The sequence below is a fragment of the Anastrepha obliqua genome, chromosome 2, assembly GCF_027943255.1.
Source record: "Anastrepha obliqua isolate idAnaObli1 chromosome 2, idAnaObli1_1.0, whole genome shotgun sequence".
NCBI classification, from domain to species: Eukaryota; Metazoa; Arthropoda; class Insecta; order Diptera; family Tephritidae; genus Anastrepha; species Anastrepha obliqua.
The window spans coordinates 4886939-5121382 of record NC_072893.1 but is presented as its reverse complement, the minus strand read 5'-3'; the positions used below and the strand labels follow the sequence as shown (position 1 = coordinate 5121382).

At 37.9% G+C, this 234444-nt stretch overlaps 1 protein-coding gene across 1 annotated transcript; it reads right to left on the bottom strand.

The window, feature by feature from the left end:
• Nucleotides 1–23104: 23104 nt before the first annotated feature.
• Nucleotides 23105–213776, bottom strand: LOC129236949 (neuronal acetylcholine receptor subunit alpha-7). Its single transcript, XM_054871271.1, has 15 exons — nt 213212–213776; nt 209585–209692; nt 205990–206129; nt 149274–149318; nt 133325–133434; nt 115561–115741; nt 67049–67124; nt 66380–66574; nt 58730–58816; nt 35888–35997; nt 34159–34313; nt 32945–33061; nt 28252–28414; nt 25055–25198; nt 23105–23382 (listed from the first exon to the last, which is right to left on the bottom strand). The coding sequence occupies exons 1-15, from the start codon at nt 213774–213776 to the stop codon at nt 23374–23376; spliced, it is 2205 nt and encodes a 734-aa protein (XP_054727246.1). The 3' UTR covers nt 23105–23373.
• Nucleotides 213777–234444: the final 20668 nt, after the last annotated feature.

Genomic DNA, 234444 nt, shown 5'->3' with positions numbered 1-234444 from the left:
GTCGGACCCGAAGAGATGCGCGAGCTACTTCAGCCGGCAATTTATATTGCATCCTCCGGTCGACAGATCCAAGCGTTGTGCCACCAGACGGCTGCACAAACTGCCCTACAACAGTGCACTGCTTGCTTTCATCAGCGACGAGGTTCAGGGGGCCATCAAACAAATGAAACCATCAAAAGGCATTGGCCCCGACGGACTAAACATGCTGATGCTGAAAAAGCTGGGTCCATTGGGAGTAGATTACCTCACAAAGGTCTTCAACCTGTCTATGGCCACTCTCATCATTCCTGATAAGTGGAAACTAGGGAGAGTGGTCCCACTGCTGAAGCCTGGGAAACCCGCCAACCAAGGGGAGTCTTATCGTCCGATAACTCTCCTTTCCCCAGTAGTGAAGACTCTTGAAGCCCTTCTACTCCCACTCCTCACTGAACACCTGACTCCAGCCCCACACCAGCATGGTTTTCGTAGAGTGCACAGTACCACCACGGCACTCACCGTCATAAACACCCAGGTAAACCGCGGACTAAACCAAAACCGCCCCTGCGAGAGGACTGTCCTAGTAGCGTTGGACCTACAAAAGGCTTTCGACACAGTCAGCCACGCCACGCTACTAGATGACATTTTACAGTCGACACTCCCGCCAGGGCTGAAGAGGTGGACCGCGAACTACCTGAGTGGTCGTCACTCGTCGGTAATATTTCGAGACCAAACCTCAAAACAGAGAAAAATAAAGCAAGGAGTACCGCAGGGTGGTGTCCTTTCACCCTTGCTTTTTAATTTCTATATTTCGAAACTCCCCCAGCCAACAGAGGGAGTCTCACTGGTCTCATATGCCGACGACTGCACGATAATGGCGTCGGGCAATGACATTGATGGCCTATGCTCAAAAGTAAACGACTACCTCGCTTGCCTTTCTCGCTTCTTCACTGCGAGAAACTTAAAACTTTCTCCCACTAAATCCACGGCGACCCTTTTCACCACCTGGACAAAGGAGGTCAAGCTGCCACTTCAGGTGCACGTCGATGATACCCCAATACCGACGGTAAACAACCCCAGAATTTTGGGAGTCACCTTTGACAGCTTGCTCTCCTTCTCAGCGCACACAACCGCTATTGCAACGAGAGTACAGAATCGCAACAAGGTCCTCAAGTCGCTTGCCGGCAGCACTTGGGGCAAAGACAAAGAAATGTTGCTGTCGACTTTCAAAGCAATAGGCCGACCGGTTCTGAACTATGCCGCGCCTGTCTGGTCGCCTGGAACCAGTGATACGCAGTGGACGAAGCTTCAGACCTGCCAGAATACTGCCATCAGGACCGCGACAGGATGTCTCCTGATGTCCCCTATCCATCACTTACATGACGAGGCGCACATGCTCCCGGTTAAGGAGCACAACAAAATGCTCGGCAAGCAGTTTCTGCTTGGGTGTCACCGTAGGCCTCACCCATGCAGACACCTGCTCGAGCCTGAGCCACCTCCCAGGCACATCAGGAGACATTTCCTCAACTACGCGGACGAGATCCAGGACAAAACGGACAGACCACTCCAGAATCAGACAGTATACAGACAGGCAATTAGCGACATTCATCGGGAGACCCTTACCACCTTCCTAAGCTCCCGAACCCCGAATGCCGTTATCGGAGTCCAACCACCACCTATCGCAGACGAAGAGCTCCAGCTTCCCCGAGAGTCCCGCGTAATCTTGGCACAATTACGTTCTGGATATTGTAGCAGGTTAAACTCCTACCTATCCGGAATCGACCCCGACATACTAAACATATGTCCAGCATGTGAAAGTACCCCGCACGACACTAACCACCTCTTCACATGCCCCATCAAACCCACTCATCTAACACCTCTCTCCCTCTGGACCAAACCCGTCGAAACTGCCAGTTTCCTGGGCCTACCGTTAGATGAGCTAGACGAAGACGACCGGTAATTACACTACACTGACAGGGCGAAGATACTGCTACAACAACAGCATTTTGACAATGGCTAAAATCCATGAATTTAAGTTCGAATTGTTGGAGTATCCACTGTATTCACCAGATTTGGCGCCTAACGACTTCCATCTGTTTCCAGAACTAAAAAAATGTTTGTGTGGAAATCGTTTTTTATCAAATTATGAGGTTTACGGATGGTTCAACCCCAAAATTTACTAAATGTTCTATGTCTACGAAAGCAACCAATGCAAACACTTTGTTTGATAAACTTTTTTCCGTCAACTCGGCGAGCGAATGTAAGACTGTTTCTGTGGATTGTCCCTTAGTATAGATATGTTGCGCCTATTTATTGGTACAACGCCGCACATATATTCATTCACTATTCTTTCTGAAATCTTCAGGAGAAAAGACGTAAGACTAATGGGTCTAAAGTATATGGGTATCTCTCAAGCCTAGCTGAATGTGGCCCATGTTAGATAACTTCTGATGATATTTTTAATAAACGGTGCGACAATATCCCGTTGTTGCTGCAGCTCAGCACGATAGATGCCGTCTAGTCCTGGCGATTTATAAGGACTAATAGTGTTAATAGTCCATTCAATCTTTGCGTTTCTCACTAATAGACTACCTAGGTCGGATTGCCTTTCACTATTAGCGGAGTCGTTTCGTTCCACCGGCTTCTGTCCTGGGAAGTGTGTGTCTAGGAGAAGACCTAACTATTCCTCACTTGACCTAGGTTGTATGGCGTCTTTGAAAGATTTTTTCTTAATTCCCTTGCAATAATTTTGCCAAAATTCTCCCTTCGCAGTTCTGACTGCTCTTTTATAACTTTTCAATTCAGCCTTAGGCTTGCCAATTTTCTAACCTTCTCCAGGTTAAATATCGTTCTATGGGATTTTCGTAGCGAGGTTGGGTGCTTGGTCCACCAAGGTTGTTTAGACTTGTCCCTCTGAGTCGGACAACCGGATAACTAGCTTTTAAGGAGCTATTCATTGCTTTAGTTACCTAATCATCATTCCTTCGTCTCCGGTGCGGAGCCTAGGGCCAACTTATCCAATATCATAATTTATCCAGCTCCCCCACATGCAGCTGGGTCGTTGGGGGGCTATCTTTGGCAATAAAGCTCTTTATTTATTATTTTTCCGGTTTTCCGTATATTTCTAAACTTACTAACTTGAGAACGATTTTTCGTTTGAAACTCGCCATGTTGTTGTTATAACAGTAATAAAAGCCCCGTCAGCGTAGGGTATATCAACGGTCGTCTTCGTCTGGCTCATCTAAAGGTAGGCCAAGGAAACATGCTATTTCGACAGGTTGGCTCCAGAGGGAGAGGGTTGTTAGATGAGTAGGTTTTAAAGGGCATGTGAAAAGGTGGTTAGTGTCGTGCGTTGTGCGTTCACATGTCGGACATATGTTTGGTATGTCGGGGTCAATACTGGATAAGTAGGAGTTTGACCTGCTACAATATCTAGAACATAATTGTGCCAGTGTTACGCGGGTCTCATGGGGAAGTTGGAGCTCTTCATCTGCTGAAGGTGATGGTTGGACTCCGATTACGGCATTCGGTAGACGGGAGCTTATGACAGTAACAGTCTCCCGGTGAATGTCGTTTAATGTCTGTCTAAACACTGTCTGGTCCAGTAGATGTCTGTTAGTTTTGTCCTGGATCTCGTCGGCGTAGTTTGGTAGGTGTCTCTTGACGTGCCTGGGAGGCGGCTCTGGCTCAAGCAGGTGTCTGCAAGGGTGAAACCTGCGGTAGCACCCTAACACAAAACAAGTCGGAAGCCAGGGTGATATTCAAATCTTTCCCTCCGTTAATTGTAACAAAATTTGGCTCTGAAACTAACTTCAAAACACTAATTTTGTTAGGTAATGACTCACCTCTAGCGTTAGTGTCGCTAACTAGTGTTGCATCGCAGGGGACAACCAGATGTTTGTTATTCCGAGCCGCCTCTCTCACAAGCGTACGAACCTCTCAGGGAGACTATACTGAATAATAAAGTGTATTTCAGCCATAAAATTGGGGTTTTCTTATCGAACCGCAAAAATTGTTGAACAACCAAGTATTATTACCATTACCAAATAAAACGAAGAAATGTTTTGTTTTCCATTTTTATTGTGTTTTTTTTTCATCGCAATTCAAATTTAATAATTTATTACTTATCCTAAATTCAATAGTACTGCCATTGCAATACCGTAGTTCTTGCCTTCTCTGGGTTTATACAATAGCTTAGCTTGTTTGGTCCGATATTTTAATTTGTTTTTAAATTTCTCCATCAAATTTAAATTTCTAATTTTTACAACCATAATTTGTTTATGTATTTGTTGTTTTTAGTTGATTGTGAAAGTTTTTTGCATTTTTCAATTGAAGACTCTTTAATGTTTTTAGCTTTGAAACTTTTCTTTAGTTTCATCTTTGGGTTTTTGTTTTTAATGCCAAATGTTTTTATAGTTTCTGCCATTTATCTTTATGGCCGTTTCTGTACGAGTTTTGGTGTTGGTTTGTGTTCTTAATATTATCGCTTAGTTCTAGTTCATAAAAACAGTTTTTGAAGGTTTACATTTTAATGCGGCTGAGCTCTGGTGTGGATTAATAACATTTTTAAAATTTTTTTATTTAATTTTTTTTTTTTACATAAATGCTAACAAAAATATAATTAAGGTTTTTAAATTAACCTTGGTCTGATACACAATTTAATACACATTTATGGTTGTTGATGTTTCCCGGAGATTGGCTAGTTGGGACGCAGATTTTTCAAAATATATTACGAATTATGAGATCGTAAGCTCCACAAAGCAACTCTTTTCGCACTTTGATAATTTCGCAATACATTTGTCTGCAGAAATATTCGTAACTGCCTTAAATACGTCATCGATTTACATGCGCTTTTCATCGAGTTTAAACAGGATTTTCGTTGAAACAAAGACATCCAAAGCACTGACAGCTTTCTGGAAGTGCAAAGGTGTCTTTGGGACAACGTGGGGTCTTTCTCCTAGCAAGGTCCTATGGATCTACACGGCTATGATGAAACCTATTATGAACCTATGCATCAGTGGCCTGGATGAGTAGACTCTCTCTCGTGGGAGTCAGGAGGACCTTATCGAGACTACAACGTCTTGTGGACATCTGTTGCATCGGAGCTTTTCCGATTTCTCCAGGCCCGGCATTAGATGCTCTGATTGGTTTACCCCCACTTGATGCTTTCATCCAAGGAGAGGCCTTGAAGGCCATCTGCAGGCTGAAACACCATGGGAACTGGTACGGCCCCTGTCTGGCATTGGAAAACAAAGAAGGCATGGACGTCCATCTAACGATTCTCTCCATGCCCCTTGACTCCATGCCATCAAGAGTCGTACTTGAAAAGAGATACAGTGTAGTGCCAGAGGCTCAGTTGTGGCCAAACTCAGAAAATGAGCCCGGCAAATACTGTTTTCGCATTTTTACGGATGGCTCCAGGACCGAGCATGGCTCCGGATCTGGGGTTCACGTGGAATCCAGCGGGACAAAACTGCACTTTGCTTTTGGAATGCATGCATCTGTGTTTCAAGTGGAGGTGTATGCAGTTCAAGTCGCGATGAACTTTGTTGTGGAAAACCGATGGAGAGGCAGATCTATATGTGTATGCAGCGACAGCCAAGCTGCGCTTATGGCCTCAGACAGCCCCCCAAGCACATCAGGGGTAGTCAAGTCCTGTAAATCCAGACTGAACTATGTCGGTAAACATAATATCCTGATGCTAACATGGATCCCGGGACACGTGGGTATCGCGGGTAACGAGACCTCTGACCCCTTAGCTAAGATGGGCTCTGAAGCCAACTTCTTTGGCCCAGAGCCCGTTTCGCCACTCCCTTCTGCGCCCATCCCATCCACGATTAGCAAATGGGTAACTACCACCCACAAGCGAGTTTGGCAGCCTAAGAGAGGCTGCAGATGGACTAAACTGATGTTACCTGTCCATGTCCGATCGACTGTCGCAAACCCTTCTGTCATTAAGCAGAGGGGAGTGCAGACGGCTGGTTGGACTGATGACGGGCCACTTTCTGTGGGCGAACCACATGGAAAGGTTGGGCATCTCAGACACTGTACTCTGCCCAGCTTGTGAAGAATCAGGTTTGAGGTTCAAGTGTAGTACAGGGTGGCTGATGAAAGCCGCTACCAAAAAAAAATTGAATAACTTTTTTTCTTTTTAAGTTATCTGTTCCATTTTTGTTTTAATTTGCAGATTGATCTTTAAAATTTATTAAAATGGATAACTGGGACACGCAAACAAGAATTTGGATAGTCCGCCGCTATCACGCACTGGAGTCCGTAGTTTTGGTACAGAGAGAGTACAGGCGGATGTTTGGCGGCGATCTCCCGAGCAGATGGACCATAATGAGACTGGTGAATAATTTTGCTGAGCAAGGAACAGTCGCAAGAAGGCCTTATCATGGAAACCCACCAGTTCGGACGGAGGAAACGATCGCTGCTGTAGCTGCAGCTATACAAAGCAATCCAAGGGTTTCAACAAGAAGCTTATCTGCTCAACTTGGTGTCAGCCGACAGTCTTTGCAAACCATAATGCACAAAGATTTAGACTTATTTCCCTACAAAATTCAAATGGTTAACAAACTGAATGCAGCAGACTTGCCGATTCGCTTGGAATTTTGCCAGAAGATCCTGCAAATGGTGGAAGAAGACCAAAACATGTTAAACTGCCTTTTCATGTCTGATGAGGGCCATTTCGATTTAAACGGCAATGTGAACAAACAAAATTGTCGAATATGGAGTACTTCTAACCCACAGATACTCCACGAGACGGAATTGCATCCTCTTCGCATGACAGTGTGGTGTGCGGTTTCTTCACGCTGTATTGTCGGGCCTTATTTTTTTGAAGAAAATGGTCACACCGTTACGGTTACTGGAGACCGTTATTTGAATATGCTGAAAGAATTTTTCTATCCAGAACTACGCCGAAAGAGAATTCCTTTCAACTCTGTGTGGTTTCAACAAGATGGGGCAACGTCTCACATAGCCCAGACTGTTATGACAGAGTTGCGACGAAAATTTCCCAATAAACTGATTTCAAGAAACTCCGAATTTCGTTGGCCCCTCAGGTCGCCTGACCTTACTGCACCTGAACCTGCACCTACTACTGACTTTTTTTGTGGGGTTTATGTAAACAAGAAGTTTTTAAAACAAAGCCAACAAATTTGGATGAACTAAAACAATCCATTCGGGCAACAATTGCGGCTATTCCTGTCGCAACTCTCAAAGCAGCAATGAACAACTTTTTACTAAGATGCCGCACTTGTCTCAACGAGCATGGGGGGCATTTAAATTCAATTATTTTTCAAACTAGTTAAGCTACATTTAATAAAATTTAATGACCTTCAACTTGAAAAAAAATAAATGAATTCCATACACTAAAAAAAAGTTATTTGAGTTTCTTAATGTAGCAAAATTCATCAGCCACCCTGTACAATGGACTTAATTAATGTCTGAGTGCTGCACTTGCTAGTTGTCCCGACAAAAAAAAAGAAACAAAAATAAGTTTCGTAATTCAATTTTGTGTTGACACCCGAATGTAGATGGCGAAACAGAGAACAATTCAGCTGGCTTGCTGGCTGGCTACCTCTTTTAACACTTTTGCCTCACCGCTCGAAATGCGCGATGCACTCAAAATAGCTTGCGTTCCTAATACCTTGCGTCGACAAGATGTTTACTGTTCGTTCTAATGAAAAAGAATGTTACAGGATAACCAAAACTGTTTATTTTCCTAAAACTTTAACAAAAAATAATTTATTGTGGATTATTCCGTTCTTGGTGATAAGAGAGAGTGTTTGTTCGCGCGGACTCTTCCGCTCTTTGAGAGAAGAGAGAGTTTTTGTTCATGGATTATTCCGTCAAATAATGCAAAGGAGTTAATAGATTCACCTTGGCTTATTTAGGTGATGTTCTGGGAATTTTTAATCTTTTTTTTCCAGAAACAACTCAAAAACTATTTCCTCTACTTTCTTTCGAGTTCTTCCCGTGCGCGTTGTGTTATTTTTTGTGTTAGAAAAAGCGCGCTCACACACCTATTTCATGCATATGAGTATGTGTTGTATGTATGTATTTATGTACTCGTATATAAGATTCTTTGTAGTTGCATATGCACTCGTAATTATGTAGAATATTTACTTGAATTTATTATTTTTCTCCTATCTTACAATCGTAAGTAACTGAACAGTTGGTGTGTATGTATTGTGGATTTCGTTTTGCATCGTTTTTTAGTTTTTTTTTCATTATTACTGGCTTTAATGGATTCAATTGTTTTTGTTCTTTTTTTTGCTTTTTGCTTTTCGTTTTTCATTTGCTATTATTTGTTAAAATTTGCGCTTACATATTTAATTTAGATATCTGCTTTACACAATTTTGCTGTTGTAGTTTAGTTGTTTGAATTTTATAACCTACATACATACAAGCATATGCGGTTGGTGTTTGTTGAGCTTTGTGATTTTTATTACTTCATTGTGCATTTTTGTGTTCACGCCTTTCTTGTCATTGTTGCCGTTATTGTATTTGTGTATTATGCATTTATTATTGTTTGCTTACAAGTTTTTCATATTATTTGCTTCAAAAAGATGCGTAGATGTTGAAATAGTAAACCATATTAACAATTTTTCCGCATTTCATTAAAAAAAGTATTACCTTACTTACAATTCTACTCACAAGTTTATGACCTTTAGGTCTATTTGATAAAAAGCACGCATGATCAAAATTCTAAGAAAATTTTAGGTGCGCAAATCAAGTGTAAAAATTTCGAAAATATTGCGCAGTTGAAAGAATGTCGAGCCAACACTTATAAACGTCATACATATACACATGCATATTGCAGTTGTATGCAGTTTTTGTTAGCGTTAATTATTTTTGATTATTATGTAGAAAGTTTGCTCTTAATAGTATGTATGTATAGGTATAATACATATGTATGTAGTATGCACGAGCACACAAATAGTATGAATGTACCGGCCAATATTTTTTCGTAGTTGCCAAATGTATTTGAAGAAGAAACCGAATTTAGTTGAGGTTCTTGTTATGTGTTTATATTTATTTCACTTTTCATCTTTATGTAGTTTTCTCATAAAATAATATGAAATTCGTAGTTAGCCTGGCAAATATTTTCTTCACTGTAACTCTACAAAAAAAAAATGTACAAATATTTATAAAAAGGGGAAGTAGTTAGTATCAAAACCACAAAACAAGTTGGAAACCTCTATTTGAATGTCAACCAAACGATTGTCGTTAATGCACAAAAATACATTTGCCGCGTATAAGTAGGTGCTTTAATTATATACATATATATGTATGTATGTATGTATGTACTCGTGTGTTCAGTAGTAATTAAAACCGATTCTCAACTGATGAAAATGCAAAGATATTTCTGTGTGGCCGCTGACTTAGTTTTATTTGCAGATTTTTGATAGATATGTTTTTGTAAAATGTCAATTTTACTGGATGTTTTTCTTAGCACACTTTGCGTCTAGAGTTTCTACGTTCGGCATCTTTCAACTTTCACGTGAAAGTGCTTAGTTAGGTTAGGTTTGCATTAACTTATGTCGAAATTTGCAAGTGAGCGTAGTCGAGTTCGAAATGAATGATAAAATCAAACAATTTTTTTTTTGTTAAATTCGCTTGAACCTTTTTCATATGTAAATAAAAAAAAAAATAAATAGTCGGCCCGCACATTTCTGTTAGGTGTTTGGCCGAACACTTTCTCCTATTTGTGGCGTGCGTCTTCATCTTGTTCACAAATGGAGGGACCTACAGTGTTAAGTCGACTCTGCACGGCAAATAGTTTTTTATGAAATTTATGTAAATATAGCAATAAAATGTCTTAAAGAGATACACTTTTAAAAATATATCATCTCTCACTGCATACATACATACGAGGGTCATTTGAAAAGTCCGTGCAAAAATAAAAAAACTACTAATTGTTTGGGGGATAACATTTCCAGCTTTGAGATCCAACGGGGAATCTCTCTTGCCAACAAGTGCTACTTTGTACTAAGTAGGCAATTGAGAGGTAAGGTTCTCTCTCGACGAAAAAACTAACACTCTACAAGGCTCTCATCATACCCGCCCTAACGTGTGGGGCAGAAGCGTGGACGATGACAATATCCGATGAGAGAGATTTGAGAGAAGCATTCTGCGAAGGTTTTTGGAACTTTGCAAGTGAGCAACGGCGAGCATCATAAGCGATAGAACGATAAGCTGTATGAGCTTTACGACGACATAGACATAGCGCAGCGAAAAATATTAAGCGGCTTCGCTAGCTGGGTCATGTCGTCCTAATGGATACAAACGCCCCGGATTTGAAAGTATTTGTTGCGGTACTAGCTGGTGGTAGCAGAGGGAGAGGAAGGAAAGATTAGGTGGAGAAGGACTTGGCTTCATTGGTATTTCCAACTGGCACCGGTTAGCACGAGAAATGATTGACGCGCTTTGTTAAACTCGCCCAAAACCGCTTAAACGATTATCGCACCAAACCAAGAAGAAGTAAAACTCTTTTTTTATTTTGGAACCCTATTTCCATTAATTTTGCGTCCACAGCTGCTGAGGCGTGAGTTGGTCCGTTGTCGTGATAGAAAGGAAAACCACTCGACTTCCTGAATTCAAACGAATGCCAAACACAAAGGAATGGACCGATCTGGCTGAAACTTGTGTGTATTCTTCCAAGAGATGCTACTAACTAAACATAGTCTCGCTGCGCGCCAGTAGTACCATCTCTCTGACTTTAAATGGACTTTACAAACGACCATTTCCGGTTGAAATTAAATAAATCTTATTTACGCCCGTTTTCTCGACTAACCTCTATCATTACATTTACATTAGGGTGGAACGATATATATATGCACTTATAAAGGGTGTTTTTTTTAGAGGTTAGGTTTTCAAGATGAAATAAAACGTATATAATTTAATGTTATGGCCAAGAATTTAGCTTTATTATAAAGATAAGGGTTTGCCATTATGTTTTAAAAATGATTTCGGGCAAGTGGCCGCCGCGGCTGGCTCGAATAAATTCCAGCCGAGAGGCCCAATTTTCGACCACTTTTTGCAGCAATTGGGGCCGTATGTCAGCAATAACGCGCCGAATATTCTCTTCCAAGACGTCAATCGTCTCGGGCTTATCTGCGTAGACAAGCGACTTCACATAGCCCCACAAGAAATAGTCCAGCGGTGTTATATCGCACGATCTTGGAGGCCACGCCACAGGTCCACGGCGCGAGATAATGCGCTCACCAAAAGTTTCCTTCAATAAATCGATTGTAGCGTTGGCTGTATGGCATGTAGCGCCGTCTTGTTGGAACCAAAGGTCGTCCACATCAACATCGTCCAATTCAGGCACGAAAAAGTCATTAATCATGGCTCTATAGCGCTCTCTATTGACTGTAACATTATGGCCGGTTTCATTTTTAAAGAAATATGGACCAATGATTCCCTCTGCCCATAGAGCACACCAAACAGTGACTTTTTGAGGATGTAACGGCGTCTCAGCAATGGCTTGTGGATTATGTTCACTCCAAATGCGACAATTTTGCTTATTGACATACCCATTCAACCAAAAGTGAGCTTCATCGCTGAACAAAATTTTCTTCGATGCGTCGCGCGAACCGAACCATTATTTTCGTAATAAATTTGCACGATTTGCAAACGTTGTTCAGGTGTAAGTCTATTCATTATGAAATGGCAAACCAAACTGAGCATAAATCAAGTGACAGCTGTCAAAAAGACCATCTACGAAAAAAGTAGTGCCAACTTGAAAACCTAACCTCTAAAAAAAAACACCCTTTATATAGGTATATAATGGCGCTTATGCCCTGCTTGGGATGTTTGGCCTCTCCTCTCCTCTTATTTGTTTTGGTCGTCTTGCTGTTCTTCGCAAATTGAGGGTCTTATAGCTTTACGCCGCCTCCGAACGTCAAATGGTTCTTTATGAGCAGCTTTTTCATGGCAGAGATACACTCGGAGATTGGCCATTGCGCGCCGAGGGGCGACCGCAATTAGAAACAACTTTTTCTATCATTTTATTGTGTCATTTACGGAGATTCAAACCAACGCACTTCCGAATGATAGTCACGCACCCAACCTATTCGGTTACGGCGGCCGCTATTTGCCGCCTTAAATAATTTAAGAAAGTCAAAAGTGTTAAAGTGCGCTTTAAAGTTGGCTATAGCTTATGGGCTAGGTTAGTGAAGCTTAATAATAATAATGGTTGACGGGTGGAATTTGTCGAAAGGTTCTGCTACCGCGGCTGCATTATCACAGCAGTTGTCAAAGCAAGTGCGGTTTTCGGGCGATTGCGTGCAGTATGGCCCAATTCGAAAATTTCCAGGCGTACTAAACTGCGAATATTCAGCTCATGTGTGAAGTCAGTATAGTTGTACGGAAGTGAAACATGGCTGATCTCCAACAGAATGCAGAATATATACAGTAGAATATTCTGACCGAACATCATCAGAAACGACGCGCTGTGGAGATCAACGAATGAGGAGCCCATTCTATGGCAAATCAAATGCAGAAAGTGGCATTGGATGGGCCACATGCTTAGAAAACCACCAGATAGCATCACGAGAATGAACTGGAGCCCGCAAGGGAGCAGAGGCCACGGTCGGCCAAAGATCACTTGGCGAAGGTCAATGTTGCGCGAGCCAGCAGATGCCGATGTCACATGCGACGGCGCAAAACAAAAACAGCCCAGAACCATGAATGATGGAAGAGTCTTGCCGAGACCCTATGCTGTCGAGAGAAGTGAACAAGGATATACAAAACATTTCACAATGTATTGGGACACGTTTTGAGATTTACTCAATTGAAAAACACTGCATATCAATGCGCTTTTCAGCATGCCAGAAGTCGGTAACTAAATGGGTATTTGTTTATTAACTGAAGACTTTTCGTACTGCATGCAAATATGTTTCAGTTTCAGCTGCTTGCGGTGGTGCGCCAAGCACGTAAAAATATTAATAGATACACACATACATATGCGCCAAATTACACTGAAACTTCTGACAAAGAAAATTTGTATTTTTTGCGATTTTTTGTTTTATATCCAAATGCACATATGTATGCATGCATGTCTGTATGTGTATGTAAGCAAGTGCGAGCTGTGCCATTTTAGTAATTAAAAAATTCAGTTTCTTATTTGTCAATTGATGCCGAATTTCGTTAATTTCTAGTTGGTACTATTTATTACTTATACATGTACGTACATATGTATACATACAATTCAGTATGCATTTTTATTTGTGTTTTTTTCTTCTTTTTTCGTGCACTAAGCACATTGATTGCATGTCATGCTCTTATTTTTGCTCTATGTTACACTTTATTTTAAGGAAGACCATTGTTTTCTCGCTTTCGAAATTTCCACATTTCTTTGCACTAAGTATAAACGAGTACAATCTTGCTTATTGTTATTGTTATTATTATTAATATTTTTCTTTCAATTAAGTGCGTACGTATGTATGCACACATGACGCTTTTTCGTCTATATACAATTTGCATTTGTGTCTATGGATGCACTTATACATACAGAAGTATTCGTAGGGGAGTAAGTGATGGGTTCGTGACGTGTGTTAGTATTTACAAAATGGCTTTGGACTTTCAGATAGTGTTTTAACAGGGGTGGAAAGTTGGCGGATGACCTTAGTGGGGATTAAGCGGTTGACATTTGGACAAAGGCTCTATGCAGGGCGATCCAAATACTGGTACTTGTTTGAATTGGCAGCTACTATCGCGCTGACAGTTTTTCTTGTTCAAAATCTTGGCTGTGTGTCAAGTTAGTCAAGTGAGTGCTGTGATGCCCAGACTGCGAGTTTATTGAAATGCAATTTTAGACGAGACACATTTTCAACTCGACGCTGCGGTGTCAAAAAAATGGCGTTCACAGTTTTTTTTTCGAAATACCCCATCGTTCTAAGGTGGGATCTAATGACTTTATAGCAACTGAAATTGAAGGCATGAAGTTGAATGATCTTTTGCTTTAGCAGAATAGTTAATATGGAAACAATCCGTTATATCTTTGAGCCGAATATCGTTCGTGCTATTCGTGAGAAAGAGCCGAACATCGGAAAATTGCTGTCTCCAATTAAGTAAATTGTCTGTTGCTTCGCATAAAATCGTCATATCTGCACATTAGGGTGTATCACTCGCCATACTAAAAAAAATAAAACAAAAATAAAAAATAGGCACTGGAATTTTTAAATATGTGTATTATATATTTCCAGTGCCTACCAAAATATTTCGGAAAAATATTAAGATTTAGATTAGATTATATTACTACTCATTACTTTCCTCGTCCAGACCCAGTTCCCTTATTCAACTTAGGATAGAGCTGGGTTGGATTAAGTGTATGTGTTTTTCTTCTGGCTGCAATTTGTCGAGATGTCTCAACTTTCTCCGAGCGATACCGTTGCATTCAAGGAGGTGGTGTATTGGAGTCTTCTGGCATTGGTTGCAGAAACGACAAGAATCAGTAGACCGAACATTGGGTCATACTAATAACGAGGCCGCAGATTCCCTTTCTAATGCATCCGCTACTTCGTTCCCAGTTATACCGCTGCGTCCTAAGACCCAAATAAGCCGGATGCGACTGTGCGTTTCTAGCAGATTTAGTTTCTCGATACACCCAAAGGCCAGTAAGGACTTAATCTCACAGAATAAAAGAGCCGTGAGTGCCCCTTGATTGTCGTTCAGAACTGCAATTCACATATTCCGGAAATTCCTGCCTAAGTTTATGTCCGCACATAGATAGATAGCATAAAGCTCCGCTTGAAAGACGCTTGGACAACTACGCATCGGTACAAAACGCTTAATTTTGGGGTATAAGAATTTCATGGCTTTGGTGATATGATTTCTGGGTAGATGTGTAAGAGGAAGCTGCAAACTCAGCAATTCCATATTCTTAGAGGACAACAGTTTTCCTTTGCCGAAACCTGCCGTAGTAATATTCAACAAGGTGCGCTTGGCTGATTGCTGAATAACTATTTGAAGTGGCTCAAGCATCACCTCCAACGCAGCTGTAGGGTAGGTCCGCATTGTCCCCGTAATGCACAAACATGCTAAGTGCTGAAAATTAGTTAGTGCTGTCCGCACTGTCGAGAGAGCGGTTCTCGATGCCCAAGCAATTGCTCCATATTTTATTATTGGCCTTAATATTGTGATTGATGTACATCCATCTCAGAATTCTTGGCCTACAGCTTCTTGGATTTTCCTGCTAAACGTTTGCAGATCATGGTAACCTTTGTTGCTTTGCTTAAATCTTTTAAGTCGTAACTTTTCTATTATATGAGGTTAATTTTTTGAAAACTGTTTTTAAAAATTAATTTCATCCATAAAACACTCGCTTTTTCGAGGCATTCCCAAGCTCATTTTTCGCCGAAATATTTTGATCGAACATAAAATAAGATAAATTTCATATTCCCATGGAAACACTGGTGAGCCACCCTAATGTACCATACATACATATTTGTGCTCCCAAAGGAATTGTGTTTTGTGCATTTTATTGTGCTTTCAAAAAGATACTTGTATTTGGACCGCCCTGTATACATATGTGCTTTATATTGTCTGTATTCTCAGCATACTACCTAATGTTTTTTCTTTTCTCTATCATAGTAATAAAAATAATTAGAACTTGCCTAATCTATTAGGTAGGTGTATATGTATGTATGCATGCATGTGTGTGTGTTACGCTTTTTTCGTTTATGCACTTAATCATACTGGAACTAATTCAACTATGTAAATCGATTTATTTACTGCGACTTGTACAATAATATTTATTACTTACGTATGTTTTATTCATTTATGTGTGTATGCATGTATATACAATTTATAATTATTTTTATATGCATATATGTGTACGTGACTATTACTATTGTATATGTGAATTTGACTATTTGTTGTTCAATACAAAAGCATGTCAATGTGACACAAATCATTTTTCAAACTGCTCTATATATGGTTTATACGTATTAGTACATTTTTATATGCCTGTAACTACGCATGAGTAAATGTATTTTTGCGGCGCCTATAACTATGCTAATGTTCAGTGGCTAAAAAGTTTATTGTTTATGGTTTGTTCAATACATATGCAAGGTTGCCGTTGTTTATAGGCATTGCTTTCGAGTTGGAGGCCGCATACATCTGGCATACGGCGCTCATACAAATCTGGGAAAAGCTAAGTCACAGTGCTGAAATCAATGGTGTGAATCGGTTTTTAAAGTTAGCTCACATTTTCTAGCAATTCTAAATTGCAAATACAGCAACGTAAAGGGATCAGAAGTGGGTAAACAGGATGTTAAAAAAATCCTCTTCCATATTTAAGGAGGTATTACTATGGTTTGGTGCACAGAAGCAAAAAAGTAGCTACAAATATGGGCATGCAAACTAACAGTTTTGGAGCTTTGGCAGTTATCCTCTTTTGCTGCTTACACGCGTTTATTACTTCTTTTTAAACTGAATATTCTTATCAGATATTGTTTTGTGAAATTTTTTGTGTTGAATTCGAGGTAAGTGAAATCCATTGCCGAGCTTGCACAGAGATGTTTTCACGATCCATTGAGAGTAAAACACGTTGCAACCAACAATAAGAACTTCAAGTGTCCTTCAAGTCTTTTACTCACCACCCGAAACATAATTTCATTTGCAACAATTTTACGAGTTTACGCTTGCTATGATTGTTTATCTTAAAGTAGAATTGGACGAATTCCACTCCTTATATGATCGTTCTAATGGACTCGCTAGTATTGTAGGCGAGGGAACAATGAACTGTGTGAGCTTCACGATGACATAGATGTAGCGCTGTGAATAAAGATGCAGCGGCTTCGTTGGCTGGGTCATGTCGTCCGAATGAATACAAACGCTCCGGCTCTGAAAGTATTCGATGCGATACCAGCTGATGGTAGCGGAGTAAGAAGAAGGCCTCTTTTGCGTTGGAAAGATTAGGGGGAGAAGAACTAGGCTTCACTTGTTGTGTTCAACTGGTGCCGGTTAGCACGAGAAAGAAACGACTGGAAAGAAACTGAACTGAGATCCTATAGTGTAAATAAAAAGTTCCAGTGGTATCATAATGGACCTGCGGCAGGTCTAAGTGCGGCATATTCGCCACTAAACCTACTCTACCAGCGCACAAAATTTCAAATTTTAAGTTACCGCAAATTTGTTTAATCTAACAACGAGTTTGTAATCACAGGACACTGGAAAAATGGGATCGATAGCGCCCAGCGAGAATTTAGAATTTTGTTCTTGTTGTGAAGCACACAAAAAGTTAGTCAAAAAATTTTCAAGGCAAAAGGCATTAAGAAATATCCCTGACATTTCAGTGAGCTGTGTGATAAACTTAAGACAGAAAAGTTATTGCACGGGTGTACACGTATGGAACTAGACTTTGCCAGATATAGCGGATATTTTTTCAAGAGATTGAGAAGTTAAAATGAAAAAAAAAATATAGAAATATTTTTGGGTTGAAAAATGGAATACAATTTTTTGCTATAATCTGATATATAATTTCATGGCATTTATTTTTTGAAAATGACATCCGGCATATGTCCGCCGCGGCTACGCCATTCACCGTAATGGCAGCTCCTTCCTTACAGCTGTCTATTGCTTTGCTATGGTAAATGACACTCCAGAGTATTATTTATAAGCGCGGAAACATTTTGCTGAGAGTAAACGCGAAAAAAGAGAATCAGTAATGGATTTCAAAGGTGTGAGCTTGAGCACACCCTCAGTGGTAGACCATGGACGTTTCAACAGAACTCGGCATCGTCTCACAAAGCTCGAGTGCACCACGGATGGCTAAAAACAACGTTCTGAACTTCATAACGTCCACACAATGTTTCTCAAATTCACACGCGAATCCGATGGATTATTCTCTTCGGGCCATTTTGGAGAACTAAAAGATTCACTAGTCTCGAGGCGCTGAAAAAAGCCATTGTCCGCGAGTGGTCCAAAATACCTGCAAGTCACATTCGGGCAGCTTACGATTAATTTTTGGACCGTCTCAAGGCCAGAGTCAAGGCAAAAGGTGGTCATATCGAGCAAAAGTAAATCGATTAATTACTTATGGTTTTCACACATTTTTTACTTTGAATTGAATAAACGTAATTTTCCGAACTAAATTTGAGGCCCTTTTAATTGGTTACACTTCTAGTGCCGGACCCTGTATTTCTTTCGAAATGAGGAAGAACGAACTGCTCTATGAATTGCGCAAGCAGATTTGCATTTGTCAAAGTAAACTTCCACAATTTGGATCCACTGTCATTCGCAGCTGCCGAATAATAGCTACCAATATCGATAGTTCTTAGGAAGCTAAAGAACACCCGTGATATACTTCACTACACTTCTTTTTCATATCTTAGGCTATTTATGAGTAGACATTTTCACTGCTCTGCATGGGCGTGCCCCATCGATGAAAACAAGTGATACGAGCAAGACAGTGCGAGAATTTATTAAGGTATAGCAATTATGAGAGAGGAAAGCTAGAACTCCATACCAAGCGTTTCAGGCGCTGTGACTTTCAGTGCTTTATATTTCTCGGTTGAATAAAGCGCTGAAAGCTATTACGCCTGCAACGTTTGATATGGAACCTGAAGAGCTGCAGAATATTGGCCATAAACGTCTCAATTTCCTTTCACAATGGTTTCAAGTTTTTCTAATTTGTCTTTTTTCTAATTTAGATCAAATATTTAAAAAAAATGGTATAAAACTACATTTACCACAAATATTATTTTAAGGGGTTAGGGCCCGAAAATGATGAATAAAGCTTACGAAAAAATACACGTTTTATTAATTAATATCTCCTTGACACCACAAGATCTACTCAGACTTCTTCAGAGTTTGGGTAGATTAAAAGGGAAACCGAGTGCATTATATATATATATATATATATAATTGGCGGGTACACCCTTTTTGGGGGTTTGGCCGAGCACCTCCTCCTATTTGTGGTGTGCGCGTCTTGATGTTGTTCCATAAATGGAGGGACCTACAGTTGTAAGCCGACTCCGAACGGCAGATATTTTTATGAGGAGCTTTTTCATGGCAGAAATACTCTCGGAGGTTTGCCATTGCCTGCCGAGGGGCGACCGCTATTAGAAAAATGTTTAGTAGTGGATATCAAAACAGTAGTGGATATCAAAACACTTTCTTGACAACTGTATGTAAATCTATGAAAGAAACACTTTGAAAAACATAAAAGTAAGTTCCAAGTGTGGCCCTTTTTGAAGTGTGTTAAATACAGGTTTTTTAGAGATCTCCTACCAAAAACACTTCTGTCGGCAAAACGCAGTTTGAAAGCACAAAAGTCGCCATAACTGGCACAGGGAAAAATGTTCAGATTGTACGGAACTTGTATTGCTATTAGTAGTGATCAAAACTCTATAAAAAAATTAATTGGTTGACAGTCAGAAATTTTATAAAGTCCAGCTCACTCCATCTTAATTTGAATTCCGGTTCCATACCTTATACACCTGCCATTTATGTTGTGCCATATGTGGGTAGCTATGGAATTAAAAATGATCAACCTGTCCGTGTGTTTGTAAAGAAATTTCTGCTTGTTTTCGTTTGTTCTGCTTTGTGGCCTGCTGAAATGTTTCGCAGTTGTTGTGTTTAATTCTGTAAGTATGCACCTGTGTATGTATGCTCCATATATTCTTGCATAGTTTTTATACTTATTTATAATCTTTTGTGTTGTTGATTTTCTTTACTTTGCCACGCTATCTTTTAAATTCTTATTCAATAGTTTTACAATCTAAAGTCTACGCACGAATTTTGTTAACTTTTTGCTGTTTAAATTGCATCAAAACGTTTGTAATTTACAATTGGCTACGCATGTAATTCAACGACTTATTCCTAATCAATGCATCAATCATAATTAACTATTTTTATAATAATTTTTATTTAATTTAAATTATTTCAAATTCAATTACTTATCGATTTCTCGCTTGGTTTTTTTGTTTTGTTTTTGTTTTTGTTATATATTATTATTGTATATAGAGCATTACTTTTATTAACAATTAAGTAATACTTATTTCATACCTTTTGGCTACTTTATAAAATAGTTAACTTTATACTTTCTCGATATTAATGACATTTTTTTATCGAATACTAATTTTGTGTCCACGATGGCAACTTGAGTTCGGCTTGAGAATGAATTGCGAGAATTTTGGGAAAGTTAATATAATATTTTAGATATAGTTATCGTTTCATTGCAGAAGTACAATTTTTTCTTGAAATATAGTTTTATTTTTGTTTTGGTCTTTGAAATTCGTAGACTTTCGAAATAGTTTTGAAGCATTCTATACTATGTTTGCAGTTAGATTCGCTGTTTATTTAACTTTAGTTATTTAGCTATGATATTTTGTAAGCGCTCATACAGCTTTTACATTTCAAAGCCTCACATCATACCATTTATGTTTCTCCTTTTGCTTTGATTTATCTGTTATCACATTCTCTAATTTTTATTGGATACAAGTAAAACTCTTACTTACGTCTCTTACTGCACTCACTCGACAAGTAAGTAGTTATTTTAACTTTTTCGCTTAAGAACATTTCAAAATCGATTTGATGAATTCACTTTCAAGGAAAATTTTCAAATAAAAGCTGTAAATTCCACTTAGCGAAATAAGAAAAGAACGCACGGTAAAAAAAAATTCGCGGAGAAATTCTCATATGCCCAAGCTACTAGTAAGCATAGCTGAATATCACTAAACAAATGAAAAATACGAAATCTACGACAAATATTAATAATAATCGGTATTGATAGTCTGTTCTCCAAGTAGCAATTTTATTGAATTTCCGACACTCTTGGAGCTCTGATACATATAAAGACTGTTTTTTAAAGCTTGAGTTTTCAAGTTGGCAACGCTGGTTGCAAAATCTTATATATCATCATCAGCATTGTTGGTTGGACAAACCTGGTTGGGTCTACGCTTGCTGTAGGATATGCCTCCAATTGCATGCGTCCTCCATGCCTGAAATCCCAAAAATACTTGTGTCTTCATCTACACCGTCAACCCATCTGACCGCATCTCTGAGTGACCAGGTTTCCCTCTCATATAGCAAAGTAGGAATTATAATTGAGCGGTACAGTGAAATTTTCGGTCTCCTGTCCAGAAGGCGGCTCTTTAGGTGATTGCAGTGAAGAGCGCGAAATAACAGCGTTTAAAGTCAGTTTAAACCAGCTAAAAGCCGTCCTCATTTGGCCACCCCCGGGTGGAAGTACTCGAATACACTGGAGGGGTCAAGCCAAAAGGCGAACTCGTTCCGTTTACAAGGAGGTATAAACTGAGCGTTGGATTGAACACAGTGCTCGGATACCTAGAGAGGGTCAAGTATCTGCTTGTAATGATTCATATCGATAAAAATGTGAGTAAAGACTTTCCTGTTGCCAGAAAGTGGGCTTGTACTCAAAGTCCGCCTGATGGTACACATGTCTTCTTAGAGTATTGGTCAAAAGGGCCGAGTTGAAAACGATATCGGATCGGAATTACATATACAGTAGGTTCTGTTTTTATGCGGTAGATACGTTCCGCAAGAAACAGCATAAAAAAAGCTACTAGTTCTATAGTAAAACTATGGATACGTTTCAAAAGTGCAAAAACCGCATAAATCTGAAATAATGTAATAAAATCGCATAAAAAAGGGCACTAGTCCCATATTATAACTATAGATACGTTCCATAGACCGCATGAATCTGAAATAATTAAATAAAATCGCATAAACAAAATATTGTATTTTTGAAAATTATATCTTTATTTAAGAAACGTCAGAATCGAAAAATAAAATTAAGTCAGAAATAGAATCAGACAATACCCGCATGTTGCGCATTTCTTTACGATTTGGCGTAAAATCACTTCCGTCACTTGAGGAAATGTACACGTCTGATCTGGATGGTGATGCAAGCGGTTCCATACTTGTAGGGTTAGCATTTTTGATATAATCTGTGATGAGTTTTTGCTTAGCTTGTTTAGAATCTTGTTTATATGTACAATTCCCGATAGGTCGACATGCATTTTGTAATTTAAAAAAAACCGCACTATTTCAAAACCACATAAAAAAAGCCGCATAAAAACAGAACCTACTGTACATTAAAAAGAAATAAAAAATCTTCCTAAGATTTTTTTGAAAGAAGAAATATAAATTTCGATGATCAAAACTGATGAGCTCAGCAATCAGGTGCAAAGGTAGGTAGACACCCGCTTTCCTACGATGAGGACATTAAACATTTATCCCTCATTTATACTCTCTTAAAGACGAGACGGAACTAGACGCGGAACTCTGGCACAGTATGGAAACACAGTTTATATAGGAAGCCTCGACCTACGAACTTTGCAACACGAAAACAACCAACTTTCTTCTATCACTCCCAAGAAAGGAATGTGAAATACTGGTTGAAGTACTGAGCTAAAATGGGATTGGTCCGGAACGACGCATGCAACTCCTTTGCTACTGCCCTGCTCTAAGTTGAACTCCTTAAAACTGCCTGGGATCGGCATAGAGAATCAGACCAGAGATATTGGACAACTTGGAACTCAACATTGCTGCCGATATGCAGCAAGTCTACGATTCCAATTTATTAAGAATAATATTCATTAAATAAACTTGAAAAGGCCATTCTATGTCTTATCTATATTATCATACTTATTATATTGGTTTTAATGCCTTTTTTTATTTTAAAAACCTTTATCTACAAGTAGAGAATTCGCCATTAAAAGGAATAGTAATTTTCAACAAATCGATTTCGCGCCAGTTCTAAGCATTTCATTCGCGTAATTTGCAGCTTTGGTTTTATTCATAACTTTTCGACAAATTTATTAACTTTTGCATTTAAATTCTTACGTTCAGTTATACTCCTCGAAAATTTGACTTATCACAGCGAAATATATTTCACTTTAATTTATTGCATTTTTCTTTTATATCCACCTTGAATTCATACAACAAAGTATACAGCGAAATGAAAGAAAAAATTTATATGCTGAATATTCAACTTTTTCTAGGTAAATAAAAACATAAAATTTTTATTAAATACTAATATTATATATGTATGTAGTTAGCGGGTTTGCGTGAATTTATCTATTTTGCGTTTTATTGGTTTCTTGTTGTTGTGTAAAAACTAAAATTTTTTTTTGCAATTTTTGGCATAAAATTACGCTTGTTCGTTCATTGACTGAGGCACATTTTGTTTTGTCTTGTATCTTTACATACATACATACATGCGTTGCGATTACTGTTAATATTTAAAATATTTTAGCCGAACTAAAGTTAAGTTTTTGTAACATTTACCATTCGAAATTAAAATAAACAATAATGCATAGCTTTTCTTAAAGTAGTCGAAACTTTCTGGTTTGACGGCTGAAACGAACGATGCTGCTGTAAATTCCAGACCCGCGAAAGCGCTTGCAAAACGAACACCAATTACGGGAACTGTTGAGGAAAAGAGTAGAAAATAGAGATTATTTATTACCAGTTATATATTTAAAACTATTTTAATTTTTAAGTAAATAAATATTTCTTAGGTGTGCACCAAAGTTAGCAGGACCTTCGAAATGATGAAAAATGAAAATTATAATTTATTTTGGTAGTTCATGAATGGAAGCGAAATTATTGGAGTAGTGGTAGAATGAGTACTAAAAAAAAAAAAATATGAAGTTTTATTTGAAATTTGCTGAAAGTTGTAACGATCATCAAATTGTACGTTTTGATGAACCAAGTTTCTGGTGATGAGTATTTACTCCCCACACAGTTCGTGAGTGGCTTAAGTGTTAGTAAACGTTCATGAAAATATAAATGTTGGCCCACTGAAATCACCTAGTCCTGATCACCTATGGTCCCATCAAAGATTAGCCAAAATCTGCGTTCGCCGATTTAGAATTGGATAGTTACAAAACATCAATTTATCTCATTTAAAGGCTGATCAGATTGGATACACTTTTTGCAATAGGGTTTTTCTGACAGATCACGCGTGACTACTGCCAAACTAAATACAGAATTTTTTCAGTATTCATTGATATTTCATCATGGAAAGACTTACGGCACAACAACGATTACAAATCCTAGAATTGTAATATATCATGAAAATCAACGCTCTGTGAAAAGTGTTCATCGCGCCCTCGGGCCAACTTAGCGATGTTCAGCAATGAGGTCCATTTTCGGCTTAATGGCTACGTCAAAAATTGCCATATTTGCACTGAAGAGCATCGGCTCATATTTTTTCAAAGACGAGGCTAGTGCCAATGTAAGAGTGAATGGCGAACTCTTTCGCGCCATGATAAACGACTTTTTGATGCCGGAAATATGCCGGAATATTTGTTTTCAACAAGACTATGCGTTTTGCCATACAGCCCGTGAAACAATGGATTTACTGCGTCGTTCTTTCGGTAAGCAATTTATCTCTCGCCTCGGACCAGCGGATTGGCCAACAAGATCGTGTGATATCACACCTTTGGACTTTTATTTGTGGGGGTATGTAAAAACTTTATGCTTTCTGGATAAATCAGCTTCGATTGAAGCATTGGAAACCGACATTAAAGCTATTCACGAGATACCGACCGAAGTCCTCCAGCGAGTCATTGGAAATTGGTGTTTACGGATGGCCGAATTACGGTGCAGTTGCGGCCTGCATTTAAACTGGATTATCTTTAAAAATAAATGTCATGAATGGTGCTACTCAAAAATAATAAAGATTGGCCAATTAATTTCAATTTTCGTTGTTTTATTTAAATTTAAAATCCAATCAATTTAAAATCAAAAAAAAAAAATGCTAAAAACTTCTAAATTGATCTCTCTATATATCGAATATTTAGTCATAATATTGCTGAAAAGGAAGTTGGCGTTCGTTACACGATAATGTGGCCTCTTAACGATCGGAAATTGTGACCGATTTTTTGACTAAAAATCGCACCTTTACTGACCACTGCTCCATTTACTCTCCAGATTTTACTCATCACTTTTAACTTAAGCATAAGTCGAAGCTACAACTGTCGGGGGGAAACACTTTGTATAAAATGAAACTAGATTTTCTTCGTTTCTAATTTCAAAGGTCCTGTTTGCTTTGGAAGTCCCACTGTATAAATGAAAATCGCTTGTGTGTACTTACAATGAAATGTGGTGCGGAGAAAAGTACCGCCAAAGTGGCAATTATTGTGAAAAGCGTGAAAATTATAAGGCACAAGCGATCGACTACCATCGCTGCAAATTTCCAATCACGTGTGATATCGCCCGTTTCATCCTCCTTCTTTAACTGAAAGTATAAAAAATTTGCGACAAACGTTATTAAATATTTATCCAATTGAAAGTAAAAAGAAATGATATCTCATTTTTTTTTAATTATGAATAGACGTAGAAACTTTCTTTGAAGGTCATTACTCAAAAGCTGCTGCCCCAATTTTAATATTTTTTTTGTATCGTTGGAGGCCGTGTGTGTTAGGCGTGTGATGGTGTGAGTATAACACTCATTTTAGCTGTGTGTTGCCACCTGCTTGATTCAAAAAAAGCAATATATTAAAAAATATACATCAGCAGGGGTACTCGTATGAAGGCAAATATTTTTAAGAAAAATTGCTTCAAAAAACATTTTTTTTAAATTTTATTGCAAAAATAGTACTTGTTCAAACATTCTAATGATATATTAGTATATGTAAATAGATATCAAATGAAAAGCGCGTTGAATTAAAAAAAAAAAATTTTAGCGTTGCCGCATGATTTTTATGGCAAAATAGCAACTTTAGGCACATTTCATTTTAAAATATGGACACCGTAGTATAAAGTTGCTTAAATGTGATTGCTTAAAAAAAAATTTTGGCTGTTGTTGCCACCTATTTTTTGAAAATTGCGAAAATGACTACAAAACACATTAATTGTAAAAAATATATTTATTTACATACCTTTAATATAAAGGCAATGCTATGCTTAATCCAATATTATTTTTGAAAGGTGTTGCCATCTACTTTTGTAAGTACTTTTAAAGAAAACTTTGAGCTGATAATATAATTTATTTCAGTTTAGGATATGGGTTTAAAAAATATGTTGGAAAGAATGCACAAAGCTTTTGTTAAAATTATTTGTGTGTGGCGTTGCCACTTAACTCTCAAGGTGCAAATGGTAAATAACAATACACATGAATGAAGTATTATAAAATTACAATCGGAAAAATAATGATTGAGAACATTTTAATAAAAAAGTTTTTTTTGAATGGGGTTGCCACTTATTTTTAATTCCAAAAGTTTTAGAATCGCCTTGTGCTATAAAGTACGTAAAGGTATGTACATAAATTTATTTATTTATTCCTTGGAACAATCCATTAAATAATTAATTACAATGCGTAGTTTAAAACTCGTGTACAAATTTAAAAATTTTCCGCTTTTAGTCAGAGCATAGGACGGAGAATAGCCCCTACGAACGTTTTCTGTCATAACTCCTTATTTGACTCCAGGATCGAAATTCTCGCTTTTAGCATCGTTCGCACCCACGTCATCTTTGGTCGACCAGGCGCTCTTTTCTCTTGTGGATTCAACTAGAACGCCATTCTCGCAATCTCGGTGTAGTGTTTTCGAAGCGTATGCCCAATCCAGCTATTTTGAGCGCGTAGAAGTCTTCATTTGAAATGGTTCTTGACCAAAAAACACGAAATTATACGTAGGCATATGTTAATAAAAACGAGCAGCTTATTGCTGATCGTGTCAGTGACTTTCCATGTCTCTGAGCAGTACAGAAGGACTGATTTAATGCTTGTTTTGAAGATCCTTAGTTGAGTGTTTCGGGATATATAGTAACATTGGGCTACAAGATATTTTTCAGCTTGAAGAAGGCTAGAAGGCTGCGTGAGCTTTGCTAATGCGTGAGTCTACGTCAGCATATGCATTTCCATCAATTACTATGGTGTCGGCAACCGAAGGGATGTTCAGAGGTTCTCCCTCCGTTGTCTCAATGCGCATGAGTTTTGTCTTGGACATGCTTAGTATCAGCTCCTCCAGTCTTACGTTTTCAACGAGCCTTTCAATCTTTTTGTTTGTTTCGTGGAGCTCTTTGATGATAGACGCTATTTTGTCTGGTACGCCATTGATTTTCAGCGCAAAGTCAACAAAAAGAAGGAATAAAGAGAAATGCCATTCTGCTAACTGCTCGACAGCTTTCCGCCAATTTGTGCACCTTGCACAAGAAATGAAGGGTTCATCGGCATTCGCGAACAAACTTTTTTGTTTTCGTGTGCTTTTCTTTTTCCTGTGTGATCCTGTGTACCTGATCGATTGTAAGTCTTTACTTTGAAAACCAAACTGATATGTTGGAATTATTTTTTCTCCTTCTCTTTATTTGGTTGAGTCGCTTAAAGCTAACAACATTGATATAGAATCTCTTACTTCTCTTACTCTGCCGATTTCCGCCAGTTCCAATCGATGACGCATGAGTTTGATGAGCTGTTTCTTCTTAGAAAGATATGGAAAATTGTGCAAATTTGTGGATAAGCTCAAAAGGCAAGTAGATTTTTCTGAAATATTTGCCAAGCAATACTTGAAAATTTTGAAAAAAATTCCGGTTTTGTATTTCCAGTTATTGAAGGGTATTTAAATTTGATTCTTGGCGTTAAACTAATCCAATAATCTCATTCGCTTTAAGAGCTTCTGGAAATGTTCTTAAAAATCCTATTTTGCATACACATCCCTTGTAGACGTGTATGTGCAGTGCCTTCTTCCACATCGATTGTTTGACACGAAAACTGGATTATCTTCAATGTGATGCAATGAAAATTTGAAATATTCATGATTTGACACAGTGATATCGTCAACAAAGCGCGACATCTTCGAATTGAGGCGAGGGAGCACACACATATGCACATGTATGTGTATGTAGGTACATATACACATAGAAACAAACTTTCGTAAGCTTTTAACGTGGGTGTGTTGCCTTGGCGCCCGCATGACATCGCCAAATCGCTATCTCAGCGTCGTCAAACCTAATTCCTATGAATGACATCATTAAAATCGAAAACAATAGACTGCCAATGGAAATCGTTATCTCGCGTAGGGAGTGTGTTTGTTTTTGTCACCATAGTTGCCTTCTACTTGACGCTTTGAGTGTATGCTGAATTTTTGACATACCCATCATGCGGGCGTATGCACACAAGTCCTAACATATGCAGTGTTATCCGCACACACATACTCATATGTACCCGTATATACTTACTTATTCCTACACATATATGTATGTATGTATATGTATCTATATGTGTGTAATACAAAAAGAAGTGCCGAAGTACCTTTAAGAATGGAAAATTGTTGTCAATTTGTAATGGCTCACCTGATCTGTGATCCATCGCAGCTCTTTGAGGATGAGCGCCAATTCATATTCCGCCGATGAGCTGAGGCAGGTGTGCGACATGGCCTCGTGCATTCGCGCATCACCGACCGGGCCAACAGGACCGACAGGACCCACCGGGCCGACGCTGCCGTCATCGCCTTGCCTGCAATGGGGAATGTGAAATAAGTGAATGTGTGTGTGTGTGTGTGTGTGATGTGCGATGTGCGATGTGCGATGTGTATGTAACAGGTGCAGATGCTGTATAATTTCACTCTGCTATGCAAGTGAATTGTAGGTGTGATTGTGCGACACATCAATTGCTCCTAGACATGTCCCATCAACGCGGGTGTGTCAATTCGCTTTCATTTTTTCAACGAAGTGAATTGATGTTTGTTAAAGTGAAATATTTTATTTTCGTATTTACGAGCATGTCGCTAAAACAATAACTACGCAATAGTTGGATTTTAGCTAAAAAAGTGAACCTTGAAATTAATTTAATAGAATACTTCGCATGTTGAGTTAGAATTCGTTTTTATGGCAAAATATTTTTACTTGAATTCTTATTTGAAATACTAAGATGTCCTCAAGCTGAATGTCGTACTTTAAAAAAGTTTAGAGAGTTTCTACCAGGAAGAAGAGTGCCATTTTGAACGAATTTTTGAAATTTGGAATGTCTAATATTCGATAAATTACTGCCTCACGATGTTAGCGCTTCTATTGCGATGCTTATTTCAAAGATTCAACTACTATAAAGAGAAGAGTAGAAAGAACTGAAATGAATCACTTTTAAGAAAAAGCTTCAAATATTTTATGTGCTACCAAAATGCCTACATTCAAAAACTGGTTTACTCAGATATTTGTGTGATCGTTGGCTGAAACACTGCCACTTGAATTTTCAAGGCAACTGGAAACTTTCGCTTGGGTTCCATTTTTTTAGAGATTGTTGTTACTTTTTACAGAATTTGTGTATTAAGCGAATTTTTTGCTTGCTTTTCTTTTTTAGATATGGAAGTATATAATTCTGAAGTGAAAATTGTAACTTCTTTAGCTAGTTTTGAGATGTGTTTCTTTTTCGAAGGAAAAACATTTCATATCTTTATATTTTTCTGAAGGAAATTTTATATTTTATTATATCAGGTCAGTCCATAAATTCGTGCGTTTTTTAAAGGTGGTTTTTAAATTAAAAAAGATGTTTAAAGTATTTATTAATCAAAAATATATTTTCCTTCATTATTTAAACGTCTTCCCTACGTTTAGGCAAATTTTCAATTCCCTGCTCAAAAAATTGTTTGTCCTTGGAAACAAAATACGCTTCGATATCCCTTTTTATAACTTCTTTTGAGGAGTAGTTCTTGTTACTCATATGGGATTGAAGTCCACGAACAAGGTGATAATTACAAGGCGCAATATCCGGAGAGTATGGTGTATGCGGCATTAGCTCCCATCCGAGCTCGTTTAGATTGTCTAATGTTTGCCTTGCGGTGTGAGGTCTTGCGTTGTCGTGGTGAAACAAAACTTTGCGTCTATTCACTAAAGACGGTTGACTTTTGTTAAGTGCCTCATTCAGGTTTGATAGCTGATGGGAATAATAATCAGCAGTTATCATCTGGTTTGGTTCCAGAAGTTCATAATAAACAATACCGGTCATATCCCACCAAATAGACAGGAGAATCTTCTTGGGGTGAAGGCCATCTCTAGGGGTCGGTTCTGGTTTATCTAACCATTGGCGTTTGCGAACAGGATTATTGTAAAGAACCCATTTTTCATCACCAGTAACGATACAGTTCAAAAAAGTTTTATTTTCAAGCCATTGCAGTAGCTGAGAACACACATTCACTCTCTGCTGAGGGTTGGCGACGGAAAGTCTATGCGGAACCCATTTTCCCAGCTTTGAAACCTTTCCCAACTGAACCAGGTGCTTGTGAACTCTTCCATGCGATGAATTTAACCTCTGAGCTATCATATCGACTGTCAAATTTGGCCCAGGTTCCACGAGTTCGAGCAAGGCGTCGAAGTTAAAGACTTCAGGACGACCAGCGCGCGGGGCATCCTCCACGTTGCAGTTACCTCTTCGGAATATTGAAAACCACTTTTGCGCAGTCCTTACACTCACGGTATCCTTTTCGGGAACAATGTTTATTTCTGCAACAGCAGTTGTTGCATTTTTACCACTTTTATAAAAAAAATACAAAATATGCCTCTTATTCGCGTTCGATTTTATTTTTTAACAACCCGTGCTTCTATCCGCGATTAAAATCACTTGTTGAATGCGCAATACATATATCAAAGAAAATATAAATAGTTCCGTTATATTCCGCGAATAATTTTTTGTATGCAAAAATCGTACAAAAGTAAAATTATGGGGAAAATACGCACGAACTTATGGACTGACCTGATATTAATCCTTTGCTTGCGAAGATTTTTCCATTTTATGTTATCAGCAATTTGACGAAACTTCAATAGAAAAATATTTAAACATATACGAGTAAATCATCTCTAGAAGACAGTGCGGAGCTCTTTCGGCCAAAACTCCAACACATGTACAATTATTTTATTAGTCTCTAATATATGCGCATTATCAGAGTGGCATATACAACATTTTTTAATGGGGAAATCAAATATTTCATTTGATATTCTTTTCACCTTGTAGGTGTGAATTCTATCTCTCTTTTACCAATAGCAATTAAATAAGTGAAAAATATATCTACTGTACTTTAAACGGTACGGCAACTGATTTGTATGCTTATAATGTGGCTGCTCTGAAAAAAGTACTAGTATGAAATTTGGCTGTGCTTGTTGTAGGTCGCCATAGCCGAATGAGTAGATTCTTGGCTAACATTCGTGAGATCAAGTCTCCGTGGATGAAACACCGAATTGATATGTAAAAGTTTTCTAATGAAAGTGAAGAAATATAAATAAAATAAAATGAATTTTATATATTTCTAAATAAAACATTTAATGAGAACGGAAATGAGGAGTTTGTGTCATCAGTGATGATTACTTTTTGATAACAAAAACGAAAAGTATGATTGTTAGTGCTGAGAAGTTTGTGATGACGACAATGAGGAGTTTAGTTGTCAGCAGTTATTACATTTTAAGAATAAAATTCATTAGTTGCCTTGCCTTTAGAGCATAGTGGATATATTTCTCAGTTATAAGAAATTGCTATTGGTAAAAGAGAGATAGAGTATCACACCGACAAGGGGAAACTATCAGAACTTTCCCATGTCTAGAACGAAAATGTGTAGTTTAATGATAATATGAGAGCTTATATAGTCAGTTTGTAGTCTTCTAGGGATTGTTTTCGGAATTGATAAAAAAAATAATAATAAAAAGTTATATATATTATTTTGTAATGCTCCAGGGTGTGACAGCTCTCTTATAAAGGTATCACAAAAATAATGTTTTTGCCGTCTGCCTCCCGGAATTTTTCCATTAGAATATACTACACAATCCTTTTCAGAAAAAGAAATCCACTATTTATGCGCAAAATTCTTAATGCCTTTCTCATACAACTCTTAGTCCTTAAAACTCTAGTGATCGATTTTCGCAATCGATTTTCCAGTACCAATTCCTTATCACGCAGAAAGTTTTGCAATGAGAGAAAAAAGTGGTAATCGCTTGGTGCCAGGTCCGGACTATATGGTGTATGCATTAAAATTTCCCAACCAAGCTCGCGGAGTTTTTGGCGAGTATGCCCTTGCGTTGTCCTAAAGGAAAATAATACATCTTTTGTTGGCCAATTCTGGCCGCTTATGGTCAATCGCTACCTTCAAACGGTCCAGCTGTTGACAGTAGAGATCTGAATTTAGTGTTTCGCCATACCGAAGTAACTCATAATAAACGATTCCTTTCAAATCCTACTAAATGTACAGTAGAACTTTCCTGTCCATTAGTCGTGGTTTGGCCATCGTTTGATCGCTTCATTATGCTTTGGCCAGTATAGTTTCGGACAATATTGTCGTATGTGACCCATTTCTCATCCTCAGTTACCATTCATAGGTAGGTGGTCGATTTCATTCCGTTTGGGCAATACTTGCAAGGTTTTGGAAATTCGATCCATCATATTTTTTGGTGTTAATTGGTGTGGCATCCAAACATCAAACTTCGGTTTGAATTCCTTTTTTACACAAATGGTTTAAAACTGCTTTATGGTCGATAATTAGCTCCTGGGCGATGCTACAACTCTTAACATGCTGGTCAACTTCGATTATTTCTGTGATTTTATCGACATTTTCTTTAACATCAAAAATGCCTGAACGGAATCGACGAAACCAAAATTGCACATATTAGCTGTTACAGTGTCGGCACTTTAAACATCCACACTATAAGCGGCCTGGCTTGCATTTTCGCCTTTAACAAAGAAAAATTGTAAAATGCACCGAACTTTCTCGTTGTTGACTTCCATTGTTAACACCCTGTAACTCACAACTGAATGGGACAAACAACAGAAAACGAATGTTTTAGTGTGAACTGTCACCTTGATAATGAGTATAAACTTTAAACTGTTTGATCGCTACTATACGAGAAATCGGTCACAGCCATCTACGGAGAAAATAATTGATTTCTTTTTCCCCAAACTAAAATTTGTGTTCATAAGGACCGGGTGAGCTATTTATATGCCTATGGCTGTATGTTGTATGTATTTTTTTACTATGTATATATGAGATGTATGGCATGCATCCTCACTTACCTGTACATGGCACGATAATAGGTTGGCTGGTGTGGCAATGTGGCACTGGCACAGCGATGATTGCAGCGAAAGTCATCATCAATATCCAGCACATTGGCGAGTAATGACTTTGATGATCTGCTTGCGAGGAAATGTTTTAATATATTTTTATTAATTACAGTGGTACGCATAATAAAATACAAGTGTGCGTGTATAAAACAGCTTAAGGCAAGAGAGAAAAAAGTTTAGTGTAACGATGAAATTGAATGCCTTAAAAATGTATACACTTTCGGTTCTTTGATAGTAATTACTTTGTTAGATATTAATTCCTCTTTCACCTGACAAGAGTATGGGATTTAATATCTGTTATTGTACAGTACTTTATTAATATTTAGATAAAATCAAAAATGATCTAGTTAACAAGACTTCGTAAAAATAGACTGCCTAAAATAGGAAGTGCTATAATACTGTGAGTTTTTGTTTTTGGATTTTCTCTATACAAAATCTTTTCCGTGATCAAATTCACATGAAGTAGTAGGCCATTTTTGATTGGAAAACCACTGTGGGTTGTCTAAGCCAGCGAACACCCAAATGTGAATAGATATTTTATGCCTCGAAACATACCAGAGAAAATGGCCATTGTTGAATATCGTTTTATTATATCTAATGAAGAAGCCATTTGATAGAGCAATTTGTAAAACAAAAATACTTGAGGTGAAGATTTAGACATTTGTATGGTCACAAGGAATTAAATGCTGGTATGATTAGAGTAGACGTGACGGTCGATGGTTGTACTCCGGTTAGCCACAAACATGCTGTTGGCAGTTACAAATGGGTCATGGCGAAAAAGTTGCGAAGAAACGAGCAAAAATGAAAATCTTACAGCTCAACCTTAATCATTTCAAAGCTGCGGAAGACTGCGACATTTTCTTAATGATACAATTGCGCTCAAAAGTGGGTTATGAAAATGTACGAGTACTTGCCAAGGTTTTTACGAATAGCAAAGATTACTCTACTATTAATTTACAAATTCCAAATGAATCTGCTCTCGCAATGGGCAAAAGTTATCGAAAAAATGTTGCATAGTTTACCTAAATCGAATTATCTTAATTATGTCCGCTTCATCTTCATGATGAATAATTTGAAAATAATACTCAGAACCTATTACTTGCGCTAATATATTTGTAAAACAAAAATAGCTTGTCTAGTACTGATTATTTTCGTATAAAACTTACCTTTCTTTCAGTTCGACATTCTGCAGTTGATGCTTCTTATCGCCGGCATTAGACGAGCTCGATGACGATGGCGGCGGTGGGCATTCGTAGCCGACTTGTCCCGGCCTTTGCATCCGCAATATGCAAGGTAACCAATAAAGGAATATTACTCTTATCTGGGGGTGTGCAAATGGGCGGTAGACAGCGAGTGTGAGAGAACGCGACAGCGAAAGAAAGAGGGAGAGAGTGGTGTGTGGGTATTGACGGTTTAGTACAGTTTCAGTTTTAGTTTCATTTTTTTAGTTTTAATTGCGTTTCGTTTCGATTTGATTTGGTTGTTGTTGTTATTGTAACGCATAAGTGTTTTAGTTATTTCAATTAGCGGCAGCAAATATTATGAGTGTTTTTGTTGTTGTTATTACAATATTTTTTAGTGTCGCCACCGGTGCATGTAGTTGTTGTTATACATATTTTTATTTTTGTTTTTGGTTTTTGGTCAGCAGAAGCGTCGGTGTTTGGAGTTGTGTTGTTGTTTTTGTGCGAATATTTTCAATATAGAAATAGACGATCAAGTGCACATTCGAGCAGACAAACATTTGGTTAATATAGAGAGAGATAGACAAGGGCAATTGCACAGATGGACCGAGTACCGAGTAGCGAGATCGAGCACGATAACGAAAGAGCGAGATAGCGATAGTGAGCAGCCGACACCAAGCGAAGCAGCCGTTCGAACAGCAACAGATACAGCGGCATTGCCCCGGAAGCAGCGGTGTTGCCGAGAAAGCGCCGAAAATTCATTGAAATAATTAATAACAGTTACGTGGTTTCAAAATTATATTTACACATATGTATGTAGAGATTTAAGTATTAACAGTAAAAATTAAGAAACAAATAAAAATGAGCAAAAGCTGTTGTGAATGCATTGAGAACTTCTTTGCAAGTAAATTTGTCAAAGCGTAGAAATTGAATGGAAAGCTTTATTTATGATTGCAAGCAAAATTTCGATTTGCGATTCCGCATTATTAATTACATCCGGTGGCATGTAGGTACATATGTAATATGTGTGCGTGTGGGTGTGTGTATCACAGGCAAGCGTGTGTAATTGTATTAAGTTTTTAATTGTTTTTTGGCGCATGCAATTTTCGAAAGTAAATTTAAAAAATTATTGATATTCTGCTTTATTTAATTAAATTTATATTAAAATATACACGTTGGTTAACTAAATGCAAATTCGCACTATTTCCAATGCATAACGAATTTTCCTAGCTCACATACAAATACATATGTGCCGTCAAGCGACGGCACTGCGTATACGTAACTCCAGCTGCGCACTGCCACTAAGAAAGGTAGGCATTAAGCATTCAGGCAAGTATTCAAAATGTTTAAGTAAATATTTTACATATTGTTTGAGCTCTCGAAATGGCAATTGCTTGTTTTGGTGTTTGAGTTGTAAAGCGAGTGAAAAAGTTCAAATTCTCATTCAAACGCTCAAATGTGGATACACAAACTGAGTTAATTTTGAGCAGTCGAGTTAAAGCACATTTAATATATGTAGATCTGTATGTCTGCATGTGTGTACATGTGTGAATTCATGTATGCGTATGTATATGTGAGTGCATAGTATACAATTTACTACGTAGTATCGTGTGGTATTTAGCACTATTGTAGTAAATATATAAATGTTAATAAAAAAAGTAAGAAATTTAAATAAAAATTGTTTTCTGTTTGAATTGATTGCATATAATATTACCCATTCACTCATTTCATGCGTATCTGGATTTCTATGATGATAATTGAGGATAAGTATGGTTGACACAACTGATGAGGCCACCATAAACATAATGCAATTGAAATAAGTTCCTAGAAGGACACAAAAATTACACAAATATTGTACGTTCGTTTGTATGCTTGTATGGGCACATACTCAAAAGTAGAGAACACCACCACAGATTTGCATATGCACGTGTATACATTTGTGCGTATATGTTTATATGCAAATGTGTAAATAGTTTGGTATGCAGGTAACTCAAATTAATTTCGTTATTATACAAAAATGCAGTTTTGACTAACTTCAATTCACCCGATCATTCGATTCTATATTTGCTTAGATATTTGCTCCACTATATTTGGCCGGCCAAGTGAAATGCAGTACTTTGGTATTTTGTTAAAAAAAATGTGTATATACAAAGTTTTTTAATTGTGCAATAAAATCGTGTTTTTTTTTTGGTTTATATATTTTATTTTTCAATTTTACGTTTTTATGTGTACGCCAACTAGGATTTAATGATTGTGCGAAGGGAACAATTTTTTTGTTTTCTTGTTTTTAAATCCAATCTGTTTTTTAAACATTAAGCAAATATTTTTACCTAAAGCTATTTAACTAATTTAAGAGAAAAAACATTAATGGTATAGGCTGCGCCTAAGGCATAAACCACATCGATGTTGCGAAAATGGCATTCGGGTGGAACCCGCAAGGAAAAGAGCGATTGCTCGACCCAAGAGTTTTGATACCTGGAGTCAAATAAGGAGTTATGTTTGTGTCAGAAGATGTTGGAAGAGGATGTTTCATTCCCCCCACAACCGCTTTCGAAGACAGTGGGAGGAGTGAATACTATCGATGACGTAAATCTTCATATGCCCACAGGAGCGGAACCTGGACGCAGGAGCCTGTTGTGTCAATAGACATAAACGCGGCTCCACCTTGAAGAAATACTAACGCGGTTCCAGGGTAGAAATCAGCCGAGGAGGAGGAATGCTATAGTGTTAGTGGGAGCATGCCCCAAATACCATTGCGGTGAACCGCACTTTGATAATGTTTCATTTGATTTTACACCTCCTGACTAAAAAAAAGTCTCCGCCTTATAGTTAAAGCATGGGGTGGGTAATCTTGAAATTTGTGCAAAAAATAAAAAAAAAGTTTTTTTTCTTCGTTTGTTTATTTATTTAAAAAAAATCAATAAAACATGATTTCAAACTGACTACTAAAACTAAACTAAAATATACAGTCCCCTCTGCAACATTTTCCGATTAAGTGGCCCATTAAGATTATCAGCATGCAATTTCCGCTAGGATGTTACTATAGTACGCACTTGCTAGAGCTTGAGTCCCCTCCCAGGTGAGTCAGGAGGCATCTCTTCGACTACACACATGAGGACTTTTCTTCCTGTCACACCAGTGGTAAGTGAAACATACTCCCACTAACACCACAACATTTCCCCCTTTCGGCTGATTTTACCCTGGGACTGCTTAAAGCATTTCATCATGAGGGAACCGCATTTGTGCTTTTTAGACATAATAGGTTCCTACGCCCAGGTTCCTCTCCTAGTTGCGAGAGTTATACGCTATCAATAGCCTCCATTACTACTTTGTCACCAAAGGGGCATTGGAAAATTGCAATATTGTTGCTCGATATCGACTTGTCGTCTGTTTGGGTTCATTTTGAGGCTCTTAGGCGTTCGTGCTTGTCGTCTGTTCGTAAATACAGACCAAACAGAACTGCTACTACGGGATCGAACCGAGTACAGACAGGCATTAAACGACATTTTTTGGGAATTTCTTACCACTTTCCTCAACTTTCGATCGCCGAATGCCGTTGACCAGACGAGAAGTTTCAGCTGCTTCGTGAGATCCGCATAATTTTGGTTCAATTAAGTTCTGGATATTGTAGCAGGTTAAACTTTTACTTATCCAGAATCGACGCCGACATATTCGATATATGTCTGGCATGTGAAGTTACTCCCCGCGATACTAATCACTTCTTCACATACCAACTCAAATTCACTCTCCAAACATTACGGACCCAACTTGTCAAAATAGTTTGTTCTCTGGGCTTTTTTATAGCCTAGACAGACGGCGGTATTAATGGCGCAGTTAAGTTTGATTAAAATTGTAGTCTGACAGACAGTTGTTACGCGGATTGGTGAACAGCTGATTTGCTTATTGGATAGTTTTGTCAGGTTGATGGGTGTTAAAAGATAGAAGGGTGTTAGGAAATAATTACTAACTTATGTTAGTGCAAACTAGCGTTGAATCCAGTATTTCTTGCTCTTCTCTTTAAAAATTTCATTATTTTTTATATGCATTTCAAGCTCATACGGCTTTGCAGGATGACCCTATCAGTTTGATGATGTAGAAAATTATTCGCACTGCCAAAATCGACATTTTGGCACTATTTTCTATAAAAGTGTCATGCTGCTCGCTTACGCTGGTGATATCGACATTGTTGGCATTAGTCAGCGGGCGGTCAGTGCAACTTTCTCCAATCTTGAAAAAGAATCACGTCGAGTGGGTCTTGCGGTAAACGAGGGAAAGACAAAGTACCTTGTGTTAACAACCAAAAAGTCTACGTTGGTCCAATTTGCGTGAGTAATGCATATCGAGTGAGAGGAACCACGAGCTGTATGTCGACATTGACGTAGTGAAGCGCATTAAAATTCAGCGGCTGTGCTTCTAGGTCATGTTGAGCGGACAGTAATGCTCCAGCAAAGAAGGTGCTCTTTTCAAAATGCACTGGTCGAACTCGGAAATAAGGACGCCCTCGTCTACAATGGAAAGACCAAGTCGACGATAACCTGACCGGCCTCCGACGCAAAAAGGTCTCGAGGTAATTCTAAGGCTCACAGAATGCATTCCTCGCGCGTAGTGTCCTGTGAGAAAACCCCCGAGGTTCGAGCGCTGAGATTTTGTCAATCTCAGAAGCTCGTTTGAACGACCCCGATCCACACGTGGCCAGAAGGGTTTCGCGACCTTCTGTACTTGCCCAACGTTCGCTGAGTTGGCGCCAAACCCATATTTTCTGGAGCAGATCGCATGTAGTCAGGAGGATCCCAATTCTCTCCCTTCGCGGGGAAATTACCTCACAGGTCCCTTGTCTAGCTAGCTCATTCGCCTTACAGTTTTCCGCAACGTCGCTGTGACCAGGAACCTAGATGAGGCGTATATCAAAGAATCTGACCAGCTTCGAATGCGCCGTCATTGATCCGAAGGCCTTTATTGCCGCTTGGCTGTCGGAGTAAATATTTATTTTCTTGGCTGTTACATACATACTAACTGTAATTTTCGACAATGCTGGCATCGAAAATTCTCCTAATCCACTTAAATTATGAGAATTAAGACTAGGTGCCAGCCTGCATTATCCACACCTAATTCTTAAGATAATTCCGAATTAAATCATTAATCCCGAATAACACCATCGTCTGTCTAGGGTATTAGATGCGTTAGCCGATGACGATCGATGACTACACCGCACTGGCAGCGCAGAGTTCAATAGTACAGGAAATTCTTTCTTTGAGACAGAGAAATTTAGCAAGTCAGAAGTGGAGATCTGATTCAAATCACGAAGTGCACCTTCAGTAGGAGCATTACGAGCATAATTTCTAGAGAACTTATTTTCTTGGAGGTGCAAGAAAATTGATATTTTTAAATACCCTTAAGTGAGGCAATTTAAAAATTGGTTACTCATTTTATATTCTCCTCTCTTCACACAATCAATAAACCACTAAAGCGTTTAGTATTTTTTTCTCTAAATTTATTATTATTTTCTTCATTTATGTAGTTTAGCTGAGCTTTTTATGCAGTTTCATTAGAAAATATTCATAATTTAATACGAAACAAAAGTTCAAATTGTGATGAAAGTATATAAGAGAAAAACACTTCGTGAACAAACTTTAGAAAAAAAACTGATTTATATTATACACACAAACTGTATTGTTGTACGAGTATTCATAGCATACGAGTAAATGTAAAAGAACTTTTAAGTAGTAAAGCAATTAAAAAGTATACAATACATCATATCACATAAATCATTTAATAATATTCTATCTTACAGCACAATAAAGTTATTTGTCGACTCCAAAAAAATATTTGCTATTCCTTAGTATCAGTTCCGTTTGCGTTGCTAGCAAATACCCTACACAACAGTTATCAATGTCCTAATCTAAGCGAGACAAGTATGTGAGTGTGTGGCTAGCGATCCCAACACCATGAACAACAACTTGAGGCTCAATTCAAGCGGTATGCGTGAAATTGTTGAACTATTCGAGTTTGATTCAACCGACTGCCGGCGGCTCAGTGTTGTTTATTTTGGCAGTGGTAAGACGATCGATCTTAGCTGACATTTGCTTGTGATTGGCGAACAATCTGACGCTATCGTTGACTTGAACCTGGCGTTGTTGTGTACATATTTCAACCCTTTTTATCACCGTTCGTCCGTGATATGTTGAATTAATCTGTGCACAACCAATTATCCGCAATCATCATGCCGTACAATGTATACGATTTTGTTTTTTCTTTTATGTAGCTGTGAATTTGAATGCAGTTTTCCTTTTTTGTTTTTGTATTTTTTCTTTTTGATTACATAAAGAATACATATTCAACTAGTTTGTCAGTGGGTGGGGCAATGTGGATTGAGTTGTGGTAAGTGGGAAGAACACTAAAGTACTTGTAAAATTAGGTCGTGGAGTTTTCAAGAGAATATTTGTTTGGTTAGTTGTTTGTCTAAATATTGTTGCTCCAAGCAGGAATAAAAGGATTTGTGAAAATGACTTGAAGATTTTGTTGTTTCAGTGATTTTGTTTGTAAAGATTTTTTCTTTTTTTTGTAAATTAGTTGAAATGGAAAGTCTTAGCATATGGTGTGGCATGTGGGTGGTAAGAATTACGAGGAGGCACTTTGTGCGCGTAAATAGTTTTGGGTTAAGAATGCGGTAGTAATTGTGTGGTTTTGGCTTCTTAACTAAGGTGTTTTTAAACTGTTTTTTAATATCTAATTTAACTATGAATTGGCGTTGATTTAAAGTTTGGTTTATTTCGCTTAATTGCTGATTGACTAAGCTATGGATAATCGCTACATATGTTTGTATGTACTACGGTTTGTCATTTGTGGGTGATTATGCAATGGCTTGCTTACTAACTAACGTTTAACATATAATTTACGACTGTTTAGTTGCTAATTTATTTTTGCTGAAAAATAAAAATGGAAACAAAAGAACTACTGAGCAATTGAAGAGTGTTCCAAAAAGGTTACAGTTAACTGAGAAAATAAATCTATATTGGCATACCAGAGTAATTTAAAAAGTAAGGGTTTTTCAATTGGCGCGGGTCGATTTTGGCGCCCTGTGGCAGCCATTTTGTTTTGGTGACATCTGTCAAATCTTTTGTTTATTATTCAGTTGTTTATACCAAATCATCAAGGCAATTTACACGATTGAACAGTACGTTCAAATGATAAAACTTTATTATCAAAATGAGTGTTCATTAACGCAAACGTTGCGCGCATTGCGCCCATTTTTCGGTAGACGTGGTGGCCCTTCAAAGTCGACTCTTCAACGTTTGGTGGCCAAATTTGAGACGACCGGGTCAGTAAACAATCAGCCAACACCCGTACGTTCAAGGAACGCAAGATCAGCCGAGAACATTGCCGCGGTCCGTGAAAGTGTACAGCAGAACCCGAGGCAGTCTATTTCTCGCCGTGCACAAGAACTTGGCCTTTCGCAGACTTCAACTTGGCGAATTTTGCGTCGGGACTTGAGCCTACACCCGTACAAGATCCAACTGACCCAGGAGCTCAAAGTTGATGACCATAGACAACGCCGTTTGTTCGCTGACTGGGCTTCGAATCGTTTGGAAGAGTACCCCAGTTTTGGGCGAAAAATCATCTTTAGTGACGAGGCGCATTTTTGGATGAATGGCTGTGTTAACAAACAAAATTGCCGTATATGGGACGACACCAATCCACACGAGGTTCACCAGGTGATAATGCATCCTCAAAAAGTTACCGTTTGGTGTGGATTTTGGGCCGGCGGCGTCATTGGTCCGTACTTTTTTGAAAACGACGTTGGTGAGGCGGTCACCGTCAACAGCGAGTGCTACAAAACGATGATAACCAATTTCTTATGGCCCATATTGAACCATATGGACCTAGACGACATGTGGTTCCAGCAGGACGGCGCTACGTGCCACACAACAAACGCCACGATTGACATTTTCAACATCTACCCGCCCTTATTGAAAAACCCTTTATATATATATAATTGGCGCGTACACTCTTTTTGGGTGTTTGGCCGAGCTCCTCCTTCTATTTGGCAGAAATACACTCGAAGGTTTGCCATTGCCTGCCGAGGGGCGACCGCTATTCGAAAAATGTTTTTGTTAATTTTGGTTTCACCGAGATTCGAACCAACGATCTCTCTGTGAATTCCGAATGGTAATCACGCACCAACCCATTCGGCTACGGCTGATATAGCAGGCCTTGATATTAAAGCCTTGATGAACTTCTTATACAGCATAAAACGGTTAATACAACCGCAATGCACTCATCGGACAACCTCTCCTCCTTCCTTTTTTTAAATCTAGAGAGCACATGAAAGGTGTTCGTTCTCTAAGCAGAGTGAGCTGGAGCAAGGAAGCGTCTTGCAAAAGATAGTGGCTCGGTATCATTGACTGTTGATCAGCTTCTTAGACGTACTTGAAAATCAAAGCTTCATCATACGGAACTCACCGCGCTAGTTTCTTTCTGTCTCCAAGGTAGTCCTTGAGTGTATCGAGAAACTGAATATGTTAGGAACGCGCAATGCCATCCGGCTAATTTAGGTCCCAGGATGCAGGGGTACAACTGGGAACAAATTAGCGGAGGCTGCGGCCTAGTCAGTAATAGGACCCGAGCCCTATGGACCCACCAAACTATGGAGCTACGCCAGGCGAAATCCTTACTGGGTGGGTACAACCAAAAGAGGTTTAGAAAACTCATAACCCTCCATAAGGGGAAACTGATAGTGCGCATGAGAATTCTTATCTCATGCCATTGTAGATTGCTCAGTCATCTGCACAGGCACATATGCTCAGTCTAACCCAGCTCTATCGTAAATTTAATAAGAGAACTGGGTCTGGGTGAAAAACTGTGATGAGTAGCGGGCACAAAAGGCCATGAGGGCTAAGTGCAGACCATAAATCAAATATGATCTAATGTAATCTTTATGGGTCCTATATGATTTCCATATCATCATAAACTTTTGACTCGTTCTTTGTAGAAAAATTCATTGTTTGGAATTCCCGAAACCATTTCGCAACGATTATAAGCGATGTTGCATTCTTCCATATGCTATAAGGCGCCCATAAAATATTTCCAGCGGCTTGAATTTGCGCGAAGCCAACAACAACCTCAAACCATCCGCTTCGTTGGCAGTTGGAGATTTTATCTCTGTAGCTCTTCAGTAAACATATTTCATATTTTTCATATTATTCAAACAGTTATTTTGCGCAATTTGGAACACTAATCATACTCACTTTGAAGTTTAGATTAACAGAAAAATAAAAAATTATTTTAGGGAAATTATCCAAAGAGAAATGCGTGTTTAAGCCCTTTGGCTTTTTAGTTTCAATGCAAAGTGTCCAAATGACCGTTACAACTTATAGACGTGTGCAGTTCATCATAAATTCCATATAAAAAGAACAATACAAAAACAAAATGAAATGGATAAATCGGATTTTTGATTAAGGGTGTTTCTAAGTCTTGCATAATTGCAGAACAGCAATAAATGCGAAAATTCTATACGAAAATGGGGAAGAGTACCATACCACCGCTTCTGCAGTATAGTAGCAAAATGAAAATATGTGTTTTCCTCTAACTTCTAGTGGACCATAAGGCGTCTGATGATGCGGTTGTAAACAAGATTCAAATAAGTCCACCTACGCATCCAAGCAATACCGGCTTTTTTGGCTTGCGAGTGGTATTTTATTTCCATCTACACTGCATATCTGCCGAGCGCTCCCCTATCCGCCACTTAGGGAAGCGACCGATGGGAGATGGGATACTCCACACCTTAGGCTAGGTTAGGTTATAATGGTTGCCTAGAAAATAGGCCCACTTGGACGGAAAATTCAGGTTCGCCCTGTGTGATACCATTGAAAGGGAAAGGAGGTGAAGGAAACCGAAATAGGATGAAAGGAGAGAGAGGAGAGGGGGGGGGGGGGGAGGAGAAGGGGATGGGCATTTGTGGTTATGAACCCTGACTGATTTACGGTTATGTGAGCCACTTTATGTTGGTGATGAAATTCATCAGATTTTTGATATCAAGCGTAGGAAAGAAGTGAGAACCAAGATGCTTAGTCCCGCAAGAGCGAAGCAGCTAAGGAGAACGTTCAGAGATGATTCCACCCCATCCTCTGTACAGATAAAGCAAAAAGGACCGAAAGTAATTTAAAGTCTCACGGCGTGTTTACCTCGCGGATAGTCACCCTGTGAAGACACTCAGGATGTTTCAGAGCTGAGATTTTGTCATCTTTATAAGATCTCTCGAACGCCTCCGATCCATACCCGATTGATTTGATGATCTTACTACCTTGTGTACTTGCCCAGAGCTCACTGAGTTCATGCGAGGCTCGTCGCTTCAGGAATAGAGCGCAGGAGTCAAAGGGTTTCAATTCTCTCCTTTCGCGGGAAAACTACCTCACGGGTCTCCCTTATCGGGTCAGCTCGACCGCTTCGCAGTTTCCCGCAATGTTGCTGTGCTCAGAAACCCAGATGAGCCTTATGTCAAAGAATTCGGATGTAATCGAAAGTGAAACCAGGCATTCCTTGAAAAGTTTCGAAGTTTCGGAATTTCCGTAAGTGAGGTCGAGCCTGAAGCCCGAACCTCTCAGCTGGGTTACGGTACGTGCAGCAACAGTTTTGCCCGCGATGTCTATAGGTAACACATTTAACATTACATTAAGCGCTAGAGTAGGAGTAGTTCAAAGCATCACACTGATTCCAATGAGTGCAGGTCTTTAAACTCTCTCCAGCTTCTTCACCGATCTCAGCCTATTTAGTGAGTTCCACCAGACACCAAAATTTCATATAACATAATTGGCTTTATAATGGCATTATAGAGCGAAGAGCGAAAATACAACTCTAGGCGAGAGGTCTCATCTTTTGCCAATAGCGCTCTTGCATCCATAGAGTGCTATTGTTGCCTTCCCTATTATCTCCGCAATGTTAGGATTCCTCATTAGCTTACTGGCAAAAATTAGGTCCAGGTACTTTACCTCACCAGAAAGCACTAACGGAGCGCTCTATTGAGGGGAGTTAAACTCTGGATGTTTTATATTTCCTCGTGAATAGGTCGAGTTCTGTCTTAAGATAATTCACCGACAAGTGGCAATCCACTGCCTATCTAATAAATATGTTCAGATATCTCTGCAGTAAAGCGTCCAGGGTATCAACAAACTTTCCTCTAACAATCAGTGCCACGTTGTCCGCGTAGGCAATCACTCTGCAAGCTCTCCACACCTGCTCCTCTAGCAAGTCTTTGATAACGATAACCCAGAGAAATGGTGAAAGAACAGCGCCTTGCGGAGTGTCCTTACTCACCTGTCGGCGGAGAGACGCCGCCATATTCTGCTACGACCATTCTGTTGCTAAACATTTTGTAGATAAATCTAGTAAGATCGGCTCCGAAAACCAGTTTACTCCACATCTTAAAAGAACATCAATAAACTGCTGGCACAGGGTCGCATTGGCCTTTCTACACTTTGCAAGGCATAGGGAACCCCTCGGGCGTATCATAATTTATGGGAACGATTTAATCACACGGAATTCATGAAGAACCGATTTTGTTAGGCAATTAATGTTACTAATTACAAATAAAAATTTACTAAACAAATTTTGCAGAAGATTTCAAAATTATTTATTTGAATTTAGTATTTTTTTCATAACTCCTTTTTTTAACTTTTGATGTAATTTTTGTATCACAAAGTTAGAAAATTTTTCAGTAAAGGTAAATTTTCATTTAAGCCAAGAAGGCAAACAATTTTTTGGAAATTTTTTTCATATGTCGCATTTCTCTTTATCCAATTTCCTCAGTGTATAAATATAAAAGATTTTGCTTTCTTTTTATTGCTAGCTATTTACAGTTGATTGGGAAAATGTTTAGTAAATTTATTTATTGCTGCTATTTTAAACTATTAAATTCAAACGAAATTTGAATATGAAATTATGATATTTCGATTAACGAATGCAATGAATGACATAGAATTATATAAATTTGACGCATCCAGTGATTTAAATGAATTGTGTATGTTACAGCGCAGTAATGCACGTGACAAGGTGATGTCAACCGAATGAAATAAAAACCGAAGGAAAAACAACGCAGATATATAAGTAAGTTTATGTATGTATGTACAAAACCAGTAGGGCACAAAGCCCATACAAAAAACAAAAATTGTATATTTGAACTAATATAAATTTTTACAAAGCAGTATTTTGAAATGAAGATCTGATTTTTAGAAGGGTGCATTTTCCAAAATGTACAACAAAAGCACTGATCCGAAGCTCTTTTGCACATTGTAAGCTGCTCAAGGGAGGCGAATGAGTAAAAGAAATCAAGAAAAGTCTAACTAAATAATATGGGCATAAATATTATATTTAGTAGACCAAATAAATTGAAACCAATGCCTATATATGTACATATAAAGGTGTACATATACAAGCTTAGGCAGGATATGCACGCGGGCAGATCAATGCACTGATTTGTATTCTAGAGGCTATTTTTAAAGGCTTTGGTTCGATGCATAGAGCGCATAAGTACTTTCACATATACAAATGCATATTCAACACCTATGCCTTTATGGAAAAAGCCTTTAGTACAGACTTTATAGGATACACACACACACAAAGAAAGCTTTCACATTAATGAGTTGGCGAGCAACTATTTCGAATTATCGAAGCTCTATAGGCATGCCTTTCCAAGGTAATATGAATCCACCTGTTTATCCGCACGACATTTTATAGCACCCCTTTGTCTAACATATTAATTTAATTTTTACTGGATAGCATAATTATTTGCGACAACCACATTGAACCTATTTGAAGTTAGTTCAGAGTTTCTGCAGTGCGCGGTAAGCAAAGTGTGACCCACTTCCTGTAGACTTAATAGTATGGCGTTATGGCAGACCCGGCGGTTCGGTCACGCTTCCATACTACATACCATGAGTAGTTTTAACCAAGAAATCCGCTACTTTTTCCCTTAAACCCATATTCAGCAGGCTCTTCAAGACTAACATCCCTTCAGTAAAAGAGTGGCAAATTCAAAGACCATGGAGAAGAGGGCAAATAAATGTTTGCACGGATGGATCCAAGCTAGAAAATAAAACTATAAATTATCTGTTCGACTTCCAAACTACTGAAGTATCTATCAGGCAGAAGTTTTAGCCATATATTAGGTAATTGTACCTTAACACACACGCCGTAACAAAAACAACGATATATATCTTCTCGGACGGCCAGGTAGCCATCAAATCAATGGACAAAGTTATATTAAGATCAAAGGTTGCTCAAGAATGCCTGGAAGATTTAAATGATATTAGCACTATCTTTAAGGTGAGTGGATTCCAGGTGTCTATGGGTTCCGGGACATAGACATATTGAAGGAAATCGCAAGGCCGATGGGCACTAATCTTACACTGCTTGAAAACAGAGGAATAATGTTGTGATTTCTATGACATCTTGCAAATTAAGCATAAAAAAAAATATTCTCTATGAGACTAAGAGGTCAAATACTTATGTAATCCCTATCAGACCAATTTGGCCACAAATAGATAAGGAAAGGTCAGGAGGATTTCTCAAGCTTGAAGAGAGAACTTTTCAAAGATCGTGGCTTGTGCGATCGGTCATTGGCTGTTAGGTAGGCGCTATTATAAGCTAGGTGTGTTGCAGAAGTTATGGATATGAAATAGGAAGAAACAGTAGAACACCTTCTCTGTAATTGCCCAGTGTTAACTAGGAGTAGAGCTAGGTTGTTAGGAAAACACTCTTTTGACTCTCTTACGGAACTATCTGGTGTTGGGATAAAACCTATCCTACGCTTCATAAGAGCGTCTAAATGGTTCCAATGATGAATAAGGTTCCAGTGTTAAACAGTGATACCACAATGGACTTACATGGGACACTTGTGATTAAGGAACTAGAATGGCTGGGATTTCTGTGCAGCAAATGTAATCCTTTGGAACAGGGTTCGTTTGAAACATCCTCCAGTAGTGACAGTTGCAGCTAATTAAACTAAGAAACTCATTTGAACAGATTCCATTCGCAATTGCCCTAAAGGAGTTTGTAGTACAACAAGTCAAAGTATAACAAGTTGAAGTATTTTCTCAGGTCTCGCTAAAGTGGCATAGAGCTCATTTGCCACCAAGCGCTGCATATAAGTATCCAAAGAGCCTCCAAACTCTATTTGTTCTGTGAAGCTACCTCGAGGGTATGATGCCGCTACTAGTCCTAACTTTATATTTCATTGGGCATTTTTCCATTATATCGTTATGATCTACAGAGAGCTGAGCTAGAGCTAGTGATGACAGAATTATCCGAATAGCGAGGGACTATATACCATATGAAAAGCGTGGACCTGGAAGACCACCAAAGAGATGGTGCGAAAACTGGATTTCGACATCAGCGGAAGGACGATAACACTTCCTCATTTTGAATTTTAATAATTCTTTGTAACATTTGTATAATTTATAACTATGTAATTGTGTGAGAAAAACAGTTTAGAACCTATAATAAAAGAATAAGAAGAAGCAGAAGAAGATCTACAGTCTGCTTGTATGTCAGTGGGCGAAAAAGACCGGTTCTCTCGTCAGCCAAGAAGAAAAAGTCTTGATGTTGATACAAAAATGAAGGTACCTAAAGTTTTAAGCCGACTCCGAACCGCAAATAGTTTTTATGAGGAGCTTTTTCATGGCAGATATTTACTCGGAGGTTTGCCATTGCCTGCCGAGGGGCGAAAGCTTTAAGAAAGAAATGTTTGCATTATTTGGTGTTTCATGCTCACAATGGGTTTCGAGCCCGGGAATTACTGATTGGTAGTTATACCTCAACCCATTCGGCTACGGCGGCCTCTCGAAATATATTGACTTCTGTAAAAAATGTAGCGAACTGATAGAATACAATACATCCTTAATTTGAGGTTAGTGGAGAACTCATGAAAAAATACGACCTTAAATCAGTTGTGAATAGGTACACTGGACCTTAGTTCCAAAAGTTACACCCAGTGCTATCACGATTTGAAGATATTAGGTTGTAGAAGAATGACTTCGTAGGTTGCAGCCTACTTAGATGCATACTGGTTACTCCCGCTAGGGATAAACTGTAGCTACTAATAAGTTTTTTAGTATCTATAGTTCTTCTGCATCCAAAATGAGCACTGAAATAGCCAATACTGGGGTCTTAAATTTATGTGTAAGTTCATCATAATCGAGTTACTGGTAAAGAATTTCAGGGCTTCGAACATCTTTCGATGCTTCATTTGACCAGTAGCGGCCAGTGGGCATATCATTCGAAGTCTTATACTAGACAGTTATCTATTAGTAACAGTTATAGCTAATATTGCGTCTGAACAAACTAAGGCTTGTTCTTTATCAATTGCTGAACTGATCAGTACTAAAGGCAGAATCGCCTATATCTTCCGCCATCTTCAAATAATAATCGATGCCCCCATCACGGAAGATTTCCTTGCAACAATGATGGCGCGGCTCAGACGGGCCAAAGGTGATGGGATAGGAATTATACTTTCTTTGCCATTCCATTGGAAATAGTAGAAATTTGTTTATTATAAGTAAAATTTCACCAAAGAAATAACTATCAGAGCTTAAATGAAATAAGGCTCGCAAAGCAATCGATATGCTTCAGGCAGGCGATACTTCGATTGCAGGGTTGGTAGTCCCAATAAGACTATAAAGATAAATTCTCTTATATTTGGTTCGATTTTTCTTTGGTTTTTTTGGTTCTAAAATGTTAGTTGCAGCTTACTCTACAGCCACTGGAAGTCCATTATCGCCCCATATGAGTACTTTAATCACTTTCCACTTACTCAGTTCCTTGCAATTGTGATTGAAGTGTTCGACCATTACTTCTTAATGATCTCTGTGAAAACTTTTTTGTATGCATGTCTCCATTATGTCGCTTCATAACGGCTTTTCAGAACAAAAGAAAAATATTAAAAAAAAAAAAACAAAATGAAATACGCTAAAGCACTTTACTGTTGCAATAAGCAAGTCAAGAGAAGCAAAATAAATACGAAAACCAGCGTAAGGAGCGTCACAGGAAGATGAAGAAGAATAGTGAAAAAAGTAAGCTGACAAAAAGCACGCAAGAAATGCAGATTTAAAGAAATTGTAAGTAAGAAAATAAGCCGGCAAAATGCTGGCAGCTCAGCTTTCCGGTTTGTGGGCACTCTTTCTATTCATTTGCAATTCACTACTATTTTTTCCACACCTTTTGCTTTGATACAATGTTTTCAAAATCTTTGTGAGCTTGTTTTGCTTCTTTTTTTATTCAAATTGTATGTAAATTGTTTGTTGTAAGCGCATTTGTGTTGCTGTGCAGACCAACAAGAACGTTTTTTCTTTCACATTATGTGGTGGTTAGATCGACAAACAAAAGTGGTAAGTCGCGCATTGTTCGGGCTGCCCGAGAGGTGGGCCGCTGAGCACATTGGACAATGCATTGGCGGCCACCCGGCCTGCAGAGGGTATGCCGTTGGGCCAAAGGGCCAAGTGGCAAGCGGTAAGCGGGAAGTTGCACGTAGAAAAACAAGTATTTGCGTTTTTGGCAACACATACACATTTATGTTATTTGCTATTTTTTGTTTGAATTTCTTTTTTTTTTGAGTACATATTTATTTTTCGTTTGTATTTTTAGTAGCAGATTTTGCTTTTAAATGTTGTTACTCATTTTATTTTGGCTTGTTATGTGTTTTATTTGTATTTGGGTTAAGGATTTAAGTACATATTTTGTTTTTTTATTTGCTCTGTTTGCCATACCAGTCCTCTTTTGTTTTAGATAAATATTTTAGTTGTAGAGAATTTCGGGTAGGTGGGTGTGTGTTTGTTTGTGTGTGCGTGCGTGCAAGTATTTTGTGGAAAATATGTTAGTTCTTATTTAAATTTATTGTATTTATTTTCGGTTTTTGTTGTTGCTGCAGTTTTAGTGTTGTTTATAGCATTCCATAAATAAAACTACTTATTGGTGTTGGCGTGCCGGTACTGCGGGGCGTATGCGCAACATTTGCATAGGGTCACACGCTTAGCACCACGTAGTGTGTGTATGTGTTCGTGTGTGTACACTTGCGTTGGGGGAAAGAGTGAGTTGGTGAGCATAGTTTTCGTGTACTACAGTTGGAGACGCGGGCGGGCGTATACATGTGTGTGTGTGTGTGAGTATGGTGGGTGTTAGTGCCACTGTGTTGGTTGGTGCTCTGGGTTATGTTGCAATAATGTTTATTTACATATTTTTTACAGTAAGTATTTACATTTGTATTTTGCTTTTGTAATTTAATAGCCATTTTTTTTTGTCTTTTGCTTTTGTAGCACAGCGTAGTAGTAAAAAAGAAGACACTTGTTTTTGTTTTTGCCAAAAAATAAACAATTGCGCAAAATATGTTGTTGAGTTGTTTTTGTGTTGCATTCATTGCATTACATTTGCGCAAATTGCTAAATGTTTGAAAACAAAAACACAGAAAAATGAAAAGTAAACAATAACAACAAATAAAGCACCGCAACATGCACCTAAAAATAGAAATGATCCAAGTCATATGCATGTGTGTGTGTGAATGTGAATGTGTATGGGCGTGGAAGTATGTTCGAAATATTTAATGTGGCAGCAAAAGAAGCGCCAACACATGAAAATGCAAAAGCAAAAGCAACACTTCAAAACATATTTGGAGCAAATATGTCGGCGACATTGGTTTTATGCGCTTTCAGATTTATTTGAGATTTTACGATTTATACGTTAATGCAAATATATGTACAAATGCACGAATGTGGGGGTATGACCATGAGGCGATGATATTTTTTATGCTTATTGATTTAGTTAAATGCTTTTGAAGTATTAAATGTTTTAAATATAAAATCGGAAGAATTGGAGTTTGTTAACAGAGAGAGTGAGTAAGAGAGAGAGAGAGAGAGAGAGTACCTATATACTATTTAATGACTGTTTTTTTGAATAGTGTAGAGAAATAAAAAATGCGTATGTACAGTAGCGTATGGAAGTTTTAAATGTTAAATGGAATCTAGTTATGCGAGCAAACGAAAAATGAAACTAAAAAATAACTACGGTTAATTTTTGGTTTTTACATGATTTATGACATATATACAATCTTCTGTTTTTGCCTAGAAACCAATGTATAAGTACATATACATATTAAAGGGACATTACTCTCTACACAAAAGAAAATGGTACCGTTTTGCTGTCGGAATAAAAAATTGATAACATTTTAAGACTTCCGCCAAATATTTCGGAAAAACTGATTTTATTTTTAGGCTTCCGCCAAAATATTTCGGAAAAATATTAAGATTTAAGTGAGTTTTATCGCTTTGAAACTATCTCCAAAAACAAATTTTTATATAAATAGAGTAGGTTCTTAAAATAATTGTTTACAAAAACCACCTCAGAAGATAAAAGAGCTAAGTAAAAGAGTTTTAGCTTAAAATGTCTGCATAAGAATAAAATTTTCGAATATAAAAATGTTAATTTTGAATATAAAAGTTTCCTTAACGTTATCAAAATAATGAAGTTTGAGAAGAAAAAATTTTGGACGTGAATGGGCTAAGCTTAAAATGTCTGCATAACAATAAAATTTTGGAATTTAAAAATATAAAAGTTTCCTTAAGTTAATCAAATTAATGAACAAATTTTGGGTGAGAAGGGGTTAAACTTAAAAGGTTTGCATAAGAATAAAATTTTTGAATTTAAGAATTGAATTTTTAATTTGAAGTTTCATTAAAGTCATCAAAATAATGATATTTGAGAAGAAGAAATTTTTTGGAGGTCAATGGGTTAAGCTTAAAAGGTCTGCGTAAGAATAAAAATTTCAATTTAAAAAATTGTAATTTTTAATTCAAATTTCATTAAAGTCATCGAAATAATGATATTTGAGAAGAAGAAAATTGTGGGACGTGAATGGGTTAAGCTTAAAAGATTTGCGCAAAAACACAAATTTTAAATTTAAAGTTTTAATTTGAAGTTTCATTAAAGTCATCAAAATAATGATATTTGAGAAGAAGAAATTTGTTGGAGGTGAATGGGTTAAACTTAAAAGGTTTGCATACGATTACAATTTTTGAACTTAAAAATTTAAATTTTTAATTTAAAAGTTTCATTAACGTAATCCAAATAATGATATTTGAAAAAAAAAATTTTGGGCGAGAATGGGTTAAACTTAAAAGGTTTGCGTAACAATAAACTTCTTAAATTTAAAAATTCTAATATTTAATTGAAGTTTCATTAAAGTCATCCAAATAATGATATTAAACTTAAAAGGTCTGCGTAAGAATACAATTTTTAAATTTAAAGTTTTAATTTGAAGTTTCTTTAAAGTCATCAAAATAATGTTATCTGAGAATAAGAAATTTGTTGGACGCGAGTGGGTTAAACTTAAAAGGTCTGCGTAACAATAAAATTTTTAAATTAAAAAATTCTAATATTTAATTGAAGTTTCATTAAAGTCATCAAAATAATGATATTTGAGAAGAAGAAATTTGTTGGACGCTAATGGGTTAAACTTAAAAGGTCTGCGTAAGAATAAAATTTTTAAATTTAAAAATTCCAATACTTAATTGAAGCTTCATTAAAGTCATCAAAATAATGATATTTGAGGAGAAACCATTTTCTGGACGTGATTGGGTTAAGCTTAAAAGGTCTGTGTAGGAATATGTGAATGGTTTTACTTTTCAAATCAAGATTTGACTGAGTTGTTCAGGTTTTTCTTAAACCTTCAAAAAAAGTAAAAAATAACGCCAAAAATCGTATTATTTTGATTCCGTTCAATTGCTGAACATTTTTATGTAGATCCTTTAACTATTTGAAGTTGAACTCTTTTATTATTTGAGGATATTTGTTGCAACCATTTTTTTTTAACTAATTTGATGTATAAAAAATGTGAAATTTATGCTTTCAAATCGGTACAGCTTCACAAGATTATAATATTAGTTTGGGAAAAAAGAAGTCCATTAGTTTTGCTTGCATTTTCCCTCTTACCAATGAAAAACGGTAAAATGTACCGAATTTTCTCTTTGTTGGCTTCCACCCCGTAACAGACAAGAGAATGGAACAAACAAAACACGGGAAACAATTTTTTTTAGTGTGAAATGTCACCCTGACAACGAGCATAAACTTTAAATTGTTTGATCGATACTTAACGGGATATGGATCACTACAAATATTGATCCGTCTACGGAGGAAATTATGGATTTTTTTTTCTCTAATATTTTAATATTTTTCCGAAGTATTTTAGCAAAAGCCTTAGAATAAAATAAAGTTTATAATGACAACTTTTCTTCGTGAGCGACCTGAATACATATGGAGATATTTTATATATGGCTAGTTTGCTGGGTTGTTTTTTCACGACAAGTATGCTGTTCATAAAAACAAAAAAATTAAAAAAAAAAAATAGTGAGTCCAGTTATTACCACTATTTCAGAAGACAATATTTTTTAATTTTTTTTTATTTTTTAGGGAACTCGGAACACTAAAGTAGGAGTTCTCTGTATTTAGTTTTTTGCTTTCAGAAATTCTTCTAGCAAAAAAGTGACTTATAATAAGTAAATTAAATGATTTGTAAAATTGTACTGCTGCACTACTAAGCTATTATAGAAAACCGTTAGTAGTATAACTAAGCTATCAAGAGTGGTAAACGGGGAAGGGGATATGCGCTTCTTTACTACTTCAACCAAATTATTTTCTGTCTATTTAAATAAAATAAATAAAATATAAAAATACCTAATTATAAAGGCCAAAAATGCTTTGCGTTCATTTTTATTTACTCCGCCTGCTATTCACTTATTTCTTGTGCAAACTCTTCAATTATTTTTTATTACTATGATAAGTTTCAAAGAACGCATAAGGGCAATGTCATAAAATTAAAAATTAAAGAACACCGTTTAACCATCTAACCATTGTTCTGGATAAATAAAACCTCTACTCGTTTACTATTGCACGCTAAATATCTTTCATAACCTTCCCTTTAAATAGCTTTTTTTATATACACATTTCTTTCCTCTCCCGTTCTACTTAGCTGTTTCCTTACAAATACGTGCGCACATAACTTACCCAACTCGTCGTCAATAAGTTTTTCCCCGCCCATAAATATCCCCCCCGCCTGAAGCACAAAACTTTTGCATTACGAATCGTGGGTCAACAAATTTTTGTGCCGACATGTGCACGCATAAAAATTACAAAGCAAAATTCGCTCAAGTTCAGCACGCAGCCAACTTCGGGTACGACAAACTCAATCTCGTCTTATAAATGTTTTTGTAAGTTTCAAAATCTGGCATAACAACGAACAGGTAATTTGGTACGTGTGTTTTGCTACCAACTTCGAAGAGTCAAGACTAAATTTGAAATTAATAGGAAAAGTCTCAAAGGAGCTATTAAAGTGTGGACTTGCACGCACACATACGCATATGAATGTATGTATGATTGCTCCAAAAGTACGGGTGTTTATATGCTTAGGTGCTTATGTACTTAAAAGCTTGAGGTATTTCATACCTAGAAAACAGAATCAGTGGTAGTTACAGTTATTTTCCAGTTACTACTGGTAGAAAGCTAAAAATGATATCGCAGTTTTAGATAACCTAACCATTTAATACCTGGTCTTGTAGTCGGACTTTTTTGCATTTCGAATTGCAATACACTACTGTGATGAAAATAAATGAAATATTGAGAGTAAAAGGAAAGCATTTTAGACAGAAATATGAAATAATTTCGAAGCCATAAGCAGTAGTTGGGAGCACGCGGCGTTTGTAATTTTGGGATGATGTAAATTTGTCAGTTATTTAAGCAGCGTGGGTAATTAAAAACTCGAACGCACATTTCAGTTCTCATTCGGCTTGTATACCAAAATGGCTTTGTCTGGTACTAAAATCATTTAATCTGTATGGGGTTTTATACTCAAAAGGTTATTTTATTTGCCTTAAATGTAGACGCACAATAATTTTACTTTAAAGGAGCCTAGTGAAAAAGGTTTGGTTTCATTTGGCGACTGATAGACGAGGAAGAATTGAAAGGGAAAAGAAGAAGAAAAATAAAGACAGACCATTTACTGCATCACATGAAAACCTTCTTTTTATCACCATAATACGGATAGTCGACGAACTCTTTGTCATGATCAGTAGCCTCGGAACATGAAATATGGAAGGTTTAGAAAATATATTTTTATTAGAAGTCGTCTTTTGGCAGACCTGAAAGCCCTGATGATGAAGTAGCCATTACCTTTGCAATAGTCAACACTTTACAGGAAAAGTTAGTACTATTATTATTATTATTTCCACTATAATAAACTAAAGTTTAGGCACATAATTTTGCCAATAGATTGCAGAGGCGGATTTTTCGCTAAATGATCTTTTTTCAAATTTAATAGCTCCCGGTAATCACTAATGGTGCGCGTGCGGAAGAAGTTAATGGCACCTTAAAATGCTTAATATTCAAAACGAACACGAAATAGGTGAGTCAAATTGTAAGCCACCGAATTTTGAATATTTAGTTTTTCTATAAATGAGAGACACACTTTGAAATTCTGGCTGGAACATTGATTCAAGAAGTTTCTGAAGGTACATCTCCATAATCTCTTTACTAAAGATGAGTGAAAGAGATCTACTTCGTTACAATGAAATAATCAGGAACGATTTCTAAACAGCTTTCGCACTAAATAATTACATGCGGCTTTTTGTTCACGGATAAACTTAAATTATTAGACTAAAATAGAATAGAAAGTAATTTTATGAGTAGCCAAAAAGGCATTCGGGTCGGTCGAAAAACGATAGCTAATAAAAAAGATATTTTCTAAATTCTTCTGTATTTCATATTTCGAGGTTACTAGCCATGACAAAGGTTTTCAAGTAAGGTACTACAAGTGCTCTGTAGAGTCACTCTGGGAAGAATCACTTTGACATGTCCACAATCTGGTTTTCGCAGTCAAAAATCACATATCGATCATATCGCTACTCTCCGTATTATCACCGCAAAAATAAGCGAATTGCAAGAATCTCTGTATCCCGTTTTCCTTGAGTATGGGAAAGCATTTGGTCGATTAAAACACAGTAATATATGGTAACCCTTACTACAGAAAGGTGCTCCACACAAGATTGCCGACTTAATCAAGGCGCAATACGAGGTTTTTGAAAGTTGAATTTTGTATGACGGAATCTTATCGGAGCCCATACGAACTGAAGCTGGTGTGAGCCAGGGCTGCAGTTCTCACTACTTCATTTGATGTTGTAGAAAGAAGGTGAATGCTGTGGCGCCCTATTTAAATGCAATAACTTGAAGATGAACGACCTTATGATGCACTCTAACAAAATATATGGTGATAAATGCGAGTGACGCGCCCTTCTATTATTGGCGGGGACAGCATTGAAAAAGTGAGCGGCTTTCAATATCTTGGAAGCCCATTCACGGCAGGTGGGAGATGCAAAAGTAATGTTTTCACATGTTGCAGAAAGCAAGAAACGCATTCAATAATTTCCGACCAGTGTGAATGTCCAAAAAGTGCATACTAAACTTCGAACCTGTAATTGAAATGCTAAGTCTGTCCTTCTCTATGCTTGTGAAACACGGTGCTGCAAGTGTTTGCAAACCACAGCTTGAGGTACATCCTGCCCATTTGTTGGCCAAATAATTGGATATCAAACGCCGACGATGCCAACAAAAACAACTTGCGTAAGAAATCAGAGATCACAAGTGGAGGTGGCTGACCACACACTACGCAAGGGAGGCACGGAGATCAGCAGGCAAGTACTAAAATGGAGTCCCCAACGTCAGTGAAACCGAGGCAGACCTAGTACGTAGGGAAAATCTTCCTATGCCTAAGCTGCTACAAGCAGGTGCCCTCACAGTTGTGGCTGCTTCACGTCTAAAAGAATGCATCTGCTTTTGAAATATGTGCACTTTCCTGCTAAAAATTTCATTTGTATTTTCATTTTACAAGAGCTGAAGATTTAAGACTGGGGTCTGCTTTCGTACGAGTATATTGCCCCCAAAACGTGAGGTATATTCATTTACTTACTAGGGATACCGGAAATCGCAGAATTAGTCGATATGCAAATCGGCATATTTTATCATTTTTTCGGTGTTTTTTAGTATTTGGATTATAAGCACAGTTAGAAAAAGAGATTAATTGAATTCGATAAAAAATGCTTCCATATTTTCGTGTAGATAAAAAGAAAGGAGCAAAACTGCTCAAATGTTTTATAATATTTATACTAAAAAAGAAAAAAATAATATTTAGAAATTTAGTGTTTGCTTATTATCGCTGCCACAGGCAGATAGTAGCGACTTCTAAATGTTTATTAGAGAAAATTTTTTGATTTTGTATTTTTAGTGACAGTTCAGCTAAAAAAGCTTCATATGCAAGAGATAAGTGTCAGACCCCTATTTTATTGAGCAGCTTTCTCTAAATAGTTTCTAACTCTGTCGGACCCTGTGTGGCGCACTCTGAACTTGAGCATCCTATCGGTTTACCGTAAGGCACGTATGTATGTATTAGGAATGCTTGACTATTTTCTATGTAAAACTTCAAACGAAAAAAGTATATATGTAAGTAAGTACGTTTGAACACCCTCCAACTTACCTAGGAGCGGCACTGCATCTGAGGTCGCTGGCATCGTTTCGGCCACCATGTTGAGGAAGACTGTTAGCGATAGTAGAATTGTAACTCCTGCAACACAGTATATTTTGTAGAAAAGAAAACCAGATCAGCTAGAAAATGTCTTAAATAATATTGATCGATATATGAACATTATTGAAATGTGGCAGAATTTTATAAGAGCATTGCATTTTTTAACAAACTTCTTTAAAACTTTGGATTATACATTTACGCTAGTAGTTAAATTCATGTGGTACGGATGTTAGCATCGTTTTTTAGATATAGTGTACGAGTGTTGTTTTTGTTGTTGTTGTTGCAATTTAGCTGTGCTTGCCCTGGAGTTTTTCTCACGATCGCGTTCTGTGCCCCAATAACGATTTAAAGGGTGGCCAGCCAGCCAGCCAGCCAGCCAGCCAGCCAGCTAGCCACCATTTTGTGTTCCCGTTTGTCCCATTTGTCCCATTTGGCTGGTGTGCTGCTCGACTCCGCAAGCTTTTGGTGTTGTAGTGGTTGGAGTGGTGTTGTCGCTATTTATTCAGCTTCCCGTCAATGTTGTACAAATAAAAAACTACTACCATATTCTCTGCGCTGAACCTCAATGCACCCTGTCATGCGGTTATCTCGTCACTGTCGTCATCAGTCATCAATAGTACGTCAATAGTATGTCGATGCTTCGCACATATAAATGTACAGTTACATATAAATGTACAGTTGCATATAAATGTAAAGCTTTTACAGTTATTGTAATGTTTCATTGTTGTTATTATGTTTATGTTAGCATTTCGTCTCAAAATCAAATCAATCATAACTTGGGATATTTGTTGGTGGTTTATCATAAACTTTCTCTTTTTTTTTTTTGAATTCTATTAAATTTTTTCAATTCTATTTACTAAAACTTGCAGCTGGATTCTGAAATTTGCATGCGTCGGTTAGGCGGGAAGTGAGGAGACTTAGTGAATGGTAAAGTGGCAAAGTATATTCTGGCATGTTTTTGGTCGCTTTTGCCGAACCATTTGCATAAATTTGCTGCTTTTTTTATAAAAAAAATATAAGGAAAATGATACTGCTTTTTAGCATATTTTCATTTTTTATGGAGATTGCAAAGTGTGAAAAGCGAAGGGCGAGGTGCGTGGCGTATTAGCAAATTCGCACTTTCATATGCGCAACATGTTGTAAAAAGTGTGGCGGGGTTACTTTCCGCGTGTGGCACCTGCTGTTGTACAATATTCCTTTTCGCTTTAGGTCGATTGTGTTTAACTGTTTTTAGATGAGTAGGTGTGGATCGCAACTGTGCAATAAATTTTTCATGTTCTATAAGATGCTCTGCGAACTTAAAAAGAAAAGAAATTTCGTTGACGACTTTTAGTTCTTCTTCAGCCGTTACTTTTTCCCACTTAGTGCGCTTTATTATTTTTATTGCAGTGTTACGCGCACTTGTGTATTTATATACATATTTATTTGCGTGTATTTTTTTCTTCGTTATGAGTTGCGAGGAGTACGAAATGTAGTTTGTTTACACTTAAATGTAGTAGAAGTCTGCTGATGACACAAAAGTTCCACTCGTTCGTGCTCTACAAGTTTTTCAATTTGGTTTTTTCTATATTTGATTTATTCTTCCTTTTTTCTTTCGTCGTACACGTAGCAATGCAAATTCGAAGGCAGTAAGAGAAGGGTTCTCGTTTCTCGTATGAAATAAAGCTTGAAAATCTAACTAAAAGAAAAATAATAATAAAAGTTAAAATAAAAGATGAAAATATATGCAAAATGATATTTTAAACAAAAAAAAAAAAACGTATTAATAGTATTAAGATTTGGATGTTTAGTAAGGTGAAGAAGGAGGAGCTCAAATCTTTTGGGTGTGCAGGTAACATTTCTCTGATGTGGGTTCCAGGACAGAGACCTCCTAGCCGGTCATCTGCATCTCCCCCACTATTGTTGAAAGGGAATTGCACAACTTTTTTTTCAGGAAAACGCAGCAAAGATGGAGCTCCATTTCTTCCTCCTTATTTTGAAAACCCTTTAGATAGTACAATAGATGGAGGACTCAGAAAGTTCTGGAGACTTCACGCCATTAAATTTCCAAACTCCGGATGATCGGCACACACGCAGAAAAGCTAGGATGATCATTTAATCCCCATTGCAGTAGCTGGGGGGACCTTTCAGAGAAGTAGACTGTTAAACACTTTCTCTGTAAATGTTCGAGCTTGGCAGCTAAACAATTAAGGTCACTGAGTGCCCCTTTTTTCGACAGCTTGGGTCAGTGCTCCGGCCTAAATCCCATCAACCTTCTGCTTTACATATACAGCTCTGGCTAATCTAGATATCACTCGCCAGAGTGGTACTTGAACCCTTTCACTTACCCATCCTGGTCAAGAACAGAACATATGCGTTTACCTATCGGAATTCATCCTCTATTTAAAAAGAGGAAGAAAAACGAAAAACAAAAAAACATTCTGAAATGCACACCCTCGCTTGGTCTAAGCTCAACATTCTCCTCTCACATTCCTTCAAGGAAAGAGTGAGCGAGGTTCAGCAGGGCCCTGGTTGATAATTATGGGTGTTTGCTTTCTTTTTCGGCTGATTTTTCTTTCCTTTTATGACTTCGCGCATAGCCTTTCAGTGGTAAAGCAAAATGAGGTTATGGTAGAAAACCAACTTGTAATATTCTGGACATTTCTTTTCAGCTGTACCCCGCACATTTGACAAAATAATAGTGATCATGCAGCCTTACAATCAAAAAAATTAAGAAATTTTCATTGGACTAGCAGCAGCAAACAATTATCGAATTAACAAGAGTACATTCAATTGTAGCCATGAATTCACTGGTCACTCTGGTAGTAAAAGTAAGCGCCTGGTAATGTGTGAGGTGTGGGAAGTGTGTGCAAGCAAAGCGGAGATGTCTTTGGCTCCCCTTTGCCTTGTGTGCTGCTGTTGCTGTTGATATTTCCGTTGCAGTGAAGTTCCACTCATTAAACTCACTTTCATTTGATGCTCTTCGTTCTGTTGTTGCCAGCATAATGCAGCAGTCGCCACATCCCCCGAGGCTCCGCAAACGAAACTGCGCACGTTTACATCCTTACTCTTTTCTTGCTTCCATTTGAAAGCAGCTCTGGCTGCATACTCCTATGAAAAGTATTTAAATATTTGCAGTAGTTTTGTGTTCTTCGCTTTTTGTTTGCTGTTCTTAGCCGCTGGTGTTTTGTGGGTCAAGGTTACTGCTTTCACTTTACGCGCGGGCAGGCGTATGTGTGCGTGCGCGTGGCTCTATGTTTCTATGTGGGCTAGGCTTATGCTGGTAGATTTCTTTTGAAAGCGCACCCATTGTTGCTACTCTTTTTGCATTACTTTGTCAGTTTGACGGTTGCTGGGGCTGTCAGCGATTGTTGCACACTATTTGTTGTTGTTTCTTTTGCTGCTGTTGACATTGATTGCAAGTGATGGCATTTTATGGCGTTCCCATTTGCTGACGTCTACAAGAGCTCGCGCCACATTCACTCCAGTTCGTCTTACTTCTCGCACTATTTTTTAGTCATTCTACTTATTTTTCTATTTATTTTTTGTTCACTTTTCGCATTGCAAATTCCGCACTATTCATTCCGCCTCTCGTTTTCACTTTCACATAACGCTTGAGGCTCTTAAATTGAATTTCATGTTGCATTTATCATAATTTAGTGACAACTTTGCTTGTGACGCCGGCAGTACATTTTGCTCCCCAACGCTCGCTACACGGGCGCGATAGTTGTGTTTGTGCGTTGCTGCGCATTTCTCTACGTTCGGGATTTTCATGTCACGTAAGCGACGGCAGCAGTTTTCAATTTTTTCTTTCGAGAAAGTAGGAATTTTCATGTTTTTCCAACTAGACGGCCGTGGTTGTTCAATAGTTTGTTTGTTGCTTGCGAGCAAATGCGAAATTGATTATGTTCCAAAATTTTCACTTAGAGGATTTATTTTCGAAGTCTGTGCGTGCGTTGGACTGCCAACAGCTCAAGGTTTGGGCAAATTTCGTGACATCATTAATATGAAATAAAAAATGAAAATAGCCAAAGCTTTGCCAAACGGACCAAGACTAATGTCCTATTAATGGCGTCAATGACAGCGGCTGCTGTTCGTAATTTTATAAGAGAAATGAATCCGTTATTCCGTTGCGAATATCAACGTGCAACGCAATATGCTTTACCATTACCAACCAGTTATGGAAATAAATTTAAGAAAAATACCAAAAATACTACGTCCTTTGTTTTTAATGGAAATATTTTATGCAAAGGGAAAGAAGTTTGCGCCACCGATGCCACGTCATTTTATCTGCAAAAAGCACACGTTTTTCATTGGAGTTTGATATTCCAATACTGAGTCCTAAACTTTGTGAGAAATGTAGCCTGACCTTACCACTAATAAATATAATGCAAATATGACAGCGGGCGCCGTAGCCGAATGGGTTGGTGCGTAACTACCAACATTCGGAAGTGCACAGGTTCAAATCTCCGGTCATGAAACACCAACTGGTAGAAAAAGTTATTTCTTATAGCGGTCGACCCTCGACAGGCAAAGGCAAATCTCTGAGTGTATTTCTGTTATGAAAAAGATGCTCATAAAAATCATTTGCCGTTCGGAGGTGGCATACAAATGCAAGTCCCTCCATCTGTGGAGGGAGACGCCCAGAGCAAATAGGAGGAGGAGGAGTCGGTCAAACCCCCATAAAAAGTGCAGCCTTGCGCTGTTAGCAAATAGCAGACAATATTCTGCATGGACTGCTCTGCTAGGCATTTGTTTTCAGTAAGCGTCAAATGCAAGCAAATATCTGCTTTTTGAGTCAATCGATCAAGCAGCGATTAAGGCACTGGCCTCAGCGCGCATCAACTCAAGATGTGTTACAGAATGCAGTAGTTCATTCTTCCGCTTTGGGGTCCACACTTTGTTGTGTCCTCGGCCATTCTGGAGTGAAGCGAGTGCTAGAGGACATACGCATAACTCTAAACGAACTATGCACTACAACTGACTTGAGCGTAATCGCGGAAACCAATAGAAGATGGTCTCTGACTCTATACTAATTGCGGGGTCTCCAAAGCGCTCTAGCCACAATTGGCTAAGCTAACCTCACCTAAACTGAATCAAAATCTTCAGGATTCGACCAGAACTCTTGCGTGAAAGCTCAAGGAAGAGTATGGTGTTGTTGTTTCTCATGGAACTGTACGCCAGTTCATGTTGGCTCAGAAATACTCTTCAAGATCTACACGTAAGAAATCATTGCCAATATCTGAATCAATTGACGTCATACTCTGTGATGAGACGAAAATGATGTTATAAATGTTAACAAAGTGCCGACAAGAGTTTGGCGTAAAGCATTAACAACCTTAGAAAGTCACAACATCATACCAACTGGCAAATTAGGAAAATTATCTGTTATAATATTGGGTTGCATCTCTAGCAGACGAGTAGGAGACTTGGCATTCAAAGAAAGCACTATGGACTCGCGGCCGCCGTAGCCCATTGGATTGATGCGTGACTACCATTCGGGAGCACGTAGGTTTGAATCTCCGTGCATGAAACAGCAAAATGATAGACAAAGTTGTTTCTAGTAGCGGTCGTCCCTCGGCGTGTATTTCTATGTAAACATTGAGTGCATTTCTGTCATGGAAAAGTTCCTCATAAGTCGGCTTAAAACTGTAGGTCCTTCCATTTGTGGAACAACATCAAGACGCACATCACAAATAGGAGGTGGAGCTCGGCCAAACACCTAAAAAGGGTGTACGCACCAATTATTTATGTTTTTTATTTTTATTTTACTATGGACTCGGAGCAATATTTGCAAAACTAAGTAATTCATTATGTCACAAGGTCCAATGCGTTATTTAAAGCCTTGTATATAGCATCAGTTGGCATTATTTGTGAAAGAAGTTATTTGACATCTATGAAATGCAGAGACATTTTGTTTTTGTTGTGTTTTATGTTTATCTTCTATTTGTGAGAAAAGAAGGTTCATAAAATTAGAAGAATAAAATATTTGAATACTAAAGTTGAAACACTGGTCTTACTTTCAAAGTGTAAATTCATTCTTGCCAAACTGTACATTTTAATAGATAACTCCTCGTCAGTCCATATAAGAGAATTAATTTAAGGGGAGAGACCTAGCTGCTCAATCCGTGCCAGCAGCTTATGCGGCTTTCTTCTTAATTTGCAGTGTGCTATAAAGTATTTCTGATAAATTTTCCAAGAAATTAAGGATCTCGTTGAATATGCCAAAAAACGGTATATCTGAAGTACCTTGAAATAAGGCTCAACGAGCTTATCAAAAATAGCTTCGAATGTCGCGCAAAAATAGTTCAACAGATGATTCACATCTGCCGTAGAATTAGAAGAGTTAACGAAGTTTAGACTGGATTAGAATTAGAAGAAGTGGAAATTTATCCATGGGTATGAATACAGATTTTTGCTGTAGGACCTTTAATCCAAGCTCCAATGCCTTGCGAGGTATTTGCTCCATCAGAGTACCCGTTTATAGCCTAGACAGATGGTGGCGTTAACCGCGATTAAAGACTTAATTCGGAATTCTCTCAGGAATTAAGAGCAAATAATCCGGACTGACAACTAGACTTAATTCTCATAATTTAAGCGGATTAGGGGAACTGTCGATGGCAACATTTTTCAAAGAGAAGAGCAAGAAAGACTGAGTGCAAGGCTAAAGGCGAAATTATATTAATTGTCTTGATATTTCGCCGGCCATCTGTCTAGTCTATAAAAGAGTGTGTGCGGGAGTGCTTTCTTAGAATATATGTAGATTGCTGCCATATCTGAAATGCTGGGCTAAAAGGAGCTGTGAAGGAAGAAAGAGAGAAATAGCTTTGGTAGAGCAAAATCGTGGGTACGGGCTGTGGACTAAATGTAGAAGGATAAATGATTGACGGTCGTCGTAGGATTCGGTTGAAGTTGTTCAAGCCAAATAAAGAGAATAACCTCATTATTTTCACACATTTTTATGAGATTTCTTGCGAAACTACAATATATTACATAATAATTTACAATATTTTACATCTAAAACAATATATTACATGCAGGTACTCAAGTTCCACATTCTGGCTATATTATTGTGACTTTCGACTTATGGCCTCTGATGGGAAACAGGGAAACTATCGATTTGTTTTGAGTTTCATCAACAGTTATTCCTCCATACTGATTTATGAAATTTCGAAAATAATCTCAATTAATTGAATGAAAATTCCTGTCTTTCCAAAAACGTGTACACTTTTCTTTATGAATTGCAGATAAAGGGTGTTGGCATCAGTAGCGCGCAGTCTATTTAAACTGGTGTAAAAAAGTGTGTCTGGTTTCCAAAATTTAGCTGTAAAAATTGAACGAGGGCCACTATTTCTGTTCGGAACGCGCATGCATTTTTCTAGGAACGCCTACAAAATGTTTGTTTACAAGCATTTGGTTCACTCTTGAGGGTGGGATTCGCTGCATTGGCAAATGGAAGAAACAAACTCAACTGAAACGACGAATAATTTACTTCACTCCAATTTATAATTTAACATTTTTTTTCAAATCAAGTAATATTTTTTATTTGGAAGGTTAGATAATTCGCTCTTAATTTCAATTGTCTGTTTAGTAGTAATACTGGCGCGAACGTAGGAGACTTACCTAGCGAGAGCTTCTCACCAGAATCGGGGGGCAGTGTGAACCCTAGCAGTGCCATTGAAGCTATCAGCACGCACGGCACAATAAGGTTAAAAAAATAGTACAAAGTTTTCCGTCGTATTAAAATGGCGAACGTTATGTCAATATAAGGTTCTGGGCAGCAATTATAGTAGATTTCATTTCGTTTACCGGGTACACCTGCAAAGAGAGTGTACGAGTGTACGTGCGACGGTGACCATACGACGAGAAAGAGAGAATTGTTTTTATGTTTTTTTTATGTTTATTTTTCGGCAAAGAGAGGGAAAGAGAGAAAGAGAAAGCAGCGCATTAGATAGGCTCGACAAATCATTACTAAAAAATATTATTTAAATGTTTAAGTACATATATAGGCAAGTAAGTATGTATAGGTATAATAGTTGTTGGTGAAATTTTTGTTGGCATATTTAGAAAAAGACGCTTAGTGATGTTTTGTTGGATGTATGATGAGAATTTGTTACTAATTCACTATTTATTATGAAGAAATATGTGAAAGCAAAAAAAGAAACTAAGAGATTTGCTTTTTATAAGTTGTGATTTAATTAGTTTGTTAGTTAGTTATTTTAAAATCTTTGATATTTATTTCAAATAAGAATTTTTAAGAAATGTGTTCTTCACTTGCAACAACTCTCTCACCTAGCAGGTCCCATTCGCCGTTCGTTATGAAACTTGAAATGTCACCGCCGGCTTCGTCTTGCAGCTGCAAATCCAACTGGAAATAAAAATATGCGAGTATTTATTATAGGTACTAATATGAGGCCAAATTTGATAGGCTGGATTTTTAAATGGAGTGTAAAATAAAGGCATTAAATAATTTTTTGTTCTTCACTTTTTTTTGAAAAAGTTATAGTAGAGTAAGAAATTGCAAAGTATTGAGACTTAAAAATAGACGAAGAATATTTTCTGATTAAGAAAATTCAATTTAAGTCAGACGGCAAATCGACGAGGGTTACTACTTATATTTCAGACACTAATGGAGCCCAGTGTTAACAGGTGCATCTAACGTTTCTGTTGAAAATTTTGACATATTTTATCATAAACGTACTCAGAACATTTTGATGTGGGAGCCATGTTAGTACTTTAACACTGTCTCCATTATACAGGGTCCGCCATATAACTTTACGGAATTAAAAATGCTATAAAAGAGAAACTACTCAATATTTTTCCAAACTGTTTTTTTATTTTGAAGTACAATCCTTCCGGTTAATGATGGAACACAACTTCATTCATATGGCTGCCTCGGCTAGCCATGCACCATCCCATATGATCGGCCCAATTTTTCAACACATTTTCGATTGTATGCGGCTGTATTTCAGCTATGACATCGCGTATGTTGGTCTTCAGTGCTGACGATGAACTGATGTTCCTGGTGATTCACGAACACTCTCGGCCCCAGCAGCAATATTTTCGGGTGTACGCACGGTTTTTGGTCGGTCACGCGTTGTTTTGCCAATAAGCAACCCAGTTTCTCTTAATTTTTTCGCAAAGTAACGCACATACGCTTCATTCGGTGCTTTTCTTTTTCCCATTGCCGTACGTAATTTTCGTACACATTCTGCAACATTACCATGATTTTCAAAGTAATGTCGCAATATTTCCCAGCGTTTTTTGGGCGTATACACAACCATTTTCGTTCAGCGGAAGAATAAAACTAATTTTCTGTCAAATCAGATGACAGCTAAGTGTTACCATTCTTCAAATAATACCTAGTTCAAATCCGTAACAATAGATGGCGGGCCCTATATTAGGAAATTAAATGACGCGTTCAACAAAGAAGAGAATTGATTTTTAGTAATAATAAAAAATCTAGTAGCATAGATAGATGATGGCGCTAATAGCTAATTAACGACTTAATTCGGAGTTATCTCAGGAATTCAGTGTAACTAATTAGTGTCAACTATTAGACCTAGTTCCCAAAATTTAAGCGGATTAAGGGAATTTTCGATGACAAAACTGCGGAAAAATGACGGTTAATATCAATTGTGAATGGGAAATAATCAAACGAGATGAAAAATAATAAAGAGAAGAGACAAGAAGAGAAAGAAGATAATAGTAATTTCATCGGGTGAGGGTCTGAGAAGTTTAAACTGCTACGTCTAAAAAGCCCAAGATCGAGCATGATTTTGAGATAATATAATTGATATGATTTGAGAATGAAAAATTAGAGTTGAAAATTACCCCGAAGTCTTTACTCTCATCCACATATTGTAGGACATTATTTGAGATATAATACGACGATTGTAGAATCAAACGAGATTTCGAGTAAATGACTTGAAGAAATTTTCTTAAATTTAAAGATATACATGAATATGTACACCAAAAAGTGAGTAAGTAAGTAGAGGTTAGCTTGGAGCCTCTGGGTTTCTTATTGGGGCAACACATTTTAAGTGGTTTGCATATAAAGGGTCCCTGGCAAATGAAAAGCATCTGCTAATATTATTTACAAATACGAGTAAAAGCAGCGACCCGAAATACTACCTTGAGGTACCTTAGGAGTGGCAATAAATAAATAAATAATTGGCGCGTATACTTCTATTAGGTATTTGGTTGAGCTACTTCTCCTATTTGTGGTGTGCGCCTTGATGTTGTTCCACCTTGCTGGAGGCTCCTACAGTGCTAATCCGACTCCGAGCGTCAAATGGTTTTTATGAGTAGCTTTTTCATAGCAGGAACACACTCGGGGGTTTGCTGGTGTCTGCCGAGGGGCGACTGCTATTCGAAAAAACGTGTTTTATTATTTGGTGCTCATGCGTGGAGATTCGAACCTTCGCACTCCCGAATTGTAGTCGCGAAACAACCCATTCCGCTACGGCGGCCGTTTCTCACTTAAATACGATTTTAGCCATAGAAGAAGAACCTAGTGAAAGTCAAGAGAGCTCAGCTGACACAAAATAATGAAATAAATAAAAGTGTCAAAGGCCTTGAACAGTATTCAATGAAAGCGGCTAAGTTAGAAGAAATAATACTTTTCGTAGCAAATTATTTATAGTTTTTCTTTAGTAATAGCAATACAGGGTGATCAATTTAGAGGTATCAGATTTTAAATTGAAATAAAACAACGAAAACTCAAACTGATTAGGTAATCTTTGAGTAATCTATTTTTGAGTAGAACTATTCATGACATTTATTTTTTAAATTCAACATAATCCCTTTCAAATGTTTTACGCAACTGCACCGTAAACACCAATTTTGAATGACTCGCTGGAGGACTTCGGTCGGTATCTCGTTAATAACTTTAGGAATGTTGGCTTCCAATACTTCATTTGAAGAGATTGTGGAGATCACGGGCTTCAGTTTCTGGTATCAAAAGTCGTTTGTAATGGTCCGATAGCGTTCGTCATTCATGGTTACATTGGTGCCAGTCTCGTCTTTGAAAAAATATGATCCGATGATTTCTCCAGCTCATAACCCGGACCAAACGGTTGTTTTCAATCGATATAATGGCTTCGGGTTACTCTTCAGCCTAAATACGGCATCTTTGCTTAAAATCGCCCGAGTAGCGCCATAAGATAGGCCAAGCTATAGAGATCGACGCCGAAACGATTCTTGCAGGTCTTCGGCAAAACTCTCATTGCCAGCCAATATTGTCTTCACTTCGGGCTGTATGTGGTCTAATGTGGTCGAGTATCATCCAATAATGGTAGAACGGTTATGTACACCATAAGTTGGCCTGAGCGCGCAATGAACACTATTCGCAGAGCGTTGGTTTTCATAATACAATTCAGCGATTTGTAAACTTTGTGGTGGCGTAAGTCTTTCCATGATGAGACGTCAACGAATACTGTATTTAGTTTGGAAAAAGTACCTCCAATCTGATCACCTTTCATAAGAGGTACTCACTCAGGCATTACCTGACGGCTCGCATGTTGCCTTAAAAGTTCTCAATTGGAATGAATACATTGTTTTTATTTCCTTTATTCTTTTTATTCTGCTCACTTTACTAAAAAAATTTAGCAATTTTGCATTTGGCACAGCAAAACTCAATTTATCTTTACACCACAGCACATTTTTCCACCTCATTTCCCCAGGGAGTAAACAGTTACCTTATTGTATATTCAGTGCTGAAATATGGCCAATGGTTGTGGTATTGGATATTAAATAAATAAATAAATACACGCAAACATGCAGTTTTACAATACTAATGCGGTGGCTTGTATAGAAGTCGCCAGTTCATAGCATTGCGTGGGGATCAAAAGAGATAGAAATTGGCAAGTCTGCGCTGGTTCGAATTACTTTTGTATTTTTTGAACAAACAAAACTTATTTAAAAAGTTGCTCTCGCATTTCTTAGTTTTAGTGTGTTCGCATGCACACACAAATACTCACAAACTTTCGTACACATGCAAATATGTATGTAAATTTGCGAAGCAACATCGCCTTCCCTCACAGATTCAAGGATTTGCATTTTTCATTTTCCACTCGCTGCATTCGTTACAATTAAGCGAGTATTCGAGTGATTTAATTAGCTTGGCAGTATTTTAGCATTTTGCATTTACGTAAGTACATTTGACTTTTCGCTATTTGGTTGCTGCGAAATTTGTGCCAGCAAAACAAAAGAACTGCTCTATTTTATTTATGTAATTAGAATATATGGAGGCAGCGGCATGCAAGTCGGCGAAGGGTATGCAAATAGAAATTCTAAAGAATTCTACTGTTGCTTTTGTACATTTATTTCACCAGCACGGCCAATGTCATTTGTAGTTTGCTTTTCCGCAGCAAGCATTTTTCAGGAGTATAAGTATTTTCTGAAGGTTTTACATTAAGTTAAAATGCATTAAAGAGTGTTTTCGCAGCTCAAAGTGAATATGCATAGTTAGGTTTTTTCATTGCAACAAAAGCGGCTTTGTTGTACTTTAGTTAGCTTTTTCCTGCGTGTAACTCTCGATTTCATAGCGAAAACGCTGACTTCGCAGTTGGTACGTGCCTATCTTCGTAAATCTTAATGTTGACAAAAGTCTGCATCCACCCAACTTATAGGTATGACAATTGAACAACACAGAGCTGATCTGATGTGATCTTCGACTTAATTAGATGTGAAGGCAAATAGGAGCATCCCACTCTTTTAATGGAAGCTGACTTGCATTACCGATTACAAATGATTCGAAAATACCCAAAGGCATGGGCGTTGGGATACATGACACCGAAAGTGGAGGTGCGTGTTATATGTATATGTGCAGAGATCAATGCAGGTAGAAACCTCCGGAAGAACTAATTAGCTATTCTGGGCGACAGACTGCCAGGCAGCACTCAAGGCCTTGGCTTGTAAAGTCCTCATTACTCCAGCAGCATTCATACGCATTTATTCTTCAGTTCACAGGGAAATAGTTAAGAACGAAGTAGTGAAAGCGTTCACTGGAAAAGCTGCAAACTCCTAACTAATAGAGTCGGAGCCCTTCTTTACCATGAGATGGCATACCATCATGAAGGAGGTGCTATAAGATGGCCTCCTATGCGTTGAAAAATCAGGTGGAGAAGGACTTGGAGTGCCCAAACTCGGTCAAAATCGCGTAGACGGTTATCACGCCAATCAAGAAGAAGAAGCTGTCCTAAGAACGCTCACTGCCATTCTCACAGGAAGGTTATGCAGCCATCTGCCCTCGCTGGGTATATGGAGCACTGACTAAAAGAAGTAAACACTAGTTTCATAGAAGAAAGGCCCGTACGCATAGCCCTACCCAGCTTCATACTAGGTTTATTGAGAGAACGTTGTTTGAGTGAGGTACAGGGATGAGTATAGGGAAGCAGAGATGCATTTAGAAATAGAGTTCCAGTAGAGATCGACTAGAGACGAACTGACGATAATTATAGACACCTGAGTTTATCGCTCAACACTAAATCGTTCAGTGACAAGACGGCATTGGTTAGGACATTACCGCATTTTCAATGTTTTTTTAGAGCCCACCTACAGTGGAAGCGATTGAGGACTATCTTCGACGTATTACCTTCATACAGGAACCTGCGTCCACCTGTCGTGGGTAATAGACACAATCACGGCTCCACCTCAATGTAATGTAAATATGCACTCCCGGGTTGAAGTCAGCCGAAGAGGAGGGGCTTGTATCAGTTAAACTGTTAGTCAGTTAAAATTTTTACATTTTTATCCTCGTCTCTAAACAAAAAAAAGAAAATAATAATAATAAAAAAACAAAAAATCTTAAGATCGAAGCGCAAACCTCATTTTCTTTTATTCATTAATCCAATGAGGCACTTGGTTTGTTGGCCAATATTTTTGATAATACTGGTAGCATAGGTAGGTGAAATGGTTGAAGTACCACTCTGGTACTCGCCAAGTAGCACTAAAGCGCCACTTTGATACCACTATGACACCTCCAACAGAAAGATATCTTCAGCCAGCCACAGCTGTTGATATAATGGAGAAGATTGATTGGATTTAAGTTGGCGCACTGCCCCAGGCTGTCGAAGAAAGGGGCACCCGGACATTTACAGAGAAAGTGCTCAACAGCCTCCTTCTCGACAAGGAGATTAAATGGGGATTTAATGGTTTTAATAGATGTTTGCTTGCTATTCCATACTTAATGGAATATTTATTCTTTCCAGTGAAGTCAGAATATTTGATATCTCATATCTCGGCCAGCCTATATATTTGGTTTTACTTTAGCGCTTCCGAAAAACTGACTCTCAAAATATGCATTTACTTTTGATGCCGGCTAAACATTTAGAATTATTAGACGAGTCGGTGCATACGTGTGAAATGAGCGGGCAGAATTCGGCTGTCGAATTCCCCATGACATGGTAGCCAAAGTTACTCACAAAATTTTGCTTCGGATATCCAAAACTTTGTAATCTATCGTCTTCGACTAGATGACATTCGCGTTGTTCTCCCAGGGGAATGAGTGCCTCTTTGCTGCAGTTAATAAACGTTAAGGCAGTTTCGAAAATTCTTGCCACATAAATATATGTGCCACGTATTTAACATTTACTCTTGAAAGCCGACGACTGATGACTGACGACTTTTGCCTGTTGGCTGACAGTTGGCCGTCGTCGTCGTGCTGTTTGCAAGTTGCTTTGTTGCTAGTTTAGTTTGTTTGCTGGCAAGGCCGCTGATGGCTGCAGGACAAACGGACAAGGTGCGGTCTGATGTAACGTTAAAGTGAGGTGGACATGTCGCTGCGCAGAGCAGAAGGTTAGTGCCAGAGTGAAAGTATGCACAGGCGCAACAACAAATGTGCGAATATTGTGCAGATTTACTGAGCTTTAATTTTGTTTTATGCGAGTATTTGCTGAGGTTGTTCTTACTGTTGTTTTTGCTGTTACCATTGTTTTCATTACTGCGACTGTGCGCTGCTTGTAGAATCTGTAATTTTGGTTTTCAGCCTGATTTTTGCAAGGCTGTGTGTTTTGGGAAAAACTATAGTTCGGCATTGAATTGCAAAACTCATTGTGTCTATTTGCTTTCGCTTCAAGTTGTAAATAAAAACTCGTAGATTTTTCTTTTAATGAAATGCAAATAAAAAATGTAAGGGTGCATATTTTTTGCTTAACAGGAGTCTTCACAAAATAGTCCAGCAAAGCGCTAAGTTAAACAAAAACCGTAGTAGAAATGTGAAACTAGTTAGTTGGAAAAAATTACAAAAAAAAAAAAAACTGTAAGAAATTAAGGTTTTTTTTACCTACCTCTAATGCTTAATAAGACAATCTCCTGTAGAACATGCTGGCACTTTGAGGCAGATTTTTCCTTCCTTCCCTGTACTTCGTACAGATCTTTCCATCCACAAACTGGGTTTTAAAGGTTGTACTAGGGCTATCTTTCCAGGCAGGCTGGATTGAATGGAGGGTAGAGTCTGCACGGACATAAATACCTCTGTTTTCATCGACGGATCCAATATGGAATCTAGAGTTTGAACATGGGCTTTCTCTAGATCAGCCAACATTTCAATCTCCTTCAAACTCTTCGCGATCCTGGAGGCATGCAAAATGCGTACGGATCGCTGTTAAGAGGCAGACATAAATATCTTTTCCGATAGACAAGCTGCGATTAAGGCCCTGTCGTCGCCATGTTGCAGACGCCCAACTCAGACATCGGTTCCTTTTGACCCTTGTTAAAGAGAAACTGCACAATTTATTTCTTAAAAAAGCTCATGACAGATGGCGCTTAATCTAACCAAAAACGACGCTTAAATGCTGGGGATCCCACGCACTGAGAACTGATAACTGCCTAAGGCTGTCCCCGAAGGCAGCCTACATCCCTTTTTGCTCTTCCACTATATCATTTTTCTTCCTCTAAGTTGTGAAATTTTTTGCAGGTAGTGGTTCTAGCGCTACTTGTAGTGTATCCCTGGTCCTCTTGCCTTCTAATGCATTTAATGCTTATTTGAAATATTTTGAAATTTCTTGGGTGTCCTGGCTGTGGATGTGATGTAAATCGCATCGATTAAAAGGTTGCAATTAAGCCCATTTTCTTCTAAAGTTTGGCAGCGCACTTGAGCTGCTTTACAAATGGAGATGGTTCTTATAGAAAATTATTTTTAATACCAGATACTGCTGACGTAGGCAAAACTATATAACACCGATCACCCTTTCGATTTCCTTACACATCCTACTCTTCTGAAATCAGAGGGGTTTTGGATGTGACAGAGCCTTTCTTAAATTCATGCCGAATGAGAAATTGCGGTGTATTTAGTATTCTCACATCTCCGTAGGCGGCTGCCGTATCCGTTTAGGTTGGATATAAGACCTTTCGGAAGTACCCGCGTTAGAATTTCCGGCAATGAAACACCAAATGATAGAAAACGATTTTTCTAACAGCGGTCGCCCTCGGTAGGCAATGGCAACCATCCGGAAAGTGGCACACGAAGACAGCGAACATTCAACCTAATGCATAGGCCCTGATTCATGATGATGATGATGATGATGCTGATGATGAATATTTTGTCTGCGGTGGACATTCTAATGAAACTGTCCATATACAATTTAAAAAAAATGTTTATTTTTAAGTAGCGAAAATATATTCCGGTTACGAACGAAATCATACTATAAATATGATCTCTTGTAATATATCGACCCCAGTGCCATCTCTCGGATCCTATTTATCCAATAATATTTATGTTTAAGTATACAATATATTATTTGCTCAAATTATGAGCCCATTAAGGCATAACTCTTGTGCAAGGTTCGCAAAAACGTGGTTTATAAAATACTTCGCTACGTCATAAAACACCGAAGAGAAGTGTCAACATACACCAAATTTTTTTCGACTTTTATTAACTTTTACAATTTTCTGTAAACTCGTTTGCCTTAAATAACTCGCTCACTATTTGCTGCATGCTCAAACATCCTTAAAAGTTATTGTAAATTGCGTGGCAGCTTTTGCAAGCGAGTGGGCGTTTGAACTGTTTTTGGGCGTTGCCATTAGGAATCGCAAATAATTCATTGTCAGCAGCACTTAAATTCCACTGTACCACATCGCCAGCATACAGCAACCAAAATGGGGTACTGGGTGCGCGAAAGAGAGAGAGAGAGAGAGAAAGAGAGAGAGAGAAAAAGGGAGAGAGATAGAGGAAGAATGATTGCTCTTCCTCGCAGTTTGTGCTGGCGTGTGTTCCTGTTTTAAATAGTTTCAAGCGATTAATGGCATTTGTTGTGACTTTGGTGTTTATTGCGTCACCATCACAGTGAGTTATTGGTGTTGAGCTATTGGTGTTTAATATAATATTAATCTTAACTTCGTAAAAATATTCGCAACTAACTATCATCTTGATTAAAATTATTTCTCAAAAGTGATAGTATCGCTTTCAAATAACTCTCCACTGCAACGCACTTATGCCAGCATTTGATCCGATTCTCAAAATATTTCTGGAACTCCATTTCCGTTATAGCCATCTTCGATTTTCCATTACTTCCTTTCGGCTGTTCAAGCGCGGTTTCTGTAGAGGGTTTTTGACTCAATAAAATAAAAAAAAAAATAGTTGGGAGCCATATCAAGTGAATTCGTTGGCTGTTGGATGGTATTCGTTTCATTCTGTGGCGAAAACTCTCAGATAATGGTGGCAAAATCCAAGTCATGGTGCAAATCCCCGAAGTAGTTTCCCACAAATCTTCTCTTTTTTTGCGAATTACTTAACGTAAACGTCAAATAATAGTCCTTATTGACAGTTTAACCTTCCGGAAAAAAATTGCGGTGCACAATACTTTCATAATCCATAAAAATCGTGAGCTTCACTTTCTTTTTCTACTGAAAATGACGCGTTTTTTGGTCTTGGTTCTTCCGGAACTCTCCACTCATTCGCTTCCTGCAACACGATACAAACACAAACTATTAATTAAAGTGTCCTGAACGGATCCATAAGCAATGTTTAAGTCCTCAGCCAGCTTTCTGATAGTTAATTTCTTGTTACTGATTAGTTTTCATTTCACTTTATTGATGCTTGCATCAGTTTTCAATGTCAATGGCCTGCCACCACTTCTTTTTACTTTAACCTCGATGGACTCACGATCTCTTCTGAAGCATTCATGCCATTCATAAGCGGCTGTTTTCATTAGAGAATGATTACCGAAACAGTTTCCCAACAAGTCTAAGGTTTTTGCACCATTGAATTCATTTTCAACGCAAACAGTAATGCTAACTCGGTCGTCTCTCGTGCGAAATCTGCAGGTCACGAGGTCCTGAGTCGCCTCTTCACTGACGTTTCGGCATCACTTTTCGTTTTCTATGGTGTTTTTTTAGGTTTTTTATGGGTTGCCTGGCCTTTTTTCACAACCTCTATCTGCAACCCTTGCTTCACTGCGTACTTATCTTGTCTTTTCATTACATGACCGTACCAGCGTAGATGGTTTTCCTGGAGTTTAGTACTCACTGGATCAATTTAATTGCTACTAGGAATAAAGGTGTTTTGATCTTATCCAGCAGTGTAACGCCGCTGGCTCGCCTCAGCATCCGCATTTTTACCGCGTGCAGTTTCAGCTCTAGTTTACGTGGTACAGCCCAGCCCTCAGATGCATATGTCATTGCCGGCCTGATCGTACTTTTATAAAGGGTGCGCCATCTTTTATGTCGGTATGTAAACGCTGATTAACTTTGTCATTTACCAACCGATCGACTTCAACATACATGTTTTCGATACGTCAATTCAGTACAATTTCAACCATGGATCGCTTTACACCGAAACAACCGAAATAGACGCTGTAAAACCCGAAATGCTTAACAAGGTGATGACAAACGCAGAAAGATGATCGCAGTTTGTGATTGCTAATAAAATTTGATTGATATTGTATTCAAAAAATAGTTGTAATAAATTGTAAATAAGCAAACCAAATAAAAATACCTCACTTATACATAAAAATTAGTTGTTTTTTTTTTCAAAGTTATTCAATGTTTTCATACCGACATAAAAGATGGCGCATCCTGCAGATTTTTTCTTTTATTTTTTGTGGAGTTTTCTTGTCGGACAGGATACTGGAGGCTGCTCTCTAGCTTTGCCATTTACATTGAATTCGGTGAGCAACATGCGAGCCCAGGTATTTAAAGCTAACAGCTAACATTTATTGCATGAGCTGTACTCTCACAACTCGCTATGACAAAATGAAACTCGATTGTTTCGGTCTTTGTGCGGCTTACTCACAGCCCATTCAATTTAAGGACGGTAACCTACCGAATCAGATTTTCTTGGAGGATGGCTTTGTCGTGTGCAAGAAGGGCTACATCGTCAGCATACTGCAGTGTTCAAGGGAGGTTGCTTTGGATTTAACGCGTAAGGAAGTCCATCACCAGATTAAATAGAAGTGGGCTTAAAGCTGTGGCTTGATGTACGTCTACATTAACGTTGAAGCTTTGGGTCAGCCCTCAGGTAAAATACGTGAGTAGTTACTTGATGGTAGGTGTCAATGACGTGTTTAATGATGGTTTCCGGGATCAGGTGCTTTTTTAATGCCGTGCAAACGAGATCTCTGAGCACACGGTCTAATCCGTTGATGATTCCTCGATATTGGACATTAATAAGCTCTCGCCCCTTCACTACCAAGTCCGATCAGCGCCTATTGCAGAAGAGGAGCTTCAATTGACTTCCGTTCTACATTCTGAGTGTCTGCTGCACATTACTCTAAGCTGCAATACTGATTGATGCCCTAAAGCTGCGTTGTTGATTTCCTGACCGTCAGCGCATTTGCAATCTTTCGATACCTTTAAGAAAAATTAAGGAGGGACCACCGAAGTGTTGTGTCGTTTCTTTCCGACTCCTCAGAATTCCTGGCTTCATACGTTGATGATTGCTTGATATGAATGATAAACACCTGAAAAGAGAAGGATGAAGTAGGGAGTGACGGAAGATTGTGTTATTTCCGAATCACTTTGCCTTGGCATACAATAAATGCGTAATTCCGTTAAAAAAAAATTCAAACTGCGGTACTTGCTTAAGTTGATATGTAGTCAACTCTTTTTTGGACCACTGGCTGCTTATAACTATAATGTCCAAGAGTTTTATTTCTAAACACTTTGATTCACCATAGATACTTGCACTCAAAAATCTAGATGTACCTATCATTAAACAGGATGGACCTAAATCCACTTTTAATGACTGCCATAATGAGCCAGTAGGAGCTTCATTAGTTTAGTATTTTGGTTTCAGCTGTCAAGCGCGAAGATTGTGTTAGTGATTTACGAAGAAAATGAGCACAATGACACTTCTTTGCGGTCTGAACAACGACTATTTGGACGAGTGTGTGAATACCAAATCCCCCGTGACGTGCCACCATAGTTATTGGCCAAACCTAGACTTACAAGGTTTGATAGCTAATGGCCAAACCTGGTAAATTTATCAATTTTGGTATGGATGGTCTGGGTTATGGAAAAATCGTGATGACGAGGAATGTAAAGGTACTTTGCACCTAGCTCCGAACCTAGTTTACCTGTGGTGAATTTTTTAAACTGAGCAAAGTATAGACTGCACTAAAAAACCGGCCCTAAATTTGCGTTACTTTTTTGTCAAACAGTTTCTTATGGCGTGCTAAGTATTTGTGCTTGCGTAAGTAAATATTAATATACCGACTTCGGCCTCATTATTGGCTTGTTCTTAAGTGTCATCCCTAAAACCTCACACTTTTAAAGCCATTGAGGCGCAGTTTTTCAATAGCTAGCAAAAATTTGAGAAAAATTATTTAATATTTCCTTCAATGACGCATCATCTTTTCCTTGGTACATTGGCATCGATTTTAAGCGCATTAAATATCAAGGATTCTGTCGGCAATCGCTCGCCTACTTTCTCAATTCAAACGCAATTCATTGCCTGCGGTTAGCTGATGTGGCGAAATCAAATTGGCTTCGACTCACTGGCGCGAAAGTACAGCCTTTTCAGCCACTTAAATGCAGTTGTTCGTATGTATGGATGAGTATTTTCCGCAGTTTCTTTGTAAAGTTAATGCATTTCTCTCAACTGATAACGCCTGATTGCATCTTGAAGTTTCCATTAAAGCTCAAGGAAAGGTGCATAGCTGCTAGCTAGCTCTACTAGTTTCTACAGAATCTATAGAAATGCCTGCCTTTGGTTGAATGAATTCAGAAGTTTTAAATCGAATTCTGTACTTTGCTGTAGAAAGTACTGCAGTCGAGCTGAAAGTTATCCGAAAGAATTGAATTGGCATTTTCTTGCTTAAATGAAATACGTGAATCTTCAAGTAAATTAGGGGATTGCATTCAAGTGATTGAAACAAGAACTCGAGCTGACAAAGAATTACTAAAGTTTATTATCTCAAGTAATTTAATTATGTAAATGAAAAATAAAATAAAATAAAATGTATGAGCATACAATAAGACATGCATTTTGTGGCTGGTTCGTATGAAAGTCGAACGAATATTAAATCTTTTAATCCCGAAATGATGTTGAATGTTAAACAAAGCTGAGGGCATTTAACACAGCTTTCACAAATGCTTGCGCGTGCACACACAAATATGTATGTAAGTGCATCCCTGCAGGGAAAAATACTAAATAATTGGGAACTAGAACATTGCGAGTTCACTTTTCAGCTCAATCAGTTTGCATTCTAACTTCTGTCAGCTGACTTCAGCGCTGCTTTCGTTGGAATACTAAAAATTAATTTGATCTTTCTTTCATATCTGCAAAGGTGCTACTTAACAGACAGATGCCATCAGCGTTGTTCAACTCCTCTTTAGTCTTTTAGTTAAATTTGATGGCAAACATTTTTTTCTTTTTTTTCTTTAGTGGCTTTTAGCAGCACTCTTTTCAGCACAGTATTAAAAAGTAATGGTGGCAGAATTCAGCTTATTTGGTATCATTTTGCAGGCAACGCTTTCGAGATAGCATTGTGGCTTAAGATTTATAATTCTCAAAGTAAATAAATACCATGTAAAGAGCAGACCTTCGCTTTACCGACTGTTTTACAATGAAGCGTAAACTGTTGATGTGGTCCACAAGTGATTTCTGCGGGCATAATCCAGCTTTTTCTTTCCTCATAGTTTGCATTATCACTTCGGCTAACCGCTTGTTCAGAATATGGGTTATGATTTTGTTGAACATGGCCGAAAGTGTAGTGCCTCGCTAATTTTTTCGCTCAGATTAGTCGCCTTTTTTGGGAAGCTTAATACTTATCTCAGACCTCAATGACTTATTGAAATGCCAGTCTATATACATATAAAATTGGCGCGTACATCCCGTTTTGGTTGTTTGGCCTCCTCCTCCTCTTTGTGGTGTGCGTCTTGATTTTGTTCCACAAATGGAGGGACCTACAGTTTCAAGCCGACTCCGAACGGCAGATATTTTTTATGAGGAGCTTTTCCATGGCAGAAATACCTTCGGAGGTTTGCCATTGCTTGCCGAGAGGCGACCGCTATTAGAAAAAACTTTTTCTTAATTTTGATCTTACACCGAGATTCGAACCGACGTTCTCTCTCTGAATTCCGAATGGTAGTCACGCACCAACCCATTCGGCCACGGCGGCCTCTGCCAGTCTATATTTGCCTTTATTTCATGGACGTGTAAATGTATTCGTCAGTATCTACTTATAATCATCACAAATGCATCAGCACGTCCATATACGATTCTTAAACATTTTTATCTAAAAAACCAACTAAAAGCAAATAAAATTGAAAACAAATTGATCATTTCACAAGTATTATTCTAGTAAATAAGGAAGTTCTAAGATTTCTTCTATTAAATATCAGTATATGAACTAGAATGCATCTGTAAACGTTTGCCCTTTCCCTGCAGGGATGCTGCAATATACGAGCATACGCGCACAGTCACTCAGTGTCGCTCAGAATAGGAAACATTTTAAGCAAAATATTGTTTTTAATGACAATATTGTTTTTACACCCGTTTTTTGGGTATCCTTTTTTCCGAGTACATACACGCGTTCATCAGTATGCATAGTCCAGCGGGAAAGTCTCTATGTATGGAGTAGTGAGTAAGTAAAAATCATTATTAGTTGGCGTTCACTTATTTTTCATAAAGAGAACTGGTGAGCTTTAAATGTCGACTTAAATGTGACTTGTTACAACCGTTTTAAAGCGTCGAACCAGCCATACTAGGCAATAGCCTTAAAAAGTGATTAGATGGTTTGTGACTTATACTTATACTTATACTTATACTTATACTTATACTTATACTTATACTTATACTTATACTTATACTTATACTTATACTTATACTTATACTTATACTTATACTTATGCTTATACTTATACTTATACTTATACTTATACTTATACTTATACTTATACTTATACTTATACTTATACTTATACTTATACTTATACTTATACTTATACTTATACTTATACTTATACTTATACTTATACTTATACTTATACTTATACTTATACTTATACTTATACTTATACTTATACTTATACTTATACTTATACTTATACTTATACTTATACTTATACTTATACTTATACTTATACTTATACTTATACTTATACTTATACTTATACTTATACTTATACTTATACTTATACTTATACTTATACTTATACTTATACTTATACTTATACTTATACTTATACTTATACTTATACTTATACTTATACTTATACTTATACTTATACTTATACTTATACTTATACTTATACTTATACTTATACTTATACTTATACTTATACTTATACTTATACTTATACTTATACTTATACTTATACTTATACTTATACTTATACTTATACTTATACTTATACTTATACTTATACTTATACTTATACTTATACTTATACTTATACTTATACTTATACTTATACTTATACTTATACTTATACTTATACTTATACTTATACTTATACTTATACTTATACTTATACTTATACTTATACTTATACTTATACTTATACTTATACTTATACTTATACTTATACTTATACTTATACTTATACTTATACTTATACTTATACTTATACTTATACTTATACTTATACTTATACTTATACTTATACTTATACTTATACTTATACTTATACTTATACTTATACTTATACTTATACTTATACTTATACTTATACTTATACTTATACTTATACTTATACTTATACGAATACATACATATACTGGCTTGGAAAAACATTAATTTTGAACCAGTGAGAAATATTTCATTCAGAATGCTATTTATATTTTTTACAGTCAGCTCTTGCGAAATTAATTTCGAATTACAGAAAACCATTTAAAGGAAAATATATTCCTACTTTTTGATAGTACGAAGTTGGTTCGAAATTAATGTTAAATCAGAGGGACATATTTAATGTAAAATGCAACTCCTACTTTTTATTTTCCAATCAGAGAAAAATTAAAAAAAAATGCAACTCTTATTTTTTGACAATCAGCTGTTTATAAATTAATTTCGAATGACAGAGAAGCATTTGAACTCAAAATAGTTTTGATAGCAAAAAGATTTCAAATCAGAGAAAAATAGTACAAATTTCCAGACACCTTAGCCCAATTCACACGATTCAAAAATTCCAGGCCGACTTCCCACGATATTCCGCAAGTACCTCTAGACACATCATTTTCTTCACTCGAAGTATCAAATTATTTTGTTAGAAAGCGTCAATGAGCGTTTGCACAATTTCTTGACTTTGTTGGACGCACTCTCGCAGTTCACTCAACAACATCAACTAAACGGAATGACTGTAATAATCGAAAATTGCGAAAATGGTACAGTTTCAATTAATTATATTTACACCTACACCTATAAACATATGTACGTATGTATTTATGATTTTCTTTTGCTGGAAATTTCATTTATAATTTCTGTTAAAAACATTGGCGTTGAGTAACAGCTGCTAGCCAAGAGGCTAATTGTTTGCTTGATAAATGTTAAATTTTGACTGTTGAATGCCAAGAGCTGCCGTCAGAATAAATACATTAATAAGAAGCACAAAAAACAAAAAGGAGCCGAGGGAAGAAGGGAAGAGATTGGGGTAGTGTAGAAAAGAAAAGAAGCCATGAGTTCTAAAGCTGCTCGCAAGTAAAAATTGTTAATGAAATATAACTTTGCGTTATATATATATATATATATATATAATTGGCGCGTACACCCTTTTTGGGTGTTTGGCCGAGCTCCTCCTCCTATTTGTGGTGTGCGTCTTGATGTTGTTCCACAAATAGAGGGACCTACAGTTTCAAGCCGACTCCGAACGGCAGATATTTTTTATGAGGAGCTCATTGCCTGCCGAGGGGCGACCGCTATTAGAAAAATGTTTTTTTTTTCTTAATTTTGGTGTTTTCATCGAGGTTCGAATCGTTCTCTCTGTGAATTCCGAATGGTAGTGACGCAACAACCCATTCGGCGGCCGCATTTGCATTATAAGTTTGTCATATTCCCCAATTGTAACTCAAGCACAAAACGGTGCCTTGTTTTGGGTTGTTGGTCACAATCTTTTCCTTTCGAAATAAAACCTTTACCTCAAAGAAAAATCAAACCTTCGTGTATTTCTCTCCCTATGGCAAACCACTGCTATTTGTGCAACCATCTAAAGAGTCACCTTCTAGACAGGAGAACGAGGATTTCACCGCTCAATTATTATTCCAAACCTGCTATGCGGTAGTGAAACCAGGTCACTTAGAGATGGAAGGCAGTTCTGCGAAAAATCCTGTTCCTGCACCCGTCTGCATTGTTCTGAAGCGCTACCATATTAATTACCTACGGCATATAAAATGGATGAAAAGATAAAATATTAGGTAAAAAGTTTCAATCCTAAGAATGAGTGACTTGATTGTCAGTGTTGTAACTCTCGAAATAAAATGCTGGACCCCCTTAACCTCTTAGGAATATTTAAACTGGAGTCTGATCGAGTACTATGTATCAAAAACTGATCCTTTTACTTCAAGTTGTGTAGTATACATTAAAAAATCGCAGTGAGTGGTGGCGTCGTGCAAATTCTATGAAAAAGTCTCGTCCAGGGTATATAATTCTCCTACTTTGTCTGATTTTTACGAGCATTCAATATCTTTTATTCCGCCAGGATAATGGACTTTCTTTTCAGATCCTATTCTAGATGCCCCTTTTGAAATGCACGAAATGTTACTTGGATTTAAGAAAGCAAAAAAATCGGATCGGATTAGCTATGAGATTTATAAATTTGCATCAAAAGGTTTCTTATCTGAGATACTAAAAACTGTGACCCGACTCATAGAAATTTGAAAACGAAGACGCTTCAAATCATATTTGGTTGCGGATCCTGAAACCGCTATTAATGCAACTTGACTTAAATGTATTAATAATCCACGAATCTCCATTTAAAATAAACTAAAAGTGCATGATGCGTGCTCAAGGGGATCATGTTTTATGGGGCGCAAGTTTGGAGAGGCCTCTACGTTTCTTCATTAAAAAAGTAATTTTTTTGTCACCAAATACTTTGAATTATATGATGCACTTCGAAACAGATTTGCTTCCGCATTATTTGCATACACTCCGAGCAGATATGTCCTTTGTCTTTCGGTGTTTCATTCTGCCAAGTCACAGGCACCCGCGCTTCCTTGCTGAGGAAATTGTACGCCACGGCGCGCATTGGGAAAAAAGTGAAAAGATATTTTGCTAATGTTAAATATAAGGCCTCTTAATAATTTTACTTCTAAGCCCTTTTCTGTGTTCATATCTTCGTCTTTATATGATCTTAAGAATAAAAAACGTTCGGCTTTTCTGGACTCTGCTGTTAAACCAGATTTGTATGCTAACTTAGCACTTCGAGATATTAAATATTTTAGTGATGATTTTCTTGCTTACGCTATTAGCTTAATTTTTCGTGCAAGAGGAAGCTTCTTAACCTAAATGGGAGACCTTTAAAGGATGCACTTTCTACCTCCTGTACAGTTTGTAACTTGAATGTCACTGAAAACATCCAACACGTCATAGGCATCTGTTTAATTTATAAAAAATTTCGTTTAGTGAATTTTGGTGCAAAGACGTGAGGTCTATCTAATATTAAAAATATCTTAAATGGCTGTGATTATAGAGCTATGTATAAATATTTACCCTGCTGTCTCAAATATGGGGAAATGATTTTAAACTAATATGTTTTGTGCGTAAAGTTTTAGTTATTGGAATTGACGTTACTCCAAGTAAATTAAATGAATATCTAATAACATTCGTAACTAAAACTCAGACGTAGTTAAATAACTAACTCTTTTACTAAGAATAATTTAATTAAGTTTGACTAAAATTAAGAAACTCAATGTCTGCTTAAAGATGCAATTGACAAACAAAGCAAACCATTCCCCCATTTGATAAGGCAGACCACAAACTTATATAAAAAGCAATGCAATAATTTGGGAGAATCGTATGAAGTTTTTAGCAAAGGCGATCAAAGAGGGACTGAGAAATATTTAATAATGAATTTCATTGCCATTACCAGAAGATAGACTGTGTATGAGCATTGTGAAACAATAAATACAAGAAAGTGAAGTGAAATTCTTGAATATTTTATTTGAAAAGTTTAAAAATTTAATTTAAGTTTGACGGAATTCTAATGGAAACACATAACACAAAACAAATACGCAAACATCCAAGCACACAAGCACACAAACTACACAAATAATATAAATGATTTTGTTTTGTAAATGAAGTGTTTGCAATTTCCCGATTTTCATCGTACTGCGCCAAAAGGGAGAGCAAGAGTGAGAGTGAGGGGTCACACGGCGTATACGTAACTTGCACACTCGCATGGGTTGAAGTCGGGAAAACAATGTATGCGTACAAATGGCTTACTAAACATAAGGACAATAAAACTATTTTCTACATACATATGTACATACATACATACCCCTTCACAGGCGTTACAAGTATTGTGAGGAGGCTTTGGGGTTTGGGTTCACAAATGATGGAAATGCAAATTTCAAGAAATATATGCAATTTGTATGCAGCGATTGATGTGCAACAAACTGTGCAAGAGGGCAGGATGTTTTCACACACGCCTGTTCATGCACGTACTTATAATGTACAAATACATGTGCATGCATGCAACATCTTGCCACACAAACTGGAAGTTGTCCTGCAAGTGCGCTAACGAATTGCTTTATTTGACTCAAATTGCTGTAAGCGCGCACACAAGTACATACATAAATGCAGTATAGACTGCAAGTTATTCGCATGATAACGAACAGGTGCGCCACCTAACATGCAAAACGCTACTTTGTGCCTGCGAAAATGTGTGAATATTCATTACTACTTGAAGCTGAGCAGATAGACACGCACACATGCACTCGCATATGGCAGTTGCGTTATGGTGAAACGGAAAGCTACTTAGCAGACATTCTAGTTCCTGAATTGGCATTTAGTGGAAGAAATCATACTAGTTCGATAGTGACTAGAATTTTACTAGTTGCAAAATCACTAATAAGTAAGTACTTATAAAGCAAATATTATTGTTTAATGTTTTTATTTAAGGGGTTAGGAGTAGTCAGAATTGGATTTTTTTTTGCATTTTCTTAAAAATATTGTGTGAAAATTTGAAGTGAATCTGACAAATACTTGTCGAGTAATTCAACAACTAGCAAAGGGCGCTTGATAGATTTCAATAAAATTTATACTGCTTTTGAAAAATATAAAAAACTCGAAAGATTTTTTTCAAAATTTTCGATTTTCTTAAACAACTAATTGCCGGCTTTTTTCCCGAAAATCTGAAAAAATATTTCCCGAAGCCGCCATATTGTTAATTTTGAGAAACGGAGCTTCGATCAACCGCAAGATTATCTATTAATAAAACTAATTTCTCTTGTCCGATTGATTTTAGATGAATCTCCAAGGACTTGTGATGATCACCGCGAGGGACTTCTGGATAAACGGGCTCTACAGAAACAGCGATTTCTTTTGCAATTATTAATTTTTTTATTTATTTTTTGTTGAAAATTTGCTAAAGTCAAGTCGAAACATGATATATCATTGCTATGTTTTTATTGTTGTAAAATAAAGCGATTGACTAGCAAAACAAAATTATTGACAATCATAATTTTTTCGGGCCTCTGACTACCCCTAACCCCTTCATTATTTTTACTTCAGGTTTTAGTTTTAGAATAAATGAAAATTTCAAAAAATGTATGTTTTTAAAGTAAAATCATATATTTTAATTAATTTTACCTTAATTTATCAAATTAGTATTTACTTTTTGAATTTATCTCAAACAAGACTAGAATTTTATGAGCGTATTATGAGCTTCTAGCATCATACTTATGCAGAGGCTGACAATTGACATTTTATAGGATGGCACCTTGTTAAAAATGCATTAAAAAAAAAATAAAATAAAATTCAAGCCGCTCCAAGGTTTCGCAGAACTATTAGGTTTGCCTGCTGGGTACGCATCCAAGCCCCTTTGACGCGCACACTAATCCATGTAAGGGAAATACACTTCTGCGACAACTTTTGCGCAGCAGTTAGACGGCGCGTTGTATGCAAATCGCGCGTTTGTTGCCGAGCTGTATTTGGCAACATTTTCGCACTTAGCAGCTTAGGTAATAAGTTTTGTAACAAAATGTAAGATATTTGGTGTAATGTACGTCTATCACTTGCTTTAAAACTTGTAAAGTGAAATAAAAGGGTTCTGTGCAAACACAATCACATTTTTCAATTCAATCAAGATGTTTTCTAGTTTTTATTTTATTCCATCAAGATGTTTTTTATTTGTTCATAAAAGGGGCATGTTCATTGTTAAAGGGGCATGAAATGTTTACCATTAAGTTGCATTAAATAATCTATTACGAGTAGTAGTTTCTTATTAGTAGTTTCTTATTACAACCAACATTTTAAAAGCTAAACGAAGGTGTTGAAAAAATGGCTGTTTGCTAAGCTTCCTTAATCGGGAATAAGTGGGCAAGGTTAAGTTAGGTGAAGTGGCTGTCCTTCAATGCACCTAAGACAGTTAGGGGCCACTTGCGATACTACCGGAATTATCCTTACTCTACTTGGTCCTCTGTAAACCATTGTTTGGCCTTTAAAAGGCTGGCTGTGCTAGCTAGTTTGAGATTTGCAACATCCGCAATGTTGTCCAGAAAAGCGAGCCAGAGCAATCTCGTCTGCCTTTTGCAAAGAGCCATGCACTCGCATAGAAGGCGTGTGACACTCTCTTCCTCTTCTATATCCTGACAGCTTCTACAATAGTCATTGGATGTTGCCCCTATATACCGGTAGATATGTTTTTCTAATAGACAGTGCCCAGCGCTCGTTTGCCGTACAGTTAATATATCTTTAGTGTTCCTAAGTTCTGGCACCCAGAGTAGATTAATAGAAAAATATTAATAAAAAAGTAGATAATTAGAAAAATACTGTGTCAGTATTTTTAATAATTTATGAGATTCTTTTACTGCCTAAAGTGTTAATATGATAGGAGAAATTTTAGAGCTGCCTGACTATCGAAGTAAATAAAGACTTCTTACAGAGCCGAAATATCAACGCGTTTGTCATTCTCAGCAGTCAAACCATTGGTTATCGATAGTTCTCATGCACTAAACAAAAACTTCTTTCGAGGTATAAAAATATTCGAAAAATAAGTGAAGCTACTGGACAAAAGCAAGATGTTTCACTTAGACCCATAAACAGTAATTGCCCGTACTGAGACGACTGCATGGGATGCATCGAAAGCAGGGAAAGTAAAGGAAAAGGGAATGTGAAGGGAAATGTTCTTATATGGTTAACTGTGTAATCGATTCTGATAGGAAAGCAATTACGTAGCTGTTTAATATCCAAATTGCTCTATCTTGGCTTCACGAAATCAGCCTCCGATGAGTTTACTTTGCCTTTTCGCAAATAGTTATATTACTTCCCGCGTTACTTAAACTATATGGAGCTTAGGCGCATGGATTCTTTTCGGAAAAAGCGATGATAACAAATAGTTCCACCATTGCAAAAAGTTACGACTTGGTTCGTCAAAAAAAGTCACTCGATTACCTCAGATATCCATTTGCAGAGCTGATCTGAAGTTCAACTGTTCAAGAGCATCCGGCCGGTTGCTAAAGAAGGCTGAAATATATTACTTGGCGTTTAATTTGCTTAGCTATTAAGTCTAAGCATCTAAGTTAATATCTCTAGCGCTAACATTAATTTGACACTAGTTTAGTAAAAATATTGAAGCGATAGAAGGCGAATTTAGATATGCCTCCGCTAATTTCGAACGACTTCTACATACTTTGATGTTGGCTATTTTCATCTGATATCAACAGAAACTCAAAACTTTGGTTGTCGCAGCTACTTTGTGTGCTTATTAGGCGCTGGGTCAGGTACGATACCTGATGTGAGCAATCGCTCTTCGGCTCCCAATAGTGTACCAAACTATGTGAAAATGCTACCCATCGATCGTTCGAGGGGGAAGTATAAGTTACAAGTAGAAGTAAGTATGCGCGTTCGATTTGCCACTTCTCTGCTCGCTATGTTTGGGCTCTGTCCACTTGATGAAAATTTTGCATGTGAAAGCAACAAAAATTGTCGATTAATTGGCCAACTGCGGATCAGCGGTTACCCCACAGAGACTAGAGCCAATAATCGGGATCAGTTCAACGGGAATCATGAATTGGATCAGCGATTTTGTAAGCAATTTACATAAATAGCGATGGTTCTCTCTATAATGTTGCAGAACTGCAAAGTGTTTTGCGACAAGTTCGAACAAAAAACTGCAGGAGAGAAGACGTTCGTCGCCGACCCGATTTGCCTATTATTTTTACAAGAGGCGAATAGCCTTGCGTATTTTCTCTGTGAGTGTCCTGCCTTTGCCAGATCTAGGCTACGAATTTTGGGTTTCGATGTCATGAGAATGAATAATATTCGTTCTCACAAACTGGAGGATATTTTCTGATTTATCAAAGAATCAGGAAAACTTTCACAAGACTAACTATCTCTGTCTTTGCCTCTATTCTATCTTTGTCTTTTTTTACTTCTATCCTTTCCTCCTAGACTTCCTATTCTTTTTCTTTCCAGAGCTTTGAATGCAATAGTATTTTTAGTCTGAATAGTTTAGGAGTTCACAATCTCTCGATGTTTTTGGGCTCGTGTTTTTTTTTTTAAATTTCAATTTAAAGCAACAACAAAGTTATCGAGCAAAATTCCCCACCAGCGAAAATACTTTTACTTTAAAAAACTGATATAACTCACTATTTTCAATGGCGGCAAGTCTCTTCATTAGACCCCGTTCACACAGGGAAACTTTTGTTGCCTCAACTTGCTTGGAATTTTCTTTTGGTGTTCCCACAACTTGCAATTGTGAGTTCTTAGTCCACAGTTAACAAGAACAACAAAGCGTGTTGACAAAGCAGGAGCATCATAAGTAATGATTTGAAGCAACAAAACTTGCTCTGCATGAACGCGGCCTTACTAATACTCATTAAGTACTTCTAAGTCAATTTCATCTTTGGCAGCTCTTTATCAGCACTGATAACACCCGTTTTAATGTCTATTTATACAAGGTGCTTCATTCAGTCAGCACTTGCCAACGAGGCTTGTTATTAAGCTCCAAGCCTAACGTTTCGCACCATTTCAAATTTTTATGTGGGTCAAGTATAGGAATTTTAAAATTGTCTAATTTCCTTGATTTTGCGTCTTATATCTGGTTGAACACCAGTAACAACATAACTAATATATCCGACATTACAATATAATTAACAAATAAGTATGAAAGTTCACTCCTTTCTTGCCGCTGACCTGCAGCTGCTTAAAGTTGAGTTGAAATATTACCATGGCTTGAGCTGTCGGCGTGTGCCCGGAAGACGATGCAAATGAGAGGATTGGAAACGACAATAAATTCGCAAGTTTCTAAATGAATTATGTTTCCCTGGGCAACAACAAGGAAAACCGGATAAAATCCATACAAAATGAGCTTAGTGCCGCGCCACGTCATGCCAAGGCAAGAAGCAATGCCTCAAGCAAACCGCGTCGCACGCCGGGAATGCGAACTTAAGAAGCAGCACAAAGTGCAGATATTACCTATATTATGAATACTAGCTGTTGATCTACTAGTACGTTGTTATTGTTGCTCCCTATAGATGCGCATAGTTCGAATAATAGGAGTCTGTAAGTGCGTGGCAAGCGATGAAGCTAACAGTAACGCACAAGCGGCGTACAAAGGCACCTCAAGGTTGCAATCTTTGCCGAGTTTTTCTTTCACTTACATACTGCGGTCACATTGCCACACCAGATGTGTGTTTTTGTATAGAAAGTTGATTACAAGACCTCTCAAGACACAGTAGCTACATGTGTGAGTGTGTGTGTGCGCGGTACATGCAGATTATTATGTGTGTAGATGCAACAGAGCTCACAAAGGTGGCAGCAAACATATAAAAACATGTGCGTTCACACAGCTGCATTGCACCTGTGCCTGAGTTCGTGTGAGAAATTGCAAGCAATATTCAAACTCGAGTAGGTGTAAAAGCTCTTGAATATGCAATTTATTGCTCCCAACTGAAGCGAGGCGGTAGATACTTTAACTTTTCATTTTTGCGGCGGCTTGGGTTTAAATATTTAAAACATTTATCGCATGTGCACGAGTATGTGTGGCTTGACGCTATTTCATAACGAAAGTTGGAAGATATTCTTTGAAAAAAAAAACTAAATGTAAAAGTTTACGCATTCACATGCAAACATATGTTTAAAAATAGTTTCCACATTTTGTTCGGTTTACAGATTATGGAAAAATTCGTATTCAACTTAGGTAGGTGAAATAGCTGAAGTACCAGTCAGACGCCATTTTAATACCACTTTGAGACCCCCAACTGGCAGATATCTACAACCACTCAGAGCTGGTTATCTAATAGAGATGGTTGATGGGATTTAGGTTTGCATCCCTTCCGAAGAGCTTTCCAGCAAACCAGGCATCCATAAATTAAAATTGGTAGAACAACTACGTGCCATCGCATTAACTTCTCTACGGCCTAGCTGGAACGAGTTCCCGAGACAGATAGATTTTTCCACCTCTAGTATCTCTAACGCAGGGACAATTAAATCTGACCCAACGTTATTAAAAGTATATCTATAAAGGCCGAAAAGCGAATTGTTTGCCCTCCAGAGATTTTTCCACAGTCCTTACCAACTCACGTGAGGCTGTTTCAGTGGACTTGCCCTTCAGGTAAGCATGCTACGCTGGAGATAAATGGGATTCGATGTATTTTCAGAGGAGATAATCGATAAATCTTTCAAACACCTTTAAGATAAACGAGGTAAGACTTTAAGGCATTAAGTCCTTGGCCCAGTCGTGACGTAATTAACGGCAGATGTAGATTTCTTGCAGAATAGAACTTTGGTTCTTGTTTTCTCAAGTATCACATACATGATAAATTATTTAAAAGAAAAATAAAAGTCAAATTTCACAGATATATCTTTTTAAAATTAAAAGAATTTCAAGTAAATCAATGAAGAAATAATAAAAAGCATACTCGAATTTTACCTCCTCGAAATGAATAAACTCCCGAAAGCAACTTAGCATGCGGACTATAAGCATATAAATATAAAATATATGCTTCTCAAGAAAAAGAGAATAAAGACAAATAAATCAAAGTTAATCAATAATAACTCACAATTCTTTTTAAGTAACAAAGTTCACCTAATAAATTTAACAAAGGAAGAGTAGGAATATTTCAAGCTCCCAAAAAAGTGTCATAACACCATTGAAGGTATACAATTTATGAAACCCTTTTTAATTAATACACTTCGATTCCCTAACCGTTCATAAGTAATATTTACTAAACAAAACAGTCCAGAAGAACCTAATCCATGAGCAATCATTAAAGTGTAAGAACCGCAAAGCCTCAAATATCTTCTGAAGAAGGTGGTTGAAGACATGCTTAAGCAAGTGAATTCGGACCCAACGTTTATCCAGCGTATCATAACAGGTGATGAGACGTGAGTGTATGAGTTCAATATGCAAACCAGTCTTTATGCAACCAGGCGGCTGAATGGCGCTATCCACATGAGCTGAAACCCAAAACACCCTGTCAAACTCGGTCAAAAGAAAAAGTCGTGCACTCGGCGTTCATTCCAAATGGTTCTGCGGTAAATAAGGACTATTATTTGAAAGTTATGCGACGTTTGAGAGAGAAGGTGTATAGGAAACGACCCAATTTGTGGAAAGAAAACTCATGGATCTTGCAGCATGGTCACGCACCGTTTCACAAGGCTCATATTGTGAACATTTTTTTTACCAAAAACTCGACAAATATCATCGAACAACCACCAGATTCACCGGATTTAGCCCCCTGTGACTTTTTCCTTTTTCCAAAACTTAAATTACCACTCATCGGACGCCGCATTGAGTTGATAGAGGCCATTAAGCAGAATTCGCTGAAGGAGCTGAAGAAGATATTTTCATATGCGCGCATTTAAAAGGTGCTTTGATGACTGGACTAATCGTTGCCATATGTATATTGCTTCCAATGGTGCCTGTTTATTGAACAATTCCCGGTACTTTTTTGACAGAATGATTCACTAAAATTAGTTATAGCAGAACAAATTAAAATTCTTAGTTATTCCTAAATTTTTTCACGGCGGGTGATCTGGATTAATTGACACATTTATATATCCACTTTCTAAAAGACCATCCATATTTTCTCCTCATCTGTGGAATGGAATATGACAGAAGCTAGAAAAATAATATTCTTGGGCTTGTATTTACAGGGTGGCTGATGAATTTTGCTACATTAAGAAACTCAAATAACTTTTTTTTTAGTGTATGGAATTCATTTATTTTTTTTCAAGTTGAAGGTCATTAAATTTTATTAAATGTAGCTTAACTAGTTTTAAAAATAATTGAATTTAAATGCCCCCCATGCTCGTTGACACAAGTGCGGCATCTTAGTAAAAAGTTGTTCATTGCTGCTTTGAGAGTTGCGACAGGAATAGCCGCAATTGTTGCCCGAATGGATTGTTTTAGTTCATCCAAATTTGTTGGCTTTGTTTTATAAACTTCTTGTTTACATAAACCCCACAAGAAAAAGTCAGGTGCAGTAAGGTCAGGCGACCTGGGGGGCCAACGAAATTCGGAGTTTCTTGAAATCAGTTTATTGGGAAATTTTCGTCGCAACTCTGTCATAACAGTCTGGGCTATGTGAGACGTTGCCCCATCTTGTTGCAAACAACACAGAGTTGAAAGGAATTCTCTTTCGGCGTAGTTCTGGATAGAAAAATTCTTTCAGCATTTTCAAATAACGGTTTCCAGTAACCGTAACGGTGTGACCATTTTCTTCAAAAAAATAAGGCCCGACAATACAGCGTGAAGAAACCGCACCCCACACTGTCACGCGAAGAGGATGCAATTCCGTCTCGTGGAGTATCTGTGGGTTAGAAGTACTCCATATTCGACAATTTTGCTTTTTCACATTGCCGTTTAAATCGAAATGGGCCTCATGAGGCTCAATGAAAAGGCAGTTTAACATGTTTTGGTCTTCTTCCACCATTTGCAGGATCTTCTGGCAAAATTCCAAGCGAATCGGCAAGTCTGCTGCATTCAGTTTGTTAACCATTTGAATTTTGTAGGGAAATAAGCCTAAATCTTTATGCATTATTGTTTGCAAAGACTGTCGGCTGACACCAAGTTGAGCAGATAAGCTTCTTGTTGAAACCCTTGGATTGCTTTGTATAGCTGCAGCTACAGCAGCGATCGTTTCCTCCGTCCGAACTGGTGGGTTTCGATGATAAGGCCTTCTTGCGACTGTTCCTTGCTCAGCAAAATTATTCACCAGCCTCATTATGGTCCATCTGCTCGGGGGATCGCCGCCAAACATCCGCCTGTACTCTCTCTGTACCAAAACTACGGACTCCAGTGAGTGATAGCGGCGGACTATCCAAATTCTTGTTCGCGTGTCCCAGTTATCCATTTTAATAAATTTTAAAGATCAATCTGCAAATTAAAACAAAAATGGAACAGATAACTTAAAAAGAAAAAAAAAGTTATTCAATTTTTTTTAGTAGCGGCTTTCATCAGCCACCCTGTATGCACATCGGATGTTTTTTCATGGTGAAGAACTTAAAATGATAATGCAGAACAGAAATACGTTCGAATGAATTTTATTATAATCTGCTAAATAATTTTATCGCATTTATTTTTTGAATATGATATCCCACATATGTCCGCTGCGGCTACGAGTTACATAGCCCACTCGATCAGTCCAATTTTTGGCTACTTTTTCCAATAAATCGGGCCGATGGCGTCAATTGTGGCTTGAATATTGCAATAAATCGATTTTTAAGTGAGCTGCATGACAAGTTGCGCCGTCTTGTTGGAAAAATGTCGATATTTAGTGGGCTAATTTTTGGAAAGAAAAATTAGTCAGCATGGCTCGATGGCGCTCGCTATTCACTGTAACGGCAGGTCTTTCTTAATGTTGCAAGAAATAATGGCCAATGATGCCGCCAGTGCCCTGTGAACTTCGCGAACAGATTTATTAATATTTTTTTTCAAAATATATTTTGACGATATGGAAGCGTTGTTCTTATGTTAAATGATTCATGGTGACTTGCCAAACCTTACTGGGCAGAAATGCCAACATAGGTATCAAAATCATTCTCAGCTGTCAAATCATAGTTATCGATAGATCTCATGCAACTAACTAATGCTTCATTGCGATTGGTTGAAATGCATAAACAAATTTCATTGAAGAATTTTTAAAAGGTGCTCTTGTCAGACCAAAGTTCCATCAAACATTTAACAAGCACCGCAAAAAAAATTGTTTCGTAAAAATTGTGAGGAATGTTAAGAGTGCCTGCACATTAAAAAAAGCATGACTGCCACGTAATTTGTTGTAATAAACTATAAAATATTGAAAAACACATAAAACAATTAAATATTTTTTTTTTTAATTTTTGTTACTTGCAACAACTTCCAAAAAAAGCGTTAATGAAAATAACCAACATAATTAATGCATCACTTCGGTTACAATATGTTCCCCAACTTTGGAAAGTTGCCGAAGTTATAATGATACCAAAGCCAGGGAAGCCGCCACATGAAACAACCTCATATCGACCAATATCATTGCTGCCGATTATGTCAAAGTTGTTCGAGAAACTTCTCTTGAAAAGATTAAAACCAATTATCGAAGAGAAACACCTCATTCCTGATCATCAGTTTGGTTTCCGAAATCAGCACTCTACAATTGATCAGGTACACCGAATCACCGACATAATTGAAAAGGCGATAGAAGAGAAAAAAGTTTGTTCGACAATATTTCTGGATGTTGCACAAGCTTTTGACAAGGTTTGGCATGAAGGATTAAATCATAAATTACAAATACTTCTTCCTGCTCAATACTCAAAAATTTTAAAATCATACATAACAGAACGTTACTTCAGAATAAAACAAGAAGACACCTATTCTGACCTGAAAAAAATTCAAGCGGGAGTACCACAAGGAAGTGTACTAGGACCAATCCTATATCTCCTATACACTAGTGATATCCCGACATTTACAAATAATACCGTTGCTACGTTTGCTGATGACACTGCAATAATGGCCACTGGTGAAAACAACATTGAATCAACAGAAAAATTACAAACAGCCATTACTGAGATACAGCGCTGGACAGTCAAATGGCGTATAAAACTCAACGAAACCAAATCTGTGCACGTCGACTTCACTAATAAAAGAATCGACCATAAACCAGTAAACATCAATCAACAAATCATTCCGTACGAGAATTCAGCGAAATATCTTGGCATGACCCTTGACGCAAAACTCAGGTGGAAACCGCATGTCAAGAAAAAACAAGAAGAGTTGAAAATGAAGTACAGAAAGATGTACTGGCTATTGGGTAGACATTCTGCCTTGTCAACATACAACAAGCTGCTCTTGTATCAGCAAGTCCTTAAGCCAATCTGGACTTATGGTATTCAGCTCTGGGGATGTACCAGTCAAAGCAACAGAATGATCATTCAACGATTTCAAAATAAAGTGCTCCGTGCTATTGTCAATGCTCCGTGGTACATCAGAAATGACAATTTACATAAGGATTTGGATGTTGAAATTGTCGACAACGTTATCAAAAAGTTTGCGCAAAGTCATGAACAAAGACTTCAACAACATGTCAACATTGAGGCCCTCCAGCTCCTCGAAAACGATGACTTAACCAGAAGATTAAAACGAGTGAAACCATTTGAACTTGTGTAAAAAATAGTGAACTATCTATAAACAATACATAATAAATAAACCAGTCACAAACAAAAGTAGTGACCAAAACATTTACAGAAACAAAAAATGCATATATCATAGGATAAGTACTTTGTAATTTTAACCGTATCAAATTAAGTCAAATTCAAATAGCTTATTAGTATTTGTGCTAGATTGCTATATAATAAATACACCAATAGGTGTTTTAAAAAAAAAAAAAAAAAAAAAAAAAAAAAAACTTGCAACATGATAACGAGAAATGGCAATTGTATTAAATTTAATAGCGCAATTTTGCCAGCTCTCACCAATGCCTAGATAAATCGCAAAAAGCCAATTAAAAATCCAATAGACCTCTCATGGAAAGCAACGCTACTCGAAAGTGCCATTGCGCATCAATTGTAAATAACGGTAAATTCAACCTTGCCTCTCATCAGCCCCAAGAGTGTGCATAAATTGTTATGCCGGATTTCCGGTGCTAATGCACACATAAAAACGTACACACATGCATACACACCAACCATAAATGTTCAATGCACTTTTTGCATCAGCGCGAATAGCTGTGCTCCAATACTTGTGCCCTTTCTGTGCATATATGAGTACGCCTATGCGCAGCATAAAAAAAACAACAACATGCTATGGAGTTGGTAAGTGAGAAGTGCTCAGTAAAATGGTGTGACACTACAATACATACGTACATACATACATATGCACTTTTTATGCAGTTGACTTTTTGTTGGGCTGCTGTTAATTTTTGTTGCTGTATATTTTATTATTTTCACTATTCGCCAATTTATCGCGCTGTGAAGCACTTGTCAATATACCAGCGAGGTTATCTGCCCAATGGGGTAATATGCATGACCTCCGGCGCTTAAAAACCTAAATTAAAAGGTAAAAGCAAAAAGGTAAAATATTCATGGGGCACATTTTCGCAGGGAGTATAGTGAAACACTCTCGAATACGGAGTAGTCTCACACTAATGATTTCAAGGTGGGTACAAGATGATTGTGAATTTAAGTGAAATATTATTATACTTTACTAGGATATCTATTATTACCAAAAAAAAAAAAAAAATCGGCTGCACTGTAGCCGTAATTGCTAATTATTTATTAGCACTTTATTCCTTTACTTCACTGACATTAAAAAACACATAAAAAAACACATAAAAACATTTCTCAACCAAACAGCACCATGAATGGAGGTCAACTAATCTCTGGTACCAGCAAGTAAACTATACAAAACCCCATATAATAGACTTAAAAAAAGTTTACTCGACTTGACATCAATAAATTTGGACGACTTCTTATTGGGCACACAAAGCCTACACACGGACATTTCATGATCAACGCCAACCCAACTACATGCATGTGCAATTTAAATCTAAGAAGTCATAATCACCATTTCCTTTATCTCCGACTGGAGCATAGGGCCTCTAGAAGCGTTAACTCTTATCCTAGCTGCTAGATTTCCCACGATAGTTATAAGCACAAAGCGGAAGTTTAGTAGGAACTATAGTCCTTTAATGACTAACCTCATATTGGTAGTAAACTTCCCGGAAGTCTAAGGACGCTATCTATCGACTCATTTAGGGGCTAATTACACTGTGCGACAGTGAAAATATACTTTTATAGAGACCTAGTACAACTTGTAGGTATAGTAAAACTAAGAAAAATGGTATAGGAGAAATTTCCAATACACCCCCAAAATCTCATTTTATGGCCATAAAACCGTTTTTCAGTAGGTTGATGTGAACAATCACTTCTAACTTCGCCAATTTCCATCCGATTTCGAATTTGTTTTTTTAGTTCGAAAGAACAAAAACAAGCCTTTTTGACAGTGTGTTGACAATTTTTCTGAAATGACAACTGACGAGACTGTAGACGGAAGTATTCGAAATTTTTTTATTTTTCTCTATTTTTTCAACTTTGACATCATTTTTGCGATATTATCCGATATTGAGGATTTTTTTAGTACACTACTGTTATAGTAAATTTAATTTCGGGTCGAATGAGCTATATTTGACTGTAATTGAATTAAAATTAAAAGAGTTGTGTGAGTTTTAAGATATTATTTTTTTTTTACTAATTTGGTATGAAGGTATAACTTTACGCTACATGGGAATAAGGACGTGTTTTGATGCGTTATTATAGATACGTAATATTTATTGGAGTAAATATGTATACATAAGAGTACACTGTACTGCATACAACAGAACTGGTTAGAACTTACGAAAATATCTGACATATTATAGCACTTTTTTTTTCAATGGAAATATGAAAAGGCTCCCAAGTGTACCAAAGTCCACACTGTACATTGATTAAGAAAAGAAGTTTGTTATTATAATTTAACCTTATTAAAACGTCAAAGTTTTATTGTTTGTTTCATTGAAATTCAAGAGATATACAATAAATCAAAACGTTGCCAGAAAAGTCGAATTTCTCAATATTCTCCGATGATGTGGCATCGTCAGCCTTATCATAAACCAGACGATTGTTATTTTTATAAAACGGACGTAAACGGCCATCATTATAAAGCTCGAAAGCATATAAAGTATGCTGATGTTGCAACTGTTAAGAACCCCGTAGTCTTGGACGATATGATTGACTCAACTGCAAGTCATAAACTGAAGGAAGTTCAACTCATTGCTGATGATGATCAAAGTGATAACAATAAACCTGATGATGAAGAGTACTGTCCGTCTGGTTCTAAGTCTTCAGAACGACACATTGTATCAAATTCAGATTTTCTGGATCTTTCTCGTGATTTACTTCTATCGGGAAGACAATCTGAAACGCTCGCTTCTCGATTTAAACAATGGAATTTAGTTGATGACGACTTCAGATGAATGATGATGATCGAATTTCTTCCAGAGAAGTACTCAAAACTGATGAAGAGAATGACAAATGTACCGTACCATACTAAACTCCAAAGGGCCGTTTCCAATGCATTTTTTAGTTTGGAACCAGTTCCGTTGTGTACTGCACCGTACCGCACATACCGTACAGTGCTGCACTGCACAATACTCGAATAAATATTATGTGTTTATAATGACACTTGTTCTCATTTTCATGCTTCGATGCCTACATATCAAATTAGTAAAAAAAAATAATATCTTAAAACTCACACAACTCTTTTAATTTTAATTCAATTACAGTCAAATATAGCTCATTTGACCCGAAATTAAATTTACTATAACAGTAGTGTACTAAAAAAATCCTCAATATCGGATAATATCGCAAAAATGATGTCAAAGTTGAAAAAATAGAGAAAAATAAAAAAATTTCGAATACTTCCGTCTACAGTCTCGTCAGTTGTCATTTCAGAAAAATTGTCAACACACTGTCAAAAAGGCTTGTTTTTGTTCTTTCGAACTAAAAAAACAAATTCGAAATCGGATGGAAATTGGCGAAGTTAGGAGTGATTGTTCACATCAACCTACTGAAAAACGGTTTTATGGCCATAAAATGAGATTTTGGGGGTGTATTGGAAATTTCTCCTATACCATTTTTCTTAGTTTTACTATACCTACAAGTTGTGCTAGGTCTCCATAAAAGTATATTTAATTTTTTTTTTGTCACACCGTGTTATGCATGAAAACATAGATTATTAGGATGACTGGTTGTTGAATGCCACCAAAATGCTCGCCATGACACTAGGAGAGCCATAGGCATTCAGGATTTGTAAAGAGTTTGCCGCAGCCCAGAAACCTCTCTGAGAGTCTGTCCTTCTTTTCCTATAGTAGGGCCATTTACTATCCAAAACCTGTGAGACGTTGGGTTGCCTACAGCTCGGCAGTTGCGAAACATCCCTAAGTTGGCAATCTGAAAAAATGAAAAGTATAGTACCATACTCCATATCCTCCTTATTGCCCAATATACTACGCCCGCAGAAGACTAATCTACAGCAACTCAAACTCAGTGACCCAATTATTTACTCCATCTTCCGATTCAATAGCTGTAGGAATCAAATTTCTTAAAGCAACCAACCTACACAAGAGAATTTAATATATGTAAGACGTAGGGTCTCAATGCTAATGCTTTATATTACAATTAGCTCACATTCTTTAATTGAATTTTATAAAACAAAAAAAAAATTGCAACTAGTATATTTAAGGGCACTGTGTAACTAGTGTCACGATCGCCATTAGTTGCATACTTTGGGTTTTTAGTGTACGACGAATATTATACATACATATATATATGGATGTGTGTACTAACACATATGTACATATTCCATCTGCCTGCAAAAGCTACAACTAACATTTTGCGGGCATTTTGTTTAGTTTTTTTTAGCGAATTTAATTTGATATATTTTTTCACTACATAAAAAGTTTTTACATACGCAGAAATTGATTAACATGCTCCATCGGAAAAACTGCATAATAATAATTATTAAATTACAACAAGCCAAATTAAATTTGAAATTGAATTATTTTTCCGGAAAGTTTTGTGGAGTTGATTCCTAAAAAAAAATTAAGCAACTGACAGTTTTAACATAAATTCGATTATTTATTCACGGAATTCGATTCGTAACGACAATTTAAATAAATTTAATTCTATACTTTCGATTCGAAGAGGTGATGTTCGATTTAGTAATGTATTTAGCGGTACGTGGTAACGAGGTTCTGCTTGTGGAGAGTCGGGGCCAGGTGCAGAGATGATAATGGAGGTGTAGTCCAGGGGTATATAGAAGGTACAGATATGAAGAAGTTCTTTTTAATAGTCGTACACCACACGTCTAGTTGAAGAATATTAAGTTGAGTTGCCGAGTGAAAAGTGAAAATCACGTTGAAAAGTGAGGTGAGTATTTTGAAGTTGAGTTGGTGAATGGAGAGTGAAGCCTACATTCAACTGTAAGGTGGGAATTTTAAAGATAACTCATTGTCCGAAGAGTGAAAATCACGTGCAGCAGTTACTTTTCGATTTAATTTATTCGCTGCGCTATCGTCATCGTAAAGCTCATACAGCTCATCGTTCTATCACCTGCGATACTCGTCATTGCTAACGTGCAAAGGTCCAAAAATCTTCCGCAGAATCTTTCTTTCAAATACTCCAAAAGAAGCTCATCGGACGTTGTCATCGTCCAAGCTTCTACGCCATACGTTAAGACGGGCATAACGAGAGTCTTAGAAAGTGCTAGTTTTGTTCGTCGCCTAAAAGTAGCAATTCTTGGGAAGAGAGATTCTTGCAGCAAACAACGCGGTATATGGGCAACCTCTTTTCCTGCTGTCGAAAGTCACTTTTAAAGGTTGATAAGTGCCAATATCTGGTCAATTGTCAGTTTTCTTGGTCTTAAACTACACTGATAAGGCCCAATAAGTTGGTTGATGGTGCGGTTTAGTCTTTCTCCGGTAATCATTCGACCATGTTTGGCATCTGCTCAGTTTCTCGCCATGCTTGAATAGCTCAGCTGGCAGTTCATCGACTCCCGGCGGCTTTGTTGTTCTTTAGACACATTATCGCTATTCTCGCGCTGTCATAGTGAGGTAATAGAACGACAGTCCCATCATCCACGATAGTGGGATCGGGATTTTCACATCTTCCGTGATATGCACAGTTGTTACCATTTAGTAAGTTAGAGAAGTGTTCCTTCCATTATTTAAGTGCGATCTGGATGTCAGTCACCAGATCACCGTCTTCGTTCTTACAGGAAAACGCCACGGTCTTGAAACCTTCTGTAAGGAGCCGAACTTTCTGGTAGAATTTTCGGCTGTTTTCCTATCGGTCAGTATCTCAAGTATCTTCTGGTAATACGTCTCTCATACTTTTTCAGCTCTCGGTTGCGAACTGATATGGTTCGTGTTGACCATACAGGCATCTGAAACACTAAAAGCGAGTTTGCCATCTATCACAACATGGACTTTCCCTTCCTTGATCACCTTGGTATTGAAGTCGCTAATCCCGATTTTTATGTCGCGCCGCCCGCTTATAGGAACGTTCCAGGCGTTTATAAAAGCAGTCTTTGGTCACACCGTTCTTCTCTTCTGTAGCGGCGTGAGCGCAAATAAGCGAGATGTAGATAAATTGCACTTAGATGGGGATTATTGCGAGGCGCTTATCCACCGCAGTGAAAGAAAGTACCTGACGTCGAATTTTGTTCCCACTACTAATCCAACACTGAATTTCCGCTCCCTTATATGGTAACTGTAGTAGACGTTGCAAGGTTTAATGGTTTTCTTCCCTCATCCCGTCCGTCGCATCACTTGAATGGCGGCGAAGTCATTCTTTTTTCGTACGAGGACATCAATCAGCCTGGCAGAGGCACCTTCCTCATTCGTTTGCGGTGGTCGTCATCATAGTAGTGAGTTCTCATCCGAGGCTTTGTTTGTGTTTTCATTTGGGGAGAATTTCTATGTGAAGTGTCCTAACTTCAGTGCAGAACCAAATATCCTGAGCTGTTTCGCCTTTTCACATTAGCTCGCTCAAGGTGAATGATGATCAAAGACTTTCGCCGCTTGCAAGTACTTCTACAGACAGAGCCATCCTTCCTTAAGGCTTGATCGGTTCTGTTTAAAACCTAACTTCCAGAACCTTATTTTTGTTATAACAAATGTGGGCCGCATTCCATTTACTGTTAGCGAGTGGGTCCAACAATGCCTACATGAATATTGTATTGGTGTGAGAGTCAATTGCAGAAGTCTACAAAAAAAAAATTATATTTCCAGGTTTTGAATTTTATTGCGCAAATTCTGATGTTAAGTACCGAAAAGCACCAAATTATCACCAAGCATGACTGCTACCTGAAAATTCTATTGGGTCCCTTTTCATAGGCTCGGGGACTATAAATGTTGGTTCCGCACTTTTTCTAGTTAATTTATCTGCTATTTAATTTCCAGTACTTCCAATGTGCCCTGGACGCCATAGAATATGTACCTGGCTGTACTGCCTTAAGGTATTCGGCTTATCAAGCCGTTCCACCAACATAACAAACTCAATAGAAATATTCCGTTTTGAACTTATTTTGATTAAATAAAATGTTTATCTAGTTAGTAGTCATCATTTTTTAATTAAAAATCCTTCAATGTTTGGCAAACAATTTTATAATTCGTATAAAATGATTAAATAATTCAGAATTTTTTTTTTATTCGAAAAATTGCTCTGGGTTCTACACCTTGATAAGAAAAGTAACTTTTCCTTCTACCAGTCACGTAAAATAAATCATTTATGAAATCATCATGAAATAATACATTCAGAAGTCAGACCTAAAATTCCAGTCGACTGGTATTAGAAAGAGCAAATCCAACGAAAAAGACTGGGCTTGTGAAAAACAATTCGTACCACAACAGCGCACCATTTCGAAAGGCTATCAAGTGAACAAGTCTCTGGCAAAGAGCTCAACGAATATTATCGAATAACAAACACATTCACCGCATCACACCTCTGGCTGTCTGTTTTGGATTGTAAGAACTCAAACTAATACTTTAAGACACCTGTTTCCAGTCCTTAGGAGACATACCTTCTACTCAAATATGAACGAGACGGTATCAATAAAACGGTCCGCGGATGACATATGGCAAAAATAATTTTTTTATTTTTTGGTAGGACTGTTATAAGCTTACATGGCAAATTTCAGCGTGAAATGTCACATAGTTTGTTTTCTGTGCTACTGTAAACAAGTCAAGCTCGAGTGTGTTCTTCGAATTTAACGATGGAAATTCAAGTTGAACAAAGAATTTGTTTGAAATTTTGTTATTCCAACAAAATTTCGGCTTCAGACGCCTTAAAATTTTGTTAACAACCAATGAGGACTCTGCTCTATCGCGTGCACGTGTTTTGCAGTGGTACAAATCGTTCAAAGAGGGCCGTACATCAACCCAAAAAACCACGCCAAAGTCGCTCAAAAATTAAGGTTATGCTGACTGTTTTTTTCGGTTACGAAGGTGTGGTGCACTCGGAGTTCCTTCCGCAAGGCCGATCGGTTAACGCTGAATATTATTTAGACGTTTTAAAGCGTTTGCGCGAGAACATTCATCTTAAAAGGAAGGAATTGTGGGACAACAAGTCATGGTTCTTGCATCACGATAATGCACCAGCTCATACATCACGTCTTGCTCGCGATTATTTGAACAAAAATAATGTTAATATCGTTCCGCAAGCACCGTATTCGCTTGATATGGCTCCATGTGACTTTTTCCTGTTTCCCAAGCTCAAGTTGCCGCTCCGTGGAAAACATTTTGAGACAATTGAAGTCATAAAAGAGAATTCGAAGAACACACTCGTGCTTGACTTGTTTACAGTAGCACAGAAAACAAACTATGTGACATATCACGCTGAAATTTGCCATGTAAGCTTATAACAGTCCTACCAAAAAACAAAAAAATTATTTTTGCCATTAGTCATCCGCGGACCGTTTTATTGATAACGTCTCGTTCATATTTGAGCAGAAGGTAAAAGCGGAAAGAACTGAGGTCGATTTTTAGAAAATACGTTTGAAAACTGTTCTGATGATTGGAAGATTTGATGGCATATGTGCGTTATTTAGGCAATGGGCTTAAATACTTAGAAGACGATGGAATACCTTTGAGTAAATAATAAATATCCTGCTTCTATCGACCAGTTTTCAGTATTTTTGAAGGCATTGGGTGTTTTTTAAGAACTTGAGAAAAATGGTAGTACAAAACAGAATGTGGAGTGTATTTTTTTACAATAATCTTATAGAAAGTTTCATGACATTTATGTCCGCTGCGGCTACGAGATCCATGGCCCATCCGATCACTCCAATAAATCGAAACGTGTCCTTGTTAAAACCAAATGCCATCGATGTTTAGCTGATTAATTTTTGGAATTCACCGTAACGACAGCTGCTCCTTCATTCATTTCGAAAGATATAAGGACCGATGATGCCACCAGTAGTCCATGGATTTCGCGAACATAATTCTTTTTTTCAAAGTAAATTTGCACAATTTGGAAGAGTAGCTCTGGCGTGGAACGATTCATGGTGACTTGTCGAACCTTATTCAACCGAAATGACAACGCAGTTTGCCATTCTCAGCTGCCAATCCAAAGCTATCGATATCGATAGGTCTCACACATCACAGTTAAAAACCCACCCGATATAATTTAAATTTAATAATTTAGTCACTCGAGTGCATATATCTAAGTGCACTGACTTCCAACTGAAAATTTATTGAAATACTTCATTTAATTTATTCATTCGCCTTCAGTCGGCTGTGCAAGCAAGCAAATAAGTAATCAATTACTCCCTATGTGACAATGTCATAATTTTCGTTTGGCTCTTTACCAAAAAACGCAAGTCCTTCCTGTGGCGGGGTTTGCCAAACCACATTTCTAATTTCCTTAGCAAAATGCACAAGGTTGCAGCAGAAGGTTTCTCGTAAATGTCAACGATTATCCTTCTGAATTTATATTATAATAAACCAACAAAAAAAAAAATTAAACATTTTCATTTGTTTGTTATACTTTTGAAGGCAAATGTTTAAGAAATTGCGACTATTTTCTATTTCTCATGTTGAGATTTTTAAATCACAACCGGATGCCAAATCGTTTTGTCCCGTGCGCAGCAGGAGCACGTGGCGAACCAAAAAATATCTCACTTGCGTAGCCAACAAATGCACTTTGGGCGACACACATTCGCACAGAGAAAGTTTATGTTTGGTTCGTGCCGACGCCAATCCGTACCTACAACAACAATAAAGTAATCTATGATTTTGCGCTTAACACTAATACATGCAAGGGCGTCTAAGCGAAAGCCTCGTTGGGCCGCCCACAGTTTTGTTTCCGTTTTTGTGGCAAAAAGTTTGCACGTGAAATATTACAATGGAATTATTTTGGGTAAAAAAGTGCCAAGAATAAATTGAGAATAGTCACAAGTACCACCGTAGTAAACTCGCTAGCCGGGAAACTCGTAGCAACCGCAACATATCGCACTTTCAACTTCAGTAACTTTGGCTAAAATGAGGATTTGTATTGCGGCCAGAATCAAATATTTATGCCAAATTCACGCACTACGACTTAGTGGCTGTGTCAGAAGTGGAACCAAGGAAATTGCAAATTCACTGCAGCTTCATTTGTATGCTTGTGTGTATAAGCATTTGCACATTAGTATGTGTGCATGTGTGTGCCTGCTGGCTTCAAAAGACAAAACTAACTTTTGGCGCGCATTTAAATAATCGAGCTGCTAGCTAACAACTTGTGCTCCCATAGTTTGATACCGCATCCCCCTCACCCTAGGAATGTTTTGCTAATTCGTTTGCCATAATTTGCGATTTCGGATTGCCACCAACTATCAATATTTGCCTATCTATAGGCAGCCATCAAAGCGCGTAGGGATGGAACATCTAACATGCAAGTCAGTAGACCGATTTCCACTCGGGCGCTGCGTTGGAGATTGAAGCCACAAAATTGGTAAATTTATGGTACGCAGGCTCTGTGTGTGTATATGTAAGCATGCATATAGTCTTTTGCTGTAGTAGTACGTAAATAAATGCTCGCATGGATTTTTGCCAATGAGTGGGACTTGTCTAAACCGACACTTAGTTACCACAAAGCAGCCAAGAGCTTTCAGCGCGCCACCAAAACGTCAACTTGAGTGCATTTAATGCTTTTGGAAGGGTTTCAAGATTTACAAAGATATTTGCGAGATTAAAATGGAAATTCTATGCGTTTGCTGATGCAAATAAACTTCTGCTTTGTTGTGGTGTAGCTGATTTGCTTTGCTGTAGGCACACGCGCACACACTCACACACACATACGTATGATTTGATACGTATGAAGATTGAAAATAGTTAGCGACGTGATTTCATTTGTGTGAGATATTGCAGCATTTATTCGTTCACAGTCTGCTTTTCGAAGTGCTTTAGATACACACTTTCACGACTTTTCGATTGACAGAATATTCACAGTTGGGGCCTTGGCTTATGCCGCTGTCATCGTCTACTGTTAAGGAAATCAAGTTTCTTAGAACTATTTTCAATATGAGTTTTACTGTTAAGCGAAAAAATTGAATAAAAAAAATTTTAAATAAGTTAAGGATACAATTTTCGAATTGAGTAGGTTGGCACATTTCTTTTTGAATTAGGCCAAGAAAACAAATTTACTTAAAGTAAAATAACTTTTTGGTTCTCACTTCTTTCCTACGCTATAGCAGATCTTGATATCAACCACAACCAAATCAGCCCCCTTGGGATTAACTTGATGATGCAAGACAGTGTGAAACCATCCATGAATACACAGATGGCTCGAAGCTCGAGGCTGGGATGGCTGGAAGTATATATTTCGAGCATCTGAGGAGCCCGCTTAGTTTTGGCTTCCCAACTACTGCAGTGTCTTTTAGGCTGCACTAATGGAAATAATAAAAGTCGTGACATTGGTACAGTGTGGTGGTATACTTGGACATAATATCGTCAGGTAGCGATATCTCTTAATGAGAGTGGCTGAGTTATTTCACTCAAAGGTAACATGGGTCCCGAGCGATTGCAAAATTCAAGACCTATGAACTAGGGAGATGTGGCGCCTAGTTGACTGATGGGTACGCGTACAATGACATAGGTATAACCTTACTGACTTTTAACCGACTTATTTTTGAGTAAATTGTACGAACAGCGAATGAAAGGTGGCGTATTGAACCCACCTGCAGAATCGCCTGACAATTGCGACTGACGTTCAATGCTAAACGCATAGAATCTCTGCACAGCAGATGGACGTGCAAGCACATAATTTCTGCAGAAACTTTCGAGATGAGGTAAAGATGTTCACGCACCTTTTGTGTCATTGTCCTGCTCTATGCAGACGTAGATTCAGAATCTCAGAAGCTTGGAAATCAGAGATCTTCTGAAAATTTTGACAAGTTCACACTGGTTTTAGATAAGGACAAGCTGCCTAATATCTTGGCTCCATTGTCAGGCTTTTTGTGTGCAATGGCGTAGACCTCTGAATGCTGTCAGCTGACCGCTAAGCAGGAGTAAAAGATATATAAGTGCCAGATCCATAAGAATGCTGCGTTGGGTTTCGTGCATAACAAAACTGGACAAACTAAGCAATAAACACATCAGAGACAGGTGTCATACGACTCCAATAATTGGGAAATTGAGGAAAAATCGCTTGTGCTGGTAAGGACACAACATGAGGACCTGATCAGCATATAGAAAAAAAAAATTTGTAGCTCAACCGCTTTCATAAATGAGTTGGGGCAGACCGTTTAAATCCAGGCTGAGCACCATTCAAAATGACACGCAGCTGAAGAAAGTCCACGAAGGGACAAACTGGGACCGCTTAATCTTGAGATTGCGTACGAAGAGGACCGTTGGGCTCAGCTCATGTTGAGGAAAAATAAGTAGAAGAATTAACAAACAAATTTCTGTATGTGAGGCTTGAAAATCTCGCACGTTGTAGAAAAACCATTTTATTCTGATTTAACAATTAATGGAGAGAGACCAATAATGTTGTACAGAGAAAATGAGAGAATGCAGGCTGAGACGGTACGGACACATAATGCATAGAGACGAAGGCCACATCGTCAAAATCGCCATGAACATAACTGAACCAACATGCACTAGAGGAAGACCATACTCCAACTGGCTAAATACGATACAAAGGGACATAAGAGAGAAGCACCTTGATGATGTGACGACGCAGTACAGAGAAACCTGGCGGATGAGGACAATGAGGACAAGAAATAAAGAGGGGGAGAGATGTGACTGTTTGGTGTCCTTTCAGGAGCGGTGGTAGTCGTATTCAAATTTTGTAATCTTTTTTTTGGCGGCTGTTAAAGAACTGGACGATATTTTGCGCACTGTTGTACTGAAATAGTTCTAAGTAGTGACTGGCGCCGATTTAGTACCACTGTTTTCGTGTGATGTCTGTTACATTTTTGTTTGCTTGAGTCAGATCCATTTCGTGAGATCCACGTATAACAGCAAACTGATTATATCTATGTTTGATCGAAAGAGCGAAGCCTTACTCTGGCTAGACCTAGACATTCGCATAAGTAGAAAAGACTTTATTTCATCCCCTCCGCCTGATCTCCCATTTTCCAGTAATGCATGAGAAGCGTGGGGGAGAGCATCCTTAAAGGAAATTCGTCATCTGGATGTTGTATGACGGCCTTGTTTTTCTTTTTGAAGTGCAGGTAGTTATTTGCTTCTACGTTCTTTTGGCTGCAGCAAAGTAGTGTGAAGCAATGGATGTGTTTATTGTGTTGAATGGGGTAGCAACTGCATCGCCTCTTTTATGTCTAGTGTCGAGTCTTTTCTTGCTAGCTCATCTGCTGTCTCATTACGCTCTATATTCCATTGGCTGGGAACCTCTAACAGAGTAATTTGAAGTCAATGGCTAAGCAATTCTATCATAGTTCCTCTCTACACTGTAAAACTGGCTTGGCTGAAATGGAATTTGAATCTAAAGTCTTAACAGCCGCTTGACTTTCTGAAAAGATAGATACTCTTGCACCAATTTTTTTGTAGTGGTTTAGTGATTTGCAAGCTTCCCTGATTGCTAATGGTTCTGCTTGGACCACGCTGACATAGCCAGGAAGCCGAATGGATTTAGATAAGTTGAGCGGCTGTTTTGCGCACTGTGTTTGAATTTTAAATTTTGTACTTTAAAAATCGATAGATTTATTTTTTGTACAAATAGCAGATTTGGCTAAATTAATTGGGCGCAGTTAATTATCCACACCACAGTAATGGAAATTTAGACACTCTGCAGTTATTATGATTTTTGCCAATTTGCAAATAATTAATTGCAAGCGTAATTGAACAAAAGGGCAAACGTATTTGCCAAAGCCAACTGAACAACACACAAAACAACAACATGATAGAAAAAAAATCTAAATTGCTCTAATACATAAAATACATACAAATTTACACAATACTGAACATGACAGAATTTTAGAACCGGCAGTTATTCGGGCATCGAATACAACAAATATTTTGGCTTGCAGCGAAATGATGACAAAAAGGGATTATTTGTTGCTGCATTGGGCATATTAAAAATCCATTGAATATAATTGCGCAAATTACATCAATGAAAATGTTTTAATGTCAATCGCTTTTGTGGCTTATTTGGCTCGATTATCGGCTATCGCTGGTGCTTTTGTTTTTATCAATGTTTTGTTTTCGCTTTTTTTGCTCCTGGCGTTTGCTGATAATTTTGCACTTGTAATGATTATTGTTTTTTTGTTTTTGGTTTTTTGCCCAGAGCACTTTTCCAAATTAAAAGCGATGGTATTAATTTGGCGTTAATTAAATTTGTTGAAAAATGGTTGGGCAAGCGTGTCGACGTTGCAATCAACAGTGAAGCAAATGCAGCGGAAGTGAAGGTGGAGCGAAAGACGCTGAGATGAAAAGTGATAAGTGACAAGTCAACATGGCTTCTTTCAATGAATGTGAAGATAAATGTTGGTCACTTTTCTGGGTCTGTAGAAGGAGCATAAAGTTATGGGCTATCGCGTGGAGAGAGAGGGAGAGAGATGATGCGCGGTGGGGCACCGAACGGCATAACGCAACAATGCTTGCCACACGCACATAGCGTTGGCCTTTTGATTTATTGGTCATTCGATCCGAGGCAGCTGGCACAAAGAGCTTACATTTAATTGCGTACACAAGCATGCACAACTAAATGCAACTGACCAATGATTGGTTTTGCTGGTAGCAGGCGGCATTGCTACTTCCGACATATGTACGAGACTTGTTAAAATCAGAAGGTGATTTTTCAGTGCTTCCAAAAATATTTAAGTATTTATCAATAACAATTTGGCCTCTTCAAAGTACTTTTTCTTCCAAAAATCCCGCAAGCGGCAATTAGGGCCCAAGGCTCTATTACGGTGCATTCGGAACTGGTCAGGAAATGCCTGGTCTCTCTCTCCATTGCATCAGAATTCTTCGACATAAGGATAATTTGGGTACCTGGTCATAGTGACATTGCTGGAAACTGCGAAGCCGACAAGCTGGCCAGACAAGGGACCTGTGAGGCAATGTGCCCGCGAAAGGAGAGGACCGGGATCCCCTTGACAACCTGCGCTCTACTTCTGGAAGGATGGGCTTTGCACCAACTCAGCGAGCGCTGGGCAAGTACGCGAACGTGTAAGGTCGCGAAGTCCTTCTGGCCACGTTTGGATAGATTAGATTAGATTAGATTTGGGGGGGGTAGGACAAGTCCAAGCACTCAGTCAGTAGACCATTGTACTGCACCGGGATAGATTTCAGTAGAAAGAATAGAGATCGAAAAGATAAAGAGTGGTTGGTAAGACTGACAAATTAGTTTGAAGTCACTCTTCCACAAATCTTTTGGATTCATTGATGAATTTTAAGAGATCCGGAAGAGGAAGAGTATGAACTTTATACATACCCAGTGTATCGCAACCCAATATCCTAAATCTGATTCTGGAAAATGCAGGACAGCTGCAGAGAAAATGCTCTGCAGTGTCGTCATTCTCAAGACAGGATAGGTATATCGGGCTGTCTACGACCTTCATGGTAGCCATATGCTGACCACAGACGTTGTGTCCTGTGATTACACCCACCAGTACTCTCAGGTCCTTTCTGCTGAGCTTTAGGAGAAGGAGCTGTTTCAGACCAATGATCTCTGTGGGTAGACCTCATGAAGTCGTCAATCCATAGTTTAATCGATGCGGAATTGACACTTAGAAAGGGTTCAGGGCCTAGTGGCATACTTACAGAGCCTTCTTTAGCCAATTTATCAGCTAACTCGTTCACTGTAATACCACAATGTCCAGACACCCAAATAAGACAAACTTTATTGTGTTTTGCAACACTGTTCAGTTTTGTCTTACATTCACCGGCTAACTTCGAAGATCAGCGTGGGTTAGCAAGGGCTTTCAGTGCAGCTTGACTGTCAGCTGTATGAAGGATGAGGTGGAATCATCCCAGCACCTGCCCATCCCAGCAGCTGTCCAGCTCTCGTGGTACTAAGATTCAAGCATCTTGGTCCTCACTTCTTTTCTGCGCCTGCTGATATAGCAGGTCTTGATATCAAAAACCTGATGAACTTCATCAGTAGCATAAAGAGGCTAACACAACCGCAAATTAGTCACCGTTCATGGTCCACAAACACTCAACCCTCCCCACCCCTATCCTTTTCGTCCTATCGTTTTTTTCTCTCACCTCTTTTTTCCTTCTTGCAATGGTAGCATAAAGGATGAACCAAACTTCTTTCGTCCAAGTGGGCCCACTCTCTGGACAACCATTACCACCTAACCTAACCTAATCCTGCAGTTCCAATCCTCCAATCTTTGAAACGTATATCGGACCGCTTCTTGGTATGGTATTCAGCTCTTCCGTCCATTATCGCCTTAATGGTGAAAAATCTCTCTACTTTCATAAATTTGTTTCGTTTTTCTAAGTCGAGGAACGGCTGTGATTAATATACTGGTGTTGTGTTCGACCCAGAAAAACAATTTGCAAAATTTATTCAACAAGTCTAGGGATCATTAACGAGGATCCTTCAACAACAGAGAGGGCACTAGCGAACGAGTTTAATATTTCTGAGCATCTAATCCGTCGAGTTGCCCATGAAAATCTTAGGTATATATCTTATGTTACACGCGGAGGACATTTTATGCGCCTAAAACACCAGAGATGCTATGGTTTTTTTTTATTCTAAGCACGAAGTTTCCAGCCACTGTTATGGTTTTGGGTATTGTAAGCAACAAAGGGCATGCCATGCAACCACACTTGGATTGATAGAGCAAGCGGTAGCAGCTAATAGATCTTTCAGCAAGACTCTGCACCTTCACACAAAGTGATGGTGACACTAGATTGGATGGCTGAAGATTTCCAGGACTACATAACACCAAACTAATGAGCGCCTAATTCTCCAGACCTTAATTCTGATCATACAATGTCCTTTGTTTGGCAAGCAAAACTTTCAAGATATTATTTGTATGGAACCGAATATATATAGAGTTTAAACGGGCTTCATCTTGGTAAAGATACTGCAGCAAAATTTGACGGAAATACTAATGGAGTTATTGAGTTTAACCACGGAATTCTATTCGTTTCAGTAGCGCTTTGAAATTCTTAAAAATTAATCTTCAAACGAGAGTTCAGAACTCGTTGAAGCAGTGTCTATAGTCAAAGAAACGTGAGAACGTTGGAGAATATTTTTGCCGTTCGGGACAGTGTGCGAAAAAATTCCAAACAATGCAAAAACTTGGTCTTTCTGCGGATATCAACATTATGTTTCACGAAATTAGTCATCAACCAAAGCTTAATCAACTCAAGAAATAAAACGCTAACGACCGCAGATAGGCTTTCGCTGATTGCTATCTCAAAATCAATCACTAACTTTAGAGCAATTGCAGCTGACACTAAGCATCTCATTTTTGGTTTAACGACTTCGTACAGAAGAAAATTGCAGGATTCGAAGCGCCGAAAAATCCTTATTTGTTGCCGATTTTTGCCCGATGCCGCTTCTTTCTTATAAACGCTAGGAGATGCGCCCCCTGTCTGTGGCTGGCATCCAAAAGTGGTCTACTAGTAAGTGCCACCTGCAACTGTCACGTGGCGACCATTTGCCCGTAGTTATGTTTCAATATTTCTTAAACTGCTTGCTTTATTCAATTTGAAAGTTCGAGCGATTCGAATGAAAAGCTCTATCTACTTCTAACAGAAACAAGTGTAACCATTATAATAAAAAAAAATAGCCTACCTGAAAGCCATCATATGTCCATGAACCGAACTTCATCTCACAGCGTTGATCATCGAACGGAAACCATGTGATGTCGATTTTGCAGGTGGATTTGAAAATACCGGGCGGCACATAGAGACACGAGCCATTGTTGCGGACCACAACATTGGTGGCGTAGGTGCCATCGAACCCCTCATCGGCGCTGCAGAAAAATAAAAGAAAGATGATTTTCAATGCAAAGCGTTTCGAAAAATTCAGATAAATAATTTGAATGTAAAAAATAGCGGGGTATCTGTATTGGAAATAAAGTACTCATATAATCTTTTAAAAGAAGTTTCTTATTTCATGTTCTCAAATTTTTCCAAGCTATCTTGCACATTAATTATACCTTTACCTTGAAAAAAATTATCAAGTTTTTGTACTATTAATTTGTGTTCAGCTCAAGACCGAAAATGTTAACTAATATTTTTCTTACGAGGGTAGCGGCCAAGAAATAAAACACAGCAAAATAATAATTAAAATAACTTTATTGTTTTTCAAAATATTCTCCTTGGAAGTCAGTATACTTCTGCATTCACTTGAAGCAATTTTCAAAGCACTTTTGTCACTCTAAAGTGGATGCCTCCAAAATAAGTTGTTTAAAGGCTTTGAAAGCTTGTGCAGGTGTTGAAAGATGTTCGTGGACAAAAAGAAATCATTAGGTGCCAAAGGCAGATTCATTATTTCGTTCTTTTGAGTGCTCGAACGTTTTCTTACGTGAGCTGATACGTGATAGCTCGCAGTGTCTTGGTGATATATGATTCGTCTTTGGGGGTTAGTTTTCATTAATTCTGCGAAACCCAAAAAAAAAAAAAATGGTTCCAAATCACTCAAAACGGATTATTTTTTTTATACTGGCGCAATTGCGACATGACCAGATTTTTCGAAAAAGCGGGCGCCCAATTGCTTTGCGATGCTTCTCCGTGAACATTTTTTGTTGGATTAAGTTCGTCTTGGAACGTCCATGCGTCGATTGCTATTTCTTTCCGGCTCATGTGCACAGATCGAAGATTCGTCACCCGTTACCTTTCAGAGACGTGTTTTGAACCACCGCGGTTGCATTTCTTCAGCATTTCTTTACACCAATCGACACGAGACTGAGTCCTTTTTTGGGCAATTGCCAATTATGCGGTATCCAAAGCGAACAAATCTTCTTTACGCCCAAGGGTTCATGCAATATGAAATGTATGCTAATGGCGCTAATGCCTAAGGATGTTTCTATGATATCTCGCGATATGTCACTTGACGGTTGATCTTTCGATATCAATAGACACACAGCAGCCATTGTTTCTGGCACAACAATTGTTTTTGGAATAGCTTCATGAAATTCATCCTACAAAGATCGACAACCAGGTTAGAATCCATTGTACCAAAGTTTCACAGTGGCCAAGTGTGGTACTTCAAAGCCAAAAGTCGAAGTACGTTGGAGCTAATGCACTGTCATGATAAATCACGTCGAAAACAGTAATAAATCATTGCGCGAAAGTCCTCAAATTCACAAATAAGGCTCGTAAGCGAAAATAATGCAAGGTGAAGTCCAAAATAAACAAGATTGACGTCATAAAAATGTTTTTGATGGCGCCTTCTTTTTAATGAGTTAGTGCGTTTGGAAGTTACATCCCTAGCTGAGTTCCAATGAAAGCTTGGTGACATTCGGCCCAGTGGAAGCGAGGTAATTGCGTTTAAAGTGTCAGTGTGCCTGTGTCATCGGGACGAAAATGAGTTTCGAACAAAGTGCTAATACCAAATTTTGTTTTAAATCGGTAAAATGTTTACCGAAACATTCGAATTTATGGAAAAAGTTTATGGCAATGATTGTCTATCTCGTGTCAGAGTTCATGTGTGGTTTACACGTTTCGGAGATGGTTGTGAGGACATAAATGACGAGGAACATACGGGCCGCCCAAAATCAGTAATCACCGAAAACTCCATCGAAATTGTTTGTAAATTTATCAAAAATGAACTGAAATCATCGGTCAAACTCATGGAATCGGAGTTAAATATCTCCAAAACATCGATTTAGCACATTTTAATTGATCATTTACGGTTACGAAAGGTCTGTGCACGTTTCATTCCGCACATCTTAACTGAGGACCAAAAATTGCTCAGAACTCAACACTCGAACGACCTCATTAAAGAGCCGAGAAAAGACGAGAACTTACTTTTCAACATTGTAACGGATGATGGAGCGTGGTGTTTCCCACATGAACTTAAAACTAAGCGTCCAAGTGTCAAATGGAAGGCCCCAGACGAGTCCCCACCCAAAAAATTCCGCCAAGCAGTGTATCGTGACAGAGGGGACTATTTTGAATAAATAAACTGGAAGTTATCAGAACTAAGCTCCTGTCGTTTTTAGCTCAGTCTTGTTTATTTTGGACTTCACCTTGTATATTAAGCTAAAAAATACCAAATTCTTCGACAAAAATATCGAATTACAGCTCTTCACGCATAGTGTTGCAAAGGCGCAAAGTATAAAAGGCAACCCTCGTAGTATTTAGTATTCTTGGTCATACACTGATTACATCATTTTTCGTTACTTAATCTCCACTAATTCCGCCCGATATTGGGATCGTAAGTAAATCTGCTGAGCCCAATAACGCGCATTTTCAATTAAGTTGGATATTTTCGCGCCATTTTTGAAATCCCAAAAATGCTGTTGAATATTCGTACTATATTTTTGTTATTCAGAAATGCCATAAAACAGAAATTTAAGTATGTTTTGCACGTTTCCTTTTGTGTTATTTATGTTTCAACACTCACACTTGCTAAATAATCTTTTTTGTTTTTGATAAGTAAAAGCAACAATTTGCATTGCTGCTGAAAAAGTATTCTTGTAAGCGGAAACTTCTTCCTTCCTGTTGACTGTCGCTTTCGAGTGATTCGAGTATCTCCTCTTTTTCGGTAATAAACGTACCAGAACTAAGAAAATTAAGCAAAGTACAAGAAGTGTAAAAAAGCAAGGGACAAACGGAAAAAAACAAGAAAAACAACAACAACAATAAAAACTCGAAATTATTTTGTTGTGGTTGAGAACTCTCACTACTCGTAATCTGCAAATAAAACTTCCCGAAAAGATGACAATAGTGGAAAGTATAAGTAGAAAATTACTTGAGGAGTTTCCATTACTTTTATAAAGAAACAAAGCGACTGTGTTGATTGTGTGCATGCACCAGTGTGGCCAAATTTTATCAGCCTTGCATACTGTATGAGGTTTTAAATGCATTTCACAATTGAGAAAAATTGTTCACAGTACTGATGTACTCAAAAAAAGGAAGGCTGGAGCTATTCAATATATTAGGTTGGCACATTAGTTTTGCGTAATATTTTTGCGCAAATAATTTAAAACTGTTTTGTGGGCAATCTTTACCTCTTGGGCGATGTTACGACTACTAACATGCCGATCAACTTAGATTAGATCTGCGATTTTATCGGGATTATCGACATTTTCTTCTAAATGACGTTCATCAACTTTTGATAGTTCTTTAAGCCAGTTCACGATGTTCAGATCTTCAGATCCTAAAGCCATTTGCCGATTAGAGTGGATGCATTAAAGTCAATCTACTGCATATTCGACACTCATACATTTTTGCTGCTTGAGCTGCGTCAACTCATTGACTAATGGGCCTACGTATTTCACTGGTAGTTTGTGAAGAGTCAACTGTATTGTTCTAGTGACATGACTGTGCAACTCACAGCATAACAGAGTATTGTCTTTAATCTGCAGAACCTGCTCCAATACTAGACTTTATTCTATGTGAAGGTTGCAATTCTGCCGGGAAGTGCATTTAAGTTAAAATTTTATAGTCGTGACTGCATTAGCATTTCCTTTGCCTTTAAGGGGGGGGTAAGGGATAAACGCTAAAAAAAACACTTTTTTCATGAATTTATTGTAGCGAAACGGTTCAAGTCGGTTTATTAAAAGTTGTTGCATATTATAAAGTAACATTTCAAGAATATTTGATAAAATATTTCATGTAAAAATATTGCAAAATGAGCGAATGAGAGCACATTTACGTAGACGTCTTTTCAAAAATACATTTTGCAGTAGTCAGCATATCTCAGGGTAGAATCAACTGAAATCAAAAAAATCGAATAATTTAGTTAAAGTATGAGTTAAACTTCCCCCCAACGTTTATTTTGATGATTTATTTTCATTTTCAGCCATTTGGTAGTCGTTTGAAGTAAAAAGTGATTTTTGACGAAAAAATGCCGCCATTTTGTAGGTGTAAAACCACCTTAATATAAAAAAAAAATGGCGAAAAAAAACGTTGGGGGGAGGTCTTTTATATGTAAAATATGTGTGCAAAATTTCAAAAAGATCGGTAGAGTAGTTTTCAAATGCCAATGACTACGCACTTTAAAAAAAGAGGTTCGAGAAAACCGCGTTTAAAGTTTTAAGTTATCTCGGCAGATGTTTGAGGCGGCTCGGCTTTATGCTCTATAACTTAAAAAGTTCTGCTCGGTTTGACTTAAAACTTTAACACGGTATTTTTGAAATGTTTTACTACAATAACATGCAAAAAAAAACAAATCGATTTTTATCCCTATGCGTATCCGTCCAAAACTCTATTCCAACATTGCTGACGACGCGTCTACAGGGTTTGCGCTTGACAACAATAGCAAATTGAATTCATGAGTCACGCGGACAATTATATGCAGGAACTGGTAGGAGAATTAAGAATTCAGGTATTTAGATAAAGTTTTCGAATTGTAGGTATAATTAGTTGTGTTAACTCACTGCCTTGCTCTTGCTTTCGCAAGGGAAATAAAAGTTTTAAAAATAAAATCTACAGTGTTTCACTAACTTCTACTCCAGATTTAGTTCGTTTTTGCATCCCATATACGAAGAATTCTGTGATATTAATAAAATCAAATAATTTGGCATCGGGCGAAAAGCTTAGCACGTGACGTGACCCTAGCGTCATCGCTCCGTTCTTTGAAAAATACAAAATTACAGGAAGAAGAAATAATTTGGAAAAAGCCTGTTAGTGGAGGGTGCAAATGTTTTTCAGATTTATTTTTTTTACTTAAATTGTGGAAGTGTCTGATTTCTTGGGTGTGGAAAAATTTTGAAATTCGAGAAAGCTCAAAAATATTGTCAAGGTCGGAGAGTGGCAACACTTCCACTAACACAGGGTAGTTATATGAAGAGAAACGTATATGTATGTGTGTCATAAACGACTGGATTTGAGACTCTTGCGTGACTATGAAGAAAACCACATACATCTGTACTTATGCATATACATAGTAAATACGGGCACGCGGGTGTGACTGTATGTATTTTGTACTTTGTGAGAAAGTTTTCCTATTGTGAAGATTTTTTGCATTCTTCTGTTTGCTCGGCTGAAGAAGTGAGTGGCAAAAGAGCGTATGAATGTATGAATGAATAAAAGCGAAGCAAAATGAAATGAAATGAAATGACATCGCTCCAAGCAACTTCAGCTGCTTCAACTGACAACAATAACAACAATATCAAATAACAATGAAAGCAACTAACTAGACGCGCAATTGTCATACGAACAACAACAAATACTGCACGAAAGATTGGAACAATGCAAGAAAAAAAACAAAAAATCTACTGAAAATAAAATAAAAAATATTGCAAAGCTAGTTGAAAACTACAAGTTACGAGCATGTTGACAACACGCAAAAAAACACGTTGAAATAATATTCACGACGAAGGTAGGAAAAAGTGAACATGAAGTGTAGAGACAAGGAAAAAAGTAATAACAACAGGAAGTCCATTTAATGTGCCCGACGACAGACCAAAACGTGAGTGACATGCAGAAAAGTGAGTAAGTGAAAAATGGCGCTGTGTGTTCCATGCCTATGCGTGTGTATGTGTGCATGTGTGCACACACACATGTCAGGGATATTTGTATAAGAAAGTCAAGGTTTGCAAAACTTGCAGAAAAAAACATAGAATTAAACAGCAAATAGCAGAACGTAAAAGGCAGAAATGAGAAGCAAAAAGGCGTAAATTACTTTAGGCATGAAAATGCCGCTGAGGAAGTGTAGCGCGAATTGCACTCGCGTTTGACGAGGCTGTGCAAGACATTTATCAAGGCGCAGTGAGTGCTAATTTGGAGAGTTTTTCATTAAGTATGCCGTGTGCATAAATGAGGAAGGATAAATATTTGTACTATTTTGTACTCATATAAAAATCTAGTTCAGGGGTGCATGAGTCACTAGCAAAATTGCGTGGCCGCTGGCTGTGGATGCGATGTATGGTCTTATTAAACCCATGAGCGAGGTCGAGTGCCATTCATAGGGGCAGTTTTTATGGCTGGGATGCTGATAAAGGGCTGCCTTTGTATTAGAAAAATACTGCAATAAATGGATGGCACTTAATACATACATTGTTCCTTTGTGTTTGATAGCTTTTTTTCATTTATTTATTTATTTTTCAGCCCATATGAAAAATTTCGCAAATGGCAATACTGAATAGATTTTCGTTCGAAATCGGCGCTTATTGGGAACAAGAAAAAGCAAATGATGGAAAAAGTTGTCTCCAACAGCCGCACGATATGGTTCACTTTTGAGTGTATTTTGTTTAAAAAAATTATTTGGAGATGGAGCAAAACTTTAGTAATATACTGTCAGACCGTCTAAGAGTAAGTTTCTGGATCAATGAAATTTAGATAAGCTAGCATTTTCACCTTAATTCCAAAGTCCTGCTTCAGAAAAATAATGGTCGGAAATCGTGTCAAAAATTGGAAAAGTGTATCGAGCTGATATAAGACTAAGAGGTATGTTTTGAAACAATTTTTGCCAGATTGTTTTTTAAAGAAGCCCTTTCAAGACAGATATATACTCGGTGGTTTGCCATTCTCTACCAAGAGTTGATCGCTATTCAATTTTTTATATCATAATGTCCGGGCTTTCGAATTCGGGTGCTACATTCGGCTACGACGTCTGTCAATCATACTTACGTAAGCTAACGCAATATTTCAACCAAACTCTAAAAAAGGACGCTGGTAACCTAATACTTCATACGCGCGATCAAAAAGTTGTTGAAGAAATTCGAGAGCACTGATTGGTGTTTCTCATGGGAAATCAGCAAAATGTCAGTCACACTGTTGTTTTTATGAGTAGCTTTTCATGTCAAAAATACACTCGGAAGTTTGCCATTGCCTGCCGAGGGGCAAAAGTTTTTTTTCATTTTGGTGTTTCACTGAGACTCGAACCTACGTTCTCTCTTGATTCCGAATGATAGTCACGCACCAATCCATTCGGCTACGGCGGCCGCTTTTAGACTTACTTTTAGAATTAACATAACTTGTAAATTCAATGACAAAATATTCAGCAACGACTAAAGATGGGCCTTGACCGGGACGATTTTTTTTGTTGACCCCTGCAGCGGGTTGTTTAATTTGTATAAATCTGACTTTTTTTTGTTTTTTTGAAAAATATTCTCCAAAAATTCTTAGAAGCTTTTATTTTGTCCCATCCAAAGAAATTCTTCATCCATTGCCGATACAGTTGTGCCAGCGCTTTTCCTAATCTTTCAACCATACGGTTTTAATCACCTCAATCGAGAAAAACTTTAAATTCTTTCAAAGTCTTTTACCGTTTCGGTAAGAGAGTCAAGCGAGTCAATTCCGATGAATATGCTGGCGTGGCGTGATTATGGTCCTTTTATTTGGCCATAAATGCAGATTCTTAGATTCGCAGAGTAATCTAATAACACAAATCGAAAGTGAGAGAAGTCACTTATTTTGTTTAACGCAACTTCTATCGGGAGTTTTTTAACTGCATGAGAACTATCGATATAGATAACCATATTTTCACAGCTACGAATGGCAAACTGCAGTGACATTTCTGCTCAGTGAGGTTTCGCAATTCGTTATGGATCGTTTAACGCTTCAAAATTGTGGAAATGTACTTTAAAATAAATCTGTTCGCGGAGTTTATAGGGCACTTCGCTTATTTTTTAGTTAACATAATCGGCTTAGTCAGCAAACAATTCGTGCATTTATTCATCGTTTTTGCACTAATTTAACTCTTCTCGATTCAAAGCCTTCAAAAAGACAAAGAAATGTGTGTACCAAGAGAATTTTGCAGCTGTAGTGCGAAGTGTTGAAGAAGACCCGAATGGTCGATTCGTCATCGTTTTCAACTTGTTGGTCTTTGTACTTCGTAAGGGTCTTAGCTTGCGTGCCAATGAAATACAGCTCATACAAAAACTAAAGGCAATAACCATCGTTTGCGTCGCATTTTTGTTGATTGGACTGATTTAGATTTATTATTTAGATCTGTGGGGAAAAGTAGACAAACATTGGACTGATCAAATTGACCTTATAACTCGTAACCGCGGCGGACATATATCGGGTATTAAAAATGCGATAAAATTATCTATCAGACTATAATAAAAAAACAAATAATATTTCGCTTTTGTGTTATCATTTTAAGTTAAAAAGTCACCCAACATAGGTGTTTATACTCAGTTTCTAAATTTTTACTAAGAAAAATGCTTTATTTTTGCTTCAAAGCTATGAATTATCGGCACTTGCTTAAAACAGAAAAGGCAGGCAAGAATTGAAGTAAAATCATGTTTTGCGCTTAAAACCATTCATCTTACACTCGCACCAGACTACGTAGCGCAAATACTTTCTAAAGCACTGCATTGCTGATATTGACTTACCTATGAACAGAGCGATGATTTATGAGCACTACCAACAAAGGCAATGTCCTGTGGCCATGCCTACCGCCAAGTGCAAGCGAAACGGGAGTCGAAATGCAAAAATAAAACCGGAATGCCAGTAACGAAAACATAAAATGAAAAAGTAATCGAAACAGTTCGAAGTACGCTCACACTACATATATGTATGTAACTTTATATGTATATGTCATTTGCTAGTGGGAGAGTACTTCGAACTGTTTTCGATGAGGGTGTGAACGCATTTCCATATGTGTGAGAACAGCTTTAAAGCGCTGAAGGTGTACATAAATGCGCATAGCGTAGCATGATTTTATGAATTTGTATGTATGGTGGATTAAAGCAATTTATGTCGCTGTAAGTGCTCCAGTGATTTAACAACGAACGCCCTGCTATTTTTCCTTTCCTTCGTATTAAATATGTGGATTAACACGACACAGCAAATCTATGTGTGATAGCGTCACAAGCACACAAGCATCCTGCTGATATTCATACATAAATGCGCAATGTATGTGTGCATGCAAGGACTGTGAATATAAAAGGCGGTGGCGAGGATGTGTCGCTATTTACAAATGTGCGGAAAGAGCGAAACAATATGCGTAATTAATGTCGATGTTGGCTTAAAGTTTTCAATGAAATATTAATTACGATCCGTTCTCATTTTACACATACGCCCCCACACACATACAATGCGTTCGCGACAGTCTGTGCGAGTAGTCTGGCAGGAAGTTGGCTGGTATCGAATTGGTCTGCGAGTAGTCAATTTATTACCACGACTAGTACCCATTTTCTTAGGTCCCAATATAAGCAGCGAGGGAGGTGGTAGTGAATATAAAGTTTTCATATTTTGAAAATCTGGAAATATCGGGTGTTTTTTTAAGAGTTTGAGAACTTAAAATGAAAATACAAAACAGAAGTATTGTTGAAATAAATTTATTTATTATAATCTGATAGATAATTTCATGGCATACATTTTTTTGAATATGAAACCCGGCAACAACACAGTTTTTCATTCGGAGCTGTGGAGTCATTGCTATCGTTCTCATGGAACTAAAAAAACACCCGATATTGTTTCGTTATGCGCATTAAAGTTATTGTTTCGTATATGGAATTTTCATCAATAATGAGAAATTTCAGAATATTAATCCAATAAGCGAAAAAAGGAAGGGCGGGCGTTGAATTAGAGGAGGATGATGGTGAAAGGGAGGCTAAAAAAGTGAGAGCTAAAACCTTCAAATAATTTCTGAAGAAAAGACTTGAATCAATTCAAAATCTCGTGGCAAGGATACCTAACAGATAATCGACGCGAAGGATATCAATCAATTTCGAGAGCTGCGGCTTTGTTAGAAGCTTCCTCGAGGGCCCCCATTTACCCGTAGCCAAAAATATCGCGCGAATTTTCGTTTTTCCAGGGGCAGATCACAGTTGAAGCCATCTCGAGTGTTCCCTTTCTTGCTAGCTCATCAGTGAGGCAGTTTTCCGTTGTGATACTGTGACCTGAAATTACCCAAATGCGCCAAAGTATTCGGGAGCAGCCGAGAGAGAAATCTGAAATCAGATAATTTCGAATGCAACAGCAATGAGCCTAGAGCTCTATTTGCCATTTGGCTGTCGGAGTATTTTTTTTCTTCCTATACAGTAGTTACGAAAGTAACCAACCAATCCACTGGTTCCTTGATTGTGGCTTCTAAACACTGCAGTCCTCCAGTAGTCTAAATTTGAGTTTTATTTCAACTTCGAGTCATCCGCAAACATGTTCGCCATGCCCTCGATCTAAATGTTGCACACTGTCTTCTCCTTCTTTGAGGTAGTGCCATATGAATAGAAAAATACAGCTCGGACCTGCTCGGCATCATCGGAATGAACTCAAAGTTTTTAAGAGTTCTTGAGTGTCCGTAGCTTAAGTCTAGCTTGTGGTCCGAACACGTCAGCCTGAGTGCGGCACGTGTAGCGGCAGTTTTCCCTGCAGAAAAAATATTTAGATAGATACTTACATTTTAGACCAAATATTTAGAAAAAAGCGCAACCAGAAATTTCCTTCTTTTCTAATTTGTCTAAATGTATTATAGTATTTAATTGCACTAATATATACATATGCAGTTTGTTAAAAGAAAATCATTTAAATAAAAACTGCCTTTTAAAGACTTCGAATTTAGGCCACTTCTAAGCCAGTGATGCTCTGGCCAGTACCGACCTATTTTGAATTTGTGGGAGTGGCTTAAGTGCTGATCAGGGGAGTTATTAAAATTTAGTTTTCTGGGTTATTTAAATGTCTGCCATTAACTGCTATTTGTGTATGTGTGCATAACTTTTGCCACAGATTATTATTTTGTACGCGAATTTGGTTTCGCGTGAAAATTTATATGCACGCATGGCGACAATTCAGTGCCACGACTGTCGTTCCATTTGCGCAATTAAAAATGCTTGTTTTTCGTTCATTGCACATTTCGATATTAGCGTTGTGTTTATTTCAATGTTAGCATGCGGTTGTAATAACTGGCACTAGCGGTTAAAATAATATTTTTATATATTCATCAACATTTGCATTGAACACTCATTTGAATGGAGAAATGGATATTTATGTAAATGTGAGTAGATACAATTTTGAATCACAAACAGGATATGAAATTTAGATACTAAATAAATAAAAGTAATAATAATTCCTGTAGTCAAAATGGTCTGGTCAAAATTGCAATTTGTATTCAAATATTATCAATATCACTTTTTCTTGTTATTCGACACGGCGTATGAGTAACATAGGAAAGTAATTTCTGATTTTTGGCTCAGCCGAAATCTTCCATGCTTGGGCAGCGTTTTATTATGAGTTTGTGAAATCACTAAATTGTTATGTAAACGTATTCAAAAAAAAAAATGGTTTGCGTCAACGAGCATTCGTGTGATAATCAGTGGCATTTTAAATGACATTTTTCCTTCTTCCTAAGCGCATTTTATTTCGCTATAACTTCAATAAATTTGACTAGCAAGAAGATATTGGGTGTGAAAAAATATTGTAAATTATGACCAAAGTAACCCAATCAACCACCGTTTGCGGCAGATAATTTTGTTTATTGCGTATTTGATTTTTTCGTTTGTTCAAGGAGATAGTGCTGATCCCAAGGGCAGCGTTAAAAAAGCAAGGGCAAAAAGGTAAGAAAATAATCTTGAAGTACCTACTTTTACGCACGAATAGCTGCAAAGAGATAATTATGTAATTAATGCGTAATCTTAGTTCTAATGCGTCAACTTTGTGGGTCATAATCAGATATAAAAAATAACAGAATAAATGGCATATTTTGGAATGAAGGCTGCATATCTTTTAAGCGGTTCGGGTGGTAAAATTTTCCCGTAATGTTTTTAAAAGTTTTTATAGCTTTATTTACCATGTGTTTACTTTCAGATATCAACTTCTCATTTCAGCTCTAAATTTTTCACATTCACAATATGTCAGTGGGTGACATAAAAATACCTCTTTTATCTTGCAGTAAAATCTTCGAGTGAAAACGCGTGTTTGGCCGAGCTGTGCCTTCTATTTGTGGTAAGCGTCTTGGTATTGTTTCACAAATGCCGAATTAAAAACACAAAATCTGTGATATAGATTTCTTTTAGGATGGTATTGACAACTATTTTACTGCAAAGTGTTATTAGATAGCAGTGCTAGTATTTTTCCAATTCTGTTTTCAAAATATTGAGTAAGGGATTCTATTTAATCATGCATCGTTGCATGCCATTGGAATGTATGGAAATATAATTGAAATGGAAGGTAGTGAAAATGATTCATGAGGTTCGACCAAGCAATCCACAGGCATTGGAATTTTGGTGCTGTTTATGCCATAACGGTAAATGAGGAAGTGGACACCGTTTTTCTCAATGTGTAGCGATGTTTACCGACTTTTTGCAGCCTAAGCTCGACATTATCGATAAGTCTTAGCAGCGGTTCTAACAAAATGACGCTGCATGCCATACAGGGTTTGATTGAAAAGTAATGAGCCTTATTTTTTTTAAGCAGTTTTATTAAACCTTTTGGCTTATATAACTAATATTCTTCAAAATAGGACCCTTGAGCGTCAATACACCGCTGGTAGCGGTCCTTCCACTGCAGGAAACATTTTTTAAACTCCGCCGGAATCGCGTTCAATACGGCTGTCACAGTTTTTTGGATCGCCTCGATGGAGTCGAAATGCCTCCCCTTCAGTCTTTTCAAGCGCAGGAACAAGAAGAAGTCCGGAGTGGACAGGTCTGGGCTGTAGGGAGAGTGGGGAAGCACCGGAACCCCCATTTTGGCCAATGTAGAGGTGCAGAGGAAGGCGGTGTGCGCCGGCGCATTGTCGGGATGAAGGGTCCAATTGTTGACGAGGTCGAGCCTTCCGGCCTTCCTTGAACGACTTGTGCCTACCTGGGCACTGGACAGAGATTGGTAACGTTGCTCCAAGGATCGCTGCATTTTCGCCACTGCAAAATCCTAACTCACTTTTAAAACAGCTTTCACGCGCGGGCCGATGTTGACTGCACCGCTGTTGCCAGCAAACTGGGACCGGTTTCTAGTGGAAGCGGATGGTCCAACGATCATTTTCCCCCACCAGCAGCTCATTACTTTTCAATCAAACCCTGTATAAGCTGATCCCAAGGGCAGCAAAGCAACGCACCAAGTTAGAAAGGAGAATTTGGAAACTGGCTCGTCTCAGGGCGAGCATTCGTCCATTAACCACCGGTATCTTGCAACAGCGAGTCCCTAGGCCCCGCTAACAGACAAAGTAGCTTAGAGAAGCTTGGAGTTAACATTGGAGGAGTTATTTGCACAGGAACGGAGCACGTGTTGGACCGAGTCTACAAAAATTGGACTAGTCGCTTGGAGTACTGCTAACGAAACCAAGACCTCTATTTGCATGATTCTCTATGCAATACGTATTGCCGTATAAGAGGCAGCAATATGAAGCAGAATATTTCAAACCGCCATTGTTTTATTTAAATCTATTTGCCTCACCGCTCATGCTCGTGCTGTTGCTGCTTGAGTGGCAGTGCTTCCTAAACTGGGAGACGTTTAATACCCAAGTCCTCTGTTGCTTTGGTGCTTGTAACTTCGTTGGGTTGAGAAAAATAAGAAGATACCTTAAGTCTAAGTCTGCAATTTTGTTAATGTTGTTGAGAAATGGTTTGCTAAAAACTCATCATTTTATTCTTGATAATTGCTGAGAAAGTAAAAAAGAATTTCCTTCACGCCCCGAATTCTGTACAACTGCGGCAGATGTTGTTGTGATTTATGTTAATTCTCCCCTTCTTTCCAGTGTTGGGAGTGTTAACTCCCGAATGACTTTTAAGGAGCAGTTAGCAAAAAGGCGCAACGAGCTCAAAGTACTCTTCAAGACTTATGCCAAAAATAGGGGGATCACGCGAGGAAAAACATCAGTTACGTTCCTTAGTAACCACGTCTGTTATAATATATGCAGCACCGATATGGGTCGATATGAAAAAATTGTTTATAAAGGAAGTAAAAGCGACACACATACTTAGAGCGAGTGCTTACCGCACGATTGTGTCGAGGAAAAGTCCGATTGATCTGCTCATCAAGGAGCTGAAGAAGTTGTACAAGCCAACAGGAAAGAATACCTTCTGCGGCATTAAAAAAGAGGAGCGGAAGCATATCAGAAGAGGATGGCAACAGCGCCGGGAGCATTCAACAAAAGGTCACTAGACCAATAATCTAAGACTGGACATTGCAAAATGGCTTGGAAGAAAGTATGGGGAGGTTGGCCTTAATGTAACGCAATTGCTTGGCGGTCATAGACCGACTGTCGTGGGAACGAAATGAACTCTTCGGTAAAATCTCAACAGATAAGCCAAAAAAGTGAGGTGCTTTTCGCTAGCTGCAGCACGTATAACAAAAATATTGGGTGAGAAGGAATTGACCCGAAAACGGCGAAGGGCCATCGCAGCCTGAGTACTGGACAGTTATAGGCAATGACATTGACTGACCATTTGAGTTAACAAACTCAATAACCGCCTTCCGAAGGATTACTTTACGGCAAGGTTCTGAGAGGAGGAACCGTTCGAACAAGAGGGGGTTAAGTTCAGATTAAAGTCCCATACTGACGCCCCAATGGCCATCTAAGCTTTCGACGCTTTCCTCTTATTAAAAAAACAAAAACCTTTCAGTGTTCTGTGAGATGTTGAACTAAGCAGTTGTTTGGGCTTTGATACTTTGCAGTCAGACCATGCCTTCTTGAGCCTGGCATAGATTGGTAGTCCCTTCCACTGAATTCAATTAGACTGCAGGAAACTGATGCTGGTTCTGCTATGGTTGCACTCGTTGCCCTCAACGCTCCTATGGTCCAGAATTCAAACTAGAATGATAGCGACCCATTGACTGAGCCTGTTGAGTTTTTTTATACACTGCATTAACAAGTTTAGAAGTTTGGCTTTCATTTAAGTTTATGACTTTGATAGCAGCTTGACTAATCGTTGAGGTAGCTAACTTGGCTCCAGCTTGCAAGATGTCGGAAATAACTTTAAAGGTTTCGTATTAGTAATCACGGCTACTACTTCTGACTGAAATACCCTTTAGGCTTTATGTGGAATACTCATTACAGATGGTGCGCAGTATTTAATTAATTCGGCTGTGATTCCATCCTCTCCACTAGCTTTACCGTTTTTTAGCTTATGTATTGCAGATTCAACTTCATTCATGGTAGAGCCGTGATTTTTAATTTCGCTGAGTGGTACGGTCGCCATACGTTATCGTCTTCATTGTGTCCTACGTTGCTAACATTGTTTAGTATAAAGGGAAAAAATCCTACCACCTTAGGCGAAATTTTGCGTCTTCAAGTAATATCGAACCATCCGTATCTAGACCTACGTACAGCCTTGGCAGGGAGGTGGAAAGCTGTTCTTTCATATTCTGATCTGTTTTGTTTCTCTAGCTGATGAGCTCAATTCGATTTCACGAATTAGTTCTTCTAAATAGTTTCTCTTCTTTTTTTGGAGGATCTTTTTTGCTATTCGCCTTTTCTCTTTATATTCGAAACCGTTTGGTCGAGTACGTCGATGGATCATTTTTTATCTCGCCTCATTTTTAGGCATTACCGCAGTCTCGCATTCCTCATTATACATATCTTTCTCCGATCGTTACGTTGAACACTAATTACTCCTGCGGCGGCCTTATTTAAAATGTTTTTATATTGGTCCATAGATCGCCAAGGCTGTGGATGGACTGAGCTCGCAATCGCTCAATTGAAACGCACTACTAACAAATTATACAGAACTTATAATGCTTAAAATGATAAACGAATTATATCATAACTTAATTAAATTTGCTAATTTGCGCCTCCTAATACATACATGGCGTAGATATTTTTTTAAATTCATACTGAAAAACACTTCCATTCTCACATAGATTTTTTTATGTAAACAGAATTAACAACGACCTATGCCAGGGTGTACATACTCGCACACACCGACTTAGCCAAAATGACAATGTGTAGCACAGTTTAGGGTCAGAGCGTAGAAGAAGAAGCAAAAGCAAAAAGTAAATAAGAGCATTAAAAATGTACGAAGAGTTATGGTGGCCAGCCTTGATTGCCGTGGACCTTGAGTATGCCCAGGCCAGCAAACAAAATATGCTTTCAGCATAAGTATGTATAGGTGCTGGTGTGTGTGTGGGGTAATATAATGGTGGAACCCAGCGGATTAGGCGCAAATGCGCCAGAGGGAGTCGACTCTGCAGGAGCTCGTCCTGATGCTGGTCTGCTAAAGCGGCTTTTTATTGGTTGCGGTCAGGGGAAGAAGCTAAATGCAAATTGCTGCAATTAAACTTGTATAACAGTAACGAATGGGGTTGAAATTGCAGGCGATGCGCATATTCGGGCACATATTTTAGGGGGTTGCAAGAATAGCTAATACTAGCAACATTTCCGAGTTGTGCCAAAATACCGAATTTACTTGAGTGCTTGGTTAAACTATTCAGTGAATTTATTCAAAATTTGATAGATATTTTTAAAAATTTGATGAGTGACTTCATTGTTGATGTTTTATTTACAGAATAGAAAATGTTACAAAATATTTTTAATAAACTTGTTGCGTTCGTGCAACATGACAAATTGTTCAATATTTTGAGATCTTTGAATGCCGATGACAAATAAATCCAAGCAATTGAGAATTAAAATAAACATCACGCACGCCACCGATACAACTCTACACAGGTCCTGAATTACAAATTACTTCAGAAGTTGTGAAATAAATACATAAGTAATTGAGGCTTACACCCCTTTTAGCTCTTTGGTTGAGCTTCTCCTCCTGTTTATGGTGTGGGCCTTGATGTTTTCTACAAATGAAGGGACCTACAGTCTTACGAAGGTTCGCCATTGTCTGTCAAGGAGCGACTTTTGTTTCATCAATTGATGTTTGATGGCCCGCATTTACTGTCGTTTTAGCAATCATGCGTCCGAGGTAACTTGTATTGATGACTATAATCGAAGTAAGTATTTTAACAAAGTAGGTGATTAGTCTGCCGTTGTAGATCTTAAGTGATGGGCTGCAATCTATCGCTGCGTAAGAACAGCGCTACTATGTACATGAATTTGTTGTGTCACCCTGTACACTAGCTGTGCTAACGATCGAATCTCTTTACTTTCCTGACTATTTTATCGGCGCTCTGGTGCTATAACATTAAGGAAAGGTTCTTTACCTTTTTTAGTTTAGCAGAAGTGCACAGGCTGCGAGTGATGAGTTTTATAGGAAACTAGGAACAGGATTTGTATTGTTTGTTTGGAAAGGCAGGTAGGTAGAATAATTAGAAATAAAGATTATCCAAGCAGAAAGAGATACAAGAGGAAAATAGGAAGAGTTCAGGACCACAACAATGGTGGGATTCGAACCCACGAGCCCTGGGATGACCGGCTATTGCGCTCTCGCTAACCTGTCGAGGCTAAATATAAGGCTTTCTTAAGCCTAATTAGTAAATTTACTCCTTTGGTTATTTCCGTTATCAAGGCTACAAATTCCAAATCGCAATTGGTATTGAATTCGGTTTCATTTTAAATGTCACACAAATTAATAAAATTATGAGTTGTTAAAATTTATAAAAGTTCCACTCACCTGTTGTACATGAGCACATCCGGTTTCCACAGTCTGTGTGGCGGAATTCGTAGATCTCGGACGCCACCATATTCGCTTGAGTTCCAACGCAAATTCATGTCATTCCATTCCTATGGAGAGATGAAAGATGAAAAGGAATTTAATTAATTAGAATATGTCTTCTTTATTCTAAATTTCGATTACAAGCAAAATATCTGAGTAATAGAGTTTTGTGAAAAAATTGCGTAAAATCCTCTCCATACTAAAAAACACAAATAGTAATAAAACTAAAAACAAAAATTATTTTTAAAGACATTTAACAGCTTATACTTAAAAAAACTATAATTTGACTGCCGAGTTTGAGTCTTTAGAGAAATAAAGAGAGGATTTTATATAAATCCCTCTTCATATAAAAAAAAGTATTATAAGTAAGAAAAAATATTTTTTTAAGACATGAAATTAAAAAAAAAAAACTAAAATTTGATTTTCGAGTTTGAGTCTCTACAGATATAAAGGTGAGCTGCCCCATTCAACCGCGCTTGTGATATTATATCCTATTTCTGTACCTCTTAAATACATTTCCTCAGGCTCTTTCCCGTTGTTTTTGTGTCAAATTTCCTTTCAGATTCGTAAAAAAAACCAAAATATTTGTTTTGCTGATCTGAATGATTATGTTATTAGAAAAGTGTTTGTTAAAAAAATCTCTTCTTTCGATGGTAGTTGAATATTAAAACCCACTTTGCCTGAGCAAAATTAAAACCTACTTTGCCTGGGCAAGTGATCAGTTTAGATGTACAGGTACCAGGTTGAGTCTGTAGAGCAAAATGGGATTTTTGCTTCGCCTTCACAATCACTGGACGAGAATTGTTCTTTTTCATTTCTGGTGGAATGCAGCGTTTGTTGTGTCGTATGGTGCCAACTAATGCAACGTTTTGTATTTGCGAGGAAGTTGATGGGCTCAGAAAAAGTTATGTCAGACGAAATTTTTTGATGGCATTGGCAAAAATTGAAATCGTATGAATAATTCAGTCGCTACTTCTCAATTCACTACTCGTTTGGCTATGGAATCATATTTACTATCCTTAGGAATATTATAGTCAACCAATCAACCGTAGCCGATACACTCATAGCGAAGTGAGATTGCCGTCTTTGTTTGCAAGGAGTCCAAAAACTTCGTCGAAATACTCGTTCCTATTGAATTGTATGCAAGAATCCAGTATGTCAAGGGAACTCAAAAATCTCTTGTTCATGCTTTGCTTGTCTTCCACCGAATCCAAAAATAAATTTCACATCATATTTTACCTTAAATTTCATTGTAATCAACACTTTTTCTTCAACCTTCTTCGAAATCAGTCACAAGGAAGAACAAAAGAAATCTTTTTTTCACAAACCAAAATATTTTCAATGATTATGTTTGCTTCTTAGGCTTTATTTCTACTAGGAGGTTTGGATTTATAGCCCCATTTCTCAGGTAATTTAATTTGCGTCGTGCCACTGCTGGGCAGTCGCATAGAACGTTTTCTGCTGTTTCTTGTGCTTCTTTGCAGAGTCTACAAGAATCGAGTCCTGTTAGTAGTTCAGTGTAAAGTTTCATGTCCTTTCTGCTTAGGAAAAGGATTGCTTCTGCCTTTATGCGTTCCGGATCTATGAGTCTTTTCTATTACCGCATGCCCGATTGGGCTCGCCAGTAATCTATTTGGCCTCGTTGTTCCTGCTCACATAGAAAGGCACTCTTGAAGCTGTTGTTTACCCCGCAGAAATGTTCAGGACCTATGAAGGGAGTGTTTGCCTCCTTTTTCGCTAAATTGTCCGCAATTTCATTCCCTTCGTTCTCCTCATGTCCAGGAACCCACATCAAGGTAACAACGATTTTTGATGCTAGGGTGTCAAGGAGTTTAAAACATTCCCAGACCAACCTTGATTGGAATGAGAAGCTATAAAGCGATTTTAGAGCTGCTTGACTGTCAGAGAGGATGTCAATATTGGTACCGCGCGAGCCTCTCGGACATTCTGTGGCACACAGCTCTAAGGCGTGGACCTGCTCCTGAAAAATGGAAGAGTTTTTTCCCATTGCAACTGCTTGTTTGAAATGTGGTCCGACAATTCCAGCCCCGGCACTACCATCTTCCATTTTGGACCCATCAGTAAACCACACCTGTGCGCCCTGTTTTAGAAGTGTTTCATTGTTTCTCCACGCTGAGCGGTCACTAATGACCACTTAGAATTTTTTGGGGAATTCTACTTTCCTTTCCATCTTATCGTGAACTGTCAGGCACGGAGAGTTGCGGATTGAACCCAGAATCCTTACATCTTCTGTAAGGCTGCCTTCTTTGAGATGGAGTAGATTAGGAAGCCTTAGAGCTGCACTGATTGCCGTCTTTTTGGCTACAAGATATAGTGGAATGAGTCCAGTGACTATATTAGTTTGTGAGTTATTGTGCGAAGAGTGACGCTTCTTTTGTTATTTGCAAAACAATGGATGAAAAATACATCTTCTGTAAGGCTGCCTTCTTTGAGATGGAGTAGATTAGGAAGCCTTAGAGCTGCACTGATTGCCGTCTTTTTGGCTACAAGATATAGTGGAATGAGTCCAGTGACTATATTAGTTTGTGAGTTATTGTGCGAAGAGTGACGCTTCTTTTGTTATTTGCAAAACAATGGATGAAAAATAATTTTGTGTTTTAATTTTCGTTGTTTCTTGATGGTGAAAATACCGTTCAAGCCAAGTAATGGCGTGTTATAGGGACTTCGCTCCGTCAGAAACAACAATAAACCGATGGTTTGCTGACTTCAAACGTGGTCGCGTGGTCGTAAAGACACCGCAGATGCACAACACAGTGGAGGTCCAAATGAGACGGTGACATCAGAAAATATTTAAGAAAAAAATCCACAAAAATCTATGTTGTGAATGATCGCTGCGTCGAAGTGAAGTTGCGTGATGACTTGGTCCTGATGGTCTCAGGTCCCTTCCCATCAGTAATGGCTGACATTTTGGAAGGTGCACTGGCTACACTCAGCAGATGGGCCGCCAGTAGCGGTCTCAGAGTCAACTCTGACAAAACGGAGTTAATGCTATTCACCAGAAAATACAAGCCTCCACCTTTTAAGCTTCCTAGACTTAACAACCAGTGTCTTACACTTTCATCGGAAGTCACGTATCTTGGCCCCAAGCTCCACTGGAAGCTGCACATAGAAAATCGAGTTAAGAAGGCTAATATAACCTTCTACGCCTGTAAATCTATGTTCGGCAAAAAATGGGGTCTCAAGCCACGTGTCGCACTTTGGATGTACAACTTAGTGGTTCTGCCAGTTTTGACATACGGTTGCCTAGTTTGGTGGGTAGCTCTTCAGAAGGGCTACAACTTCACTAAATTAGAGAGATTGCAGAGAACTGCATGTGTGGGCATCACTGGTGCCTGTAGAACATGTCCCACCGCTGCGCTCAAAGTTATTCTCCACTTAATTCCTGTGGATCTGCAGGTTAAATCCATTGCTACTCAGAGTGCTATTAGACTGAAGGAGTTTGGCCTTTGGAGACAACTTCTGTAGGACATAGCAGCACCTTGAAGCAGATCTCCCCTTCCTTTTCTGATATTCGCACCGACCTCTCCATCCACAAACTGTGCTTTGAGGGTTGTGCTAGGGCTATCTTTCCGAGCAGGCAAGATTGGAAAGAGGGGAGAGTTGTTGCGGATATAGATGCCTCTGTTTTCACTGACGGATCCAAAATGGAGTCTGGAGTGGGAGCGGGGGTTTACTCTAAATCAGCCAGCATTTCGGTCTCCTATAAACTGCCGGAGACAAGCAGCGTTTTTCAAGCAGAGGTCTTCGCGATCCTGCAGGCATGCAAAATGCTTCGGGATTGCTGTTGGGAGGGAGACATTACTATTTTTTCCGATAGCCAGGCTGCAATCAAGGCACTGTCGTCGCCGTATTGCAGCTCTCTTCTCGTGAACTCCTGTAAGGAGGAACTTAAACGCCTCGAACGTGCAGGAAACATTTCCCTCATCTGGGTTCCTGGGCACAGGAATATAGAGGGAAATGAAATTGCCGATGAGCTTGCCAGGAAGGGGGCGGCAGAACCGGATCCAGCTGCCCTTTTCTCAGACATCGGTATCCCCTTGGCCGTCGTTAAAGGGAAACTACACAACTTATTTCTAAGAAAAGCGCAAGACAGATGGAGGTCTGTCTCATCGTGTGCCATTTCAAAAGCACTATGGCCTCAATACGATATAAACAGAACGCTTAAGGTGATGGGAACCCCCCGCCATTCAATTTCCAAACTCATTGCGGTAATCACTGGCCACTGGGTGATCGGCACTCATGCGGAGAAGCTTGGAATTCCGTACAACCCCCATTGCAGAAGCTGTGGGGGTCCTGCAGAGAAAGAGACTGTGGAACACTTTCACGGCAGATGTCCGGCTTTGGCGGCTAGGCGCTTGAGATTCCTCAGCGTCCCCTTTGGGGATGACTTGATGAAATTCTCCAGCCTAGATCCCTTTTCTCTCCTCCGCTACATCAACAGCACTGGATGGCTGTAGACGGTTTTATCTCCTCCCTTAATCCTTTCACAGGTAGTGGTCCACTTTATGGTATCAAAACGGCACGTAAGTGCTACTTGTAGTGTACCTGGGGTACTCTTGCCATCTTACCTACCTACCTACATGAATTGAACTTCGAATTACTCCCCCATCCACCGTTTTCCCCAGATTTGGCTCACAGTCACTACTGATTGTTCGCAGACCTAAAAAATGCTCGCCGGTAAGAAACTCCGCTCGAATGAAGAGGTTAGCGCTGAAACTGAGGCCTAATTAGAGGAAAAAGATATATAGCTCTACAAAATTGGTATGGAAATGTTAGAGCAGCGCTGGAATGAATGCATCATCATCATCTTTTACCACTATAGCTCTTTGTGGGCTTTGGCCTGCTGTACGTGGGACTTCCATACCTGTCCCATATATCAAAAGAGAGTTAAATTCTAAATGGAGAGTGTAAATCTTGTTAAAAACATCGAAATTATTTATTGGGGTCGTAATTAGTTTTGCATTATTTTAAAAGGGAGTCTTAAGAGCTCCATACGCGAGAGGAAAAATTAAAGTTAATTTCCACCAGGAGAAATGGGCGAAATTTACCCTGTCTGCACTTTTACTATAAGTATTATTTGCAACAATTTTGAACGACTAATAAATGTGGGAAAATTTGTAAGCTGCAAACGACTCTTGTGTAGTTGGAAATTGTATTCGATGGGAAGATGGTGTGGCTCCATTGAAAATATTTTAGGGCAAAGAGTATAAACCCATTTGAGTTGATTCTAGCTCCTTTATGTAAATTTGGTAATGTTGGTTTTAGACCGTATGACTGCATATTGAATTCTGCTGACTAAAATCACCTATAGATTTAATAATGAAGGCAACATTACGAAAATTGAAATTAAGCTATGAATATTAGTTGGATTTTTTTATCGATGGGGAGAATGATGTGAAAACAGCTCGAGTGGAAAACCTTTACAGTAAATTCCATTTGTGGCTTCCTCTTCTATGGTAAACAGCTGAAGAGGAGATGCTTCACCTTTTTCCCACCGTCGAGATGATCTAATCCGTTCTTTGGCCCAATTACTTTGAAACTTCACTTAAAACTGCATCGTTTTTTGAACAATTATTTGTTATTAGGCTACCGCATATAAATATATTCCAAATGTGTATAGGCTATGCCTCTTGGCAGAGGCAGAGAATCGCATACCGCCCGCGAACTGGATATGATTTTCTAGAGGTAATTCTTGCGGGAAAGAAATGTACTCGAAAATTCATTATTATCTTCAGAGTGGCATTCTAGATGTGGTCTACGTCAAGTTTGGAATATTTTGACTGATTGTCGCGCACAATTTAAAGCAATCATTGTGCAAACGTTTTCCTGTTCGGATGCGCAAAATTTCACTAAATTCGAAAGTAGATTGCCTACGAGCGTTCACTAAGGCTAAAGCTCCTCGCTTCTTTCCCTTTTAATAAAACGTTTATGCCACACGAGTCGAGTTTTCCCACCAATTTCGTGTAAATTAGATTTTTTTCAGTCTATGTTTCTCTGCAATTCTTTTCACTTCAAATCTGATCTAAATTGCAACAACTAACACAATTAGTCGTAACACTTCGGTTTTATGCGCCATTATGGCGGCCTAATTTCGACAAATTTTTATTAATAGTTTGTTTCTGCATTCGCTAAAACACAATTTCATAAGTATGTTGCCAGAAGTAATCAAAAGGCATTTGGCGCAACCGCCAAATTATAAACAAATGCAAAATGGGCAAATTGCTACAACCAGCACTTGGAAAATTTCTGTTAAAGCAAGAAGCGAAAATGAACGGGCGCTGTTTGAAAGCGCAGTTTCTTTGTTGTTGTTGTTGTATCCACTAATTTCGATTTCAACTATGGATATTAGTAGTTACCCGCTCATACAAATATACTCAATAGCAATTCTAATGGATGGGTGTGACTAAGGCACTAATGGCACATGAAAGCCAGGCAGCGCGAAAGGGTTTGCTAGCGGGAACTTGGTCGAGGACTAAGTCGATGCCGACTAGTGCAGCACTGAATTAAAATCACGAATCTTTTTTGTGATTATTTTCTCAATTTTCAAGTGGCTTTCGGTTTTTTGTGATTAAATGGCAAACCGCGTGCAATCAAGTGGTGAAACGGAAAGCCTTTGCACAGAAGTAGGGCATGGCTGTGAAGAGAAAAGGGGAACATTTTAGGCCTATATTTGATTGAAAATACATTGACGAGTGTTTGTGCACGCCACTTGGCATGTGTCTGTGTGAATTTGTGTGGTAAGCAATTGAAAAACTAAAAAAAATCAAATTTTCTTTTTATCAAAAAAAAAAAAAATCTTAGCGAATATTAAATTCGTATAAACACACAAACTAGTTTACCTACTTATGACTTTCTGTACTTGCTGGTGGACAAACTGTGTAAGAGATATCAGCATCAGCGGCAAGAAGAAGTTTCCAATTTCCGCAAAAAGCAATTTTGGCAAAGCAAACTAAAATGGAAACCAGCAAACATCGATGAACAATTAAGCAGCACCACAGAACAAAAAGAAGTCCAAAGAGACAAATTACAAGGCGGCACAGTTGGGAGGCTGGAATGATGGAAAGCATTTCGCCTCAAAATCGCCGTAGAGGCCATGTAAGCCGCAGAAACAGAAACAGCATCAACACCACTTTGTATGGCTTGCAAATGAAACGAGCAAATCGGAGATGAGCTGCCGCAGGACAGAGTAAATTACGAAAATTTCACAAAGTGGGCACAAATGAGCGAAAGATGAGTAATAGCATTGCGCTCAATTCATAGAATAGTTTGTAACAGAAAATGTGTATTATGCGCTCACACCCGCTTATTGGCACATGTGCCACATTTCATTTCACGCCCGTGCGCAATTTGCACGCCATAATTCCTGAATGAATGATCGGTACTTGTTAAACATGCGAAAACAAAAGAAATATGAGAAATCTTGCTGACACATCACCGTTATGCGTTTTATTGTTGTAAAACTAATAAAGTAAATGGCATGTAAATGCAAAGTGTGGCGTAAGCTGCTGGCATAAGAACTAACGAGCAGTTACACGCCTAAGTGACAAATAATTTATGTTACTCATACGCAACGTCGCACCCAGTTCATCGCTCATAGGTGTGCGCGCGTGTGTGTGTAGGATTGTATTAGTGCGAGCATATGTGAGCAATTGAGCTTTCAAAAGTAATTGCAATGCCATTTGAAAATTGCTTAAGTAGAGATTTGTGCCACGTTAATGCGTAGAGCTTGGCGCAGCTGGTTGGCGAAAGATGGCAGTGGCTCAGCAAGAAATGAACGTCAATTTGTGTAATTGTCTAGCAATTTGGAATTTTTTATTTCAAAGGCCGTGTAATGAAAATGGGAGTGTGTAAAAATCCCAAATCATCATCAAATTTCGTTAAAAGCTGCTTAGGTTTCTAAAGCTGAATTGCGGATTTGTAGTTGTTTTGCAGTGGTGCTTTTTTTAATTTTTTCCATTCCTCGGATTCTCATGCAACACTTTCTTCCTTTGGATTTGAATTGTCACTCACTGTGTGACAACTAATATGTACAAGCTTTGCTAAGCAGCAAGTGAATTGGTGCTTTTGATACAAGCATCAAAGCCTTCGCTTTCGCTTGCGCCTTTTCCTTTCTGCCTGCCAACCTTCATCATGGCTTTCTTTCATTTATCTGTCTTTCAGCTGCCAGTTTGGCACTCCAATCGCCCTTTTTCAAAGAAAAAGTGCTTGTTGTGGCTCAGGAATTGTCAGCGCAGAGAAGACTATTACATTTCAGCGCTTATTGCTTATGGCTTTGAGTTAATTTTTTGGGCAGCGCCATTGCGCTGAGTCCTTTTTGTTGTGAGTTGAAAAGCGTGTGAAGTTTCATGGTAATCTTGGTGAATCACTTTACTATTTCAAAGGAATTTTTCAGAAGCAGTGATTTTTGAGAATGTTTTTTATTTCGCAGTTGTTTTTTTTTTGCTTAAGCAACTAAGCCTGCAAGGGACTTTTGCCGGGTTGTCTTCTTGCTGGTGAGTTGTCGTGCTGAAAGTCAAAATTTCTGCGCCTTGGAAGATAAATTACATTGTGATACCAAATAAAAAATGCAATGTAATTTAACGGTATCTTTAACCTAACTTTTGGAGAAACTTAACATAAAGTATTTTATTAATAATAAATTATGTAATGTAATAAACACGCGCAAACTTTTTAAGTTTTTTGATTATAACTTGAAACTAACTAAAGAAAACTCAAAATTTATTGCCTGATTCGAATATTTGAATGTTTCCCTTTATAAAACTGTCTTAAAATTATAAATCGTTTGAAAAAATGCAAATTTTATCAACTTTTAAGTGCTGGAAAAGCCGAGAAAACGAATTAATTTACGATGAATACAATTTTTTTGATATATGAAATATTTGAAACTTGGCTTTGTGTTGTATTTTTGCAAGTACTAATGATTCTAGCAGGGAGTTTTCGGCGTTGGCATACCGATTTGATTACTGTGATGTATTTATGATAGGAGTTTGAATTTGGCCTATTGATAGTAAACCCAATGTTTGGTGCTGTAGATATAAAACATCAAAAACCTGCTTTCTAACAGCGGCTTAGCTGGTAATGATGAAGCGCCAAATGCATCTGTGTCACAGAAAAGTCACACATAAAAGGTCATCTACCGTTTGGGGACGGCTTTAAACTGTAGGACCTTCATTTGTGAGAGAACACTAATATTAGCCTGACACATCTTTGAAGGATGTACACCACATATATATTTCCAGCAAGTACTAAGGCGGGCCTGGGCCAAACTAGGAAATCTGGATCAGCGTAATCTTATTATGCGCAGAACTAAACAGCTAGTGACCGCTTGAAAATGCTTTTTAAGGACACACAAATCCAATTACGACATGCAAAACCAAATTTTAATGAACCCCAGAAGAATTTGTAGTTCAAACTGCAACTTGCGCAGATTAAAGTTGATAATATTAATTGCACTACATTTCGAATTGAAGATAAGGATTTGTGAAATCGTCAATGAATTATCGAAGTAAGCTCTCGCAATGAGAGTAAAGGGTAAAGGGAATAAGAGTTAGATAGATAAGAGTTTATTAAGTAGAAAAACGTTACAATACTTATGTTATCGCACAATTTACAGAATATGATTTAAATCTTAATTCTACATCATTATATTTGTATATTTATCACAGGTTTGGTTTTTTAAATGATTTTTTCTTTTTTTCGAAGGAAAAAACTACTATGAAAAACCTCCGCTATACATCTTACAAGCTAGGGTTAATCTATACGCATTTAAGTACCAGGGAATAATTGAACATTAAGAAAGTTCAGTTATTAGTAGATTGTCCGAAAAACTGGAACGAATTTTGAATCTTTTAGTCAAATTTTGTATTTGATCTGACAAAATCTTAGTTTTTGATTCTTCATGAAGCTTTCTGGTGGAGAAATGCCATGGGAGTCGTAGCATCATTTTGAGTACCTTATTTTGGCAGATTTGCAGTTTCTTAACATGTGACTTTGCGATATTACTCCAGGCTGGACAAGCATATAATATTATTGGCTGAAATATAGACTTATAAATTATCAGCTTATTTTCATCACTTAAGCCTGAGCGTCTATTTATTAGGGGATATAACATTTTAATCGCCAAATTTACTTTCTCCTGTATGTACTTTACATGATCGCAAAAAGATACTTTTTTATCAAAAATCACCCCCAGATATCGTACGGTATTGGCCCACGGGATATCATAACTACCTAATTTCAAACCTGTACTTGATATAAAGCAATGACTTCTTTTTCTAGTGAAAAAGATAGCTTGCGTCTTACCAATGTTTAATTTTATTTTCCAAGTACACAAGTAGTCTGCCATGTTTTGTAGTGCATCTTGAAGTTTGGTTACGATTTGGTTACCAAACGCATGCGAATAAAATATGCCAATGTCGTCTGCGTACATGGCATATGAACAGTTGGCTAATTTAGGAAAATCAGAGCAATAAATAATGTACAGTAAAGGACCAAGTACCGATCCCTGGGGAACTCCAGCGGGTAATTCGATCATGTCAGAGTATTCGTCATTCAGAGACACGCAAAAGTAACGATTTTTTAAAAAGCAATTTATGATTTTTACTAGTGGTAACGGAAATTTTAAATTTATTAATTTGTAAATAAGACCATCATGCCATATCGAATCAAAAGCTTTCTCAACGTCAAGAAGCATTAAACCGGTTGATTTCTTGTGATCGAAGTTAGATTTGACGTGATTATAAATTCGGTTAATCTGATGAGTCGTACTATGATGTTGTCTAAATCCAAATTGCTCGTTTGGTATAACCTTATGGGTGTCTAGGAACAGGGATATTTTATTTTTGATAATTTTTTCAAAAACCTTGCTTAAGCTGCTTAGAAGACTAATAGGGCGGTAGCTATCAGCTGCGTTTGCTGGCTTGCCTGGCTTGCGAATTGGAATTATTTTAGCAGTTTTCCACGCATTAGGGAAATATTGCAATTTGATGCAAGAGTTTATCAAAAAAGTAAAATATATCACGGCCTCTTTGGGTAGGTGTCTGAGCATAATATTTTTTATTTCATCATGCCCTGCAGATTTTCTCAGTGGTGCATCATGCAGAAGATCCTGAACATAATCTGAATCCACGTATTCAGTTAGTGGAGTGTCTACTTCTTGTGAATTTAGTTGGTTTATAGCTGTATCAACTAAATTTGAGACGTGTGGAGATCCTAGTTGATTGGACACCTTATGATTTTCTAAAAAGTTATATGCAAACAAATTTGCTTTTTCGTGACTTAAGATTAATGTTTTATTTGACTCACGCAGAGGTGGGATTTCTGAATGTTTTCTTCGCATTATTTTACAAATGTTCCAGAATGGCTTACTTCTCTTTTCAATTGAACTAAGTTTCTTATTCCAGCTGGCATTTCTATACTGAAATATCTGTTTGCGGATTTGCACAGAGTAATGTTTTACTGCTTCGTAGTCAGAGAGCTGTCTGTAATGACTCCATTGTCTACGAAAATAGTTTCTAGTTTTTATTAAATTTAAAATGTATTGGGGTAGTTTGAGAAAATTGGTCTTCAAAGTTTTAAGTGGGACTGAACTTCGTACTGCTGCTATTATTTTTTCACTGAACATTATTACGTTTTTATCAATATCCTCCGTGGAATCAATTAAATCTAGGTTGGTTGACCAAGTACATAAAGAATTTTTTAATGAGGATCGATAAATCTTCCAGTTTGTCTTATCGTAATCCATTATAAAGTTGTCGATATGCTTGAAATTTAAATTGAGATCAAATTTTACTGGTAGGTGATCGGAATCAAATTTGTTTATCGTTAAAGGCTGAGATATATACGTGGGTGTATTCTAGAGTACCAAGTCAATATTGGATGGGGAAAGCCTACTAGACGAAGGTATATATGTTGGATCGTTTGAGTAGGAAACGCTTATGGGGAAAAATGTGGTAAATTCATTGAGTATATTTCCCCAAGTATTTGCTCTAGAACAACCCCAGTTGCGATGCTTGCTATTAAAATCCCCGCAAAAAATATACGCCCATTCAAATTGAAAAGTTTTCTTAAGTCTTTTTTGTAACTATTCCGAAGCTCCGAGGTATTTGTTCCACCTGGAAAGTAAGTACTAAAAAGCTTAAATGATTTATGGTCAGAGGAGGTTATTTTAATTCCAATATTTTCAACTATTTATGTATTAATATTTATGATATTGAATTGCATAGACTTTTTAACTAATATGGCAACACCACCACCTACTCCAATTTCCCTATCTTTACGCACACATACATAATTGGGATGATACAATTTATCAGTATGTTTTAGCCACGTTTCTGAGAGCATACATACATCAACATTAGTTTTTGTTAAAAAATCAAAAAGTTCCATAAACTTATTTCGGATACTGCGACAGTTCCAGAAAATTATTTTAAGCTGAGATACAGACATTACTTATTACTAGAGTATAGAAACTTAATTGCTAATTGTGCGATAGCGTTAAATTGATCATGTTTACTTCTACATTCTTTTAGTTTTTGTATTAATTCAAAAGTTAGAGTTAAATCGCTAACGAAAGCAGCGAAATCACGGACTTCGGTTTTTCAAAGAGTTTTCATATATCTAAGCCAACCCCACAGCAAATTGTAATTCTAAAAGCTGTACTTTACAGTATCATTTTTAAGTCAGTCTTCATATACTTCAATGCAATTTTTAATTGTCACAAGTTTTATGAAAAACTTACTGATTAATTATAAACAGACTTTTAACCGAGCACGTCGGAGCACGTCAAAACTGCCGAAGTGTAGAAATTATCTTAGTAAATAATTAGAGACCCAGAATTAAAGTTATTTGATGGGTGAGATTTGATAAAGCCAGTGGAAAATTATGAAAGCCACCGAAAAATTATAAAAGTTCTAAAGTACATCCAAAAATTATAAAAGTAAAAAGAAACATTTTTTAAGTCTTCGATAACTATTATTTGGAGACTCTAACTGAAAAAGTCTTTGATCTCTATGTTCCTATGTCCTAGAATCCAGATCAGCGAAATGTTACCTGCACGTCCAAAAGAGCTGATCTCCGCCTTACAGGAGTTGACCGATTTGAATCGGCACCATGGCATCGTCAGGGCCTTGGTAGCAGCTTGGCTATCGCAAAAACTGTTAATATCTCCCTCATCTACCAGCGACTGGAAGATAGCAAAAATTGGCGAAGTGGATGACAAGAGAAGACTAGCCGTAATAATCCTAAACGAGGAATCATTAAACCCACTTGCCAAGAGCAAAAGGAAGATAAACTATGGCTTCCAAACACTAACTCTCCATGTCTACAGACAGGATGTAGCTAGCAAGAATACCTCCGCAGAAAGTACGACCACATCTGCAGAGGCGAACGAAGTTGTCACAGACAACGATGTGGTGGGATCCAACTCCATGGTTGGCGAACTCTTTGAAAGGGTTAACTTAGAGGATATGGGGGAGTACTCTGATCTCTCCGCTATGGAGGATGAGGAGTCTCTCCCCCCTACATCCGGTGAAGAGAGGCGAGTCTATCCATGTATACACGGATGGCTCAAAGCTCGAGGGCTGAGTGGGTGGAGGTGTATCCTCCGAGCATCTGGGGATCCCCTTCAGTTTGCGGCTCCCTGACTACTGTAGTGTCTTTCAGGCCGAACTGATGGCAATAACGAAAGCCGCGACACTGGTACAGAGTGATGCGATATCCGGGCATGACATCTACATTTTCACTGACAGCCAGGCGGCGATAAAATCCCTCACAAAATAGTCGAAAACCTCCAAGGTAGCCATGAAATGCCGCACATCTCTTAACGAGAGTTGAGTGATTTCGCCTAAGGATAATATGGGTTCCTTGTCATCGCGACATTGAGGGTGCGATGAACTAGCGAGACTCGGCACCAAGTTGACCGATGAGTACATAGACAATGACATAGGCATACCCTTACAAACATGTAAGCTACTTAACCTTGAAGAAATTGTAAGAGTAGCGAATGAAAGATGGCGTAATGAAGCCACTTGAGCTCTGATAAAGAGAAATTTTGATTCCAGAAATAGAAGCCTGATTCCCTCTAACCAACATTGATTTGTCAAAGGCAGATCAAATCTTTCTATTTCTACTTAGGATTGCTCGGTGCGTAAATAATTTTTTTTTCGAAAGGATCTTTCAGAGTTTTGACGTTCACACTTTCAGCTTTCGAGTTACGCTAAATTTATTCCTCTGACAAGGTTCGGCACTACCATACTATGCAATAGTCCATAGTCACTTTGTTAGTAATCTAAAATAAATTTCTCATTTCCAATCTAAGTCAATCTACAATCAATCAATTATCAACAGCCGTATTCTTGCTCTTTGCAGGTTAAAAGGGAGACTAACTAATAGCTAAAGGAAATAAAGAAGACAATCAGGCAAGACAAAACAGGCTCTAAGAGAGGTTTGTGTAAATGAACTGCTTAAGTTTTTTAACCTTTAAGTGAGGAATTTTTTGATTGCGGAGTTATAAAATTGCTTTCAAAATTGAACTCGAACTTGGCGGTGCTTATTTGAAACAAATACGGCAATCCTAACTTAATTAATTTCATCGTTGAAATAAAGCGAAAAAATTGCTTTCACTTTTTATATTTATTTGGCCATATTTCCACATAAAAATAAATAATTGGCGCGTACGCTTATATGTATTAGAAAAAACCGCTAATAGCAAAAACTTTTTCTTCATTTTAGTGTTTCACGTAGATTCGAACTTACGTTCTCCGAATTCGAAAACGACCAACGCATTCGGCTACGGCGGCCGCACATACTCGCATAAAAAATGCTATTTTATAATTTGGAAAATGGTAATTTAACAACAAAAGACATCTCTTTAGATAGGAAGATTTCCACTGGCCAAACCCAGATGCATGTTTTGTGTTTCTGTTTCTCCTTATGAGTGCTACTACCATTAAATTCCCATTAAATGTGGCTGTTTAGCACAAAGGCAATTAGATTTAAACGTAAAAGCATATTGAAGGAATTCATGAGAATTTGTGAGCGAAGCAATAATATTAAATCAACAAAAGCAAGAAAAGCAAAAACAAGAAAAGCAAAAAACAAAAGAGGGATCGAGTGTTATACAAGGTGGTTTAAAATTAATCATCCAATATTTGGTTTGAATAAATTTGTTACAAGAAAACAAAAAAAAAAAAAATTTTTTTTTATTTTGATTTCGAGTCATAATTTCTGATCTTTACTTTGACCTTTACATGTTTCATAGGTTGCTGCCTTGAATACAGCAGCAGTCGAGTTAATATGTTTGACGTCCCGGCCATTTACAAATATTATAAACCTTGAAATGGGGTGATTAATTTTGCGCCACCTTGTACTATTGATTCACATCAAATTTCAGCATTGAATGCTGCTACGTGCCAACATTTGTCTTTCTGCTTTCATTCACAAGTCGTACGGAATTGCTGTTTATTTGCTGTCTGTCCGCAAGTTTGCCTAAAATTGCTGTTGACATTATTCCCTGGACAGACAAATGGCTTGCGCTGAAGATTAATGCGTGCCTAATCGAACTGTGCGATGCTGTTGCCGCAATATTTCTGATTTAAATAAAATTTGTATTCCAAGCGGCAAATGGCATTGCCACTGCCACTCGAGCAACTAATCGGCACTTTCAGTTGGCCCCTGCAGACCGCATCTTTATTATGTTTGCTCAATGTCTCGATATTTATTTGATATTTTCTGATTTCATTCCCTACGATTTAGTTATGTTTCCAATGCTGTTTATTTATGTTATTGTTTCTCCCCAAGCCAGTGTTCTGTGTTTATCCATTCGTTATTGCAGTGTGACAATATTTTATTGCATTTGATATTGCTTTTATTTCGATTGCAAACTTACCAATTTGAGCCAAATGTTTGTTATTAGCAATTGATTCTTCTCGTCCTGCAAAGGAAAACAAATAAAAGGAAGAAAAACATTAGTAAGGGATTCGCACACTTGTAGTTTTATTATTTTTGGTGAGTGGTGATAAACTGCTAGTTTCTTTTGAAAGGAGAGAAGTGGATGCCATTTCTCAAATAGTTTTGTATGTATAGATGTTCATGCAATATTAATATTTATTGCAAGAAGCTTTTTGGCTTCCTAGTATTCCTGAATTTTGTTGCATTTAAAAGTTTAATAAATACGAAATGATTTTATTAGTTTAATTCAGAAGTCAGCCAAATGCTTTTGGTTATATTATAAATTTGTCTTAGATTTATTGAGGTTGCGAAATTTGTTTTACTTGATTTTTCTTTGCCAAAGAATATGTGTTCTAAATCAGTGAATTCAGTGCATTTTTGGTGCTTTCTGTTCTTTAGTTCTAAGCTATCCTTTAGTCAGAACAAACTTGGTAGTTAAAATTAAATAAATAAATGCCTAATTCCTCTGAAAATGGTTTCAATTTATTAGTAACACGTTAAGTGGAGTAAAAAGCTTTCTGTTTTTGAGAATGAAATTAATGCGGTTTTAATTATTATTGCACAGATGATTCTAAAAAATGTTCTAACTAATCTTCAATTCCTTGGTAATGCAATGAGTGCTCACATGCCGGTATGATATGGCGATTTTTTACAACATTTTCGATGATTGCCTACCCAAAATGGAGTTGTTGGAATAATTGCTTTACTATTGCATTTGATTGTATGATATTTCAGCAGTAAAATGTTTTTTGACCGCGGCACCAAGTTTTCACTTTGCTCGCAATGGTGCTGAATACAGTCTCGTAACACACAACCTGCTTCACCAAATATGAAAACACAAAACTGCTATATAATTCTACATTATAGGATATTCTTCGGGAAGGACCTCTCCGAGCCGTTTGATACCAAACGAGGTTTCAGACAGGGTGACTCGCTGTCGTGTGACTTCTTTAACCTGATGTTGGAGAGCATCGTACGAGCCGCAGAACTTAATCGCTCAGGCACAATTTTTTATAAGAGCGTACAATTGCTGGGGTATGCCGATGATATTGACATCATCGGCCTTAACAACCGCGCTGTTAGTTCTGCCTTCTCCAAACTGGATAAAGAGGCAAAGCGAATGGGTCTGGTGGTGAACGAGGACAAAACGAAGTACCTCCTGTCTTCAAACAAACAGTCGGCGCACTCGCGTATCGGCACCCACGTCACTGTTGACAGTTATAATTTTGAGGTTGTAAAAGACTTCGTGTATTTAGGAACCAGCATTAACACCGATAACAATGTCAGGCTTGAAATCCAACGTAGAATCTCTCTTGCCAACAAGTGCTACTTTGGACTAGTAGGCAATTGAGCAGTAAAGTCCTCTCTCGATGAACAAAACTAACACTCTACAAGACTCTCATCATGCCCGTCCTAACGTATGGCGCAGAAGCTTGAACGATGACAACATCCGATGAAGCGACGCTTGGAGTGTTCGAGAGAAAGATTCTGCGTAAGATTTTTGGACCTTTGCACGTTGGCAACGGCGAATATCGCAGACGATGGAACGATGAGCTGTATGAGCTTTACGACGACATAGACATAGCGCAGCGAATAAAGATCCAGCGGCTTCGTTGGCTGGGTCATGTCGTCGGAATGGATACAAACGATTCGGCTTTGAAAGTATTCGATGCGGTACCAGCTGGTGGTAGCAGAGGAAAAGGAAGGCCTCCTCTGCGTTGGAAAGATCAGGTGGAGAAGGACTTGGCTTCACTTGGTGTGTCCAACTGGCGCCGGTTAGCACGAGAAAGAAATGACTGGTGCGTTTTGTTAATCTCGGCCAAAATCGCGTAAGCGGTTATCGCGCCAATTAAGAAGAGAAGAAGTATATTTTTCGAAGCGCAGTGTCACCTATGAATCTTTGATTTAGTGTAATAGAGACATCGAGTGAAATAGCCCACCAGGGACATCTCTCAGCAGAGAACCTACAGCACTCAAAACTTTTCACTTCACCTAATAATTTTTTCACTTCATTTATCTTATTTGAAATTTGATGAAATATATATCGATTTCAGTAATAGATGTAAGTTGAGCTATTGATATTAGTAAGAATGTGATGCACAGAACTTGGCTTGCCACTTATTTTTGAAATGGTATTTAATTTAACATAAAAAACATTAAAATATAGGGTTTTTCAAACAGAGGTGTTATTTTGATATTCAAATATTTCATTATAAAGAGGAAGCTATGCTGTTAATAGTGGAAAATAACTTCAGGCAAATGACCACCACGACCACGCTTACACGCTTACACGCTTCTTTTTCATGAAATTTCCTATAGCCGAATTGCAAAGTGGCTCTCCTATGTCCTTGACAGCCTCACGAATTCCATATTTGAGGTCTTGAATCGAACCTGGGCTGTTGGCGTAGACCTCCTCTTTTTTGGATCTTTGCAGGTTGGTGACGGCGAGTATCGTAGCCGATGCAACAATGAACTGTGCTTTACGCCGACGAATAAACAACCATCTGCCTTTCGGTGTCGGCTTAAAAATGTAGCTTCTTACGTTTGTAGAACAACATCAAATCACTCATCACAAATTAAAGAAAAGGCTAGTCCCTAAAAGAGTGTTAGCGATAATTATATAAATAAATAATACATTTTTCTGTGCTTTCTTGTCCAAGTAACGGTACCTTTTGGACAGTATCTCCGTACATGAAACACCAAAGTTGTTTCTAATAGCCCCTCGGCAGGCAATGGCAAACCTCCGAGTGTATTTCTGCCCTAAAAAAGTTCCACATAAAAAATATCTGCCGTTCAGAGTCGGTTTGAAACTGTAGGTTCCTCCATTTGTGGAAAACATCAAGAATCCCACCGCAAATAGAAAGAGGAGCTCGGCCAAATGCCCAACAGAAGTGTGAGCGCCAATTATGTATTTTTATAGGTAGAAATATTATTTTATTTTTACAGGTACTTACATACATATAAGTATTGAAATTCTACCAAAACCATTATTTCAATACTTGCTAACGAAATGAACCCTTACACATTTTCCGGTTCGGCTTATTGCCGGTATTTCAGTTTCATTTTGGGCTCTGGGGTATTAAGGAAGTTATGGTAAAATTTCATGCAAACAATTTTTATGGTACATTTAAATCCATTACATCCCTCCGTTCTGAATATTTTTTGCCCTCTCCCGCAAGTAATACAAAAAAACACCCATATATTCAAGGGCCGTGGATTAAAATGTGCTAGAAAAATGCTCCCCGTTTATTTTCTAGAAGGAAATACTAAAAAAGTTATATACCAAAATGTATGGATTACATAGTTTTCTATGTCGATGTACCGTAAGAATGTGCAATTGAGTGAAAACTTGAAAACGTCAAAATATAAAATTCAGATATTAATGTTAAAATCGCCAATAGACGTATTTTTTTGTCCCCACTACCAAAATCCATTGACAGAATCTGGTTATTTTGGAAAGTATCAAACCTTCTCGTCCAAATTGTACAGTACAAATTTATTGCAGCAACGCCTATACTTTTCAGGCCTGCCAGTGCGCACTTTTTTCTCTATTCCTCTAAGTTAAAAGATATTTCATTATAATTTGAATGTGAAAAACTAATTTGTAGTTGCGCATAAAGTTCCTTTTAATGCCAAGTGCAGGTAGCAACGTCCAGTAGGCGTCCAGTAAAAGTCCACTCGAATTTCATATCCCACATATCTACTCGTGCATAGGTGTGTGGTTTTCCTATTAAACTAATAACTGGTTTCTTGTGCCAAACTCACGGCTTGTCATTTAATTAATTTAACTAATTACTCATTCGTGGAGCATTAACGGTAATGCCTCTTTTATCGCGCTTTAATAGTAATGAGTTGTTTAGCCGTTTGCTCATATTGCGAAGAATTAATTAAGCCCATCGCTAATGGGCGTTGTAAGCCGTTATAATGTACATAGTTTACTGTTACACCTGTCTGAGCGCCTGGATTAATATCAGATATCTATGAAAGCAAATACAAACGTTGCATTATTAATTAATTAAAACACACACTGGACGTGATCGAATTATAGATTAAATAAAAAATTATATTTATTTGTTGTCGTCTAATTGATAGCATTTGACAGGCATCGTTTACCCACTTAAATGGATTAAATTATTGCATTTCTAAAAGTCGATTATCTAATTGAAAAACTATTTACTGGTGCAAAGGTTCCGGAAATATTCATGGGTTTGGTTTAGCGGAATATTCTGCCTTTGTGTATACTAAATATTGGGTGATGTAAAAAGTCCTTAGAATTTTACTACATTGCTATTCTATAGACGACTTTAGGTGCCATGTCTCACGATGTATACCTTGTATCAGGTCATGCGTCATACTATACGACGACATAAAGGTGGCACCAGACTTCAAAGTTCTTTGGCAGTTTTTTGTTTGGTAAATTCCGTTGTGTGTTAGAGTATTCTAAAATAATGTTGAATGAAGAAAAAGTTCGACGTATTCTGCAGTATTATTGCGACCAAGGTAAAAAGTTAGAGCAATCAACCAACAAAACTTAAGTTATTAAGCTAGAACCCAACGGAGTATGGAATGCAACTGCAAAACGGTATTTCTAAAAATTTCATCCAGGTAATAAAGACATCGAAGATAAGGCACGTTCTTATAAACCAATCGCAAAAATGGCAATTAAATCTGAGAAATCGTCAGAAATCTGAGTCAGATTGGTATATTCTCATGGATCTTCAAGGAGAATAACTTTGTAGTATTTTCTTGATACTATGTCTGTCATTTGGACACATCATCAGCCAGCATATACAGTCACCGCTACTACCTGTGGTAGGTTTTGCCTTGCTTCGCTATTCCCTTCTCTATTACTTGCTAGTGATCGCCAGATTCTCACTCCAATTGTGTTGAGATCATGTTCCTTTCCTTTTTCACTCCGATATTGGCGTATAGTCCTTATGATTTTTTGGGCGCCAGTGCTTTCCATTTTTATGACGTCACTCAGCCATCTTATCCTCTACGATGTAATGAACTTGACTATATCTTCTATGTTCATTAGACTTAGTTTCAAGTTTTTTCGACTCACTTCTCTCATTTCCCTTCTGGCTGAAGATTTTGTGCAGTATTTTTCTTTCGAATACTTTTAGTTACTTTTCTAGTAATGCCATCAGACACCATACCTATTGTTCTGTACATCTGCGTCTTACTTGCTCTTGAGAAATGTTTTGATTTAAATAGATTTAAATATTGCATGGGGTAATAAGCTTTGTTTGCTGCGCATATACGTCCTTTGATTAAGTTTCATTGCAGTGGAATGTAAGGGGTATTATGAGAATAGTGGGATACTTTCTTAAACAACTTTTGCATAAGTGCTGTTATCAGCAATTTTATTTCATCTCACTTAGTTTCATATGGGCACCTGCTAGTAGCCTTTAAGATAATCCGTATAGAAAGAAGTAAAGTGATGTAGTGCAAATGCATCGAGATGACCGCCAGAGGAAGCTCCAGTACACCATACTGTGCTGAGTTTGTTTTTGAAGTGCGGCAAGTGGCTTTTTAATGTTACTGATGGTGGCTTTATCCCACCAAATTATAGATATATTACAAGTGAAGTGGATCTGAGAATAACTACGTCGATAAAAAGGAGCATCCCCGTGAGGGGACGAGACGAGGTACCTGTTTACATTTGTGTTTTGACATTTCTGCTCAGAAAAGCTTGGCGAAAAATCCTGAATGGCAAGTTGGGGCTTCCCGAACAGGTGTACTATACAATCCCGCTTATACTTGTCACTACAACATTCGTGACCCCCCTACCCTCGAGGGAAGAGTGGGAACGGGACGTGGTTAGACAGGGCGAGTCCATCCGTATATACACAGATGTATATTCTGAGCATCTGGGAATCTCCTTCAGTTTTCGGCTTCCCGACTATTGTAGTGTCTTTCAGGCTAAACTGATGGCAATACCGAAAGCCGTGACACTGGTACAGTGTGAGGCGATACTTGGAGATGATATCTACATTTTCACTGACAGCCAGGCGGCGATAAAGTCCATCACAAAACAGTCGACAATCTCCAAGGAAGCTATGAAATACCAAGCATCTCTTAACGAGTTGGCTGAGTCATTTAAGCTAATGATAATATGGGTTTCTGGCCATTGTGACATTGAGGGGAACTGCAGAGCCGATAAACTAGCGAAAATCGGTACCCTTGCAAACATGTAAACTACGTATCCGCGAGGAAATTGTAAGAGTAGCGAATGAAAGATGGCGTAATGAAGCCACTTGCAAAACCGCTAACACTAACTTCAGTTATTACGGGGCACTGCCTAATCGATAGGCACACCCAGAGAATGGGTGTGCAAACACATGACGTAGACTCGCCATTTTGGGCGGACAATTCTTTAATGAATTAGAAGATCTTGACTCTGTCGAAATTAAGGAGTTTACAAAATTTTTGAAAAGTACACATTGTTTTCAGGAGGGATAATAGCTTCCCGACGTGTGGACAACCGCTTCAACCTATCCTAACCTAATGCTTGGTAAGTCATCCTGAATCGATTAACGCCAGAGTAACGCTTCAAAATTGCGGAAAATTACTTGAAAAAATATATCTGTTTGCGAAGTTCTTAGAGCCCTTCGTCCATTTTACGATCAACATAATCGGCCTAGTGAGCAAGCAATTCGCCCAGTTATTGATAGTTTGAGCACTTATTTTTCTCTTCTTGAATCAAAGCCAGCAACAAGGCAAAGAAATATGCATATCAAGAGAATTTTGCAGCTGTAGCGCGAATTGTTGAAGATGCCCCGAAATGTCGATTCGTCATCGTTCTCAACTTGTTGGCCTTTGCACTTCGTCTACGTGGAAAATTTTATTCAATATTTTATGAGTCTTGGTTTATGTGATCCTAAAAAACACAGCTTGTTTACGTCGCATTTTTGCTGATTGAGCTCATTTGAAACTAGGCGAAGATGAGCATTTTTATCGAAGAATTGTATTTAGTAATGAAGTTTATTGCCGTTTAAATGGCTACGTCAATAAGCAAAATTAACAAATTTGAAGCAAATACATTCTTCAAGCCGTTAACGAATCACCATGACATCCATTAAAATTGTGTGTTTGGTGTGGTTTACACGCTGGTTGAATCATTGTTTATGTTTTCTTTCGAAATGAGGAAGCAGCTGCCGTTACGGTAAATGGCGAGCCATGTTAACTGAATTTTTGTTTCCAAATATTAAACAGTTAAACATCGACGCTATTTAATTCCAACAAGGTGGCGCAATTTGCCATACAGCAATTTGGTGTCGATTTTTTACCAGAAGTGGTCCTGTTTACTGGCTTCCGATTTCTTGTAATTTAACGCTTTTGGACTACTTTTTACGTAGCTATCTTAAGTCATTGGCTTATGTCGTTAACCAAAAACTCTTGAAGCATTGGAAGCCACTATTGACGCAATACGGCCAGTTCTATGGGAAAAAGTAGTCAAAAATTGGAGTGCTCGAATGGACGAAGTAACTCGTAGCCGCGGCTAATAATATGCCGGGTATCATAATAGAAAAATAAATGCGATGAAATGATCTGCCAGGAGTTACAGGTGCGTAGTACTTTTGATTGAAACCTTTGAAGGATTTCTATGTTTGATTTGAGGCGGCGCCCAATACTTCAACTTGGCTTAAGTACAGATTTGTATATCAAAATTTTACTATCCAGTGAGAATGCAGATTTGATTGAGTAGCCAGTAAAGTGAGCGAAGTTTTAAACCCAGTTCTTTACGTTTCACGAATATAAGAGGAAGCCAAGTTAGTCTTTTATCGAGTTGAATACCCAGGTATTTTGCCTTATTAGCTTCAGGTTTTTGGTAGTGATTTAAGGTAGTAGTCTGGTAACTTACACGTTTTTTGAGACCATGTTTGGAACATTTTTTGGAAGGAAAAATAAAATTCAATCGGTTTGATTTTCTGATATGTTATTAAAGGTATCAGAAGGTGTACAAAAAAATTTTTTTTTTTTTTTTTAATGTTTTGATACTATTTTTGTACACTGCAGCAAGCGGCAAAAAAAGGGGTACAGTGGCTGGCCGGCGTGATTTCGTCACTTGTGGTTATCTGAAACAGAAAAAAACAAATTGCTTATTAATCAGTGTGCTTGTCGTTCTGGCGGGTAGTAAGATCAAATGATTTTGACAAAAAATAACAAAATGGCGGACTTCGTAAGAAAATTGCCTTTTTTTTAAGTGGAAATCGGACTAAAAAATGGAAAGTTAGGGACCAAATAAATTAAATCTACTACCCGCCAGAACTATTGATGTGTAGAAAAACATATTTAAATTTCAGCTCAATCCGTTAGATAGAAAATTTGTTTTGACAACGGCCATCCGGAAAAACGTTGTTTTGAGAAAAACGCGTTTAAAGTTTTAGCAAATGATTATTTATAGCGCGCGTAAGTATGAGCCGCTCTCATGTATGTGCTATAATTTCGTCAATATTTCGAATTTCGGTCTAAAATTTGTACAGTATATTACCAATATATCGCACTTTCAAAATATGTAAAAAACCGAAATTCGAAATTTTCAAAATAAGTTACCAGACTAGTACCTTAAAGTTGCTGTAAGACACGAGTCTTTGCGGAGTCTAAATGTAATTTGTACTGATTTGGTTTGGTTGGGTTTTATACACCACTTGTTCAACCAGGTGTTGACTTTGTCGAGGCTGTGCTGCAGTAGATGCGCTATAACAATGAAGCTGTGGAGGCAAGGTAATTTTTGCCCATTACAAACGTATCGTCCATATATTTAGCCTTGTGTATACTTTTTGTCAAGGGCAGATCGACAGTAAATAAAGTTTAAATAACCGAGAACAATACCTTGGGGCACGTTTGCTTCGACTTCGTGAAGACTAGTAACTTCATTATTAATTTTCACAAGAAAGTGTCTACTTTCCAGATATCATTTACGCACCTTGCAAATCAAAAAATCTATTCGGATATCTTTAAGCCTAAGTTGAATGAGTAAAAAAGTTGCTAAGTTTTTCAGTTGAAAAATTTATGTGAAATTCTCAGTAGTTTATATAAAATTTTTATTTATTTGACTTGCATTTAAATCGCTTTTATAGGTCACTTATAACGCAAGAGCACACACGTACACACGGATTCACCTATCGACAATACTTGCGCCCTATAAATTGCAAACAATTTTAATTATTTTACCACAATTTAATTGCCTCAAACGCACTGCTAAAATTCACAAAAATCTCCAATTGGCTATTTGCCAGAGAAATAGTAGTCATATTTCCAGTTGATCTTAAATTAATTGCTTTTGCACTTTTTTTCTAAATACCAATTCATGTTTATTTGTTTTTGTTGAGCCAACAATTATTTGAAAATAAATTAAATTTCCTATAACAAAAAATATATACATACGTACGTACATATGTATGTGCAAAATAAACAATGACGCTGCAAATTCACAATCGAAGTAGCCTAAAAGTAATTGCAAATATTTGTGGCAACGATTTGATGAGCGCATTTTCATTTGACGGCTATAAAATTGAAAATCGCTACATTTAATGAAGCCAAAGAAATAAAAATAATAATATAGATAAAAAAAAAAAATCAGGCGAAAATACGTTTCACAAGTTTGACCACAGAATGGTTGCGCAATTAGTTAGAAAAGTGAACAACGTGTGAGCCTCAATGGACAACTCATGCCGAAATACCAAACGTACACACACACACACACACGCAATATGAATAGGCACACAGCTGCTCAAAATATAATAAAACGGCGAAGGACACAATTTGGCATGCATACACTCACTCACATATACACACAAATACAAACCACATATAAGCATTAAAAAGCAAGCCATGCCTTGTTGATATTCGCATTCACAAATGAAAAATTGGCAACTCGGACATGTTAGCTAATTAGAGTTGCCACAATGATTTTCACAAATAACCGGAAAATTTCGCCAGAATCGCTTGCGCCTTTTTAATTTGCTGTCAACAGTGCTTGTTGTTGTTGTTGCTGTTGCGTGCTTGAGCTTTATCATCACTTTTGTTTAGTGCATACTGACATACATACATACGCGTATGCATACCCACCGACGTCAGCAAAAGTTCGCAGCACGAAATTTTTAGTGCCAACAAACCAACTGCAGCAACATTTTCACAAATTGCCGCTTGTTGACCGACTGCTAAATAAATAAACGCAATGCAACGCTCGCACATTCCATTGTTTGGACGCAGCACTAAAGCTCACTCTGATTAAGAGAATTCGCCTGAGTTTTAGTCAATTGGCATAACAACATTTAAAAGTGTTGCAAAATTTCATATTTCACGCGTTCGTTGATCGAATTATTGAATTTATTTGCTATTATTGCATTTGTAGAATATTAAATTGCTGGCATCTATTATTGGCATCTATTTACTCAAAAAATATTTCATTTGAATTTGTGGCATTAGTCTGGTCACACCAAGCGCAATAATTTTTCCAGATAATAAAAAAAAATTGTAGTGGGATAAAAAGTGGGGCTAATCAGTTTCAAGACCGCCACGAAAAGCAATTGGTTTTTATTATTTTTATAATTATTTCCAATTTCTTCCCGAAAGAATCCACTTTTATGTTTCCACTCTTAACTTTCGTGTGCTTGATGTCGGTTCAAGGTTGGCTTAAGTAAAACGCTATTAGAAAAATGTTTTTCTTAATTTTGGTGTTTCACCGAGTTTCGAACCTACGTTCTCTCTGTGAATTCAGAATGATAGTCACGTACCAACCCATTCGACTACGGCGGCCGCGCCGAGTATAACTAGTTATAAAATTTGTTAGCCTTTGATTTTAACAATACTGCACTCATTGCTTAAGAATTTGAAAATTATTTTTTTATTTTATTATTTTTATGATTTCTTTATCTAAAGTTCTTAAAGCTCAAATCTAATCTATAAGGTTATTACTTTTATGGAGTTAATGAATATATAAATAAATTAACTCGATATTTAAAGTAATTGGAGTGCTTTGGCCCCTTTGATATACACCTTGATTAAAAAGTTCTCAAAATATATGTAAAAACGCTGTTAAAACGCATTCCCCGTGGTGATTCGGTCAAACTGAAAAAAAATGCAGGAATCCATATCAAGTGAATTCGGTGGCCGTAGGATGGTCTTCGTTTCGTTCATGGTAAAAAATTCTCGAATAACGTTGGCACTGTGCGACGATGCGTTGTCATGGTGCAAAATCGACGAGTGTTTTTCTCACAAATCGTTTCTTTTTTGGCGAATTACTTCACGTAAATGTCTCATAAGGCCCCAATAATAGTCCTTTTTAACTATTTGTAATCCATATAACCCGTGAGCATCGCATTCTTTTTTGACTGAAAACGACGTGAACACAACTTCGCCCGATGTCTGGTTGCGTTTCGTATTCATAAATCTACATCTCGTCTCCGCTAATGATGCATGTCTTTGGCGATCAAAGATTAACGCAATTCCTTCTTTGTATGAAATTCAAGTACTGTGGGACCAATTTTGCAGTAACACGGCGCAAATCAAAATCATTAACTACAATGTCCTGAATGTATCCATAAGCAATGCTTGAGTTCTCTGCCAGCTCTCTGATGGTTAACTTTTGATTGTTTTTCAAACTTTCTCTCACTTTATTGATGTTTCTATCAGTTTTCGATGTCAATGAGGTTTTTTATTTTCAACGCAGAATTTAATACAAAATCGTTGTTGCAAATTCAAAACCATTTTAAAACTGTAGAAAAAAAACACGTGCGTTGGTAGATTTACTCAAGACGGCGTAATTTTTACAAATGCCACCAATGGCGATAATGAAGAATGTTAATCACAGATGTGGGAACTTAAAAAATCAGTTGACTCAGAGCGTCCCTTGGTAGTTGTTACGGAAATTTTTTGATCAAGCTGATGTTCAGCATTTTACCTCAGAAGGACTTCGATTACTCTTAACCGAAGCCTACTTGTTCCTATGTCATTATGTGGTTGTGAATTATTGCCTAGCTGTGATACTGCCTGCAATATAAAACTGAATGTAAAATTGAATAAGGGAAGTGAGTTGCTCGAAACGAATCTTTCTCTGACAAGGCCACAAAAGCTCCCGCGCATCGGCTCAAACACAAGTGAGTAAATCTTCGAACATGTAAAACATAAAACTAGTGGATCGTTATGTTTCCCGATCTCTCACTCTCTTTGTCATCTTCTTATTCTTTTCATGGAGTGGCCATATTTCTGATTTAACCGTCACTGATTTCTTCCTAATTACGCATATCCCATCAAAAATATGGAATCAAAGTTCAAACAAAATCAAACAAAACCTTTTCCATTATATACAGTCTGTCTAATAGAAGCGTGAACGGCAAAATTCAAACTTCGTGTTCCGTTAAACAAACAAGTTTTAATGCGACTAAATAGGTGTAACCTTTTCGCAATTTGCCTTGTGAATCTGTTAGTTTTGTGAGGAATTTAGAAAGCGCAAGCTGTATTTACAAAATGAGTTCCGTGTATGAAAAGCAGCTTGATGCAGTGCGTCTTTATACACAACTCATAGGTCCAAAAATGTCGCGTGTATGTACAGCAAAATATTTGAAGAAGTCTCAGATGGTCATTGATAAATGGGTGCAACGGGTAAAAATGTTCACGCCTTCCCCGGACGGGGGCCAAAAAAAATACCCTCCGAAAATTCTTCAAAGTAAAATCAGAAGATCTTTGATTTGGATGTGCCCATGCTGAACTTAGCGTTGCGTGAAGCTGAAGCAGTTTTAAGAAAAAGTGAAGTTTTCTGTATCCAAATACACGATCCGAGGTTGTTTATGTGCAGAAGACCTTAAATTCAGGAGCATATGGTGAAAACCGCTGCTCTCATTACCACACAGCGAAAAAGGACTTGCATGGGCTAAAGGAAATTTATAACGGAATTGGGCAAACGTAATAAAGGGTGGTTAAGTTTAAGGGCCGGTGTTGATTTGGAATAAAATAAAATTTTTTAGGAAATTATTGTCATTTCTCTTTACTATAATAATATTGGTATAGTTCAATTACGTGTAAAATAAAATATTGGCCAAATAGCTGCCGCGGCTACGGCGGTACACCTCTATCCGATGGTTTAAATTTTCGATGATGCTGAGGCATAATTGAGGTTCTATGCCGTTAATGTGCCGAATTATCTCATCCTTTAGCTTTTGAATTGTTGCTGGCTTATCGACGTACACCTTTTTTTGAAATAACCCCAAAGATAGAAGTAACTGCCTGAGCGGCCTCATTTTGGAAAAAATACGGCCCAATGATGCCGCCGGCCCATAAACTGCACCAACTCACTCTTTGTGGGTGCATTGGTTTTTCGGTAATCACTCTTGGATTATCATTCGCCCAAATTCGGCAATTCTGCTTATTGACGAATCCACTGAGGGGAAAATGTGTCTCATCACTGAAAATGCTTTTCTTCGAAAATTGGTCATTCACTTTTGCCATTTCCTGCCACCATTCTGAAAATTAACAACGCTTGAAATGGTCAAGCGGCTTTAGTTCTTGAATCAGTTGCACCTTGTAAGCGTGTAAATGCAAGTCTTTATGCATAATGTTCATTAACGACGAGCGTGAGAGGTGCAATTGCTGGGCACGACGACGAGTTGAGGGGGACGGCTCTTCAACCACACTATAGCGAACAGCAGTAATATTTTCTGCAATAAGAGATGCACGAGCATGCACTGGTGTTTTCACATCTCCTACAGACCCGGTTTGCTCAAACTTTTGCACAATTTTTCTGATTGTACGCACATTTGGACGATTAAATTGACCGAAAAAATCACGAAGGGTGCGATATGCATTTTAATTTGAACGCCCGTTTTCATAATAAACCTGAATAGCTTTAACGCATTGCTTGATTGTGTATCTTTCCATGGTTCAAATTGAGTTAGTCTCAAATTAAAAAATGAAATGTAGAAAAAAACGTGATGTTTAGGTGTGGTTCACATTCAACATCGGCCCTTAAAATTTAACCACGCTTTATTTGCGAATGCATCTTGCTGCTGATAACCGAAAACTTCAAGGAACTGTTAAGCATCCAGTCAAGGTTCATGTTTGGAGCTGTTCTCTGAAAAAGGAGATATTAGGAGATATTTATCTCCAATCTGAGTGCAGTTGCGAAGTTATTTGGAAGAACTGAAAACCTTAGCTTGAACAGGCAGACAGGAATTCCAAGCATCGAAACCGCACGTGTGCAGAGTGGAAACAGCAGAATGGGAGTGAAATGTTGAATTAATCTTCACAGTTGTCTGATGTCAACTCTATTGAAAATGTTTAGCAAGAGTAAAGCAAAACTCAAAGGAAAACCAATATGGACAGTCAAACAGTTATTAAAGCAAACTCAGCTGACTTGGAGGCGATTATCTTCACAACTTGCGCAGAAATTAATACGAAATATGACTCGAAGATGTGAAGCCATCACAGCTAATGGTGGTGACTACAGATTGTATTGAATAAATTTCTGGCAGTAAATATTATAAGTCATGCAATACAGTTTGTGAGAATCGTATCGGATAAACAGTTTGTAAGTTATGGCGGTGACATATCTATTACACAGACTGTATGGAAAAATTGTATTCCTTCAATATTTTTTTAAAGAATGTAAAACCTTAATACAAAAGCCACCTTTCAACTGGATCACAGTATTGAAGCAGATGTAGTGATGTGGGTACGTGAAGCTTTTCCATTTTTTCAAATACTGGTGACGCAACCAATTAATTTATGATGCTTTGAGTGATTTTCTGAAATTCCATTCCACTGCTTAATGCGCTTTTCCTTAAGCGCATTTGGGTTTGTCCTTCTATTCGACTGCAGCATCAAACTTTGTGGTTTTCTGCTGTTTGCGCAAATAATTGCATAAAGGCCAAATTGCTGAGTTTCTCGCCAAAAAAGTTGATTTGATTTACATACAGAATTCCATTTTTGACTTTTTTAATTTGGAATTGGCTGATTTTCATAGTAATTTGTGGCTTGCACATTTCACAGCGAATCAGTGTCATTTGGTAATGCACAAAGCGAAATAATAAGCTGCCAAATACATGAAAGTTGCAGAGGAAATCTGCATAGTACAAAATTCGTTGAAGAAATAATGTTTTAATTTTTTTCAATTTTTTTATGTTTATATTTTTTGTATTTATTTTTTTTTCTTATTGGGACCTTTTTCATGAATGCAAATGTTATGCAGAAAAATCTTAAATTTCTGCAATTCAAAGAACAAAATGTAGTAGAATGCAGGCAACAATTACCGTTGTTGGAGCCGAGTGGCTGAAGAGTCAACAGATTGCATGACTTGATATAGCAGAGGAATTCTGTGAATGTTGCTGTAGAATATACAGAAGTACTATTCAGATATTTGTTGGTATGCACAAGCACACGCACACACACTGGCCTGCGCTCATAAGTGTGCAACAAAAGAATGCTTTTTGACTCGATAAACGAGATGAACAAGACGATAGCCAAGTTTTTGTGAAAATGCGAAAATTGAAATGCAGAAATACCTACAGATGTAGCTACGTGCAGAAGAGGTGGTGCGGCGCCAAGCAAGTAAAGAATTCATGTGAATATTTTAGGTATATGAGAAAATGTGTGCTTTTCCAATGAAACTCGAGCAAAAGTTAAAATTGCTTTACACAAAACACTTGAGCCGCTTTGATGCGATGACGAATAGTTGACGCATTTGCAATTCAATTTGCCCAAAAAGAGGTGCTGAGGCCAAACTAAATATATGTAGAAATTGGCCAGCGCGCAAAAAAGCAAGACAAAGTAAGAGCAGAATTGAGAGAATTTTTGTTTTGCTGGGATATTAAAGATATTTAGTGTTGGTAGTTTTTTTGTTTCTGTTTTTGTTTTGCTTTTTTTCTTGCTGTAGTGAAAATTTGTTTAGCACTGGCATGCTACCTTTTCTTCCTGTGCGAATTAGGCACGAGGAGTCGTTTTAAATTTTTTAGTAGCTAAGAAAAAACGTTTTGTTGTGGTGAAATACAATTAATTCATTAGAGCCTGCGAATATCCTTTTACACGAAATATGACAGCGCGCCTTTTCGTTTGCCTTTTCCGCTTGACGGTTTTTACCAGTTTTCTTACAGAATTATCAAATTGCAATTAGCCGAAAGCTTTGTTTCAAAGTTTTTTTTTTTGTTTTTTGTATTTTTAAGGAACATTTTTTTTAAGTTTCGCGTACTCTTTTTATTTGTTTGCTTTGCTTTCCTGTTTTTGTTGCATAACGCAATTATGGCGCAAGCCTTTTTAACGTTTTCACTACCGTTTGCCGTGGGATTTTCTGGATCCATTTGTTGACTTGCGTTGTTGTTTATGTTATGGCATGAAACTGTCCGAAAGTTCCATGACAAGTTTCTCAATACTTTTTTTTACTTTTTCCGACTTCTGTGAATATTTATTTTAAATGTAGCCGCGCGATTGCAGATACGTAGCGTGAAATTTGAAATATACGCGCGCATTATTTGTTGTACTCAACTCAACTCATTAAGGACTTCGCGCTGCAAAAAAAGGAGGCACATAAAAACAGCAAACTAAGTCGCGAAAGTAGGGAAGGAAATGGAAATGTAAAAAGCAGCATTTAATTAGATTTTGAGCGCCAGGCACCACAATTCAAATGAGATTTTCTTCTAGCGAAGAAATGACTGCAGGCAAAACTCAGCGCGTCGAATGCCAAGTACACAATCTTCACGCCAACTTTGTTTTAATTTATTAGCAATGGCAGAGCGCACATGAAAATAGAGAAAAAACGAAAAGACAAGAAAAAAAAATTAAAAAGGGTACGCTCGCCTTTCACGTCGATCTGCTTGCGTTTATAATTTTTCGCGCTTTTCCACAGATTGTCTGTTGTTTCGTAGACCTTTTGCAAAATGGCACGCCTGCTGGCGCCCACACTACGCGCACTTTATAGCGATTTTTTTCACTTGACATCCTAAAATGGCTTACTTCGCTTGGCCACATGCACCAACATAGCGTTAAACCGCAGCAACGCACACACACGTAAGCATACAACCACATACACTCGCATGCGGACTTATCAAAGCGTACTGTTGATCGGTGCAACGGGGCGTATGCGTAACCACTGAAAACCTTGTGTTGGCAGTCAACTCTACGCCCTCTCAACCAACTGTATATTTGTGTGTACGTGCACTGCTTCTTTCGTCTACCCATTTGTGCTAGCAGGGGCGCATGCAACTCGCAACTCGCATGAATGGCGCTAAAAAGGTGCAAACGCTGGAAAAGTATATTTTGTATGTAAAAGTTATATTGTTTATGTGTATGTAGCTTTGTGTACAAATGGGCTTGTGTTTGTGTGTGCTCATGTATAATAGATTGCTTTCGCCACTGCGCGTGCCGGACCATTTCCGTTACACTTGGCATTGTGGTGGTATGGAAATACGAGCCTCAGTTGGCTATGGTCGCGGTTTACTGCAGTCTTGTTTTGATTTTACTGCATTCGTTTTTGTTGGCTGTATGGGTGTTATTTTTCGACTTGTTATTGTTAACACTGCGCCGCCAACGGTAGTCGCAGTAACCACAGCGGCAGTAGCAGTTGAGTGGTCCATTGGCCATAGTCAGTGCCATCAGCTGGGTATTGCAGTTTGTTGTAGTCGCAGCGTAAGTGCAGATATGAGCGCCTGTAGATAGCTGTTCATCGCGTGCATGTTTTCCCATATGACTTAAAGCTTTAAGCGTACTTGCAGCTATTCGAGTGAATAACTGCGGACCAATGGACCAATTAGAATTTCAGATCAAGAAAATGATTTGGTGTTAGTAGATCATAAATATTTTTAGAGCTGAATTGTTTGGTTTGGTGCGGCTGTGCTGCCTTACCACGAAGGTTGAAGATTTAGCGTTTTGTGGACCAAACTAAAAAGTGCAACAATATTAGAAGTTGTTGGGTAAATGTATGATGGAAAATAGTTCATGCAAACACCAGCAAATTTTTAATTCAAAATACATTTGTGGTGATTACCAATTTTAGTCAAAGAAAGAAAAAATGTCTTTTATGAAAAGATAAAATCAAATCATTTATTTTAAATATTGACATAAAAAAATATGAAGCACTGAGCGGAATCAGAACCGACTCTATCTCAAAAAAAATAAGCTCCAAGTTTCGTTTTGGTAAAAATTTTACTTTTGATGAAGTCCTTCAGTAGTAGAATTCGCTGAAACGTACCGAGATGAAAATAATAAAGTACCTGATAAATATTTCTTGAAATCTTCCGCGGAAAAAAGTTATAGGCCAGTTTGGCACGCCATACGCCAGGCATTATTTTTTGAAGCTCTTCCAGGCTCAAATTTCTTACCACTGAACTAGCCTAGATTGGAAAAGTATTGGATGTAAGAGGTGAAGCAAGATGCCTCCATAAAATAGTTTCTTCTTAAAAAATCATAATAAAAAAAAACTTAGTTTTTCTCGTATATCACTGGTTGGTGAAAAGAACAAACCATTCAATTATTTGTGGAAAAGTCCTGGCAGGCACTGCTTTATATCCACATGTAGAATAATGATTTCGCTATAATTATTGCTTTTTTATGTATGTAAAGAAATTTAGAAATATTTAGGGAATACGATTTCGTTCATACCTCAGTGAACTAAGAACTTGGTGAAGGTTTTTGGTTCTGTCTCTGCCAATATCAAATAACGATGAAAAGAAAACCACTATACAAGCCACCCTGTAGGTAATTTAAAATGACCATGCATGCATTCCAACTGCAAGCAGTTACACCAATTGGAGACTTTATAATACATCTTTAGAAAACCGATGGAGTCCGTCGTTAGCTTTTACTTAGTTCACAAGTTCGTTCCACTTGTCTTCCAATTTTACGCTTGGAACCTCTGCAGAGCCAGAAACTAGTTGGTCACGTCGCTGCTATCTTAAAGAAAGTGTACGAAGTCTTTACAGAGTCTGGCTGAATAACCAAAGATTTTCCTAATTGAAAACGTCCCCTAACTGAAATCGTCATGAAATTCTTAATTTTCGCTGCAAATATTTCTATGTTCTTTGAGCTTCCATCTTTCTACTTAAAAAAAAATATATGCATTTGGAAAACGAGCCCCTTTGATAGAAATTTGCCCATAAGAGGCCCTTACTTTGCTAAGTGATACGATGAGCCGAGCTGAAGTACTATCTATTCAGTATAGTAGTACTATCCAGTACTAAGATGAATTGTTGGTGGACTTATAACAAAATGTCCTTTATCAGGCAGAAGTAGAAACAATTGTGCCGAATAAATCTATTGGAAATATTTGAGCTGAACTAATTATTGCTCCTCCTTTGGATGAACAATCTATTGCACCTCTATTGGATACTTCAGCATTGAGTTATGATTACGTGGGATGTGTAGCTGAAACATATCTAAAATATTAGGTTAGATAGATAGATTTGATTTGAGGTTTGTACTTTGACTTCATGGTCTTTTGAGGCCTCTGCTCATCACAGTGAATCATCCAGACAGAGTTCGCCTATTAAAATGAGGATGGAGCTGGGTTGGATTGAGCGTATGCGATTTTCTTTTGGCTGCAATTGGCCGAGATGTCTCCTGAAATTAGTCGCAGAAACGATAAGAATCAGTGGACCATATCCCGATTAACTATGTGCAGATGACTACGCAGTCTGCAATGGCCTGTGAGAATGCCCGTGAGGATTAATTTGGTCCCAGCACACCTCTCATAGTCTTAGATCTTCATTCCTAGGCTTCTCCTTGATGGTGTGTTGTCACATAACAGGGATGGGCTCGGGTCCTATTTATAACGATACCGTAGCCTCTCTCGCCAATGCGTCCCCTACTTTGTTCTCAGTTATACACCTATGTCGGGTGACCCATATTATCCAGATACGATTGTGCACTCCCAACAGATTCAGTTTCTCGAAATGCTCAAGGAGTAGTGCGGACTTAATCTCACAAGACGATAAAGGCTTGAGTGCCGCCTGACTGTCACTCAAAATGGCAGTTCGCTCATTTCGGAAATTTATAACTAAGTTTACCTCTGCATATAGCCAGATAGCATCGCCCCAGAAGGCTTGCTTCTGGGGGCCATATAATTCGCTGCATATGGCTTCTGGTGTCTTCGAGCCATCTGTGTACAATTGTAGGGTACACTCCAGGAGCTTCCTTCTAAATGCAGGTCTACTCCAAGTTAATATATCGTCCAGTCCAATTCTGAACTTCTTTTCGAATTTGATGACTTTACTGATATTAACTCTGAGTAGTTGGGTAAGTGGGAACATATTTATTTATTATATATTTGGTTACAGTTCAAGAATATCGAAATTGATATGCAGATAATAAACAGTACTATAGCCCGGAGTTCGGAGTCGGTCCCTTCAAACTGTAGGTCCCTCCATTTGTGGAACAACATCAAGACGCTTGCCACAAATAGGAGGAGGAGCTCGGTCAAACACCCAAAAAGTGTGTACGCGCCAATTATATACATATATACATGTATAGCCCAACACTGCTTGAATATTGTCTGGCGAGATTCAAAAACGAGTGGTACAGAGCCAGGGTAGTAAAAGTTACTGATAGCACTCGGTGTACTGACGTTTATTTGGATTTTATTAGCGAAAGTCAATATGACTTTCGAAGACATCCGACGCTATCCTATTGATTCAAATGGGCCTTGCCGTATGAACCTCCGCTTAATTGATGGATTGCCCACATCACTAAAAGCTGAGCATATCAACTGCTAAAAAAAACCTATAGTACAGAAACTAAACTACTTAGTCATAAAGTGAAAGAAGTTGTGCAACAAATTTTTTTAGTTGAATGCCAAGATATAACTAAAGAAATGGTTGACATGGGGCTAGTCTAATAATTTCACATTTCACCAATATTACTTTCATACCAGAGACATCATAAGTCAAGGCTGAGCGCAGAGATAGTGTCGCGAGGATTTCGAAGTTATCAGACTTGACCATTTTGCTAAAGTTTTTACCTGCATGTTTGCCGCTTGACAATAATGCATTTGCAAACTAGTAAAGAATTCACATTTAAATGAAGATATTTTTATGTGTTAAAGAAAATCAAAGCAAACATCTCGTTTAGTAGCTCGGCGCTTTCAGTCATGATTTTACTAAAACAGAGCATGAATTTTTAAATTGTTAATGAACTAAAATTGTTTTTAGGAATTCTGGTTTTCCTATATTCTCCTGCTTATAAGCTTGCATGGATTTACGTGGACTCATAGTTGATTATTTGAGTAGTAGTGGCAAGACCATGGATTCAAATAAAACCTTTGCTACTCCTGGAAACCTAAACCTTTTTTATTTTATTTATTGTCTGTAGAGCTAACATACTTTACACAGTTATATGCGCACATATATGTATATACACACACACACACACTCAAATTCCATAGCCGCCCAAAAGTGACAGCTCGAAAAATCATAAGTGTGAATTTGGCACAGGCATTGTGCGCGCCATACAATGACCAAATGGTGTGGGGCCACATGAATACCGGCACAACTAGACAAGTAAAACTCTTTTTTCGATTGCCGCTCGCTGAGCTGGCGTGATGTCTATCTGCAGAAGGGTATAAAATCTGCCAACTAAAATCCTATTCCCACTTGCGTGGTCAGTCGGCTATGGACGATGGTAGTATTCAGACAACAAAGTATGTGCTTGGGTATGTTGAGCAGAAAAAGGGAAATATGCGAAGGAAGAATAGGTGTTTTTCGTATTTATTCTGTGCACAAACGCCTGAAAGTATGCTATCGAAGCATTTAAAACTAGCAGTGATGGGCAGCAAAACTAACTGAAATAGATACCAAAAATGGTAGTCGACATATTTTTACTAAAATTTACATAAATTCCTTAATGAAAGCATGCAGCACAAGTGGCAGGACGCTACGCCTGAATGAGCGCCGAACAAAGCGAAAAAGAGTTAGTGCTTCTCTTTGTGCGCCATAGCTTAGAGTCCAGCGCATTCCCATTTGTAAATTTTGTGCTGTCATTGCAAAATGGACCGAAATGCCGTTGTTTTTGCTATTTACTACTACTATAAACTACCACATTTCAGCTATTAGCTGGGTTGGGGCATGGCTGACTGTGAATAAGTACCAAATTCTGGCCATGCTGCCTTACCCAAGCGAAGAGAGCTTGGCATAAAAGAAAAGGGCGACCATAATGACCAAACAAAAAAAAAAAAAACTAATCCCAAAACAAAAAAAAATGTATGTATGTATGTACATATGCATGTGTTCATATTCAAATATGTAGGTGCTAAAATTATGTGTGTATATATGTGCATATTTTTCTTAGCCTTATGAGCCACCAACTGAATGCCCACTCACACCGACCCAGGCAGCTGTCTAAGCAAATATGAAAATAAATACTGAAGTAAATGCAGACATGCATACATATCTGTGGGTGTGTGCATGAGCGGGTGTACGTGCGTTTGCGTAAGCACTCAAACAAGGAAACAAATTTGTTGCCGTTGACAGTTGCTGACACATTATGTGTCAAAATCAAAACAATTATGCCACATCGCTGCGCTGAGGCTGCTCTAATGTTGTTGGTTTATGAGTAATTTTTGTTATCGTTGTTGTAAATTCATTAATATTCACACTTGAAGGCTATTTGAATACCGATGTCATATTTACCTATACATACACGTTTTGACAATTTAAAATTATTAATTTGCAATTATTTCATAGAAAATTTCATGCCTGATTACAGGCAAGCAATTTGTCAAATACTGACGTCATAATTATAAGGGCTTGCAATTAAGAAAGTCGTATAGGCGTAATAATATAAATTGTGTGTGGAATTTTGACATCGTAGAAGTATCATTACTTACAATTCAATTGAGGTGGAGAACATTAAGGGATTTTATTTACTCATCACACAATCCAATAACATGAAGCGTGCACATCCTCGAAGCGCTAACAGATAGAGAGATATACAGACGTCTCCAGATTTCGTACCACAGTCCAACCACAAATCGGTTGGCAAATTAAATGCTTCCAAATTAATGAGTCTTATGTACGGCCTATTGGATCAAAAATTTCAAGAAGATGCTCCAAAAAAGATCTCGGGATGGTAATGGCTAAAGTCAGTGATATCGCTACGCTTGTTCAAAGCACGGCTGCTGAAAATAAGACCCTCAAGAAAGTACTATGGAAGCTGGAAAGTGAAGAAGAAAATGAAAGTGCTGAAATGTCTAGGTTCAAGGACGATATCAGAAGAAAGAACCTCATATTTAGAGGCATCGAAAAGCAAAAATCCTCAGTGGAAGCTGTGGTGCAGATTTGTGCTGAAAAATTGAGCTTTGATGCTGTTCGCCGTGCAAGAGTTCTTTACGAAACGGGCACTAAAGTGAATGCCAAAGCGGAATTCACATGTGAAGACTCAGTACGAGAAATATTTAAAAATGTTAGGAAATTTCTGCCACAGCTGTTTCCGTGGAAAACGAACGATATTATTTTCTGGCATAAATTCAAACTATAAAGTTAATGTGCTAGGAAACAAAATGAAAATTGATGGGAAAAGGTTGAAGTACGGTAAAAATAAGATTTTAATGTGTGAGAAAGATAAGCTCTATATTATTGGAATCCCTCCATTGTGATGAACTAAGAGACATGAATTTTGATTTTGATTATTTATTTACTATGCCAAAAAACAGCAGTGTAAAGCCAAAAAACAAGTATTAAGCAGAGGAAATGTGTCAAACTATTGTAATCGCTTGACTAAAACAAACAATATTTGACGCATCCCATCATAAAAGTTAGCTAATATTAATAGTAAACTAAAGTTCCAAGACTTTTTTGAATATGTTAATACATTCAGTACCTTTTTCCGCTTTGAGATATCTCTTTTATGATTATAGGCTTCATTGGGTTGATGCCATAAAGTTTCTAATGTAGATGGTGCGACTGAAGGTTGTCTTTTTGGCATCAAAATATCCATTGAACGAATTCGTGAGCTAAAGTTTGTTACCATTATAGATAACGTTCTTTTATCAGTTACCACAATACATTAATTGTACGAAATGGCAAAGCGACTTCAAAAAATTAGAAGCTATTTTTTTTGTTGAAATCTGTAAGCTGACTCAGTTTGTATACAAGGATACTCAAGTGCGCGCATGAGAAGTGAACAACAATCGCTAGATACGCCTTTTATGCAGGCAGGCATGCTTTGGGTAAAGTAGACACAGCAAAGATTCAGTATTAAAGTGGATCAAAAAGGTAAGCAGTTGCTAAATTTATTGACGAAGTTTGTGGTGTTGTCATGAATGGTAGAGCAGCCAGAGATGCTAATGGTGAGCTTACGCTTTGTGCTAGTGTGGGTTGCTAGGCCATAGATTATGGCTTCTGTTTTCATATGATGTATCTAGTAAAATAATTCTATATTGGCTCTAAAGTATTCTTCGATCATATGCCACTTGTCTTGAAACCTTTTAGTAACGTCACTTATCTTTCTTATGCTATTCCCTTCAAAGTTGGACTACTTGGCTGCTTTGTCAAATGGCTCTTATGTCACATATGGCTGAGGAATTGACAAGAAGGTTGAAACTCTTAGCGAGAAAATGAGGTCAGCTGTTTCGCCAAAGGGCAACAGTAAATTTTTCATCGGAAAAAACACGTGGTTTGACTGTAAGTGTCAAAATGCACGTAATAAAATGACATTTCATCTCAAGCACTATAGGAAATCAAATGTGGCGGCTGATAGACAGAATTATCTAAATTACAAAATAACTTCTTGCAAGCTATGTGATGAAAAGGAAGTGGAATGGAAGTGCTGAAAAATGGTCGCTTAAATATAGTAAACTTTTAACTTTTATGATAGCTTAACAGTCTTCTTTTCAACTCCAACCGAAGTCCTCCAGTGAGCCATTCACATCTGGTGTTTAGGGAAGACCGATTTACGGCGCAGTTGCAGCCAATATTTGAAAGGAGTTATCTTTAAAAAATAAAATTAATAAATGGTTCTACACAAAAATTATAGAGATTGCCCAATTAATTTGAATTCTCATTATTTTATTTCAATTTAAAATCCGATGCTTCTAAATTGATCACCCTTTAGTTGTGCAAATGGCTATGCTAACAATGTATCTACACGAAACGAGTAAACATTAAGTTTAATTTAATTTATTTTATTTATTTAATCATGCAATCTAATAATCGGCGGCCGCCGTAGCCGAATGGGTTGGTGCGCGACTACCATTCGTAAGACTTCGAATCTCGGTGAAACACCAAAATTAAGGAAAAGTTTTTGCTAATAGCGGTCCCCCCTCGGCAGGTAATGGCAAACCTCTCAGTACATATATTTGCTCGATGAAAAAGTTCCTCATAAAAAATATCTGCCGTTCGGAGTCGGCTGCTAACGTAGGCCCCTCCATTTGGGGAACAACATCAAGACGCACACCACAAATAGGAGGAAAAGCTCGACCAAATACCCAAAAAGGGTGTACGCGCCGGTTATATATTATATATATAATCCAGGAATGCAGTGTTTCTTATAGATTGTGAAAGCAGATTAATGCTTAGCAATTCGAGCACAAAATAATTAAAATTATAATTAAAGAATGAAGAAAAAATACAACATTGATTTTAATTTATACAGAAATAATATTAGATAATACTTGGAATCTACTATCAAACTATTCATTTAGTAAAATTTTGAAGTAGTAACTGTAGTAAAATTATTTTACAGTCGATCTTAACTTCCTGGGCGGTGCTGTGGCTAATAAAATGTCGATCAATTTCGATTATTTCCGTGATTTCTTCTTTGTTGACGTCTATTGTAACACCCTGTAACTCAAAATGGAATGGGACCAACAAAAAATAGAAAAGTAATATTTTAATATGAAATGTCATCTTCATGACGAGCACAAACTTTAAATTGTTCGATCTATACTTTACGAGACATCGATCACAGCTTTTTCCCCAACCTAAAACTATGTACGGGAGTTTTGCTTGTTAACACAGCCATCAATCAAAAAATGTGCGTTATCTGTAAAGATAATTTTCGGCTCACTAAAGAAAATGTGCTTCTGCATAGTGTAACTTTCCATGATGATTTGGCATCAATAATTGAATGGCGGCCATTTTGGTAAAACTAACGCTGGTAAATCAACATTTAATTTAAATTAATTTAACCTCACGGTTTTAAAAACGCATTGATATTATCCAATAATATGCTGTGAAAATTCGAGCGAACCTATTGACCAACCCTACATAAGGGAGTATTTACAAATCTGCGCTTATTGCATATGCAATGAAAATTCAAATATTTCAGTAGGGAAGCAGGTTTCTAAACAAAGCATAGACCGACCGTTTCCCCTACAGTGTGAGGAAATTCATATTTTAATAAATTCGGAGACAGCTTACATTTCATAAAATATTACACACACGCGTACGCTGTGACACGTAAAATAAACTTAAGTAAAATATCAAACACAATGAAGAGTGTAAGCACCATGAAATGAAGCATCACATTGAACTAAGCCCAGAAAATCCAAAAGAATGTAAGCCTCCGTAGTTATAATGGAAATGAAATGAATGAAAATATTACAAAGTCACAGATTTCTTGTTGTCTCCTTATTTTGCGTTCTCCTCAGCAGGAAGGCGGCACGTGATATGCATACAAATGCCAATAAGAAGTATGGACGTACGCCACAAACTCACTCAGTAAATGAGTACAGGCACATCCATACATACGCACACAATTGTAGCAGTTCACTTGTAAGCTTATGTATTCGAGTTAATGATGCACAGCTGGGCTGATGATTCGCCGCAAGACTAATTTATTGAGTTAACATGGGGTAACGATTATGGAAGGTCGATTGCTTGAATAAAAAATGTGCGAACTGCGGTGAACGCTGGTACCGTTGACGCCAGTTGCGATGCTGGTGGTGATTTTATATGTTTTATATGTACGTACATCCACGATGATTGCTTTCATGTATTAGGTGAAGTTCAATGTTCCGAATGCTGCCCGCTAGATGCCTTCAGTGACGTATATCTCACGACGTGTGCATTTCATCGGTCCGTACTAGTTTTTCAGTCCTCAATTCCTCGCGGGACATAGGGCTTATAAATAAATGTAGATCCTACTCTCTGTCTTCTAAATAAAAGCGCTTGCGGACGTAGCTCTGCGCAATGCAGTGGGCGATGAACTACTTTGTATTCTGCGAGAGCAGGGCAGCAGTACTAAGTAGTAATCTAAAGTTGTAGCTGAAGGGAGAGGTGCATGATCTCTGTGAGCAAGCTGCGGAATCCAAAGGTGAGACTAGCGTTAGCTCATAGTGTGAAAATGGTAGTTGGAGGCGGATGAGGACCAGCTTTCTTTATTCCTCTTCTGAGCTTCTTTAACAAGTCGAGATTGAGAAAGGTACTAAGAGCTACCTCAGAGTGTTTGGTCATATGCAAATGGTAGCGGATAATACCCTTCTGCGTCAACGGTGGCGCTCTAAGCCCCACAAGACAGTTACCAGCAAACAAGGCTCTCTGGAGCCTATAAGGAGAGCAAGTTCTGCCACCAGAATAGAGGTAAATATGCTGACGTACTGTTTTCCTCAAAATGTTTGCGCCAACGAAAAATTAATTAAGCCTCGGATAAGATCAGTATCATCGAGGACTTTGGGCTATCGAAAAAGGACATCTATGCATACCATTGTACATACTTTGGAGACTTAAGGGTGATGCTACATGACTAAAGAAGTATTTGAGATAGTTTTGTCTTTAGCGAAGTCAGTTGTGTGGTTCATATACATTGATACATTCCTCAATAAGCAAAAAAATTTGCATCGAATATGGATGCAGTACAGAAAAGAGGTATTTACAGCAATTACCGGTAGCCCGAAAAGAGGGGCCAGTCGACGAAAAAATTAAATTCGTTCTTTGTGAAGCCACTGTGGAAGAAAAAAGGAGGGGAAAGAATAGGACACAATACAGTAGGACATGACGTCCTCTCGCTGACTAAATTACGGCTTTGCCAACCGTTTCTACTGCAAATAAATTTCATCAGGTGACTAATATCAACCGAACTGGGAGCCAAGATGCTTACATCTTATGCCAGGAGAGCAGGACAGCTAAGAAGAAGCTACTCCATCTCATTTTCCATACGTGAACATTATGTTATAAGAGCACTCACAAATTTCATTTATTCATTTAGTAAATCTAGAAATACGAGGAGTGATAATATGAAGGGTTTTCCAATAACAGGTGTTATTGGTGAATGGACTGCGCTATCGAGAGATGATTAACGATTTTTTTATGGCCGGAATTGGATGGTATTGATTTGGATAATGCTTATTTTCAACAAGACGGCGCTACAATTGTCCACCGAGATCTTCTGATTTAACAACTTGTGACTTTTTCCTTTGGGGCCACGTGAAAGAGGAGGTCTACGCCAACAGCTCAGGGTCGAATCAAGACCTCAAAAATGGAATTCGTAAGGCTATCGAGGTCATAGGGCAGCCACATTGCAATTCGGTTATGGACAATTTCCTGTAAGCGTGGTCGTAGTTGTCATTTGCCTGATGTTATTATCCACTATTATCGACATACCTTCCCCTTTATAATGAAATAAACATCCGATCATTTATATTAAAAAATAGCATTTTTCTTTGAATATCAAAATAACACCTCTCTTTGGAAAACAGATATTTAGATAGCGATAAGTCAACAGCCGAAGAACTTGAAATCTTATTAAACTCATTCAATGTTGTAATCAAAGGTGATTTCGGAGAATACAGATTTCTAACCCTTGCATTGTATGAAGGAATTGGATGAGTGAAGTTAACAGATCTGAGTGCAAAACGAAGAAGTTTTTTTTTAATGCCTCAAGTCAATTAATGAGGCAATGGCGTGACACTGATGATATGGCCTCCTAATAAAGACCATGGAGTATGCCGATTGGACGAGTGAAGTAAATAGTAACTTTAAAGTGTATGGATTTGTAAAATTGGAAGCAAAACGGCGAATGAAGTCAAGTTTGGAATACGATTTGGCGATGACAAAATCTAAGTGACTTAGAAACTGAAAAGTGAAATCACAAAGTACTCCCAAATCAGTAATTTCATTAAGAGTTTTTAGATGCGATTTCGAGTCTCGAGAGCTGAGTCATATCTAGCGTTAGAAGCTCCCTAGTGTACGTTCGATCCACTTATGGCCAGACGGATCTTGCGGCCTTAGAAGTTTGTGTACTTGCCTAGCGCACGCTGAGTTGACGCAAATCCCACCTTTGCAGGAGCAGATCACAGGTAGTCAAGAGTATGCAATCCTCTCATTTCAAGGGGAAACTACCTCACATGTCTCATGTCTAGCTAGCAATGTGAGTGTGACCAGAATTGAAAATTAGTAAGAAAACCGGTTGAAGCCATTTGCATACGGATGTTAATATCATCGAAATAAAGCTTAGAAACGTCGAGCACTTTTTACTTCACCCAATATTTATAAATGATTGTGTGAATTTGCACGTGTGTTGAATACAATAAAAATATAATACACACTAAAGACCCTGTTTGAGTTGATATGAAATCACTTTTTGGCTGCGGGTATAACAACGCAAGTATCACAGTGAATGGCTGACAAAGGATGTGCATAGCGCGGGAGGTAAATAGGATTAATGGGATATGTAGGCACTTTTTTCTTAGAGGAGCACTCAAGGGAAGGGAAAATACATCTTGCTTCCAGTGTATTTGTATGTTTTATAGCTTGTACTTATTGAAACATCTACGAAATTCGTTTTGGCTCTTCTACGGTTTCATATTCGTCGTTTGCTTTCTGATGTCGTTGTTGTTTTTGTTGTAACAATATAAAATGCTCCCAATAAATGCTGGTAGAATGTCATTGAAGCGACATCGGCTGGTTATAAATTTAATTCGTTTTGGTACTGTACCCTTGAATGACTTGTGTGACCGTTCTTGTCGCACCTTTTCCTTTCATGAAAACATTTGTTAATTAAGTCACTTCTGATAGCATGGAAATAGGCTCTTTTTTCGGCACCGTGCTTAAATTCGTTAATCCTGTAAAATTCCAACAGTTACACAGAATTTTGCCGAAATACTATCATCAACTCCGTTAAAATCGAGAAAAACCTCTCTAAGCCGTCTAACACAAAATGACTTTCCTTCTTGCAATCTCTTCAGGTCCATGTTAAAAACGAAGCCGATTTAGAGAGCAGCGGTACCATACACTAAAGTGGCGAAAATTAGGTTATTTGTTACCGACATTGATTTTGATATTTGCTCTTGTTGTTTTTGGCTTTACTAAAATTACCATCTTTGTCTAGTTCAGGCAGCGAGACAAAAGTGGCTGGTTTAGCAGTAAAGAGGACACAATTAAGTATCTTTAGACAAGCGATAAGGAGAACAAATCTTTGTTACTAGTTATACCAACCAACATCCGTTTCATTTCAAGCGCTCTGGGAAAAGCATAACCCACTTTCGGCACCCACGGTTCCTTTATCATAATCGTTTGTGAAAAAGGGCGCTGTGCACGCTGTCATATAAAGATCAGAAGGAACCTTTGAAAGAACTACTAATGCCCGATCTTTGAGTACGGCTAAAATGGCACAGATATCCGACTAATCCTGTATTTTCCATGAACTCCAAACCGGAAAGTTCACTGCCTTCCCTATTCAAATCATTACGTTTGCAGAAGAGTAAGAGTAGGAGTTTTTATAATCATTCAATACATCTCAGCTGTAGATTTTTGAAACAAAACTGGTATTTGAAAGCAAGTTGTAATGCAAATTGTAACATGTGCGGTGCAATGGATTTATTATTCTACCTTTTGTTTTGTTTTTTCTCTTAGTAGTGAATTACATTAGTAGAAAATCTAGGTTCATCATTTAATCCCCATTACAGAAGCTGTGTGGACCTTTCAGAAAACGAGACCGTTGAGAACTTTCTCTTAAATGATTGCGTTTTCTAGTTAGACGATGAAGGTCAACAGCCTGGGACAGTGCTCCAACATAAATCCCATCAACCTTCTCCACTACATCAACAGCTCTGCTTGGCAGTAGATATCTACCCGCTGGAGGTTTCAAAATGCTATCAAAACGACGCTTTGGTGCTGCTACCGAATTAATAAAGCGTCTTCTGTTTTTCTTCTTGATTGGCGCTATAAGCACTTACGCGATTTTGGTTAAGGTTTATCAAACGCGTCAGTCGTTTCTTGCTCGTGCTAACTGGCGCTAGTTAGACATACCAAGTGAAGCCAAGTGGCTTCGGCTAGTCAGAATAACTTAACCTAACCTAGCATGGAGAACCGCCCTTTTTGATCTACGTTTGTTTTATGCCATCTTACGTATAACACCCATCATACCATTAGTTTGTGATCTTGAAAAATTTAAAGTTTGCAATAGGAATTTCTCAAAAATTGAAAGAAAAATCGAACTCCTATAAAATTATAAACAAAATAATGATGAGCATTTTTTTTTTTCAAATGCCTGAACTACTAAATGGACGTCGCTGATTTAACGCAAGTTGGCGCCATCTTTTCCTGTACAGCGCTCGAGTGTTTCCTGTACGTACTCGAATATACAAAATGATTATAATTTTCGTCACAGAAGTGGTGACCAGTTTTTCCAATTGACTTCTCTTTAAAGATTCGCCAACATTTTCAATCACAACCATTTATATATTCGATGTAAATAAACCTGCTTTTATAACCTCATTTGCTGCAGAATTCGATGTTGTCTCAATGCACTTTATTTTTTTCACACAGTTCTTCCCTTCACTTTCATGTTGCTTTTAAATTCATTTGCCTAATATTTGGTTAACAGTGCAGGCCTACTTTTGTCGTTAGATTATTTCACTGCATATTTGCTTTGGCACTGATGTAGTTTTGGCTGGCTGACACTCATACAAATAAAAGCCTGCCCTCGGTCGTTTGTTTTTCCAGCTGTTCCACGAGTAAGTAGCTCTTGTGGCGACCAGCTGTTTGCTTGCCTGGCGTTGTGCTCTGACATGTTTGCGTTGCAATAAAGTGGATTTTTATGTAACCGGTTGACGTATTTGCGCAATTTGAATCGCCTAGTGATGCCTTTTATGAGACTACAAATGATTATATGAGTGTGCATGTATGTAAATATGTGTGTGTGTGGATTTTTTGTACGCAAATGTTACTACGAAGAAAAATTGTCTAATAAGAAATTCGCATATGCCCCTTATACCCTACATTTTCTGGGAGGGAAATCAGCGCGTAATCAAATATTGATGCCTTAGTGCATGTGTCTGTCCACACACATGTCTCTATACTTACACGCACATAAGTGGGCTTTAGCGAAATCGAATTGAATTGTGTGCTTAATATTTTTTCCAATTCATTAGAATTTTAAATGGATTCAGCGTAAAGTTTATGAGCCACACTCACTATTTTCATTATAAAACAGATTTTAATATAATCTAAAAAAATAATCGAAATAATCTACGTAAGCGTATCGAAACAAATCTGATTTTGGCAATAAAAGTGAGATTAAATCCGCGCGGGTGGAAAGATGTTCGACACATATCTGTTTCGGGGTTGCGTACGTGCTGCTGACGGTTTACTAGCATTTCGGCACCCACACACATGCGAACGTACCTCGAAACACAAGTCAGCTACGCATTTATTTTGAGTGCTTGTTGCCATTTACTAAAAGCGCTAAAAAAGGGATACAATTTCTTAGCCACATATTTCACATTCCAAAATATATGCATACTTGTACATATACATACATATGTACTCCTCCATATGTAACTACATACACATGTGTGATGTGTAGGCATACACTGGTTGATCCAGAGCCCTCCTATAGAGGGTTAATCGAAAAAGTTTTACACGAAATGAGAAATTGAAGCGCAAATGTGCTAATTGAGTTTTCGATTTGTATGGGGTTTTCAGTTTTTCTTGTTGATAAATGGCTCGAAATTGCTTTTCACTTAGATGAAAGGAATGAGGAGCTCAATCGTTGGGTTATTATATGTATCAAAAGAAAAGTTTGCCTTGCTTTTAATAAAAATAGAAGATGTGCAGGAAGGCTAGCGTTTATATTCATTTCAAAGGTGGCATCATCCGAAAATATCTACTTTGTTCTTGGTGCATTTGACAATCGAGAGACTTCAGTACAGAAAATTACTAAAGCTTTGTATGCAGATGTGTGTATGCATGATTTACTCTATCATTCTTGTCATTTCACCTTCTGCCACTTACTCTTACTCTTCCTCTTCCTTTTCTTCTTACTTATTTTCTTTACCGGCTTCACGATCCTGGAATGGCGTAAACTGCGTTTCTATCGTTCCTATATCAAATTCATATTCAAAATTATTTAAAAATTTGAACTGTATATATTTTTCTTTACCAAACGCAACAGTCTAAAATGCCTTCACGGTCGTATAACTCAATAAACAGTGCGTCAGAAACTAACACAATGACTTATTTAGAAGTTTTGACAATTTATATGTTTCTAATTTTAATAATTTTTTTTCGATTTATAGTTCACTTTCCTACAAAATTAATCTAAATCTAAGTTTTAAACTCTGCGCAATTTAGAAAAAATTGAACAAAACAAAAAAACAAAACTTCACAGAAATTTCCAACTGTTTAATCAGAATTTATAAGAATATTTCAAGCACGTAGTTTTGTACTCTATTGAATTACAGTAAAATACGAGCCAGTTGGAAGAGGTTCAAAAATCGGGTTTATTTTAGAAATTTGTTTTCTTGACAGTGGTTGGTGTTTTCTTCCATATAAAAAAAGTATCGAGCTTTCGTTATATGAAGAAAATGCACGACACCTCCATAAAAAATTTCCAAAAATCCTAGCGATTATTTTAGTTCTGATTAAAAAAGTTGAATTTTTTATGAAAATTAAAATTTTTTTATGGAAGTTTTTTTTAATTAAAAGTTGAAATTTTTATGAAAATTTAAATTTTTTTAATTTACATAAATTTTGAAGCTTGGAAGAGAATGAACTATGTTTTGTTAAAAAATTAAAACTGAAAATATTTCATGAAAGCAACGCAAAAAAATCCTTTTTTTTTAAGAAGATATTAATTTGCATAAATTTTTAGACTTTGAATTACGTGGTTTTTGTAGGAAAATTAACTTTTTTTCATAAAAAATTATTTAATTAAATAGAAAACAAATTAGGTTCAATCTGCCAACAACAAATGGTGTACTAACCGATACTTTTGGCGATGAGGCTGCTATTATAATTACAGCAGCAGATTCCACAGAAGCCTCTTTTATGCTCCACATAAGCATAAATAAAATCTCCAAATGTCTCCGGAGATGGCGAATAAAAGTGATCGAAAATAAATCTTAACACGTAACCTTTACCACAAAGATATCCACTTGCCTACAAAACAGGTTAACCGTATCTTAATCCCTCAGTGTGATACCTCTAAATATCTACATGTAGACATTCATTTGGACAAACGGCTTACGTGCTTTTTCCCAAAATAAAAAATCTACGATTCATAGTATTCGAAATATGTTTTGGCTGTTAGGCCATAAATCCACCCTCTCAATGGAAAATAAGCTTATTCTTTACAAATCTGTGATAAAACCAGCCTGGGCTTATGAAATCCAACTGAGTGGTACAGCATCACGTTCAAACTTAGAAATCCTGCAGCGCTTTCAGTCCAAGATCCTACGCGCCCTAGTAAATCATCGGAAAAAAGTAAAAAAAAAAAATCATCGGAACTTAACATCCCTTCAATAAAATAGTAAATACAAAATTTTACCTGAAAATGCCGATCGCATCAAATAAACTGGTCTCTACCCTCATGCTAACAGCACGTGCCTGTTTAAGGTTGAAAAAAAAAACCGATCCAGCTCGACCAAGAACTACTTATAAAATATTGCATTTATTTACTAGAAAGTATATTTGAGAGGAAATATACCTTTAATGCTAAAATCAAAGTCACTTCGAAATGTAATCATATATTTCTAAAATGTCTTCTGTGAATTATAAGCATAAACAGAATACAAAACAAAGTTTAATAATAAAAAAAATTGTTCTAACTTCTCAATAAGCCCCTACGCTATAGTAGTTTCCGGCTCGGTATAACAATTCTAGTTTGCTACCTCGAAAGCAAAATCTAAAAAACTGGCGGGTCAGCAGTCGAACACGCTGCTTGGTTTACTAGATGAGGAGAGCGGCTCACATTTCCAGACACACGATGCTAAGGATATTCAACGCTAACAACTACTGAAGTCTTTTATGGGTGCCAAATATGGAATAGAACATCGTGCGCCCTACAAACGTTGCAGTTTTTCCTTAACCGTAGTCTTCGTAAGACTATGCGGAAATATGGAATAGAACATCGTGCGCCCTACAAACGTTGCAGTTTTTCCTTAACCGTAGTCTTCGTAAGACTATGCGGATATTCTGGCATGAAGTAATGCGACGTTATACTGACATTTGGTATGCGACCAAGAAGGTGCCTATTCACAAAGAAATTCAGCACCATAAGTGGAAATGGATCGGGCATAGGTTGCGTAATATCCAAGATGACATCATTAGAGCAGCGCTAGACTGGAACTCTCAAGAAAGTTGGAGAAGCGAGAGACCAGCCAACACGTGAAAGTGACAAGTCGAAGCAGGAGTGAGAAAAATAAGCCATATTTGCAGCCTAATTTGAGCGTTAAATAAACGAAATTAATTTGTTGACGGGGGCCCTATGCTCCACTTAAGAACTACAGGAACATTTATACCCTATATAATAATTTCATTACCCTTGATTTATTTTCTAGGTTTTATAACTAGCATAACTAACTTGCCTTTGAATGAGTTATACTATTATTTATCAGTAAGATTTTCTGTATTTTAGGCTGCAGATGGGCCCTATACCCCAATATCCCTCCTAGATCCACTAATGCATACTAAGCGAACAATTATTTATATACATACGTATATATAAAACTTTTACGGTTATGCTTGTACGTATGTATGTGCATACATCTACATATTTGCCATTCGTTTATTGCTCATTTTTTGAATGAAGTGAAATATATATTTTGCGTCATGACGACGCATAAGTAGTTGTGTGCAATAAATTTATGTAAATCTGCCCACATATTAACGCCCACAATGTAAAACGCGAAATGAAAAAAAAAAAAACAAAAAGAAATTCAGTCAGAGCAAATGGCTTTGAAATGACAATAGACGGAAACACTTCATTAGGCGCAGCCAAGTGTGAAAAAACCTGCTCGGAATATTGTCATATATTATTTGAAATTAATTTAAATAAAATATTTATATGTCGACTAGAATAAAGAGAGTGTAGTGCTTATCTCGGTTCAGTTTATGAAGAGAAAAGTGGAGCAGACGAAAGAAAGTGAAAGGAAATGCGCTGCTGGTAATTAGTGGTAATCTGGTAGCTGGTGGCGTTAGAAAATAATGAAAAAATATTAAATGCAACTTTTATATACTTTTTAATTCTCATGCAGTAAGCCATCAATGAATACTGCATTTAAGGTTATCTTTTGCAGAGCCATTTATTAAGCAAAAAAAAAAAAAAATCATCGAACACCTAAATTTGCGCAATACATACAATTTGTTAAAAGCTTCAGATATAATAGTGCTGTGAGTTTTTTGAATCTTTGTACAGATTTCTTCCATTGAGCTGCAGTTAGACTATAGTATTTTGGACCATTTATGGAAAATCAAGCATCTCTTCTGGCTTCAAAGCTAGATTCACAGTCCCTAATTTGTCTACTTTTGTTGAAGATTGTATTTCTTTTTTCATATCAGACTTGCAAGTGGATTCTGGCCAAGTCATTTGAAAGGGTGCCACATAACATACTAATTTTTATAATGGCTTGTGTGGGTTTCTGCTCAAGTTTTCCGAAATGGGAGTCATACCTTAGTGATAGTATGCATTTAGTAGTTCTAGACAATCTCTTCTAAATCTGTTTTTGCAACCTTTGGAGTTCTTTAAGGTAGCATTTTGGGATCTTTGCTCTTCGTTCCTTTCATCGATGATGTAAGTTCACGTGTGTCATCTTCTACTTTTTTTCGCCTCTTTTTCTGTGGCTTTGTTGGATAGCAAATTTTCTCTAGGTAAAATATAAAATATTAAAGAAAATTTTATGGCTCAGAGAATGTGAGACAACTACTTAAAAAGTAAGCACGTAGGTCACACGATCTCTTCAAGCACAAATTTAACAGTTTTGCTAGCCTTGTATAATATCTTCTGCATTCAGTTGTGAAACTGCACATAATTTATGGCACATGTGCGCTGACAAATGTGTAAGTAAAAAGAAGAAAATGAATTCACTACTTAATCACACATCTTCAGCATGGATTGTGAAAATATCAAAAAATCACGTAATTTTCTGAGATAGAAAATTCCAAAAGTGTGCACATTTGGTCAGTCCAATTATTAGCAATAAGTCCCATCATTACGTTTGCTTGCAATTTATGTCTGACTAGTCGATACAAAATGTTGCTCATACGCCATGCGGACCTTGTACACAGCGAGCACGTAGAAAATTGATACATTATTGCCTTGCTGTGTGGAAATAAAATAAAGAAATAAAAATAAAAATGAAATACGCACTTATGTGTAGAAGGAATAAAATATAGGAAAACTACGTGATGAGTACTCTGAGTAACAGATGTAATGAAAATTGCGAGTGTATTCCACCATCTCGACGTCAAACATTTGTCTTCTTTGGCCTTACATTTTTAATCTCTGTTTGCAAATTTTTGCTTTCAATAAAAAGTACATTTATTTTGGCAACAAGCAATTATTTTTAGTTTGCCAAACTCCTTTTGCTTGTTGCTTCGGAATTTATTGTTTTAATTTGGCCCAAAGGCTCTCTGCAGCATTGAAAATTCATCAATTTATGTGCCTTTGCTGCTTGAAAAATGAACGCTGTCGCTGTATTTATTTTCCCACTAGAGTTTGATGCTGTATTGTTGGCTTACAATAGAACAAGGCATTGGCGGTGTATATATGCCTTTGACTTCTTCCGAACGCTGAAGTGAAAAGTGAAAAATATGTTTGAGAGTGATACCCGCCGTTTGGAGTGATACCCGCTGTTTCACTTGCTTGTAAAATGAAATGCTTAACAGTTATAAACGTAGATTTACGACAATTTTAGTTAAAAATATGAGTCAAAAACAAGTGATGCCGCCATTTAAAAATAGTTTTCAATTAAAACGTTCCGTATTATAATTTTCGTAATACGTACGCCCCAATACTTAATTCCTCTGTATTGTTATTTTCTATGCCTTGAAAGCTAGGTGGCAAAGTCATATAAAAATACATTTGTTTATAATTTTTAGCACATTTTGTTTGGAACCCATATTCTAACCTGTAATTACATTATGTTCATAATTAAATTTTTTTAATTAGCTACGTAATATAACAATATTTCAGGATTAAAGCTATCTTTACCTATACATAGGCATACGTGCACACATTTTTTTCACTAATATATCTTTGTAATCAATTTTTTCGTCTATAAAAAACAAAAACATATGGCAACACTGAGACAAATCATATTTTTATTTTTTTCTTCAAATAATTTGGTTTTTATTTTGTTTCCAATCATTTCTTATGGTACCTATATTTTAGGATTAGCTACTTTTGCAAATAAAATTATGTGGCAACGCTATCAAAAATTTCTTTTGGATTTTTTTTTAAGATTGCTTTGATATTTGTGATAAATTACTCTTTTTCTTTACTACTTTTTAATCTCTAAGAAGAAAACTGGTGGCAACCCTAAGCCAACTATTTTTTTAAATTTGGTTTTTTGAATAATTGTTTTTAAGATTTAAATAATTTCTTTTGATACCTATATTTTAAAATTGCTACCTTTGTAATAAAATTCAGGTGGCAACGCTATAAAACCAGATACATATGTTATGTAATTTTTTTTAATATTGCTTTAATAATTATGATATATGTTTTTTTGCTCGTATTGCTTTGATATTTGTGATAAATTACTATTTTTTTAATCTCCAAGAAGAAAAAAAACAGGTGGCAACCGTAAGCCAACCAAATAAATTTTAAATGTTTTTTTAAATAATTTCATTTGATACCTATATTTTAAAATTGCGACTTTTGCAATAAAATTCAGGTGGCAACGCTATCAAAAGCAAAAAAAAATGTAGTATGGAAGAATTTTTTGTTTAAAATTGCTTTGATATATATGATACTCCTATTTTTGCTAAATTTCCCTTTTTTAAATAGAAACAGGTGGCAATACGCTGCTAAAATTAATCTTACACACAAATCATGACCGTCAGAAATATAAAGGCTCGATGACGAAAGTAATATATTATAGTGAGGGATACTCGTATAAGACTCATGCAGTTAATATTGTATAAAACGAAGGGAGGGCTTACAATTTTTGTGTGGTTTTTTTCGCACTACATTCACTCGATTTCTTAGTCCCAAAACCTTCATACGCATCTCATTGTCGATTGATTATTCCTTTCCCATTAAGTGACAGAGGTAGTATTATTTATTTTTGATCTCGTTAATGGCGAAATAGACTCCCGGTTCTTCTAGAAAGAATAGAGTTTAATGTTCCTTGCAGAAATTTTTGGCGTTTTCAGATTTGTAGGTAAGGTACCGTAATATTACGTTTGTTCATCACATAGTACCAGTAAGCTGCTACAACAACAATAAAAACAACAACAACATAGTGTTAATACACTATTCATTAGAACTTTGTCTGCCTTTAATTATCTCTCATCCTATTTGAATTTGGATCTTACTTGGCCCAAACAGGTATTTCAAATGCAAGTAAAAAAATACTTTCTATGTAAGAAAGCAATATAATATTTCGTAAATATTTATTACTTTAGTTTCACAATTATTAACTTCGTTAAAATAAATTTTAACTTTTATATGTTTTTAGTAATTTTATGGTTTCTTATATTGATAATATAATTGTACTATACTTTTTAATCTTAAATATTGTAAAATACTTTTTTTTGTTTGTTCGACATTAATAAATAAATAAATAAAAAAATGAATTAATTAGTTATTAATTAAATGAATAAATAATAATAATAAATAAATACAAATTTGGCTAATCTTCAGTTTCCGACAGTGAAATGTGCTAGTGCCCGCATGAGGATCCGTCCCAAATATTTCTATAGTATGATTGATATTTTCAATAATTGGGCTATCCCTTGTTCGTTATCCGACTAGAGAACGTGTAGAGTTTTGTTTCAGAACGCTGTAGTAAACAACTACTCTAGTTTACCAAAACTGCCATAGAGTTTTTTTGAAGTCACTTTAAATCGCCATATTGTAGGGTATTGCTGCTATTGTTCAGTGAAAACATTTGGCGGAAAACGTTCATTCAGGTAAAGTGAAATATATACTTGCATATATATAGCAAATCCTCTAACTCCTAATTGGAGAATAGGGCATCAAGAACTACTCTTCGCCATCGAACCCGGTTTTGTGCAAGCGCTTTAAGTTTATTCCTAATCTTATTCAAAGACCTCACCTCCGCTTCCGTTGCACGGCGTCAAATGGCTCGTTGTTAGCCTACATCGGATTGATTAGCCTTCTTCATTAATTCGATGAAGTAAAAAAGTTTGCCTGATATATCAAAAATGCCATCCAAGTTAATTAACAATTGAAGCAAATGACGAAGCAAAGAAGGTAAAGGAAAAAAAACCTGTACAACTAAAAAGATGAAATTTTAATTAAAATTTTTGGCCTGTGTCACAAATATGAATATTTAATCCTTTTCGATATTGGACAGAAATTTTAGCAGGTAACTTTCTTCATATTTTCAAAAGTTATGCCTTGTCTTCCTTCATCGATACTAAAAATTGCTTTTCGCTCATAATTCTCTCTTGTTAGAATGCGCGCAGGGAGAACTTATAAATATTCATGAAATGAGAAAATTAATAAAATTAATAAAGCCACCGCTACTAGATTAGGACAACAATGAGTTTGTTAAATTTTGGTCAGGAAAATTTACTAAAACGTAAAACTAACAGCGTAATGCCAGGTAGTTTTTCCAAAGCAAATATTTTGATGGCTCAAACAAAAGCCAGTGCGATGACATTTCTATGGGAAGCAAGAAAGACGCCACAAAACGAAATGGCAAATTAATCGTTTTAAGCATTTTTACGCTGAACTGTACAATAATTACCAAAAACAATTGTGGTAAATGTCACAATAGTAATATTTTGGAGAGAGAGACGGGTGGTTGCAGGAGCAGGTGAATGCTGCTATAAAAGTGCTGGGCTTTGGTGATTAGCGAGTGCCGAGACAATGGATGTAGAAACAATGACACCTCGGCGAGCAGTGTTTGGGTTCATCGGTGAAAAGACGAGAGAATAATGAAAATAGATAAAAGATGCTATAAAATAAAATGGAGAAATAGCATACAAAAATAAAAAAATAAGCACAATGTAATTAGCTTAGGCGATCCAGAGCGACCTTTTCGAGCACCAGGCAAATTATCTGTACCGTACCGGTGGGCAGGGATCTGCTGCAAACGAAATGGCAAATGTGTTGGAAATGACGTTAATTTCGAAATTAGCTAGGCAAACAGCCACTAGATTTGAAAATGTATGAATGTGTGCATGTGTGTGTATGTGAGAACATACGTAAAGGCAAGGCCATGCGTTTTGGGAGATAAAGCGTGAAAAAGGCAATGGCAAAGAACCATATCAAACGTAAAGGCGGAATAAAACCACAAACAAAGCCCACGTATGTGCGAATGAAAGTGTGTTTGGGTTGAATAATGTAATGAATGTTGCAAAAGCCTAAGTGCAAGCATATCTACACATGTAACTGTGTGTAAGAGTATGCGTTTGAGTGTAGAGGCCCCGTCTTCGCTTAACTAACTAATGCCTTGAGTTTCCTGGTTGTCTCTCGCCTGAACTGAGTAGCGGTAGTCGGCGTCGGAGACTGTGGAGAAACCGTTGGCTCGCCTCGTTTTTAGTTAAGTTGGCAGGGGGCGAGTTGCGGCGCTGCCTTCTAATTATACTCGTAAATGTCGCGCCAGCTACTCAACTCAAGTAGCAATTCAATGACATACTAGAAGTAATAGTAATAGCGCATATGTATGTATATATGTATGTATGTGTGTTTATGTGCAAGTGTGTGCTTAGTGTATGTTTGTAATTCGCTATGAAGCCGCTACGCAACCTCAACATACAAACGAATGAGAAGCAGCATCAGAAGATAAACGAGGCAAACGTAGCACAACAATAGGCGCAGCAGCAAGGCCCGGCTAATGAAAGCATTCATGCTCGCGGTTGCGGCTGATCTGGGCCTTGCGAGTGTTTGCTTAGCCGTGATTATCTGCCATAATTTTTAGTTCGTAAGCACGAAAACTTTGAGATGCAACGCGTCTGCGGTGACACACTTCCGTTTCTGCTTGGCTTTTCCGTTACTCTGCTCATGTAGTGGTGGAAATTACCAAGGTTTTCATTTCCTTTTGGAGTTTCCTTTCGTACTAATTTTCCTATGCAAATTTTTTTGCACAGAATTTTATTCGTTGCGGTGTTCATTTAATTAGAAGAAATCGTTTTTTTATTTCGCTTTTAATGTAGTGGCAAAGAACGAATTTGGTATTTCTGTGCGTGTTGTTTCGCTCTTAAGTGCTAACTGGAGTAGGCAGACGAAGAAAGTGAGAAAACGCGCTACAGCTTAAACTACGCACAGGTTATGGAATGTCAAGGTCAGTCGTGGGGTCAATTATGTAGAAGCCATTTTGTGCCCGCCTGCGAGTAAATTTAAATGGATGGCTTAAAAGGGAATGGCTAATGGAAATCACTAATGTCTGGGAAACTCATTGAGCTGAACGAGTTTTTTCCTCACGCACGGCTGATGGGAAGCTGCAATGTCATTTATTTTTCGCTCAACCGAAAAGTGTCGACGTTTGAAAAGTTTTCAAATGTCGATTTGCAGACGGGCTACGAGTGCGTTTGCTAGCGCTTCGGTAGTGCAGAATTTCGCACTGGTAGAGCGACGTAAATATTTGAATGAAACTCGCAAAGTTATGGGGATCTTCTTGTGAAGCTTACAGCAAATACAAAAATTAGAAAAATTTTTATTAGTGAAATAATAAAAAAAATAAAAAATTAATAAAAAAAGTTTGTTGGAAAAAAATAAATTTTTGTATAAAAAAAAGTTTATAAAAATGTTGAAAAGGAGAGGGACTACAACTCTGTTCCAAAATTTTTGGCATTGAATAAATCTTAAAATTATTTAATTGTTTTTAAATATTTTAGTGAGTTTTTATTATACTCAAATCAAGGATGGTAGGTAGGTGACATGGTTGAAGTACCTATCTGGCACTCTTCAGGTAGCAACAAGGCGTCGTTTTGATACCATCATGAGACCTCCAACGAGCAGATATCTATAGCCAACCAGAGTTGTAACAGAGAAGGTTGATACGATTTATGTTGGAGCACTGTCCCAGGCTCGAAGGAAATACCACCCAGTGACCTTAACCGTCTAGCTGCCAAACCTGAACATTTATGGAGAAAGTGCTCAATAGCCTCCTTCTCTGAAAAGATCCCTACAGCTTCTGCAATAGGGATTAAATGGAAAGTCGAGCTTTCCTGCGTGAGTATCGATTGTCCAATGACCGGAAATTGAATGGCTGTATAATAAAGACTGTATAATAAGTTGTAAAATATCTGTAAAACAAGTTGTGTCCTGAGAAATAAGTTGTGAAATTCTCCTCTAACTACTCAGGGCGATTCCAGTTACTGAGTAGGAGACCCCTTCTCGGCAAGCTCGTCTGCAGTTTCATTTCCCTCTATGTTACTATGTCCTGGAACCCAAATCAAAGAAATGTTACCCGTAAGCCTGTACATTCCATTTGAACTTCTCCTTACAGAAGTTGACTAGTTGGAATCTGCATCATGGCATTATCAGAGCTTTGATCGCGGCGTGACTATCGGAAAAAATGTTAATATCTCCCTCATCTACATCACTCGCGCATTGTGTGACTGAAGGATCGCAAAGACTTCTGCCTGAGAAACAGTAGCAGTATTTGGCAATTTCCGTTTGTGGAACAAGAGATCGGCCAAACAATGAATAAATGAATAAAGCAAAAAAATCATAGTAAGATTTGAAATATTTTACTATGTATGTTCTATTCCTCCGTTAGTACCTCTACATAGAGGACCAAAGCAGAAGGATTGAATAAATTTTGCTTGAGAAAGTAAAGATAATTTTTTTAGGAAACACCAATAAAGAAATAGTATTCCATTTCCGCACAAATAACTAACATCTACTAATAGTGCAAAAATATAAATCTTGTCGGCAATAACTCTCTTCCAAGCATCCTTTTAAAGTAGGCTAAGACCTGCCTATTAATATTTTATGAGGATTTTGCTTACTATCGCTCGAAAACGTATAAACACAGAGACTGTGGCGGCATTTCACGTGCATTTGCCGCATACTCGTTTTACTCCCACTTTTTATTAAGCTGCCAATTCTTAATATTTATTAAAATGCCTTATAATACTAACTGGCTTTCCCTTGGTGGCCTCTACCACTTACTTTTCCGCTCAAGCTCTCTTCCGGCTCCTCCTCCACCCATAAACAACCAACGAGCTGTGAATCAACGCCATTAGTGGCAGTGATAGTGGCATAAAATTTCCGTTGCACTTGAACTTGCTGAACTATGGCTCGCACACAGACGCACGCACATCCACACTAAACTGAACTATAAAAATCTGTCACAAACATAAACTCGCAGCCACAAAACTTTCAATGAGTGAATCGGCAACTGCTGCAGTAACCTCTGCGAGGACACCCGGATATATTCGCACTTACTGTTGGCAGCCGTACGCTTTTGTGTGCGAGTGTATGTGCGTGTGTGCATAAATGCATTTGGCTTCAACTACTTAGGCTAGCTGTAAATTACAGGCATAAATCACGTGATAAGTGACACTTTTGCTTTTCACGCTTTTCAATTCGCATTGCGGCAGCTTATTGCGGCGACGCGTCAAGCCATCAGGTTGTCTGTCAGTTTGCTTGTTTGCTTGTAGCAACACTAATTTGCTGCTGCGTTGTCTGTTTGTGTAGCATCTTGCGCATTCAGCGACTTGTAACGCCGTCAACTGCACGTGCTGCAGTTGCCCCCTGGTGACTCACCCCATTTTTATTTGGGGGCTGGGTTCTTTCCTCTTCCGCCTTACGCAAAGTTCAGACAGTGCAAGTCTGTTGGTGGAGTAGTAAAGGGCATCATTAGTAGTAGAGGTGGTAAGTAGTTCTTTTGTGCATTTATATTGGCGTGAGTGTATGAGTGCGCATCCTCTTTACTCTATTGGCAGTTTCCATTTCCACGGTGTAGACACTTCAGAAATTTATTCGTTACTGACTGCAGTCGAAGCCGCAGCAGTTGCAGTTTCTGTAATAATGGCGGAAGCGTGAGAAAATTTTTGTGTGCACGAGTAGCTGTTCGAAAGTGCCGGTGCACTTCAAGTAGTTGAGAATACTCCTCGCACTCAAGCATAGCCATGTGGTACATGTTTATTGCACACACTGTCAAAGGCATAAACTCGCACAGGAGGGATGAGTGGAATTTGAAGCATTTTTTCTTACCTTGTAGGCTTGTCTAAAAATATTTCTTTGAGTGTTGAGATTGTACAATTTTTTCAGTTATATCTTAGACTCAATTAAATCTTAAGCGCAAGCAAAATATCTAGGAGTGACACTTGACTTCAAACTCCATTCGAAGCTAAACATTGAAAATTGTGTTCTACTCCTGCAAATCTGTGTTCGGCAAAAAATAGAAACTCAAGTCACAGGTCGTTCTTTGGTTGTATAACGTAGTGGTTCTACCAATTTCAACATTCGAATGCCTGGTTGGTGGGAAGCTCTTCGGAAGGACAATGATTTCACTAAACTAGGGATTGCGCAAAGGACTGCTTGCATTGGCATCACCGGATCACGTAAAACTTGCCTCAGTGCTGCGCTTAATGTCATTTTGCACTTACTTCCCATCAACTTTCATGTCCTACCCATCGCTGCTCAAAGTGCAATCAGGTTAAAAGAGGTTGGCCTCTAGAAGCAATCTCTCAAGAGACAGGGCGATCCTTCAAAGTAGGCAGGATTGGAAGAGGGCTATTATCTCTGTCTTCATTGACGGTTCCGATGAGGAATCGGGAGTCGGAGTAGGTTGAATCGGGGTCTCTAAATCAGCCAATTTATCTATTTTCTTAAAATTTACTCAAAACTGCTGAATACTTCTAGTATTTTTCAGTTAGAACTCTTTGATCCTGCAGGTAAGCAAAATGCTTAGGGAAGGTGGGATCGAGGGAAATATTAACATTTGTTTCGATAGTCAAGCCGCTATAAAGGCTCTGACGATGCCATGGTGCAGATTCCAACTAGTCAAATCTTGTAAGGAGGAGATCAAATTTCGTGTGCAGGTTAGCAATTAACATTTCTCTGATCTGGGTTCCAGTACATAGATATATAGAGGGAAATTGAGTCGTTGATGAGCTTGTCGGGATGGGATCGACGTCCCCTTGACTGTTGTTAAATGGGAAGCGCACAAATTATTTTTTAGGAAAGCACAGATCAGATGGAGCTCCATTTCTTTATGTGCTATTTCAAAAGCTTCAATATCATATACGGAGGACTCAGAAAGGGTCGAAGACTCCACGCCATTCTATTTCTTAACTTGTGGCTGTATTTACCGCGCACTGGATGATCGGTACACTCGTGGAAAAGCTCGGTTTAGTCCTCATTGCAGAAGTTGTGAAGACTTTTCAGAGAAAGAGGCTATTAGCTTTTTCTGTGTAAATGCCTGGGTTGCCAGCTAGAAGAATAAGGTCTCTGTGTGCTCCTTTCTTCGATAGTCTGGGCAGTTATCCAGCCTAGGTCCAATTAACATTCTCAGTTACATCGACATCTCTGGTTGGCTGCAGATATCCGCCCATTGCAGGCCGCAAGATGGTATTAAAACAACGCTTTAGAGCCGTTTGGTGGAGCCAGCCTAGTACTTTAACCATTGCATTAGTTGTGACAAACTGAAATTCTTTTGTTGTTTTATTAAGCAATAGCTAATTAAAAATACCCTCAACACTCCTTACTAGTTAGGTTAGTAAATATTTGTCTAAAATGAATTTTAAACGAATTTAAAATGCTTGGAAAACAAAATTAAATTAGGTTAGGCTAGGTTGAGCTGGTTGGGTTGTCTTTCCGCGTAGACCGGTTCGGTCCATAGAGATACCAGAGATGAAGCTCTTTAATTATGTATTTTGTGTTTGAAGTAGTTTCCTCGCATGTTACCTGAATTTAAGGAGACGATTCCAACTTAGTGTTGAGATATCTCCCCAATAAGGTTATTCGCCAAGAAGATGCCTTGCAGCGTCCCTTGAGCCCTGCTCCCTACCATTCCTGCATTCCTCGCTGTCTGATATTTCTATCTTCTAAGTCTATGCTGCTATGTCTGACTATGTTCCATTAATCTCTTCGTGCTAGTGATAAAATAAATCTGCATAGAGGTAACTTTTTGCTTTGGTTATCAAAGTACCCACGAATTTTGATGATACATGGCTTATGATATGACTTAACCTTAAGCGAATAAAAAAATTAAAAGTAATATTTTTTATTACAACACTTAAATAATCAAGTAAGCCTTTGGCGTAGAGAATTTAACCAACGCTGAATTCTATTTTGGATTTAAAATGACCTCCCCCGTAGATCCGCCCCTGCATGTAAATGTGTATATATGCACTTGCCCATCCATTCTCATAAGCCAAGCAACGACTTATGTAAGTAAAATATTTAGGAGCAAAAGTTAAAAGAAATTAACTATTTTCTTGCAACCAGCGAGGAAGCAAAGTTCGCGCTATTGAAGTACTTGGCATTGCTGAGTTTATGGCTGATAACCTCGGCAATCTTTCACGAACTTTTCGAAATATCTTCGGACTTTTAATATTGAATGGTGGCTGTAGTAGACACTGCTGGCGTAACAAAAGATAACGAAAGCAATGAATTAACTCGATGTGCAGGAAGGTGTGAATTGGCTAGTTATGCTAATTGGAAGATTTATATTTTTGTTTCTCCAAGTTTTACCATCTTTGCAATTTGCGACAAAAAAAAAGGGTAATGGTGAAGTGTCACACTGAGTGCGTCGTTTAATTTCTTGTCATAACTTGAGTTGTCCAAAAAAGTTGTGGTCAAAATGAGGCTAGAAAAGCAAAGTTTACATGCAGATTTGAGATCTATCTGATACGGTTTTATGGGGTATTAGGTCGTAAAAATGTGTGAGTAGCTTAAAATATATATAATTTTCCATGCCATCAATACATCTTTTGTTAGAAATTGCATATTCTTTCTTAGCACATATATTTGCTAAAAAATTATAACTTTCTTGATGCGCTTTTAGAAACAGTTCTGGGGCTTGGACCGAGATCAAAAAATCTCGACTGCTACTGCAGTTCTTGCGAAGTTACGGTAGTTATTCTTACCAAGTGTGGATAGGGCTTTTAAAAATTGCACCTTTCAATGCCTTCGTGGTTACTTCTGCTTTCTTTGTTCGATCATGTGCACCGAGTGGAAGACACTTTTCTTCAGGGTTTCATCGTTCATATACGAGTACATGTCATAACAAATGAAGTTGTTGTAAGTCTTTGTATGGAAGACAAACAATACTCACTTATCGCCTTTCTCGACATAGAGGGAGCTTTTAACAACGTTAACCTAAGCTCCATATGATCGGACATTGGTCTCAACGATTGTATAAACAAATTGTTTAAAACTAGAAAAGTCATCGCCGACCGATAGTAACGTATGCGGCTCTAGTCTGGTGGCCCGCTATGGAAAAAAATACAACCAAACCAAGGTAAACAAGATTCAATGATCAGCGTGTATCTTAATCACAGGAGCGCTTAGCACCAGACCTACATAAGCGCTTAACATGCTAATACATCTGTTACCATTAGACTTACAGGCAAAAACAATCGCTACATGCAGATAGAAAAACAGGAATATTTTACCTGTTAGTATGATTTCGCCCAAGCATCTCACGTATCACAGCAACACTTGGAGTCACTGGTAGGTAGGGGTTCATGCAGTCAGACCTTCATTGCAATCCCATCTGCAGAAGCTGTCACGCGAAGGAGGTGAAAGGAAGTCTTTTCAACTATTTATGCGAATGTCCAGGCCTAGCCAGAGCAAGACTGCGCTCTTTCGGTAAGCTTTTGCTACAGCAAATTAATAAAAGCTCAGACATAGGGATACAAACTTTGCAAGCTTTCACACACTACTATCAGCAGAGACTTAGAGGTGATATTTCGAGTAATTATCACGGTATAGTGTGCGATGACAACAACATAATTATGGTATTCAAATAGATTGGACTGAGCTTGTTTAGGTTTCTATCATTAGGCATAGATTCTGCAGACCAAATATCGCTTAGCTGCAGGTACAAGCGCTGCTCTCTTCCTCTTGCAATAAACTACTGTTTGCGTATTATTTAATTAAAATTTTGTATTGTCATCTTGCGCTTGCTTTACTGAAAGACCGTCTCCTTCTACTTTTCAATGGCTACTAATGCAACTCGTTCGAAAATGAGCTTTGTGAACTCTCTGCTGGTAGCCTTGCACAGCCCAGTTGCTAATTGATACTTCTACTGCTCTCACCTATTCTTGAACGAGTGCGGTCGGGAAACCTAATTATAGGTTTCTTTGCTTCCAAAATCTGCATTGGGGTGATCATTCAGCGGTGTTTAGAAGTAGTCCCTTCGTATCTCAAGTGAACCGTGGGCCTTTATTATTAGATGTACTTCCCTTATTAACATAACTTGTACTCGCCTCGCAATAATTTGCTGCCGGCCTTAGTTTTTTATATAATCTATGGATGCTGAAGCACAATTCTTATCCCAAAAAGATATTCAGCGAAGGCCAAATCAATAACAAGACTTCAAAAAATGGTTTTATAATGGAAGACAAGTTTTTTAAAAATATTTAGCTCTTGCATAGTAAGCTTCTTCGAGCCAGTGAGGTAAATTGAATCTTTTTTTGCTGAAGGAGTTCTGGACAACCAATGTAACCATAAATACTACTATTCTCATAGATTAACAAGAAATTGAACTGTTCGTCTAATCGTAAACGATTTTAATCTGAGGTGAGTGAAATTTCGTTGGGTCTTTCAATTCTATGGAAGTCTTCAATGTGTGGAAAATTGATTGAAACTGCAAGGGCCATTGAGTATTAGCTTCAATGCCTCCATAAAATTCCCAGTTGAATGGAAGTTTTTTTAAAGTATTTTAATATCATGTTTTGACATTAAAATTGTCATATATTTCAGTTTATTTTTACACAATTTTAAGGAGCCGCTGCTTAGTGAAAGCAGAATAACGCATTAAAAACCGCTTGAACGCAGAAAATTGGTTGTCACATTGCCACAGACAGACACTCTTTTGTGTCGCCTCAGTTAATATCAGATAAACCTTTTCGCAAAATTTCAGGTTTCGTTTTTTTCTCCTCCATCCATTCGCTTACATTGCCGCGTTATGTTATTATCCCTTTTGTTAGCGACCTGGAAGGAGCGATAGGAAGCATCGTAGCTTTATTACTTCCGTTATTTTCGTATTCCACCTGCTTATATTTTTATGTGAATTCCAGGAAGGATTTTTCGAGGAACCAAAATTCAACGAGCCGAAATGACAGGTGCGATTACTTGCATTTTATTTCTGTTCATAGTTCAAGTGGCAATCAACACTGCTTAAGTGTGTGTATGTGTGCTTACAAATTTATACGCGTGTGTGTGCTTCTGATGAAAATTCTGAAAAGCACACTTGCTAGCTGAGTTGGAGACATCTTACCACACAAACACATCCATAATTTTTAACATGAAGATACAGAAGATGTTGATGTTGGATACCTTTAACGTTTGTTTGTACGCGAAAGGACGTATGAGTGCAAGCTGTTAGTTCAGTGTACTGTAAAATTGTGTGATAAACATCACTGAGTGGCGTGAAGTTTTTTCTTATATGTAATTTTATACTTATATATTTATTATCTGTATCTGATTAGGATGAAAGATAGGTCGAAATTGAAGTAATTTGAAAGGGATAAAAAGAGAAACAGAAAAAAATTGCCAAAAGTTTTTTAAATCGCAAATTACATCCAAAGGCTTGTGTGCACACATATAAGTATAACTGACACTGTCTAAATATATAAGAACTTATAAAAAAAGGTATTGCTGAAATATTGTAGCTACAAATTTCATGTATTAAAAATGGAATCTTTGCCATATATGTATCCATGCCCATAAGGAATAAAATGACAGGTCAGGACAAAGTTGAGTTATTAATTATTTACTATATAGATATATATACTTACTTACTTTTTATTTAAAGAGCATATACAGTGCATGACATAAAAACCACTAGTGATGTGGCGCCAAGAAAACCATGCGCAAATATTTAACTTAAGACGATCCTGAATGCGTGAAATCAAAATTTGAAGCATGGACGACCATCAGCACAGATTCTAGATATGGGTGCGTTGTACTTGCTGTAACTACCTCAAGAAAAACCAATTTTAAAGAACTCCAAATGGCGAAGAATTCTAGAGGGAGTATTAAAAGCAATCTTTTCTAAAAGAGAAGGGCAGTCAATAGAGCCAGTTATGATGTTAATGACAAATGATCACCAAAAATGGATATTCGGCCCTCACTTGTAGGAAGACTAAATAAATAGTTAGCAACGAGAGTAGTAAGAAGTTAGTGATAGAGAAAAATTTCGTGAGTGAGGAGCAAATTTAGGGAAAAATGTTCCAACTCGCGCAATGCAGCTAGATTGAATTTTTGCGTAAGGCCTCCAAATAAAAGCTGCATACTCCAGCTTGTACCTATGTAATGCACAATACAATTTCGGCGGATGAAACCTAACATCGAATACGAGCCCGAAAGAATATAATCAGCATGGCTATTATATGTCAGCTTGGATTCAAATACAACGCCAAGATCCTTCATTTGGTTCACAGATTGTAAGACAGAGACCGGAATACTATCAGAAGTATTTAATGTGTGGGTATGCCTACTATAAGAGACATGAAAGCATTTATTGATATTAAATGTCAACAGATTTCTGCGGTGTTCGATGCGGTACCAGCTGGTGGTAGCAGAGGAAGAAGAAGACCTCCTCTGCGTTGAAAAGATCAGGGGTAGAAGGACTTGGCTTGGTGTGTTCGCATAAGTGGTTATTGAGCCAATCAAGAAGAAGATTTTAGATTTAGATTTAGCTTAGGTTGGCTGAGTGGCGCAAATCTGTGATGGTTGCAAATATGATAATGTCATCAACGAAAAGCAGGAAATTGGCAAATTTGGATTTTTGCCACCCGGGTAAGGGCCTGCGGAAGCTACCTTGGAGGACACCTGAGGATGCGATGAATGGTATTGAAACAATGCTTTCAACAGCCTCAAAGTAGCGTTTATCAATTAAGTAGAATGTAACCCAGGATAAAAACGTTGAATGAAAGCTAAAAGTGCTAAATTTCCGTAAAAGTAAACGATGTGACACTTCGTCAAAAGCTTTCACGAAGTCAGTGTAGATAGTATCCACCTGAGACTTATTGTCGAAAGGAGAGAGCAGAAATCGCTGAAAATAGTCAGATTTGTGATAAGGAGGCAAGCAGTTTTTTAACAAAAAGCTAGTGATCATCTACCTCGGCTTGAGACATGGACCTAAGATCAGCAACACCTTTAATAACATCCTCGGTTGCAATGGTTAATGATCCAAAGTTAAGCGAACATTTAATAGGGGAAGCAGAACCCGCTTAAAGGCAGTCCCGGTCATTGAAAAAATTGGTGCAGAAAAACTCGGTAAACAAAGGTTTGCCGAGTCAGAAGCAGAATTCGTAGGATGGCCATTGTAGATGGTATTAATTAGAATTGAGGAGCAAGACTTCTTGGAGCCAGTGAATCGTCAGAAAGACTTGGGGTTCAATGAAATATTGGCTTCGAAGCTTAAAACATAATTTCAACAAGATGCGTGGAATCACTCGACGTTTTATACAAATTGCAAAATTTGTTTTTCAAATTCTTTAGATACTGCAAACGCTTACCACGTCAGGTTATAAACTCTCTTTTTAAAGGAAGGCATGTACACTAAATTTAGCTCGTAGAAAATAGTCTTAAAAATACGGTAACAAGAGGTGAGATTACTGTACAGGAATATGTCAGTCGAAACTAAATTAACAGATACAGTAAAAAATCCTGTGCCTTACATTACTATATAGTTTACTTTTGCGTGGGTTAACAACTCTTTTTTGTTCTTGTCAGTTTAAATTTCACAAAATTAAAATGAAATTAAATACGTGTGAGGGTGGATAGCCAATAAATGCCCATTTACTGCCAGTTATTGTACAATCCTACCTGGCAGCTTAGGGTATTTAAAGTGGTGAGTAAACTTAAACCTAATTTATGTATAAGTATATAAGTATAAGTATTGTATAATATATAAGGCGGCCGCCGTAGCCGAATGGGTTGGTGCATAAGTATCATTCGGAATTCAGAGATACTTTCAAATCTCGGCGTAACACCAAAATGAAGAAAAAGTTGCTTGCAGTTAAATGCACTACCACTCAAAATTTTATCATTGTAGCTAAAAAATAAATAGTTTATATCCAACATAAAACTTTTATTTATTTATTTATTTATTGTCTTTGAATGGATATATTCTTACAGACTATGTTAAGCTAATGTACAATAGTTTAGTAGTTACCAAGAAAATAACGATTTAAGATGGTTGACTAAGATGCCATACGGCCATGTAACATCAGCACCAGAAGAATTGAAAAACATATTTAAATCTGCATATGCCCTAGGGATCGGAGCATTCACCCCGTAGTTGGTTCGCGAGAAGCCAATTTTAAAGGTTTTGTACTGTCGGAGCCTCATATTGGGTATATTAAATTGAATTTTAATTAAAATAATAGATCCAGAAATGATACGTATAATTATACACGATATACAATGATACGTATAATTGAGCACGATAGAATAGATCGTCTGCTATCAAGTGGTTTAAAGTCAATCAAAAAACATCGAGAGCGGTACAATGGTACGATATTCTGTTTTTATGATTTTGGAATAACAGCCCATCTTAATTTGCTTAAACATCAAAAAAGTTTCTAAAATAGAACTAGCCTTCCACTCCAAACCATCTCGTGATTTTATTCAGACGTTAAATTTCAGCTTCATTTATATTGCGTCATTGAGATTTTGAACAATTTGATATTTCTAAAATTTGGAATAATAACCAATCGCAAGTTCAGTCGTAGTTTATTTATTTTTCATATTTTGAGTGTTAGCCAAAGACAAATTTTGCTTTTATTCTAAAAGTTTAGAGTAATAGTTTCAAATTCCGTGTCTACCTAAGCAGTCTAACTTAAGACAGGATTCCGAGGTAAAATCTTTCCACGTGGAACAGCTAAAATCGAGATGCTATCTCGAACTTAAAAAAGAGGAGGAAAAGGAGAAAAAACTTAACTGTTTGCACTGTTCCCTTCTCATAACGGAAATATTGTTAACATAAAGCATAAAAATATTTGCTTAATCAAGTTCCTTAATTAAAATTTATTTCTATTTAAAACTAAAAAGTGCTCTGTTGAATACTTGACGAAATCAAGTTTAGTTGTTATTCCTTGTGGGCACTGATATACGAGTATTTATTTGATACGGTGGTCTAGCTTATATAAAAAAGTGGTTCTTGTTTCAACACACAAATATTAAGGAATAATTACTGACAAGACACTAAATTGGAATATGAATGTAGAAGAGAGGGAAGCTTTAGTAGCTCTACATATTTTCATAGAGAAGGCCATAGAAAACTCACTAACTGTATAGCACCGTTATCAGACCTCTCCTCCTTTACCGGATTATAGTTCGGAGGACGGCTCTCGACAAGACTACGATTACAAACAGGCTTCAGAGTTTAACAGTTCAACGTACGGCGCTTTATGTTACAGCGGCGCTCTTAGAACGACTCCCTCTGATGCTCTGAATACGTTTATTCTAGCACCATTTAGGTGATGGACATTTGACCATAACACTAAGTCTGGGTCCAAAAAACCCTATCTACTATTGTTTCAACGAACCATAATTTAACAAGTAATTTAGAACTAGAATTCCAGCTAGATGTGAGTGGTTTTACAACATGCAGGGTGCGCCAACTTTTATGTCGGTATGTAAACGCTGAATAACTTTATCATTTACCAACCGATCGACTTCAACATACATGTTTTCGATACGTCAATTCAGTGCAATTTCAACCATGGATCGCATTTCCGCATCCATTCCATATGGGTGCCAGGGCATAGCGAATTAGTGAGAGAGAGCATTATCACTTGAGCCAACACGAGATGGGTTGATAGTCGGCCATGTAACGCTATAAAAAGAATTTGGCTAGAATGGAACATCAGGCACTCAAAGGCGTTACTTAATAGGCCAAGAAAAAACGCCTCTATGTTAGTTGTTTTGATCACAGGTCTTTGTACCTCTTTTCGACTTATGCAGAGGTTGCAAGAATGAGGAGGGGGAAGAAAATGTCAGAAATCGTCTCTGTCACTGTCTTGTGTGACATGCCACTAGACTTAGATACTGACGGTCGCTGGTTTTTGGTAAACGCGTATTTCTCTACAACTATAGGGAACTTTCTTTTTTGAACGACGATAACGACGATGAAAAAATCCTACTTTGGTTGGGTATTGTGTAAAGTATTAATTCAGTTAGTTTATAGTTGGACACTGTGCAAGTTAATGAGACTGAGGACACTTTTGTTCTGACTTCATGACACCACTAAACAAAGTTTTCATCGTCAACATCATTGTTGGCTTGACGGTCTTAGTAGAAACTTCGCTTCTTCGAGGAAATTTAAGACTAAAATTTCTAACAGGCCAGTTGTCTCTTGGTAATTTTGGGTACAATGGCCTTCGAAGGCCTTGTTGCACTGGGCTTAAAGTTCGTTTCAGAAAAGCTTTCGAATATTTTCAGCTTTGGACCACCCATTGTGCACAATTTAAAAAATAGTATTATTATTATAATTGGCGCTTACACCTTTTACTGAACTTTGGACGAGATCCTCCTCTTATTTCTGAGGTGCGCCTTTATGTTGTACCACTAATGGAGGGACCTGCAGTTTTAAGCCGACTCCGAACGGCAAATGTGTTTTTGTTATGGAAAATTTTTTCACGGCAGAAATACCCTCAGAGATTTGCCATTGCTTGTCGAGGGGCGACCGCTCTTGGTGTTTCATGCACAGAGATTCCAACCTAGGCATTTCACGCACCAACCCATTCGGCTACGGCCGCTCTCTGTGGTATAATCTCTGCAAATTAGTCTTTGACACAAACAAAATCTGATATTAGCTGATTAATTTTAGTTCCCACTTTATTTGCTTTTCCACCTCGGGCTGTATTTCAAAGCTGCTATTTTCGTCGTGGTTTGCATTTCAACTAAGCTATTGGCCCACCCTGGTATACCTCAACACTGAATATTTTTTTCGCATGCACGATTGAAAGACAAATAGTATTTTTTATACCCTTACACTCGTTTGATTGCCTTTGTTTGCTAATTTAATGCTTTTACTGTTGCATACCTCAGGGCGTATTAAAATGTAATTTGCGCATTTATTTTACGAGAAGCTTTATGCCTGAGTAAGATTGAATGTGCAGAATAGGGGCAACACATACTTATGCGCGCATGTGTGTGTGAAAGGAAAGACAAACAACACTTACCACATCAATGATTTGCATTAGCGTCAGCCCAAAGCTCAGCTGTAGTGGATCGGATTCATTCACAACGGGGCGCTCCAAACTGTTGTAGTTGTCGAGCAGGGCGTGCAGTAGGCGTTTCTCATGCGGGCCAGCTGTGCAAACTGCAAGGCGGAAAGAGAAGAAAACGTAAAAAGAGTTGCTAAAGGTTGAGGAACAACGTAAAATATAAAGGCTGTTTGCCGTTGAAAATAAAAACATAAAAACAGTTACCCAAATATTTGAAATGCGTCAAACGCAGCACACGTTTCGTTAAAGTGTTTGTTTTGATTGAGTTATGTAAAGTGTTTGGGTTGATAGCGGCGTGCATTCGTCATTTGGGGTTTGTTATGGAAAAAATCGAAAATGTTACATTATACACAACACGCGTGCGTCCTTCATCGGCAATAACAACAAACAAACAATGAAGGCGGTAAACGCAATAAATCTGTGGCGCCACTTCAAACTCAGCCATAGTGGCTTGTACGTGATTTTGAAAATTGAAAACGGAAAGTCATCAGCGAAATTGTTGACTTCAGCGGAAGTAAGGAGCAGCAAAGTAAGGTAGATAGGTGCGTACGAAGGCAGGAAGGAAGGAAGCAAGGAGAGAAGGAGGGTCCCACGATAGGTGGAAACATCAAAATGTGACGAACATCAGCTAGGTGAGCTGGTATCCGCCCGCTGCTTCTTTGGGGCGTTTCGGTGACTGCTTAGAAATGTGGCAGGGCATTGATGGGAAGTTGGGTTAACCAGTCAGTGAGTGGCACAAAACATGCGGTGACTTCAGTTCGCTTTACAGCGGTTTAATTTTTTGTGTTATTTTGCAATTGTGATATCTTATTTCCCGCAATCGCTGCGGTCTTCGTTCAAAAGATCCTTGAGCAGTTATTCGTTCTAAATTTGAAGCGTTTTTGCGCTACTTTTCCGCAGCGAGTAGCAAATTACCACAGATATGATGCGTTATTTCAAGTTGCTATTGTTGCTATTGTTGGTGATGTTCTTTTACAACTTTTTCTTTTTGATATCAGTGTGGCCGGATTATTTTTATGTTTGTTGTTTTATCACTTTTGTTTTGCTTTATTTGCTTTTTTTTTTGTGTCATCAACTTCCTCCAACTACCATTTCTCTCATTTACTTCCTCCTAGTCCCTCTATTCTTATGCTCCTGGCACATCCACCGTTATCCTGCTGTTATTATATTTCAAAATTGAATTTGTTCGCCCCAAATATGCTGGGCTTGGCTCTACTTTGACAATAAGATTAGCCTGATAACATAGCGCAGCTAGTGGAGTGGAAAATCACTAACAGCAAATTATTTGTAGCAACATTTCTATTTATTTACCTGTTCACTATTTTGGTGTACAAGCAAGGGCTTTGCTCTGTTGGAAGGATGGCAGAAATAGCGTATCGATTGGGAAATTTGATAAGCTCACAAATGTGTTGGGAAATGAGGTCGTATGAGTGTGTGTGTGTGAGGGCGCGTTTGCTGATGTGCTCATAGTAAATAGGGGAGATTGTAGAATTTAATGTCGCAAATCGCTCATTGATGTTTAAGATAAAATAAAAATGGTTCCCTTAGCAGGAAAAATATATTGATATAATTTTTAATAAATGCGGGAGCTGGTACATATAATGACAAACAGCCAATGACGAATAATGCTGGTGGACTTTGACGGACTATGTTTATAGTGCAAGAATTCCAAAGAATTTTGCAACACCGCATAACCAACGCCACCATTAAGAATTCACATTTAAATTAAATAAACTGTAAAAATGCAAAACTATCGTAAAGTGTTTAGATCCATATCAATAATAAAATTTAAAAATCTTGTAGTTTGCTGCATTTCATCATTTCATGGGTGAATTTACAGGACATTGGCTGCGAGGCCATTACTTGGTGTAGTTTTTGCGTTAGTTGTAGGCAGGATGAGTTGGAATCATCTTAGTACCTTCTTCTTAGCTGCTCTACCTGCGCGAAGCTAAGATTAAGGCATCTTAGCTCTCGTTTCTTTACTACGCCTGCTAATACAACCTAATGAGCTTCATCAGTTATATGAAGTGGCTAACTCCACCGCAAATCAGTCATTGTTCGTGTGCCTTCATCAAATATACATCTCCCCTCCTCCTCCTTCCTTTTTTCTCAGCCAAAGGACAAATTTTTGATTTTCGTTCAGGGTGCCCTCTCTATGGACAACCATTTCAACTTAACCTAACCTACATATCCTCTAACTAGTTTTTATTTCTGTGAATTAATATATTTTATTTTTCCCGCACAAGTTCACGATTCTCAATAGGGGTTTTTACATTTTTGTACACCAAAATTTATGAAGAACATGCCCCAGTCATTCATAGTCAAATTCTGTTCAAAAGCTATCCAGAAGTTTTCAATAAGGACAAAATATAATCTCTGTGATTATTGGTTCGCATATTTCAAAGCATCTTTTAATTCTAAATCCCCTTTGCAGGGCGGTCTTTGTTTATCTTAGGAATAATGGGGGAACCGATGATTGGGAGAGTGTTACCTGAGCTTCTGAGCGAGCTCGTGTACGAGCCTGTTTATTTGAGCTTGATAGCTAATAAGATTTGTTAGAGAATATCAGTGTGGTAGAGCTTAATATATTTTGATACATTTATAAGGTCTTATAGCTCGGCGATTGTTTGAACGAGTCGCTTTTATTGAGAAGAGCTTAATGATTTGATGGATTTGTGCATTACATAGCTGTATTATCCACGAAACATAGGTAGGCGGGTAGGTAGGTTAGATGAAAAGAGTACTACGGATACACTACAAGTAGCACTAGAGTGCCGTTTGGATGCCATAATGTAGATCACTACCTGCGAAAAATTACAAAACTTAAAGAAGGAAACCATCTACTGTTATCCAGTGTTGCTGATAGAGTGGGGGAGAGAAAGCGGATCTAGGCTGGAGAACAGCCGCAGGATATCCCCGAAAGGCACACTAAGAAACATCAAGAAACTAGTCGCCAGGCCATTTTCAAAGGAAGTGTTAAACAGTCTTTTACTCTTTAGGATCCCTGAGCTTCTGCAAAGGGGGCTGTACGGAAGCCCAAGCTTTTCCACATGAGTCCAGTGATCTGTGACCATCAATATGAGTTTGGAAATTGAATGCCGGGGATTCCCCAGCACTCTAATCATCCCGCTTCTTTCGTATTGAGGTCAAAGTGTTTCTGGAGATAGCACACAATAAGATCTGTCTTGTGCTTTTTTAAGAAATCGATTGTGCAGTTCTCCTTTAACAACGGGCAACTGAAACCCGTTCCGTCGACCCTTTCCTGGCAAGCTCATCGGCAATTTCATTTCCCTCTATGTTCCTATGCCGTGGAACCCAGATAAGATAACTGTTTTCCGCATGCTCGAGACGTTTGATCTCCTCTTTACAGGTGTTCAGCAGGCTCCAACATGGTGACGACAGCGCCTTGATCGGACCTTGACAATCGGAAAAGATATTTATGTCCCCCTCCCTACAACGCTCTTTAAGCATTTCATCCACGAATCGTACTCTTTAAATTTAATATTTCATAAAGCCCTTGAGAGACTCGGAAGCGGAACTAGTTGCATACTCACAGAGTGGTTAGAAATTAAGTGGTTAGAATTAACAGTATTAGTGTCGTTGGCTACATTCATAAAACCAGAAGTAGAAATAAGGGGTAAGCCATCGTCAAGGCGATCTAAACAAAGTACATATATATATTTATTTATTTATTCATTTAATTCAATTAATAGTCTAAAAATACAGTATTTCTTACAGACTATGAAAACAGATTAATACTAAATTAATTAATCAAAGTAAAACTAAACTTATAATTAACTAGCTTCAATAGTAATGAGTAAAAGAAAAAGATAAAATTTCTTATAACTTACAAAGAGGATTAATTCATTTTAGTAAGTCAAGAAATACACAGTTTCTTACTAACTACATAGAACTAAGAGTATTTATATAGAAGTAGTTGACAAAATTAAAGCTTATTCAACTAAATTAACAGAATATATTAGGTAATTATTTAGAATTCTTACAAAGGAAGAAATTTTTTAATTGGGTATTAAATACCTGTTTCGCTCTGGAGAAGTCTAGGTCCAAAAGGGAGGCGAGATAGTTAATGTCAGACAGCGTTCTAACAAGAGGTGCTTTGGAACTATATAATGTCCTCCTAACGCCAACATGAAAAATTTTGACACGACGAAAGTTCCTGCAAGGAACATTAAACTGTATTCTTTCAAGAAGAATCGGGCAGTCAATTAGTCCATTAACAAGATCGAAAATAAAAGAAACTGCCTGAAACGTACCTCTGTCACTTAATGGACAGAGACTAATCAAACGACAGCGTGAGACGTATGATGGTTTGGGGTCTGAGAAATTGAGTGAATGTAGCGCGAAACGCACAAAAATTTTTTGAACCCTCTCCACTCGATTTATATGAACTGCATGATAAGGCCTCCAAATAAAAGAGGCATAATCCAATTTGGACCGCACAAACGCAGAGTATAAAATCTTAAGAGTATATGGATCAGTGAAATGCGATGAGTGCCGTCTAACAAAAGCGAGCATAGCAAGAGAATTGGAAACGGCATAATTTAGGTGCGTGATAAAATTAAGCTTTGAATCAAAGAAAACCCCTAAATCTTTTATCACATCAGACGAGCCAAGATATGTATAATTGATATGATAAGAGGTGTTGAGGGGGTTTTGAAGCTTAGAAAAAGTGATTTTATGACATTTTTCAATATTAAGAAATAGACGATTTATAAGGCACCAGGAAAATAAATTATTCAACTCGAACTGAAGGGCGGCTGAATCACTAGAATTTCTTATTTCAGCGTATACTTTTAGGTCATCAGCATAGAGAAGAAAATTAGCGAAGGAAAAACACGAACATATATCATTAATAAACAAAACAAATAACAGAGGTCCTAAAATACTACCCTGAGGTACACCAGAGGTGGCAGTGTAGTGTTTCGAAGAAACACCATCGATAACTACAGTGCAGCATCTCTTTATTAAATAGGACCGAATCCAATCAAGGAAAGTAGAATGAAAACCGAGACAAGCCAATTTAGTTACTAAAATCGTATGGGAGATTTTATCAAAGGCTTTAGAAAAATCCGTGTATATCGCGTCAGTTTGGAAACCATTCTGGAAGCCAGCGTGGACATCATCAGAAAAAACGGATAAGTTAGTTAAGGTAGATCTGGCAGCTACAAAACCATGCTGACGTGGACTAATTAGACGTTTAACACTAAAATATAACTTGTCTTTGATAACGCATTCAAAGAGTTTAGATACAGCAGATAATTTGGAAATTGGTCTGTAATTTACGATAGCACTTTTATTACCGCTTTTGAAAATAGGAGTGACTGAAGTCAGCTTCCAATCGTCGATAAATATTCCTTCGGCCAATGATTTGTTAAAAATTAGTTTAAGAGGTTGAACCAAAGAGCGACAATTTTTAAACAAAGTTACAGAAAGCCCGTCAACATCCGAATGGGCCGAGTTTTTAATCTTTAACAACCCCTCAATGACATCATCATCTGATAGAACAAGCGAACCAAAGTCAACTGAAGACGAGATTTTCCCCACGAAATTATGGCGAATGGCTGCCAAATGTTCCTCCTGAATATCTTCATCAGACACGAAGTTAGATGAAAAGAAATCAGCAAATAAATTCGCTGCATCGCTGACAGAGCAAGCAGTTACGTCCCTATAAAAAACAGAGTTAGGAATAGAAGAGGCCTTTTTGATCGATTTAATATATCGCCAAAAATTCTTCGGATTACTTTTTATATTTAGCTCAGATTTGTGAATGAATTCCTTATACAAAGACTTATTTAAAGTACGAAACTTATTCCTGTGGAGGATAAAAAAATCATAATAGCGGGTTTCGTTAGTTAACTTGAACTTCTTAAAAAACTTATTTCTCAAATTTTTATGATGTTTAAGTTCTCTCGTGCACCAAGGAATCTTATAATTTACACGCTTAAAAATTGGAACATGTTGAGAGCATATATCAAGGACTAAAGTTTTAAATATCTTAAAGCACTCAGCAACTTCAATATTGCCTAGAGATACTTCCCAATCAATTTCACGTAAGGCATTATCGAGAGTTTGGAAATCACAATTGGCAAAATTAAAGGAGGGATGAGCACTATCGGGCCTAGATTCAAAAAATTCTAAAAATTCCAAGTCTAGCTTTAAAGGAATATGGTGAACGCTGATCGGCGATATAGAAGAAAAAGACTGCGATAGAACAGAACTAATGTTGTCACTTATAAAAATCAAATCTAATAAACGACTCATACTATTAGTTAACCCATTAATCTGAGTTAGACCCATGCCCAGTAAATTATCAATAAAAAAAGATTCAGTAGGACTATTGACATTTGAAGGCGTTAGATATACGTTATTGTCTAAATATACCCAATTTATATTGCTTAAGTTAAAATCCCCTAAGACACATAATTGGTTATTCCCAATAACATCTTGAAGGGCTAATATGTTGTTCACATGCGACTTATACAAGTGCTCATTACTTAAGGGTGGAATATAAGACACACAAATATAAAGAAAACTATGCGCACCACGTATTCGCACGCATAGCTGGTCTAATACAGTATCAGTCTCATGTAATTGAACGAGTGATGCGTGACGATTACAGCGAACTGCAATCATGACTCCGCCTCCTCTGCTACATCCAGTTTTGACAGCATCTCTGTCTTTACGAAAAAGAACGTAAATGTTTGGATCGAAGAATTCAGCATCAAAAAAGTTTGAGTTGAGCCAAGTTTCGGTTATAACCACCACATCATACTCACAAAATGAACTAAGCAATCGTACTTCATCTGACTTACTTCTTAGTCCGGACGCATTTTCATAATAAATTTTTAATCGATTATTAGGCCTGGCACAGGCAACTAATTCTGCGGCGGTTGATTTATTTGCTTGGTAAGGTACAGATCCTACGTAGTCACTTCTTTGTTTACTCGCTCTTGAAAAAACTTGAAAGGGCGTACTTTTACGCCAGCTGGCCAGAGCTCTGAATTTAGTAAGCTGTCGTAATGATTTGAGAAGACCCCTAGTTTAAAGTTCACTCGCTTTAGAGAATCAACAGCCACATCCTTCTTTACAAGGGTATAGCAAGATATCATTTCGGAACTAATTGATGAATGCTTAGATACGTAGGCGATAATATTACTTGTTGTTACAGATGGCTTAAATGAAGATAAATGTAACCATTTCATTCTATGAGCAACATTTAATTCATCATTTGAGCTCGACCCAACAACGATTTTACGAGTAAGCGCTTTCACTTTTGGCTTATTCGTACCAATAGAAAGAGCGGACGCAGAGTTAGAAGCAGAAGCAGAGGCATCCGCAGCAGAGGCGGGATGAGAAGTTAATTTAGCAACGTCGGCGTAAGATGCAGTCGCAGCCGCAGCAGAATCCACCACCGTTGCTGAACACGATACTTTGTTGGTCTTGCGTTGCTCAATTGGCTGAGCCGTTTGTTGATTAGATTTATTTCCCTCTTCTACAGCTGGGAGAGGATTTATGTGAAGAGAAAGCGAAGAAGCGGTAGATGGCAAATTGACGGCAGACTTAGGAGACAATTGTTTTGATGCACTTTTCACATTTTTGTTAGCACACTTGCAAGAGCATGCAATGCGTCGGAGTTCTTTGACTTCCTTTGTGAGCATGGAAATAGCTGATACCACATCTTCGGTGTGTGATTTGCGCATAGCTTTAATTTCGGAATGCATATGTTCCGTTTTTTCAACTAAGAGCTGCTTTTCTGTTTGTAAGATATTTAGCATTGACACCGCGCTCTTGTATTCTATTTTATATATATAATTGGCGCGTACTCCCTTTGGGTGTTTGACCGAGTTCCTCCTTTTCTTTGAGGTGTGCGTCTTGATGTTTTTCCACTCGGAGGTTTGCCATGGGCGACCGCTATTAGAAAATTTTTTTTCTTCATTTTGGTCTTTCAGCGAGATTGGAACCTACGTTCTCTCTCTGAAATCCGAATGGTAGTTACTCACCAACCCATTCGGCTACGGCGACCGCCCAATAATCTCTATACTCTTCTTCTGTACTTCTTTTTCGAAAATTGCAACATTCCAATTGCAATTGCAAAATATATGGGAATTCAGGAAACAGGAAAAGAGGTCGGTAAACTCATCTTTGGATAAGAATATCGATTTCATCCACATAGAAGAATTGCCCGACAGCTAAAACTATAATAATTAGATTGCGTACAATGTTGTTGTCCGAGCTCAACGATGATTTTAGTGCCACATAGCCAAAGTTTTGCTTCACGATATGATAAAAATCATTTATATTTAACCCTCCGTTGGTAAAATTTTTTATAATCTTCGGTTGGACACCCGCGTCTTTTGCTCGAGGATCCTTTTTAAAAAGTTATTTCCATAAATCAATAGAAAATTAAATTGTAGGAAGCTACCTGAAAGCTCAAGTCATTAATATAATGGATATATGTTAAATTCACGTCCGAGGTTGGAAAAGTCTGGCCAGAGGAGAAGGAAGGTTTAAACGTCTTCAATAGCTTGATCGTTTTTGAAACTTTTCAGGGGTGATCCACTCAAGGGTAGCACTTTTTTGCAGAGCATAATTTTTTTTTTGATAAACCGGAGGTATGTTATCGTGAGAAATTGCGTAGTGGCATAAACTAAAATGTATATAAAAACCGCGATAAATCTTTTTTTACAAAAATTTTATAAGATCAGTATTTAGGAGATCCAGTCAAGGTGACATAGCCTTATAAAATATTTTCATAACTTGAAATTAAATTAATTACATCTGATGAAAATACGTGAAAGTTCACATGAAAGAAAACCGATAAGAGTGGCAATGTGGCAAGTGCTTGGCAAACACAAATATTACTTCCTTTGAACTTAACAAAAAGCATAAGCAAATATAATATTTCTGTGCATATTAATGCATAAAGCCATATTGGATTCGCAGGGCCATCGCCAACCGTCATTAACAAGTGGAATTACATGGTGAGTAATGGGAAGTAGTTAGCGGTAACTGCTTACGGTAAACGGCGGGGGGGAGATGGGAAGATTACATTATGGGCTGTAGGGTAGTTGGCAGACATTGGTAAAGATAACGGCTTAATGCATGTAATTTCAGCTGTAATATCAGCAAGGCAAAGGAGCTGAACAGCTGCCAGGCTACTTAATTATAAAGGCTTGAGCACGTCCGGAAAATGATGAATGACTGAAAGCGCGCCGTCTCGTTTCATAATCCGCCGATGTTAAATGAGCCATGCTCCAGCTGTATTGATGGTGGAAGGGCGGAAAAGCAAAGTGAGTAAAGTGAGACAAGAATTACACTCCACAGACACATCCAAATATGTTTCATTTTCTCATAACACACCAATGGGCAAAAATTAGCAGAGAAAGCTATTAATCGCCTAATTAAATTCAACATTGCCATTGTCTGACGGGTGGCAAATTGTCTGGGTCGGTGAAAAGTCGTAAATATTTGCTAAAGAAATAATCTAATCGAGTTAAAAAAAATTAAACAAAAATAAAAACTAAATACTGTCAGTTATCATAATGAGAGCAGACGGCATTTAAATGGTGGAATGGCAGACGAAGTGGTGATTTGAAACACATATTTGAGTTGGTACTTTTGTTACTCTGCTGATAGAAATTCATAGTAAATATATTATATAAAGTGTCTGCTTATTTAGATGGACTTTTTCATTTAATTTTGAGTTTTTATTTTTATTATTTTATTTTTGCTTGATTTTAATAATCTACAGTACAAAATACCTTACTACTACCTTACACTACCTCTACTACTAGACACAAATGTAAAGAAGAGAAAGTCACATTTTGTAATATTAGAAATTAATACAAATACAATATTAAGCAACTAAATTTAAATTTTAAAAAATTTTATCTGGATAAAGAGAAGACAAGCAGGCTGAAATTGGATAATGAATTACAGTACCGAAGTGCGCGAGCAACACGCTCAGTTTTAAACACTGCGAAGACTTCTTTGTGGATTAATATAGTAAAGCTTATCCGCTCATTAACAATACGGAAAATAAACGAAATCGAAAGAATGCCCTTATTTTCTTTAGATATTCTATAGTAATTAGCTTTGGGCGAGAATTATAGTATGGAACAGGGGCCTCAAATCGTGGGGAACGTAATGTCTGCTTAAGAAATAGTTTTTATCGCTCTCTGTTCTATTAATCGAAAGTTGGTCATAAGGTCCCCAAACGATAGCCGAGCAGTCTAAGTGAGAATGAAGAAGAGCCGTAAACAAAAGTTTATAGGATTGCGCTTCAGAAAATTCGGATGTATTGTGACGAATAAAGTACGATTACGATTTTGAAAGAATAAAATTTATTGGCCACTTAAGGAAAATTTCGCATCGAATAAAACTCCAAGATCCTTAAACTCTGTTACACTTTGTAGTGTCTCATTAGAAATGGTGTAGGATGTGTTGCAAACGTCCTGACGCCTCGAAAATGTTATACAAGGTGAAGTCCAAAATAAACCGGACTGATCTACAATAGAAACAACAGTAGCTTCGTTCTGATAACTTCGAATTTATTTATTCAAAATAGTCTCCTCTGGCCTCGATACACTGTTCTGCGCGATCTTAAAGCTTTTCGAAATACTGTTTCAGGGCATTGACCGGAATGTCTTTCAGGATGTCGGTATAAGCCTTTTGGAAGGCCTCTATGGACGCACAACGTTTTCCTTTGCAAACCTTCTTCCTTAGGTAGAAGTCACAGGGAGTCATATCAGATGAATACGGCGAGTGATCGATGGTTACAATGCGATTTCTAGTCGAAAAATCTGTCACAAGAATTGAAAGAGTGGATCGATGAGATAGTACATTATCATGCAATAAGCGCCAGCTCCTCCTTCGTGGTATTCAGGGCGAATTCGACGAATGCGATGCAACAAAAGCTTCCAAGATAGAAAAATGCGTTGACAGTTTGTCCTGTTGACACGAACTCCTTGTGGACAATTCCTTTGGAATTGTAAAAACAAATGAGCATCGATTTGATTTTTGACTTCTCCAAACGCGATTTTTTTGATGGTGGCTCGTCTGTGGCCTTCTATTCGGCACTTTCACGCTTAGTTGCAGGTTGATGTTTGAAACACCACGCTTATTACCCGTTACAATGTTGTCAAGGAAGTTCTCGTCTTTTCTCGCCTCTTTAATGATGTCTCTCGAATGTTGAGTTCTGAGCAATTTTTGGTCCTCAGTTAACTTGTGCGGAATGAAACGTGCACAGACCTTTCGTAAGCCCAAATTATCAGTTAAAATAAATCGCTGTTTTGGAGATATTTAACTCCGATTCCATGAATTTCAACGATGATTTCGGTTCATTTTTGATAAATTTACGAACAATTTCGATGGAGTTATCGGTGATTACTGATTTTGGGCGGCCTGTTTATGTCCTCACAACCATCTCTGAAACGTGTAAGCCACTCATGAATTCTGGCACGAGACAGAAAATCATCGCCATAAACTTATTTTCATCAATTTAAATGTTTCGGTAAACATTTTACCCATTTTAAAACAAAATTTGATATTAGCTCTTTGTTGGAAACTCATTTTTGTACCGATGACACAATTACACTGACACTTGAAACGCAATAACTTCGCTTCCACTAAACCGAATGTCACCAAGCTTTCACTGGAAGTCAGCTAGGGATGTAACTTCCAACGCACTAACTCATTAAAAAGATGGCGCCATCAAAAATATTTTTATGACGCCAGTCTTGTTTATTTTGGACTTCACCTTGTATGAAAACGTTTCTCAATATTCAAAGACAGACACGATTCATGCACCAAAACTCTCTCTCAAGTATGACTTAAGCTATTGCAAAAAGATAGAGTGAAAGCCAAGTAAACTAATAGGTTTACTAGAATCTAGTGCGACATTTTGTCAAACGCCTTAAAGAAGTCTGTGTAAATGCAATGAACCTAAAATCCTTTGGAAAACGATGGCAAACAGAATTTACTAAAAACAGAAAATTAGTAGCTGTAGAGCGGCCAGTTCCAAAACCATGTTGGTTTGGCTTATTTAAAGAGCTATCCGCAAAATTAATGCAGAGCTACAGAACCTTAGAGACCAAAGGTATAAAATGAAGATTATAGTAATTTGGGTTAAAAGAAATCCATCATTTTGTCGGTAGATGGCTCTAGTAATATATATCTCGTAAAGTATCGACCGAACAATTTAAAGTTTTCGCTCATTGTCAAAGTGACATTTCACACTAAAAATTTGTTTTTTGCATTCAGTTGTGAGCAGCAGGGTGTGGACAATGGAAGTCAATAAAGAGGAAATCCTTTGAAATGCAGTCTGACACTCCTCAAGTAGCACTGAAGCGCCGTTTTGATACCATTATGAGACCTCCAACCAGCAGATATCTACGGCCAGCCAGAGCTGTTGATATAATGGGCAAGATTGATGGGATTTAGGTTGGCGCACTGCCCCAGTGACCTTAGTCGTCTAGCTGCTAAGCCCGGACAACAGTCTCTCTCTCTGAAGGGCCCCTATAGCTTCTGCAGCGGGGGTTAAATGGTAACCTTAGCTTTTCGGCGTGTGTGCCGATCGTCCAGGGACCGGTATATACAGCTACGAGTTTGGAAATTGGATAGCAAGGAGTCCAAAGGACTTTCTTAGTACTTCGTGTAATGTACTGATACCAAAGGGTTTTCGAAATAGCACATGAAGAAGCGGAGCTCCATCTTTTCTGCGCTTTCCTGAGAAATAATTTGTACAGTTCCCCTTTAAAAACTGTCAGGAGGATGCCGGTAACCAGATAGGAGGTCTCTGATATCAATTCAGTCCCCTTCCTGACAAGCTCATCAGCGATTTCATTTCCCTCTATGTTCCTATGTCCTGGAACCGAGATCAGAGAAGTGTTAGAAGAGATTTGATCTCCTCCTTACAGGAGTGTAATAATTTCGCTCGGCACCTTGGCGTCGTTAGAGCCTTAAATGAGGCTTGACTATAGAAGAAAATGTTAATATCTCCCTCGCTCCCGCGTTCCCTAAGCATTTTGCATGCCAGACTTCTCCTTTAAAAGCACTAGCAGGATTCGGCAGTTTAAAGGAGATATATAAATTCCGGTACCTTTTACAGTTTTTATTTTATAAAGGCAAACATATAAGCCACACCGCTGAAATTGTGAATGGTGTTTATGGTACCGATACTGTAATTACGTGAAACTTTGGTCTCGCCGATTCCTTTCAGGTATCTGTGATGTTAAAAAAAAACGTCGATAAAATCACAGAAATAATCGAAGGTGACCGGCATGTTAGTAGTCGCCAGTAAAAAGTTTTAAACCATTTGCGCAAAAATTGTACGCAAAAATAATGGATTTCTTTTTTATGGTTGAAATACACCCGAAGATATAAATAAAGTCTCAAGCGTTTGCTGGAAACATTCATCAGCGGATTTGCAATTATTCCAATACAAAACCTATTAAAGCTGGCGAGGCTTGGTGAATTTTACGATTGTGGATTTATAAGGAATTTGTACATCACTGTTGTCCTACCCAACTAACCACCAAATACTACCAGGAGTAAAAAAAAAAATACTTCTGCGTAAGTAATGTGGCTTTTTCATTTGACCAAAATGATAGTCGCTTGCAACATATCTCAGAGATCAAATAAACCAAATAAACCAAAATTACCAAACTAAGCCAAGAAAGCACGAAAAAAATGAAACGAATAGAAAGAGCCTTTTGGGAACGGCATTGTCTGGAGTTCTGCCTTCCACTGCAGCTTGCATTTCTATTTTGTGGCAGTGCTAAAAGTAAATCTCAAGCGTACCATAAATAACACACACATACGTACAAAAGCACAAAGCGAACAAAAGCATCACCGAAAAGTCGAAAAAACTATTCGCAAATGGAAAGAAGGCAGTAAGTGTGGCCGCATACCCTTACGTACGATTTAAACCACACAGCTAATGCACTCCAGCGATAAGTTCACTCGTGTGGAAATAAATGCGCGACAAATAAATTTGTTTCGCTCGCAACTGAGCAAACTAATATCTTTATGCTCACATTCGTCCTAGCACACACCCATACACGTACTTACGAATGTATTAGAATAATTTTAGTGGTACTCTTACTCCACCGTTTCGCTGCTTTTACTCACACACACTGCGTTACGGTTTTGGACTTTTGCGTTCTCCAGGTCGCTCTGTGGTTGTCATTAATTTCTTAGTCTTGGCTCTTAGTGACTTTAATTTTAGATATTCATCTTAATTGCTTGGCATTTAGAATCCGCTGGGGCGAACTGGGACCCACTTGGTGTTGTACGAGCACTGTGAACGAGACGGTAGACAGTAAAGGTCAAAAGGCGCAACATTTGAGAAGACAAATGTAAGCTTCAGAAACAAAGTGACCAACACAGGCGGGGGTTAAAATTCGAGAGACGATGTAATGTAATATATTTAATGAATGCAAATCGAGAAATTAAATGCAGCGCACTCGTCTGACGCCGAGGTGTTCCGAAGCAATTTGTTTGCCTGCTTGTTAAGTGACCAAAAAGTGGGTGTGGTAGCAAGGAATTTAAGTTTGTCTGAGAATTTGCACAGCGTTGACAGGGTGATTAATTGCCAACAGAGTGGATGGAAGCATTGTGTAAGGAGTAGAGTTGATGTGTATTAAAACACGACTTCTGGGGTAGTGAAGGTAGCGAGTTGGGGTTGAATACAAAATATTTTATTTTGGGCATCCAATTGAAATATCTGCTGCATGGCTCAAGATAAAATAAGAATTGGAAGAGGTTTTGTGAGAAATTTTACTACACACTAAATTTTTAAGAATTTTTATAGAAAAGGGTGGGTATAGGCGGCCGCGATAGCCGAATGTGCTTGTGAGCGACTACCAGTTGGGAGAGCATAGGTTCAAATCTCCGTACGGCAAGTTATAAAATGGTAGAAGAAGTTTTTTTCTAATAGCAGAGCCAGCTTAAAGCTGTAGGTTCGGCCATTTGTAGAACAACATCAAGACGCACACCATGCATACGAAGAGGAGCTCGGCCAAATACCTATTAGAAGTGTACGTACAAATTATTTATTTTATTTAAAGGTATAACTTTTGAGTTTTCAGTTTTTATTTGTATGCCCATTTTATTAGGAGATATTTATTTTAAAATGCATACAGATTTAAACATTGCCTGGGTATGTCATAAAATTCATGGGTTGGGAAATTATAGGTTAACAAAGAAGGTTAACCAAACGCCTGCCGTTCAATTGAATGACCTTCGGAAGTGAAGAAAATCAGTTGACGAATTTTGTTGATCTTTTTTTTAAAAGAAAAAAGAACCACATCATTCCTGAGTAGCTTATTGACTCATCTGTTTCTCAAAGGCTGTGGAATGAAATGGAAAGCAACCGTGGATGGGTGGATGGATAGGGAGTAGCAAGGGGAGTACTAGTTCTTAGCTGTTTCTCGAACTTCCATAATTTTCTTAAGAATCTTGGCAATTTGTCGATGAAAGTATATTGTAGATCGCTCATTCTCAGCAAATCTGGTCCAAAAATGTATCATCTCAGTCTGGCGAAAGACGAACAGACTCCTTTATCCTTAAACTGCTCCATTAGACCTGAACCCGGTGTAGCGACTTCCAAGCTGAGACTTACGCTATAGACAAAGCAGCAAAAACGATGAGACTATTGGAATTACTTTCGACAAACCTTATCACTTTTGTTGATAGTCAAGCAGCGAACGAGGCACTGGCCTCAACGCGCATTAATTCAAAACGTACTAAAGAATGCACGAGGTTACTCCCGCCTATCCAACAACACACCACCCACTTTGTTGGATCTCCGGTTATTTTGGAGTGGAGGGAGATTAATCTTCAGGGAGTGATAGTGAACATAAGCATGTCTCTAAACAAACTCGAAAACCAATAGAAGGGCTGACGACTAACTGCGGGATCTCCGAAGCGCTCTGGCCGAAACTGAATCTTAAAAGGCTGCTTGGATTCAATAAATAACTACCAGCATCCTCACAAGTGTTTTACCGATCACTGCGCTATTGGCACCCTAGCCAGTAGAATAGCTATACCTCACAATGACTGCTGCAGGAGTTGTGAAGATGAAGAAGAGATTGAGTCGGTACAACACCTCCGGCGATTATTTTTTTGAAGACGTGCAAAATTCGCAAAATGTCTCACTGAAGGGACTAGTTACCTTCGTAAAGAGATTTAAGTGGCAACTTAGAGCATTTAAGCAACTTGGAGAATAGAAATCAAATTCAGGTATCACAATCGGGGTTAGGGCTGCCGAGTGTCTTGTCTGAGACAAGCAACCTGGCTAACCTAACCTAACCTGTACTCATCCTCCAAACACTATATACACAGTGGATCGTTAATGATGGCCATGGTGACCATGTGTTATTTCCATGAACTCGGTCCTGTAATTAGTTTTCTCAGCGCTCGTGGGTTGCTCCTTCTCCGATTGGGAAAGATTTGTTTTTATTGCCGGACTGGAATTACTTGATTGCTTTGCAGACATCACTACTTTGTCAAAATCTTAATGCACCCGACTATTACGCGTGACTCTAGAATTGACTTCGGTCCCGTGGGTGACTCCAAAGATCCGCAGTTCGCTGTTTCCTCAGTCAGAAGTTGAAGCTCACTCTTCCTGGTATATGTGTTTAACCTTAACCTACTTTTTTGGATTATTTTGGAAGAGGTATAAGGGGATTCTAAAGCCATTCGAGTCTGGTTTTATATCCCCACTACCTTTTGGCAATTACAATAGTATTCTACTTTAAGTATTGCAAATACTTCCGACTAAAAAATCGGCGTTGTCATACCTAGAGCATTATAGTATTTGAATTTACTGTCCAAATGCCATCCCGCTCCGATACCACTTTCAGTCTTGAAGCCGTAGGTGAAAAAAATTCTTACTGACCTTCAAAAGCCTTTCAAAATCAAAGAACCTCAGAAACTTTTTGCATTAATCACCAAGCAAAATTTATATTTATTACATACATAAAACATGACATGAAACACCATTTGAAGGATTTTAAAGAATTTGTATAAAAAATATATTGTAGCTACATATATTTATATGTACATTATCACGACGAGGAGTGAAATCAAAGAAAACAAGAAAATTTAAAACAGGCAAAAAGGAGGTAGCTTATTAAACGTCCACTTAAAAAGCAAGGTAAATACAAGCAAAAATTGTGAAGCATAACAACAAAAAGTGTAGAATTAATTTTAACTCCACTTCACTACCGAGCAATGAAAAGGCAAAGGAAGCCTGTAAATATTTTAATAAGGAGAACAGGAGCTCAGGTGGAAATGACGAAGCAGTAAAGTGAAATGGCAAATTGTTGATGCAAAGTTATGTCAAGAGCGTAGACAGAAGAGCTGCTGGGTGTTTGGGTTGCTAGGCATTCTCCGTGTATCCGCGCACACAAAGGTATTATGACGTTCGTCTGGAAGCGTATAACGGAGTTGTGGTAAATGTGATGAAATTTATTTACCGAAATACCACTTTGATCCAAAAGTTCCTGGAACAAGCGCTAGGTGTTAGGTTGCCACATCTGTAATTAACATTCCTACCAAATTTTTGAGTAAATCTACCTTTGAATGTGTTTTCGGTTTGTTACAGTTTTAAAGATGGATTTGAAGTTGCAATAATGAGTTTGTATTAAATTTTGCTTTAAAATAGATTGCATGGTCTGAAAATCTAGAAATATTGGAAAACTACTTCGATAATAATACTCTAACGAAAACAGCCATTTACGAGTGGCATGAACGCTACAGGAGAGATCGTCGAGGATGACGTAACGAGAACGTAGTGACAAGTCGTCAACATCGAAAACTGATGAAAACACCAATAAAGTGACCAATAACCGCAAATTAACTATCAAAAAGCAGAGAACTTTCATATTGCTTATGTATTGTAGTTAAAGACTCTCATTGATATAGCCAAAGACATGATTTCAAATGCTGACTCCGATCCAACATTCATAAAATTCATCATTACTGGAGGCGAGACATGGGTTCATGAGTACGACACACAATGCAGATATCAGGCGAATGAGTGGCGAGCTCCGAATTAACGAAGACCAAAAAAACGTGTCAGTTTCAGTCAAAAATGGAAGTGAAGGCCAGGTTTTTGGGTATTGCAACGGTATTGTACACCACTAATTTTTCTCCGAAGCACGAACAGTTAATGAGGATTATTAGTTGGGCGTTATATGACCTTTGCATGAAGCGATTCGCCAAGAAAAGAAAGAATTTGCGGGAAAACATTTCTGGATTTTGCACTGTCGCACAGTGTCAACATTATTCGTGAATTTTTGACAAAGAATGAAACGAGTACCATCCAACAGTCATCGAATTCCCTTGATATGGGTTTCTGCTTTTTTTCAGTTTGACCGAATCAAAAAACTACTACGGGGAATGGGTTTCATCAGCCGAAAGGAAGTAATGGAAAAATCGAAAACTTCTCTGACCGCTATTATGGAAATAGAGTTCGAGAAAGGTTTCGAGAGCTGGATCAAATGTTGGCATAAGTGCGTTGCAGTTGATGGGGAGTACTTTGAAGGTGATGATATCACTTTTGAGGAATAAATTTCTATTTTATATTTTCTGAATATAATCCGGGAACTTTTTGATCAGAAGGTGTGCAGAATGATGAGAGCAATCAGTTTAGACTTGTCTGTTTGTTCGTTCGGCTGTCCAGTAAGGGGCACGATAGCTCGACTACAATTTGAGAAGTCTCAACGAAATTTAGAATACTCTCGACATAGTGTCATTAAATAAGCGAATTCATAAAGAATTTGACCAATTTTCATGTAAAGTTTTTTGTTTAAAAATTCAAGGTCTACGATATTTGAGCAACTGCTGAAAAAAGAGTGTAACAAATTATGAAAAAAAATAAATGCGAAGTGAAAAAAGTTTTTAAAAAAGTCTGTGACACCACCCAATTTTAAGAAAATATTTGTTTCTCTAAAACCACCTCACCAAAATTTACTGACTCTCATTTGACTGGTATGCAATACATTTAAGGACAATAGAGCAATGTGAGTAGTAGTTAAATTTTGTGAAGCATTTTAAAATGTCTTAAAGTTAGAAATATGCTGCTAAGCTGACTAGAAACATGCGCCGAGTACATAAAATTGGGTTGGAACTGAATTTAAATACCTTTTTACGTGTAGTTTCTACATTTCTGCGCGTTCTACCTTCCCAACCATCTCAACCGCTATCAGACATCCGTTGCGTTGATTATCGCGTAGGAAATTCGTGCCATTTCTCGCATTTCTGTGCCGGTGATGTCTGATTTTATTTAATTTATTTAAAACTGAGTGCGATATGGCACGCAGACCAATAAACAGTTGGCGCAAAGAAGATGAAAATTGCAAGGACGAAAAAGCGAATGTCTGGCGATAAGAGCATGCGCGGATTAAAGGATAGAGTTGGCTGTGAAATGTATGGAAAATTCTAGCAAAAAAAAGCAAAAAATCAACATAAATGGATGTTAACAAATCAACTCTATGTAGAGATGCCGCGACTGCCTTATCAGTTGCCGTTATGAAGTGTTCTGTTACTGATTGTTATGAAGTGTACAGAGCCAACATAACTTAATTTCAACGCAGTTAAAACTTCTTAGTAGTTTCTCTTAAATTGTGAAAAAATAATAAATACTTGACACTACACTGCCTACTAGTCTGTATCATTGACAATTTCAAAACCAAAAAAAAAGAGAAAAGAAGAGGAAAAATTTAACTCATTTGAATGCTGAATATTGTTGTGAATATCTACATAAATAGTTAAAATTCAAGCTAGTCGGTCGAGATTTGTACTGAAAAACCCGTGGACCAACGCTATTTCCTACTCTGAAGTACTTCCAAGAGTTATTAATGAAAGAGAATTTCTAGGATGCCTATCTGGGCCATATATGCCCTTCAACTTATTTGAAAAGTAAGGATTGAAGGCCTTGTCATGTCGGTCTCCTTGCCGCGGGGATGAGGCTTAAGTGGGGAGTTAACCCCATTCTATGGAGATTAACTTACCACGAACTAAGAGGGCAGCTCCACATAGGAATTGGGTATCCACTCAACCGCGGAACGGCGGAATTGGTGGCCACCCAAGTACTATGTGGAGAGTACCGTACCGACAACCTGGCAGGAGGTATAAAATGCATTTTTCTACAATGTGGAGGCTCAACAAGGATCTCTCTGCACGAGGTAACCCACTTCTGGGAAATCCTCCCGTCGAGCAATCGACGGCTCGGGCATCGGATGTGCAGGCCCGAACCCCACATTCCCCTATGACCGGAACTGACACCCAGGGTTCCGGAGGAAGCGAACTACTAGTGGTGAAACATGGCACATTGGCTATGCCAATGGAGAGCCGAGTGAGTGTGAGTGATACACCGCCGTCGAAACGATCTGAAGCAACTGAACAAGTTGTGGAGGATGTGGAGATGGCGGACAATCTCTCAGTAGACTCAGACGGATCTCTGGTACCGAGTAAGTCTTTGATAACGGTTAAACCTGGTGCGAATCAGGTAAGTACCGGTAAAAAGACCGAAGTTATTGGAGATTCGAACGCAGGTGTTGGTCTAACCGCAAGGCAGATCAAACGAAGGAGACAGAAGGCGAGGCAAGCCGAAGCACTAGCTAAGGCAAGGACTCAAGCTCCGTCAACTTCGACACCTGTAACGGAAACGGGAAAGCGTGGCAGAACAGAGGATTCCTCTGTAGCGCTGCGCTCTTCCGGAAACGAAACGGGGTCTGTGCCAACGACAGGGAAGAGGAGAAAGGCAAAGAAGAGGAAAGTCGAGAGACGGAATTCGGAAATGCCTGCATCCTCGACCCAATCCAAGGCAGACAAACCTTTGCCTGACAAGGCAGAGGCTAAGGGACCTCAAATGTCGAATGACACTCTTCCGTCAACGTCTGGCGAATCATTCGCGAGAATGGCAGCAAAGGCAATGACGGTGGAGATACATACCGACAAACAAGATGGTCTACTGTCCAAAGGGCAACAAGACTATCTTGACAGCTATCTTTGGAAAGCTATCGGTGAGTCGAAAGACGCGCCGACGTTCGAGGGGAAAAGCGTGGTGGACGGCATCGTAAAGGTGCACTGTTCCAATGCTTTTTCCCGAGAATGGCTAGAAAAAGCTATAGCGAAGATTCCAGCCTGCGAAAACAGCAAGTTTATTCTTGTTGAGAGTAGCAAAGAAAGGCTGGTACGAGCGAGTGTCTGGATTCCGGGTCCTTCCTGTAATTCAGCAGAACTCCTCAAACGCATCCGTGTTCAGAACAAGGATCTTGACACGACTCTCTGGAGAGTATACTCCTGCACCAGGCAGAAATCCGCTACCACTTCGGAGACGGGTTCCCACCTGGTACTGGGTATCGATCTTGGGTCCCTCAAGGTGCTTAAGTCGAAGTACGGTTGCCGTCCTCACCTACATCTGGGGCGGATCCAGTTCCGCGTCCAGGATAAGGTGGAGGACAAAGCGTAAATATACTCAGTCTCATGACTGAAGTAATATTTACACAGATTAATCTGCAGCATAGCAAAGCGTCTACGGCTCTCTTGTGCCGTAGGCATGCAAAACTGCAAACAAACCCACACATAATACTTATACAAGAACCATGGGTATGTCACAAGCGTATCTGTGGTCTAAGTGCTATGTCGTGGGGACAAATACTTCATTGTGAAGGGAATGTGAGACCGCGAGCATGTATTATCATGCCGAGGTTGATCGAACACACGATGTTAAAAGAGCTATGCTCTGGAGATATCGTTGCTGCAAAAATAAAGTACTGGAAAAGTGGGAACAGTGTCGAAGCTATCATAGTTTCGGCCTACCTACCCTATGACTCTGTACAGCCACCTCCTTCGAGGGAGCTAAGAGAAGTGGTCAAGTACGCAGAATCCAATAATCTGGGGCTAATAGTGGGCTGTGACGCAAATTCACAGAACATTGTGTGGGGAAGCAGCAAATGCAACCCCAGAGGTCTCAAGTTACTGGATTTTATCCTGTCATCCGATTTGGTCATTCAAAACACTGGTAACAAACCAACTTTTGTGACCAGAAGGAGACAAGAGGTGATTGATTTAACACTTACCAATAGGTCAGTTGGAAATCAAATCAACCGATGGCGAGTTTTGGAAGAGGACTCTCTTTCTGATCATCGTCTTATCGAATTCCGACTGGGAATTGACACAATATCAATACCTTCCGGTAGGAATCCTCGAAATGTGGACTGGGACAGGTATGGTGAGCTTGTAACAGAGCGATTACCAAACCTGAAAAAACTCAAATCAGCAGAAATGATTGAAGATGCGACTAAGAAATTAGAAGGTACTTTAATCAATTGCTTCGAGGAACTGTGTCCACTCAGGCAAAGCAGACAGGGGAAAGCGGTTCCTTGGTGGAACCCTGAACTGTCCAAGCTTCGTGTACGGTCCAGGAAACTTCTTAATAAGGCCTTGAAGACCAAAAAAGAAGAGGACTGGGCCAATCATCGACTTACACAGAGAGAATATAAGAAGAAAGTACGGCAAGCCAAACTTGAATCCTATAGAAATTTCTGCAGTAACGTCGAAGAAATGAGGGAAACAGCGAGACTTTGTAAGGTCCTTCATTTAGACCGCTCAGTAAGGCTGGATTCCATTCGAAAACCTGATGGTTCATACACCATTTCCAAATCGGAAACGTTTAATGCTTTACTCGAAACCCACTTTCCGGGTAGTAGAACTCTCTCTGAATGTGAGAGTGGCATGAACAACAACGGTGGCAATGGTGGAACCTCTAGGTACAGCTGGTATATTGCTAGTCGGATAGTGACAAGGGAATCGATAAGGTTTTCCTTATCTTCCTTTGAAAACTTTAAGTCCCCTGGACCTGACGGAATATATCCAGCAATGCTTAAAAAAGGAGGAGACAGGCTGATTGAGGTCCTGAAAAGGATCTTTACAGCCTGTCTTGCATTTGGTTATATACCATCCCAATGGCGACGCGTAAGAGTAGTATTTATTCCGAAACCAGGAAAAGATGACTATTCCCTAGCAAAAAGTTTTAGACCAATCAGTTTGACATCGTTCATGTTGAAAAGTCTGGAACGAGTGGTGGAGAAACATATTCGAGTGGGGGTATTGCCGAGAAGTCCACTTAGTAGAAATCAACACGCTTACCAGAGTGGAAAATCATGTGAATCAGCCTTACACGATCTTGTTAGCAAGATTGAAGCTGGGCTGGAAGCTGACGAATACACAATGGGCGTGTTCGTGGACATTGAGGGGGCTTTTGATAATGCCACTTTCGGCTCGATATGTTCTTCTGCCGAACGACACGGAGTTAATCAAGCCATTATAAAATGGATATACTCCATGCTCTCTGAGAGGCTGTTAACCGCTGGTGGGAGCGATGACGAGCAAATCACAGTCAGGGCCAAGCAAGGATGTCCCCAAGGGGGTGTTCTTTCTCCGCTGCTGTGGTGCTTCGTCGTAGACTCCCTATTAGTGGAGATGCAGGAACTCGGCTTTCATGTCCAAGCATATGCGGACGACGTCTGTGCGCTAACATCGGATAAATCCTTAAGGAGGCTTTGCACGAAAGTGCAGAGGATTCTTGACAAAATCGATGATTGGTGCATGAGACAAGGTCTTTCCGTTAATCCGAACAAAACAACCATAGTCTTGTTTACGAGAAAACGGAAATTGGATGGACTCAGTCTTCCAACACTGAAAGGTGTGACACTTGGTCTTTCCAACGAAGTTAAATATCTAGGAGTAATTTTGGATAAGAAGCTGACTTGGGAGACACACGTTTCACTGAAGGTGAATCGTGCATTGAAGATTTTTCAGCAATGCCGTAGAGCCTTTGGCAAAACTTGGGGTCTGAAACCTGCTGTGGTCCTATGGATATACACGGCACTTATCAGACCAATCATCACTTACGCTTCTGTGGTCTGGTGGCGACGGAGCATGGTTAAGTCCACAATCCGGGAACTATACAGGCTGCAAAGAAGTGTATGTTTATGCATCACGGGTGCCATGAGTACAACCTCTGGAGATGCCCTAAATGCTATGCTCGATTTGCTCCCCCTGGATCTTAAGATACAACAGGAAGCAATAAAAGCAATGTGCAGACTCCATAAATATGGTCTCTGGCACGAAGATGGAACTTCGGGACACAGAGAAATCTTTAAGTTGCTGTCGGAGCAGTGTCCACTGTTTTTGGCACCTAAAGATGACCTGATACCCACAGTTTCATTCGGAAGGAAATTTGATGTCAGATTTCCATTGCGTGAGCAATGGAGCAATCCAGGAGGCATGCAGGGAGGTTTGACGGATATTTTCTTTACCGATGGGTCCAAGACTGAAATGGGGTCTGGAGCCGGATGGTACTTAAACGATAGTAATAAGTATCACTACGCTATGGGGGGAATGGCAACTGTTTTCCAAACAGAAGTTTTTGCCATCCTAAAAGTAGCCGAATGGATAATCGAGAGGAGATGGAGCGGGAAACAGATTGGAGTCTTCAGTGACAGTCAGGCTGCATTGAAGGCCCTGGAGAACGCGAAGCAAACCTCAAAGATTGTTCAAGAATGTAAGAAGAAGCTTAATTCTGTCGCAAGACAAAACAGGCTTGTACTTATATGGGTTCCGGGACACTCCGGTGTTCAAGGAAACGAAATTGCCGACGAATTGGCCAACCGTGGATCAGCGGTGCCCCCACAGGGGCCAGAGCCAATAATCGGAATCAGTCCCGCAGGAATCAAGAACTGGATCAACGATTATGTAGGCAATCTACATAAAGAGCGATGGTCCGGTCTAGAACGCTGCAGAACTGCAAAGTGTTTTGTGACAAGTCCGAACAGAAAACTGTCAAACTTTCTACTAAAACTTAGAAGGAAAGACATTCGGTTGATGGTCGGCATCATTACAGGACACAACCCATGGGGTCAGCATATGACCACCATTGGAATCATCGAGGACCCGGTATGCCTGTCATGCTTGGAGGAGGCGGATAGCACTGAGCACTTTCTCTGTGAGTGTCCTGCCTTTGCTAGAGCGCGACTACGGGTATTGGGTTCCGATGTCATGGGAATGGGTAATATTCGTTCTCTAAAACTGGAGGATATTTACAGATTTGCCAAAGAATCTGGAAAATTCTCACAGGACTAACTATCTCTATCTCTGTCTCTATTCTTTCCTATCTCTTTCTCTGATACTTTTCTCCCTCCCTCCTTGACTATCTACCCCCTTTCCAGAGCTTTAAATTCAATGGGCTTTTTAGCCTGAGTGTTTTAGGAGCCACCAAATCTCCTGGTGCTCCTTGGCTCGACCTTTTCAAATTCAAATTCAAGGATTGAAGGAAGGCAAGGCATCGAAAGAAAGAAGTGGCTGCGGAATATACGTCAATGGATTGGATCCCAAAATATCGGTCATCCTTTGGAGGTAGCCAGAAACAAAGATATTAAGTCGTTCAATAAGTTTTGCGGTTCGATAATATAAACACAATTTTATGGTTTGAAATGCACTTTATTATTCGGTATAGTCTCCCTGAACCTCAATACACTTGTTGCAACGAGATTCCAATTTATGAATTCCATCCCTGAAGTGAGAATCTGGAAGGGCTGCAAAATACGCGTCCACAGCTGTTATGACCCCATTATTTGATAACGCATGATTTTTTTTGTGTCTGGAAATAAATAGAAGTAGCTAGGGGCCAAACTAAGTCAAACAATTCGAACTTTAACTCATGGATTTTAGCCGTTATTAAAGGTGCATTGTCCTCATGAAAAAAAATTTTTTTCTTTGGAAAACTGGGTCTTTTCCATACATTTTTTCCTTCAACTGGTTCAAAAGGTTAAAATAATATTCAGAATTTATTCTTTGACGAATTTATTTTATTTTTTTCTATTGATATCAAATGCGGCAGCCATTGTGCACTCGGCTTTTTGAAACCCAATACTTCAGTCAAAATACTGATCAATTAAATGCTTAGGACCTCTACTAAATACCTTTCGGTCTCTCGACGACTTTCCGATAGGACATTCTGTATTTTTTCTACGGTTTCTGGTGTTGTTGCTGTTTTTGGACGCCTTTGAGGTAGATCGTCTTCAAGGCTACGAGCACGTCTAAATTCAGCAACTCATTTTTCTACTGTACTAATTGATGGCGACAGATCCTTAAATATTTTCGGCAGTCGTTTATAAATTTGCTTCTTTTTAAATCTTCCAAAAATAAAAATTCAATCACTGCGCGATACGTGATTTTTTCCATTGTAGAAAATACTGTGACACGCCGATTCTAAATGCGTTTTAAACAAAAATGAATTGACAGATTGAAATCAAACTTCATATGCGTCCATATGAAAAGTGTACCAATATAACAAAACCAGCAAAACAATGCAATGAAAATTTTTGAAATATTTAAATCAATTTGGAAAAGCTTATTGAAATTTCTCTTGTTCTCAAAGAGCTCACAGGCATAATTAAACCCATCAGTCAATCAACAGAATTAAACAAAAATCATTCCAAACCATTTCACCAGCCTTTTCAAAGGTGTACGAGTCGCTGATGGCAAGACAAATTTCATAATTTGTTTTGGAAAACAATTTACCTATCTCCAATACAGTGTTCAGACCTAATAATAGTTGTCCTACGGCTATGATAGAAACACTTGACGACATAAGAATGCAGCTTGACAACGGTGACCTATCTCTTCTTTGTCGTCTGGATTTCTCTAAGGTAGTTGATACGGTAAATCATGACCTTTGTTGCAAAAGGCTCAAGCACTTTTTTGAATTTTTTGATAGCTTTGACAAGCTTATGATCAGCTACCTTCTGCGGCTTGTTTTCTTGACTCCTGTTTGTTTCAGTCCTTGATTACTTTTTGTTTAGTTTTTTAAATTTAATTTTTTTCTATTATATTATAAATAAAATCCGTACAATAGGTTTTGCGGCAAGACTAATGTAGACGGTCCACAAAATTAATCATCTAATTTGGTTTCTTGAATAATTTTTTTACTATTATAAAAAAAGTATAATTTTGAGTGATGGAGATCTTTATTTTTGCCTTTGCTTGCCTCTTTGCATATTACAGCTTTCTAGCTTACAAGTGTCAAATATGATTTACGTACGAGGCCATTTGCAAAAATTATAAATTTTCCGATAGAGTGATAAATTTAGCGGCACGTTACACGACTGTCGATTTTTATACCTTATACTCAAATATGAACGAGACGTCAATAAAACGGTCCGCGGATGACATATGGCAAAAATAATTTTTTTGTTTTTTGGTAGGACTGTTATAAGCTTACGTGGCAAATTTTAGCGTGATATGTCACATTGTTTGTTTTCTGTGCTACTGTCAAGCTCGAGTGTGTTCTTCGAATTTAACGAGGGAAATTCAAGTTGAACAAAGAATTTGTTTGAAATTTTGTTATTCTAACAAAATTTCGGCTTCAGATGCCTTAAAAATGTTGCAGTACAGGTCAAATTTATTCCTGTGAATGGGAGCTAATGAGTTAAAATGTAGCCCACTATTTCGGTAGATACTACTTTTGAAGTTGTCATTTTTTGATATTTGACAAATAGAAACTACGCCATTAATATAAATGGAACGATACACGCTTAAACAACGCATTGAAATTATTAAAATTTATTATAAAAATGGTGAAAATTTGGCAGAGACTGTTCATAAAACTCGAACATTTTTGAGTCATCGTGAAGCACCTTGTCAGACCGCAATACAAAAATTGATGAAAAAGTTCGAGCTGTTGGGACAAGTTAGTGATGTGAAGAATAGAACCCGTGCACGTTGCTCAGGAACAGCCAAAAATATTGCTGTTGTATCCGAAAGTGGTGAAGAAACCCAGGTTGGTCCATTCCTCATCGTTCTTTGGAATTAGGCATTCAAACGTCATTACACCGTATTTTGCATAAAGATTTGGGTCTGAAGGCCTATAAAGTCCAGTTAACAAAAGAACTCAAGCCGGCCGATCATCAACAACGTCGTTTCTATGCTGATTGGGTCGTTGAAATGCATGAAAATAATCCGGATTTCCATCGAAAAATCATCTTGATTTCCACCTCGGTGGCTTCGTGAACAAGCAACATTGTCGTATCTGGGCCTCAGAAAATCCAAGAATTATTGTTGAAAAGCCTCTCTATCCTCAACGTGTGACTGTTTGGTGCGGTTTATGGTCCGGCGGAGTCATTGGACCTTATTTTTTCGAAAATGAAGCTGGAGCAACAGTTACGGTGAATGGATTGCGCTATCGAGAGATGACTAACGATTTTTTATGACCGGAATTGGATGGTATTGTTCTGGACAACGTTGATTTTCAACAAGACGACGCTACGTGCCACACAAACAACGAAACCCTTGATCTTATATCAAAATAACACCTCT

Coding starts and splice junctions, on each gene's coding strand:
- LOC129236949 (XM_054871271.1), bottom strand. CDS start 213,776: ATGCATTCCGAAATTAAAGCTATGCGCAAATCACACACCGAAGATGTG. Junction 149,319..205,989: donor TAATGCAAATCATTGATGTG/GTAAGTGTTGTT, acceptor TTTCCTTTGCAG/GACGAGAAGAATCAATTGCT. Junction 58,817..66,379: donor TGGTGAGAAGCTCTCGCTAG/GTAAGTCTCCTA, acceptor ACTGTGTTGCAG/GAGTTACAATTCTACTATCG.